The sequence below is a fragment of the Crinia signifera genome, chromosome 3 (assembly GCF_055691185.1).
Source record: "Crinia signifera chromosome 3, ASM5569118v1, whole genome shotgun sequence".
NCBI lineage: Eukaryota > Metazoa > Chordata > Amphibia > Anura > Myobatrachidae > Crinia > Crinia signifera.
In genome coordinates this window covers 336985214-337263425 of record NC_139219.1, presented here as the reverse complement: position 1 = coordinate 337263425, position 278212 = coordinate 336985214, and the positions used below count along the sequence as shown (strand labels likewise).

The 278212-nt window shown below is 37.5% G+C and overlaps 135 non-coding genes across 135 annotated transcripts; 133 read left to right on the top strand and 2 right to left on the bottom strand.

Annotated features, from left to right (window-relative positions):
• The first annotated feature begins 922 nt into the window (after window positions 1-922).
• TRNAN-GUU (transfer RNA asparagine (anticodon GUU)) lies at window positions 923-996 on the top strand. Its single transcript has one exon. It is a non-coding gene; the product is annotated as a tRNA-Asn (tRNA).
• Window positions 997-1432: 436 nt separating this feature from the next.
• Window positions 1433-1506, top strand: TRNAN-GUU (transfer RNA asparagine (anticodon GUU)). The gene has a single exon. It is a non-coding gene; the product is annotated as a tRNA-Asn (tRNA).
• Window positions 1507-1942: 436 nt separating this feature from the next.
• Window positions 1943-2016, top strand: TRNAN-GUU (transfer RNA asparagine (anticodon GUU)). The gene has a single exon. It is a non-coding gene; the product is annotated as a tRNA-Asn (tRNA).
• An 879-nt stretch (window positions 2017-2895) lies between these two features.
• On the top strand, window positions 2896-2969 carry TRNAN-GUU (transfer RNA asparagine (anticodon GUU)). Its single transcript has one exon. It is a non-coding gene; the product is annotated as a tRNA-Asn (tRNA).
• Window positions 2970-4812: 1843 nt separating this feature from the next.
• Window positions 4813-4886, top strand: TRNAN-GUU (transfer RNA asparagine (anticodon GUU)). Its single transcript has one exon. It is a non-coding gene; the product is annotated as a tRNA-Asn (tRNA).
• A 946-nt stretch (window positions 4887-5832) lies between these two features.
• On the top strand, window positions 5833-5906 carry TRNAN-GUU (transfer RNA asparagine (anticodon GUU)). The gene has a single exon. It is a non-coding gene; the product is annotated as a tRNA-Asn (tRNA).
• An 885-nt stretch (window positions 5907-6791) lies between these two features.
• On the top strand, window positions 6792-6865 carry TRNAN-GUU (transfer RNA asparagine (anticodon GUU)). Its single transcript has one exon. It is a non-coding gene; the product is annotated as a tRNA-Asn (tRNA).
• A 2952-nt stretch (window positions 6866-9817) lies between these two features.
• On the top strand, window positions 9818-9891 carry TRNAN-GUU (transfer RNA asparagine (anticodon GUU)). Its single transcript has one exon. It is a non-coding gene; the product is annotated as a tRNA-Asn (tRNA).
• Window positions 9892-10776: 885 nt separating this feature from the next.
• Window positions 10777-10850, top strand: TRNAN-GUU (transfer RNA asparagine (anticodon GUU)). Its single transcript has one exon. It is a non-coding gene; the product is annotated as a tRNA-Asn (tRNA).
• An 885-nt stretch (window positions 10851-11735) lies between these two features.
• Window positions 11736-11809, top strand: TRNAN-GUU (transfer RNA asparagine (anticodon GUU)). The gene has a single exon. It is a non-coding gene; the product is annotated as a tRNA-Asn (tRNA).
• A 530-nt stretch (window positions 11810-12339) lies between these two features.
• On the top strand, window positions 12340-12413 carry TRNAN-GUU (transfer RNA asparagine (anticodon GUU)). Its single transcript has one exon. It is a non-coding gene; the product is annotated as a tRNA-Asn (tRNA).
• Window positions 12414-12926: 513 nt separating this feature from the next.
• Window positions 12927-13000, top strand: TRNAN-GUU (transfer RNA asparagine (anticodon GUU)). The gene has a single exon. It is a non-coding gene; the product is annotated as a tRNA-Asn (tRNA).
• A 4146-nt stretch (window positions 13001-17146) lies between these two features.
• Window positions 17147-17220, top strand: TRNAN-GUU (transfer RNA asparagine (anticodon GUU)). The gene has a single exon. It is a non-coding gene; the product is annotated as a tRNA-Asn (tRNA).
• An 886-nt stretch (window positions 17221-18106) lies between these two features.
• TRNAN-GUU (transfer RNA asparagine (anticodon GUU)) lies at window positions 18107-18180 on the top strand. Its single transcript has one exon. It is a non-coding gene; the product is annotated as a tRNA-Asn (tRNA).
• Window positions 18181-19066: 886 nt separating this feature from the next.
• On the top strand, window positions 19067-19140 carry TRNAN-GUU (transfer RNA asparagine (anticodon GUU)). The gene has a single exon. It is a non-coding gene; the product is annotated as a tRNA-Asn (tRNA).
• Window positions 19141-20025: 885 nt separating this feature from the next.
• TRNAN-GUU (transfer RNA asparagine (anticodon GUU)) lies at window positions 20026-20099 on the top strand. Its single transcript has one exon. It is a non-coding gene; the product is annotated as a tRNA-Asn (tRNA).
• Window positions 20100-20986: 887 nt separating this feature from the next.
• On the top strand, window positions 20987-21060 carry TRNAN-GUU (transfer RNA asparagine (anticodon GUU)). Its single transcript has one exon. It is a non-coding gene; the product is annotated as a tRNA-Asn (tRNA).
• Window positions 21061-21945: 885 nt separating this feature from the next.
• TRNAN-GUU (transfer RNA asparagine (anticodon GUU)) lies at window positions 21946-22019 on the top strand. Its single transcript has one exon. It is a non-coding gene; the product is annotated as a tRNA-Asn (tRNA).
• A 1769-nt stretch (window positions 22020-23788) lies between these two features.
• TRNAN-GUU (transfer RNA asparagine (anticodon GUU)) lies at window positions 23789-23862 on the top strand. Its single transcript has one exon. It is a non-coding gene; the product is annotated as a tRNA-Asn (tRNA).
• Window positions 23863-24748: 886 nt separating this feature from the next.
• TRNAN-GUU (transfer RNA asparagine (anticodon GUU)) lies at window positions 24749-24822 on the top strand. The gene has a single exon. It is a non-coding gene; the product is annotated as a tRNA-Asn (tRNA).
• Window positions 24823-27103: 2281 nt separating this feature from the next.
• TRNAN-GUU (transfer RNA asparagine (anticodon GUU)) lies at window positions 27104-27177 on the top strand. Its single transcript has one exon. It is a non-coding gene; the product is annotated as a tRNA-Asn (tRNA).
• A 1768-nt stretch (window positions 27178-28945) lies between these two features.
• On the top strand, window positions 28946-29019 carry TRNAN-GUU (transfer RNA asparagine (anticodon GUU)). Its single transcript has one exon. It is a non-coding gene; the product is annotated as a tRNA-Asn (tRNA).
• A 936-nt stretch (window positions 29020-29955) lies between these two features.
• On the top strand, window positions 29956-30029 carry TRNAN-GUU (transfer RNA asparagine (anticodon GUU)). Its single transcript has one exon. It is a non-coding gene; the product is annotated as a tRNA-Asn (tRNA).
• An 888-nt stretch (window positions 30030-30917) lies between these two features.
• TRNAN-GUU (transfer RNA asparagine (anticodon GUU)) lies at window positions 30918-30991 on the top strand. Its single transcript has one exon. It is a non-coding gene; the product is annotated as a tRNA-Asn (tRNA).
• An 885-nt stretch (window positions 30992-31876) lies between these two features.
• On the top strand, window positions 31877-31950 carry TRNAN-GUU (transfer RNA asparagine (anticodon GUU)). Its single transcript has one exon. It is a non-coding gene; the product is annotated as a tRNA-Asn (tRNA).
• An 885-nt stretch (window positions 31951-32835) lies between these two features.
• Window positions 32836-32909, top strand: TRNAN-GUU (transfer RNA asparagine (anticodon GUU)). Its single transcript has one exon. It is a non-coding gene; the product is annotated as a tRNA-Asn (tRNA).
• Window positions 32910-33795: 886 nt separating this feature from the next.
• On the top strand, window positions 33796-33869 carry TRNAN-GUU (transfer RNA asparagine (anticodon GUU)). Its single transcript has one exon. It is a non-coding gene; the product is annotated as a tRNA-Asn (tRNA).
• Window positions 33870-34754: 885 nt separating this feature from the next.
• TRNAN-GUU (transfer RNA asparagine (anticodon GUU)) lies at window positions 34755-34828 on the top strand. The gene has a single exon. It is a non-coding gene; the product is annotated as a tRNA-Asn (tRNA).
• An 885-nt stretch (window positions 34829-35713) lies between these two features.
• On the top strand, window positions 35714-35787 carry TRNAN-GUU (transfer RNA asparagine (anticodon GUU)). The gene has a single exon. It is a non-coding gene; the product is annotated as a tRNA-Asn (tRNA).
• An 885-nt stretch (window positions 35788-36672) lies between these two features.
• On the top strand, window positions 36673-36746 carry TRNAN-GUU (transfer RNA asparagine (anticodon GUU)). Its single transcript has one exon. It is a non-coding gene; the product is annotated as a tRNA-Asn (tRNA).
• An 11092-nt stretch (window positions 36747-47838) lies between these two features.
• TRNAN-GUU (transfer RNA asparagine (anticodon GUU)) lies at window positions 47839-47912 on the top strand. The gene has a single exon. It is a non-coding gene; the product is annotated as a tRNA-Asn (tRNA).
• A 5683-nt stretch (window positions 47913-53595) lies between these two features.
• TRNAN-GUU (transfer RNA asparagine (anticodon GUU)) lies at window positions 53596-53669 on the top strand. Its single transcript has one exon. It is a non-coding gene; the product is annotated as a tRNA-Asn (tRNA).
• Window positions 53670-54990: 1321 nt separating this feature from the next.
• TRNAN-GUU (transfer RNA asparagine (anticodon GUU)) lies at window positions 54991-55064 on the top strand. Its single transcript has one exon. It is a non-coding gene; the product is annotated as a tRNA-Asn (tRNA).
• A 2281-nt stretch (window positions 55065-57345) lies between these two features.
• Window positions 57346-57419, top strand: TRNAN-GUU (transfer RNA asparagine (anticodon GUU)). The gene has a single exon. It is a non-coding gene; the product is annotated as a tRNA-Asn (tRNA).
• A 2996-nt stretch (window positions 57420-60415) lies between these two features.
• Window positions 60416-60487, bottom strand: TRNAM-CAU (transfer RNA methionine (anticodon CAU)). The gene has a single exon. It is a non-coding gene; the product is annotated as a tRNA-Met (tRNA).
• Window positions 60488-60661: 174 nt separating this feature from the next.
• Window positions 60662-60735, top strand: TRNAN-GUU (transfer RNA asparagine (anticodon GUU)). The gene has a single exon. It is a non-coding gene; the product is annotated as a tRNA-Asn (tRNA).
• A 1846-nt stretch (window positions 60736-62581) lies between these two features.
• TRNAN-GUU (transfer RNA asparagine (anticodon GUU)) lies at window positions 62582-62655 on the top strand. The gene has a single exon. It is a non-coding gene; the product is annotated as a tRNA-Asn (tRNA).
• Window positions 62656-63976: 1321 nt separating this feature from the next.
• TRNAN-GUU (transfer RNA asparagine (anticodon GUU)) lies at window positions 63977-64050 on the top strand. The gene has a single exon. It is a non-coding gene; the product is annotated as a tRNA-Asn (tRNA).
• Window positions 64051-64935: 885 nt separating this feature from the next.
• On the top strand, window positions 64936-65009 carry TRNAN-GUU (transfer RNA asparagine (anticodon GUU)). Its single transcript has one exon. It is a non-coding gene; the product is annotated as a tRNA-Asn (tRNA).
• An 821-nt stretch (window positions 65010-65830) lies between these two features.
• TRNAN-GUU (transfer RNA asparagine (anticodon GUU)) lies at window positions 65831-65904 on the top strand. Its single transcript has one exon. It is a non-coding gene; the product is annotated as a tRNA-Asn (tRNA).
• Window positions 65905-68114: 2210 nt separating this feature from the next.
• TRNAN-GUU (transfer RNA asparagine (anticodon GUU)) lies at window positions 68115-68188 on the top strand. The gene has a single exon. It is a non-coding gene; the product is annotated as a tRNA-Asn (tRNA).
• A 4784-nt stretch (window positions 68189-72972) lies between these two features.
• On the top strand, window positions 72973-73046 carry TRNAN-GUU (transfer RNA asparagine (anticodon GUU)). Its single transcript has one exon. It is a non-coding gene; the product is annotated as a tRNA-Asn (tRNA).
• An 886-nt stretch (window positions 73047-73932) lies between these two features.
• TRNAN-GUU (transfer RNA asparagine (anticodon GUU)) lies at window positions 73933-74006 on the top strand. The gene has a single exon. It is a non-coding gene; the product is annotated as a tRNA-Asn (tRNA).
• Window positions 74007-75768: 1762 nt separating this feature from the next.
• Window positions 75769-75842, top strand: TRNAN-GUU (transfer RNA asparagine (anticodon GUU)). Its single transcript has one exon. It is a non-coding gene; the product is annotated as a tRNA-Asn (tRNA).
• An 885-nt stretch (window positions 75843-76727) lies between these two features.
• On the top strand, window positions 76728-76801 carry TRNAN-GUU (transfer RNA asparagine (anticodon GUU)). The gene has a single exon. It is a non-coding gene; the product is annotated as a tRNA-Asn (tRNA).
• An 821-nt stretch (window positions 76802-77622) lies between these two features.
• On the top strand, window positions 77623-77696 carry TRNAN-GUU (transfer RNA asparagine (anticodon GUU)). Its single transcript has one exon. It is a non-coding gene; the product is annotated as a tRNA-Asn (tRNA).
• Window positions 77697-79906: 2210 nt separating this feature from the next.
• Window positions 79907-79980, top strand: TRNAN-GUU (transfer RNA asparagine (anticodon GUU)). The gene has a single exon. It is a non-coding gene; the product is annotated as a tRNA-Asn (tRNA).
• A 3383-nt stretch (window positions 79981-83363) lies between these two features.
• TRNAN-GUU (transfer RNA asparagine (anticodon GUU)) lies at window positions 83364-83437 on the top strand. Its single transcript has one exon. It is a non-coding gene; the product is annotated as a tRNA-Asn (tRNA).
• Window positions 83438-84323: 886 nt separating this feature from the next.
• Window positions 84324-84397, top strand: TRNAN-GUU (transfer RNA asparagine (anticodon GUU)). Its single transcript has one exon. It is a non-coding gene; the product is annotated as a tRNA-Asn (tRNA).
• Window positions 84398-86158: 1761 nt separating this feature from the next.
• Window positions 86159-86232, top strand: TRNAN-GUU (transfer RNA asparagine (anticodon GUU)). The gene has a single exon. It is a non-coding gene; the product is annotated as a tRNA-Asn (tRNA).
• Window positions 86233-87117: 885 nt separating this feature from the next.
• On the top strand, window positions 87118-87191 carry TRNAN-GUU (transfer RNA asparagine (anticodon GUU)). The gene has a single exon. It is a non-coding gene; the product is annotated as a tRNA-Asn (tRNA).
• A 2287-nt stretch (window positions 87192-89478) lies between these two features.
• On the top strand, window positions 89479-89552 carry TRNAN-GUU (transfer RNA asparagine (anticodon GUU)). Its single transcript has one exon. It is a non-coding gene; the product is annotated as a tRNA-Asn (tRNA).
• Window positions 89553-91748: 2196 nt separating this feature from the next.
• On the top strand, window positions 91749-91822 carry TRNAN-GUU (transfer RNA asparagine (anticodon GUU)). The gene has a single exon. It is a non-coding gene; the product is annotated as a tRNA-Asn (tRNA).
• A 1846-nt stretch (window positions 91823-93668) lies between these two features.
• Window positions 93669-93742, top strand: TRNAN-GUU (transfer RNA asparagine (anticodon GUU)). Its single transcript has one exon. It is a non-coding gene; the product is annotated as a tRNA-Asn (tRNA).
• An 887-nt stretch (window positions 93743-94629) lies between these two features.
• On the top strand, window positions 94630-94703 carry TRNAN-GUU (transfer RNA asparagine (anticodon GUU)). The gene has a single exon. It is a non-coding gene; the product is annotated as a tRNA-Asn (tRNA).
• Window positions 94704-95590: 887 nt separating this feature from the next.
• TRNAN-GUU (transfer RNA asparagine (anticodon GUU)) lies at window positions 95591-95664 on the top strand. Its single transcript has one exon. It is a non-coding gene; the product is annotated as a tRNA-Asn (tRNA).
• An 887-nt stretch (window positions 95665-96551) lies between these two features.
• TRNAN-GUU (transfer RNA asparagine (anticodon GUU)) lies at window positions 96552-96625 on the top strand. Its single transcript has one exon. It is a non-coding gene; the product is annotated as a tRNA-Asn (tRNA).
• An 887-nt stretch (window positions 96626-97512) lies between these two features.
• On the top strand, window positions 97513-97586 carry TRNAN-GUU (transfer RNA asparagine (anticodon GUU)). The gene has a single exon. It is a non-coding gene; the product is annotated as a tRNA-Asn (tRNA).
• Window positions 97587-99433: 1847 nt separating this feature from the next.
• TRNAN-GUU (transfer RNA asparagine (anticodon GUU)) lies at window positions 99434-99507 on the top strand. Its single transcript has one exon. It is a non-coding gene; the product is annotated as a tRNA-Asn (tRNA).
• An 877-nt stretch (window positions 99508-100384) lies between these two features.
• Window positions 100385-100458, top strand: TRNAN-GUU (transfer RNA asparagine (anticodon GUU)). The gene has a single exon. It is a non-coding gene; the product is annotated as a tRNA-Asn (tRNA).
• Window positions 100459-101345: 887 nt separating this feature from the next.
• Window positions 101346-101419, top strand: TRNAN-GUU (transfer RNA asparagine (anticodon GUU)). Its single transcript has one exon. It is a non-coding gene; the product is annotated as a tRNA-Asn (tRNA).
• An 888-nt stretch (window positions 101420-102307) lies between these two features.
• TRNAN-GUU (transfer RNA asparagine (anticodon GUU)) lies at window positions 102308-102381 on the top strand. The gene has a single exon. It is a non-coding gene; the product is annotated as a tRNA-Asn (tRNA).
• Window positions 102382-103268: 887 nt separating this feature from the next.
• On the top strand, window positions 103269-103342 carry TRNAN-GUU (transfer RNA asparagine (anticodon GUU)). Its single transcript has one exon. It is a non-coding gene; the product is annotated as a tRNA-Asn (tRNA).
• An 887-nt stretch (window positions 103343-104229) lies between these two features.
• Window positions 104230-104303, top strand: TRNAN-GUU (transfer RNA asparagine (anticodon GUU)). The gene has a single exon. It is a non-coding gene; the product is annotated as a tRNA-Asn (tRNA).
• Window positions 104304-106150: 1847 nt separating this feature from the next.
• On the top strand, window positions 106151-106224 carry TRNAN-GUU (transfer RNA asparagine (anticodon GUU)). The gene has a single exon. It is a non-coding gene; the product is annotated as a tRNA-Asn (tRNA).
• Window positions 106225-107101: 877 nt separating this feature from the next.
• Window positions 107102-107175, top strand: TRNAN-GUU (transfer RNA asparagine (anticodon GUU)). Its single transcript has one exon. It is a non-coding gene; the product is annotated as a tRNA-Asn (tRNA).
• An 887-nt stretch (window positions 107176-108062) lies between these two features.
• Window positions 108063-108136, top strand: TRNAN-GUU (transfer RNA asparagine (anticodon GUU)). Its single transcript has one exon. It is a non-coding gene; the product is annotated as a tRNA-Asn (tRNA).
• Window positions 108137-109024: 888 nt separating this feature from the next.
• On the top strand, window positions 109025-109098 carry TRNAN-GUU (transfer RNA asparagine (anticodon GUU)). The gene has a single exon. It is a non-coding gene; the product is annotated as a tRNA-Asn (tRNA).
• A 1845-nt stretch (window positions 109099-110943) lies between these two features.
• Window positions 110944-111017, top strand: TRNAN-GUU (transfer RNA asparagine (anticodon GUU)). Its single transcript has one exon. It is a non-coding gene; the product is annotated as a tRNA-Asn (tRNA).
• A 1845-nt stretch (window positions 111018-112862) lies between these two features.
• On the top strand, window positions 112863-112936 carry TRNAN-GUU (transfer RNA asparagine (anticodon GUU)). The gene has a single exon. It is a non-coding gene; the product is annotated as a tRNA-Asn (tRNA).
• Window positions 112937-114781: 1845 nt separating this feature from the next.
• TRNAN-GUU (transfer RNA asparagine (anticodon GUU)) lies at window positions 114782-114855 on the top strand. The gene has a single exon. It is a non-coding gene; the product is annotated as a tRNA-Asn (tRNA).
• Window positions 114856-115742: 887 nt separating this feature from the next.
• On the top strand, window positions 115743-115816 carry TRNAN-GUU (transfer RNA asparagine (anticodon GUU)). Its single transcript has one exon. It is a non-coding gene; the product is annotated as a tRNA-Asn (tRNA).
• Window positions 115817-116701: 885 nt separating this feature from the next.
• Window positions 116702-116775, top strand: TRNAN-GUU (transfer RNA asparagine (anticodon GUU)). Its single transcript has one exon. It is a non-coding gene; the product is annotated as a tRNA-Asn (tRNA).
• Window positions 116776-117661: 886 nt separating this feature from the next.
• On the top strand, window positions 117662-117735 carry TRNAN-GUU (transfer RNA asparagine (anticodon GUU)). The gene has a single exon. It is a non-coding gene; the product is annotated as a tRNA-Asn (tRNA).
• An 886-nt stretch (window positions 117736-118621) lies between these two features.
• Window positions 118622-118695, top strand: TRNAN-GUU (transfer RNA asparagine (anticodon GUU)). Its single transcript has one exon. It is a non-coding gene; the product is annotated as a tRNA-Asn (tRNA).
• Window positions 118696-119581: 886 nt separating this feature from the next.
• On the top strand, window positions 119582-119655 carry TRNAN-GUU (transfer RNA asparagine (anticodon GUU)). Its single transcript has one exon. It is a non-coding gene; the product is annotated as a tRNA-Asn (tRNA).
• An 886-nt stretch (window positions 119656-120541) lies between these two features.
• Window positions 120542-120615, top strand: TRNAN-GUU (transfer RNA asparagine (anticodon GUU)). The gene has a single exon. It is a non-coding gene; the product is annotated as a tRNA-Asn (tRNA).
• A 2804-nt stretch (window positions 120616-123419) lies between these two features.
• On the top strand, window positions 123420-123493 carry TRNAN-GUU (transfer RNA asparagine (anticodon GUU)). Its single transcript has one exon. It is a non-coding gene; the product is annotated as a tRNA-Asn (tRNA).
• Window positions 123494-124380: 887 nt separating this feature from the next.
• Window positions 124381-124454, top strand: TRNAN-GUU (transfer RNA asparagine (anticodon GUU)). Its single transcript has one exon. It is a non-coding gene; the product is annotated as a tRNA-Asn (tRNA).
• Window positions 124455-125339: 885 nt separating this feature from the next.
• Window positions 125340-125413, top strand: TRNAN-GUU (transfer RNA asparagine (anticodon GUU)). The gene has a single exon. It is a non-coding gene; the product is annotated as a tRNA-Asn (tRNA).
• Window positions 125414-126298: 885 nt separating this feature from the next.
• TRNAN-GUU (transfer RNA asparagine (anticodon GUU)) lies at window positions 126299-126372 on the top strand. Its single transcript has one exon. It is a non-coding gene; the product is annotated as a tRNA-Asn (tRNA).
• Window positions 126373-127258: 886 nt separating this feature from the next.
• TRNAN-GUU (transfer RNA asparagine (anticodon GUU)) lies at window positions 127259-127332 on the top strand. Its single transcript has one exon. It is a non-coding gene; the product is annotated as a tRNA-Asn (tRNA).
• Window positions 127333-129177: 1845 nt separating this feature from the next.
• TRNAN-GUU (transfer RNA asparagine (anticodon GUU)) lies at window positions 129178-129251 on the top strand. The gene has a single exon. It is a non-coding gene; the product is annotated as a tRNA-Asn (tRNA).
• A 1844-nt stretch (window positions 129252-131095) lies between these two features.
• TRNAN-GUU (transfer RNA asparagine (anticodon GUU)) lies at window positions 131096-131169 on the top strand. The gene has a single exon. It is a non-coding gene; the product is annotated as a tRNA-Asn (tRNA).
• An 886-nt stretch (window positions 131170-132055) lies between these two features.
• Window positions 132056-132129, top strand: TRNAN-GUU (transfer RNA asparagine (anticodon GUU)). The gene has a single exon. It is a non-coding gene; the product is annotated as a tRNA-Asn (tRNA).
• Window positions 132130-135688: 3559 nt separating this feature from the next.
• On the top strand, window positions 135689-135762 carry TRNAN-GUU (transfer RNA asparagine (anticodon GUU)). Its single transcript has one exon. It is a non-coding gene; the product is annotated as a tRNA-Asn (tRNA).
• Window positions 135763-136648: 886 nt separating this feature from the next.
• On the top strand, window positions 136649-136722 carry TRNAN-GUU (transfer RNA asparagine (anticodon GUU)). Its single transcript has one exon. It is a non-coding gene; the product is annotated as a tRNA-Asn (tRNA).
• Window positions 136723-138360: 1638 nt separating this feature from the next.
• TRNAN-GUU (transfer RNA asparagine (anticodon GUU)) lies at window positions 138361-138434 on the top strand. Its single transcript has one exon. It is a non-coding gene; the product is annotated as a tRNA-Asn (tRNA).
• Window positions 138435-139319: 885 nt separating this feature from the next.
• On the top strand, window positions 139320-139393 carry TRNAN-GUU (transfer RNA asparagine (anticodon GUU)). The gene has a single exon. It is a non-coding gene; the product is annotated as a tRNA-Asn (tRNA).
• Window positions 139394-141239: 1846 nt separating this feature from the next.
• TRNAN-GUU (transfer RNA asparagine (anticodon GUU)) lies at window positions 141240-141313 on the top strand. The gene has a single exon. It is a non-coding gene; the product is annotated as a tRNA-Asn (tRNA).
• An 886-nt stretch (window positions 141314-142199) lies between these two features.
• TRNAN-GUU (transfer RNA asparagine (anticodon GUU)) lies at window positions 142200-142273 on the top strand. Its single transcript has one exon. It is a non-coding gene; the product is annotated as a tRNA-Asn (tRNA).
• Window positions 142274-145832: 3559 nt separating this feature from the next.
• TRNAN-GUU (transfer RNA asparagine (anticodon GUU)) lies at window positions 145833-145906 on the top strand. The gene has a single exon. It is a non-coding gene; the product is annotated as a tRNA-Asn (tRNA).
• Window positions 145907-146792: 886 nt separating this feature from the next.
• TRNAN-GUU (transfer RNA asparagine (anticodon GUU)) lies at window positions 146793-146866 on the top strand. Its single transcript has one exon. It is a non-coding gene; the product is annotated as a tRNA-Asn (tRNA).
• Window positions 146867-148504: 1638 nt separating this feature from the next.
• Window positions 148505-148578, top strand: TRNAN-GUU (transfer RNA asparagine (anticodon GUU)). The gene has a single exon. It is a non-coding gene; the product is annotated as a tRNA-Asn (tRNA).
• A 1844-nt stretch (window positions 148579-150422) lies between these two features.
• On the top strand, window positions 150423-150496 carry TRNAN-GUU (transfer RNA asparagine (anticodon GUU)). Its single transcript has one exon. It is a non-coding gene; the product is annotated as a tRNA-Asn (tRNA).
• Window positions 150497-156119: 5623 nt separating this feature from the next.
• On the top strand, window positions 156120-156193 carry TRNAN-GUU (transfer RNA asparagine (anticodon GUU)). The gene has a single exon. It is a non-coding gene; the product is annotated as a tRNA-Asn (tRNA).
• Window positions 156194-166532: 10339 nt separating this feature from the next.
• TRNAN-GUU (transfer RNA asparagine (anticodon GUU)) lies at window positions 166533-166606 on the top strand. The gene has a single exon. It is a non-coding gene; the product is annotated as a tRNA-Asn (tRNA).
• Window positions 166607-172216: 5610 nt separating this feature from the next.
• Window positions 172217-172290, top strand: TRNAI-GAU (transfer RNA isoleucine (anticodon GAU)). The gene has a single exon. It is a non-coding gene; the product is annotated as a tRNA-Ile (tRNA).
• Window positions 172291-174833: 2543 nt separating this feature from the next.
• TRNAM-CAU (transfer RNA methionine (anticodon CAU)) lies at window positions 174834-174905 on the bottom strand. The gene has a single exon. It is a non-coding gene; the product is annotated as a tRNA-Met (tRNA).
• A 1133-nt stretch (window positions 174906-176038) lies between these two features.
• TRNAN-GUU (transfer RNA asparagine (anticodon GUU)) lies at window positions 176039-176112 on the top strand. The gene has a single exon. It is a non-coding gene; the product is annotated as a tRNA-Asn (tRNA).
• Window positions 176113-176997: 885 nt separating this feature from the next.
• On the top strand, window positions 176998-177071 carry TRNAN-GUU (transfer RNA asparagine (anticodon GUU)). The gene has a single exon. It is a non-coding gene; the product is annotated as a tRNA-Asn (tRNA).
• Window positions 177072-178902: 1831 nt separating this feature from the next.
• TRNAN-GUU (transfer RNA asparagine (anticodon GUU)) lies at window positions 178903-178976 on the top strand. Its single transcript has one exon. It is a non-coding gene; the product is annotated as a tRNA-Asn (tRNA).
• Window positions 178977-183672: 4696 nt separating this feature from the next.
• Window positions 183673-183746, top strand: TRNAN-GUU (transfer RNA asparagine (anticodon GUU)). Its single transcript has one exon. It is a non-coding gene; the product is annotated as a tRNA-Asn (tRNA).
• Window positions 183747-184631: 885 nt separating this feature from the next.
• Window positions 184632-184705, top strand: TRNAN-GUU (transfer RNA asparagine (anticodon GUU)). The gene has a single exon. It is a non-coding gene; the product is annotated as a tRNA-Asn (tRNA).
• Window positions 184706-185590: 885 nt separating this feature from the next.
• On the top strand, window positions 185591-185664 carry TRNAN-GUU (transfer RNA asparagine (anticodon GUU)). The gene has a single exon. It is a non-coding gene; the product is annotated as a tRNA-Asn (tRNA).
• A 45634-nt stretch (window positions 185665-231298) lies between these two features.
• Window positions 231299-231372, top strand: TRNAN-GUU (transfer RNA asparagine (anticodon GUU)). Its single transcript has one exon. It is a non-coding gene; the product is annotated as a tRNA-Asn (tRNA).
• A 3751-nt stretch (window positions 231373-235123) lies between these two features.
• TRNAN-GUU (transfer RNA asparagine (anticodon GUU)) lies at window positions 235124-235197 on the top strand. The gene has a single exon. It is a non-coding gene; the product is annotated as a tRNA-Asn (tRNA).
• Window positions 235198-238001: 2804 nt separating this feature from the next.
• On the top strand, window positions 238002-238075 carry TRNAN-GUU (transfer RNA asparagine (anticodon GUU)). The gene has a single exon. It is a non-coding gene; the product is annotated as a tRNA-Asn (tRNA).
• Window positions 238076-238961: 886 nt separating this feature from the next.
• TRNAN-GUU (transfer RNA asparagine (anticodon GUU)) lies at window positions 238962-239035 on the top strand. The gene has a single exon. It is a non-coding gene; the product is annotated as a tRNA-Asn (tRNA).
• An 887-nt stretch (window positions 239036-239922) lies between these two features.
• On the top strand, window positions 239923-239996 carry TRNAN-GUU (transfer RNA asparagine (anticodon GUU)). Its single transcript has one exon. It is a non-coding gene; the product is annotated as a tRNA-Asn (tRNA).
• Window positions 239997-240882: 886 nt separating this feature from the next.
• Window positions 240883-240956, top strand: TRNAN-GUU (transfer RNA asparagine (anticodon GUU)). Its single transcript has one exon. It is a non-coding gene; the product is annotated as a tRNA-Asn (tRNA).
• Window positions 240957-243751: 2795 nt separating this feature from the next.
• On the top strand, window positions 243752-243825 carry TRNAN-GUU (transfer RNA asparagine (anticodon GUU)). Its single transcript has one exon. It is a non-coding gene; the product is annotated as a tRNA-Asn (tRNA).
• A 2791-nt stretch (window positions 243826-246616) lies between these two features.
• TRNAN-GUU (transfer RNA asparagine (anticodon GUU)) lies at window positions 246617-246690 on the top strand. The gene has a single exon. It is a non-coding gene; the product is annotated as a tRNA-Asn (tRNA).
• A 1847-nt stretch (window positions 246691-248537) lies between these two features.
• On the top strand, window positions 248538-248611 carry TRNAN-GUU (transfer RNA asparagine (anticodon GUU)). Its single transcript has one exon. It is a non-coding gene; the product is annotated as a tRNA-Asn (tRNA).
• An 886-nt stretch (window positions 248612-249497) lies between these two features.
• Window positions 249498-249571, top strand: TRNAN-GUU (transfer RNA asparagine (anticodon GUU)). The gene has a single exon. It is a non-coding gene; the product is annotated as a tRNA-Asn (tRNA).
• An 887-nt stretch (window positions 249572-250458) lies between these two features.
• On the top strand, window positions 250459-250532 carry TRNAN-GUU (transfer RNA asparagine (anticodon GUU)). The gene has a single exon. It is a non-coding gene; the product is annotated as a tRNA-Asn (tRNA).
• Window positions 250533-251419: 887 nt separating this feature from the next.
• Window positions 251420-251493, top strand: TRNAN-GUU (transfer RNA asparagine (anticodon GUU)). The gene has a single exon. It is a non-coding gene; the product is annotated as a tRNA-Asn (tRNA).
• A 1266-nt stretch (window positions 251494-252759) lies between these two features.
• TRNAN-GUU (transfer RNA asparagine (anticodon GUU)) lies at window positions 252760-252833 on the top strand. The gene has a single exon. It is a non-coding gene; the product is annotated as a tRNA-Asn (tRNA).
• Window positions 252834-253719: 886 nt separating this feature from the next.
• Window positions 253720-253793, top strand: TRNAN-GUU (transfer RNA asparagine (anticodon GUU)). The gene has a single exon. It is a non-coding gene; the product is annotated as a tRNA-Asn (tRNA).
• An 887-nt stretch (window positions 253794-254680) lies between these two features.
• Window positions 254681-254754, top strand: TRNAN-GUU (transfer RNA asparagine (anticodon GUU)). Its single transcript has one exon. It is a non-coding gene; the product is annotated as a tRNA-Asn (tRNA).
• An 887-nt stretch (window positions 254755-255641) lies between these two features.
• On the top strand, window positions 255642-255715 carry TRNAN-GUU (transfer RNA asparagine (anticodon GUU)). Its single transcript has one exon. It is a non-coding gene; the product is annotated as a tRNA-Asn (tRNA).
• A 1846-nt stretch (window positions 255716-257561) lies between these two features.
• TRNAN-GUU (transfer RNA asparagine (anticodon GUU)) lies at window positions 257562-257635 on the top strand. Its single transcript has one exon. It is a non-coding gene; the product is annotated as a tRNA-Asn (tRNA).
• Window positions 257636-258521: 886 nt separating this feature from the next.
• TRNAN-GUU (transfer RNA asparagine (anticodon GUU)) lies at window positions 258522-258595 on the top strand. The gene has a single exon. It is a non-coding gene; the product is annotated as a tRNA-Asn (tRNA).
• Window positions 258596-259482: 887 nt separating this feature from the next.
• Window positions 259483-259556, top strand: TRNAN-GUU (transfer RNA asparagine (anticodon GUU)). The gene has a single exon. It is a non-coding gene; the product is annotated as a tRNA-Asn (tRNA).
• Window positions 259557-260443: 887 nt separating this feature from the next.
• TRNAN-GUU (transfer RNA asparagine (anticodon GUU)) lies at window positions 260444-260517 on the top strand. The gene has a single exon. It is a non-coding gene; the product is annotated as a tRNA-Asn (tRNA).
• Window positions 260518-261427: 910 nt separating this feature from the next.
• On the top strand, window positions 261428-261501 carry TRNAN-GUU (transfer RNA asparagine (anticodon GUU)). Its single transcript has one exon. It is a non-coding gene; the product is annotated as a tRNA-Asn (tRNA).
• Window positions 261502-262386: 885 nt separating this feature from the next.
• On the top strand, window positions 262387-262460 carry TRNAN-GUU (transfer RNA asparagine (anticodon GUU)). The gene has a single exon. It is a non-coding gene; the product is annotated as a tRNA-Asn (tRNA).
• An 887-nt stretch (window positions 262461-263347) lies between these two features.
• Window positions 263348-263421, top strand: TRNAN-GUU (transfer RNA asparagine (anticodon GUU)). The gene has a single exon. It is a non-coding gene; the product is annotated as a tRNA-Asn (tRNA).
• An 886-nt stretch (window positions 263422-264307) lies between these two features.
• Window positions 264308-264381, top strand: TRNAN-GUU (transfer RNA asparagine (anticodon GUU)). Its single transcript has one exon. It is a non-coding gene; the product is annotated as a tRNA-Asn (tRNA).
• Window positions 264382-265267: 886 nt separating this feature from the next.
• On the top strand, window positions 265268-265341 carry TRNAN-GUU (transfer RNA asparagine (anticodon GUU)). The gene has a single exon. It is a non-coding gene; the product is annotated as a tRNA-Asn (tRNA).
• Window positions 265342-266227: 886 nt separating this feature from the next.
• Window positions 266228-266301, top strand: TRNAN-GUU (transfer RNA asparagine (anticodon GUU)). Its single transcript has one exon. It is a non-coding gene; the product is annotated as a tRNA-Asn (tRNA).
• Window positions 266302-267188: 887 nt separating this feature from the next.
• TRNAN-GUU (transfer RNA asparagine (anticodon GUU)) lies at window positions 267189-267262 on the top strand. The gene has a single exon. It is a non-coding gene; the product is annotated as a tRNA-Asn (tRNA).
• An 887-nt stretch (window positions 267263-268149) lies between these two features.
• TRNAN-GUU (transfer RNA asparagine (anticodon GUU)) lies at window positions 268150-268223 on the top strand. Its single transcript has one exon. It is a non-coding gene; the product is annotated as a tRNA-Asn (tRNA).
• Window positions 268224-269133: 910 nt separating this feature from the next.
• On the top strand, window positions 269134-269207 carry TRNAN-GUU (transfer RNA asparagine (anticodon GUU)). The gene has a single exon. It is a non-coding gene; the product is annotated as a tRNA-Asn (tRNA).
• Window positions 269208-270092: 885 nt separating this feature from the next.
• TRNAN-GUU (transfer RNA asparagine (anticodon GUU)) lies at window positions 270093-270166 on the top strand. Its single transcript has one exon. It is a non-coding gene; the product is annotated as a tRNA-Asn (tRNA).
• Window positions 270167-278212: the final 8046 nt, after the last annotated feature.

Sequence of the window (278212 nt, the reverse complement as noted above, 5' to 3'; positions counted from 1 at the left end):
AACCGAAAGGTTGGTGGTTCAATCCCACCCAGGGACGTAATAAACTTTTTGGTCACATTTTGGAGAACTAGATGTTGACAAGTTAAAACATTAACTCACCTCTTGTGGTATAGTGTTCCTGATCTTAAGTCACAGAAGCTCCTGAAAGCTTCACTCTTCATCAGAAAGTACCAATGTTTCTCCTCTGTTCTTCAGTAGATAAAGAATCTTACAAAAGCTCTTTAAAATAATAACTATTAAATCTATGTCTAGGAATTTTTTTATGGTACTAACTTGAATCTAGTCTTATTTTGTTGACTTGGAACAAACAGTCAGCACATTTGGTTTCTATCTCAAAGGTTTGTGGTTTAATCCCACCCAGGGATATTTTTGACCGTGTGATCATATTTTGAAGAACCTTAGGTAGACAAGTTAAAACATAAAACCACCTCTTGTTATGCAGTATATCTGGACTTCTCTGATACAATTCCTCTTAAAAGTAGTTAATTAGGTAAGTTTTTAGGAAACCATTGAAGCACATTTTAGTGTTTGTACCAATGTGTTTCTTTGTTCTTTAATGGATGAACAGTTTTACTAAATCTCTTTTTTAACATAATAAAAAAGATAGAACTGAGCCAAAATATTAATCTCAGTTTTGTATTGGTTTAATCAACAAATAATTATAAAAAAACAAAGATAGCAGAGGATGGTTTCGATCCATCGACCTCTGGGTTATGGGCCCAGCACGCTTCCGCTGCACCACTCTGCTAATCATATAAACAGCTTCAGCTCCTGAAAGCTTACCTCTTGACAAGAAAGTACCAATTTGTTTTTTTGTTCTTCAATGGAGGAAGAGTTTTACAAAAGATCTCCAGATGTTGGCCTTTTACACATATTTCAATAAATCATTTTTAGATCACTAATTTGATACAACTTTAGAGGGGTCTCTGTGGCGCAATCGGTTAGCGCGTTCGGCTGTTAACCGAAAGGTTGGTGGTTCAATCCCACCCAGGGACGTAATCGACTTTTTGGTCACATTTTGGAGAACTAGATGTTGACAAGTTAAAACATTAAATCACCTCTTGTGGTATAGTGTTCCTGATCTTAAGTCACAGAAGCTCCTGAAAGCTTCACTCTTCATCAGAAAGTACCAATGTTTCTCCTCTGTTCTTCAGTAGATAAAGAATCTTACAAAAGCTCTTTAAAAAAGCAGAGGATGGTTTCGATCCATCGACCTCTGGGTTATGGGCCCAGCACGCTTCCGCTGCACCACTCTGCTAATCATATAAACAGCTTCAGCTCCTGAAAGCTTACCTCTTGACACGAAAGTACCAATTTGTTTTTTTGTTCTTCAATGGAGGAAGATTTTTACAAAAGATCTCCAGATGTTGGCCTTTTACACATATTTCATTAAATCATTTTTAGATCACTAATTTGATACAACTTTAGAGGGGTCTCTGTGGCGCAATCGGTTAGCGCGTTCGGCTGTTAATCGAAAGGTTGGTGGTTCAATCCCACCCAGGGACGTAATCGACTTTTTGGTCACATTTTGGAGAACTAGATGTTGACAAGTTAAAACATTAAATCACCTCTTGTGGTATAGTGTTCCTGATCTTAAGTCACAGAAGCTCCTGAAAGCTTCACTCTTCATCAGAAAGTACCAATGTTTCTCCTCTGTTCTTCAGTAGATAAAGAATCTTACAAAAGCTCTTTAAAAAAGCAGAGGATGGTTTCGATCCATCGACCTCTGGGTTATGGGCCCAGCACGCTTCCGCTGCACCACTCTGCTAATCATATAAACAGCTTCAGCTCCTGAAAGCTTACCTCTTGACACGAAAGTACCAATTTGTTTTTTTGTTCTTCAATGGAGGAAGATTTTTACAAAAGATCTCCAGATGTTGGCCTTTTACACATATTTCAATAAATCATTTTTAGATCACTAATTTGATACAACTTTAGAGGGGTCTCTGTGGCGCAATCGGTTAGCGCGTTCGGCTGTTAACCGAAAGGTTGGTGGTTCAATCCCACCCAGGGACGTAATCGACTTTTTGGTCACATTTTGGAGAACTAGATGTTGACAAGTTAAAACATTAAATCACCTCTTGTGGTATAGTGTTCCTGATCTTAAGTCACAGAAGCTCCTGAAAGCTTCAGTCTTCATCAGAAAGTACCAATGTTTCTCCTCTGTTCTTCAGTAGATAAAGAATCTTACAAAAGCTCTTTAAAATAATGACTATTAAATCTATGTCTAGGAATTTTTTTATGGTACTAACTTGAATCTAGTCTTATTTTGTTGACTTGGAACAATCAGTCAGCACATTTGGTTTCTATCTCAAAGGTTTGTGGTTTAATCCCACCCAGGGATATTTTTGACCTTGTGATCATATTTTGAAGAACCTTAGGTAGACAAGTTAAAACATAAAACCACCTCTTGTTATGCAGTATATCTAGACTTCTCTGATACAATTCCTCTTAGAAGTAGTTAATTAGGTAAGTTTTTAGGAAACCATTGAAGCACATTTTAGTGTTTGTACCAATGTGTTTCTTTGTTCTTTAATGGATGAACAGTTTTACTAAATCTCTTTTTTAACATAATAAAAAAGATAGAACTGAGCCAAAATATTAATCTCAGTTTTGTATTGGTTTAATCAACTAATAATTATAAAAAAACAAAGATAGCAGAGGATGGTTTCGATCCATCGACCTCTGGGTTATGGGCCCAGCACGCTTCCGCTGCGCCACTCTGCTAATCATATAAACAGCTCCTGAAAGCATACCTCTTGACAAGAAAGTACCAATTTGTTCTTTTGTTCTTCAATGGAGGAAGAGTTTTACAAAAGATCTCCAGATGTTGGCCTTTTACACATATTTCAATAAATCATTTTTAGATCACTAATTTGATACAACTTTAGAGGGGTCTCTGTGGCGCAATCGGTTAGCGCGTTTGGCTGTTAACCGAAAGGTTGGTGGTTCAATCCCACCCAGGGACGTAATTGACTTTTTGGTCACATTTTGGAGAACTAGATGTTGACAAGTTAAAACATTAAATCACCTCTTGTGGTATAGTGTTCCTGATCTTAAGTCACAGAAGCTCCTGAAAGCTTCACTCTTCATCAGAAAGTACCAATGTTTCTCCTCTGTTCTTCAGTAGATAAAGAATCTTACAAAAGCTCTTTAAAATAATGACTATTAAATCTATGTCTAGGAATTTTTTTATGGTACTAACTTGAATCTAGTCTTATTTTGTTGACTTGGAACAATCAGTCAGCACATTTGGTTTCTATCTCAAAGGTTTGTGGTTTAATCCCACCCAGGGATATTTTTGACCTTGTGATCATATTTTGAAGAACCTTAGGTAGACAAGTTAAAACATAAAACCACCTCTTGTTATGCAGTATATCTAGACTTCTCTGATACAATTCCTCTTAAAAGTAGTTAATTAGGTAAGTTTTTAGGAAACCATTGAAGCACATTTTAGTGTTTGTACCAATGTGTTTCTTTGTTCTTTAATGGATGAACAGTTTTACTAAATCTCTTTTTTAACATAATAAAAAAGATAGAACTGAGCCAAAATATTAATCTCAGTTTTGTATTGGTTTAATCAACTAATAATTATAAAAAAACAAAGATAGCAGAGGATGGTTTCGATCCATCGACCTCTGGGTTATGGGCCCAGCACGCTTCCGCTGCGCCACTCTGCTAATCATATAAACAGCTTCAGCTCCTGAAAGCATACCTCTTGACAAGAAAGTACCAATTTGTTTTTTTGTTCTTCAATGGAGGAAGAGTTTTACAAAAGATCTCCAGATGTTGGCCTTTTACACATATTTCAATAAATCATTTTTAGATCACTAATTTGATACAACTTTAGAGGGGTCTCTGTGGCACAATCGGTTAGCCCGTTCGGCTGTTAACCGAAAGGTTGGTGGTTCAATCCCACCCAGGGACGTAATAAACTTTTTGGTCACATTTTGGAGAACTAGATGTTGACAAGTTAAAACATTAAATCACCTCTTGTGGTATAGTGTTCCTTATCTTAAGTCACAGAAGCTCCTGAAAGCTTTAGTCTTCATCAGAAAGTACCAATGTTTCTCCTCTGTTCTTCAGTAGATAAAGAATCTTACAAAAGCTCTTTAAAATAATGACTATTAAATCTATGTCTAGGATTTTTTTATGGTACTAACTTAAATCTAGTCTTATTTTGTTGACTTGGAACAATCAGTCAGCACATTTGGTTTCTATCTCAAAGGTTTGTGGTTTAATCCCACCCAGGGATATTTTTGACCTTGTGATCATATTTTGAAGAACCTTAGGTAGACAAGTTAAAACATAAAACCACCTCTTGTTATGCAGTATATCTAGACTTCTCTGATACAATTCCTCTTAAAAGTAGTTAATTAGGTAAGTTTTTAGGAAACCATTGAAGCACATTTTAGTGTTTGTACCAATGTGTTTCTTTGTTCTTTAATGGATGAACAGTTTTACTAAATCTCTTTTTTAACATAATAAAAAAGATAGAACTGAGCCAAAATATTAATCTCAGTTTTGTATTGGTTTAATCAACAAATAATTATAAAAAAACAAAGATAGCAGAGGATAGTTTCGATCCATCGACCTCTGGGTTATGGGCCCAGCACGCTTCCGCTGCGCCACTCTGCAAATCATATAAACAGCTTCAGCTCCTGAAAGCTTACCTCTTGACAAGAAAGTACCAATTTGTTTTTTTGTTCTTCAATGGAGGAAGAGTTTTACAAAAGATCTCCAGATGTTGGCCTTTTACACATATTTCAATAAATCATTTTTAGATCACTAATTTGATACAACTTTAGAGGGGTCTCTGTGGCGCAATCGGTTAGCGCGTTCGGCTGTTAACCGAAAGGTTGGTGGTTCAATCCCACCCAGGGACGTAATCGACTTTTTGGTCACATTTTGGAGAACTAGATGTTGACAAGTTAAAACATTAAATCACCTCTTGTGGTATAGTGTTCCTGATCTTAAGTCACAGAAGCTCCTGAAAGCTTCACTCTTCATCAGAAAGTACCAATGTTTCTCCTCTGTTCTTCAGTAGATAAAGAATCTTACAAAAGCTCTTTAAAAAAGCAGAGGATGGTTTCGATCCATCGACCTCTGGGTTATGGGCCCAGCACGCTTCCGCTGCACCACTCTGCTAATCATATAAACAGCTTCAGCTCCTGAAAGCTTACCTCTTGACACGAAAGTACCAATTTTTTTTTTTGTTCTTCAATGGAGGAAGATTTTTACAAAAGATCTCCAGATGTTGGCCTTTTACACATATTTCATTAAATCATTTTTAGATCACTAATTTGATACAACTTTAGAGGGGTCTCTGTGGCGCAATCGGTTAGCGCGTTCGGCTGTTAACCAAAAGGTTGGTGGTTCAATCCCACCCAGGGACGTAATCGACTTTTTGGTCACATTTTGGAGAACTAGATGTTGACAAGTTAAAACATTAAATCACCTCTTGTGGTATAGTGTTCCTGATCTTAAGTCACAGAAGCTCCTGAAAGCTTCACTCTTCATCAGAAAGTACCAATGTTTCTCCTCTGTTCTTCAGTAGATAAAGAATCTTACAAAAGCTCTTTAAAAAAGCAGAGGATGGTTTCGATCCATCGACCTCTGGGTTATGGGCCCAGCACGCTTCCGCTGCACCACTCTGCTAATCATATAAACAGCTTCAGCTCCTGAAAGCTTACCTCTTGACACGAAAGTACCAATTTGTTTTTTTGTTCTTCAATGGAGGAAGATTTTTACAAAAGATCTCAAGATGTTGGCCTTTTACACATATTTCATTAAATCATTTTTAGATCACTAATTTGATACAACTTTAGAGGGGTCTCTGTGGCGCAATCGGTTAGCGCGTTCGGCTGTTAACCGAAAGGTTGGTGGTTCAATCCCACCCAGGGACGTAATCGACTTTTTGGTCACATTTTGGAGAACTAGATGTTGACAAGTTAAAACATTAAATCACCTCTTGTGGTATAGTGTTCCTGATCTTAAGTCACAGAAGCTCCTGAAAGCTTCAGTCTTCATCAGAAAGTACCAATGTTTCTCCTCTGTTCTTCAGTAGATAAAGAATCTTACAAAAGCTCTTTAAAATAATGACTATTAAATCTATGTCTAGGAATTTTTTTATGGTACTAACTTGAATCTAGTCTTATTTTGTTGACTTGGAACAATCAGTCAGCACATTTGGTTTCTATCTCAAAGGTTTGTGGTTTAATCCCACCCAGGGATATTTTTGACCTTGTGATCATATTTTGAAGAACCTTAGGTAGACAAGTTAAAACATAAAACCACCTCTTGTTATGCAGTATATCTAGACTTCTCTGATACAATTCCTCTTAAAAGTAGTTAATTAGGTAAGTTTTTAGGAAACCATTGAAGCACATTTTAGTGTTTGTACCAATGTGTTTCTTTGTTCTTTAATGGATGAACAGTTTTACTAAATCTCTTTTTTAACATAATAAAAAAGATAGAACTGAGCCAAAATATTAATCTCAGTTTTGTATTGGTTTAATCAACAAATAATTATAAAAAAACAAAGATAGCAGAGGATGGTTTCGATCCATCGACCTCTGGGTTAAGGGCCCAGCACGCTTCCGCTGCGCCACTCTGCTAATCATATAAACAGCTTCAGCTCCTGAAAGCTTACCTCTTGACAAGAAAGTACCAATTTGTTTTTTTGTTCTTCAATGGAGGAAGAGTTTTACAAAAGATCTCCAGATGTTGGCCTTTTACACATATTTCAATAAATCATTTTTAGATCACTAATTTGATACAACTTTAGAGGGGTCTCTGTGGCGCAATCGGTTAGCGCGTTCGGCTGTTAATCGAAAGGTTGGTGGTTCAATCCCACCCAGGGACGTAATCGACTTTTTGGTCACATTTTGGAGAACTAGATGTTGACAAGTTAAAACATTAAATCACCTCTTGTGGTATAGTGTTCCTGATCTTAAGTCACAGAAGCTCCTGAAAGCTTCACTCTTCATCAGAAAGTACCAATGTTTCTCCTCTGTTCTTCAGTAGATAAAGAATCTTACAAAAGCTCTTTAAAAAAGCAGAGGATGGTTTCGATCCATCGACCTCTGGGTTATGGGCCCAGCACGCTTCCGCTGCACCACTCTGCTAATCATATAAACAGCTTCAGCTCCTGAAAGCTTACCTCTTGACACGAAAGTACCAATTTGTTTTTTTGTTCTTCAATGGAGGAAGATTTTTACAAAAGATCTCCAGATGTTGGCCTTTTACACATATTTCAATAAATCATTTTTAGATCACTAATTTGATACAACTTTAGAGGGGTCTCTGTGGCGCAATCGGTTAGCGCGTTCGGCTGTTAACCGAAAGGTTGGTGGTTCAATCCTACCCAGGGACGTAATTGACTTTTTGGTCACATTTTGGAGAACTAGATGTTGACAAGTTAAAACATTAAATCACCTCTTGTGGTATAGTGTTCCTGATCTTAAGTCACAGAAGCTCCTGAAAGCTTCACTCTTCATCAGAAAGTACCAATGTTTCTCCTCTGTTCTTCAGTAGATAAAGAATCTTACAAAAGCTCTTTAAAATAATGACTATTAAATCTATGTCTAGGAATTTTTTTATGGTACTAACTTGAATCTAGTCTTATTTTGTTGACTTGGAACAATCAGTCAGCACATTTGGTTTCTATCTCAAAGGTTTGTGGTTTAATCCCACCCAGGGATATTTTTGACCTTGTGATCATATTTTGAAGAACCTTAGGTAGACAAGTTAAAACATAAAACCACCTCTTGTTATGCAGTATATCTAGACTTCTCTGATACAATTCCTCTTAGAAGTAGTTAATTAGGTAAGTTTTTAGGAAACCATTGAAGCACATTTTAGTGTTTGTACCAATGTGTTTCTTTGTTCTTTAATGGATGAACAGTTTTACTAAATCTCTTTTTTAACATAATAAAAAAGATAGAACTGAGCCAAAATATTAATCTCAGTTTTGTATTGGTTTAATCAACTAATAATTATAAAAAAACAAAGATAGCAGAGGATGGTTTCGATCCATCGACCTCTGGGTTATGGGCCCAGCACGCTTCCGCTGCGCCACTCTGCTAATCATATAAACAGCTCCTGAAAGCATACCTCTTGACAAGAAAGTACCAATTTGTTCTTTTGTTCTTCAATGGAGGAAGAGTTTTACAAAAGATCTCCAGATGTTGGCCTTTTACACATATTTCAATAAATCATTTTTAGATCACTAATTTGATACAACTTTAGAGGGGTCTCTGTGGCACAATCGGTTAGCCCGTTCGGCTGTTAACCGAAAGGTTGGTGGTTCAATCCCACCCAGGGACGTAATAAACTTTTTGGTCACATTTTGGAGAACTAGATGTTGACAAGTTAAAACATTAACTCACCTCTTGTGGTATAGTGTTCCTGATCTTAAGTCACAGAAGCTCCTGAAAGCTTCACTCTTCATCAGAAAGTACCAATGTTTCTCCTCTGTTCTTCAGTAGATAAAGAATCTTACAAAAGCTCTTTAAAATAATAACTATTAAATCTATGTCTAGGAATTTTTTTATGGTACTAACTTGAATCTAGTCTTATTTTGTTGACTTGGAACAAACAGTCAGCACATTTGGTTTCTATCTCAAAGGTTTGTGGTTTAATCCCACCCAGGGATATTTTTGACCGTGTGATCATATTTTGAAGAACCTTAGGTAGACAAGTTAAAACATAAAACCACCTCTTGTTATGCAGTATATCTGGACTTCTCTGATACAATTCCTCTTAAAAGTAGTTAATTAGGTAAGTTTTTAGGAAACCATTGAAGCACATTTTAGTGTTTGTACCAATGTGTTTCTTTGTTCTTTAATGGATGAACAGTTTTACTAAATCTCTTTTTTAACATAATAAAAAAGATAGAACTGAGCCAAAATATTAATCTCAGTTTTGTATTGGTTTAATCAACAAATAATTATAAAAAAACAAAGATAGCAGAGGATGGTTTCGATCCATCGACCTCTGGGTTATGGGCCCAGCACGCTTCCGCTGCGCCACTCTGCTAATCATATAAACAGCTTCAGCTCCTGAAAGCTTACCTCTTGACAAGAAAGTACCAATTTGTTTTTTTGTTCTTCAATGGAGGAAGAGTTTTACAAAAGATCTCCAGATGTTGGCCTTTTACACATATTTCAATAAATCATTTTTAGATCACTAATTTGATACAACTTTAGAGGGGTCTTTGTGGCGCAATCGGTTAGCGCGTTTGGCTGTTAACCGAAAGGTTGGTGGTTCAATCCCACCCAGGGACGTAATCGACTTTTTGGTCACATTTTGGAGAACTAGATGTTGACAAGTTAAAACATTAAATCACCTCTTGTGGTATAGTGTTCCTGATCTTAAGTCACAGAAGCTCCTGAAAGCTTCACTCTTCATCAGAAAGTACCAATGTTTCTCCTCTGTTCTTCAGTAGATAAAGAATCTTACAAAAGCTCTTTAAAATAATGACTATTAAATCTATGTCTAGGAATTTTTTTATGGTACTAACTTAAATCTAGTCTTATTTTGTTGACTTGTAATTATAAAAAAACAAAGATAGCAGAGGATGGTTTCGATCCATCGACCTCTGGGTTATGGGCCCAGCACGCTTCCGCTGCGCCACTCTGCTAATCATATAAACAGCTTCAGCTCCTGAAAGCTTACCTCTTGACAAGAAAGTACCAATTTGTTTTTTTGTTCTTCAATGGAGGAAGAGTTTTACAAAAGATCTCCAGATGTTGGCCTTTTACACATATTTCAATAAATCATTTTTAGATCACTAATTTGATACAAGTTTAGAGGGGTCTCTGTGGCGCAATCGGTTAGCGTGTTCGGCTGTTAACCGAAAGGTTGGTGGTTCAATCCCACCCAGGGACGTAATTGACTTTTTGGTCACATTTTGGAGAACTAGATGTTGACAAGTTAAAACATTAAATCACCTCTTGTGGTATAGTGTTCCTGATCTTAAGTCACAGAAGCTCCTGAAAGCTTCAGTCTTCATCAGAAAGTACCAATGTTTCTCCTCTGTTCTTCAGTAGATAAAGAATCTTACAAAAGCTCTTTAAAATAATGACTATTAAATCTATGTCTAGGAATTTTTTTATGGTACTAACTTGAATCTAGTCTTATTTTGTTGACTTGGAACAATCAGTCAGCACATTTGGTTTCTATCTCAAAGGTTTGTGGTTTAATCCCACCCAGGGATATTTTTGACCTTGTGATCATATTTTGAAGAACCTTAGGTAGACAAGTTAAAACATAAAACCACCTCTTGTTATGCAGTATATCTGGACTTCTCTGATACAATTCCTCTTAAAAGTAGTTAATTAGGTAAGTTTTTAGGAAACCATTGAAGCACATTTTAGTGTTTGTACCAATGTGTTTCTTTGTTCTTTAATGGATGAACAGTTTTACTAAATCTCTTTTTTAACATAATAAAAAAGATAGAACTGAGCCAAAATATTAATCTCAGTTTTGTATTGGTTTAATCAACAAATAATTATAAAAAAACAAAGATAGCAGAGGATGGTTTCGATCCATCGAACTCTGGGTTATGGGCCCAGCACGCTTCCGCTGCGCCACTCTGCTAATCATATAAACAGCTTCAGCTCCTGAAAGCTTACCTCTTGACAAGAAAGTACCAATTTGTTTTTTTGTTCTTCAATGGAGGAAGAGTTTTACAAAAGATCTCCAGATGTTGGCCTTTTACACATATTTCAATAAATCATTTTTAGATCACTAATTTGATACAACTTTAGAGGGGTCTCTGTGGCGCAATCGGTTAGCGCGTTCGGCTGTTAACCGAAAGGTTGGTGGTTCAATCCCACCCAGGGACGTAATCGACTTTTTGGTCACATTTTGGAGAACTAGATGTTGACAAGTTAAAACATTAAATCACCTCTTGTGGTATAGTGTTCCTGATCTTAAGTCACAGAAGCTCCTGAAAGCTTCACTCTTCATCAGAAAGTACCAATGTTTCTCCTCTGTTCTTCAGTAGATAAAGAATCTTACAAAAGCTCTTTAAAATAATGACTATTAAATCTATGTCTAGGAATTTTTTTATGGTACTAACTTGAATCTAGTCTTATTTTGTTGACTTGGAACAATCAGTCAGCACATTTGGTTTCTATCTCAAAGGTTTGTGGTTTAATCCCACCCAGGGATATTTTTGACCTTGTGATCATATTTTGAAGAACCTTAGGTAGACAAGTTAAAACATAAAACCACCTCTTGTTATGCAGTATATCTGGACTTCTCTGATACAATTCCTCTTAAAAGTAGTTAATTAGGTAAGTTTTTAGGAAACCATTGAAGCACATTTTAGTGTTTGTACCAATGTGTTTCTTTGTTCTTTAATGGATGAACAGTTTTACTAAATCTCTTTTTTAACATAATAAAAAAGATAGAACTGAGCCAAAATATTAATCTCAGTTTTGTATTGGTTTAATCAACAAATAATTATAAAAAAACAAAGATAGCAGAGGATGGTTTCGATCCATCGACCTCTGGGTTATGGGCCCAGCACGCTTCCGCTGCGCCACTCTGCTAACCATATAAACAGCTTCAGCTCCTGAAAGCTTACCTCTTGACAAGAAAGTACCAATTTGTTTTTTTGTTCTTCAATGGAGGAAGAGTTTTACAAAAGATCTCCAGATGTTGGCCTTTTACACATATTTCAATAAATCATTTTTAGATCACTAATTTGATACAACTTTAGAGGGGTCTCTGTGGCGCAATCGGTTAGCGCGTTCGGCTGTTAACCGAAAGGTTGGTGGTTCAATCCCACCCAGGGACGTAATCGACTTTTTGGTCACATTTTGGAGAACTAGATGTTGACAAGTTAAAACATTAAATCACCTCTTGTGGTATAGTGTTCCTGATCTTAAGTCACAGAAGCTCCTGAAAGCTTCACTCTTCATCAGAAAGTACCAATGTTTCTCCTCTGTTCTTCAGTAGATAAAGAATCTTACAAAAGCTCTTTAAAATAATGACTATTAAATCTATGTCTAGGAATTTTTTTATGGTACTAACTTGAATCTAGTCTTATTTTGTTGACTTGGAATTATAAAAAAACAAAGATAGCAGAGGATGGTTTCGATCCATCGACCTCTGGGTTATGGGCCCAGCACGCTTCCGCTGCGCCACTCTGCTAATCATATAAACAGCTTCAGCTCCTGAAAGCATACCTCTTGACAAGAAAGTACCAATTTGTTCTTTTGTTCTTCAATGGAGGAAGAGTTTTACAAAAGATCTCCAGATGTTGGCCTTTTACACATATTTCAATAAATCATTTTTAGATCACTAATTTGATACAACTTTAGAGGGGTCTCTGTGGCGCAATCGGTTAGCGCGTTCGGCTGTTAACCGAAAGGTTGGTGGTTCAATCCCACCCAGGGACGTAATCGACTTTTTGGTCACATTTTGGAGAACTAGATGTTGACAAGTTAAAACATTAAATCACCTCTTGTGGTATAGTGTTCCTGATCTTAAGTCACAGAAGCTCCTGAAAGCTTCACTCTTCATCAGAAAGTACCAATGTTTCTCCTCTGTTCTTCAGTAGATAAAGAATCTTACAAAAGCTCTTTAAAAAAGCAGAGGATGGTTTCGATCCATCGACCTCTGGGTTATGGGCCCAGCACGCTTCCGCTGCGCCACTCTGCTAACCATATAAACAGCTTCAGCTCCTGAAAGCTTACCTCTTGACAAGAAAGTACCAATTTGTTTTTTTGTTCTTCAATGGAGGAAGAGTTTTACAAAAGATCTCCAGATGTTGGCCTTTTACACATATTTCAATAAATCATTTTTAGCTCCTGAAAGCTTCACTCTTCATCAGAAAGTACCAATGTTTCTCCTCTGTTCTTCAGTAGATAAAGAATCTTTTTAGATCACTAATTTGATACAACTTTAGAGGGGTCTCTGTGGCGCAATCGGTTAGCGCGTTTGGCTGTTAACCGAAAGGTTGGTGGTTCAATCCCACCCAGGGACGTAATTGACTTTTTGGTCACATTTTGGAGAACTAGATGTTGACAAGTTAAAACATTAAATCACCTCTTGTGGTATAGTGTTCCTGATCTTAAGTCACAGAAGCTCCTGAAAGCTTCACTCTTCATCAGAAAGTACCAATGTTTCTCCTCTGTTCTTCAGTAGATAAAGAATCTTACAAAAGCTCTTTAAAATAATGACTATTAAATCTATGTCTAGGAATTTTTTTATGGTACTAACTTGAATCTAGTCTTATTTTGTTGACTTGGAACAATCAGTCAGCACATTTGGTTTCTATCTCAAAGGTTTGTGGTTTAATCCCACCCAGGGATATTTTTGACCTTGTGATCATATTTTGAAGAACCTTAGGTAGACAAGTTAAAACATAAAACCTCCTCTTGTTATGCAGTATATCTAGACTTCTCTGATACAATTCCTCTTAAAAGTAGTTAATTAGGTAAGTTTTTAGGAAACCATTGAAGCACATTTTAGTGTTTGTACCAATGTGTTTCTTTGTTCTTTAATGGATGAACAGTTTTACTAAATCTCTTTTTTAACATAATAAAAAAGATAGAACTGAGCCAAAATATTAATCTCAGTTTTGTATTGGTTTAATCAACTAATAATTATAAAAAAACAAAGATAGCAGAGGATGGTTTCGATCCATCGACCTCTGGGTTATGGGCCCAGCACGCTTCCGCTGCGCCACTCTGCTAATCATATAAACAGCTTCAGCTCCTGAAAGCATACCTCTTGACAAGAAAGTACCAATTTGTTTTTTTGTTCTTCAATGGAGGAAGAGTTTTACAAAAGATCTCCAGATGTTGGCCTTTTACACATATTTCAATAAATCATTTTTAGATCACTAATTTGATACAACTTTAGAGGGGTCTCTGTGGCACAATCGGTTAGCCCGTTCGGCTGTTAACCGAAAGGTTGGTGGTTCAATCCCACCCAGGGACGTAATAAACTTTTTGGTCACATTTTGGAGAACTAGATGTTGACAAGTTAAAACATTAACTCACCTCTTGTGGTATAGTGTTCCTGATCTTAAGTCACAGAAGCTCCTGAAAGCTTCACTCTTCATCAGAAAGTACCAATGTTTCTCCTCTGTTCTTCAGTAGATAAAGAATCTTACAAAAGCTCTTTAAAATAATAACTATTAAATCTATGTCTAGGAATTTTTTTATGGTACTAACTTGAATCTAGTCTTATTTTGTTGACTTGGAACAAACAGTCAGCACATTTGGTTTCTATCTCAAAGGTTTGTGGTTTAATCCCACCCAGGGATATTTTTGACCGTGTGATCATATTTTGAAGAACCTTAGGTAGACAAGTTAAAACATAAAACCACCTCTTGTTATGCAGTATATCTGGACTTCTCTGATACAATTCCTCTTAAAAGTAGTTAATTAGGTAAGTTTTTAGGAAACCATTGAAGCACATTTTAGTGTTTGTACCAATGTGTTTCTTTGTTCTTTAATGGATGAACAGTTTTACTAAATCTCTTTTTTAACATAATAAAAAAGATAGAACTGAGCCAAAATATTAATCTCAGTTTTGTATTGGTTTAATCAACAAATAATTATAAAAAAACAAAGATAGCAGAGGATGGTTTCGATCCATCGACCTCTGGGTTATGGGCCCAGCACGCTTCCGCTGCGCCACTCTGCTAATCATATAAACAGCTTCAGCTCCTGAAAGCTTACCTCTTGACAAGAAAGTACCAATTTGTTTTTTTGTTCTTCAATGGAGGAAGAGTTTTACAAAAGATCTCCAGATGTTGGCCTTTTACACATATTTCAATAAATCATTTTTAGATCACTAATTTGATACAACTTTAGAGGGGTCTTTGTGGCGCAATCGGTTAGCGCGTTTGGCTGTTAACCGAAAGGTTGGTGGTTCAATCCCACCCAGGGACGTAATCGACTTTTTGGTCACATTTTGGAGAACTAGATGTTGACAAGTTAAAACATTAAATCACCTCTTGTGGTATAGTGTTCCTGATCTTAAGTCACAGAAGCTCCTGAAAGCTTCACTCTTCATCAGAAAGTACCAATGTTTCTCCTCTGTTCTTCAGTAGATAAAGAATCTTACAAAAGCTCTTTAAAATAATGACTATTAAATCTACAGATGGAGCTGGCCTTATTATTGCTGGCGGAGCGCCAGGACCGTGTCCCTGGCGATCCGCCAGCAATCTGGCGCTCTGGCTGAATGAGACGCTCGTGCGTCTCCCACGCACGAGCGTCTCAATAGCCGGGCGGCGAGGCGGCGCGGCGGGTGCAGTCCTGCCCGTCTCCAGCTTCAGGGAGACGGGCAGGGCTGCGGGGGGCTGCGGGGGGGCGGTGTGGACCGGCGGGGACCCGGGGAAGCCGGCGGGGACCCGGGGAAAGGCACCGTCGGAACGGGACGCGCGTGCACCTCGTGCACGCGCGTCCCCTTCCGACATACAGATGGCGAGGGGCGGGGGATGGCGGGTGGCGAGTCCTCCGCCATCCCCAGCAACGACAAGCCCTGCGCTATCTGTATGTCTAGGAATTTTTTTATGGTACTAACTTGAATCTAGTCTTATTTTGTTGACTTGGAACAATCAGTCAGCACATTTGGTTTCTATCTCAAAGGTTTGTGGTTTAATCCCACCCAGGGATATTTTTGACCTTGTGATCATATTTTGAAGAACCTTAGGTAGACAAGTTAAAACATAAAACCACCTCTTGTTATGCAGTATATCTAGACTTCTCTGATACAATTCCTCCTAAAAGTAGTTAATTAGGTAAGTTTTTAGGAAACCATTGAAGCACATTTTAGTGTTTGTACCAATGTGTTTCTTTGTTCTTTAATGGATGAACAGTTTTACTAAATCTCTTTTTTAACATAATAAAAAAGATAGAACTGAGCCAAAATATTAATCTCAGTTTTGTATTGGTTTAATCAACTAATAATTATAAAAAAACAAAGATAGCAGAGGATGGTTTCGATCCATCGACCTCTGGGTTATGGGCCCAGCACGCTTCCGCTGCGCCACTCTGCTAATCATATAAACAGCTTCAGCTCCTGAAAGCTTACCTCTTGACAAGAAAGTACCAATTTGTTTTTTTGTTCTTCAATGGAGGAAGAGTTTTACAAAAGATCTCCAGATGTTGGCCTTTTACACATATTTCAATAAATCATTTTTAGATCACTAATTTGATACAACTTTAGAGGGGTCTCTGTGGCGCGTTCGGCTGTTAACCGAAAGGTTGGTGGTTCAATCCCACCCAGGGACGTAATCGATGTTTGGTCACATTTTGGAGAACTAGATGTTGACAAGTTAAAACATTAAATCACCTCTTGTGGTATAGTGTTCCTGATCTTAAGTCACAGAAGCTCCTGAAAGCTTCACTCTTCATCAGAAAGTACCAATGTTTCTCCTCTGTTCTTCAGTAGATAAAGAATCTTACAAAAGCTCTTTAAAATAATGACTATTAAATCTATGTCTAGGAATTTTTTTATGGTACTAACTTGAATCTAGTCTTATTTTGTTGACTTGGAACAATCAGTCAGCACATTTGGTTTCTATCTCAAAGGTTTGTGGTTTAATCCCACCCAGGGATATTTTTGACCGTGTGATCATATTTTGAAGAAAATTAGGTAGACGAGTTAAAACATAAAACCACCTCTTGTTATGCAGTATTCTAGACTTCACTGATACAATTCCTCTTAAAAGTAGTTAATTACGTAAGTTTTTAGGAAACCATTGAAGCACATTTTAGTGTTTGTACCAATGTGTTTCTTTGTTCTTTAATGGATGAACAGTTTTACTAAATCTCTTTTTTAACATAATAAAAAAGATAGAACTGAGCCAAAATATTAATCTCAGTTTTGTATTGGTTTAATCAACAAATAATTATAAAAAAAACAAAGATAGCAGAGGATGGTTTCGATCCATCGACCTCTGGGTTATGGGCCCAGCACGCTTCCGCTGCGCCACTCTGCTAATCATATAAACAGCTTCAGCTCCTGAAAGCTTACCTCTTGACAAGAAAGTACCAATTTGTTTTTTTGTTCTTCAATGGAGGAAGAGTTTTACAAAAGATCTCCAGATGTTGGCCTTTTACACATATTTCAATAAATCATTTTTAGATCACTAATTTAATACAACCGTAGAGGGGTCTCTGTGGCGCAATCGGTTAGCGCGTTCGGCTGTTAACCGAAAGGTTGGTGGTTCAATCCCACCCAGGGACGTAATCAACTTTTTGGTCACATTTTGGAGAACTAGATGTTGACAAGTTAAAACATTAAATCACCTCTTGTGGTATAGTGTTCCTGATCTTAAGTCACAGAAGCTCCTGAAAGCTTCACTCTTCATCAGAAAGTACCAATGTTTCTCCTCTGTTCTTCAGTAGATAAAGAATCTTACAAAAGCTCTTTAAAATAATGACTATTAAATCTATGTCTAGGAATTTTTTTATGGTACTAACTTGAATCTAGTCTTATTTTGTTGACTTGGAACAATCAGTCAGCACATTTGGTTTCTATCTCAAAGGTTTGTGGTTTAATCCCACCCAGGGATATTTTTGACCTTGTGATCATATTTTGAAGAACCTTAGGTAGACAAGTTAAAACATAAAACCACCTCTTGTTATGCAGTATATCTAGACTTCTCTGATACAATTCCTCTTAAAAGTAGTTAATTAGGTAAGTTTTTTAGGAAACCATTGAAGCACATTTTAGTGTTTGTACCAATGTGTTTCTATGTTCTTTAATGGATGAACAGTTTTACTAAATCTCTTTTTTAACATAATAAAAAAGATAGAACTGAGCCAAAATATTAATCTCAGTTTTGTATTGGTTTAATCAACAAATAATTATAAAAAAACAAAGATAGCAGAGGATGGTTTCGATCCATCGACCTCTGGGTTATGGGCCCAGCACGCTTCCGCTGCGCCACTCTGCTAATCATATAAACAGCTTCAGCTCCTGAAAGCTTACCTCTTGACAAGAAAGTACCAATTTGTTTTTTTGTTCTTCAATGGAGGAAGAGTTTTACAAAAGATCTCCAGATGTTGGCCTTTTACACATATTTCAATAAATCATTTTTAGATCACTAATTTGATACAACTTTAGAGGGGTCTCTGTGGCACAATCGGTTAGCGCGTTCGGCTGTTAACCGAAAGGTTGGTGGTTCAATCCCACCCAGGGACGTAATCGACTTTTTGGTCACATTTTGGAGAACTAGATGTTGACAAGTTAAAACATTAAATCACCTCTTGTGGTATAGTGTTCCTGATCTTAAGTCACAGAAGCTCCAGAAAGCTTCACTCTTCATCAGAAAGTACCAATGTTTCTCCTCTGTTCTTCAGTAGATAAAGAATCTTACAAAAGCTCTTTAAAATAATGACTATTAAATCTATGTCTAGGAATTTTTTTATGGTACTAACTTGAATCTAGTCTTATTTTGTTGACTTGGAACAATCAGTCAGCACATTTGGTTTCTATCTCAAAGGTTTGTGGTTTAATCCCACCCAGGGATATTTTTGACCTTGTGATCATATTTTGAAGAACCTTAGGTAGACAAGTTAAAACATAAAACCACCTCTTGTTATGCAGTATATCTAGACTTCTCTGATACAATTCCTCTTAAAAGTAGTTAATTAGGTAAGTTTTTTAGGAAACCATTGAAGCACATTTTAGTGTTTGTACCAATGTGTTTCTATGTTCTTTAATGGATGAACAGTTTTACTAAATCTCTTTTTTAACATAATAAAAAAGATAGAACTGAGCCAAAATATTAATCTCAGTTTTGTATTGGTTTAATCAACAAATAATTATAAAAAAACAAAGATAGCAGAGGATGGTTTCGATCCATCGACCTCTGGGTTATGGGCCCAGCACGCTTCCGCTGCGCCACTCTGCTAATCATATAAACAGCTTCAGCTCCTGAAAGCTTACCTCTTGACAAGAAAGTACCAATTTGTTTTTTTGTTCTTCAATGGAGGAAGAGTTTTACAAAAGATCTCCAGATGTTGGCCTTTTACACATATTTCAATAAATCATTTTTAGATCACTAATTTGATACAACTTTAGAGGGGTCTCTGTGGCGCAATCGGTTAGCGCGTTCGGCTGTTAACCGAAAGGTTGGTGGTTCAATCCCACCCAGGGACGTAGTCGACTTTTTGGTCACATTTTGGAGAACTAGATGTTGACAAGTTAAAACATTAAATCACCTCTTGTGGTATAGTGTTCCTGATCTTAAGTCACAGAAGCTCCTGAAAGCTTCACTCTTCATCAGAAAGTACCAATGTTTCTCCTCTGTTCTTCAGTAGATAAAGAATCTTACAAAAGCTCTTTAAAATAATGACTATTAAATCTATGTCTAGGAATTTTTTTATGGTACTAACTTGAATCTAGTCTTATTTTGTTGACTTGGAACAATCAGTCAGCACATTTGGTTTCTATCTCAAAGGTTTGTGGTTTAATCCCACCCAGGGATATTTTTGACCGTGTGATCATATTTTGAAAAACCTTAGGTAGACAAGTTAAAACATAAAACCACCTCTTGTTATGCAGTATATCTAGACTTCACTGATACAATTCCTCTTAAAAGTAGTTAATTACGTAAGTTTTTAGGAAACCATTGAAGCACATTTTAGTGTTTGTACCAATGTGTTTCTTTGTTCTTTAATGGATGAACAGTTTTACTAAATCTCTTTTTTAACATAATAAAAAAGATAGAACTGAGCCAAAATATTAATCTCAGTTTTGTATTGGTTTAATCAACAAATAATTATAAAAAAACAAAGATAGCAGAGGATGGTTTCGATCCATCGACCTCTGGGTTATGGGCCCAGCACGCTTCCGCTGCGCCACTCTGCTAATCATATAAACAGCTTCAGCTCCTGAAAGCTTACCTCTTGACAAGAAAGTACCAATTTGTTTTTTTGTTCTTCAATGGAGGAAGAGTTTTACAAAAGATCTCCAGATGTTGGCCTTTTACACATATTTCAATAAATCATTTTTAGATCACTAATTTGATACAACTTTAGAGGGGTCTCTGTGGCGCAATCGGTTAGCGCGTTCGGCTGTTAACCGAAAGGTTGGTGGTTCAATCCCACCCAGGGACGTAATCGACTTTTTGGTCACATTTTGGAGAACTAGATGTTGACAAGTTAAAACATGAAATCACCTCCTGTGGTATAGTGTTCCTGATCTTAAGTCACAGAAGCTCCTGAAAGCTTCACTCTTCATCAGAAAGTACCAATGTTTCTCCTCTGTTCTTCAGTAGATAAAGAATCTTACAAAAGCTCTTTAAAATAATGACTATTAAATCTATGTCTAGGAATTTTTTTATGGTACTAACTTGAATCTAGTCTTATTTTGTTGACTTGGAACAATCAGTCAGCACATTTGGTTTCTATCTCAAAGATTTGTGGTTTAATCCCACCCAGGGATATTTTTGACCGTGTGATCATATTTTGAAGAACCTTAGGTAGACAAGTTAAAACATAAAACCACCTCTTGTTATGCAGTATATCTAGACTTCTCTGATACAATTCCTCTTAAAAGTAGTTAATTAGGTAAGTTTTTTAGGAAACCATTGAAGCACATTTTAGTGTTTGTACCAATGTGTTTCTATGTTCTTTAATGGATGAACAGTTTTACTAAATCTCTTTTTTAACATAATAAAAAAGATAGAACTGAGCCAAAATATTAATCTCAGTTTTGTATTGGTTTAATCAACAAATAATTATAAAAAAAACAAAGATAGCAGAGGATGGTTTCGATCCATCAACCTCTGGGTTATGGGCCCAGCACGCTTCCGCTGCGCCACTCTGCTAATCATATAAACAGCTTCAGCTCCTGAAAGCTTACCTCTTGACAAGAAAGTACCAATTTGTTTTTTTGTTCTTCAATGGAGGAAGAGTTTTACAAAAGATCTCCAGATGTTGGCCTTTTACACATATTTCAATAAATCATTTTTAGATCACTAATTTGATACAACTTTAGAGGGGTCTCTGTGGCGCAATCGGTTAGCGCGTTCGGCTGTTAACCGAAAGGTTGGTGGTTCAATCCCACCCAGGGACGTAATAAACTTTTTGGTCACATTTTGGAGAACTAGATGTTGACAAGTTAAAACATTAACTCACCTCTTGTGGTATAGTGTTCCTGATCTTAAGTCACAGAAGCTCCTGAAAGCTTCACTCTTCATCAGAAAGTACCAATGTTTCTCCTCTGTTCTTCAGTAGATAAAGAATCTTACAAAAGCTCTTTAAAATAATGACTATTAAATCTATGTCTAGGAATTTTTTTATGGTACTAACTTGAATCTAGTCTTATTTTGTTGACTTGGAACAATCAGTCAGCACATTTGGTTTCTATCTCAAAGATTTGTGGTTTAATCCCACCCAGGGATATTTTTGACCGTGTGATCATATTTTGAAGAACCTTAGGTAGACAAGTTAAAACATAAAACCACCTCTTGTTATGCAGTATATCTGGACTTCTATGATACAATTCCTCTTAAAAGTAGTTAATTAGGTAAGTTTTTAGGAAACCATTGAAGCACATTTTAGTGTTTGTACCAATGTGTTTCTTTGTTCTTTAATGGATGAACAGTTTTACTAAATCTCTTTTTTAACATAATAAAAAAGATAGAACTGAGCCAAAATATTAATCTCAGTTTTGTATTGGTTTAATCAACAAATAATTATAAAAAAACAAAGATAGCAGAGGATGGTTTCGATCCATCGACCTCTGGGTTATGGGCCCAGCACGCTTCCGCTGCACCACTCTGCTAATCATATAAACAGCTTCAGCTCCTGAAAGCTTACCTCTTGACACGAAAGTACCAATTTGTTTTTTTGTTCTTCAATGGAGGAAGAGTTTTACAAAAGATCTCCAGATGTTGGCCTTTTACACATATTTCAATAAATCATTTTTAGATCACTAATTTGATACAACTTTAGAGGGGTCTCTGTGGCGCAATCGGTTAGCGCGTTCGGCTGTTAACCGAAGGGTTGGTGGTTCAATCCCATCCAGGGACGTAATCGACTTTTTGGTCACATTATGGAGAACTAGATGTTGACAAGTTAAAACATTAAATCACCTCTTGTGGTATAGTGTTCCTGATCTTAAGTCACAGAAGCTCCTGAAAGCTTCACTCTTCATCAGAAAGTACCAATGTTTCTCCTCTGTTCTTCAGTAGATAAAGAATCTTACAAAAGCTCTTTAAAATAATGACTATTAAATCTATGTCTAGGAATTTTTTTATGGTACTAACTTGAATCTTGTCTTATTTTGTTGACTTGGAACAATCAGTCAGCACATTTGGTTTCTATCTCAAAGGTTTGTGGTTTAATCCCACCCAGGGATATTTAAAGAATAAATCATTTTTAGATCACTAATTTGATACAACTTTAGAGGGGTCTCTGTGGCGCGTTCGGCTGTTAACCGAAAGGTTGGTGGTTCAATCCCACCCAGGGACGTAATCGACTTTTTGGTCACATTTTGGAGAACTAGATGTTGACAAGTTAAATTATTAAATCACCTCTTGTGGTATAGTGTTCCTGATCTTAAGTCACAGAAGCTCCTGAAAGCTTCACTCTTCATCAGAAAGTACCATTGTTTCTCCTCTGTTCTTCAGTAGATAAAGAATCTTACAAAAGCTCTTTAAAATAATGACTATTAAATCTATGTCTAGGAATTTTTTTATGGTACTAACTTGAATCTAGTCTTATTTTGTTGACTTGGAACAATCAGTCAGCACATTTGGTTTCTATCTCAAAGGTTTGTGGTTTAATCCCACCCAGGGATATTTAAAGAATAAATCATTTTTAGATCACTAATTTGATACAACTTTAGAGGGGTCTCTGTGGCGCGTTCGGCTGTTAACCGAAAGGTTGGTGGTTCAATCCCACCCAGGGACGTAATCGACTTTTTGGTCACATTTTGGAGAACTAGATGTTGACAAGTTAAAACATTAAATCACCTCTTGTGGTATAGTGTTCCTGATCTTAAGTCACAGAAGCTCCTGAAAGCTTCACTCTTCATCAGAAAGTACCAATGTTTCTCCTCTGTTCTTCAGTAGATAAAGAATCTTACAAAAGCTCTTTAAAATAATGACTATTAAATCTATGTCTAGGAATTTTTTTATGGTACTAACTTGAATCTAGTCTTGTTTTGTTGACTTGGAACAATCAGTCAGCACATTTGGTTTCTATCTCAAAGGTTTGTGGTTTAATCCCACCCTGGGATATTTTTGACCTTGTGATCATATTTTGAAGAACCTTAGGTAGACAAGTTAAAACATAAAACCACCTCTTGTTATGCAGTATATCTAGACTTCTCTGATACAATTCCTCTTAAAAGTAGTTAATTAGGTAGTGTTTTTAGGAAACCATTGAAGCACATTTAAGTGTTTGTACCAATGTGTTTCTTTGTTCTTTAATTGATGAACAGTTTTACTAAATCTCTTTTTTAACATAATAAAAAAGATAGAACTGAGCCAAAATATTAATCTCAGTTTTGTATTGGTTTAATCAACAAATAATTATAAAAAAAACAAAGATAGCAGAGGATGGTTTCGATCCATCGACCTCTGGGTTATGGGCCCAGCACGCTTCCGCTGCGCCACTCTGCTAATCATATAAACAGCTTCAGCTCCTGAAAGCTTACCTCTTGACAAGAAAGTACCAATTTGTTTTTTTGTTCTTCAATGGAGGAAGAGTTTTACAAAAGATCTCCAGATGTTGGCCTTTTACACATATTTCAATAAATCATTTTTAGATCACTAATTTGATACAACTTTCGAGGGGTCTCTGTGGCGCAATCGGTTAGCGCGTTCGGCTGTTAACCGAAAGGTTGGTGGTTCAATCCCACCCAGGGACGTAATCGACTTTTTGGTCACATTTTGGAGAACTAGATGTTGACAAGTTAAAACATTAAATCACCTCTTGTGGTATAGTGTTCCTGATCTTAAGTCACAGAAGCTCCTGAAAGCTTCACTCTTCATCAGAAAGTACCAATGTTTCTCCTCTGTTCTTCAGTAGATAAAGAATCTTACAAAAGCTCTTTAAAATAATGACTATTAAATCTATGTCTAGGAATTTTTTTATGGTACTAACTTGAATCTAGTCTTATTTTGTTGACTTGGAACAATCAGTCAGCACATTTGGTTTCTATCTCAAAGGTTTGTGGTTTAATCCCACCCAGGGATATTTTTGACCTTGTGATCATATTTTGAAGAACCTTAGGTAGACAAGTTAAAACATAAAACCACCTCTTGTTATGCAGTATATCTAGACTTCTCTGATACAATTCCTCTTAAAAGTAGTTAATTAGGTAAGTTTTTAGGAAACCATTGAAGCACATTTAAGTGTTTGTACCAATGTGTTTCTTTGTTCTTTAATGGATGAACAGTTTTACTAAATCTCTTTTTTAACATAATAAAAAAGATAGAACTGAGCCAAAATATTAATCTCAGTTTTGTATTGGTTTAATCAACAAATAATTATAAAAAAAACAAAGATAACAGAGGATGGTTTCGATCCATCGACCTCTGGGTTATGGGCCCAGCACGCTTCCGCTGCGCCACTCTGCTAATCATATAAACAGCTTCAGCTCCTGAAAGCTTACCTCTTGACAAGAAAGTACCAATTTGTTTTTTTGTTACTCAATGGAGGAAGAGTTTTACAAAAGATCTCCAGATGTTGGCCTTTTACACATATTTCAATAAATCATTTTTAGATCACTAATTTGATACAAGTTTAGAGGGGTCTCTGTGGCGCAATCGGTTAGCGTGTTCGGCTGTTAACCGAAAGGTTGGTGGTTCAATCCCACCCAGGGACGTAATCGACTTTTTGGTCACATTTTGGAGAACTAGATGTTGACAAGTTAAAACATTAAATCACCTCTTGTGGTACAGTGTTCCTGATCTTAAGTCACAGAAGCTCCTGAAAGCTTCACTCTTCATCAGAAAGTACCAATGTTTCTCCTCTGTTCTTCAGTAGATAAAGAATCTTACAAAAGCTCTTTAAAATAATGACTATTAAATCTATGTCTAGGAATTTTTTTATGGTACTAACTTGAATCTAGTCTTATTTTGTTGACTTGGAACAATCAGTCAGCACATTTGGTTTCTATCTCAAAGGTTTGTGGTTTAATCCCACCCAGGGATATTTAAAGAATAAATCATTTTTAGATCACTAATTTGATACAACTTTAGAGGGGTCTCTGTGGCGCGTTCGGCTGTTAACCGAAAGGTTGGTGGTTCAATCCCACCCAGGGACGTAATCGACTTTTTGGTCACATTTTGGAGAACTAGATGTTGACAAGTTAAAACATTAAATCACCTCTTGTGGTATAGTGTTCCTGATCTTAAGTCACAGAAGCTCCTGAAAGCTTCACTCTTCATCAGAAAGTACCAATGTTTCTCCTCTGTTCTTCAGTAGATAAAGAATCTTACAAAAGCTCTTTAAAATAATGACTATTAAATCTATGTCTAGGAATTTTTTTATGGTACTAATTCGAATCTAGTCTTATTTTGTTGACTTGGAACAAACAGTCAGCACATTTGGTTTCTATCTCAAAGGTTTGTGGTTTAATCCCACCCAGGGATATTTTTGACCTTGTGATCATATTTTGAAGAACCTTAGGTAGACAAGTTAAAACGTAAAACCACCTCTTGTTATGCAGTATATCTAGACTTCTCTGATACAATTCCTCTTAAAAGTAGTTAATTAGGTAAGTTTTTAGGAAACCATTGAAGCACATTTTTAGTGTTTGTACCAATGTGTTTCTTTGTTCTTTAATGGATGAACAGTTTTACTAAATCTCTTTTTTAACATAATAAAAAAGATAGAACTGAGCCAAAATATTAATCTCAGTTTTGTATTGGTTTAATCAACAAATAATTATAAAAAAACAAAGATGGCAGAGGATGGTTTCGATCCATCGACCTTTTGGGCCCAGCACGCCTTCGCTGCGCCACTTTGCTAATCATATAAACAGCTTCAGCTCCTGAAAGCTTACCCCTTGACAAGAAAGTACCAATTTGTTTTTTTGTTCTTCAATGGAGGAAGAGTTTTACAAAAGATCTCCAGATGTTGGCCTTTTACACATATTTCAATAAATCATTTTTAGATCACTAATTTGATACAACTTTAGAGGGGTCTCTGTGGCGCAATCGGTTAGTGCGTTCGGCTGTTAACCGAAAGGTTGGTGGTTCAATCCCACCCAGGGACGTAATCGACTTTTTGGTCACATTTTGGAGAACTAGATGTTGACAAGTTAAAACATTAAATCACCTCTTGTGGTATAGTGTTCCTGATCTTAAGTCACAGAAGCTCCTGAAAGCTTCACTCTTCATCAGAAAGTACCAATGTTTCTCCTCTGTTCTTCAGTAGATAAAGAATCTTACAAAAGCTCTTTAAAATAATGACTATTAAATCTATGTCTAGGAATTTTTTTATGGTACTAACTTGAATCTAGTCTTATTTTGTTGACTTGGAACAATCAGTCAGCACATTTGGTTTCTATCTCAAAGGTTTGTGGTTTAATCCCACCCTGGGATATTTTTGACCTTGTGATCATATTTTGAAGAACCTTAGGTAGACAAGTTAAAACATAAAACCACCTCTTGTTATGCAGTATATCTAGACTTCTCTGATACAATTCCTCTTAAAAGTAGTTAATTAGGTAAGTTTTTAGGAAACTATTGAAGCACATTTTAGTGTTTGTACCAATGTGTTTCTTTGTTCTTTAATGGATGAACAGTTTTACTAAATCTCTTTTTTAACATAATAAAAAAGATAGAACTGAGCCAAAATATTAATCTCAGTTTTGTATTGGTTTAATCAACAAATAATTATAAAAAAAACAAAGATAGCAGAGGATGGTTTCGATCCATCGACCTCTGGGTTATGGGCCCAGCACGCTTCCGCTGCGCCACTCTGCTAATCATATAAACAGCTTCAGCTCCTGAAAGCTTACCTCTTGACAAGAAAGTACCAATTTGTTTTTTTGTTACTCAATGGAGGAAGAGTTTTACAAAAGATCTCCAGATGTTGGCCTTTTACACATATTTCAATAAATCATTTTTAGATCACTAATTTGATACAAGTTTAGAGGGGTCTCTGTGGCGCAATCGGTTAGCGTGTTCGGCTGTTAACCGAAAGGTTGGTGGTTCAATCCCACCCAGGGACGTAATTGACTTTTTGGTCACATTTTGGAGAACTAGATGTTGACAAGTTAAAACATTAAATCACCTCTTGTGGTATAGTGTTCCTGATCTTAAGTCACAGAAGCTCCTGAAAGCTTCACTCTTCATCAGAAAGAACCATTGTTTCTCCTCTGTTCTTCAGTAGATAAAGAATCTTACAAAAGCTCTTTAAAATAATGACTATTAAATCTATGTCTAGGAATTTTTTTATGGTACTAACTTGAATCTTGTCTTATTTTGTTGACTTGGAACAATCAGTCAGCACATTTGGTTTCTATCTCAAAGGTTTGTGGTTTAATCCCACCCAGGGATATTTAAAGAATAAATCATTTTTAGATCACTAATTTGATACAACTTTAGAGGGGTCTCTGTGGCGCGTTCGGCTGTTAACCGAAAGGTTGGTGGTTCAATCCCACCCAGGGACGTAATCGACTTTTTGGTCACATTTTGGAGAACTAGATGTTGACAAGTTAAAACATTAAATCACCTCTTGTGGTATAGTGTTCCTGATCTTAAGTCACAGAAGCTCCTGAAAGCTTCACTCTTCATCAGAAAGTACCATTGTTTCTCCTCTGTTCTTCAGTAGATAAAGAATCTTACAAAAGCTCTTTAAAATAATGACTATTAAATCTAAGTCTAGGAATTTTTTTATGGTACTAACTTGAATCTAGTCTTATTTTGTTGACTTGGAACAATCAGTCAGCACATTTGGTTTCTATCTCAAAGGTTTGTGGTTTAATCCCACCCAGGGATATTTAAAGAATAAATCATTTTTAGATCACTAATTTGATACAACTTTAGAGGGGTCTCTGTGGCGCGTTCGGCTGTTAACCGAAAGGTTGGTGGTTCAATCCCACCCAGGGACGTAATCGACTTTTTGGTCACATTTTGGAGAACTAGATGTTGACAAGTTAAAACATTAAATCACCTCTTGTGGTATAGTGTTCCTGATCTTAAGTCACAGAAGCTCCTGAAAGCTTCACTCTTCATCAGAAAGTACCAATGTTTCTCCTCTGTTCTTCAGTAGATAAAGAATCTTACAAAAGCTCTTTAAAATAATGACTATTAAATCTATGTCTAGGAATTTTTTTATGGTACTAACTTGAATCTAGTCTTATTTTGTTGACTTGGAACAATCAGTCAGCACATTTGGTTTCTATCTCAAAGGTTTGTGGTTTAATCCCACCCTGGGATATTTTTGACCTTGTGATCATATTTTGAAGAACCTTAGGTAGACAAGTTAAAACATAAAACCACCTCTTGTTATGCAGTATATCTAGACTTCTCTGATACAATTCCTCTTAAAAGTAGTTAATTAGGTAAGTTTTTAGGAAACCATTGAAGCACATTTTAGTGTTTGTACCAATGTGTTTCTTTGTTCTTTAATGGATGAACAGTTTTACTAAATCTCTTTTTTAACATAATAAAAAAGATAGAACTGAGCCAAAATATTAATCTCAGTTTTGTATTGGTTTAATCAACAAATAATTATAAAAAAAACAAAGATAGCAGAGGATGGTTTCAATCCATCGACTTCTGGGTTATGGGCCCAGCACGCTTCCGCTGCGCCACTCTGCTAATCATATAAACAGCTTCAGCTCCTGAAAGCTTACCTCTTGACAAGAAAGTACCAATTTGTTTTTTTGTTCTTCAATGGAGGAAGAGTTTTACAAAAGATCTCCAGATGTTGGCCTTTGACACATATTTCAATAAATCATTTTTAGATCACTAATTTGATACAACTTTAGAGGGGTCTCTGTGGCGCAATCGGTTAGCGTGTTCGGCTGTTAACCGAAAGGTTGGTGGTTCAATCCCACCCAGGGACGTAATCGACTTTTTGGTCACATTTTGGAGAACTAGATGTTGACAAGTTAAAACATTAAATCACCTCTTGTGGTATAGTGTTCCTGATCTTAAGTCACAGAAGCTCCTGAAAGCTCCACTCTTCATCAGAAAGTACCAATGTTTCTCCTCTGTTCTTCAGTAGATAAAGAATCTTACAAAAGTTCTTTAAAATAATGACTATTAAATCTATGTCTAGGAATTTTTTTATGGTACTAACTTGAATCTAGTCTTATTTTGTTGACTTGGAACAATCAGTCAGCACATTTGGTTTCTATCTCAAAGGTTTGTGGTTTAATCCCACCCTGGGATATTTTTGACCTTGTGATCATATTTTGAAGAACCTTAGGTAGACAAGTTAAAACATAAAACCACCTCTTGTTATGCAGTATATCTAGACTTCTCTGATACAATTCCTCTTAAAAGTAGTTAATTAGGTAAGTTTTTAGGAAACCATTGAAGCACATTTAAGTGTTTGTACCAATGTGTTTCTTTGTTCTTTAATGGATGAACAGTTTTACTAAATCTCTTTTTTAACATAATAAAAAAGATAGAACTGAGCCAAAATATTAATCTCAGTTTTGTATTGGTTTAATCAACAAATAATTATAAAAAAACAAAGATAGCAGAGGATGGTTTCAATCCATCGACCTCTGGGTTATGGGCCCAGCACGCTTCCGCTGCGCCACTCTGCTAATCATATAAACAGCTTCAGCTCCTGAAAGCTTACCTCTTGACAAGAAAGTACCAATTTGTTTTTTTGTTCTTCAATGGAGGAAGAGTTTTACAAAAGATCTCCAGATGTTGGCCTTTTACACATATTTCAATAAATCATTTTTAGATCACTAATTTGATACAACTTTAGAGGGGTCTCTGTGGCGCAATCGGTTAGCGCGTTCGGCTGTTACAACTTTAGAGGGGTCTCTGTGGCGCAATCGGTTAGCGCGTTCGGCTGTTAACCGAAAGGTTGGTGGTTCAATCCCACCCAGGGACGTAATCGACTTTATGGTCACATTTTGGAGAACTAGATGTTGACAAGTTAAAACATTAAATCACCTCTTGTGGTATAGTGTTCCTGATCTTAAGTCACAGAAGCTCCTGAAAGCTTCACTCTTCATCAGAAAGTACCAATGTTTCTCCTCTGTTCTTCAGTAGATAAAGAATCTTACAAAAGCTCTTTAAAATAATGACTATTAAATCTATGTCTAGGAATTTTTTTATGGTACTAACTTGAATCTAGTCTTATTTTGTTGACTTGGAACAATCAGTCAGCACATTTGGTTTCTATCTCAAAGGTTTGTGGTTTAATCCCACCCTGGGATATTTTTGACCTTGTGATCATATTTTGAAGAACCTTAGGTAGACAAGTTAAAACATAAAACCACCTCTTGTTATGCAGTATATCTAGACTTCTCTGATACAATTCCTCTTAAAAGTAGTTAATTAGGTAAGTTTTTTAGGAAACCATTGAAGCACATTTTAGTGTTTGTACCAATGTGTTTCTTTGTTCTTTAATGGATGAACAGTTTTACTAAATCTCTTTTTTAACATAATAAAAAAGATAGAACTGAGCCAAAATATTAATCTCAGTTTTGTATTGGTTTAATCAACAAATAATTATAAAAAAAAACAAAGATAGCAGAGGATGGTTTCGATCCATCGACCTCTGGGTTATGGGCCCAGCACGCTTCCGCTGCGCCACTCTGCTAATCATATAAACAGCTTCAGCTCCTGAAAGCTTACCTCTTGACAAGAAAGTACCAATTTGTTTTTTTGTTCTTCAATGGAGGAAGAGTTTTACAAAAGATCTCCAGATGTTGGCCTTTTACACATATTTCAATAAATCATTTTTAGATCACTAATTTGATACAACTTTAGAGGGGTCTCTGTGGCACAATCGGTTAGCGCGTTCGGCTGTTAACCGAAAGGTTGGTGGTTCAATCCCACCCAGGGACGTAATCGACTTTTTGGTCACATTTTGGAGAACTAGATGTTGACAAGTTAAAACATTAAATCACCTCTTGTGGTATAGTGTTCCTGATCTTAAGTCACAGAAGCTCCAGAAAGCTTCACTCTTCATCAGAAAGTACCAATGTTTCTCCTCTGTTCTTCAGTAGATAAAGAATCTTACAAAAGCTCTTTAAAATAATGACTATTAAATCTATGTCTAGGAATTTTTTTATGGTACTAACTTGAATCTAGTCTTATTTTGTTGACTTGGAACAATCAGTCAGCACATTTGGTTTCTATCTCAAAGGTTTGTGGTTTAATCCCACCCAGGGATATTTTTGACCGTGTGATCATATTTTGAAGAACCTTAGGTAGACAAGTTAAAACATAAAACCACCCTTTGTTATGCAGTATATCTAGACTTCACTGATACAATTCCTCTTAAAAGTAGTTAATTACGTAAGTTTTTAGGAAACCATTGAAGCACATTTTAGTGTTTGTACCAATGTGTTTCTTTGTTCTTTAATGGATGAACAGTTTTACTAAATCTCTTTTTTAACATAATAAAAAAGATAGAACTGAGCCAAAATATTAATCTCAGTTTTGTATTGGTTTAATCAACAAATAATTATAAAAAAACAAAGATAGCAGAGGATGGTTTCGATCCATCGACCTCTGGGTTATGGGCCCAGCACGCTTCCGCTGCGCCACTCTGCTAATCATATAAACAGCTTCAGCTCCTGAAAGCTTACCTCTTGACAAGAAAGTACCAATTTGTTTTTTTGTTCTTCAATGGAGGAAGAGTTTTACAAAAGATCTCCAGATGTTGGCCTTTTACACATATTTCAATAAATCATTTTTAGATCACTAATTTGATACAACTTTAGAGGGGTCTCTGTGGCGCAATCGGTTAGCGCGTTCGGCTGTTAACCGAAGGGTTGGTGGTTCAATCCCACCCAGGGACGTAATCGACTTTTTGGTCACATTATGGAGAACTAGATGTTGACAAGTTAAAACATGAAATCACCTCTTGTGGTATAGTGTTCCTGATCTTAAGTCACAGAAGCTCCTGAAAGCTTCACTCTTCATCAGAAAGTACCAATGTTTCTCCTCTGTTCTTCAGTAGATAAAGAATCTTACAAAAGCTCTTTAAAATAATGACTATTAAATCTATGTCTAGGAATTTTTTTATGGTACTAACTTGAATCTAGTCTTATTTTGTTGACTTGGAACAATCAGTCAGCACATTTGGTTTCTATCTCAAAGGTTTGTGGTTTAATCCCACCCAGGGATATTTTTGACCGTGTGATCATATTTTGAAGAACCTTAGGTAGACAAGTTAAAACATAAAACCACCTCTTGTTATGCAGTATATCTAGACTTCACTGATACAATTCCTCTTAAAAGTAGTTAATTACGTAAGTTTTTAGGAAACCATTGAAGCACATTTTAGTGTTTGTACCAATGTGTTTCTTTGTTCTTTAATGGATGAACAGTTTTACTAAATCTCTTTTTTAACATAATAAAAAAGATAGAACTGAGCCAAAATATTAATCTCAGTTTTGTATTGGTTTAATCAACAAATAATTATAAAAAAACAAAGATAGCAGAGGATGGTTCCTATCCATCGACCTCTGGGTTATGGGCCCAGCACGCTTCCGCTGCGCCACTCTGCTAATCATATAAACAGCTTCAGCTCCTGAAAGCTTACCTCTTGACAAGAAAGTACCAATTTGTTTTTTTGTTCTTCAATGGAGGAAGAGTTTTACAAAAGATCTCCAGATGTTGGCCTTTTACACATATTTCAATAAATCATTTTTAGATCACTAATTTGATACAACTTTAGAGGGGTCTCTGTGGCGCAATCGGTTAGCGTGTTCGGCTGTTAACCGAAAGGTTGGTGGTTCAATCCCACCCAGGGACGTAATCGACTTTTTGGTCACATTTTGGAGAACTAGATGTTGACAAGTTAAAACATTAAATCACCTCTTGTGGTATAGTGTTCCTGATCTTAAGTCACAGAAGCTCCTGAAAGCTTCACTCTTCATCAGAAAGTACCAATGTTTCTCCTCTGTTCTTCAGTAGATAAAGAATCTTACAAAAGCTCTTTAAATTAATGACTATTAAATCTATGTCTAGGAATTTTTTTATGGTACTAACTTGAATCTAGTCTTATTTTGTTGACTTGGAACAATCAGTCAGCACATTTGGTTTCTATCTCAAAGGTTTGTGGTTTAATCCCACCCAGGGATATTTTTGACCGTGTGATCATATTTTGAAGAACCTTAGGTAGACAAGTTAAAACATAAAACCACCTCTTGTTATGCAGTATATCTAGACTTCACTGATACAATTCCTCTTAAAAGTAGTTAATTAGGTAATTTTTTCAGGAAACCATTGAAGCACATTTTAGTGTTTGTACCAATGTGTTTCTTTGTTCTTTAATGGATGAACAGTTTTACTAAATCTCTTTTTTAACATAATAAAAAAGATAGAACTGAGCCAAAATATTAATCTCAGTTTTGTATTGGTTTAATCAACAAATAATTATAAAAAAACAAAGATAGCAGAGGATGGTTTCGATCCATCGACCTCTGGGTTATGGGCCCAGCACGCTTCCGCTGCGCCACTCTGCTAATAATATAAACAGCTTCAGCTCCTGAAAGCTTACCTCTTGACAAGAAAGTACCAATTTGTTTTTTTGTTCTTCAATGGAGGAAGAGTTTTACAAAAGATCTCCAGATGTTGGCCTTTTACACATATTTCAATAAATCATTTTTAGATCACTAATTTGATACAACTTTAGAGGGGTCTCTGTGGCGCAATCGGTTAGCGCGTTCGGCTGTTAACCGAAAGGTTGGTGGTTCAATCCCACCCAGGGACGTAATCGACTTTTTGGTCACATTTTGGAGAACTAGATGTTGACAAGTTAAAACATTAAATCACCTCTTGTGGTATAGTGTTCCTGATCTTAAGTCACAGAAGCTCCTGAAAGCTTCACTCTTCATCAGAAAGTACCAATGTTTCTCCTCTGTTCTTCAGTAGATAAAGAATCTTACAAAAGCTCTTTAAAATAATGACTATTAAATCTATGTCTAGGAATTTTTTTATGGTACTAACTTGAATCTAGTCTTATTTTGTTGACTTGGAACAATCAGTCAGCACATTTGGTTTCTATCTCAAAGGTTTGTGGTTTAATCCCACCCAGGGATATTTTTGACCGTGTGATCATATTTTGAAGAACCTTAGGTAGACAAGTTAAAACATAAAACCACCTCTTGTTATGCAGTATATCTAGACTTCACTGATACAATTCCTCTTAAAAGTAGTTAATTACGTAAGTTTTTAGGAAACCATTGAAGCACATTTTAGTGTTTGTACCAATGTGTTTCTTTGTTCTTTAATGGATGAACAGTTTTACTAAATCTCTTTTTTAACATAATAAAAAAGATAGAACTGAGCCAAAATATTAATCTCAGTTTTGTATTGGTTTAATCAACAAATAATTATAAAAAAACAAAGATAGCAGAGGATGGTTTTGATCCATCGACCTCTGGGTTATGGGCCCAGCATGCTTCCGCTGCGCCACTCTGCTAATCATATAAACAGCTTCAGCTCCTGAAAGCTTACCTCTTGACAAGAAAGTACCAATTTGTTTTTTTGTTCTTCAATGGAGGAAGAGTTTTACAAAAGATCTCCAGATGTTGGCCTTTGACACATATTTCAATAAATCATTTTTAGATCACTAATTTAATACAACTTTAGAGGGGTCTCTGTGGCGCAATCGGTTAGCGCGTTCGGCTGTTAACCGAAAGGTTGGTGGTTCAATCCCACCCAGGGACGTAAGTGACTTTTTGGTCACATTTTGGAGAACTAGATGTTGACAAGTTAAAACATGAAATCACCTCTTGTGGTATAGTGTTCCTGATCTTAAGTCACAGAAGCTCCTGAAAGCTTCACTCTTCATCAGAAAGTACCAATGTTTCTCCTCTGTTCTTCAGTAGATAAAGAATCTTACAAAAGCTCTTTAAAATAATGACTATTAAATCTATGTCTAGGAATTTTTTTATGGTACTAACTTGAATCTAGTCTTATTTTGTTGACTTGGAACAATCAGTCAGCACATTTGGTTTCTATCTCAAAGGTTTGTGGTTTAATCCCACCCAGGGATATTTTTGACCGTGTGATCATATTTTGAAGAAAATTAGGTAGACGAGTTAAAACATAAAACCACCTCTTGTTATGCAGTATATCTAGACTTCACTGATACAATTCCTCTTAAAAGTAGTTAATTACGTAAGTTTTTAGGAAACCATTGAAGCACATTTAAGTGTTTGTACCAATGTGTTTCTTTGTTCTTTAATGGATGAACAGTTTTACTAAATCTCTTTTTTAACATAATAAAAAAGATAGAACTGAGCCAAAATATTAATCTCAGTTTTGTATTGGTTTAATCAACAAATAATTATAAAAAAACAAAGATAGCAGAGGATGGTTCCTATCCATCGACCTCTGGGTTATGGGCCCAGCACGCTTCCGCTGCGCCACTCTGCTAATCATATAAACAGCTTCAGCTCCTGAAAGCTTACCTCTTGACAAGAAAGTACCAATTTGTTTTTTTGTTCTTCAATGGAGGAAGAGTTTTACAAAAGATCTCCAGATGTTGGCCTTTTACACATATTTCAATAAATCATTTTTAGATCACTAATTTGATACAACTTTAGAGGGGTCTCTGTGGCGCAATCGGTTAGCGCGTTCGGCTGTTAACCGAAAGGTTGGTGGTTCAATCCCACCCAGGGACGTAATCGACTTTTTGGTCACATTTTGGAGAACTAGATGTTGACAAGTTAAAACATTAAATCACCTCTTGTGGTATAGTGTTCCTGATCTTAAGTCACAGAAGCTCCTGAAAGCTTCACTCTTCATCAGAAAGTACCAATGTTTCTCCTCTGTTCTTCAGTAGATAAAGAATCTTACAAAAGCTCTTTAAAATAATGACTATTAAATCTATGTCTAGGAATTTTTTTATGGTACTAACTTGAATCTAGTCTTATTTTGTTGACTTGGAACAATCAGTCAGCACATTTGGTTTCTATCTCAAAGGTTTGTGGTTTAATCCCACCCAGGGATATTTTTGACCGTGTGATCATATTTTGAAGAACCTTAGGTAGACAAGTTAAAACATAAAACCACCTCTTGTTATGCAGTATATCTAGACTTCACTGATACAATTCCTCTTAAAAGTAGTTAATTACGTAAGTTTTTAGGAAACCATTGAAGCACATTTTAGTGTTTGTACCAATGTGTTTCTTTGTTCTTTAATGGATGAACAGTTTTACTAAATCTCTTTTTTAACATAATAAAAAAGATAGAACTGAGCCAAAATATTAATCTCAGTTTTGTATTGGTTTAATCAACAAATAATTATAAAAAAACAAAGATAGCAGAGGATGGTTTCGATCCATCGACCTCTGGGTTATGGGCCCAGCACGCTTCCGCTGCGCCACTCTGCTAATCATATAAACAGCTTCAGCTCCTGAAAGCTTACCTCTTGACAAGAAAGTACCAATTTGTTTTTTTGTTCTTCAATGGAGGAAGAGTTTTACAAAAGATCTCCAGATGTTGGCCTTTGACACATATTTCAATAAATCATTTTTAGATCACTAATTTGATACAACTTTAGAGGGGTCTCTGTGGCGCAATCGGTTAGCGCGTTCGGCTGTTAACCGAAAGGTTGGTGGTTCAATCCCACCCAGGGACGTAAGTGACTTTTTGGTCACATTTTGGAGAACTAGATGTTGACAAGTTAAAACATGAAATCACCTCTTGTGGTATAGTGTTCCTGATCTTAAGTCACAGAAGCTCCTGAAAGCTTCACTCTTCATCAGAAAGTACCAATGTTTCTCCTCTGTTCTTCAGTAGATAAAGAATCTTACAAAAGCTCTTTAAAATAATGACTATTAAATCTATGTCTAGGAATTTTTTTATGGTACTAACTTGAATCTAGTCTTATTTTGTTGACTTGGAACAATCAGTCAGCACATTTGGTTTCTATCTCAAAGGTTTGTGGTTTAATCCCACCCAGGGATATTTTTGACCGTGTGATCATATTTTGAAGAAAATTAGGTAGACGAGTTAAAACATAAAACCACCTCTTGTTATGCAGTATATCTAGACTTCACTGATACAATTCCTCTTAAAAGTAGTTAATTACGTAAGTTTTTAGGAAACCATTGAAGCACATTTTAGTGTTTGTACCAATGTGTTTCTTTGTTCTTTAATGGATGAACAGTTTTACTAAATCTCTTTTTTAACATAATAAAAAAGATAGAACTGAGCCAAAATATTAATCTCAGTTTTGTATTGGTTTAATCAACAAATAATTATAAAAAAACAAAGATAGCAGAGGATGGTTCCTATCCATCGACCTCTGGGTTATGGGCCCAGCACGCTTCCGCTGCGCCACTCTGCTAATCATATAAACAGCTTCAGCTCCTGAAAGCTTACCTCTTGACAAGAAAGTACCAATTTGTTTTTTTGTTCTTCAATGGAGGAAGAGTTTTACAAAAGATCTCCAGATGTTGGCCTTTTACACATATTTCAATAAATCATTTTTAGATCACTAATTTGATACAACTTTAGAGGGGTCTCTGTGGCACAATCGGTTAGCGCGTTCGGCTGTTAACCGAAAGGTTGGTGGTTCAATCCAACCCAGGGACGTAATCGACTTTTTGGTCACATTTTGGAGAACTAGATGTTGACAAGTTAAAACATTAAATCACCTCTTGTGGTATAGTGTTCCTGATCTTAAGTCACAGAAGCTCCTGAAAGCTTCACTCTTCATCAGAAAGTACCAATGTTTCTCCTCTGTTCTTCAGTAGATAAAGAATCTTACAAAAGCTCTTTAACCCCTTCCCGACATTTGACGTACATTTACGTCATGGCCGGGAGGTACTTCCCGACACATGGCATAAATGTACGTCATGAGTTTAAACTGTCACTGCGTCTCGAGACGCAGTGACAGAGGGACGATGTCTGCTGTCCCTGACAGCAGACATGTCCCTGCATGCCCAGGGGGGGCTGCGATGTCGCCCCCCCGTCGGCGATCGCTGTGATTGGCTGTTCAGTGTGAACAGCCATTCACAGCGTTTTCCTGTGTTACCAGCGAATCGGACGCTCGGTAACACAGGTGTCAATCACCGCCGGGCGTCAGGGGGCATGAGGGGGTCATCGGTGACGATGACACCTCACCCCACCCTCACCCCACCTGCCCCCAAGGCTGTGATTGGTCCGTGGGACCCACGGACCAATCACAGCCAAGGCGCGACATTTAAACTGACGGTGACTGCGCTGCAGACGCCATTCCGGTCTGGAATAGCGTGCAGAACGGTCACCGTGCCTGCCTGCCGTGAATACCGACCTGATCCTTGCTAATACTTACCTGATCCTTGCAAATACCTTACCTGATCACCTTATCACTGCTTGTAGCGTGCTGGACGCTTCCTGGATCTGACTTCCTGAGACTTCCTGCTGCTGCTGCAGTGTGATAGAGAGATAGAGAGATAGAGAGAGAGATAGAGAGAGATAGAGAGAGATAGAGAGATAGTGACAGAGAGAGCTATATTTTGTGTCTGCTACCCCCCCTTTTTGGGGGTGCAGGGGTTTTCTATATATATATAACTGTCAGTGCTGCTGCTGCAGTGTCATACAGTGATAGATAGTGATAGATAGTGATAGATAGTGAGAGGTAGAGAGATAGAGAGATTTGTGTCTGCTACCCCCCCTTTTTGGGGGTGCAGGGGTTTTATTTTATATATATAACTGTCAGTGCTGCTGCTGCAGTGTCATAGAGTGATAGATAGTGATAGATAGTGAGAGATAGAGAGATAGAGAGAGATAGTGACAGAGAGTGATAGAGAGTGTATATTTTGTGTCTGCTACCCCCCCTTTTTGGGGGTGCAGTTTTTTTTTATACATATAACTGTCAGTGCTGCTGCTGCAGTGTCCTAGAGTGATAGATAGTGAGAGATAGTGAGAGATAGAGAGATAGAGAGAGATAGTGACAGAGAGTGATAGAGAGTGTATATTTTGTGTCTGCTACCCCCCCTTTTGTGCTGATCAGTATATCTGTGCTGATCAGCAACTTTTTGGGGGCGCAGAGGTTTTTTTTTTTATATATATACCTGTCAGTTGCTGCCAGTTGCACTGTCAGTTGCACCAAAGGTTGTGCACCTGCTGTCCCTCACTGGTAATCAGTGTCGCATCACTGATCACCTTTTTTTTTTTTTGTGAGTGCTGTGGGGTCTTTTTTTAATTTTTTTTTTACACACACTGATTTTGTGGGTGTCCTGTGGCCACTGTGCGCCGATCAGTGACGTACATCACTGATCAGCTTTTTCGGCACAGGGTTGATCAATTTTTTTTTTTTTTGATCAGATTCCTGTTGCCTTTGAGCGCTGTTCAGTGACAGACGTTACTGACCAACATCTGTGCTCAATTTTTGGCGCAGGACCTTTTTTTTTTTTTAACCCCTTCAATTTTTTATTTTTAACCCCTTCATTTTTTTTTTTTTTATTGGTATAAAGTTTTTTTTTTTTTCTGCACCACATACACACTACATACCCCCCGGATTGAAATAAAGTTTGTACCCCCCCCTACACTATACACGTGTTGAAACATTTCACTACCAGTAACACAAAAATAAAAATGGCATCCCAAATGTCCTCCCAAATGTCCTCCCAAATGTCCTCCCAGTCATCCAGGAGAATGTATTCAGTGGAGGAGGCATATGCCATGCTTGCCTCTGACTCTGACACAGGCAGTGATGCAAGCGGGGAATTTGAAGGATTCGTCTTAAGCTCCTCTTCCTCCTCTGGTGATGAGGGACCCCCTCAAAGACGCCCCCGTAGATCAGCTGAGATTCCCCCCCCAATAATTGATCTAGTATGGACCCCACCACCAGACAATTTTGAGCCCCAGGTTCCTGAGTTTTTGGCCATGCCAGGAATCCAATTTGATTCCACAGGTCTCAGAGAAATTGACTTTTTCAAATTATTTTTCTCTGATGATTTTATAAATTTAATGGTGGACCAAACTAATTTATATGCCCAGCAGTTTATTGCTCAAAACCCCACGTCATCATTTGCTAGGTGGACCCCTGTAGATGCAGTAGAGATGATGACGTTTTGGGGTCTGGTGTTTCATATGGGCATAGTAAAAAAGCCAGAAATTAGGCAATATTGGAGTACAGATGTTCTGTACAGTACTCCATTTTACCGTATGGCCATGCCCCGGACTCGATTTGAGACAATTCTTAAATTTATACATTACACCGATAATGCACAGTGCCCACCCAGAGATGATCCCACCTTTGACCGGCTATTCAAAGTCAGGCCGGTCATTGATCATTTCAGTGCCAAATTTGAAGAGGTGTACATCCCTGAAAAATTTATTTGTATCGACGAGTCCCTTATACATTTTAAAGGAAGGGTTAAATTCCGCCAGTACCTTCCCAGTAAGAGGGCAAGGTATGGCATAAAAATGTATAAACTGTGTGAAAGCACCTCAGGGTACACCCACAGGTTTAGGGTTTATGAAGGGAAGGATTCAAGAATTCAACCGCCAGAATGCCCCCCCTCCCTCGTAGGTGTTAGTGGGAAAATTGTCTGGGATTTAGTGCACCCCTTCCTGGATAAAGGTTATCACCTCTATGTGGATAACTTTTACACTAGCATCCCCCTGTTTAAGGCCCTTGGTTCAAGAGGTACAGCAGCTTGCGGTACTGTGCGCAAGAACCAAAGAGGCCTCCCAAAAACGCACATTGCCCAAGTAATGAGAAGGGGTGAAAGCAGGGGAATATGCAACGAAAATATGTTGTTGGTCAAATATAAGGACAAGAGGGATGTCCTTATACTGACAACAATTCACGGAGACAGTACCACCTCCGTCCCTGTACGAGGTACCAGTACCCACACCTCCAAACCTAATTGTATCCTGGATTACAATAGGTACATGGGCGGAGTGGATCTTTCAGATCAGGTACTGAAGCCGTACAGTGCCCTGCGGAAAACAAAAATCTGGTACAAGAAGGTGGCCGTGTATATCATCCAGATGGCACTGTATAACGCTTACGTGCTATTCCGTTCTACCGGCCAGAGGGGGACATTTATGCACTTTCAAGAGGAAGTCATAAAGGGCCTAATATTTGGGAACCAGCAGGCAGAGGGCCCCAGTACTTCTAGTACTGGCCCCCGTATTGTACCAGGGCAGCATTTTCCTGATGAAATCCCCTCCACTGGAAAAAAGGGCAGGACACAAAAAAGGTGCAAAGTTTGCTATAAAAAGGGAATAAGAAAGCAAACTATTTTCCAGTGTGACACTTGCCCCGACAAACCCGGCCTATGTATAAAGGAGTGTTTTAAAATATACCACACATCTAAGGAATATTAGGTTCATAATTTCACCGTGCTTCGGGGGTCTTGCTAATGCCACATAGCACCCACCATTCATTCCACCAGAATCTGAGCCGCAAAATCCAAAAATCACTCCTTCCCTTCTGAGTCCTGCCATGCACCCAACTGGTATTTTTTGGTCACATGTGAGGCATTGCCGTACTCGGGAGAAATTGGGGCACAGATTTTGGGGTGCTTTGTCTCCTTCATTCCTTGTGAAAATGAAAAATTTTGAGCCAGAACTGCATTTTTGTGTAAAAAAATGTAATTTTTCATGTTCACTGCCCAGTTTTATCAAAATTGGTGAAACCCCTGGGGGTTTGAAATGTACACTATACCCCTAGATGAATTCCCTGAGGGGTGTAGTTTGCAAAATGGGGTCACTTGTGGGGGGGTTCCACTGTATTGGTGCTTTGGGGGTCTTGCTAATGCGACATAGCACCCACCATCATTCCACCAGAATTTGTGCTGCAAAATCCAAATATCACTCCTTCCCTTCTGAGTCCTGCCACTTTTTGGTCACACATGAGGCATTGCCGTACTCGGGAGAAATTGGGGCACAGATTTTGGGGTGCTTTGTCTCCTTCATTCCTTCTGAAAATGAAAAATTTTGAGCCAGAACTGCATTTTTGTGTAAAAAAATGTAATTTTTCATTTTCACTGCCCACTTGTATCAAAATTGGTGAAACCCCTGGGGGTTTGAAATGTACACTATACCCCTAGATGAATTCCCTGAGGGGTGTAGTTTGCAAAATGGGGTGACTTGTGGGGGGGTTCCACTGTATTGGTGCAACATAGCACCCACCATTCATTCCACCAGAATCTGTGCTGCAAAATCCAAAAATCACTCCTTCCCTTCTGAGTCCTGCCATGCACCCAACTGGTATTTTTTGGTCACATGTGAGGCATTGCCGTACTCGGGAGAAATTGGGGCACAGATTTTGGGGTGCTTTTTCTCCTTCATACCTTCTGAAAATGAAAAATTTTGAGCCAGAACTGCATTTTTGTGTAAAAAATGTAATTTTTCATGTTCACTGCCCACTTGTATCAAAATTGGTGAAACCCCTGGGGGTTTGAAATGTACACTATACCCCTAGATGAATTCCCTGAGGGGTGTAGTTTGCAAAATGGGGTCACTTGTGGGGGGGTTCCACTGTATTGGTGCTTGGGGGGTCTTGCTAATGCGACATAGCACCCACCAAAATTCCACCAGAATCTGAGCTGCAAAATCCAAAAATCACTCCTTCCCTTTTGAGTCCTGCCATGCACCCAACTGGTATTTTTTGGTCACATGTGAGGCATTGCCGTACTCGGGAGAAATTGGGGCACAGATTTTGGGGTGCTTTTTCTCCTTCATACCTTCTGAAAATGAAAAATTTTGAGCCAGAACTGCATTTTTGTGTAAAAAATGTAATTTTTCATGTTCACTGCCCACTTGTATCAAAATTGGTGAAACCCCTGGGGGTTTGAAATGTACACTATACCCCTAGATGAATTCCCTGAGGGGTGTAGTTTGCAAAATGGGGTGACTTGTGGGGGGGTTCCACTGTATTGGTGCTTGGGGGGTCTTGCTAATGCGACATAGCACCCACCAAAATTCCACCAGAATCTGAGCTGCAAAATCCAAAAATCACTCCTTCCCTTCTGAGTCCTGCCATGCACCCAAATGGTATTTTTTGGTCACATGTGAGGCATTGCCGTACTCGGGAGAAATTGGGGCACAGATTTTGGGGTGCTTTGTCTCCTTCATACCTTCTGAAAATGAAAAATTTTGAGCCAGAACTGCATTTTTGTGTAAAAAAATGTAATTTTTCATTTTCACTGCCCACTTGTATCAAAATTGGTGAAACCCCTGGGGGTTTGAAATGTACACTATACCCCTAGATGAATTCCCTGAGGGGTGTACTTTGCAAAATGGGGTGACTTGTGGGGGGGTTCCACTGTATTGGTGCAACATAGCACCCACCATTCATTCCACCAAAATCTGTGCTGCAAAATCCAAAAATCACTCCTTCCGTTCTGAGTCCTGCCATGCACCCAACTGGTATTTTTTGGTCACATGTGAGGCATTTCCGTACTCGGGAGAAATTGGGGCACAGATTTTGGGGTGCTTTTTCTCCTTCATACCTTCTGAAAATGAAAAATTTTGAGCCAGAACTGCATTTTTGTGTAAAAAAATGTAATTTTTCATTTTCACTGCCCACTTGTATCAAAATTGGTGAAACCCCTGGGGGTTTGAAATGTACACTATACCCCTAGATGAATTCCCTGAGGGGTGTAGTTTTCAAAATGGGGTGACTTGTGGGGGGGTTCCACTGTATTGGTGCTTGGGGGGTCTTGCTAATGCGACATAGCACCCACCAAAATTCCACCAGAATCTGAGCTGCAAAATCCAAAAATCACTCCTTCCGTTCTGAGTCCTGCCATGCACCCAACTGGTATTTTTTGGTCACATGTGAGGCATTGCCGTACTCGGGAGAAATTGGGGCACAGATTTTGGGGTGCTTTTTCTCCTTCATACCTTCTGAAAATGAAAAATTTCGAGCCAGAACTGCATTTTTGTGTAAAAAATGTAATTTTTCATTTTCACTGCCCACTTGTATCAAAATTGGTGAAACCCCTGGGGGTTTGAAATGTACACTATACCCCTAGATGAATTCCCTGAGGGGTGTAGTTTTCAAAATGGGGTGACTTGTGGGGGGGTTCCACTGTATTGGTGCTTGGGGGGTCTTGCTAATGCGACATAGCACCCACCAAAATTCCACCAGAATCTGAGCCGCAAAATCCAAAAATCACTCCTTCCGTTCTGAGTCCTGCCATGCACCCAACTGGTATTTTTTGGTCACATGTGAGGCATTTCCGTACTCGGGAGAAATTGGGGCACATATTTTGGGGTGCTTTTTCTCCTTCATACCTTCTGAAAATGAAAAATTTTGAGCCAGAACTGCATTTTTGTGTAAAAAAATGTAATTTTTCATTTTCACTGCCCACTTGTATCAAAATTGGTGAAACCCCTGGGGGTTTGAAATGTACACTATACCCCTAGATGAATTCCCTGAGGGGTGTAGTTTGCAAAATGGGGTGACTTGTGGGGGGGTTCCACTGTATTGGTGCAACATAGCACCCACCATTCATTCCACCAGAATCTGTGCTGCAAAATCCAAAAATCACTCCTTCCCTTCTGAGTCCTGCCATGCACCCAACTGGTATTTTTTGGTCACATGTGAGGCATTGCCGTACTCGGGAGAAATTGGGGCACAGATTTTGGGGTGCTTTTTCTCCTTCATACCTTCTGAAAATGAAAAATTTTGAGCCAGAACTGCATTTTTGTGTAAAAAAATGTAATTTTTCATTTTCACTGCCCACTTGTATCAAAATTGGTGAAACCCCTGGGGGTTTGAAATGTACACTATACCCCTAGATGAATTCCCTGAGGGGTGTAGTTTTCAATATGGGGTGACTTGTGGGGGGGTTCCACTGTATTGGTGCTTTGGGGGTCTTGCTAATGCGACATAGCACCCACCAAAATTCCACCAGAATCTGAGCTGCAAAATCCAAAAATCACTCCTTCCCTTCTGAGTCCTGCCATGCACCCAACTGGTATTTTTTGGTCACATGTGAGGCATTGCCGTACTCGGGAGAAATTGGGGCACAGATTTTGGGGTGCTTTGTCTCCTTCATACCTTCTGAAAATGACAAATTTGGAGCCAGAACTGTATTTTTGTGTAAAAAAAATAATTTTTCATTTTCACTGCCCAGTTGTACCACAATTGGTGAAACCCCTGGGGGTTTGAAATGTACACTATACCCCTAGATGAATTCCCTGAGGGGTGTAGTTTGCAAAATGGGGTCACTTGTGGGGGGGTTCCTAACTTTTAGCATCTTATGGTGCCTAGAAACCTACATGGTGCCTAAAAAATAATCTCATAAAAAGGAGGCTCCAAAATCAAGTAGGTGCTCCTTCTATTATGAAGCCTGTGGTTTGGTCACCGTGCACACTAGGGCCACATATAGGATATTTATGAAAACAAAAGAATTGGGGGAATCAATTTTCAGTCACATTTCTCTAGTAAAATGTACTGTGTTCCTTAGAAAAATGTATTAAAATTGCAAATCTGCAAAAAAAAAGAAATTTTGAAATTTCACCTACACTTTGTTTTAATTCCTGTGAAACACCTAAAGGGTTAACAAACTTCCAAAATGCTGTTTTGAATACTGTGAGGGGTGCAGTTTTTGAAATGGCATCATTTATGGGGGTGTCTCACATAAAAGTCCCTCAAAGTCACATCAGAACTGAACTGGTCCCTAAAAAAATCAGTGTTTGAAATTTTCTTGAAAATTTGAGAATTTGCTATTCATATTGTAAGCCTCCTAGTGTCCCAAAAAATTAAAAGGAAGTTGAAATAATGATGTCAACATAAAGTAGACATATGGTCTATGTTAGTTATTCACTATTTTGAGTGGTAAGATTATTTGTCTCACAAGCAGAAAATTTAACATTTTGCAAATCGCTAAATTTTCCATTTTTTCACGATATTTTGGTATTTTTCACAAAAAAACACAGACTGTATCGACCCAAATTTACCACTAATTTGAAGTACAATGTGTCACGAAAAAACAATCTCAAAATCACTGGGATAAGTAAAAGCAAAAAAAAGTTATCCCCACTTAAGTGAGACATGTCAGATTTGAAAAAAAGGGCTCTGTCAGGAACGCAAAAACTGGCTCTGTCAGGAAGGGGTTAAAATAATGACTATTAAATCTATGTCTAGGAATTTTTTTATGGTACTAACTTGAATCTAGTCTTATTTTGTTGACTTGGAACAATCAGTCAGCACATTTGGTTTCTATCTCAAAGATTTGTGGTTTAATCCCACCCAGGGATATTTTTGACCGTGTGATCATATTTTGAAGAATCTTAGGTAGACAAGTTAAAACATAAAACCACCTCTTGTTATGCAGTATATCTAGACTTCTTTGATACAATTCCTCTTAAAAGTAGTTAATTAGGTAATTTTTTCAGGAAACCATTGAAGCACATTTTAGTGTTTGTACCAAAGTGTTTCTTTGTTCTTTAATGGATGAACAGTTTTACTAAATCTCTTTTTTAACATAATAAAAAAGATAGAACTGAGCCAAAATATTAATCTCAGTTTTGTATTGGTTTAATCAACAAATAATTATAAAAAAAAAAAGATAGCAGAGGATGGTTTCGATCCATCGACCTCTGGGTTATGGGCCCAGCACGCTTCCGCTGCGCCACTCTGCTAATCATATAAACAGCTTCAGCTCCTGAAAGCTTACCTCTTGACAAGAAAGTACCAATTTGTTTTTTTGTTCTTCAATGGAGGAAGAGTTTTACAAAAGATCTCCAGATGTTGGCCTTTTACACATATTTCAATAAATCATTTTTAGATCACTAATTTGATACAACTTTAGAGGGGTCTCTGTGGCGCAATCGGTTAGCGCGTTCGGCTGTTAACCGAAAGGTTGGTGGTTCAATCCAACCCAGGGACGTAATCAACTCTTTGGTCACATTTTGGAGAACTAGATGTTGACAAGTTAAAACATTAAATCACCTCTTGTGGTATAGTGTTCCTGATCTTAAGTCACAGAAGCTCCTGAAAGCTTCACTCTTCATCAGAAAGTACCAATGTTTCTCCTCTGTTCTTCAGTAGATAAAGAATCTTACAAAAGCTCTTTAAAATAATGACTATTAAATCTATGTCTAGGAATTTTTTTATGGTACTAACTTGAATCTAGTCTTATTTTGTTGACTTGGAACAATCAGTCAGCACATTTGGTTTCTATCTCAAAGGTTTGTGGTTTAATCCCACCCTGGGATATTTTTGACCGTGTGATCATATTTTGAAGAACCTTAGGTAGACAAGTTAAAACATAAAACCACCTCTTGTTATGCAGTATATCTAGACTTCACTGATACAATTCCTCTTAAAAGTAGTTAATTACGTAAGTTTTTAGGAAACCATTGAAGCACATTTTAGTGTTTGTACCAATGTGTTTCTTTGTTCTTTAATGGATGAACAGTTTTACTAAATCTCTTTTTTAACATAATAAAAAAGATAGAACTGAGCCAAAATATTAATCTCAGTTTTGTATTGGTTTAATCAACAAATAATTATAAAAAAACAAAGATAGCAGAGGATGGTTTCGATCCATCGACCTCTGGGTTATGGGCCCAGCACGCTTCCGCTGCGCCACTCTGCTAATCATATAAACAGCTTCAGCTCCTGAAAGCTTACCTCTTGACAAGAAAGTACCAATTTGTTTTTTTGTTCTTCAATGGAGGAAGAGTTTTACAAAAGATCTCCAGATGTTGGCCTTTGACACATATTTCAATAAATCATTTTTAGATCACTAATTTGATACAACTTTAGAGGGGTCTCTGTGGCGCAATCGGTTAGCGCGTTCGGCTGTTAACCGAAAGGTTGGTGGTTCAATCCCACCCAGGGACGTAAGTGACTTTTTGGTCACATTTTGGAGAACTAGATGTTGACAAGTTAAAACATGAAATCACCTCTTGTGGTATAGTGTTCCTGATCTTAAGTCACAGAAGCTCCTGAAAGCTTCACTCTTCATCAGAAAGTACCAATGTTTCTCCTCTGTTCTTCAGTAGATAAAGAATCTTACAAAAGCTCTTTAAAATAATGACTATTAAATCTATGTCTAGGAATTTTTTTATGGTACTAACTTGAATCTAGTCTTATTTTGTTGACTTGGAACAATCAGTCAGCACATTTGGTTTCTATCTCAAAGGTTTGTGGTTTAATCCCACCCAGGGATATTTTTGACCGTGTGATCATATTTTGAAGAAAATTAGGTAGACGAGTTAAAACATAAAACCACCTCTTGTTATGCAGTATATCTAGACTTCACTGATACAATTCCTCTTAAAAGTAGTTAATTACGTAAGTTTTTAGGAAACCATTGAAGCACATTTTAGTGTTTGTACCAATGTGTTTCTTTGTTCTTTAATGGATGAACAGTTTTACTAAATCTCTTTTTTAACATAATAAAAAAGATAGAACTGAGCCAAAATATTAATCTCAGTTTTGTATTGGATTAATCAACAAATAATTATAAAAAAAACAAAGATAGCAGAGGATGGTTTCGTTCCATCGACCTCTGGGTTATGGGCCCAGCACGCTTCCGCTGCGCCACTCTGCTAATCATATAAACAGCTTCAGCTCCTGAAAGCTTACCTCTTGACAAGAAAGTACCAATTTGTTTTTTTGTTCTTCAATGGAAGAAGAGTTTTACAAAAGATCTCCAGATGTTGGCCTTTTACACATATTTCAATAAATCATTTTTAGATCACTAATTTGATACAACTTTAGAGGGGTCTCTGTGGCGCAATCGGTTAGCGCGTTCGGCTGTTAACCGAAAGGTTGGTGGTTCAATCCCACCAAGGGACGTAATCAACTTTTTGGTCACATTTTGGAGAACTAGATGTTGACAAGTTAAAACATTAAATCACCTCTTGTGGTATAGTGTTCCTGATCTTAAGTCACAGAAGCTCCTGAAAGCTTCACTCTTCATCAGAAAGTACCAATGTTTCTCCTCTGTTCTTCAGTAGATAAAGAATCTTACAAAAGCTCTTTAAAATAATGACTATTAAATCTATGTCTAGGAATTTTTTTATGGTACTAACTTGAATCTAGTCTTATTTTGTTGACTTGGAACAATCAGTCAGCACATTTGGTTTCTATCTCAAAGGTTTGTGGTTTAATCCCACCCAGGGATATTTTTGACCTTGTGATCATATTTTGAAGAACCTTAGGTAGACAAGTTAAAACATAAAACCACCTCTTGTTATGCAGTATATCTAGACTTCTCTGATACAATTCCTCTTAAAAGTAGTTAATTAGGTAAGTTTTTAGGAAACCATTGAAGCACATTTTAGTGTTTGTACCAATGTGTTTCTTTGTTCTTTAATGGATGAACAGTTTTACTAAATCTCTTTTTTAACATAATAAAAAAGATAGAACTGAGCCAAAATATTAATCTCAGTTTTGTATTGGTTTAATCAACAAATAATTATAAAAAAAACAAAGATAGCAGAGGATGGTTTCGATCCATCGGCCTCTGGGTTATGGGCCCAGCACGCTTCCGCTGCGCCACTCTGCTAATCATATATACAGCTTCAGCTCCTGAAAGCTTACCTCTTGACAAGAAAGTACCAATTTGTTTTTTTGTTCTTCAATGGAGGAAGAGTTTTACAAAAGATCTCCAGATGTTGGCCTTTTACACATATTTCAATAAATCATTTTTAGATCACTAATTTGATACAACTTTAGAGGGGTCTCAGTGGCGCAATCAGTTAGCGCGTTCGGCTGTTAACCGAAAGGTTGGTGGTTCAATCGCACCCAGGGACGTAATTGACTTTTTGGTCACATTTTGGAGAACTAGATGTTGACAAGTTAAAACATGAAATCACCTCTTGTGGTATAGTGTTCCTGATCTTAAGTCACAGAAGCTCCTGAAAGCTTCACTCTTCATCAGAAAGTACCAATGTTTCTCCTCTGTTCTTCAGTAGATAAAGAATCTTACAAAAGCTCTTTAAAATAATGACTATTAAATCTATGTCTAGGAATTTTTTTATGGTACTAACTTGAATCTAGTCTTATTTTGTTGACTTGGAACAATCAGTCAGCACATTTGGTTTCTATCTCAAAGGTTTGTGGTTTAATCCCACCCAGGGATATTTTTGACCTTGTGATCATATTTTGAAGAACCTTAGGTAGACAAGTTAAAACATAAAACCACCTCTTGTTATGCAGTATATCTAGACTTCTCTGATACAATTCCTCTTAAAAGTAGTTAATTAGGTAAGTTTTTAGGAAACCATTGAAGCACATTTTAGTGTTTGTACCAATGTGTTTCTTTGTTCTTTAATGGATGAACAGTTTTACTAAATCTCTTTTTTAACATAATAAAAAAGATAGAACCGAGCCAAAATATTAATCTCAGTTTTGTATTGGTTTAATCAACTAATAATTATAAAAAAACAAAGATAGCAGAGGATGGTTTCGATCCATCGACCTCTGGGTTATGGGCCCAGCACGCTTCCGCTGCGCCACTCTGCTAATCATATAAACAGCTTTAGCTCCTGAAAGCTTACCTCTTGACAAGAAAGTACCAATTTGTTTTTTTGTTCTTCAATGGAGGAAGAGTTTTACAAAAGATCTCCAGATGTTGGCCTTTTACACATATTTCAATAAATCATTTTTAGATCACTAATTTGATACAACTTTAGAGGGGTCTCTGTGGCGCAATCGGTTAGCGCGTTCGGCTGTTAACCGAAAGGTTGGTGGTTCAATCGCACCCAGGGACGTAATCAACTTTTTGGTCACATTTTGGAGAACTAGATGTTGACAAGTTAAAACATTAAATCACCTCTTGTGGTATATTGTTCCTGATCTTAAGTCACAGAAGCTCCTGAAAGCTTCAGTCTTCATCAGAAAGTACCAATGTTTCTCCTCTGTTCTTCAGTAGATAAAGAATCTTACAAAAGCTCTTTAAAATAATGACTATTAAATCTATGTCTAGGATTTTTTTTATGGTACTAACTTGAATCTAGTCTTATTTTGTTGACTTGGAACAATCAGTCAGCACATTTGGTTTCTATCTCAAAGGTTTGTGGTTTAATCCCACCCAGGGATATTTTTGACCTTGTGATCATATTTTGAAGAACCTTAGGTAGACAAGTTAAAACATAAAACCACCTCTTGTTATGCAGTATATCTAGACTTCTCTGATACAATTCCTCTTAAAAGTAGTTAATTAGGTAAGTTTTTAGGAAACCATTGAAGCACATTTTAGTGTTTGTACCAATGTGTTTCTTTGTTCTTTAATGGATGAACAGTTTTACTAAATCTCTTTTTTAACATAATAAAAAAGATAGAACCGAGCCAAAATATTAATCTCAGTTTTGTATTGGTTTAATCAACTAATAATTATAAAAAAACAAAGATAGCAGAGGATGGTTTCGATCCATCGACCTCTGGGTTATGGGCCCAGCACGCTTCCGCTGCGCCACTCTGCTAATCATATAAACAGCTTTAGCTCCTGAAAGCTTACCTCTTGACAAGAAAGTACCAATTTGTTTTTTTGTTCTTCAATGGAGTAAGAGTTTTACAAAAGATCTCCAGATGTTGGCCTTTTACACATATTTCAATAAATCATTTTTAGATCACTAATTTGATACAACTTTAGAGGGGTCTCTGTGGCGCAATCGGTTAGCGCGTTCGGCTGTTAACCGAAAGGTTGGTGGTTCAATCGCACCCAGGGACGTAATCAACTTTTTGGTCACATTTTGGAGAACTAGATGTTGACAAGTTAAAACATTAAATCACCTCTTGTGGTATATTGTTCCTGATCTTAAGTCACAGAAGCTCCTGAAAGCTTCAGTCTTCATCAGAAAGTACCAATGTTTCTCCTCTGTTCTTCAGTAGATAAAGAATCTTACAAAAGCTCTTTAAAATAATGACTATTAAATCTATGTCTAGGATTTTTTTTATGGTACTAACTTGAATCTAGTCTTATTTTGTTGACTTGGAACAATCAGTCAGCACATTTGGTTTCTATCTCAAAGGTTTGTGGTTTAATCCCACCCAGGGATATTTTTGACCTTGTGATCATATTTTGAAGAACCTTAGGTAGACAAGTTAAAACATAAAACCACCTCTTGTTATGCAGTATATCTAGACTTCTCTGATACAATTCCTCTTAAAAGTAGTTAATTAGGTAAGTTTTTAGGAAACCATTGAAGCACATTTTAGTGTTTGTACCAATGTGTTTCTTTGTTCTTTAATGGATGAACAGTTTTACTAAATCTCTTTTTTAACATAATAAAAAAGATAGAACTGAGCCAAAATATTAATCTCAGTTTTGTATTGGTTTAATCAACAAATAATTATAAAAAAAACAAAGATAGCAGAGGATGGTTTCGATCCATCGACCTCTGGGTTATGGGCCCAGCACGCTTCCGCTGCGCCACTCTGCTAATCATATAAACAGCTTCAGCTCCTGAAAGCTTACCTCTTGACAAGAAAGTACCAATTTGTTTTTTTGTTCTTCAATGGACGAAGAGTTTTACAAAAGATCTCCAGATGTTGGCCTTTTACACATATTTCAATAAATCATTTTTAGATCACTAATTTGAAACAACTTTAGAGGGGTCTCTGTGGCGCAATCGGTTAGCGCGTTCAGCTGTTAACCGAAAGGTTGGTGGTTCAATCCCACCCAGGGACGTAATCAACTTTTTGGTCACATTTTGGAGAACTAGATGTTGACAAGTTAAAACATTAAATCACCTCTTGTGGTATAGTGTTCCTGATCTTAAGTCACAGAAGCTCCTGAAAGCTTCAGTCTTCATCAGAAAGTACCAATGTTTCTCCTCTGTTCTTCAGTAGATAAAGAATCTTACAAAAGCTCTTTAAAATAATGACTATTAAATCTATGTCTAGGAATTTTTTTATGGTACTAACTTGAATCTAGTCTTATTTTGTTGACTTGGAACAAACAGTCAGCACATTTGGTTTCTATCTCAAAGGTTTGTGGTTTAATCCCACCCAGGGATATTTTTGACCTTGTGATCATATTTTGAAGAACCTTAGGTAGACAAGTTAAAACATAAAACCACCTCTTGTTATGCAGTATATCTAGACTTCTCTGATACAATTCCTCTTAAAAGTAGTTAATTAGGTAAGTTTTTAGGAAACCATTGAAGCACATTTTAGTGTTTGTACCAATGTGTTTCTTTGTTCTTTAATGGATGAACAGTTTTACTAAATCTCTTTTTTAACATAATAAAAAAGATAGAACTGAGCCAAAATATTAATCTCAGTTTTGTATTGGTTTAATCAACAAATAATTATAAAAAATCAAAGATAGCAGAGGATGGTTTCGATCCATCGACCTCTGGGTTATGGGCCCAGCACGCTTCCGCTGCGCCACTCTGCTAATCATATAAACAGCTTCAGCTCCTGAAAGCTTACCTCTTGACAAGAAAGTACCAATTTGTTTTTTTGTTACTCAATGGAGGAAGAGTTTTACAAAAGATCTCCAGATGTTGGCCTTTTACACATATTTCAATAAATCATTTTTAGATCACTAATTTGATACAAGTTTAGAGGGGTCTCTGTGGCGCAATCGGTTAGCGTGTTCGGCTGTTAACCGAAAGGTTGGTGGTTCAATCCCACCCAGGGACGTAATCGACTTTTTGGTCACATTTTGGAGAACTAGATGTTGACAAGTTAAAACATTAAATCACCTCTTGTGGTATAGTGTTCCTGATCTTAAGTCACAGAAGCTCCTGAAAGCTTCACTCTTCATCAGAAAGTACCAATGTTTCTCCTCTGTTCTTCAGTAGATAAAGAATCTTACAAAAGCTCTTTAAAATAATGACTATTAAATCTATGTCTAGGAATTTTTTTATGGTACTAACTTGAATCTAGTCTTATTTTGTTGACTTGGAACAATCAGTCAGCACATTTGGTTTCTATCTCAAAGGTTTGTGGTTTAATCCCACCCAGGGATATTTAAAGAATAAATCATTTTTAGATCACTAATTTGATACAACTTTAGAGGGGTCTCTGTGGCGCGTTCGGCTGTTAACCGAAAGGTTGGTGGTTCAATCCCAACCAGGGACGTAATCGACTTTTTGGTCACATTTTGGAGAACTAGATGTTGACAAGTTAAAACATTAAATCACCTCTTGTGGTATAGTGTTCCTAATCTTAAGTCACAGAAGCTCCTGAAAGCTTCACTCTTCATCAGAAAGTACCAATGTTTCTCCTCTGTTCTTCAGTAGATAAAGAATCTTACAAAAGCTCTTTAAAATAATGACTATTAAATCTATGTCTAGGAATTTTTTTATGGTACTAATTCGAATCTAGTCTTATTTTGTTGACTTGGAACAAACAGTCAGCACATTTGGTTTCTATCTCAAAGGTTTGTGGTTTAATCCCACCCAGGGATATTTTTGACCTTGTGATCATATTTTGAAGAACCTTAGGTAGACAAGTTAAAACGTAAAACCACCTCTTGTTATGCAGTATATCTAGACTTCTCTGATACAATTCCTCTTAAAAGTAGTTAATTAGGTAAGTTTTTAGGAAACCATTGAAGCACATTTTTAGTGTTTGTACCAATGTGTTTCTTTGTTCTTTAATGGATGAACAGTTTTACTAAATCTCTTTTTTAACATAATAAAAAAGATAGAACTGAGCCAAAATATTAATCTCAGTTTTGTATTGGTTTAATCAACAAATAATTATAAAAAAACAAAGATGGCAGAGGATGGTTTCGATCCATCGACCTTTTGGGCCCAGCACGCCTTCGCTGCGCCACTTTGCTAATCATATAAAAAGCTTCAGCTCCTGAAAGCTTACCTCTTGACAAGAAAGTACCAATTTGTTTTTTTGTTCTTCAATGGAGGAAGAGTTTTACAAAAGATCTCCAGATGTTGGCCTTTTACACATATTTCAATAAATCATTTTTAGATCACTAATTTGATACAACTTTAGAGGGGTCTCTGTGGCGCAATCGGTTTGCGCGTTCGGCTGTTAACCGAAAGGTTGGTGGTTCAATCCCACCCAGGGACGTAATCGACTTTTTGGTCACATTTTGGAGAACTAGATGTTGACAAGTTAAAACATTAAATCACCTCTTGTGGTATAGTGTTCCTGATCTTAAGTCACAGAAGCTCCTGAAAGCTTCACTCTTCATCAGAAAGTACCAATGTTTCTCCTCTGTTCTTCAGTAGATAAAGAATCTTACAAAAGCTCTTTAAAATAATGACTATTAAATCTATGTCTAGGAATTTTTTTATGGTACTAACTTGAATCTAGTCTTATTTTGTTGACTTGGAACAATCAGTCAGCACATTTGGTTTCTATCTCAAAGGTTTGTGGTTTAATCCCACCCTGGGATATTTTTGAACTTGTGATCATATTTTGAAGAACCTTAGGTAGACAAGTTAAAACATAAAACCACCTCTTGTTATGCAGTATATCTAGACTTCTCTGATACAATTCCTCTTAAAAGTAGTTAATTAGGTAAATTTTTAGGAAACCATTGAAGCACATTTTAGTGTTTGTACCAATGTGTTTCTTTGTTCTTTAATGGATGAACAGTTTTACTAAATCTCTTTTTTAACATAATAAAAAAGATAGAACTGAGCCAAAATATTAATCTCAGTTTTGTATTGGTTTAATCAACAAATAATTATAAAAAAAACAAAGATAGCAGAGGATGGTTTCGATCCATCGACCTCTGGGTTATGGGCCCAGCACGCTTCCGCTGCGCCACTCTGCTAATCATATAAACAGCTTCAGCTCCTGAAAGCTTACCTCTTGACAAGAAAGTACCAATTTGTTTTTTTGTTACTCAATGGAGGAAGAGTTTTACAAAAGATCTCCAGATGTTGGCCTTTTACACATATTTCAATAAATCATTTTTAGATCACTAATTTGATACAAGTTTAAAGGGGTCTCTGTGGCGCAATCGGTTAGCGTGTTCGGCTGTTAACCGAAAGGTTGGTGATTCAATCCCACCCAGGGACGTAATTGACTTTTTGGTCACATTTTGGAGAACAAGATGTTGACAAGTTAAAACATTAAATCACCTCTTGTGGTATAGTGTTCCTGATCTTAAGTCACAGAATCTCCTGAAAGCTTCACTCTTCATCAGAAAGTACCAATGTTTCTCCTCTGTTCTTCAGTAGATAAAGAATCTTACAAAAGCTCTTTAAAATAATGACTATTAAATCTATGTCTAGGAATTTTTTTATGGTACTAACTTGAATCTTGTCTTATTTTGTTGACTTGGAACAATCAGTCAGCACATTTGGTTTCTATCTCAAAGGTTTGTGGTTTAATCCCACCCAGGGATATTTAAAAAATAAATTATTTTTAGATCACTAATTTGATACAACTTTAGAGGGGTCTCTGTGGCGCGTTCGGCTGTTAACCGAAAGGTTGGTGGTTCAATCCCACCCAGGGACGTAATCGACTTTTTGGTCACATTTTGGAGAACTAGATGTTGACAAGTTAAAACATTAAATCACCTCTTGTGGTATAGTGTTCCTGATCTTAAGTCACAGAAGCTCCTGAAAGCTTCACTCTTCATCAGAAAGTACCATTGTTTCTCCTCTGTTCTTCAGTAGATAAAGAATCTTACAAAAGCTCTTTAAAATAATGACTATTAAATCTATGTCTAGGAATTTTTTTATGGTACTAACTTGAATCTAGTCTTATTTTGTTGACTTGGAACAATCAGTCAGCACATTTGGTTTCTATCTCAAAGGTTTGTGGTTTAATCCCACCCAGGGATATTTTTGACCTTGTGATCATATTTTGAAGAACCTTAGGTAGACAAGTTAAAACGTAAAACCACCTCTTGTTATGCAGTATATCTAGACTTCTCTGATACAATTCCTCTTAAAAGTAGTTAATTAGGTAAGTTTTTAGGAAACCATTGAAGCACATTTTTAGTGTTTGTACCAATGTGTTTCTTTGTTCTTTAATGGATGAACAGTTTTACTAAATCTCTTTTTTAACATAATAAAAAAGATAGAACTGAGCCAAAATATTAATCTCAGTTTTGTATTGGTTTAATCAACAAATAATTATAAAAAAACAAAGATGGCAGAGGATGGTTTCGATCCATCGACCTTTTGGGCCCAGCACGCCTTCGCTGCGCCACTTTGCTAATCATATAAAAAGCTTCAGCTCCTGAAAGCTTACCTCTTGACAAGAAAGTACCAATTTGTTTTTTTGTTCTTCAATGGAGGAAGAGTTTTACAAAAGATCTCCAGATGTTGGCCTTTTACACATATTTCAATAAATCATTTTTAGATCACTAATTTGATACAACTTTAGAGGGGTCTCTGTGGCGCAATCGGTTAGCGCGTTCGGCTGTTAACCGAAAGGTTGGTGGTTCAATCCCACCCAGGGACGTAATCGACTTTTTGGTCACATTTTGGAGAACTAGATGTTGACAAGTTAAAACATTAAATCACCTCTTGTGGTATAGTGTTCCTGATCTTAAGTCACAGAAGCTCCTGAAAGCTTCACTCTTCATCAGAAAGTACCAATGTTTCTCCTCTGTTCTTCAGTAGATAAAGAATCTTACAAAAGCTCTTTAAAATAATGACTATTAAATCTATGTCTAGGAATTTTTTTATGGTACTAACTTGAATCTAGTCTTATTTTGTTGACTTGGAACAATCAGTCAGCACATTTGGTTTCTATCTCAAAGGTTTGTGGTTTAATCCCACCCTGGGATATTTTTGACCTTGTGATCATATTTTGAAGAACCTTAGGTAGACAAGTTAAAACATAAAACCACCTCTTGTTATGCAGTATATCTAGACTTCTCTGATACAATTCCTCTTAAAAGTAGTTAATTAGGTAAGTTTTTAGGAAACCATTGAAGCACATTTTAGTGTTTGTACCAATGTGTTTCTTTGTTCTTTAATGGATGAACAGTTTTACTAAATCTCTTTTTTAACATAATAAAAAAGATAGAACTGAGCCAAAATATTAATCTCAGTTTTGTATTGGTTTAATCAACAAATAATTATAAAAAAAAACAAAGATAGCAGAGGATGGTTTCGATCCATCGACCTCTGGGTTATGGGCCCAGCACGCTTCCGCTGCGCCACTCTGCTAATCATATAAACAGCTTCAGCTCCTGAAAGCTTACCTCTTGACAAGAAAGTACCAATTTGTTTTTTTGTTCTTCAATGGAGGAAGAGTTTTACAAAAGATCTCCAGATGTTGGCCTTTTACACATATTTCAATAAATCATTTTTAGATCACTAATTTGATACAAGTTTAGAGGGGTCTCTGTGGCGCAATCGGTTAGCGTGTTCGGCTGTTAACCGAAAGGTTGGTGATTCAATCCCACCCAGGGACGTAATTGACTTTTTGGTCACATTTTGGAGAACTAGATGTTGACAAGTTAAAACATTAAATCACCTCTTGTGGTATAGTGTTCCTGATCTTAGGTCACAGAAGCTCCTGAAAGCTTCACTCTTCATCAGAAAGTACCAATGTTTCTCCTCTGTTCTTCAGTAGATAAAGAATCTTACAAAAGCTCTTTAAAATAATGACTATTAAATCTATGTCTAGGAATTTTTTTATGGTACTAACTTGAATCTTGTCTTATTTTGTTGACTTGGAACAATCAGTCAGCACATTTGGCTTCTATCTCAAAGGTTTGTGGTTTAATCCCACCCAGTGATATTTTTGACCTTGTGATCATATTTTGAAGAACCTTAGGTAGACAAGTTAAAACGTAAAACCACCTCTTGTTATGCAGTATATCTAGACTTCTCTGATACAATTCCTCTTAAAAGTAGTTAATTAGGTAAGTTTTTAGGAAACCATTGAAGCACATTTTTAGTGTTTGTACCAATGTGTTTCTTTGTTCTTTAATGGATGAACAGTTTTACTAAATCTCTTTTTTAACATAATAAAAAAGATAGAACTGAGCCAAAATATTAATCTCAGTTTTGTATTGGTTTAATCAACAAATAATTATAAAAAAACAAAGATGGCAGAGGATGGTTTCGATCCATCGACCTTTTGGGCCCAGCACGCCTTCGCTGCGCCACTTTGCTAATCATATAAAAAGCTTCAGCTCCTGAAAGCTTACCTCTTGACAAGAAAGTACCAATTTGTTTTTTTGTTCTTCAATGGAGGAAGAGTTTTACAAAAGATCTCCAGATGTTGGCCTTTTACACATATTTCAATAAATCATTTTTAGATCACTAATTTGATACAACTTTAGAGGGGTCTCTGTGGCGCAATCGGTTAGCGCGTTCGGCTGTTTACCGAAAGGTTGGTGGTTCAATCCCACCCAGGGACGTAATCGACTTTTTGGTCACATTTTGGAGAACTAGATGTTGACAAGTTAAAACATTAAATCACCTCTTGTGGTATAGTGTTCCTGATCTTAAGTCACAGAAGCTCCTGAAAGCTTCACTCTTCATCAGAAAGTACCATTGTTTCTCCTCTGTTCTTCAGTAGATAAAGAATCTTACAAAAGCTCTTTAAAATAATGACTATTAAATCTATGTCTAGGAATTTTTTTATGGTACTAACTTGAATCTAGTCTTATTTTGTTGACTTGGAACAATCAGTCAGCACATTTGGTTTCTATCTCAAAGGTTTGTGGTTTAATCCCACCCAGGGATATTTAAAGAATAAATCATTTTTAGATCACTAATTTGATACAACTTTAGAGGGGTCTCTGTGGCGCGTTCGGCTGTTAACCGAAAGGTTGGTGGTTCAATCCCACCCAGGGACGTAATCGACTTTTTGGTCACATTTTGGAGAACTAGATGTTGACAAGTTAAAACATTAAATCACCTCTTGTGGTATAGTGTTCCTGATCTTAAGTCACAGAAGCTCCTGAAAGCTTCACTCTTCATCAGAAAGTACCAATGTTTCTCCTCTGTTCTTCAGTAGATAAAGAATCTTACAAAAGCTCTTTAAAATAATGACTATTAAATCTATGTCTAGGAATTTTTTTATGGTACTAACTTGAATCTAGTCTTATTTTGTTGACTTGGAACAATCAGTCAGCACATTTGGTTTCTATCTCAAAGGTTTGTGGTTTAATCCCACCCTGGGATATTTTTGACCTTGTGATCATATTTTGAAGAACCTTAGGTAGACAAGTTAAAACATAAAACCACCTCTTGTTATGCAGTATATCTAGACTTCTCTGATACAATTCCTCTTAAAAGTAGTTAATTAGGTAAGTTTTTAGGAAACCATTGAAGCACATTTAAGTGTTTGTACCAATGTGTTTCTTTGTTCTTTAATGGATGAACAGTTTTACTAAATCTCTTTTTTAACATAATAAAAAAGATAGAACTGAGCCAAAATATTCATCTCAGTTTTGTATTGGTTTAATCAACAAATAATTATAAAAAAAACAAAGATAGCAGAGGATGGTTTCGATCCATCGACCTCTGGGTTATGGGCCCAGCACGCTTCCACTGCGCCACTCTGCTAATCATATAAACAGCTTCAGCTCCTGAAAGCTTACCTCTTGACAAGAAAGTACCAATTTGTTTTTTTGTTCTTCAATGGAGGAAGAGTTTTACAAAAGATCTCCAGATGTTGGCCTTTTACACATATTTCAATAAATCATTTTTAGATCACTAATTTGATACAACTTTAGAGGGGTCTCTGTGGCGCAATCGGTTAGCGCGTTCGGCTGTTAACCGAAAGGTTGGTGGTTCAATCCCACCCAGGGACGTAATCGACTTTTTGGTCACATTTTGGAGAACTAGATGTTGACAAGTTAAAACATTAAATCACCTCTTGTGGTATAGTGTTCCTGATCTTAAGTCACAGAAGCTCCTGAAAGCTTCACTCTTCATCAGAAAGTACCAATGTTTCTCCTCTGTTCTTCAGTAGATAAAGAATCTTACAAAAGCTCTTTAAAATAATGACTATTAAATCTATGTCTAGGAATTTTTTTATGGTACTAACTTGAATCTAGTCTTATTTTGTTGACTTGGAACAATCAGTCAGCACATTTGGTTTCTATCTCAAAGGTTTGTGGTTTAATCCCACCCTGGGATATTTTTGACCTTGTGATCATATTTTGAAGAACCTTAGGTAGACAAGTTAAAACATAAAACCACCTCTTGTTATGCAGTATATCTAGACTTCTCTGATACAATTCCTCTTAAAAGTAGTTAATTAGGTAAGTTTTTAGGAAACCATTGAAGCACATTTAAGTGTTTGTACCAATGTGTTTCTTTGTTCTTTAATGGATGAACAGTTTTACTAAATCTCTTTTTTAACATAATAAAAAAGATAGAACTGAGCCAAAATATTAATCTCAGTTTTGTATTGGTTTAATCAACAAATAATTATAAAAAAAACAAAGATAGCAGAGGATGGTTTCGATCCATCGACCTCTGGGTTATGGGCCCAGCACGCTTCCGCTGCGCCACTCTGCTAATCATATAAACAGCTTCAGCTCCTGAAAGCTTACCTCTTGACAAGAAAGTACCAATTTGTTTTTTTGTTACTCAATGGAGGAAGAGTTTTACAAAAGATCTCCAGATGTTGGCCTTTTACACATATTTCAATAAATCATTTTTAGATCACTAATTTGATACAAGTTTTGAGGGGTCTCTGTGGCGCAATCGGTTAGCGTGTTCGGCTGTTAACCAAAAGGTTGGTGGTTCAATCCCACCCAGGGACGTAATCGACTTTTTGGTCACATTTTGGAGAACTAGATGTTGACAAGTTAAAACATTAAATCACCTCTTGTGGTATAGTGTTCCTGATCTTAAGTCACAGAAGCTCCTGAAAGCTCCACTCTTCATCAGAAAGTACCAATGTTTCTCCTCTGTTCTTCAGTAGATAAAGAATCTTACAAAAGCTCTTTAAAATAATGACTATTAAATCTATGTCTAGGAATTTTTTTATGGTACTAACTTGAATCTAGTCTTATTTTGTTGACTTGGAACAATCAGTCAGCACATTTGGTTTCTATCTCAAAGGTTTGTGGTTTAATCCCACCCTGGGATATTTTTGACCTTGTGATCATATTTTGAAGAACCTTAGGTAGACAAGTTAAAACATAAAACCACCTCTTGTTATGCAGTATATCTAGACTTCTCTGATACAATTCCTCTTAAAAGTAGTTAATTAGGTAAGTTTTTAGGAAACCATTGAAGCACATTTAAGTGTTTGTACCAATGTGTTTCTTTGTTCTTTAATGGATGAACAGTTTTACTAAATCTCTTTTTTAACATAATAAAAAAGATAGAACTGAGCCAAAATATTAATCTCAGTTTTGTATTGGTTTAATCAACAAATAATTATAAAAAAAACAAAGATAGCAGAGGATGGTTTCGATCCATCGACCTCTGGGTTATGGGCCCAGCACGCTTCCGCTGCGCCACTCTGCTAATCATATAAACAGCTTCAGCTCCTGAAAGCTTACCTCTTGACAAGAAAGTACCAATTTGTTTTTTTGTTACTCAATGGAGGAAGAGTTTTACAAAAGATCTCCAGATGTTGGCCTTTTACACATATTTCAATAAATCATTTTTAGATCACTAATTTGATACAAGTTTAGAGGGGTCTCTGTGGCGCAATCGGTTAGCGTGTTCGGCTGTTAACCGAAAGGTTGGTGGTTCAATCCCACCCAGGGACGTAATCGACTTTTTGGTCACATTTTGGAGAACTAGATGTTGACAAGTTAAAACATTAAATCACCTCTTGTGGTATAGTGTTCCTGATCTTAAGTCACAGAAGCTCCTGAAAGCTTCACTCTTCATCAGAAAGTACCAATGTTTCTCCTCTGTTCTTCAGTAGATAAAGAATCTTACAAAAGCTCTTTAAAATAATGACTATTAAATCTATGTCTAGGAATTTTTTTATGGTACTAACTTGAATCTAGTCTTATTTTGTTGACTTGGAACAATCAGTCAGCACATTTGGTTTCTATCTCAAAGGTTTGTGGTTTAATCCCACCCAGGGATATTTAAAGAATAAATCATTTTTAGATCACTAATTTGATACAACTTTAGAGGGGTCTCTGTGGCGCGTTCGGCTATTAACCGAAAGGTTGGTGGTTCAATCCCAACCAGGGACGTAATCGACTTTTTGGTCACATTTTGGAGAACTAGATGTTGACAAGTTAAAACATTAAATCACCTCTTGTGGTATAGTGTTCCTGATCTTAAGTCACAGAAGCTCCTGAAAGCTTCACTCTTCATCAGAAAGTACCAATGTTTCTCCTCTGTTCTTCAGTAGATAAAGAATCTTACAAAAGCTCTTTAAAATAATGACTATTAAATCTATGTCTAGGAATTTTTTTATGGTACTAATTCGAATCTAGTCTTATTTTGTTGACTTGGAACAAACAGTCAGCACATTTGGTTTCTATCTCAAAGGTTTGTGGTTTAATCCCACCCAGGGATATTTTTGACCTTGTGATCATATTTTGAAGAACCTTAGGTAGACAAGTTAAAACGTAAAACCACCTCTTGTTATGCAGTATATCTAGACTTCTCTGATACAATTCCTCTTAAAAGTAGTTAATTAGGTAAGTTTTTAGGAAACCATTGAAGCACATTTTTAGTGTTTGTACCAATGTGTTTCTTTGTTCTTTAATGGATGAACAGTTTTACTAAATCTCTTTTTTAACATAATAAAAAAGATAGAACTGAGCCAAAATATTAATCTCAGTTTTGTATTGGTTTAATCAACAAATAATTATAAAAAAACAAAGATGGCAGAGGATGGTTTCGATCCATCGACCTTTTGGGCCCAGCACGCCTTCGCTGCGCCACTTTGCTAATCATATAAACAGCTTCAGCTCCTGAAAGCTTACCTCTTGACAAGAAAGTACCAATTTGTTTTTTTGTTACTCAATGGAGGAAGAGTTTTACAAAAGATCTCCAGATGTTGGCCTTTTACACATATTTCTATAAATCATTTTTAGATCACTAATTTGATACAACTTTAGAGGGGTCTCTGTGGCGCAATCGGTTTGCGCGTTCGGCTGTTAACCGAAAGGTTGGTGGTTCAATCCCACCCAGGGACGTAATCGACTTTTTGGTCACATTTTGGAGAACTAGATGTTGACAAGTTAAAACATTAAATCACCTCTTGTGGTATAGTGTTCCTGATCTTAAGTCACAGAAGCTCCTGAAAGCTTCACTCTTCATCAGAAAGTACCAATGTTTCTCCTCTGTTCTTCAGTAGATAAAGAATCTTACAAAAGCTCTTTAAAATAATGACTATTAAATCTATGTCTAGGAATTTTTTTATGGTACTAACTTGAATCTAGTCTTATTTTGTTGACTTGGAACAATCAGTCAGCACATTTGGTTTCTATCTCAAAGGTTTGTGGTTTAATCCCACCCTGGGATATTTTTGACCTTGTGATCATATTTTGAAGAACCTTAGGTAGACAAGTTAAAACATAAAACCACCTCTTGTTATGCAGTATATCTAGACTTCTCTGATACAATTCCTCTTAAAAGTAGTTAATTAGGTAAGTTTTTAGGAAACCATTGAAGCACATTTTAGTGTTTGTACCAATGTGTTTCTTTGTTCTTTAATGGATGAACAGTTTTACTAAATCTCTTTTTTAACATAATAAAAAAGATAGAACTGAGCCAAAATATTAATCTCAGTTTTGTATTGGTTTAATCAACAAATAATTATAAAAAAACAAAGATAGCAGAGGATGGTTTCGATCCATCGACCTCTGGGTTATGGGCCCAGCACGCTTCCGCTGCGCCACTCTGCTAATCATATAAACAGCTTCAGCTCCTGAAAGCTTACCTCTTGACAAGAAAGTACCAATTTGTTTTTTTGTTACTCAATGGAGGAAGAGTTTTACAAACGATCTCCAGATGTTGGCCTTTTACACATATTTCAATAAATCATTTTTAGATCACTAATTTGATACAAGTTTAGAGGGGTCTCTGTGGCGCAATCGGTTAGCGTGTTCGGCTGTTAACCGAAAGGTTGGTGGTTCAATCCCACCCAGGGACGTAATTGACTTTTTGGTCACATTTTGGAGAACTAGATGTTGACAAGTTAAAACATTAAATCACCTCTTGTGGTATAGTGTTCCTGATCTTAAGTCACAGAAGCTCCTGAAAGCTTCACTCTTCATCAGAAAGTACCAATGTTTCTCCTCTGTTCTTCAGTAGATAAAGAATCTTACAAAAGCTCTTTAAAATAATGACTATTAAATCTATGTCTAGGAATTTTTTTATGGTACTAACTTGAATCTTGTCTTATTTTGTTGACTTGGAACAATCAGTCAGCACATTTGGTTTCTATCTCAAAGGTTTGTGGTTTAATCCCACCCAGGGATATTTAAAGAATAAATCATTTTTAGATCACTAATTTGATACAACTTTAGAGGGGTCTCTGTGGCGCGTTCGGCTGTTAACCGAAAGGTTGGTGGTTCAATCCCACCCAGGGACGTAATCGACTTTTTGGTCACATTTTGGAGAACTAGATGTTGACAAGTTAAAACATTAAATCACCTCTTGTGGTATAGTGTTCCTGATCTTAAGTCACAGAAGCTCCTGAAAGCTTCACTCTTCATCAGAAAGTACCATTGTTTCTCCTCTGTTCTTCAGTAGATAAAGAATCTTACAAAAGCTCTTTAAAATAATGACTATTAAATCTATGTCTAGGAATTTTTTTATGGTACTAACTTGAATCTAGTCTTATTTTGTTGACTTGGAACAATCAGTCAGCACATTTGGTTTCTATCTCAAAGGTTTGTGGTTTAATCCCACCCAGGGATATTTAAAGAATAAATCATTTTTAGATCACTAATTTGATACAACTTTAGAGGGGTCTCTGTGGCGCAATCGGTTAGCGTGTTCGGCTGTTAACCGAAAGGTTGGTGGTTCAATCCCACCCAGGGACGTAATTGACTTTTTGGTCACATTTTGGAGAACTAGATGTTGACAAGTTAAAACATTAAATCACCTCTTGTGGTATAGTGTTCCTGATCTTAAGTCACAGAAGCTCCTGAAAGCTTCACTCTTCATCAGAAAGTACCAATGTTTCTCCTCTGTTCTTCAGTAGATAAAGAATCTTACAAAAGCTCTTTAAAATAATGACTATTAAATCTATGTCTAGGAATTTTTTTATGGTACTAACTTGAATCTTGTCTTATTTTGTTGACTTGGAACAATCAGTCAGCACATTTGGTTTCTATCTCAAAGGTTTGTGGTTTAATCCCACCCAGGGATATTTAAAGAATAAATCATTTTTAGATCACTAATTTGATACAACTTTAGAGGGGTCTCTGTGGCGCGTTCGGCTGTTAACCAAAAGGTTGGTGGTTCAATCCCACCCAGGGACGTAATCGACTTTTTGGTCACATTTTGGAGAACTAGATGTTGACAAGTTAAAACATTAAATCACCTCTTGTGGTATAGTGTTCCTGATCTTAAGTCACAGAAGCTCCTGAAAGCTTCACTCTTCATCAGAAAGTACCATTGTTTCTCCTCTGTTCTTCAGTAGATAAAGAATCTTACAAAAGCTCTTTAAAATAATGACTATTAAATCTATGTCTAGGAATTTTTTTATGGTACTAACTTGAATCTAGTCTTATTTTGTTGACTTGGAACAATCAGTCAGCACATTTGGTTTCTATCTCAAAGGTTTGTGGTTTAATCCCACCCAGGGATATTTAAAGAATAAATCATTTTTAGATCACTAATTTGATACAACTTTAGTGGGGTCTCTGTGGCGCGTTCGGCTGTTAACCGAAAGGTTGGTGGTTCAATCCCACCCAGGGACGTAATCGACTTTTTGGTCACATTTTGGAGAACTAGATGTTGACAAGTTAAAACATTAAATCACCTCTTGTGGTATAGTGTTCCTGATCTTAAGTCACAGAAGCTCCTGAAAGCTTCACTCTTCATCAGAAAGTACCATTGTTTCTCCTCTGTTCTTCAGTAGATAAAGAATCTTACAAAAGCTCTTTAAAATAATGACTATTAAATCTATGTCTAGGAATTTTTTTATGGTACTAACTTGAATCTAGTCTTATTTTGTTGACTTGGAACAATCAGTCAGCACATTTGGTTTCTATCTCAAAGGTTTGTGGTTTAATCCCACCCAGGGATATTTAAAGAATAAATCATTTTTAGATCACTAATTTGATACAACTTTAGAGGGGTCTCTGTGGCGCGTTCGGCTGTTAACCGAAAGGTTGGTGGTTCAATCCCACCCAGGGACGTAATCGACTTTTTGGTCACATTTTGGAGAACTAGATGTTGACAAGTTAAAACATTAAATCACCTCTTGTGGTATAGTGTTCCTGATCTTAAGTCACAGAAGCTCCTGAAAGCTTCACTCTTCATCAGAAAGTACCAATGTTTCTCCTCTGTTCTTCAGTAGATAAAGAATCTTACAAAAGCTCTTTAAAATAATGACTATTAAATCTATGTCTAGGAATTTTTTTATGGTACTAACTTGAATCTAGTCTTATTTTGTTGACTTGGAACAATCAGTCAGCACATTTGGTTTCTATCTCAAAGGTTTGTGGTTTAATCCCACCCTGGGATATTTTTGACCTTGTGATCATATTTTGAAGAACCTTAGGTAGACAAGTTAAAACATAAAACCACCTCTTGTTATGCAGTATATCTAGACTTCTCTGATACAATTCCTCTTAAAAGTAGTTAATTAGGTAAGTTTTTAGGAAACCATTGAAGCACATTTAAGTGTTTGTACCAATGTGTTTCTTTGTTCTTTAATGGATGAACAGTTTTACTAAATCTCTTTTTTAACATAATAAAAAAGATAGAACTGAGCCAAAATATTAATCTCAGTTTTGTATTGGTTTAATCAACAAATAATTATAAAAAAAAACAAAGATAGCAGAGGATGGTTTCAATCCATCGACCTCTGGGTTATGGGCCCAGCACGCTTCCGCTGCGCCACTCTGCTAATCATATAAGCAGCTTCAGCTCCTGAAAGCTTACCTCTTGACAAGAAAGTACCAATTTGTTTTTTTGTTCTTCAATGGAGGAAGAGTTTTACAAAAGATCTCCAGATGTTGGCCTTTTACACATATTTCAATAAATCATTTTTAGATCACTAATTTGATACAACTTTAGAGGGGTCTCTGTGGCGCAATCGGTTAGCGCGTTCGGCTGTTAACCGAAAGGTTGGTGGTTCAATCCCACCCAGGGACGTAATCGACTTTTTGGTCACATTTTGGAGAACTAGTTAAAACATTAAATCACCTCTTGTGGTATAGTGTTCCTGATCTTAAGTCACAGAAGCTCCTGAAAGCTTCACTCTTCATCAGAAAGTACCAATGTTTCTCCTCTGTTCTTCAGTAGATAAAGAATCTTACAAAAGCTCTTTAACCCCTTCCCGACATTTGACGTACATGTACGTCATGGTCGGGAAGTACTTCCCGACATTTGACGTACATGTACGTCATGACTTCTAACTGTCACTGCGTCTAGAGACGCAGTGACAGTTAGGTGATGTCTGCTGTCCCTGACCGGTCGGCGATCGTGCCCCCCCCCGGTCGGCGATCGCTGTGATTGGCTGTTCAAATCTGAACAGCCATTCACAGCGTTTCCTGTGTTACCGGCGGCTAAGCCGCTCGGTAACACAGGGATCGGTGGTGATCGGTGCTGTCAGGTACAGCACCGATCACCACCGATGTGCAGCCCACCCCTCGCACCCGCCGGGCACTCACCCGGCAGCAGCAGCGGCTCCAACGGCTCCCCCGGAGCGTCTGGAGCGCACGCAGCGCTGCCCTCCTCCCCCCTCCCCCCCGCAGCAGCAGCAGCAGCATCAAGCTGCTGAAAAAGGTGTACAATAAAATATATGCACTGAAAATATATGTATATATATATATATATATATACTTGCTGCGAGCTGGCACTCCAGTGTAAAGCAGTCAGTAGCCCCGGTGCCTTTAGCCGATTGAATAAAACACAAATGGGTCCCAGAGGGTGATCCAAAGAAACGGCACTCGCAGGTCTTGATAATGCAGAATTTAATAAACAACGTTTCGGGGGTCCACAGCCCCCGTCGTCAGGTAACAGTACATATAATAAAACCAATCACCTCACCTTTTATCTAAGCGTGCAGCCAGTCAGCCGGGTCCACGGCGTCCTCACAGCTTCCGGGCGGAAGTTGTCATCCGACGCACTTCCGGTCCGGCGTCCCCGTTGCCGGGATACCGCAAGCCTGTGACGTGATACACGCTCTCATAGCATCACGTTACCAGGCAACAGGTTTCCTGGAGTCAGTGCCGGAGCCACGGCCTGACTTTGGCTGAAATAAAAACAAAAACAGAAAGCTGTTACTTGGCTGCGATGATGTAATGCAGCACTTAGAGACGTTTATAACATGCAAAATGGGCCTCAATAGAAAAATACAGCAATTACAGACAATAATGAAAGTCAAGCATTGGCAAATGCAATAAATAGCAATATAATGAAAGACATGTATGCATTCCGATGTTCAGGGCTATAAGTACTTAAATATTTTATAGTAGTGCATTCCATGTAATACGTTCATTTAGGCCATTAGGAGAAACAGTTCCTAAACGATAGATCCAGTTAGCCTCCAATTTGAGGAGGATCTTCTGTCGGTCTCCCCCTCTAGTGAGAGGGGGGACATGATCCACTATCATGTAGCGGAGGGATGATAAAGCATGGCCACATTGTTTGAAGTGGGATGCCACTGGTTGGTCGTTCGGCTTATCAGCTAGGGCCGCCTTTATTGCGGACCTGTGAAGTGCCGCCCTCTCCTTGAACTGTCTAGTCGACATGCCGACATAGTACAGTCCACAAGGACAAATAATGATGTAAATAATGTACTTAGTACTGCAGGTGAGTACATGTTTGATCTTATATTCCTTTTGCAGATGAGGATGTCTGAATGAGCAGCCGGTGATTAAGAATTGACAGGTGACACACTTTATACATTTGTAGCATCCTGGAGCTTTATACCTGATACTTGATTGTAGACTGGTGTCGAACCCTGTTATGTCGGAGTGGACCAATTTGTCCCGAAGGTTGCGTCCCCTGCGGTAACAGACCATTGATCTTGATGTAGAAAAGCATTTAAGCTCTTTGTCTGTGGCTATGATAGGCCATAATGCCCGATTGGCCACAGGGAGTACGGGGCTATTAGCATCGTACGTGGTGGTCCAAGGGAAGACATCCTTATGCTGTCGGACATTGGGTTTTAGAAGATTTTTTCTATCCAGTTTAAGGACTTTTTGTTTAGAAATGAGTAAGTCCTTTTTGAGGTATCCCCGATCTTGAAATTTAGAGACAATGATGTCTAGTTGTTATATATACATACACACACACATATATATATATATATATATATATATATGTGTGTGTGTATATATATGTATATATATAAATATATATATATATACATATATACACACATATATATATATATATATATATATATATATATATATGTGTGTATGTGTGTGTGTGTGTGTATATACCCCACCGATCGCCAGCCCCCCCCCCCCCCTCCCACCCGGCAGCCCCCCTCCCTCCCACCCACCCGGCTGCCGCAGCGCCAGCACCCCTCCCACCCCCCCGCCAGCCGCAGCGCCAGCCCCCCTCCCAAAGCTGGTGACTAAAATGGGGTCACTTGTGGGGGGGTTCCACTGTATTGGTGCTTCGGGGGTCTTGCTAATGCGACATAGCACCCACCATTCATTCCGCCACCAAAAATCACTCCTTCCCTTCTGAGTCCTGCCATGCACCCAACTGGTATTTTTTGGTCACACGTGAGGCATTGCCGTACTCGGGAGAAATTGGGGCACAGATTTTGGGGTGCTTTGTCTCCTTCATTCCTTGTGAAAATAAAAAATTTTGAGCCAGAACTGCATTTTTGTGTAAAAAATTACATTTTTTTACACAAAAATGCAGATCTGGCTCAAAATTTTTCATTTTCACAAGGAATGAAGGAGACAAAGCACCCCAAAATCTGTGCCCCAATTTCTCCCGAGTACGGCAATGCCTCATGTGTGACCAAAAAATACCAGTTGGGTGCATGGCAGGACTCAGAAGGGAAGGAGTGATTTTTGGATTTTGCAGCACAGATTCTGGTTGAATGACCCCCGAAACACCCATACAGTGGAACCCCCCCACAAGTGACCCCATTTTGCAAACTACACCCTTCAGGGAATTCATCAAGGGGTATAGTGTACATTTCAAACCCCCCGGGGTTTCACCAATTTTGATACAACTGAGCTGTGAAAATGAAAAATTAATTTTTTTTATTTTCACTGCCCAGTTGTACCACAATTGGTGAAACCCCTGGGGGTTTGAAATGTACACTATACCCCTAGATGAATTCCCTGAAGGGTGTAGTTTGCAAAATGGGGTCACTTGTGGGGGGGTTCCTAACTTTTAGCATCTTATGGTGCCTAGAAACCTACATGGTGCCTAAAAAATAATCTCATAAAAAGGAGGCTCCAAAATCAAGTAGGTGCTCCTTCTATTATGAAGCCTGTGGTTTGGTCACCGTGCACACTAGGGCCACATATAGGATATTTATGAAAACAAAAGAATTGGGGGAATCAATTTTTAGTCACATTTCTCTAGTAAAATCTACTGTATTCGTTAGAAAAATGTATTAAAATTGAAACTCTGCAAAAAAAATGAAATTTTGAAATTTCACCTACACTTTGTTTTAATTCCTGTGAAACACCTAAAGGGTTAACAAACTTCCAAAATGCTGTTTTGAATACTGTGAGGGGTGCAGTTTTTGAAATGGCATCATTTATGGGGGTGTCTCACATACAAGTCCCTCAAAGTCACATCAGAACTGAACTGGTCCCTAAAAAAATCAGTGTTTGAAATTTTCTTGAAAATTTGAGAATTTGCTATTCATATTTTACGCCTCCTAGTGTCCAAAAAAATGAAAAGGAAGTTGAAATAATGATGGCAACATAAAGTAGACATATGGTCTATGTTAGTTATTAACTATTTTGAGTGGTATGATTATTTGTCTCACAAGCAGAAAATTTAACATTTTGCAAATCGCTAAATTTTCCATTTTTTCACGACATTTTGGTATTTTTCACAAAAAAACACAGACTGTATCGACCCAAATTTACCACTAATTTGAAGTACAATGTGTCACGAAAAAACAATCTCAAAATCACTGGGATAAGTAAAAGCAAAAAAAAGTTATCCCCACTTAAGTGAGACATGTCAGATTTGAAAAAAATGGCTCTGTCAGGAACGCAAAAACTAGCTCTGTCAGGAAGGGGTTAAAATAATGACTATTAAATCTATGTCTAGGAATTTTTTTATGGTACTAACTTGAATCTAGTCTTATTTTGTTGACTTGGAACAATCAGTCAGCACATTTGGTTTCTATCTCAAAGGTTTGTGGTTTAATCCCACCCTGGGATATTTTTGACCTTGTGATCATATTTTGAAGAACCTTAGGTAGACAAGTTAAAACATAAAACCACCTCTTGTTATGCAGTATATCTAGACTTCTCTGATACAATTCCTCTTAAAAGTAGTTAATTAGGTAAGTTTTTAGGAAACCATTGAAGCACATTTAAGTGTTTGTACCAATGTGTTTCTTTGTTCTTTAATGGATGAACAGTTTTACTAAATCTCTTTTTTAACATAATAAAAAAGATAGAACTGAGCCAAAATATTAATCTCAGTTTTGTATTGGTTTAATCAACAAATAATTATAAAAAAAACAAAGATAGCAGAGGATGGTTTCGATCCATCGACCTCTGGGTTATGGGCCCAGCACGCTTCCGCTGCGCCACTCTGCTAATCATATAAACAGCTTCAGCTCCTGAAAGCTTACCTCTTGACAAGAAAGTACCAATTTGTTTTTTTGTTACTCAATGGAGGAAGAGTTTTACAAAAGATCTCCAGATGTTGGCCTTTTACACATATTTCAATAAATCATTTTTAGATCACTAATTTGATACAAGTTTAGAGGGGTCTCTGTGGCGCAATCGGTTAGCGTGTTCGGCTGTTAACCGAAAGGTTGGTGGTTCAATCCCACCCAGGGACGTAATCGACTTTTTGGTCACATTTTGGAGAACTAGATGTTGACAAGTTAAAACATTAAATCACCTCTTGTGGTATAGTGTTCCTGATCTTAAGTCACAGAAGCTCCTGAAAGCTCCACTCTTCATCAGAAAGTACCAATGTTTCTCCTCTGTTCTTCAGTAGATAAAGAATCTTACAAAAGCTCTTTAAAATAATGACTATTAAATCTATGTCTAGGAATTTTTTTATGGTACTAACTTGAATCTAGTCTTATTTTGTTGACTTAGAACAATCAGTCAGCACATTTGGTTTCTATCTCAAAGGTTTGTGGTTTAATCCCACCCTGGGATATTTTTGACCTTGTGATCATATTTTGAAGAACCTTAGGTAGACAAGTTAAAACATAAAACCACCTCTTGTTATGCAGTATATCTAGACTTCTCTGATACAATTCCTCTTAAAAGTAGTTAATTAGGTAAGTTTTTAGGAAACCATTGAAGCACATTTAAGTGTTTGTACCAATGTGTTTCTTTGTTCTTTAATGGATGAACAGTTTTACTAAATTTCTTTTTTAACATAATAAAAAAGATAGAACTGAGCCAAAATATTAATCTCAGTTTTGTATTGGTTTAATCAACAAATAATTATAAAAAAAACAAAGATAGCAGAGGATGGTTTCGATCCATCGACCTCTGGGTTATGGGCCCAGCACGCTTCCGCTGCGCCACTCTGCTAATCATATAAACAGCTTCAGCTCCTGAAAGCTTACCTCTTGACAAGAAAGTACCAATTTGTTTTTTTGTTACTCAATGGAGGAAGAGTTTTACAAAAGATCTCCAGATGTTGGCCTTTTACACATATTTCAATAAATCATTTTTAGATCACTAATTTGATACAAGTTTAGAGGGGTCTCTGTGGCGCAATCGGTTAGCGTGTTCGGCTGTTAACCGAAAGGTTGGTGGTTCAATCCCACCCAGGGACGTAATCAACTTTTTGGTCACATTTTGGAGAACTAGATGTTGACAAGTTAAAACATTAAATCACCTCTTGTGGTATAGTGTTCCTGAATTTAAGTCACAGAAGCTCCTGAAAGCTTCACTCTTCATCAGAAAGTACCAATGTTTCTCCTCTGTTCTTCAGTAGATAAAGAATCTTACAAAAGCTCTTTAAAATAATGACTATTAAATCTATGTCTAGGAATTTTTTTATGGTACTAACTTGAATCTTGTCTTATTTTGTTGACTTGGAACAATCAGTCAGCACATTTGGTTTCTATCTCAAAGGTTTGTGGTTTAATCCCACCCAGGGATATTTAAAGAATAAATCATTTTTAGATCACTAATTTGATACAACTTTAGAGGGGTCTCTGTGGCGCGTTCGGCTGTTAACCGAAAGGTTGGTGGTTCAATCCCACCCAGGGACGTAATCGACTTTTTGGTCACATTTTGGAGAACTAGATGTTGACAAGTTAAAACATTAAATCACCTCTTGTGGTATAGTGTTCCTGATCTTAAGTCACAGAAGCTCCTGAAAGCTTCACTCTTCATCAGAAAGTACCAATGTTTCTCCTCTGTTCTTCAGTAGATAAAGAATCTTACAAAAGCTCTTTAAAATAATGACTATTAAATCTATGTCTAGGAATTTTTTTATGGTACTAACTTGAATCTAGTCTTATTTTGTTGACTTGGAACAATCAGTCAGCACATTTGGTTTCTATCTCAAAGGTTTGTGGTTTAATCCCACCCAGGGATATTTAAAGAATAAATCATTTTTAGATCACTAATTTGATACAACTTTAGAGGGGTCTCTGTGGCGCGTTCGGCTGTTAACCGAAAGGTTGGTGGTTCAATCCCAACCAAGGACGTAATCGACTTTTTGGTCACATTTTGGAGAACTAGATGTTGACAAGTTAAAACATTAAATCACCTCTTGTGGTATAGTGTTCCTGATCTTAAGTCACAGAAGCTCCTGAAAGCTTCACTCTTCATCAGAAAGTACCAATGTTTCTCCTCTGTTCTTCAGTAGATAAAGAATCTTACAAAAGCTCTTTAAAATAATGACTATTAAATCTATGTCTAGGAATTTGTTTATGGTACTAATTCGAATCTAGTCTTATTTTGTTGACTTGGAACAAACAGTCAGCACATTTGGTTTCTATCTCAAAGGTTTGTGGTTTAATCCCACCCAGGGATATTTTTGACCTTGTGATCATATTTTGAAGAACCTTAGGTAGACAAGTTAAAACGTAAAACCACCTCTTGTTATGCAGTATATCTAGACTTCTCTGATACAATTCCTCTTAAAAGTAGTTAATTAGGTAAGTTTTTAGGAAACCATTGAAGCACATTTTTAGTGTTTGTACCAATGTGTTTCTTTGTTCTTTAATGGATGAACAGTTTTACTAAATCTCTTTTTTAACATAATAAAAAAGATAGAACTGAGCCAAAATATTAATCTCAGTTTTGTATTGGTTTAATCAACAAATAATTATAAAAAAACAAAGATGGCAGAGGATGGTTTCGATCCATCGACCTTTTGGGCCCAGCACGCCTTCGCTGCGCCACTTTGCTAATCATATAAACAGCTTCAGCTCCTGAAAGCTTACCTCTTGACAAGAAAGTACCAATTTGTTTTTTTGTTACTCAATGGAGGAAGAGTTTTACAAAAGATCTCCAGATGTTGGCCTTTTACACATATTTCTATAAATCATTTTTAGATCACTAATTTGATACAACTTTAGAGGGGTCTCTGTGGCGCAATCGGTTTGCGCGTTCGGCTGTTAACCGAAAGGTTGGTGGTTCAATCCCACCCAGGGACGTAATCGACTTTTTGGTCACATTTTGGAGAACTAGATGTTGACAAGTTAAAACATTAAATCACCTCTTGTGGTATAGTGTTCCTGATCTTAAGTCACAGAAGCTCCTGAAAGCTTCACTCTTCATCAGAAAGTACCAATGTTTCTCCTCTGTTCTTCAGTAGATAAAGAATCTTACAAAAGCTCTTTAAAATAATGACTATTAAATCTATGTCTAGGAATTTTTTTATGGTACTAACTTGAATCTAGTCTTATTTTGTTGACTTGGAACAATCAGTCAGCACATTTGGTTTCTATCTCAAAGGTTTGTGGTTTAATCCCACCCTGGGATATTTTTGACCTTGTGATCATATTTTGAAGAACCTTAGGTAGACAAGTTAAAACATAAAACCACCTCTTGTTATGCAGTATATCTAGACTTCTCTGATACAATTCCTCTTAAAAGTAGTTAATTAGGTAAGTTTTTAGGAAACCATTGAAGCACATTTTAGTGTTTGTACCAATGTGTTTCTTTGTTCTTTAATGGATGAACAGTTTTACTAAATCTCTTTTTTAACATAATAAAAAAGATAGAACTGAGCCAAAATATTAATCTCAGTTTTGTATTGGTTTAATCAACAAATAATTATAAAAAAACAAAGATAGCAGAGGATGGTTTCGATCCATCGACCTCTGGGTTATGGGCCCAGCACGCTTCCGCTGCGCCACTCTGCTAATCATATAAACAGCTTCAGCTCCTGAAAGCTTACCTCTTGACAAGAAAGTACCAATTTGTTTTTTTGTTACTCAATGGAGGAAGAGTTTTACAAAAGATCTCCAGATGTTGGCCTTTTACACATATTTCAATAAATCATTTTTAGATCACTAATTTGATACAAGTTTAGAGGGGTCTCTGTGGCGCAATCGGTTAGCGTGTTCGGCTGTTAACCGAAAGGTTGGTGGTTCAATCCCACCCAGGGACGTAATTGACTTTTTGGTCACATTTTGGAGAACTAGATGTTGACAAGTTAAAACATTAAATCACCTCTTGTGGTATAGTGTTCCTGATCTTAAGTCACAGAAGCTCCTGAAAGCTTCACTCTTCATCAGAAAGTACCAATGTTTCTCCTCTGTTCTTCAGTAGATAAAGAATCTTACAAAAGCTCTTTAAAATAATGACTATTAAATCTATGTCTAGGAATTTTTTTATGGTACTAACTTGAATCTTGTCTTATTTTGTTGACTTGGAACAATCAGTCAGCACATTTGGTTTCTATCTCAAAGGTTTGTGGTTTAATCCCACCCAGGGATATTTAAAGAATAAATCATTTTTAGATCACTAATTTGATACAACTTTAGAGGGGTCTCTGTGGCGCGTTCGGCTGTTAACCGAAAGGTTGGTGGTTCAATCCCACCCAGGGACGTAATCGACTTTTTGGTCACATTTTGGAGAACTAGATGTTGACAAGTTAAAACATTAAATCACCTCTTGTGGTATAGTGTTCCTGATCTTAAGTCACAGAAGCTCCTGAAAGCTTCACTCTTCATCAGAAAGTACCATTGTTTCTCCTCTGTTCTTCAGTAGATAAAGAATCTTACAAAAGCTCTTTAAAATAATGACTATTAAATCTATGTCTAGGAATTTTTTTATGGTACTAACTTGAATCTAGTCTTATTTTGTTGACTTGGAACAATCAGTCAGCACATTTGGTTTCTATCTCAAAGGTTTGTGGTTTAATCCCACCCAGGGATATTTAAAGAATAAATCATTTTTAGATCACTAATTTGATACAACTTTAGAGGGGTCTCTGTGGCGCAATCGGTTAGCGTGTTCGGCTGTTAACCGAAAGGTTGGTGGTTCAATCCCACCCAGGGACGTAATTGACTTTTTGGTCACATTTTGGAGAACTAGATGTTGACAAGTTAAAACATTAAATCACCTCTTGTGGTATAGTGTTCCTGATCTTAAGTCACAGAAGCTCCTGAAAGCTTCACTCTTCATCAGAAAGTACCAATGTTTCTCCTCTGTTCTTCAGTAGATAAAGAATCTTACAAAAGCTCTTTAAAATAATGACTATTAAATCTATGTCTAGGAATTTTTTTATGGTACTAACTTGAATCTTGTCTTATTTTGTTGACTTGGAACAATCAGTCAGCACATTTGGTTTCTATCTCAAAGGTTTGTGGTTTAATCCCACCCAGGGATATTTAAAGAATAAATCATTTTTAGATCACTAATTTGATACAACTTTAGAGGGGTCTCTGTGGCGCGTTCGGCTGTTAACCAAAAGGTTGGTGGTTCAATCCCACCCAGGGACGTAATCGACTTTTTGGTCACATTTTGGAGAACTAGATGTTGACAAGTTAAAACATTAAATCACCTCTTGTGGTATAGTGTTCCTGATCTTAAGTCACAGAAGCTCCTGAAAGCTTCACTCTTCATCAGAAAGTACCATTGTTTCTCCTCTGTTCTTCAGTAGACAAAGAATCTTACAAAAGCTCTTTAAAATAATGACTATTAAATCTATGTCTAGGAATTTTTTTATGGTACTAACTTGAATCTAGTCTTATTTTGTTGACTTGGAACAATCAGTCAGCACATTTGGTTTCTATCTCAAAGGTTTGTGGTTTAATCCCACCCAGGGATATTTAAAGAATAAATCATTTTTAGATCACTAATTTGATACAACTTTAGTGGGGTCTCTGTGGCGCGTTCGGCTGTTAACCGAAAGGTTGGTGGTTCAATCCCACCCAGGGACGTAATCGACTTTTTGGTCACATTTTGGAGAACTAGATGTTGACAAGTTAAAACATTAAATCACCTCTTGTGGTATAGTGTTCCTGATCTTAAGTCACAGAAGCTCCTGAAAGCTTCACTCTTCATCAGAAAGTACCATTGTTTCTCCTCTGTTCTTCAGTAGATAAAGAATCTTACAAAAGCTCTTTAAAATAATGACTATTAAATCTATGTCTAGGAATTTTTTTATGGTACTAACTTGAATCTAGTCTTATTTTGTTGACTTGGAACAATCAGTCAGCACATTTGGTTTCTATCTCAAAGGTTTGTGGTTTAATCCCACCCAGGGATATTTAAAGAATAAATCATTTTTAGATCACTAATTTGATACAACTTTAGAGGGGTCTCTGTGGCGCGTTCGGCTGTTAACCGAAAGGTTGGTGGTTCAATCCCACCCAGGGACGTAATCGACTTTTTGGTCACATTTTGGAGAACTAGATGTTGACAAGTTAAAACATTAAATCACCTCTTGTGGTATAGTGTTCCTGATCTTAAGTCACAGAAGCTCCTGAAAGCTTCACTCTTCATCAGAAAGTACCAATGTTTCTCCTCTGTTCTTCAGTAGATAAAGAATCTTACAAAAGCTCTTTAAAATAATGACTATTAAATCTATGTCTAGGAATTTTTTTATGGTACTAACTTGAATCTAGTCTTATTTTGTTGACTTGGAACAATCAGTCAGCACATTTGGTTTCTATCTCAAAGGTTTGTGGTTTAATCCCACCCTGGGATATTTTTGACCTTGTGATCATATTTTGAAGAACCTTAGGTAGACAAGTTAAAACATAAAACCACCTCTTGTTATGCAGTATATCTAGACTTCTCTGATACAATTCCTCTTAAAAGTAGTTAATTAGGTAAGTTTTTAGGAAACCATTGAAGCACATTTAAGTGTTTGTACCAATGTGTTTCTTTGTTCTTTAATGGATGAACAGTTTTACTAAATCTCTTTTTTAACATAATAAAAAAGATAGAACTGAGCCAAAATATTAATCTCAGCTTTGTATTGGTTTAATTAACAAATAATTATAAAAAAAAACAAAGATAGCAGAGGATGGTTTCAATCCATCGACCTCTGGGTTATGGGCCCAGCACGCTTCCGCTGCGCCACTCTGCTAATCATATAAACAGCTTCAGCTCCTGAAAGCTTACCTCTTGACAAGAAAGTACCAATTTGTTTTTTTGTTCTTCAATGGAGGAAGAGTTTTACAAAAGATCTCCAGATGTTGGCCTTTTACACATATTTCAATAAATCATTTTTAGATCACTAATTTGATACAACTTTAGAGGGGTCTCTGTGGCGCAATCGGTTAGCGCGTTCGGCTGTTAACCGAAAGGTTGGTGGTTCAATCCCACCCAGGGACGTAATCGACTTTTTGGTCACATTTTGGAGAACTAGTTAAAACATTAAATCACCTCTTGTGGTATAGTGTTCCTGATCTTAAGTCACAGAAGCTCCTGAAAGCTTCACTCTTCATCAGAAAGTACCAATGTTTCTCCTCTGTTCTTCAGTAGATAAAGAATCTTACAAAAGCTCTTTAACCCCTTCCCGACATTTGACGTACATGTACGTCATGGTCGGGAAGTACTTCCCGACATTTGACGTACATGTAAGTCATGACTTCTAACTGTCACTGCGTCTAGAGACGCAGTGACAGTTAGGTGATGTCTGCTGTCCCTGACAGCAGACATCCCCCCTCGCCGCCCAGGGGGGGCAGGGGTGCCCCCCCCGGTCGGCGATCGCTGTGATTGGCTGTTCAAATCTGAACAGCCATTCACAGCGTTTCCTGTGTTACCGGCGGCTAAGCCGCTCGGTAACACAGGGATCGGTGGTGATCGGTGCTGTCAGGTACAGCACCGATCACCACCGATGTGCAGCCCACCCCTCGCACCCGCCGGGCACTCACCCGGCAGCAGCAGCGGCTCCAACGGCTCCCCCGGAGCGTCTGGAGCGCACGCAGCGCTGCCCTCCTCCCCCCTCCCCCCCGCAGCAGCAGCAGCAGCATCAAGCTGCTGAAAAAGGTGTACAATAAAATATATGCACTGAAAATATATGTATATATATATATATATATATATATATATACATACACACACACATATATATATATATATATATATATATATATATGTGTGTGTGTATATATATGTATATATATAAATATATATATATATACATATATACACACATATATATATATATATATATATATATATATATATATATATATATGTGTGTGTGTGTGTGTGTGTGTGTGTATATACCCCACCGATCGCCAGCCCCCCCCCCCCCTCCCACCCGGCAGCCCCCCTCCCTCCCACCCACCCGGCTGCCGCAGCGCCAGCACCCCTCCCACCCCCCCGCCAGCCGCAGCGCCAGCCCCCCTCCCAAAGCTGGTGACTAAAATGGGGTCACTTGTGGGGGGGTTCCACTGTATTGGTGCTTCGGGGGTCTTGCTAATGCGACATAGCACCCACCATTCATTCCGCCACCAAAAATCACTCCTTCCCTTCTGAGTCCTGCCATGCACCCAACTGGTATTTTTTGGTCACACGTGAGGCATTGCCGTACTCGGGAGAAATTGGGGCACAGATTTTGGGGTGCTTTGTCTCCTTCATTCCTTGTGAAAATAAAAAATTTTGAGCCAGAACTGCATTTTTGTGTAAAAAATTACATTTTTTTACACAAAAATGCAGATCTGGCTCAAAATTTTTCATTTTCACAAGGAATGAAGGAGACAAAGCACCCCAAAATCTGTGCCCCAATTTCTCCCGAGTACGGCAATGCCTCATGTGTGACCAAAAAATACCAGTTGGGTGCATGGCAGGACTCAGAAGGGAAGGAGTGATTTTTGGATTTTGCAGCACAGATTCTGGTTGAATGACCCCCGAAACACCCATACAGTGGAACCCCCCCACAAGTGACCCCATTTTGCAAACTACACCCTTCAGGGAATTCATCAAGGGGTATAGTGTACATTTCAAACCCCCCGGGGTTTCACCAATTTTGATACAACTGAGCTGTGAAAATGAAAAATTAATTTTTTTTATTTTCACTGCCCAGTTGTACCACAATTGGTGAAACCCCTGGGGGTTTGAAATGTACACTATACCCCTAGATGAATTCCCTGAAGGGTGTAGTTTGCAAAATGGGGTCACTTGTGGGGGGGTTCCTAACTTTTAGCATCTTATGGTGCCTAGAAACCTACATGGTGCCTAAAAAATAATCTCATAAAAAGGAGGCTCCAAAATCAAGTAGGTGCTCCTTCTATTATGAAGCCTGTGGTTTGGTCACCGTGCACACTAGGGCCACATATAGGATATTTATGAAAACAAAAGAATTGGGGGAATCAATTTTTAGTCACATTTCTCTAGTAAAATCTACTGTATTCGTTAGAAAAATGTATTAAAATTGAAACTCTGCAAAAAAAATGAAATTTTGAAATTTCACCTACACTTTGTTTTAATTCCTGTGAAACACCTAAAGGGTTAACAAACTTCCAAAATGCTGTTTTGAATACTGTGAGGGGTGCAGTTTTTGAAATGGCATCATTTATGGGGGTGTCTCACATACAAGTCCCTCAAAGTCACATCAGAACTGAACTGGTCCCTAAAAAAATCAGTGTTTGAAATTTTCTTGAAAATTTGAGAATTTGCTATTCATATTTTACGCCTCCTAGTGTCCAAAAAAATGAAAAGGAAGTTGAAATAATGATGGCAACATAAAGTAGACATATGGTCTATGTTAGTTATTAACTATTTTGAGTGGTATGATTATTTGTCTCACAAGCAGAAAATTTAACATTTTGCAAATCGCTAAATTTTCCATTTTTTCACGACATTTTGGTATTTTTCACAAAAAAACACAGACTGTATCGACCCAAATTTACCACTAATTTGAAGTACAATGTGTCACGAAAAAACAATCTCAAAATCACTGGGATAAGTAAAAGCAAAAAAAAGTTATCCCCACTTAAGTGAGACATGTCAGATTTGAAAAAAATGGCTCTGTCAGGAACGCAAAAACTAGCTCTGTCAGGAAGGGGTTAAAATAATGACTATTAAATCTATGTCTAGGAATTTTTTTATGGTACTAACTTGAATCTAGTCTTATTTTGTTGACTTGGAACAATCAGTCAGCACATTTGGTTTCTATCTCAAAGGTTTGTGGTTTAATCCCACCCTGGGATATTTTTGACCTTGTGATCATATTTTGAAGAACCTTAGGTAGACAAGTTAAAACATAAAACCACCTCTTGTTATGCAGTATATCTAGACTTCTCTGATACAATTCCTCTTAAAAGTAGTTAATTAGGTAAGTTTTTAGGAAACCATTGAAGCACATTTAAGTGTTTGTACCAATGTGTTTCTTTGTTCTTTAATGGATGAACAGTTTTACTAAATCTCTTTTTTAACATAATAAAAAAGATAGAACTGAGCCAAAATATTAATCTCAGTTTTGTATTGGTTTAATCAACAAATAATTATAAAAAAAACAAAGATAGCAGAGGATGGTTTCGATCCATCGACCTCTGGGTTATGGGCCCAGCACGCTTCCGCTGCGCCACTCTGCTAATCATATAAACAGCTTCAGCTCCTGAAAGCTTACCTCTTGACAAGAAAGTACCAATTTGTTTTTTTGTTACTCAATGGAGGAAGAGTTTTACAAAAGATCTCCAGATGTTGGCCTTTTACACATATTTCAATAAATCATTTTTAGATCACTAATTTGATACAAGTTTAGAGGGGTCTCTGTGGCGCAATCGGTTAGCGTGTTCGGCTGTTAACCGAAAGGTTGGTGGTTCAATCCCACCCAGGGACGTAATCGACTTTTTGGTCACATTTTGGAGAACTAGATGTTGACAAGTTAAAACATTAAATCACCTCTTGTGGTATAGTGTTCCTGATCTTAAGTCACAGAAGCTCCTGAAAGCTCCACTCTTCATCAGAAAGTACCAATGTTTCTCCTCTGTTCTTCAGTAGATAAAGAATCTTACAAAAGCTCTTTAAAATAATGACTATTAAATCTATGTCTAGGAATTTTTTTATGGTACTAACTTGAATCTAGTCTTATTTTGTTGACTTAGAACAATCAGTCAGCACATTTGGTTTCTATCTCAAAGGTTTGTGGTTTAATCCCACCCTGGGATATTTTTGACCTTGTGATCATATTTTGAAGAACCTTAGGTAGACAAGTTAAAACATAAAACCACCTCTTGTTATGCAGTATATCTAGACTTCTCTGATACAATTCCTCTTAAAAGTAGTTAATTAGGTAAGTTTTTAGGAAACCATTGAAGCACATTTAAGTGTTTGTACCAATGTGTTTCTTTGTTCTTTAATGGATGAACAGTTTTACTAAATCTCTTTTTTAACATAATAAAAAAGATAGAACTGAGCCAAAATATTAATCTCAGTTTTGTATTGGTTTAATCAACAAATAATTATAAAAAAAACAAAGATAGCAGAGGATGGTTTCAATCCATCGACCTCTGGGTTATGGGCCCAGCACGCTTCCGCTGCGCCACTCTGCTAATCATATAAACAGCTTCAGCTCCTGAAAGGTTACCTCTTGACAAGAAAGTACCAATTTGTTTTTTTGTTACTCAATGGAGGAAGAGTTTTACAAAAGATCTCCAGATGTTGGCCTTTTACACATATTTCAATAAATCATTTTTAGATCACTAATTTGATACAAGTTTAGAGGGGTCTCTGTGGCGCAATCGGTTAGCGTGTTCGGCTGTTAACCGAAAGGTTGGTGGTTCAATCCCACCCAGGGACGTAATCGACTTTTTGGTCACATTTTGGAGAACTAGATGTTGACAAGTTAAAACATTAAATCACCTCTTGTGGTATAGTGTTCCTGATCTTAAGTCACAGAAGCTCCTGAAAGCTCCACTCTTCATCAGAAAGTACCAATGTTTCTCCTCTGTTCTTCAGTAGATAAAGAATCTTACAAAAGCTCTTTAAAATAATGACTATTAAATCTTGTCTAGGAATTTTTTTATGGTACTAACTTGAATCTTGTCTTATTTTGTTGACTTGGAACAATCAGTCAGCACATTTGGTTTCTATCTCAAAGGTTTGTGGTTTAATCCCACCCAGGGATATTTAAAGAATAAATCATTTTTAGATCACTAATTTGATACAACTTTAGAGGGGTCTCTGTGGCGCGTTCGGCTGTTAACCGAAAGGTTGGTGGTTCAATCCCACCCAGGGACGTAATCGACTTTTTGGTCACATTTTGGAGAACTAGATGTTGACAAGTTAAAACATTAAATCACCTCTTGTGGTATAGTGTTCCTGATCTTAAGTCACAGAAGCTCCTGAAAGCTTCACTCTTCATCAGAAAGTACCAATGTTTCTCCTCTGTTCTTCAGTAGATAAAGAATCTTACAAAAGCTCTTTAAAATAATGACTATTAAATCTATGTCTAGGAATTTTTTTATGGTACTAACTTGAATCTAGTCTTATTTTGTTGACTTGGAACAATCAGTCAGCACATTTGGTTTCTATCTCAAAGGTTTGTGGTTTAATCCCACCCAGGGATATTTAAAGAATAAATCATTTTTAGATCACTAATTTGATACAACTTTAGAGGGGTCTCTGTGGCGCGTTCGGCTGTTAACCGAAAGGTTGGTGGTTCAATCCCAACCAGGGACGTAATCGACTTTTTGGTCACATTTTGGAGAACTAGATGTTGACAAGTTAAAACATTAAATCACCTCTTGTGGTATAGTGTTCCTGATCTTAAGTCACAGAAGCTCCTGAAAGCTTCACTCTTCATCAGAAAGTACCAATGTTTCTCCTCTGTTCTTCAATAGATAAAGAATCTTACAAAAGCTCTTTAAAATAATGACTATTAAATCTATGTCTAGGAATTTTTTTATGGTACTAATTCGAATCTAGTCTTATTTTGTTGACTTGGAACAAACAGTCAGCACATTTGGTTTCTATCTCAAAGGTTTGTGGTTTAATCCCACCCAGGGATATTTTTGACCTTGTGATCATATTTTGAAGAACCTTAGGTAGACAAGTTAAAACGTAAAACCACCTCTTGTTATGCAGTATATCTAGACTTCTCTGATACAATTCCTCTTAAAAGTAGTTAATTAGGTAAGTTTTTAGGAAACCATTGAAGCACATTTTTAGTGTTTGTACCAATGTGTTTCTTTGTTCTTTAATGGATTAACAGTTTTACTAAATCTCTTTTTTAACATAATAAAAAAGATAGAACTGAGCCAAAATATTAATCTCAGTTTTGTATTGGTTTAATCAACAAATAATTATAAAAAAACAAAGATGGCAGAGGATGGTTTCGATCCATCGACCTTTTGGGCCCAGCACGCCTTCGCTGCGCCACTTTGCTAATCATATAAACAGCTTCAGCTCCTGAAAGCTTACCTCTTGACAAGAAAGTACCAATTTGTTTTTTTGTTCTTCAATGGAGGAAGAGTTTTACAAAAGATCTCCAGATGTTGGCCTTTTACACATATTTCAATAAATCATTTTTAGATCACTAATTTGATACAACTTTAGAGGGGTCTCTGTGGCGCAATCGGTTAGCGCGTTCGGCTGTTAACCGAAAGGTTGGTGGTTCAATCCCACCCAGGGACGTAATCGACTTTTTGGTCACATTTTGGAGAACTAGATGTTGACAAGTTAAAACATTAAATCACCTCTTGTGGTATAGTGTTCCTGATCTTAAGTCACAGAAGCTCCTGAAAGCTTCACTCTTCATCAGAAAGTACCAATGTTTCTCCTCTGTTCTTCAGTAGATAAAGAATCTTACAAAAGCTCTTTAAAATAATGACTATTAAATCTATGTCTAGGAATTTTTTTATGGTACTAACTTGAATCTAGTCTTATTTTGTTGACTTGGAACAATCAGTCAGCACATTTGGTTTCTATCTCAAAGGTTTGTGGTTTAATCCCACCCTGGGATATTTTTGACCTTGTGATCATATTTTGAAGAACCTTAGGTAGACAAGTTAAAACATAAAACCACCTCTTGTTATGCAGTATATCTAGACTTCTCTGATACAATTCCTCTTAAAAGTAGTTAATTAGGTAAGTTTTTAGGAAACCATTGAAGCACATTTTAGTGTTTGTACCAATGTGTTTCTTTGTTCTTTAATGGATGAACAGTTTTACTAAATCTCTTTTTTAACATAATAAAAAAGATAGAACTGAGCCAAAATATTAATCTCAGTTTTGTATTGGTTTAATCAACAAATAATTATAAAAAAACAAAGATAGCAGAGGATGGTTTCGATCCATCGACCTCTGGGTTATGGGCCCAGCACGCTTCCGCTGCGCCACTCTGGTAATCATATAAACAGCTTCAGCTCCTGAAAGCTTACCTCTTGACAAGAAAGTACCAATTTGTTTTTTTGTTACTCAATGGAGGAAGAGTTTTACAAAAGATCTCCAGATGTTGACCTTTTACACATATTTCAATAAATCATTTTTAGATCACTAATTTGATACAAGTTTAGAGGGGTCTCTGTGGCGCAATCGGTTAGCGTGTTCGGCTGTTAACCGAAAGGTTGGTGGTTCAATCCCACCCAGGGACGTAATCGACTTTTTGGTCACATTTTGGAGAACTAGATGTTGACAAGTTAAAACATTAAATCACCTCTTGTGGTATAGTGTTCCTGATCTTAAGTCACAGAAGCTCCTGAAAGCTTCACTCTTCATCAGAAAGTACCATTGTTTCTCCTCTGTTCTTCAGTAGATAAAGAATCTTACAAAAGCTCTTTAAAATAATGACTATTAAATCTATGTCTAGGAATTTTTTTATGGTACTAACTTGAATCTAGTCTTATTTTGTTGACTTGGAACAATCAGTCAGCACATTTGGTTTCTATCTCAAAGGTTTGTGGTTTAATCCCACCCAGGGATATTTAAAGAATAAATCATTTTTAGATCACTAATTTGATACAACTTTAGAGGGGTCTCTGTGGTGCGTTCGGCTGTTAACCGAAAGGTTGGTGGTTCAATCCCACCCAGGGACGTAATCGACTTTTTGGTCACATTTTGGAGAACTAGATGTTGACAAGTTAAAACATTAAATCACCTCTTGTGGTATAGTGTTCCTGATCTTAAGTCACAGAAGCTCCTGAAAGCTTCACTCTTCATCAGAAAGTACCAATGTTTCTCCTCTGTTCTTCAGTAGATAAAGAATCTTACAAAAGCTCTTTAAAATAATGACTATTAAATCTATGTCTAGGAATTTTTTTATGGTACTAACTTGAATCTAGTCTTATTTTGTTGACTTGGAACAATCAGTCAGCACATTTGGTTTCTATCTCAAAGGTTTGTGGTTTAATCCCACCCTGGGATATTTTTGACCTTGTGATCATATTTTGAAGAACCTTAGGTAGACAAGTTAAAACATAAAACCACCTCTTGTTATGCAGTATATCTAGACTTCTCTGATACAATTCCTCTTAAAAGTAGTTAATTAGGTAAGTTTTTAGGAAACCATTGAAGCACATTTAAGTGTTTGTACCAATGTGTTTCTTTGTTCTTTAATGGATGAACAGTTTTACTCAATCTCTTTTTTAACATAATAAAAAAGATAGAACTGAGCCAAAATATTAATCTCAGTTTTTTATTGGTTTAATCAACAAATAATTATAAAAAAAACAAAGATAGCAGAGGATGGTTTCGATCCATCGACCTCTGGGTTATGGGCCCAGCACGCTTCCGCTGCGCCACTCTGCTAATCATATAAACAGCTTCAGCTCCTGAAAGCTTACCTCTTGACAAGAAAGTACCAATTTGTTTTTTTGTTACTCAATGGAGGAAGAGTTTTACAAAAGATCTCCAGATGTTGGCCTTTTACACATATTTCAATAAATCATTTTTAGATCACTAATTTGATACAAGTTTAGAGGGGTCTCTGTGGCGCAATCGGTTAGCGTGTTTGGCTGTTAACCGAAAGGTTGGTGGTTCAATCCCACCCAGGGACGTAATCGACTTTTTGGTCACATTTTGGAGAACTAGATGTTGACAAGTTAAAACATTAAATCACCTCTTGTGGTATAGTGTTCCTGATCTTAAGTCACAGAAGCTCCTGAAAGCTTCACTCTTCATCAGAAAGTACCAATGTTTCTCCTCTGTTCTTCAGTAGATAAAGAATCTTACAAAAGCTCTTTAAAATAATGACTATTAAATCTATGTCTAGGAATTTTTTTATGGTACTAACTTGAATCTAGTCTTATTTTGTTGACTTGGAACAATCAGTCAGCACATTTGGTTTCTATCTCAAAGGTTTGTGGTTTAATCCCACCCTGGGATATTTTTGACCTTGTGATCATATTTTGAAGAACCTTAGGTAGACAAGTTAAAACATAAAACCACCTCTTGTTATGCAGTATATCTAGACTTCTCTGATACAATTCCTCTTAAAAGTAGTTAATTAGGTAAGTTTTTAGGAAACCATTGAAGCACATTTAAGTGTTTGTACCAATGTGTTTCTTTGTTCTTTAATGGATGAACAGTTTTACTAAATCTCTTTTTTAACATAATAAAAAAGATAGAACTGAGCCAAAATATTAATTTCAGTTTTGTATTGGTTTAATCAACAAATAATTATAAAAAAAACAAAGATAGCAGAGGATGGTTTCGATCCATCGACCTCTGGGTTATGGGCCCAGCACGCTTCCGCTGCGCCACTCTGCTAATCATATAAACAGCTTCAGCTCCTGAAAGCTTACCTCTTGACAAGAAAGTACCAATTTGTTTTTTTGTTCTTCAATGGAGGAAGAGTTTTACAAAAGATCTCCAGATGTTGGCCTTTTACACATATTTCAATAAATCATTTTTAGATCACTAATTTGATACAAGTTTAGAGGGGTCTCTGTGGCGCAATCGGTTAGCGTGTTCGGCTGTTAACCGAAAGGTTGGTGGTTCAATCCCACCCAGGGACGTAATCGACTTTTTGGTCACATTTTGGAGAACTAGATGTTGACAAGTTAAAACATTAAATCACCTCTTGTGGTATAGTGTTCCTGATCTTAAGTCACAGAAGCTCCTGAAAGCTCCACTCTTCATCAGAAAGTACCAATGTTTCTCCTCTGTTCTTCAGTAGATAAAGAATCTTACAAAAGCTCTTTAAAATAATGACTATTAAATCTATGTCTAGGAATTTTTTTATGGTACTAACTTGAATCTAGTCTTATTTTGTTGACTTGGAACAATCAGTCAGCACATTTGGTTTCTATCTCAAAGGTTTGTGGTTTAATCCCACCCAGGGATATTTAAAGAATAAATCATTTTTAGATCACTAATTTGATACAACTTTAGAGGGGTCTCTGTGGCGCGTTCGGCTGTTAACCGAAAGGTTGGTGGTTCAATCCCACCCAGGGACGTAATCGACTTTTTGGTCACATTTTGGAGAACTAGATGTTGACAAGTTAAAACATTAAATCACCTCTTGTGGTATAGTGTTCCTGATCTTAAGTCACAGAAGCTCCTGAAAGCTTCACTCTTCATCAGAAAGTACCAATGTTTCTCCTCTGTTCTTCAGTAGATAAAGAATCTTACAAAAGCTCTTTAAAATAATGACTATTAAATCTATGTCTAGGAATTTTTTTATGGTACTAACTTGAATCTAGTCTTATTTTGTTGCCTTGTGATCATATTTTGAAGAACCTTAGGTAGACAAGTTAAAACATAAAACCACCTCTTGTTATGCAGTATATCTAGACTTCTCTGAACAATTCCTCTTAAAAGTAGTTAATTAGGTAAGTTTTTAGGAAACCATTGAAGCACATTTAAGTGTTTGTACCAATGTGTTTCTTTGTTCTTTAATGGATGAACAGTTTTACTAAATCTCTTTTTTAACATAATAAAAAAGATAGAACTGAGCCAAAATATTAATCTCAGTTTTGTATTGGTTTAATCAACAAATAATTATAAAAAAAACAAAGATAGCAGAGGATGGTTTCGATCCATCGACCTCTGGGTTATGGGCCCAGCACGCTTCCGCTGCGCCACTCTGCTAATCATATAAACAGCTTCAGCTCCTGAAAGCTTACCTCTTGACAAGAAAGTACCAATTTGTTTTTTTGTTCTTCAATGGAGGAAGAGTTTTACAAAAGATCTCCAGATGTTGGCCTTTTACACATATTTCAATAAATCATTTTTAGATCACTAATTTGATACAACTTTAGAGGGGTCTCTGTGGCGCGTTCGGCTGTTAACCGAAAGGTTGGTGGTTCAATCCCACCCAGGGACGTAATCGACTTTTTGGTCACATTTTGGAGAACTAGATGTTGACAAGTTAAAACATGAAATCACCTCTTGTGGTATAGTGTTCCTGATCTTAAGTCACAGAAGCTCCTGAAAGCTTCACTCTTCATCAGAAAGTACCAATGTTTCTCCTCTGTTCTTCAGTAGATAAAGAATCTTACAAAAGCTCTTTAAAATAATGACTATTAAATCTATGTCTAGGAATTTTTTTATGGTACTAACTTGAATCTAGTCTTATTTTGTTGACTTGGAACAATCAGTCAGCACATTTGGTTTCTATCTCAAAGGTTTGTGGTTTAATCCCACCCTGGGATATTTTTGACCTTGTGATCATATTTTGAAGAACCTTAGGTAGACAAGTTAAAACATAAAACCACCTCTTGTTATGCAGTATATCTAGACTTCTCTGATACAATTCCTCTTAAAAGTAGTTAATTAGGTAAGTTTTTAGGAAACCATTGAAGCACATTTAAGTGTTTGTACCAATGTGTTTCTTTGTTCTTTAATGGATGAACAGTTTTACTAAATCTCTTTTTTAACATAATAAAAAAGATAGAACTGAGCCAAAATATTAATCTCATTTTTGTATTGGTTTAATCAACAAATAATTATAAAAAAAACAAAGATAGCAGAGGATGGTTTCGATCCATCGACCTCTGGGTTATGGGCCCAGCACGCTTCCGCTGCGCCACTCTGCTAATCATGTAAACAGCTTCAGCTCCTGAAAGCTTACCTCTTGACAAGAAAGTACCAATTTGTTTTTTTGTTCTTCAATGGAGGAAGAGTTTTACAAAAGATCTCCAGATGTTGGCCTTTTACACATATTTCAATAAATCATTTTTAGATCACTAATTTGATACAACTTTAGAGGGGTCTCTGTGGCACAATCGGTTAGCGCGTTCGGCTGTTAACCGAAAGGTTGGTGGTTCAATCCCACCCAGGGACGTAATCGACTTTTTGGTCACATTTTGGAGAACTAGATGTTGACAAGTTAAAACATTAAATCACCTCTTGTGGTATAGTGTTCCTGATCTTAAGTCACAGAAGCTCCAGAAAGCTTCACTCTTCATCAGAAAGTACCAATGTTTCTCCTCTGTTCTTCAGTAGATAAAGAATCTTACAAAAGCTCTTTAAAATAATGACTATTAAATCTATGTCTAGGAATTTTTTTATGGTACTAACTTGAATCTAGTCTTATTTTGTTGACTTGGAACAATCAGTCAGCACATTTGGTTTCTATCTCAAAGGTTTGTGGTTTAATCCCACCCAGGGATATTTTTGACCGTGTGATCATATTTTGAAGAACCTTAGGTAGACAAGTTAAAACATAAAACCACCCTTTGTTATGCAGTATATCTAGACTTCACTGATACAATTCCTCTTAAAAGTAGTTAATTACGTAAGTTTTTAGGAAACCATTGAAGCACATTTTAGTGTTTGTACCAATGTGTTTCTTTGTTCTTTAATGGATGAACAGTTTTAATAAATCTCTTTTTTAACATAATAAAAAAGATAGAACTGAGCCAAAATATTAATCTCAGTTTTGTATTGGTTTAATCAACAAATAATTATAAAAAAACAAAGATAGCAGAGGATGGTTTCGATCCATCGACCTCTGGGTTATGGGCCCAGCACGCTTCCGCTGCGCCACTCTGCTAATCATATAAACAGCTTCAGCTCCTGAAAGCTTACCTCTTGACAAGAAAGTACCAATTTGTTTTTTTGTTCTTCAATGGAGGAAGAGTTTTACAAAAGATCTCCAGATGTTGGCCTTTTACACATATTTCAATAAATCATTTTTAGATCACTAATTTGATACAACTTTAGAGGGGTCTCTGTGGCGCAATCGGTTAGCGCGTTCAGCTGTTAACCGAAGGGTTGGTGGTTCAATCCCACCCAGGGACGTAATCGACTTTTTGGTCACATTATGGAGAACTAGATGTTGACAAGTTAAAACATTAAATCACCTCTTGTGGTATAGTGTTCCTGATCTTAAGTCACAGAAGCTCCTGAAAGCTTCACTCTTCATCAGAAAGTACCAATGTTTCTCCTCTGTTCTTCAGTAGATAAAGAATCTTACAAAAGCTCTTTAAAATAATGACTATTAAATCTATGTCTAGGAATTTTTTTATGGTACTAACTTGAATCTAGTCTTATTTTGTTGACTTGGAACAATCAGTCAGCACATTTGGTTTCTATCTCAAAGGTTTGTGGTTTAATCCCACCCAGGGATATTTTTGACCGTGTGATCATATTTTGAAAAACCTTAGGTAGACAAGTTAAAACATAAAACCACCTCTTGTTATGCAGTATATCTAGACTTCACTGATACAATTCCTCTTAAAAGTAGTTAATTACGTAAGTTTTTAGGAAACCATTGAAGCACATTTTAGTGTTTGTACCAATGTGTTTCTTTGTTCTTTAATGGATGAAAAGTTTTACTAAATCTCTTTTTTAACATAATAAAAAAGATAGAACTGAGCCAAAATATTAATCTCAGTTTTGTATTGGTTTAATCAACAAATAATTATAAAAAAAAACAAAGATAGCAGAGGATGGTTTCGATCCATCGACCTCTGGGTTATGGGCCCAGCACGCTTCCGCTGCGCCACTCTGCTAATCATATAAACAGCTTCAGCTCCTGAAAGCTTACCTCTTGACAAGAAAGTACCAATTTGTTTTTTTGTTCTTCAATGGAGGAAGAGTTTTACAAAAGATCTCCAGATGTTGGCCTTTTACACATATTTCAATAAATCATTTTTAGATCACTAATTTGATACAACTTTAGAGGGGTCTCTGTGGCGCAATCGGTTAGCGCGTTCGGCTGTTAACCGAAAGGTTGGTGGTTCAATCCCACCCAGGGACGTAATCAACTTTTTGGTCACATTTTGGAGAACTAGATGTTGACAAGTTAAAACATTAAATCATCTCTTGTGGTATAGTGTTCCTGATCTTAAGTCACAGAAGCTCCTGAAAGCTTCACTCTTCATCAGAAAGTACCAATGTTTCTCCTCTGTTCTTCAGTAGATAAAGAATCTTACAAAAGCTCTTTAAAATAATGACTATTAAATCTATGTCTAGGAATTTTTTTATGGTACTAACTTGAATCTAGTCTTATTTTGTTGACTTGGAACAATCAGTCAGCACATTTGGTTTCTATCTCAAAGGTTTGTGGTTTAATCCCACCCAGGGATATTTTTGACCTTGTGATCATATTTTGAAGAACCTTAGGTAGACAAGTTAAAACATAAAACCACCTCTTGTTATGCAGTATATCTAGACTTCTCTGATACAATTCCTCTTAAAAGTAGTTAATTACGTAAGTTTTTAGGAAACCATTGAAGCACATTTTAGTGTTTGTACCAATGTGTTTCTTTGTTCTTTAATGGATGAACAGTTTTACTAAATCTCTTTTTTAACATAATAAAAAAGATAGAACTGAGCCAAAATATTAATCTCAGTTTTGTATTGGTTTAATCAACAAATAATTATAAAAAAAAACAAAGATAGCAGAGGATGGTTTCGATCCATCGACCTCTGGGTTATGGGCCCAGCACGCTTACGCTGCGCCACTCTGCTAATCATATAAACAGCTTCAGCTCCTGAAAGCTTACCTCTTGACAAGAAAGTACCAATTTGTTTTTTTGTTCTTCAATGGAGGAAGAGTTTTACAAAAGATCTCCAGATGTTGGCCTTTTACACATATTTCAATAAATCATTTTTAGATCACTAATTTGATACAACTTTAGAGGGGTCTCTGTGGCGCAATCGGTTAGCGCGTTCGGCTGTTAACCGAAAGGTTGGTGGTTCAATCCCACCCAGGGACGTAATCAACTTTTTGGTCACATTTTGGAGAACTAGATGTTGACAAGTTAAAACATTAAATCACCTCTTGTGGTATAGTGTTCCTGATCTTAAGTCACAGAAGCTCCTGAAAGCTTCACTCTTCATCAGAAAGTACCAATGTTTCTCCTCTGTTCTTCAGTAGATAAAGAATCTTACAAAAGCTCTTTAAAATAATGACTATTAAATCTATGTCTAGGAATTTTTTTATGGTACTAACTTGAATCTAGTCTTATTTTGTTGACTTGGAACAATCAGTCAGCACATTTGGTTTCTATCTCAAAGGTTTGTGGTTTAATCCCACCCTGGGATATTTTTGACCTTGTGATCATATTTTGAAGAACCTTAGGTAGACAAGTTAAAACATAAAACCACCTCTTGTTATGCAGTATATCTAGACTTCTCTGATACAATTCCTCTTAAAAGTAGTTAATTAGGTAAGTTTTTAGGAAACCATTGAAGCACATTTTAGTGTTTGTACCAATGTGTTTCTTTGTTCTTTAATGGATGAACAGTTTTACTAAATCTCTTTTTTAACATAATAAAAAAGATAGAACTGAGCCAAAATATTAATCTCAGTTTTGTATTGGTTTAATCAACAAATAATTATAAAAAAAAACAAAGATAGCAGAGGATGGTTCCGATCCATCGACCTCTGGGTTATGGGCCCAGCACGCTTCCGCTGCGCCACTCTGCTAATCATATAAACAGCTTCAGCTCCTGAAAGCTTACCTCTTGACAAGAAAGTACCAATTTGTTTTTTTGTTCTTCAATGGAGGAAGAGTTTTACAAAAGATCTCCAGATGTTGGCCTTTTACACATATTTCAATAAATCATTTTTAGATCACTAATTTGATACAACTTTAGAGGGGTCTCTGTGGCGCAATCGGTTAGCGCGTTCGGCTGTTAACCGAAAGGTTGGTGGTTCAATCCCACCCAGGGACGTAATCAACTTTTTGGTCACATTTTGGAGAACTAGATGTTGACAAGTTAAAACATTAAATCACCTCTTGTGGTATAGTGTTCCTGATCTTAAGTCACAGAAGCTCCTGAAAGCTTCACTCTTCATCAGAAAGTACCAATGTTTCTCCTCTGTTCTTCAGTAGATAAAGAATCTTACAAAAGCTCTTTAAAATAATGACTATTAAATCTATGTCTAGGAATTTTTTTATGGTACTAACTTGAATCTAGTCTTATTTTGTTGACTTGGAACAATCAGTCAGCACATTTGGTTTCTATCTCAAAGGTTTGTGGTTTAATCCCACCCTGGGATATTTTTGACCTTGTGATCATATTTTGAAGAACCTTAGGTAGACAAGTTAAAACATAAAACCACCTCTTGTTATGCAGTATATCTAGACTTCTCTGATACAATTCCTCTTAAAAGTAGTTAATTAGGTAAGTTTTTAGGAAACCATTGAAGCACATTTTAGTGTTTGTACCAATGTGTTTCTTTGTTCTTTAATGGATGAACAGTTTTACTAAATCTCTTTTTTAACATAATAAAAAAGATAGAACTGAGCCAAAATATTAATCTCAGTTTTGTATTGGTTTAATCAACAAATAATTATAAAAAAAAACAAAGATAGCAGAGGATGGTTTCGATCCATCGACCTCTGGGTTATGGGCCCAGCACGCTTCCGCTGCGCCACTCTGCTAATCATATAAACAGCTTCAGCTCCTGAAAGCTTACCTCTTGACAAGAAAGTACCAATTTGTTTTTTTGTTCTTCAATGGAGGAAGAGTTTTACAAAAGATCTCCAGATGTTGGCCTTTTACACATATTTCAATAAATCATTTTTAGATCACTAATTTGATACAACTTTAGAGGGGTCTCTGTGGCGCAATCGGTTAGCGCGTTCGGCTGTTAACCGAAAGGTTGGTGGTTCAATCCCACCCAGGGACGTAATCAACTTTTTGGTCACATTTTGGAGAACTAGATGTTGACAAGTTAAAACATTAAATCACCTCTTGTGGTATAGTGTTCCTGATCTTAAGTCACAGAAGCTCCTGAAAGCTTCACTCTTCATCAGAAAGTACCAATGTTTCTCCTCTGTTCTTCAGTAGATAAAGAATCTTACAAAAGCTCTTTAAAATAATGACTATTAAATCTATGTCTAGGAATTTTTTTATGGTACTAACTTGAATCTAGTCTTATTTTGTTGACTTGGAACAATCAGTCAGCACATTTGGTTTCTATCTCAAAGGTTTGTGGTTTAATCCCACCCTGGGATATTTTTGACCTTGTGATCATATTTTGAAGAACCTTAGGTAGACAAGTTAAAACATAAAACCACCTCTTGTTATGCAGTATATCTAGACTTCTCTGATACAATTCCTCTTAAAAGTAGTTAATTAGGTAAGTTTTTAGGAAACCATTGAAGCACATTTTAGTGTTTGTACCAATGTGTTTCTTTGTTCTTTAATGGATGAACAGTTTTACTAAATCTCTTTTTTAACATAATAAAAAAGATAGAACTGAGCCAAAATATTAATCTCAGTTTTGTATTGGTTTAATCAACAAATAATTATAAAAAAAAACAAAGATAGCAGAGGATGGTTTCGATCCATCGACCTCTGGGTTATGGGCCCAGCACGCTTCCGCTGCGCCACTCTGCTAATCATATAAACAGCTTCAGCTCCTGAAAGCTTACCTCTTGACAAGAAAGTACCAATTTGTTTTTTTGTTCTTCAATGGAGGAAGAGTTTTACAAAAGATCTCCAGATGTTGGCCTTTTACACATATTTCAATAAATCATTTTTAGATCACTAATTTGATACAACTTTAGAGGGGTCTCTGTGGCGCAATCGGTTAGCGCGTTCGGCTGTTAACCGAAAGGTTGGTGGTTCAATCCCACCCAGGGACGTAATCAACTTTTTGGTCACATTTTGGAGAACTAGATGTTGACAAGTTAAAACATTAAATCACCTCTTGTGGTATAGTGTTCCTGATCTTAAGTCACAGAAGCTCCTGAAAGCTTCACTCTTCATCAGAAAGTACCAATGTTTCTCCTCTGTTCTTCAGTAGATAAAGAATCTTACAAAAGCTCTTTAAAATAATGACTATTAAATCTATGTCTAGGAATTTTTTTATGGTACTAACTTGAATCTAGTCTTATTTTGTTGACTTGGAACAATCAGTCAGCACATTTGGTTTCTATCTCAAAGGTTTGTGGTTTAATCCCACCCAGGGATATTTTTGACCTTGTGATCATATTTTGAAGAACCTTAGGTAGACAAGTTAAAACATAAAACCACCTCTTGTTATGCAGTATATCTAGACTTCTCTGATACAATTCCTCTTAAAAGTAGTTAATTACGTAAGTTTTTAGGAAACCATTGAAGCACATTTTAGTGTTTGTACCAATGTGTTTCTTTGTTCTTTAATGGATGAACAGTTTTACTAAATCTCTTTTTTAACATAATAAAAAAGATAGAACTGAGCCAAAATATTAATCTCAGTTTTGTATTGGTTTAATCAACAAATAATTATAAAAAAACAAAGATAGCAGAGGATGGTTCCGATCCATCGACCTCTGGGTTATGGGCCCAGCACGCTTCCGCTGCGCCACTCTGCTAATCATATAAACAGCTTCAGCTCCTGAAAGCTTACCTCTTGACAAGAAAGTACCAATTTGTTTTTTTGTTCTTCAATGGAGGAAGAGTTTTACAAAAGATCTCCAGATGTTGGCCTTTTACACATATTTCAATAAATCATTTTTAGATCACTAATTTGATACAACTTTAGAGGGGTCTCTGTGGCGCAATCGGTTAGCGCGTTCGGCTGTTAACCGAAAGGTTGGTGGTTCAATCCAACCCAGGGACGTAATCGACTTTTTGGTCACATTTTGGAGAACTAGATGTTGACAAGTTAAAACATTAAATCACCTCTTGTGGTATAGTGTTCCTGATCTTAAGTCACAGAAGCTCCTGAAAGCTTCACTCTTCATCAGAAAGTACCAATGTTTCTCCTCTGTTCTTCAGTAGATAAAGAATCTTACAAAAGCTCTTTAAAATAATGACTATTAAATCTATGTCTAGGAATTTTTTTATGGTACTAACTTGAATCTAGTCTTATTTTGTTGACTTGGAACAATCAGTCAGCACATTTGGTTTCTATCTCAAAGATTTGTGGTTTAATCCCACCCAGGGATATTTTTGACCGTGTGATCATATTTTGAAGAACCTTAGGTAGACAAGTTAAAACATAAAACCACCTCTTGTTATGCAGTATATCTAGACTTCTCTGATACAATTCCTCTTAAAAGTAGTTAATTAGGTAATTTTTTCAGGAAACCATTGAAGCACATTTTAGTGTTTGTACCAATGTGTTTCTTTGTTCTTTAATGGATGAACAGTTTTACTAAATCTCTTTTTTAACATAATAAAAAAGATAGAACTGAGCCAAAATATTAATCTCAGTTTTGTATTGGTTTAATCAACAAATAATTATAAAAAAAAACAAAGATAGCAGAGGATGGTTTCGATCCATCGACCTCTGGGTTATGGGCCCAGCACGCTTCCGCTGCGCCACTCTGCTAATCATATAAACAGCTTCAGCTCCTGAAAGCTTACCTCTTGACAAGAAAGTACCAATTTGTTTATTTGTTCTTCAATGGAGGAAGAGTTTTACAAAAGATCTCCAGATGTTGGCCTTTTACACATATTTCAATAAATCATTTTTAGATCACTAATTTGATACAACTTTAGAGGGGTCTCTGTGGCGCAATCGGTTAGCGCGTTCGGCTGTTAACCGAAAGGTTGGTGGTTCAATCCCACCCAGGGACGTAATCAACTTTTTGGTCACATTTTGGAGAACTAGATGTTGACAAGTTAAAACATTAAATCACCTCTTGTTCCTGATCTTAAGTCACAGAAGCTCCTGAAAGCTTCACTCTTCATCAGAAAGTACCAATGTTTCTCCTCTGTTCTTCAGTAGATAAAGAATCTTACAAAAGCTCTTTAAAATAATGACTATTAAATCTATGTCTAGGATTTTTTTTATGGTACTAACTTGAATCTAGTCTTATTTTGTTGACTTGGAACAATCAGTCAGCACATTTGGTTTCTATCTCAAAGGTTTGTGGTTTAATCCCACCCTGGGATATTTTTGACCTTGTGATCATATTTTGAAGAACCTTAGGTAGACAAGTTAAAACATAAAACCACCTCTTGTTATGCAGTATATCTAGACTTCTCTGATACAATTCCTCTTAAAAGTAGTTAATTAGGTAAGTTTTTAGGAAACCATTGAAGCACATTTTAGTGTTTGTACCAATGTGTTTCTTTGTTCTTTAATGGATGAACAGTTTTACTAAATCTCTTTTTTAACATAATAAAAAAGATAGAACTGAGCCAAAATATTAATCTCAGTTTTGTATTGGTTTAATCAACAAATAATTATAAAAAAAAACAAAGATAGCAGAGGATGGTTTCGATCCATCGACCTCTGGGTTATGGGCCCAGCACGCTTCCGCTGCGCCACTCTGCTAATCATATAAACAGCTTCAGCTCCTGAAAGCTTACCTCTTGACAAGAAAGTACCAATTTGTTTTTTTGTTCTTCAATGGAGGAAGAGTTTTACAAAAGATCTCCAGATGTTGGCCTTTTACACATATTTCAATAAATCATTTTTAGATCACTAATTTGATACAACTTTAGAGGGGTCTCTGTGGCGCAATCGGTTAGCGCGTTCGGCTGTTAACCGAAAGGTTGGTGGTTCAATCCCACCCAGGGACGTAATCAACTTTTTGGTCACATTTTGGAGAACTAGATGTTGACAAGTTAAAACATTAAATCACCTCTTGTGGTATAGTGTTCCTGATCTTAAGTCACAGAAGCTCCTGAAAGCTTCACTCTTCATCAGAAAGTACCAATGTTTCTCCTCTGTTCTTCAGTAGATAAAGAATCTTACAAAAGCTCTTTAAAATAATGACTATTAAATCTATGTCTAGGAATTTTTTTATGGTACTAACTTGAATCTAGTCTTATTTTGTTGACTTGGAACAATCAGTCAGCACATTTGGTTTCTATCTCAAAGGTTTGTGGTTTAATCCCACCCTGGGATATTTTTGACCTTGTGATCATATTTTGAAGAACCTTAGGTAGACAAGTTAAAACATAAAACCACCTCTTGTTATGCAGTATATCTAGACTTCTCTGATACAATTCCTCTTAAAAGTAGTTAATTAGGTAAGTTTTTAGGAAACCATTGAAGCACATTTTAGTGTTTGTACCAATGTGTTTCTTTGTTCTTTAATGGATGAACAGTTTTACTAAATCTCTTTTTTAACATAATAAAAAAGATAGAACTGAGCCAAAATATTAATCTCAGTTTTGTATTGGTTTAATCAACAAATAATTATAAAAAAAAACAAAGATAGCAGAGGATGGTTTCGATCCATCGACCTCTGGGTTATGGGCCCAGCACGCTTCCGCTGCGCCACTCTGCTAATCATATAAACAGCTTCAGCTCCTGAAAGCTTACCTCTTGACAAGAAAGTACCAATTTGTTTTTTTGTTCTTCAATGGAGGAAGAGTTTTACAAAAGATCTCCAGATGTTGGCCTTTTACACATATTTCAATAAATCATTTTTAGATCACTAATTTGATACAACTTTAGAGGGGTCTCTGTGGCGCAATCGGTTAGCGCGTTCGGCTGTTAACCGAAAGGTTGGTGGTTCAATCCCACCCAGGGACGTAAACAACTTTTTGGTCACATTTTGGAGAACTAGATGTTGACAAGTTAAAACATTAAATCACCTCTTGTGGTATAGTGTTCCTGATCTTAAGTCACAGAAGCTCCTGAAAGCTTCACTCTTCATCAGAAAGTACCAATGTTTCTCCTCTGTTCTTCAGTAGATAAAGAATCTTACAAAAGCTCTTTAAAATAATGACTATTAAATCTATGTCTAGGAATTTTTTTATGGTACTAACTTGAATCTAGTCTTATTTTGTTGACTTGGAACAATCAGTCAGCACATTTGGTTTCTATCTCAAAGGTTTGTGGTTTAATCCCACCCAGGGATATTTTTGACCTTGTGATCATATTTTGAAGAACCTTAGGTAGACAAGTTAAAACATAAAACCACCTCTTGTTATGCAGTATATCTAGACTTCTCTGATACAATTCCTCTTAAAAGTAGTTAATTAGGTAAGTTTTTAGGAAACCATTGAAGCACATTTTAGTGTTTGTACCAATGTGTTTCTTTGTTCTTTAATGGATGAACAGTTTTACTAAATCTCTTTTTTAACATAATAAAAAAGATAGAAGTGAGCCAAAATATTAATCTCAGTTTTGTATTGGTTTAATCAACAAATAATTATAAAAAAAAAACAAAGATAGCAGAGGATGGTTTCGATCCATCGACCTCTGGGTTATGGGCCCAGCACGCTTCCGCTGCGCCACTCTGCTAATCATATAAACAGCTTCAGCTCCTGAAAGCTTACCTCTTGACAAGAAAGTACCAATTTGTTTTTTTGTTCTTCAATGGAGGAAGAGTTTTACAAAAGATCTCCAGATGTTGGCCTTTTACACATATTTCAATAAATCATTTTTAGATCACTAATTTGATACAACTTTAGAGGGGTCTCTGTGGCGCAATCGGTTAGCGCGTTCGGCTGTTAACCGAAAGGTTGGTGGTTCAATCCCACCCAGGGACGTAATCAACTTTTTGGTCACATTTTGGAGAACTAGATGTTGACAAGTTAAAACATTAAATCACCTCTTGTGGTATAGTGTTCCTGATCTTAAGTCACAGAAGCTCCTGAAAGCTTCACTCTTCATCAGAAAGTACCAATGTTTCTCCTCTGTTCTTCAGTAGATAAAGAATCTTACAAAAGCTCTTTAAAATAATGACTATTAAATCTATGTCTAGGAATTTTTTTATGGTACTAACTTGAATCTAGTCTTATTTTGTTGACTTGGAACAATCAGTCAGCACATTTGGTTTCTATCTCAAAGGTTTGTGGTTTAATCCCACCCTGGGATATTTTTGACCTTGTGATCATATTTTGAAGAACCTTAGGTAGACAAGTTAAAACATAAAACCACCTCTTGTTATGCAGTATATCTAGACTTCTCTGATACAATTCCTCTTAAAAGTAGTTAATTAGGTAAGTTTTTAGGAAACCATTGAAGCACATTTTAGTGTTTGTACCAATGTGTTTCTTTGTTCTTTAATGGATGAACAGTTTTACTAAATCTCTTTTTTAACATAATAAAAAAGATAGAACTGAGCCAAAATATTAATCTCAGTTTTGTATTGGTTTAATCAACAAATAATTATAAAAAAAAACAAAGATAGCAGAGGATGGTTTCGATCCATCGACCTCTGGGTTATGGGCCCAGCACGCTTCCGCTGCGCCACTCTGCTAATCATATAAACAGCTTCAGCTCCTGAAAGCTTACCTCTTGACAAGAAAGTACCAATTTGTTTTTTTGTTCTTCAATGGAGGAAGAGTTTTACAAAAGATCTCCAGATGTTGGCCTTTTACACATATTTCAATAAATCATTTTTAGATCACTAATTTGATACAACTTTAGAGGGGTCTCTGTGGCGCAATCGGTTAGCGCGTTCGGCTGTTAACCGAAAGGTTGGTGGTTCAATCCCACCCAGGGACGTAATCAACTTTTTGGTCACATTTTGGAGAACTAGATGTTGACAAGTTAAAACATTAAATCACCTCTTGTGGTATAGTGTTCCTGATCTTAAGTCACAGAAGCTCCTGAAAGCTTCACTCTTCATCAGAAAGTACCAATGTTTCTCCTCTGTTCTTCAGTAGATAAAGAATCTTACAAAAGCTCTTTAAAATAATGACTATTAAATCTATGTCTAGGAATTTTTTTATGGTACTAACTTGAATCTAGTCTTATTTTGTTGACTTGGAACAATCAGTCAGCACATTTGGTTTCTATCTCAAAGGTTTGTGGTTTAATCCCACCCTGGGATATTTTTGACCTTGTGATCATATTTTGAAGAACCTTAGGTAGACAAGTTAAAACATAAAACCACCTCTTGTTATGCAGTATATCTAGACTTCTCTGATACAATTCCTCTTAAAAGTAGTTAATTAGGTAAGTTTTTAGGAAACCATTGAAGCACATTTTAGTGTTTGTACCAATGTGTTTCTTTGTTCTTTAATGGATGAACAGTTTTACTAAATCTCTTTTTTAACATAATAAAAAAGATAGAACTGAGCCAAAATATTAATCTCAGTTTTGTATTGGTTTAATCAACAAATAATTATAAAAAAAAACAAAGATAGCAGAGGATGGTTTCGATCCATCGACCTCTGGGTTATGGGCCCAGCACGCTTCCGCTGCGCCACTCTGCTAATCATATAAACAGCTTCAGCTCCTGAAAGCTTACCTCTTGACAAGAAAGTACCAATTTGTTTTTTTGTTCTTCAATGGAGGAAGAGTTTTACAAAAGATCTCCAGATGTTGGCCTTTTACACATATTTCAATAAATCATTTTTAGATCACTAATTTGATACAACTTTAGAGGGGTCTCTGTGGCGCAATCGGTTAGCGCGTTCGGCTGTTAACCGAAAGGTTGGTGGTTCAATCCCACCCAGGGACGTAATCAACTTTTTGGTCACATTTTGGAGAACTAGATGTTGACAAGTTAAAACATTAAATCACCTCTTGTGGTATAGTGTTCCTGATCTTAAGTCACAGAAGCTCCTGAAAGCTTCACTCTTCATCAGAAAGTACCAATGTTTCTCCTCTGTTCTTCAGTAGATAAAGAATCTTACAAAAGCTCTTTAAAATAATGACTATTAAATCTATGTCTAGGAATTTTTTTATGGTACTAACTTGAATCTAGTCTTATTTTGTTGACTTGGAACAATCAGTCAGCACATTTGGTTTCTATCTCAAAGGTTTGTGGTTTAATCCCACCCAGGGATATTTTTGACCTTGTGATCATATTTTGAAGAACCTTAGGTAGACAAGTTAAAACATAAAACCACCTCTTGTTATGCAGTATATCTAGACTTCTCTGATACAATTCCTCTTAAAAGTAGTTAATTACGTAAGTTTTTAGGAAACCATTGAAGCACATTTTAGTGTTTGTACCAATGTGTTTCTTTGTTCTTTAATGGATGAACAGTTTTACTAAATCTCTTTTTTAACATAATAAAAAAGATAGAACTGAGCCAAAATATTAATCTCAGTTTTGTATTGGTTTAATCAACAAATAATTATAAAAAAACAAAGATAGCAGAGGATGGTTCCGATCCATCGACCTCTGGGTTATGGGCCCAGCACGCTTCCGCTGCGCCACTCTGCTAATCATATAAACAGCTTCAGCTCCTGAAAGCTTACCTCTTGACAAGAAAGTACCAATTTGTTTTTTTGTTCTTCAATGGAGGAAGAGTTTTACAAAAGATCTCCAGATGTTGGCCTTTTACACATATTTCAATAAATCATTTTTAGATCACTAATTTGATACAACTTTAGAGGGGTCTCTGTGGCGCAATCGGTTAGCGCGTTCGGCTGTTAACCGAAAGGTTGGTGGTTCAATCCAACCCAGGGACGTAATCGACTTTTTGGTCACATTTTGGAGAACTAGATGTTGACAAGTTAAAACATTAAATCACCTCTTGTGGTATAGTGTTCCTGATCTTAAGTCACAGAAGCTCCTGAAAGCTTCACTCTTCATCAGAAAGTACCAATGTTTCTCCTCTGTTCTTCAGTAGATAAAGAATCTTACAAAAGCTCTTTAAAATAATGACTATTAAATCTATGTCTAGGAATTTTTTTATGGTACTAACTTGAATCTAGTCTTATTTTGTTGACTTGGAACAATCAGTCAGCACATTTGGTTTCTATCTCAAAGATTTGTGGTTTAATCCCACCCAGGGATATTTTTGACCGTGTGATCATATTTTGAAGAACCTTAGGTAGACAAGTTAAAACATAAAACCACCTCTTGTTATGCAGTATATCTAGACTTCTCTGATACAATTCCTCTTAAAAGTAGTTAATTAGGTAATTTTTTCAGGAAACCATTGAAGCACATTTTAGTGTTTGTACCAATGTGTTTCTTTGTTCTTTAATGGATGAACAGTTTTACTAAATCTCTTTTTTAACATAATAAAAAAGATAGAACTGAGCCAAAATATTAATCTCAGTTTTGTATTGGTTTAATCAACAAATAATTATAAAAAAAAACAAAGATAGCAGAGGATGGTTTCGATCCATCGACCTCTGGGTTATGGGCCCAGCACGCTTCCGCTGCGCCACTCTGCTAATCATATAAACAGCTTCAGCTCCTGAAAGCTTACCTCTTGACAAGAAAGTACCAATTTGTTTTTTTGTTCTTCAATGGAGGAAGAGTTTTACAAAAGATCTCCAGATGTTGGCCTTTTACACATATTTCAATAAATCATTTTTAGATCACTAATTTGATACAACTTTAGAGGGGTCTCTGTGGCGCAATCGGTTAGCGCGTTCGGCTGTTAACCGAAAGGTTGGTGGTTCAATCCCACCCAGGGACGTAATCAACTTTTTGGTCACATTTTGGAGAACTAGATGTTGACAAGTTAAAACATTAAATCACCTCTTGTTCCTGATCTTAAGTCACAGAAGCTCCTGAAAGCTTCACTCTTCATCAGAAAGTACCAATGTTTCTCCTCTGTTCTTCAGTAGATAAAGAATCTTACAAAAGCTCTTTAAAATAATGACTATTAAATCTATGTCTAGGATTTTTTTTATGGTACTAACTTGAATCTAGTCTTATTTTGTTGACTTGGAACAATCAGTCAGCACATTTGGTTTCTATCTCAAAGGTTTGTGGTTTAATCCCACCCTGGGATATTTTTGACCTTGTGATCATATTTTGAAGAACCTTAGGTAGACAAGTTAAAACATAAAACCACCTCTTGTTATGCAGTATATCTAGACTTCTCTGATACAATTCCTCTTAAAAGTAGTTAATTAGGTAAGTTTTTAGGAAACCATTGAAGCACATTTTAGTGTTTGTACCAATGTGTTTCTTTGTTCTTTAATGGATGAACAGTTTTACTAAATCTCTTTTTTAACATAATAAAAAAGATAGAACTGAGCCAAAATATTAATCTCAGTTTTGTATTGGTTTAATCAACAAATAATTATAAAAAAAAACAAAGATAGCAGAGGATGGTTTCGATCCATCGACCTCTGGGTTATGGGCCCAGCACGCTTCCGCTGCGCCACTCTGCTAATCATATAAACAGCTTCAGCTCCTGAAAGCTTACCTCTTGACAAGAAAGTACCAATTTGTTTTTTTGTTCTTCAATGGAGGAAGAGTTTTACAAAAGATCTCCAGATGTTGGCCTTTTACACATATTTCAATAAATCATTTTTAGATCACTAATTTGATACAACTTTAGAGGGGTCTCTGTGGCGCAATCGGTTAGCGCGTTCGGCTGTTAACCGAAAGGTTGGTGGTTCAATCCCACCCAGGGACGTAATCAACTTTTTGGTCACATTTTGGAGAACTAGATGTTGACAAGTTAAAACATTAAATCACCTCTTGTGGTATAGTGTTCCTGATCTTAAGTCACAGAAGCTCCTGAAAGCTTCACTCTTCATCAGAAAGTACCAATGTTTCTCCTCTGTTCTTCAGTAGATAAAGAATCTTACAAAAGCTCTTTAAAATAATGACTATTAAATCTATGTCTAGGAATTTTTTTATGGTACTAACTTGAATCTAGTCTTATTTTGTTGACTTGGAACAATCAGTCAGCACATTTGGTTTCTATCTCAAAGGTTTGTGGTTTAATCCCACCCTGGGATATTTTTGACCTTGTGATCATATTTTGAAGAACCTTAGGTAGACAAGTTAAAACATAAAACCACCTCTTGTTATGCAGTATATCTAGACTTCTCTGATACAATTCCTCTTAAAAGTAGTTAATTAGGTAAGTTTTTAGGAAACCATTGAAGCACATTTTAGTGTTTGTACCAATGTGTTTCTTTGTTCTTTAATGGATGAACAGTTTTACTAAATCTCTTTTTTAACATAATAAAAAAGATAGAACTGAGCCAAAATATTAATCTCAGTTTTGTATTGGTTTAATCAACAAATAATTATAAAAAAAAACAAAGATAGCAGAGGATGGTTTCGATCCATCGACCTCTGGGTTATGGGCCCAGCACGCTTCCGCTGCGCCACTCTGCTAATCATATAAACAGCTTCAGCTCCTGAAAGCTTACCTCTTGACAAGAAAGTACCAATTTGTTTTTTTGTTCTTCAATGGAGGAAGAGTTTTACAAAAGATCTCCAGATGTTGGCCTTTTACACATATTTCAATAAATCATTTTTAGATCACTAATTTGATACAACTTTAGAGGGGTCTCTGTGGCGCAATCGGTTAGCGCGTTCGGCTGTTAACCGAAAGGTTGGTGGTTCAATCCCACCCAGGGACGTAAACAACTTTTTGGTCACATTTTGGAGAACTAGATGTTGACAAGTTAAAACATTAAATCACCTCTTGTGGTATAGTGTTCCTGATCTTAAGTCACAGAAGCTCCTGAAAGCTTCACTCTTCATCAGAAAGTACCAATGTTTCTCCTCTGTTCTTCAGTAGATAAAGAATCTTACAAAAGCTCTTTAAAATAATGACTATTAAATCTATGTCTAGGAATTTTTTTATGGTACTAACTTGAATCTAGTCTTATTTTGTTGACTTGGAACAATCAGTCAGCACATTTGGTTTCTATCTCAAAGGTTTGTGGTTTAATCCCACCCAGGGATATTTTTGACCTTGTGATCATATTTTGAAGAACCTTAGGTAGACAAGTTAAAACATAAAACCACCTCTTGTTATGCAGTATATCTAGACTTCTCTGATACAATTCCTCTTAAAAGTAGTTAATTAGGTAAGTTTTTAGGAAACCATTGAAGCACATTTTAGTGTTTGTACCAATGTGTTTCTTTGTTCTTTAATGGATGAACAGTTTTACTAAATCTCTTTTTTAACATAATAAAAAAGATAGAAGTGAGCCAAAATATTAATCTCAGTTTTGTATTGGTTTAATCAACAAATAATTATAAAAAAAAAACAAAGATAGCAGAGGATGGTTTCGATCCATCGACCTCTGGGTTATGGGCCCAGCACGCTTCCGCTGCGCCACTCTGCTAATCATATAAACAGCTTCAGCTCCTGAAAGCTTACCTCTTGACAAGAAAGTACCAATTTGTTTTTTTGTTCTTCAATGGAGGAAGAGTTTTACAAAAGATCTCCAGATGTTGGCCTTTTACACATATTTCAATAAATCATTTTTAGATCACTAATTTGATACAACTTTAGAGGGGTCTCTGTGGCGCAATCGGTTAGCGCGTTCGGCTGTTAACCGAAAGGTTGGTGGTTCAATCCCACCCAGGGACGTAATCAACTTTTTGGTCACATTTTGGAGAACTAGATGTTGACAAGTTAAAACATTAAATCACCTCTTGTGGTATAGTGTTCCTGATCTTAAGTCACAGAAGCTCCTGAAAGCTTCACTCTTCATCAGAAAGTACCAATGTTTCTCCTCTGTTCTTCAGTAGATAAAGAATCTTACAAAAGCTCTTTAAAATAATGACTATTAAATCTATGTCTAGGAATTTTTTTATGGTACTAACTTGAATCTAGTCTTATTTTGTTGACTTGGAACAATCAGTCAGCACATTTGGTTTCTATCTCAAAGGTTTGTGGTTTAATCCCACCCAGGGATATTTTTGACCTTGTGATCATATTTTGAAGAACCTTAGGTAGACAAGTTAAAACATAAAACCACCTCTTGTTATGCAGTATATCTAGACTTCTCTGATACAATTCCTCTTAAAAGTAGTTAATTACGTAAGTTTTTAGGAAACCATTGAAGCACATTTTAGTGTTTGTACCAATGTGTTTCTTTGTTCTTTAATGGATGAACAGTTTTACTAAATCTCTTTTTTAACATAATAAAAAAGATAGAACTGAGCCAAAATATTAATCTCAGTTTTGTATTGGTTTAATCAACAAATAATTATAAAAAAACAAAGATAGCAGAGGATGGTTCCGATCCATCGACCTCTGGGTTATGGGCCCAGCACGCTTCCGCTGCGCCACTCTGCTAATCATATAAACAGCTTCAGCTCCTGAAAGCTTACCTCTTGACAAGAAAGTACCAATTTGTTTTTTTGTTCTTCAATGGAGGAAGAGTTTTACAAAAGATCTCCAGATGTTGGCCTTTTACACATATTTCAATAAATCATTTTTAGATCACTAATTTGATACAACTTTAGAGGGGTCTCTGTGGCGCAATCGGTTAGCGCGTTCGGCTGTTAACCAAAAGGTTGGTGGTTCAATCCAACCCAGGGACGTAATCGACTTTTTGGTCACATTTTGGAGAACTAGATGTTGACAAGTTAAAACATTAAATCACCTCTTGGGGTATAGTGTTCCTGATCTTAAGTCACAGAAGCTCCTGAAAGCTTCACTCTTCATCAGAAAGTACCAATGTTTCTCCTCTGTTCTTCAGTAGATAAAGAATCTTACAAAAGCTCTTTAAAATAATGACTATTAAATCTATGTCTAGGAATTTTTTTATGGTACTAACTTGAATCTAGTCTTATTTTGTTGACTTGGAACAATCAGTCAGCACATTTGGTTTCTATCTCAAAGATTTGTGGTTTAATCCCACCCAGGGATATTTTTGACCGTGTGATCATATTTTGAAGAACCTTAGGTAGACAAGTTAAAACATAAAACCACCTCTTGTTATGCAGTATATCTAGACTTCTCTGATACAATTTCTCTTAAAAGTAGTTAATTAGGTAATTTTTTCAGGAAACCATTGAAGCACATTTTAGTGTTTGTACCAATGTGTTTCTTTGTTCTTTAATGGATGAACAGTTTTACTAAATCTCTTTTTTAACATAATAAAAAAGATAGAACTGAGCCAAAATATTAATCTCAGTTTTGTATTGGTTTAATCAACAAATAATTATAAAAAAACAAAGACAGCAGAGGATGGTTTCGATCCATCGACCTCTGGGTTATGGGCCCAGCACGCTTCCGCTGCGCCACTCTGCTAATCATATAAACAGCTTCAGCTCCTGAAAGCTTACCTCTTGACAAGAAAGTACCAATTTGTTTTTTTGTTCTTCAATGGAGGAAGAGTTTTACAAAAGATCTCCAGATGTTGGCCTTTTACACATATTTCAATAAATCATTTTTAGATCACTAATTTGATACAACTTTAGAGGGGTCTCTGTGGCGCAATCGGTTAGCGCGTTCGGCTGTTAACCGAAAGGTTGGTGGTTCAATCCCACCCAGGGACGTAATCAACTTTTTGGTCACATTTTGGAGAACTAGATGTTGACAAGTTAAAACATTAAATCACCTCTTGTGGTATAGTGTTCCTGATCTTAAGTCACAGAAGCTCCTGAAAGCTTCACTCTTCATCAGAAAGTACCAAGGTTTCTCCTCTGTTCTTCAGTAGATAAAGAATCTTACAAAAGCTCTTTAAAATAATGACTATTAAATCTATGTCTAGGAATTTTTTTATGGTACTAACTTGAATCTAGTCTTATTTTGTTGACTTGGAACAATCAGTCAGCACATTTGGTTTCTATCTCAAAGGTTTGTGGTTTAATCCCACCCAGGGATATTTTTGACCTTGTGATCATATTTTGAAGAACCTTAGGTAGACAAGTTAAAACATAAAACCACCTCTTGTTATGCAGTATATCTAGACTTCTCTGATACAATTCCTCTTAAAAGTAGTTAATTACGTAAGTTTTTAGGAAACCATTGAAGCACATTTTAGTGTTTGTACCAATGTGTTTCTTTGTTCTTTAATGGATGAACAGTTTTACTAAATCTCTTTTTTAACATAATAAAAAAGATAGAACTGAGCCAAAATATTAATCTCAGTTTTGTATTGGTTTAATCAACAAATAATTATAAAAAAACAAAGATAGCAGAGGATGGTTCCGATCCATCGACCTCTGGGTTATGGGCCCAGCACGCTTCCGCTGCGCCACTCTGCTAATCATATAAACAGCTTCAGCTCCTGAAAGCTTACCTCTTGACAAGAAAGTACCAATTTGTTTTTTTGTTCTTCAATGGAGGAAGAGTTTTACAAAAGATCTCCAGATGTTGGCCTTTTACACATATTTCAATAAATCATTTTTAGATCACTAATTTGATACAACTTTAGAGGGGTCTCTGTGGCGCAATCGGTTAGCGCGTTCGGCTGTTAACCAAAAGGTTGGTGGTTCAATCCAACCCAGGGACGTAATCGACTTTTTGGTCACATTTTGGAGAACTAGATGTTGACAAGTTAAAACATTAAATCACCTCTTGGGGTATAGTGTTCCTGATCTTAAGTCACAGAAGCTCCTGAAAGCTTCACTCTTCATCAGAAAGTACCAATGTTTCTCCTCTGTTCTTCAGTAGATAAAGAATCTTACAAAAGCTCTTTAAAATAATGACTATTAAATCTATGTCTAGGAATTTTTTTATGGTACTAACTTGAATCTAGTCTTATTTTGTTGACTTGGAACAATCAGTCAGCACATTTGGTTTCTATCTCAAAGATTTGTGGTTTAATCCCACCCAGGGATATTTTTGACCGTGTGATCATATTTTGAAGAACCTTAGGTAGACAAGTTAAAACATAAAACCACCTCTTGTTATGCAGTATATCTAGACTTCTCTGATACAATTCCTCTTAAAAGTAGTTAATTAGGTAATTTTTTCAGGAAACCATTGAAGCACATTTTAGTGTTTGTACCAATGTGTTTCTTTGTTCTTTAATGGATGAACAGTTTTACTAAATCTCTTTTTTAACATAATAAAAAAGATAGAACTGAGCCAAAATATTAATCTCAGTTTTGTATTGGTTTAATCAACAAATAATTATAAAAAAACAAAGACAGCAGAGGATGGTTTCGATCCATCGACCTCTGGGTTATGGGCCCAGCACGCTTCCGCTGCGCCACTCTGCTAATCATATAAACAGCTTCAGCTCCTGAAAGCTTACCTCTTGACAAGAAAGTACCAATTTGTTTTTTTGTTCTTCAATGGAGGAAGAGTTTTACAAAAGATCTCCAGATGTTGGCCTTTTACACATATTTCAATAAATCATTTTTAGATCACTAATTTGATACAACTTTAGAGGGGTCTCTGTGGCGCAATCGGTTAGCGCGTTCGGCTGTTAACCGAAAGGTTGGTGGTTCAATCCCACCCAGGGACGTAATCAACTTTTTGGTCACATTTTGGAGAACTAGATGTTGACAAGTTAAAACATTAAATCACCTCTTGTGGTATAGTGTTCCTGATCTTAAGTCACAGAAGCTCCTGAAAGCTTCACTCTTCATCAGAAAGTACCAATGTTTCTCCTCTGTTCTTCAGTAGATAAAGAATCTTCCAAAAGCTCTTTAAAATAATGACTATTAAATCTATGTCTAGGAATTTTTTTATGGTACTAACTTGAATCTAGTCTTATTTTGTTGACTTGGAACAATCAGTCAGCACATTTGGTTTCTATCTCAAAGGTTTGTGGTTTAATCCCACCCTGGGATATTTTTGACCGTGTGATCATATTTTGAAGAACCTTAGGTAGACAAGTTAAAACATAAAACCACCTCTTGTTATGCAGTATATCTAGACTTCACTGATACAATTCCTCTTAAAAGTAGTTAATTAGGTAAGTTTTTAGGAAACCATTGAAGCACATTTTAGTGTTTGTACCAATGTGTTTCTTTGTTCTTTAATGGATGAACAGTTTTACTAAATCTCTTTTTTAACATAATAAAAAAGATAGAACTGAGCCAAAATATTAATCTCAGTTTTGTATTGGTTTAATCAACAAATAATTATAAAAAAAACAAAGATAGCAGAGGATGGTTTCGATCCATCGACCTCTGGGTTATGGGCCCAGCACGCTTCCGCTGCGCCACTCTGCTAATCATATAAACAGCTTCAGCTCCTGAAAGCTTACCTCTTGACAAGAAAGTACCAATTTGTTTTTTTGTTCTTCAATGGAGGAAGAGTTTTACAAAAGATCTCCAGATGTTGGCCTTTTACACATATTTCAATAAATCATTTTTAGATCACTAATTTGATACAACTTTAGAGGGGTCTCTGTGGCGCAATCGGTTAGCGCGTTCGGCTGTTAACCGAAAGGTTGGTGGTTCAATCCAACCCAGGGACGTAATCAACTTTTTGGTCACATTTTGGAGAACTAGATGTTGACAAGTTAAAACATTAAATCACCTCTTGTGGTATAGTGTTCCTGATCTTAAGTCACAGAAGCTCCTGAAAGCTTCACTCTTCATCAGAAAGTACCAATGTTTCTCCTCTGTTCTTCAGTAGATAAAGAATCTTACAAAAGCTCTTTAAAATAATGACTATTAAATCTATGTCTAGGAATTTTTTTATGGTACTAACTTGAATCTAGTCTTATTTTGTTGACTTGGAACAATCAGTCAGCACATTTGGTTTCTATCTCAAAGGTTTGTGGTTTAATCCCACCCAGGGATATTTTTGACCGTGTGATCATATTTTGAAGAACCTTAGGTAGACAAGTTAAAACATAAAACCACCTCTTGTTATGCAGTATATCTAGACTTCACTGATACAATTCCTCTTAAAAGTAGTTAATTAGGTAAGTTTTTAGGAAACCATTGAAGCACATTTTAGTGTTTGTACCAATGTGTTTCTTTGTTCTTTAATGGATGAACAGTTTTACTAAATCTCTTTTTTAACATAATAAAAAAGATAGAACTGAGCCAAAATATTAATATCAGTTTTGTATTGGTTTAATCAACAAATAATTATAAAAAAACAAAGATAGCAGAGGATGGTTTCGATCCATCGACCTCTGGGTTATGGGCCCAGCACTCTTCCGCTGCGCCACTCTGCTAATCATATAAACAGCTTCAGCTCCTGAAAGCTTACCTCTTGACAAGAAAGTACCAATTTGTTTTTTTGTTCTTCAATGGAGGAAGAGTTTTACAAAAGATCTCCAGATGTTGGCCTTTTACACATATTTCAATAAATCATTTTTAGATCACTAATTTGATACAACTTTAGAGGGGTCTCTGTGGCGCAATCGGTTAGCGCGTTCGGCTGTTAACCGAAAGGTTGGTGGTTCAATCCCACCCAGGGACGTAATCAACTTTTTGGTCACATTTTGGAGAACTAGATGTTGACAAGTTAAAACATTAAATCACCTCTTGTGGTATAGTGTTCCTGATCTTAAGTCACAGAAGCTCCTGAAAGCTTCACTCTTCATCAGAAAGTACCAATGTTTCTCCTCTGTTCTTCAGTAGATAAAGAATCTTACAAAAGCTCTTTAAAATAATGACTATTAAATCTATGTCTAGGAATTTTTTTATGGTACTAACTTGAATCTAGTCTTATTTTGTTGACTTGGAACAATCAGTCAGCACATTTGGTTTCTATCTCAAAGGTTTGTGGTTTAATCCCACCATGGGATATTTTTGACCTTGTGATCATATTTTGAAGAACCTTAGGTAGACAAGTTAAAACATAAAACCACCTCTTGTTATGCAGTATATCTAGACTTCTCTGATACAATTCCTCTTAAAAGTAGTTAATTAGGTAAGTTTTTAGGAAACCATTGAAGCACATTTTAGTGTTTGTACCAATGTGTTTCTTTGTTCTTTAATGGATGAACAGTTTTACTAAATCTCTTTTTTAACATAATAAAAAAGATAGAACTGAGCCAAAATATTAATCTCAGTTTTGTATTGGTTTAATCAACAAATAATTATAAAAAAAAACAAAGATAGCAGAGGATGGTTTCGATCCATCGACCTCTGGGTTATGGGCCCAGCACGCTTCCGCTGCGCCACTCTGCTAATCATATAAACAGCTTCAGCTCCTGAAAGCTTACCTCTTGACAAGAAAGTACCAATTTGTTTTTTTGTTCTTCAATGGAGGAAGAGTTTTACAAAAGATCTCCAGATGTTGGCCTTTTACACATATTTCAATAAATCATTTTTAGATCACTAATTTGATACAACTTTAGAGGGGTCTCTGTGGCGCAATCGGTTAGCGCGTTCGGCTGTTAACCGAAAGGTTGGTGGTTCAATCCCACCCAGGGACGTAATCAACTTTTTGGTCACATTTTGGAGAACTAGATGTTGACAAGTTAAAACATTAAATCACCTCTTGTGGTATAGTGTTCCTGATCTTAAGTCACAGAAGCTCCTGAAAGCTTCACTCTTCATCAGAAAGTACCAATGTTTCTCCTCTGTTCTTCAGTAGATAAAGAATCTTACAAAAGCTCTTTAAAATAATGACTATTAAATCTATGTCTAGGAATTTTTTTATGGTACTAACTTGAATCTAGTCTTATTTTGTTGACTTGGAACAATCAGTCAGTACATTTGGTTTCTATCTCAAAGGTTTGTGGTTTAATCCCACCCAGGGATATTTTTGACCGTGTGATCATATTTTGAAGAACCTTAGGTAGACAAGTTAAAACATAAAACCACCTCTTGTTATGCAGTATATCTAGACTTCACTGATACAATTCCTCTTAAAAGTAGTTAATTAGGTAAGTTTTTAGGAAACCATTGAAGCACATTTTAGTGTTTGTACCAATGTGTTTCTTTGTTCTTTAATGGATGAACAGTTTTACTAAATCTCTTTTTTAACATAATAAAAAAGATAGAACTGAGCCAAAATATTAATCTCAGTTTTGTATTGGTTTAATCAACAAATAATTATAAAAAAACAAAGATAGCAGAGGATGGTTTCGATCCATCGACCTCTGGGTTATGGGCCCAGCACGCTTCCGCTGCGCCACTCTGCTAATCATATAAACAGCTTCAGCTCCTGAAAGCTTACCTCTTGACAAGAAAGTACCAATTTGTTTTTTTGTTCTTCAATGGAGGAAGAGTTTTACAAAAGATCTCCAGATGTTGGCCTTTTACACATATTTCAATAAATCATTTTTAGATCACTAATTTGATACAACTTTAGAGGGGTCTCTGTGGCGCAATCGGTTAGCGCGTTCGGCTGTTAACCGAAAGGTTGGTGGTTCAATCCCACCCAGGGACGTAATCAACTTTTTGGTCACATTTTGGAGAACTAGATGTTGACAAGTTAAAACATTAAATCACCTCTTGTGGTATAGTGTTCCTGATCTTAAGTCACAGAAGCTCCTGAAAGCTTCACTCTTCATCAGAAAGTACCAATGTTTCTCCTCTGTTCTTCAGTAGATAAAGAATCTTACAAAAGCTCTTTAAAATAATGACTATTAAATCTATGTCTAGGAATTTTTTTATGGTACTAACTTGAATCTAGTCTTATTTTGTTGACTTGGAACAATCAGTCAGCACATTTGGTTTCTATCTCAAAGGTTTGTGGTTTAATCCCACCCTGGGATATTTTTGACCTTGTGATCATATTTTGAAGAACCTTAGGTAGACAAGTTAAAACATAAAACCACCTCTTGTTATGCAGTATATCTAGACTTCTCTGATACAATTCCTCTTAAAAGTAGTTAATTAGGTAAGTTTTTAGGAAACCATTGAAGCACATTTTAGTGTTTGTACCAATGTGTTTCTTTGTTCTTTAATGGATGAACAGTTTTACTAAATCTCTTTTTTAACATAATAAAAAAGATAGAACTGAGCCAAAATATTAATCTCAGTTTTGTATTGGTTTAATCAACAAATAATTATAAAAAAAACAAAGATAGCAGAGGATGGTTTCGATCCATCGACCTCTGGGTTATGGGCCCAGCACGCTTCCGCTGCGCCACTCTGCTAATCATATAAACAGCTTCAGCTCCTGAAAGCTTACCTCTTGACAAGAAAGTACCAATTTGTTTTTTTGTTCTTCAATGGAGGAAGAGTTTTACAAAAGATCTCCAGATGTTGGCCTTTTACACATATTTCAATAAATCATTTTTAGATCACTAATTTGATACAACTTTAGAGGGGTCTCTGTGGCGCAATCGGTTAGCGCGTTCGGCTGTTAACCGAAAGGTTGGTGGTTCAATCCCACCCAGGGACGTAATCAACTTTTTGGTCACATTTTGGAGAACTAGATGTTGACAAGTTAAAACATTAAATCACCTCTTGTGGTATAGTGTTCCTGATCTTAAGTCACAGAAGCTCCTGAAAGCTTCACTCTTCATCAGAAAGTACCAATGTTTCTCCTCTGTTCTTCAGTAGATAAAGAATCTTACAAAAGCTCTTTAAAATAATGACTATTAAATCTATGTCTAGGAATTTTTTTATGGTACTAACTTGAATCTAGTCTTATTTTGTTGACTTGGAACAATCAGTCAGCACATTTGGTTTCTATCTCAAAGGTTTGTGGTTTAATCCCACCCAGGGATATTTTTGACCTTGTGATCATATTTTGAAGAACCTTAGGTAGACAAGTTAAAACATAAAACCACCTCTTGTTATGCAGTATATCTAGACTTCTCTGATACAATTCCTCTTAAAAGTAGTTAATTAGGTAAGTTTTTAGGAAACCATTGAAGCACATTTTAGTGTTTGTACCAATGTGTTTCTTTGTTCTTTAATGGATGAACAGTTTTACTAAATCTCTTTTTTAACATAATAAAAAAGATAGAACTGAGCCAAAATATTAATCTCAGTTTTGTATTGGTTTAATCAACAAATAATTATAAAAAAAACAAAGATAGCAGAGGATGGTTTCGATCCATCGACCTCTGGGTTATGGGCCCAGCACGCTTCCGCTGCGCCACTCTGCTAATCATATAAACAGCTTCAGCTCCTGAAAGCTTACCTCTTGACAAGAAAGTACCAATTTGTTTTTTTGTTCTTCAATGGAGGAAGAGTTTTACAAAAGATCTCCAGATGTTGGCCTTTTACACATATTTCAATAAATCATTTTTAGATCACTAATTTGATACAACTTTAGAGGGGTCTCTGTGGCGCAATCGGTTAGCGCGTTCGGCTGTTAACCGAAAGGTTGGTGGTTCAATCCCACCCAGGGACGTAATCAACTTTTTGGTCACATTTTGGAGAACTAGATGTTGACAAGTTAAAACATTAAATCACCTCTTGTGGTATAGTGTTCCTGATCTTAAGTCACAGAAGCTCCTGAAAGCTTCACTCTTCATCAGAAAGTACCAATGTTTCTCCTCTGTTCTTCAGTAGATAAAGAATCTTACAAAAGCTCTTTAAAATAATGACTATTAAATCTATGTCTAGGAATTTTTTTATGGTACTAACTTGAATCTAGTCTTATTTTGTTGACTTGGAACAATCAGTCAGCACATTTGGTTTCTATCTCAAAGGTTTGTGGTTTAATCCCACCCTGGGATATTTTTGACCTTGTGATCATATTTTGAAGAACCTTAGGTAGACAAGTTAAAACATAAAACCACCTCTTGTTATGCAGTATATCTAGACTTCTCTGATACAATTCCTCTTAAAAGTAGTTAATTAGGTAAGTTTTTAGGAAACCATTGAAGCACATTTTAGTGTTTGTACCAATGTGTTTCTTTGTTCTTTAATGGATGAACAGTTTTACTAAATCTCTTTTTTAACATAATAAAAAAGATAGAACTGAGCCAAAATATTAATCTCAGTTTTGTATTGGTTTAATCAACAAATAATTATAAAAAAAACAAAGATAGCAGAGGATGGTTTCGATCCATCGACCTCTGGGTTATGGGCCCAGCACGCTTCCGCTGCGCCACTCTGCTAATCATATAAACAGCTTCAGCTCCTGAAAGCTTACCTCTTGACAAGAAAGTACCAATTTGTTTTTTTGTTCTTCAATGGAGGAAGAGTTTTACAAAAGATCTCCAGATGTTGGCCTTTTACACATATTTCAATAAATCATTTTTAGATCACTAATTTGATACAACTTTAGAGGGGTCTCTGTGGCGCAATCGGTTAGCGCGTTCGGCTGTTAACCGAAAGGTTGGTGGTTCAATCCCACCCAGGGACGTAATCAACTTTTTGGTCACATTTTGGAGAACTAGATGTTGACAAGTTAAAACATTAAATCACCTCTTGTGGTATAGTGTTCCTGATCTTAAGTCACAGAAGCTCCTGAAAGCTTCACTCTTCATCAGAAAGTACCAATGTTTCTCCTCTGTTCTTCAGTAGATAAAGAATCTTACAAAAGCTCTTTAAAATAATGACTATTAAATCTATGTCTAGGAATTTTTTTATGGTACTAACTTGAATCTAGTCTTATTTTGTTGACTTGGAACAATCAGTCAGCACATTTGGTTTCTATCTCAAAGGTTTGTGGTTTAATCCCACCCAGGGATATTTTTGACCTTGTGATCATATTTTGAAGAACCTTAGGTAGACAAGTTAAAACATAAAACCACCTCTTGTTATGCAGTATATCTAGACTTCTCTGATACAATTCCTCTTAAAAGTAGTTAATTAGGTAAGTTTTTAGGAAACCATTGAAGCACATTTTAGTGTTTGTACCAATGTGTTTCTTTGTTCTTTAATGGATGAACAGTTTTACTAAATCTCTTTTTTAACATAATAAAAAAGATAGAACTGAGCCAAAATATTAATCTCAGTTTTGTATTGGTTTAATCAACAAATAATTATAAAAAAAACAAAGATAGCAGAGGATGGTTTCGATCCATCGACCTCTGGGTTATGGGCCCAGCACGCTTCCGCTGCGCCACTCTGCTAATCATATAAACAGCTTCAGCTCCTGAAAGCTTACCTCTTGACAAGAAAGTACCAATTTGTTTTTTTGTTCTTCAATGGAGGAAGAGTTTTACAAAAGATCTCCAGATGTTGGCCTTTTACACATATTTCAATAAATCATTTTTAGATCACTAATTTGATACAACTTTAGAGGGGTCTCTGTGGCGCAATCGGTTAGCGCGTTCGGCTGTTAACCGAAAGGTTGGTGGTTCAATCCCACCCAGGGACGTAATCAACTTTTTGGTCACATTTTGGAGAACTAGATGTTGACAAGTTAAAACATTAAATCACCTCTTGTGGTATAGTGTTCCTGATCTTAAGTCACAGAAGCTCCTGAAAGCTTCACTCTTCATCAGAAAGTACCAATGTTTCTCCTCTGTTCTTCAGTAGATAAAGAATCTTACAAAAGCTCTTTAAAATAATGACTATTAAATCTATGTCTAGGAATTTTTTTATGGTACTAACTTGAATCTAGTCTTATTTTGTTGACTTGGAACAATCAGTCAGCACATTTGGTTTCTATCTCAAAGGTTTGTGGTTTAATCCCACCCAGGGATATTTTTGACCTTGTGATCATATTTTGAAGAACCTTAGGTAGACAAGTTAAAACATAAAACCACCTCTTGTTATGCAGTATATCTAGACTTCTCTGATACAATTCCTCTTAAAAGTAGTTAATTACGTAAGTTTTTAGGAAACCATTGAAGCACATTTTAGTGTTTGTACCAATGTGTTTCTTTGTTCTTTAATGGATGAACAGTTTTACTAAATCTCTTTTTTAACATAATAAAAAAGATAGAACTGAGCCAAAATATTAATCTCAGTTTTGTATTGGTTTAATCAACAAATAATTATAAAAAAACAAAGACAGCAGAGGATGGTTTCGATCCATCGACCTCTGGGTTATGGGCCCAGCACGCTTCCGCTGCGCCACTCTGCTAATCATATAAACAGCTTCAGCTCCTGAAAGCTTACCTCTTGACAAGAAAGTACCAATTTGTTTTTTTGTTCTTCAATGGAGGAAGAGTTTTACAAAAGATCTCCAGATGTTGGCCTTTTACACATATTTCAATAAATCATTTTTAGATCACTAATTTGATACAACTTTAGAGGGGTCTCTGTGGCGCAATCGGTTAGCGCGTTCGGCTGTTAACCAAAAGGTTGGTGGTTCAATCCCACCCAGGGACGTAATCAACTTTTGGTCACATTTTGGAGAACTAGATGTTGACAAGTTAAAACATTAAATCACCTCTTGGGGTATAGTGTTCCTGATCTTAAGTCACAGAAGCTCCTGAAAGCTTCACTCTTCATCAGAAAGTACCAATGTTTCTCCTCTGTTCTTCAGTAGATAAAGAATCTTCCAAAAGCTCTTTAAAATAATGACTATTAAATCTATGTCTAGGAATTTTTTTATGGTACTAACTTGAATCTAGTCTTATTTTGTTGACTTGGAACAATCAGTCAGCACATTTGGTTTCTATCTCAAAGGTTTGTGGTTTAATCCCACCCTGGGATATTTTTGACCGTGTGATCATATTTTGAAGAACCTTAGGTAGACAAGTTAAAACATAAAACCACCTCTTGTTATGCAGTATATCTAGACTTCACTGATACAATTCCTCTTAAAAGTAGTTAATTAGGTAATTTTTTCAGGAAACCATTGAAGCACATTTTAGTGTTTGTACCAATGTGTTTCTTTGTTCTTTAATGGATGAACAGTTTTACTAAATCTCTTTTTTAACATAATAAAAAAGATAGAACTGAGCCAAAATATTAATCTCAGTTTTGTATTGGTTTAATCAACAAATAATTATAAAAAAAACAAAGATAGCAGAGGATGGTTTCGATCCATCGACCTCTGGGTTATGGGCCCAGCACGCTTCCGCTGCGCCACTCTGCTAATCATATAAACAGCTTCAGCTCCTGAAAGCTTACCTCTTGACAAGAAAGTACCAATTTGTTTTTTTGTTCTTCAATGGAGGAAGAGTTTTACAAAAGATCTCCAGATGTTGGCCTTTTACACATATTTCAATAAATCATTTTTAGATCACTAATTTGATACAACTTTAGAGGGGTCTCTGTGGCGCAATCGGTTAGCGCGTTCGGCTGTTAACCGAAAGGTTGGTGGTTCAATCCAACCCAGGGACGTAATCAACTTTTTGGTCACATTTTGGAGAACTAGATGTTGACAAGTTAAAACATTAAATCACCTCTTGTGGTATAGTGTTCCTGATCTTAAGTCACAGAAGCTCCTGAAAGCTTCACTCTTCATCAGAAAGTACCAATGTTTCTCCTCTGTTCTTCAGTAGATAAAGAATCTTACAAAAGCTCTTTAAAATAATGACTATTAAATCTATGTCTAGGAATTTTTTTATGGTACTAACTTGAATCTAGTCTTATTTTGTTGACTTGGAACAATCAGTCAGCACATTTGGTTTCTATCTCAAAGGTTTGTGGTTTAATCCCACCCAGGGATATTTTTGACCGTGTGATCATATTTTGAAGAACCTTAGGTAGACAAGTTAAAACATAAAACCACCTCTTGTTATGCAGTATATCTAGACTTCACTGATACAATTCCTCTTAAAAGTAGTTAATTAGGTAAGTTTTTAGGAAACCATTGAAGCACATTTTAGTGTTTGTACCAATGTGTTTCTTTGTTCTTTAATGGATGAACAGTTTTACTAAATCTCTTTTTTAACATAATAAAAAAGATAGAACTGAGCCAAAATATTAATATCAGTTTTGTATTGGTTTAATCAACAAATAATTATAAAAAAACAAAGATAGCAGAGGATGGTTTCGATCCATCGACCTCTGGGTTATGGGCCCAGCACTCTTCCGCTGCGCCACTCTGCTAATCATATAAACAGCTTCAGCTCCTGAAAGCTTACCTCTTGACAAGAAAGTACCAATTTGTTTTTTTGTTCTTCAATGGAGGAAGAGTTTTACAAAAGATCTCCAGATGTTGGCCTTTTACACATATTTCAATAAATCATTTTTAGATCACTAATTTGATACAACTTTAGAGGGGTCTCTGTGGCGCAATCGGTTAGCGCGTTCGGCTGTTAACCGAAAGGTTGGTGGTTCAATCCCACCCAGGGACGTAATCAACTTTTTGGTCACATTTTGGAGAACTAGATGTTGACAAGTTAAAACATTAAATCACCTCTTGTGGTATAGTGTTCCTGATCTTAAGTCACAGAAGCTCCTGAAAGCTTCACTCTTCATCAGAAAGTACCAATGTTTCTCCTCTGTTCTTCAGTAGATAAAGAATCTTACAAAAGCTCTTTAAAATAATGACTATTAAATCTATGTCTAGGAATTTTTTTATGGTACTAACTTGAATCTAGTCTTATTTTGTTGACTTGGAACAATCAGTCAGCACATTTGGTTTCTATCTCAAAGGTTTGTGGTTTAATCCCACCCTGGGATATTTTTGACCTTGTGATCATATTTTGAAGAACCTTAGGTAGACAAGTTAAAACATAAAACCACCTCTTGTTATGCAGTATATCTAGACTTCTCTGATACAATTCCTCTTAAAAGTAGTTAATTAGGTAAGTTTTTAGGAAACCATTGAAGCACATTTTAGTGTTTGTACCAATGTGTTTCTTTGTTCTTTAATGGATGAACAGTTTTACTAAATCTCTTTTTTAACATAATAAAAAAGATAGAACTCAGCCAAAATATTAATCTCAGTTTTGTATTGGTTTAATCAACAAATAATTATAAAAAAAAACAAAGATAGCAGAGGATGGTTTCGATCCATCGACCTCTGGGTTATGGGCCCAGCACGCTTCCGCTGCGCCACTCTGCTAATCATATAAACAGCTTCAGCTCCTGAAAGCTTACCTCTTGACAAGAAAGTACCAATTTGTTTTTTTGTTCTTCAATGGAGGAAGAGTTTTACAAAAGATCTCCAGATGTTGGCCTTTTACACATATTTCAATAAATCATTTTTAGATCACTAATTTGATACAACTTTAGAGGGGTCTCTGTGGCGCAATCGGTTAGCGCGTTCGGCTGTTAACCGAAAGGTTGGTGGTTCAATCCCACCCAGGGACGTAATCAACTTTTTGGTCACATTTTGGAGAACTAGATGTTGACAAGTTAAAACATTAAATCACCTCTTGTGGTATAGTGTTCCTGATCTTAAGTCACAGAAGCTCCTGAAAGCTTCACTCTTCATCAGAAAGTACCAATGTTTCTCCTCTGTTCTTCAGTAGATAAAGAATCTTACAAAAGCTCTTTAAAATAATGACTATTAAATCTATGTCTAGGAATTTTTTTATGGTACTAACTTGAATCTAGTCTTATTTTGTTGACTTGGAACAATCAGTCAGTACATTTGGTTTCTATCTCAAAGGTTTGTGGTTTAATCCCACCCAGGGATATTTTTGACCGTGTGATCATATTTTGAAGAACCTTAGGTAGACAAGTTAAAACATAAAACCACCTCTTGTTATGCAGTATATCTAGACTTCACTGATACAATTCCTCTTAAAAGTAGTTAATTAGGTAAGTTTTTAGGAAACCATTGAAGCACATTTTAGTGTTTGTACCAATGTGTTTCTTTGTTCTTTAATGGATGAACAGTTTTACTAAATCTCTTTTTTAACATAATAAAAAAGATAGAACTGAGCCAAAATATTAATCTCAGTTTTGTATTGGTTTAATCAACAAATAATTATAAAAAAACAAAGATAGCAGAGGATGGTTTCGATCCATCGACCTCTGGGTTATGGGCCCAGCACGCTTCCGCTGCGCCACTCTGCTAATCATATAAACAGCTTCAGCTCCTGAAAGCTTACCTCTTGACAAGAAAGTACCAATTTGTTTTTTTGTTCTTCAATGGAGGAAGAGTTTTACAAAAGATCTCCAGATGTTGGCCTTTTACACATATTTCAATAAATCATTTTTAGATCACTAATTTGATACAACTTTAGAGGGGTCTCTGTGGCGCAATCGGTTAGCGCGTTCGGCTGTTAACCGAAAGGTTGGTGGTTCAATCCCACCCAGGGACGTAATCAACTTTTTGGTCACATTTTGGAGAACTAGATGTTGACAAGTTAAAACATTAAATCACCTCTTGTGGTATAGTGTTCCTGATCTTAAGTCACAGAAGCTCCTGAAAGCTTCACTCTTCATCAGAAAGTACCAATGTTTCTCCTCTGTTCTTCAGTAGATAAAGAATCTTACAAAAGCTCTTTAAAATAATGACTATTAAATCTATGTCTAGGAATTTTTTTATGGTACTAACTTGAATCTAGTCTTATTTTGTTGACTTGGAACAATCAGTCAGCACATTTGGTTTCTATCTCAAAGGTTTGTGGTTTAATCCCACCCAGGGATATTTTTGACCGTGTGATCATATTTTGAAGAACCTTAGGTAGACAAGTTAAAACATAAAACCACCTCTTGTTATGCAGTATATCTAGACTTCACTGATACAATTCCTCTTAAAAGTAGTTAATTAGGTAAGTTTTTAGGAAACCATTGAAGCACATTTTAGTGTTTGTACCAATGTGTTTCTTTGTTCTTTAATGGATGAACAGTTTTACTAAATCTCTTTTTTAACATAATAAAAAAGATAGAACTGAGCCAAAATATTAATCTCAGTTTTGTATTGGTTTAATCAACAAATAATTATAAAAAAACAAAGATAGCAGAGGATGGTTTCGATCCATCGACCTCTGGGTTATGGGCCCAGCACGCTTCCGCTGCGCCACTCTGCTAATCATATAAACAGCTTCAGCTCCTGAAAGCTTACCTCTTGACAAGAAAGTACCAATTTGTTTTTTTGTTCTTCAATGGAGGAAGAGTTTTACAAAAGATCTCCAGATGTTGGCCTTTTACACATATTTCAATAAATCATTTTTAGATCACTAATTTGATACAACTTTAGAGGGGTCTCTGTGGCGCAATCGGTTAGCGCGTTCGGCTGTTAACCGAAAGGTTGGTGGTTCAATCCCACCCAGGGACGTAATCAACTTTTTGGTCACATTTTGGAGAACTAGATGTTGACAAGTTAAAACATTAAATCACCTCTTGTGGTATAGTGTTCCTGATCTTAAGTCACAGAAGCTCCTGAAAGCTTCACTCTTCATCAGAAAGTACCAATGTTTCTCCTCTGTTCTTCAGTAGATAAAGAATCTTACAAAAGCTCTTTAAAATAATGACTATTAAATCTATGTCTAGGAATTTTTTTATGGTACTAACTTAAATCTAGTCTTATTTTGTTGACTTGGAACAATCAGTCAGCACATTTGGTTTCTATCTCAAAGGTTTGTGGTTTAATCCCACCCAGGGATATTTTTGACCTTGTGATCATATTTTGAAGAACCTTAGGTAGACAAGTTAAAACATAAAACCACCTCTTGTTATGCAGTATATCTAGACTTCTCTGATACAATTCCTCTTAAAAGTAGTTAATTAGGTAAGTTTTTAGGAAACCATTGAAGCACATTTTAGTGTTTGTACCAATGTGTTTCTTTGTTCTTTAATGGATGAACAGTTTTACTAAATCTCTTTTTTAACATAATAAAAAAGATAGAACTGAGCCAAAATATTAATCTCAGTTTTGTATTGGTTTAATCAACAAATAATTATAAAAAAAACAAAGATAGCAGAGGATGGTTTCGATCCATCGACCTCTGGGTTATGGGCCCAGCACGCTTCCGCTGCGCCACTCTGCTAATCATATAAACAGCTTCAGCTCCTGAAAGCTTACCTCTTGACAAGAAAGTACCAATTTGTTTTTTTGTTCTTCAATGGAGGAAGAGTTTTACAAAAGATCTCCAGATGTTGGCCTTTTACACATATTTCAATAAATCATTTTTAGATCACTAATTTGATACAACTTTAGAGGGGTCTCTGTGGCGCAATCGGTTAGCGCGTTCGGCTGTTAACCGAAAGGTTGGTGGTTCAATCCCACCCAGGGACGTAATCAACTTTTTGGTCACATTTTGGAGAACTAGATGTTGACAAGTTAAAACATTAAATCACCTCTTGTGGTATAGTGTTCCTGATCTTAAGTCACAGAAGCTCCTGAAAGCTTCACTCTTCATCAGAAAGTACCAATGTTTCTCCTCTGTTCTTCAGTAGATAAAGAATCTTACAAAAGCTCTTTAAAATAATGACTATTAAATCTATGTCTAGGAATTTTTTTATGGTACTAACTTGAATCTAGTCTTATTTTGTTGACTTGGAACAATCAGTCAGCACATTTGGTTTCTATCTCAAAGGTTTGTGGTTTAATCCCACCCAGGGATATTTTTGACCTTGTGATCATATTTTGAAGAACCTTAGGTAGACAAGTTAAAACATAAAACCACCTCTTGTTATGCAGTATATCTAGACTTCTCTGATACAATTCCTCTTAAAAGTAGTTAATTAGGTAAGTTTTTAGGAAACCATTGAAGCACATTTTAGTGTTTGTACCAATGTGTTTCTTTGTTCTTTAATGGATGAACAGTTTTACTAAATCTCTTTTTTAACATAATAAAAAAGATAGAACTGAGCCAAAATATTAATCTCAGTTTTGTATTGGTTTAATCAACAAATAATTATAAAAAAAAACAAAGATAGCAGAGGATGGTTTCGATCCATCGGCCTCTGGGTTATGGGCCCAGCACGCTTCCGCTGCGCCACTCTGCTAATCATATATACAGCTTCAGCTCCTGAAAGCTTACCTCTTGACAAGAAAGTACCAATTTGTTTTTTTGTTCTTCAATGGAGGAAGAGTTTTACAAAAGATCTCCAGATGTTGGCCTTTTACACATATTTCAATAAATCATTTTTAGATCACTAATTTGATACAACTTTAGAGGGGTCTCTGTGGCGCAATCGGTTAGCGACTTCGTCTGTTAACCGAAAGGTTGGTGGTTCAATCCCACCCAGGGACGTAATCGACGTTTGGTCACATTTTGGAGAACTAGATGTTGACAAGTTAAAACATTAAATCACCTCTTGTGGTATAGTGTTCCTGATCTTAAGTCACAGAAGCTCCTGAAAGCTTCACTCTTCATCAGAAAGTACCAATGTTTCTCCTCTGTTCTTCAGTAGATAAAGAATCTTACAAAAGCTCTTTAAAATAATGACTATTAAATCTATGTCTAGGAATTTTTTTATGGTACTAACTTGAATCTAGTCTTATTTTGTTGACTTGGAACAATCAGTCAGCACATTTGGTTTCTATCTCAAAGGTTTGTGGTTTAATCCCACCCAGGGATATTTTTGACCTTGTGATCATATTTTGAAGAACCTTAGGTAGACAAGTTAAAACATAAAACCACCTCGTTATGCAGTATATCTAGACTTCTCTGATACAATTCCTCTTAAAAGTAGTTAATTAGGTAAGTTTTTAGGAAACCATTGAAGCACATTTTAGTGTTTGTACCAATGTGTTTCTTTGTTCTTTAATGGATGAACAGTTTTACTAAATCTCTTTTTTAACATAATAAAAAAGATAGAACTGAGCCAAAATATTAATCTCAGTTTTGTATTGGTTTAATCAACAAATAATTATAAAAAAAAACAAAGATAGCAGAGGATGGTTTCGATCCATCGGCCTCTGGGTTATGGGCCCAGCACGCTTCCGCTGCGCCACTCTGCTAATCATATATACAGCTTCAGCTCCTGAAAGCTTACCTCTTGACAAGAAAGTACCAATTTGTTTTTTTGTTCTTCAATGGAGGAAGAGTTTTACAAAAGATCTCCAGATGTTGGCCTTTTACACATATTTCAATAAATCATTTTTAGATCACTAATTTGATACAACTTTAGAGGGGTCTCTGTGGCGCAATCGGTTAGCGCGTTCGGCTGTTAACCGAAAGGTTGGTGGTTCAATCCCACCCAGGGACGTAATCGACGTTTGGTCACATTTTGGAGAACTAGATGTTGACAAGTTAAAACATTAAATCACCTCTTGTGGTATAGTGTTCCTGATCTTAAGTCACAGAAGCTCCTGAAAGCTTCACTCTTCATCAGAAAGTACCAATGTTTCTCCTCTGTTCTTCAGTAGATAAAGAATCTTACAAAAGCTCTTTAAAATAATGACTATTAAATCTATGTCTAGGAATTTTTTTATGGTACTAACTTGAATCTAGTCTTATTTTGTTGACTTGGAACAATCAGTCAGCACATTTGGTTTCTATCTCAAAGGTTTGTGGTTTAATCCCACCCAGGGATATTTTTGACCTTGTGATCATATTTTGAAGAACCTTAGGTAGACAAGTTAACATAAAACCACCTCTTGTTATGCAGTATATCTAGACTTCTCTGATACAATTCCTCTTAAAAGTAGTTAATTAGGTAAGTTTTTAGGAAACCATTGAAGCACATTTTAGTGTTTGTACCAATGTGTTTCTTTGTTCTTTAATGGATGAACAGTTTTACTAAATCTCTTTTTTAACATAATAAAAAAGATAGAACTGAGCCAAAATATTAATCTCAGTTTTGTATTGGTTTAATCAACAAATAATTATAAAAAAAAACAAAGATAGCAGAGGATGGTTTCGATCCATCGGCCTCTGGGTTATGGGCCCAGCACGCTTCCGCTGCGCCACTCTGCTAATCATATATACAGCTTCAGCTCTTTAAAGCTTACCTCTTGACAAGAAAGTACCAATTTGTTTTTTTGTTCTTCAATGGAGGAAGAGTTTTACAAAAGATCTCCAGATGTTGGCCTTTTACACATATTTCAATAAATCATTTTTAGATCACTAATTTGATACAACTTTAGAGGGGTCTCTGTGGCGCAATCGGTTAGCGAGTTCGTCTGTTAACCGAAAGGTTGGTGGTTCAATCCCACCCAGGGACGTAATCGACGTTTGGTCACATTTTGGAGAACTAGATGTTGACAAGTTAAAACATTAAATCACCTCTTGTGGTATAGTGTTCCTGATCTTAAGTCACAGAAGCTCCTGAAAGCTTCACTCTTCATCAGAAAGTACCAATGTTTCTCCTCTGTTCTTCAGTAGATAAAGAATCTTACAAAAGCTCTTTAAAATAATGACTATTAAATCTATGTCTAGGAATTTTTTTATGGTACTAACTTGAATCTAGTCTTATTTTGTTGACTTGGAACAATCAGTCAGCACATTTGGTTTCTATCTCAAAGGTTTGTGGTTTAATCCCACCCAGGGATATTTTTGACCTTGTGATCATATTTTGAAGAACCTTAGGTAGACAAGTTAAAACATAAAACCACCTCTTGTTATGCAGTATATCTAGACTTCTCTGATACAATTCCTCTTAAAAGTAGTTAATTAGGTAAGTTTTTAGGAAACCATTGAAGCACATTTTAGTGTTTGTACCAATGTGTTTCTTTGTTCTTTAATGGATGAACAGTTTTACTAAATCTCTTTTTTAACATAATAAAAAAGATAGAACTGAGCCAAAATATTAATCTCAGTTTTGTATTGGTTTAATCAACAAATAATTATAAAAAAAAACAAAGATAGCAGAGGATGGTTTCGATCCATCGGCCTCTGGGTTATGGGCCCAGCACGCTTCCGCTGCGCCACTCTGCTAATCATATATACAGCTTCAGCTCCTGAAAGCTTACCTCTTGACAAGAAAGTACCAATTTGTTTTTTTGTTCTTCAATGGAGGAAGAGTTTTACAAAAGATCTCCAGATGTTGGCCTTTTACACATATTTCAATAAATCATTTTTAGATCACTAATTTGATACAACTTTAGAGGGGTCTCTGTGGCGCAATCGGTTAGCGCGTTCGGCTGTTAACCGAAAGGTTGGTGGTTCAATCCCACCCAGGGACGTAATCGACGTTTGGTCACATTTTGGAGAACTAGATGTTGACAAGTTAAAACATTAAATCACCTCTTGTGGTATAGTGTTCCTGATCTTAAGTCACAGAAGCTCCTGAAAGCTTCACTCTTCATCAGAAAGTACCAATGTTTCTCCTCTGTTCTTCAGTAGATAAAGAATCTTACAAAAGCTCTTTAAAATAATGACTATTAAATCTATGTCTAGGAATTTTTTTATGGTACTAACATGAATCTAGTCTTATTTTGTTGACTTGGAACAATCAGTCAGCACATTTGGTTTCTATCTCAAAGGTTTGTGGTTTAATCCCACCCAGGGATATTTTTGACCTTGTGATCATATTTTGAATAACCTTAGGTAGACAAGTTAAAACATAAAACCACCTCTTGTTATGCAGTATATCTAGACTTCTCTGATACAATTCCTCTTAAAAGTAGTTAATTAGGTAAGTTTTTAGGAAACCATTGAAGCACATTTTAGTGTTTGTACCAATGTGTTTCTTTGTTCTTTAATGGATGAACAGTTTTACTAAATCTCTTTTTTAACATAATAAAAAAGATAGAACTGAGCCAAAATATTAATCTCAGTTTTGTATTGGTTTAATCAACAAATAATTATAAAAAAAAACAAAGATAGCAGAGGATGGTTTCGATCCATCGGCCTCTGGGTTATGGGCCCAGCACGCTACCGCTGTGCCACTCTGCTAATCATATATACAGCTTCAGCTCCTGAAAGCTTACCTCTTGACAAGAAAGTACCAATTTGTTTTTTTGTTCTTCAATGGACGAAGAGTTTTACAAAAGATCTCCAGATGTTGGCCTTTTACACATATTTCAATAAATCATTTTTAGATCACTAATTTGAAACAACTTTAGAGGGGTCTCTGTGGCGCAATCGGTTAGCGCGTTCGGCTGTTAACCGAAAGGTTGGTGGTTCAATCCCACCCAGGGACGTAATTGACTTTTTGGTCACATTTTGGAGAACTAGATGTTGACAAGTTAAAACATTAAATCACCTCTTGTGGTATAGTGTTCCTGATCTTAAGTCACAGAAGCTCCTGAAAGCTTCAGTCTTCATCAGAAAGTACCAATGTTTCTCCTCTGTTCTTCAGTAGATAAAGAATCTTACAAAAGCTCTTTAAAATAATGACTATTAAATCTATGTCTAGGAATTTTTTTATGGTACTAACTTGAATCTAGTCTTATTTTGTTGACTTGGAACAAACAGTCAGCACATTTGGTTTCTATCTCAAAGGTTTGTGGTTTAATCCCACCCAGGGATATTTTTGACCTTGTGATCATATTTTGAAGAACCTTAGGTAGACAAGTTAAAACATAAAACCACCTCTTGTTATGCAGTATATCTAGACTTCTCTGATACAATTCCTCTTAAAAGTAGTTAATTAGGTAAGTTTTTAGGAAACCATTGAAGCACATTTTAGTGTTTGTACCAATGTGTTTCTTTGTTCTTTAATGGATGAACAGTTTTACTAAATCTCTTTTTTAACATAATAAAAAAGATAGAACTGAGCCAAAATATTAATCTCAGTTTTGTATTGGTTTAATCAACAAATAATTATAAAAAAACAAAGATAGCAGAGGATGGTTTCGATCCATCGACCTCTGGGTTATGGGCCCAGCACGCTTCCGCTGCGCCACTCTGCTAATCATATAAACAGCTTCAGCTCCTTCAATCCACCCAGGGAGGTAATCAACTTTTTGGTCACATTTTGGAGAACTAGATGTTGACAAGTTAAAACATTAAATCACCTCTTGTGGTATAGTGTTCCTGATCTTAAGTCACAGAAGCTCCTGAAAGCTTCACTCTTCATCAGAAAGTACCAATGTTTCTCCTCTGTTCTTCAGTAAATAAAGAATCTTACAAAAGCTCTTTAAAATAATGACTATTAAATCTATGTCTAGGAATTTTTTTATGGTACTAACTTGAATCTAGTCTTATTTTGTTGACTTGGAACAAACAGTCAGCACATTTGGTTTCTATCTCAAAGGTTTGTGGTTTAATCCCACCCAGGGATATTTTTGACCGTGTGATCATATTTTGAAGAACCTTAGGTAGACAAGTTAAAACATAAAACCACCTCTTGTTATGCAGTATATCTGGACTTCTCTGATACAATTCCTCTTAAAAGTAGTTAATTAGGTAAGTTTTTAGGAAACCATTGAAGCACATTTTAGTGTTTGTACCAATGTGTTTCTTTGTTCTTTAATGGATGAACAGTTTTACTAAATCTCTTTTTTAACATAATAAAAAAGATAGAACTGAGCCAAAATATTAATCTCAGTTTTGTATTGGTTTAATCAACAAATAATTATAAAAAAACAAAGATAGCAGAAGATGGTTTCGATCCATCGACCTCTGGGTTATGGGCCCAGCACGCTTCCGCTGCGCCACTCTGCTAATCATATAAACAGCTTCAGCTCCTGAAAGCTTACCTCTTGACAAGAAAGTACTATTTGTTTTTTTGTTCTTCAATGGAGGAAGAGTTTTACAAAAGATCTCCAGATGTTGGCCTTTTACACATATTTCAATAAATCATTTTTAGATCACTAATTTGATACAACTTTAGAGGGGTCTCTGTGGCGCAATCGGTTAGCGCGTTCGGCTGTTAACCGAAAGGTTGGTGGTTCAATCCCACCCAGCGACGTAATCAACTTTTTGGTCACATTTTGGAGAACTAGATGTTGACAAGTTAAAACATTAAATCACCTCTTGTGGTATAGTGTTCCTGATCTTAAGTCACAGAAGCTCCTGAAAGCTTCACTCTTCATCAGAAAGTACCAATGTTTCTCCTCTGTTCTTCAGTAGATAAAGAATCTTACAAAAGCTCTTTAAAATAATGACTATTAAATCTATGTCTAGGAATTTTTTTATGGTACTAACTTGAATCTAGTCTTATTTTGTTGACTTGGAACAATCAGTCAGCACATTTGGTTTCTATCTCAAAGGTTTGTGGTTTAATCCCACCCAGGGATATTTTTGACCTTGTGATCATATTTTGAAGAACCTTAGGTAGACAAGTTAAAACATAAAACCACCTCTTGTTATGCAGTATATCTAGACTTCTCTGATACAATTCCTCTTAAAAGTAGTTAATTAGGTAAGTTTTTAGGAAACCATTGAAGCACATTTTAGTGTTTTTACCAATGTGTTTCTTTGTTCTTTAATGGATGAACAGTTTTACTAAATCTCTTTTTTAACATAATAAAAAAGATAGAACTGAGCCAAAATATTAATCTCAGTTTTGTATTGGTTTAATCAACAAATAATTATAAAAAAAAACAAAGATAGCAGAGGATGGTTTCGATCCATCGGCCTCTGGGTTATGGGCCCAGCACGCTTCCGCTGCGCCACTCTGCTAATCATCTATACAGCTTCAGCTCCTGAAAGCTTACCTCTTGACAAGAAAGTACCAATTTGTTTTTTTGTTCTTCAATGGAGGAAGAGTTTTACAAAAGATCTCCAGATGTTGGCCTTTTACACATATTTCAATAAATCATTTTTAGATCACTAATTTGATACAACTTTAGAGGGGTCTCTGTGGCGCAATCGGTTAGCGAGTTCGTCTGTTAACCGAAAGGTTGGTGGTTCAATCCCACCCAGGGACGTAATCGACGTTTGGTCACATTTTGGAGAACTAGATGTTGACAAGTTAAAACATTAAATCACCTCTTGTGGTATAGTGTTCCTGATCTTAAGTCACAGAAGCTCCTGAAAGCTTCACTCTTCATCAGAAAGTACCAATGTTTCTCCTCTGTTCTTCAGTAGATAAAGAATCTTACAAAAGCTCTTTAAAATAATGACTATTAAATCTATGTCTAGGAATTTTTTTATGGTACTAACTTGAATCTAGTCTTATTTTGTTGACTTGGAACAATCAGTCAGCACATTTGGTTTCTATCTCAAAGGTTTGTGGTTTAATCCCACCCAGGGATATTTTTGACCTTGTGATCATATTTTGAAGAACCTTAGGTAGACAAGTTAAAACATAAAACCACCTCTTGTTATGCAGTATATCTAGACTTCTCTGATACAATTCCTCTTAAAAGTAGTTAATTAGGTAAGTTTTTAGGAAACCATTGAAGCACATTTTAGTGTTTGTACCAATGTGTTTCTTTGTTCTTTAATGGATGAACAGTTTTACTAAATCTCTTTTTTAACATAATAAAAAAGATAGAACTGAGCCAAAATATTAATCTCAGTTTTGTATTGGTTTAATCAACAAATAATTATAAAAAAAAACAAAGATAGCAGAGGATGGTTTCGATCCATCGGCCTCTGGGTTATGGGCCCAGCACGCTTCCGCTGCGCCACTCTGCTAATCATATATACAGCTTCAGCTCCTGAAAGCTTACCTCTTGACAAGAAAGTACCAATTTGTTTTTTTGTTCTTCAATGGAGGAAGAGTTTTACAAAAGATCTCCAGATGTTGGCCTTTTACACATATTTCAATAAATCATTTTTAGATCACTAATTTGATACAACTTTAGAGGGGTCTCTGTGGCGCAATCGGTTAGCGCGTTCGGCTGTTAACCGAAAGGTTGGTGGTTCAATCCCACCCAGGGACGTAATCGACGTTTGGTCACATTTTGAAGAACTAGATGTTGACAAGTTAAAACATTAAATCACCTCTTGTGGTATAGTGTTCCTGATCTTAAGTCACAGAAGCTCCTGAAAGCTTCACTCTTCATCAGAAAGTACCAATGTTTCTCCTCTGTTCTTCAGTAGATAAAGAATCTTACAAAAGCTCTTTAAAATAATGACTATTAAATCTATGTCTAGGAATTTTTTTATGGTACTAACTTGAATCTAGTCTTATTTTGTTGACTTGGAACAATCAGTCAGCACATTTGGTTTCTATCTCAAAGGTTTGTGGTTTAATCCCACCCAGGGATATTTTTGACCTTGTGATCATATTTTGAATAACCTTAGGTAGACAAGTTAAAACATAAAACCACCTCTTGTTATGCAGTATATCTAGACTTCTCTGATACAATTCCTCTTAAAAGTAGTTAATTAGGTAAGTTTTTAGGAAACCATTGAAGCACATTTTAGTGTTTGTACCAATGTGTTTCTTTGTTCTTTAATGGATGAACAGTTTTACTAAATCTCTTTTTTAACATAATAAAAAAGATAGAACTGAGCCAAAATATTAATCTCAGTTTTGTATTGGTTTAATCAACAAATAATTATAAAAAAAAACAAAGATAGCAGAGGATGGTTTCGATCCATCGGCCTCTGGGTTATGGGCCCAGCACGCTACCGCTGTGCCACTCTGCTAATCATATATACAGCTTCAGCTCCTGAAAGCTTACCTCTTGACAAGAAAGTACCAATTTGTTTTTTTGTTCTTCAATGGACGAAGAGTTTTACAAAAGATCTCCAGATGTTGGCCTTTTACACATATTTCAATAAATCATTTTTAGATCACTAATTTGAAACAACTTTAGAGGGGTCTCTGTGGCGCAATCGGTTAGCGCGTTCGGCTGTTAACCGAAAGGTTGGTGGTTCAATCCCACCCAGGGACGTAATTGACTTTTTGGTCACATTTTGGAGAACTAGATGTTGACAAGTTAAAACATTAAATCACCTCTTGTGGTATAGTGTTCCTGATCTTAAGTCACAGAAGCTCCTGAAAGCTTCAGTCTTCATCAGAAAGTACCAATGTTTCTCCTCTGTTCTTCAGTAGATAAAGAATCTTACAAAAGCTCTTTAAAATAATGACTATTAAATCTATGTCTAGGAATTTTTTTATGGTACTAACTTGAATCTAGTCTTATTTTGTTGACTTGGAACAAACAGTCAGCACATTTGGTTTCTATCTCAAAGGTTTGTGGTTTAATCCCACCCAGGGATATTTTTGACCTTGTGATCATATTTTGAAGAACCTTAGGTAGACAAGTTAAAACATAAAACCACCTCTTGTTATGCAGTATATCTAGACTTCTCTGATACAATTCCTCTTAAAAGTAGTTAATTAGGTAAGTTTTTAGGAAACCATTGAAGCACATTTTAGTGTTTGTACCAATGTGTTTCTTTGTTCTTTAATGGATGAACAGTTTTACTAAATCTCTTTTTTAACATAATAAAAAAGATAGAACTGAGCCAAAATATTAATCTCAGTTTTGTATTGGTTTAATCAACAAATAATTATAAAAAAACAAAGATAGCAGAGGATGGTTTCGATCCATCGACCTCTGGGTTATGGGCCCAGCACGCTTCCGCTGCGCCACTCTGCTAATCATATAAACAGCTTCAGCTCCTTCAATCCACCCAGGGAGGTAATCAACTTTTTGGTCACATTTTGGAGAACTAGATGTTGACAAGTTAAAACATTAAATCACCTCTTGTGGTATAGTGTTCCTGATCTTAAGTCACAGAAGCTCCTGAAAGCTTCACTCTTCATCAGAAAGTACCAATGTTTCTCCTCTGTTCTTCAGTAAATAAAGAATCTTACAAAAGCTCTTTAAAATAATGACTATTAAATCTATGTCTAGGAATTTTTTTATGGTACTAACTTGAATCTAGTCTTATTTTGTTGACTTGGAACAAACAGTCAGCACATTTGGTTTCTATCTCAAAGGTTTGTGGTTTAATCCCACCCAGGGATATTTTTGACCGTGTGATCATATTTTGAAGAACCTTAGGTAGACAAGTTAAAACATAAAACCACCTCTTGTTATGCAGTATATCTGGACTTCTCTGATACAATTCCTCTTAAAAGTAGTTAATTAGGTAAGTTTTTAGGAAACCATTGAAGCACATTTTAGTGTTTGTACCAATGTGTTTCTTTGTTCTTTAATGGATGAACAGTTTTACTAAATCTCTTTTTTAACATAATAAAAAAGATAGAACTGAGCCAAAATATTAATCTCAGTTTTGTATTGGTTTAATCAACAAATAATTATAAAAAAACAAAGATAGCAGAGGATGGTTTCGATCCATCGACCTCTGGGTTATGGGCCCAGCACGCTTCCGCTGCGCCACTCTGCTAATCATATAAACAGCTTCAGCTCCTGAAAGCTTACCTCTTGACAAGAAAGTACTATTTGTTTTTTTGTTCTTCAATGGAGGAAGAGTTTTACAAAAGATCTCCAGATGTTGGCCTTTTACACATATTTCAATAAATCATTTTTAGATCACTAATTTGATACAACTTTAGAGGGGTCTCTGTGGCGCAATCGGTTAGCGTGTTCGGCTGTTAACCGAAAGGTTGGTGGTTCAATCCCACCCAGGGACGTAATCAACTTTTTGGTCACATTTTGGAAAACTAGATGTTGACAAGTTAAAACATTAAATCACCTCTTGTGGTATAGTGTTCCTGATCTTAAGTCACAGAAGTTCCTGAAAGCTTCACTCTTCATCAGAAAGTACCAATGTTTCTCCTCTGTTCTTCAGTAGATAAAGAATCTTACAAAAGCTCTTTAAAATAATGACTATTAAATCTATGTCTAGGAATTTTTTTATGGTACTAACTTGAATCTAGTCTTATTTTGTTGACTTGGAACAATCAGTCAGCACATTTGGTTTCTATCTCAAAGGTTTGTGGTTTAATCCCACCCAGGGATATTTTTGACCTTGTGATCATATTTTGAAGAACCTTAGGTAGACAAGTTAAAACATAAAACCACCTCTTGTTATGCAGTATATCTAGACTTCTCTGATACAATTCCTCTTAAAAGTAGTTAATTAGGTAAGTTTTTAGGAAACCATTGAAGCACATTTTAGTGTTTGTACCAATGTGTTTCTTTGTTCTTTAATGGATGAACAGTTTTACTAAATCTCTTTTTTAACATAATAAAAAAGATAGAACTGAGCCAAAATATTAATCTCAGTTTTGTATTGGTTTAATCAACTAATAATTATAAAAAAACAAAGATAGCAGAGGATGGTTTCGATCCATCGACCTCTGGGTTATGGGCCCAGCACGCTTCCGCTGCGCCACTCTGCTAATCATATAAACAGCTTCAGCTCCTGAAAGCTTACCTCTTGACAAGAAAGTACCAATTTGTTTTTTTGTTCTTCAATGGAGGAAGAGTTTTACAAAAGATCTCCAGATGTTGGCCTTTTACACATATTTCAATAAATCATTTTTAGATCACTAATTTGATACAACTTTAGAGGGGTCTCTGTGGCGCAATCGGTTAGCGCGTTCGGCTGTTAACCGAAAGGTTGGTGGTTCAATCCCACCCAGGGACGTAATCGACGTTTGGTCACATTTTGGAGAACTAGATGTTGACAAGTTAAAACATTAAATCACCTCTTGTGGTATAGTGTTCCTGATCTTAAGTCACAGAAGCTCCTGAAAGCTTCACTCTTCATCAGAAAGTACCAATGTTTCTCCTCTGTTCTTCAGTAGATAAAGAATCTTACAAAAGCTCTTTAAAATAATGACTATTAAATCTATGTCTAGGAATTTTTTTATGGTACTAACTTGAATCTAGTCTTATTTTGTTGACTTGGAACAATCAGTCAGCACATTTGGTTTCTATCTCAAAGGTTTGTGGTTTAATCCCACCCAGGGATATTTTTGACCTTGTGATCATATTTTGAAGAACCTTAGGTAGACAAGTTAAAACATAAAACCACCTCTTGTTATGCAGTATATCTAGACTTCTCTGATACAATTCCTCTTAAAAGTAGTTAATTAGGTAAGTTTTTAGGAAACCATTGAAGCACATTTTAGTGTTTGTACCAATGTGTTTCTTTGTTCTTTAATGGATGAACAGTTTTACTAAATCTCTTTTTTAACATAATAAAAAAGATAGAACTGAGCCAAAATATTAATCTCAGTTTTGTATTGGTTTAATCAACAAATAATTATAAAAAAAAACAAAGATAGCAGAGGATGGTTTCGATCCATCGGCCTCTGGGTTATGGGCCCAGCACGCTTCCGCTGCGCCACTCTGCTAATCATATATACAGCTTCAGCTCTTTAAAGCTTACCTCTTGACAAGAAAGTACCAATTTGTTTTTTTGTTCTTCAATGGAGGAAGAGTTTTACAAAAGATCTCCAGATGTTGGCCTTTTACACATATTTCAATAAATCATTTTTAGATCACTAATTTGATACAACTTTAGAGGGGTCTCTGTGGCGCAATCGGTTAGCGAGTTCGTCTGTTAACCGAAAGGTTGGTGGTTCAATCCCACCCAGGGACGTAATCGACGTTTGGTCACATTTTGGAGAACTAGATGTTGACAAGTTAAAACATTAAATCACCTCTTGTGGTATAGTGTTCCTGATCTTAAGTCACAGAAGCTCCTGAAAGCTTCACTCTTCATCAGAAAGTACCAATGTTTCTCCTCTGTTCTTCAGTAGATAAAGAATCTTACAAAAGCTCTTTAAAATAATGACTATTAAATCTATGTCTAGGAATTTTTTTATGGTACTAACTTGAATCTAGTCTTATTTTGTTGACTTGGAACAATCAGTCAGCACATTTGGTTTCTATCTCAAAGGTTTGTGGTTTAATCCCACCCAGGGATATTTTTGACCTTGTGATCATATTTTGAAGAACCTTAGGTAGACAAGTTAAAACATAAAACCACCTCTTGTTATGCAGTATATCTAGACTTCTCTGATACAATTCCTCTTAAAAGTAGTTAATTAGGTAAGTTTTTAGGAAACCATTGAAGCACATTTTAGTGTTTGTACCAATGTGTTTCTTTGTTCTTTAATGGATGAACAGTTTTACTAAATCTCTTTTTTAACATAATAAAAAAGATAGAACTGAGCCAAAATATTAATCTCAGTTTTGTATTGGTTTAATCAACAAATAATTATAAAAAAAAACAAAGATAGCAGAGGATGGTTTCGATCCATCGGCCTCTGGGTTATGGGCCCAGCACGCTTCCGCTGCGCCACTCTGCTAATCATATATACAGCTTCAGCTCCTGAAAGCTTACCTCTTGACAAGAAAGTACCAATTTGTTTTTTTGTTCTTCAATGGAGGAAGAGTTTTACAAAAGATCTCCAGATGTTGGCCTTTTACACATATTTCAATAAATCATTTTTAGATCACTAATTTGATACAACTTTAGAGGGGTCTCTGTGGCGCAATCGGTTAGCGCGTTCGGCTGTTAACCGAAAGGTTGGTGGTTCAATCCCACCCAGGGACGTAATCGACGTTTGGTCACATTTTGGAGAACTAGATGTTGACAAGTTAAAACATTAAATCACCTCTTGTGGTATAGTGTTCCTGATCTTAAGTCACAGAAGCTCCTGAAAGCTTCACTCTTCATCAGAAAGTACCAATGTTTCTCCTCTGTTCTTCAGTAGATAAAGAATCTTACAAAAGCTCTTTAAAATAATGACTATTAAATCTATGTCTAGGAATTTTTTTATGGTACTAACATGAATCTAGTCTTATTTTGTTGACTTGGAACAATCAGTCAGCACATTTGGTTTCTATCTCAAAGGTTTGTGGTTTAATCCCACCCAGGGATATTTTTGACCTTGTGATCATATTTTGAATAACCTTAGGTAGACAAGTTAAAACATAAAACCACCTCTTGTTATGCAGTATATCTAGACTTCTCTGATACAATTCCTCTTAAAAGTAGTTAATTAGGTAAGTTTTTAGGAAACCATTGAAGCACATTTTAGTGTTTGTACCAATGTGTTTCTTTGTTCTTTAATGGATGAACAGTTTTACTAAATCTCTTTTTTAACATAATAAAAAAGATAGAACTGAGCCAAAATATTAATCTCAGTTTTGTATTGGTTTAATCAACAAATAATTATAAAAAAAAACAAAGATAGCAGAGGATGGTTTCGATCCATCGGCCTCTGGGTTATGGGCCCAGCACGCTACCGCTGTGCCACTCTGCTAATCATATATACAGCTTCAGCTCCTGAAAGCTTACCTCTTGACAAGAAAGTACCAATTTGTTTTTTTGTTCTTCAATGGACGAAGAGTTTTACAAAAGATCTCCAGATGTTGGCCTTTTACACATATTTCAATAAATCATTTTTAGATCACTAATTTGAAACAACTTTAGAGGGGTCTCTGTGGCGCAATCGGTTAGCGCGTTCGGCTGTTAACCGAAAGGTTGGTGGTTCAATCCCACCCAGGGACGTAATTGACTTTTTGGTCACATTTTGGAGAACTAGATGTTGACAAGTTAAAACATTAAATCACCTCTTGTGGTATAGTGTTCCTGATCTTAAGTCACAGAAGCTCCTGAAAGCTTCAGTCTTCATCAGAAAGTACCAATGTTTCTCCTCTGTTCTTCAGTAGATAAAGAATCTTACAAAAGCTCTTTAAAATAATGACTATTAAATCTATGTCTAGGAATTTTTTTATGGTACTAACTTGAATCTAGTCTTATTTTGTTGACTTGGAACAAACAGTCAGCACATTTGGTTTCTATCTCAAAGGTTTGTGGTTTAATCCCACCCAGGGATATTTTTGACCTTGTGATCATATTTTGAAGAACCTTAGGTAGACAAGTTAAAACATAAAACCACCTCTTGTTATGCAGTATATCTAGACTTCTCTGATACAATTCCTCTTAAAAGTAGTTAATTAGGTAAGTTTTTAGGAAACCATTGAAGCACATTTTAGTGTTTGTACCAATGTGTTTCTTTGTTCTTTAATGGATGAACAGTTTTACTAAATCTCTTTTTTAACATAATAAAAAAGATAGAACTGAGCCAAAATATTAATCTCAGTTTTGTATTGGTTTAATCAACAAATAATTATAAAAAAACAAAGATAGCAGAGGATGGTTTCGATCCATCGACCTCTGGGTTATGGGCCCAGCACGCTTCCGCTGCGCCACTCTGCTAATCATATAAACAGCTTCAGCTCCTTCAATCCACCCAGGGAGGTAATCAACTTTTTGGTCACATTTTGGAGAACTAGATGTTGACAAGTTAAAACATTAAATCACCTCTTGTGGTATAGTGTTCCTGATCTTAAGTCACAGAAGCTCCTGAAAGCTTCACTCTTCATCAGAAAGTACCAATGTTTCTCCTCTGTTCTTCAGTAAATAAAGAATCTTACAAAAGCTCTTTAAAATAATGACTATTAAATCTATGTCTAGGAATTTTTTTATGGTACTAACTTGAATCTAGTCTTATTTTGTTGACTTGGAACAAACAGTCAGCACATTTGGTTTCTATCTCAAAGGTTTGTGGTTTAATCCCACCCAGGGATATTTTTGACCGTGTGATCATATTTTGAAGAACCTTAGGTAGACAAGTTAAAACATAAAACCACCTCTTGTTATGCAGTATATCTGGACTTCTCTGATACAATTCCTCTTAAAAGTAGTTAATTAGGTAAGTTTTTAGGAAACCATTGAAGCACATTTTAGTGTTTGTACCAATGTGTTTCTTTGTTCTTTAATGGATGAACAGTTTTACTAAATCTCTTTTTTAACATAATAAAAAAGATAGAACTGAGCCAAAATATTAATCTCAGTTTTGTATTGGTTTAATCAACAAATAATTATAAAAAAACAAAGATAGCAGAAGATGGTTTCGATCCATCGACCTCTGGGTTATGGGCCCAGCACGCTTCCGCTGCGCCACTCTGCTAATCATATAAACAGCTTCAGCTCCTGAAAGCTTACCTCTTGACAAGAAAGTACTATTTGTTTTTTTGTTCTTCAATGGAGGAAGAGTTTTACAAAAGATCTCCAGATGTTGGCCTTTTACACATATTTCAATAAATCATTTTTAGATCACTAATTTGATACAACTTTAGAGGGGTCTCTGTGGCGCAATCGGTTAGCGCGTTCGGCTGTTAACCGAAAGGTTGGTGGTTCAATCCCACCCAGCGACGTAATCAACTTTTTGGTCACATTTTGGAGAACTAGATGTTGACAAGTTAAAACATTAAATCACCTCTTGTGGTATAGTGTTCCTGATCTTAAGTCACAGAAGCTCCTGAAAGCTTCACTCTTCATCAGAAAGTACCAATGTTTCTCCTCTGTTCTTCAGTAGATAAAGAATCTTACAAAAGCTCTTTAAAATAATGACTATTAAATCTATGTCTAGGAATTTTTTTATGGTACTAACTTGAATCTAGTCTTATTTTGTTGACTTGGAACAATCAGTCAGCACATTTGGTTTCTATCTCAAAGGTTTGTGGTTTAATCCCACCCAGGGATATTTTTGACCTTGTGATCATATTTTGAAGAACCTTAGGTAGACAAGTTAAAACATAAAACCACCTCTTGTTATGCAGTATATCTAGACTTCTCTGATACAATTCCTCTTAAAAGTAGTTAATTAGGTAAGTTTTTAGGAAACCATTGAAGCACATTTTAGTGTTTGTACCAATGTGTTTCTTTGTTCTTTAATGGATGAACAGTTTTACTAAATCTCTTTTTTAACATAATAAAAAAGATAGAACTGAGCCAAAATATTAATCTCAGTTTTGTATTGGTTTAATCAACAAATAATTATAAAAAAAAACAAAGATAGCAGAGGATGGTTTCGATCCATCGGCCTCTGGGTTATGGGCCCAGCACGCTTCCGCTGCGCCACTCTGCTAATCATCTATACAGCTTCAGCTCCTGAAAGCTTACCTCTTGACAAGAAAGTACCAATTTGTTTTTTTGTTCTTCAATGGAGGAAGAGTTTTACAAAAGATCTCCAGATGTTGGCCTTTTACACATATTTCAATAAATCATTTTTAGATCACTAATTTGATACAACTTTAGAGGGGTCTCTGTGGCGCAATCGGTTAGCGAGTTCGTCTGTTAACCGAAAGGTTGGTGGTTCAATCCCACCCAGGGACGTAATCGACGTTTGGTCACATTTTGGAGAACTAGATGTTGACAAGTTAAAACATTAAATCACCTCTTGTGGTATAGTGTTCCTGATCTTAAGTCACAGAAGCTCCTGAAAGCTTCACTCTTCATCAGAAAGTACCAATGTTTCTCCTCTGTTCTTCAGTAGATAAAGAATCTTACAAAAGCTCTTTAAAATAATGACTATTAAATCTATGTCTAGGAATTTTTTTATGGTACTAACTTGAATCTAGTCTTATTTTGTTGACTTGGAACAATCAGTCAGCACATTTGGTTTCTATCTCAAAGGTTTGTGGTTTAATCCCACCCAGGGATATTTTTGACCTTGTGATCATATTTTGAAGAACCTTAGGTAGACAAGTTAAAACATAAAACCACCTCTTGTTATGCAGTATATCTAGACTTCTCTGATACAATTCCTCTTAAAAGTAGTTAATTAGGTAAGTTTTTAGGAAACCATTGAAGCACATTTTAGTGTTTGTACCAATGTGTTTCTTTGTTCTTTAATGGATGAACAGTTTTACTAAATCTCTTTTTTAACATAATAAAAAAGATAGAACTGAGCCAAAATATTAATCTCAGTTTTGTATTGGTTTAATCAACAAATAATTATAAAAAAAAACAAAGATAGCAGAGGATGGTTTCGATCCATCGGCCTCTGGGTTATGGGCCCAGCACGCTTCCGCTGCGCCACTCTGCTAATCATATATACAGCTTCAGCTCCTGAAAGCTTACCTCTTGACAAGAAAGTACCAATTTGTTTTTTTGTTCTTCAATGGAGGAAGAGTTTTACAAAAGATCTCCAGATGTTGGCCTTTTACACATATTTCAATAAATCATTTTTAGATCACTAATTTGATACAACTTTAGAGGGGTCTCTGTGGCGCAATCGGTTAGCGCGTTCGGCTGTTAACCGAAAGGTTGGTGGTTCAATCCCACCCAGGGACGTAATCGACGTTTGGTCACATTTTGGAGAACTAGATGTTGACAAGTTAAAACATTAAATCACCTCTTGTGGTATAGTGTTCCTGATCTTAAGTCACAGAAGCTCCTGAAAGCTTCACTCTTCATCAGAAAGTACCAATGTTTCTCCTCTGTTCTTCAGTAGATAAAGAATCTTACAAAAGCTCTTTAAAATAATGACTATTAAATCTATGTCTAGGAATTTTTTTATGGTACTAACTTGAATCTAGTCTTATTTTGTTGACTTGGAACAATCAGTCAGCACATTTGGTTTCTATCTCAAAGGTTTGTGGTTTAATCCCACCCAGGGATATTTTTGACCTTGTGATCATATTTTGAATAACCTTAGGTAGACAAGTTAAAACATAAAACCACCTCTTGTTATGCAGTATATCTAGACTTCTCTGATACAATTCCTCTTAAAAGTAGTTAATTAGGTAAGTTTTTAGGAAACCATTGAAGCACATTTTAGTGTTTGTACCAATGTGTTTCTTTGTTCTTTAATGGATGAACAGTTTTACTAAATCTCTTTTTTAACATAATAAAAAAGATAGAACTGAGCCAAAATATTAATCTCAGTTTTGTATTGGTTTAATCAACAAATAATTATAAAAAAAAACAAAGATAGCAGAGGATGGTTTCGATCCATCGGCCTCTGGGTTATGGGCCCAGCACGCTACCGCTGTGCCACTCTGCTAATCATATATACAGCTTCAGCTCCTGAAAGCTTACCTCTTGACAAGAAAGTACCAATTTGTTTTTTTGTTCTTCAATGGACGAAGAGTTTTACAAAAGATCTCCAGATGTTGGCCTTTTACACATATTTCAATAAATCATTTTTAGATCACTAATTTGAAACAACTTTAGAGGGGTCTCTGTGGCGCAATCGGTTAGCGCGTTCGGCTGTTAACCGAAAGGTTGGTGGTTCAATCCCACCCAGGGACGTAATTGACTTTTTGGTCACATTTTGGAGAACTAGATGTTGACAAGTTAAAACATTAAATCACCTCTTGTGGTATAGTGTTCCTGATCTTAAGTCACAGAAGCTCCTGAAAGCTTCAGTCTTCATCAGAAAGTACCAATGTTTCTCCTCTGTTCTTCAGTAGATAAAGAATCTTACAAAAGCTCTTTAAAATAATGACTATTAAATCTATGTCTAGGAATTTTTTTATGGTACTAACTTGAATCTAGTCTTATTTTGTTGACTTGGAACAAACAGTCAGCACATTTGGTTTCTATCTCAAAGGTTTGTGGTTTAATCCCACCCAGGGATATTTTTGACCTTGTGATCATATTTTGAAGAACCTTAGGTAGACAAGTTAAAACATAAAACCACCTCTTGTTATGCAGTATATCTAGACTTCTCTGATACAATTCCTCTTAAAAGTAGTTAATTAGGTAAGTTTTTAGGAAACCATTGAAGCACATTTTAGTGTTTGTACCAATGTGTTTCTTTGTTCTTTAATGGATGAACAGTTTTACTAAATCTCTTTTTTAACATAATAAAAAAGATAGAACTGAGCCAAAATATTAATCTCAGTTTTGTATTGGTTTAATCAACAAATAATTATAAAAAAACAAAGATAGCAGAGGATGGTTTCGATCCATCGACCTCTGGGTTATGGGCCCAGCACGCTTCCGCTGCGCCACTCTGCTAATCATATAAACAGCTTCAGCTCCTTCAATCCACCCAGGGAGGTAATCAACTTTTTGGTCACATTTTGGAGAACTAGATGTTGACAAGTTAAAACATTAAATCACCTCTTGTGGTATAGTGTTCCTGATCTTAAGTCACAGAAGCTCCTGAAAGCTTCACTCTTCATCAGAAAGTACCAATGTTTCTCCTCTGTTCTTCAGTAAATAAAGAATCTTACAAAAGCTCTTTAAAATAATGACTATTAAATCTATGTCTAGGAATTTTTTTATGGTACTAACTTGAATCTAGTCTTATTTTGTTGACTTGGAACAAACAGTCAGCACATTTGGTTTCTATCTCAAAGGTTTGTGGTTTAATCCCACCCAGGGATATTTTTGACCGTGTGATCATATTTTGAAGAACCTTAGGTAGACAAGTTAAAACATAAAACCACCTCTTGTTATGCAGTATATCTGGACTTCTCTGATACAATTCCTCTTAAAAGTAGTTAATTAGGTAAGTTTTTAGGAAACCATTGAAGCACATTTTAGTGTTTGTACCAATGTGTTTCTTTGTTCTTTAATGGATGAACAGTTTTACTAAATCTCTTTTTTAACATAATAAAAAAGATAGAACTGAGCCAAAATATTAATCTCAGTTTTGTATTGGTTTAATCAACAAATAATTATAAAAAAACAAAGATAGCAGAGGATGGTTTCGATCCATCGACCTCTGGGTTATGGGCCCAGCACGCTTCCGCTGCGCCACTCTGCTAATCATATAAACAGCTTCAGCTCCTGAAAGCTTACCTCTTGACAAGAAAGTACTATTTGTTTTTTTGTTCTTCAATGGAGGAAGAGTTTTACAAAAGATCTCCAGATGTTGGCCTTTTACACATATTTCAATAAATCATTTTTAGATCACTAATTTGATACAACTTTAGAGGGGTCTCTGTGGCGCAATCGGTTAGCGTGTTCGGCTGTTAACCGAAAGGTTGGTGGTTCAATCCCACCCAGGGACGTAATCAACTTTTTGGTCACATTTTGGAAAACTAGATGTTGACAAGTTAAAACATTAAATCACCTCTTGTGGTATAGTGTTCCTGATCTTAAGTCACAGAAGTTCCTGAAAGCTTCACTCTTCATCAGAAAGTACCAATGTTTCTCCTCTGTTCTTCAGTAGATAAAGAATCTTACAAAAGCTCTTTAAAATAATGACTATTAAATCTATGTCTAGGAATTTTTTTATGGTACTAACTTGAATCTAGTCTTATTTTGTTGACTTGGAACAATCAGTCAGCACATTTGGTTTCTATCTCAAAGGTTTGTGGTTTAATCCCACCCAGGGATATTTTTGACCTTGTGATCATATTTTGAAGAACCTTAGGTAGACAAGTTAAAACATAAAACCACCTCTTGTTATGCAGTATATCTAGACTTCTCTGATACAATTCCTCTTAAAAGTAGTTAATTAGGTAAGTTTTTAGGAAACCATTGAAGCACATTTTAGTGTTTGTACCAATGTGTTTCTTTGTTCTTTAATGGATGAACAGTTTTACTAAATCTCTTTTTTAACATAATAAAAAAGATAGAACTGAGCCAAAATATTAATCTCAGTTTTGTATTGGTTTAATCAACTAATAATTATAAAAAAACAAAGATAGCAGAGGATGGTTTCGATCCATCGACCTCTGGGTTATGGGCCCAGCACGCTTCCGCTGCGCCACTCTGCTAATCATATAAACAGCTTCAGCTCCTGAAAGCTTACCTCTTGACAAGAAAGTACCAATTTGTTTTTTTGTTCTTCAATGGAGGAAGAGTTTTACAAAAGATCTCCAGATGTTGGCCTTTTACACATATTTCAATAAATCATTTTTAGATCACTAATTTGATACAACTTTAGAGGGGTCTCTGTGGCGCAATCAGTTAGCGCGTTCGGCTGTTAACCGAAAGGTTGGTGGTTCAATCGCACCCAGGGACGTAATCAACTTTTTGGTCACATTTTGGAGAACTAGATGTTGACAAGTTAAAACATTAAATCACCTCTTGTGGTATAGTGTTCCTGATCTTAAGTCACAGAAGCTCCTGAAAGCTTCACTCTTCATCAGAAAGTACCAATGTTTCTCCTCTGTTCTTCAGTAGATAAAGAATCTTACAAAAGCTCTTTAAAATAATGACTATTAAATCTATGTCTAGGAATTTTTTTATGGTACTAACTTGAATCTAGTCTTATTTTGTTGACTTGGAACAATCAGTCAGCACATTTGGTTTCTATCTCAAAGGTTTGTGGTTTAATCCCACCCAGGGATATTTTTGACCTTGTGATCATATTTTGAAGAACCTTAGGTAGACAAGTTAAAACATAAAACCACCTCTTGTTATGCAGTATATCTAGACTTCTCTGATACAATTCCTCTTAAAAGTAGTTAATTAGGTAAGTTTTTAGGAAACCATTGAAGCACATTTTAGTGTTTGTACCAATGTGTTTCTTTGTTCTTTAATGGATGAACAGTTTTACTAAATCTCTTTTTTAACATAATAAAAAAGATAGAACTGAGCCAAAATATTAATCTCAGTTTTGTATTGGTTTAATCAACAAATAATTATAAAAAAACAAAGATAGCAGAGGATGGTTTCGATCCATCGACCTCTGGGTTATGGGCCCAGCACGCTTCCGCTGCGCCACTCTGCTAAACATATAAACAGCTTCAGCTCCTGAAAGCTTACCTCTTGACAAGAAAGTACCAATTTGTTTTTTTGTTCTTCAATGGACGAAGACTTTTACAAAAGATCTCCAGATGTTGGCCTTTTACACATATTTCAATAAATCATTTTTAGATCACTAATTTGAAACAACTTTAGAGGGGTCTCTGTGGCGCATTCGGTTAGCGCGTTCGGCTGTTAACCGAAAGGTTGGTGGTTCAATCCCACCCAGGGACGTAATCAACTTTTTGGTCACATTTTGGAGAACTAGATGTTGACAAGTTAAAACATTAAATCACCTCTTGTGGTATAGTGTTCCTGATCTTAAGTCACAGAAGCTCCTGAAAGCTTCACTCTTCATCAGAAAGTACCAATGTTTCTCCTCTGTTCTTCAGTAGATAAAAAATCTTACAAAAGCTCTTTAAAATAATGACTATTAAATCTATGTCTAGGAATTTTTTTATGGTACTAACTTGAATCTAGTCTTATTTTGTTGACTTGGAACAATCAGTCAGCACATTTGGTTTCTATCTCAAAGGTTTGTGGTTTAATCCCACCCAGGGATATTTTTGACCTTGTGATCATATTTTGAAGAACCTTAGGTAGACAAGTTAAAACATAAAACCACCTCTTGTTATGCAGTATATCTAGACTTCTCTGATACAATTCCTCTTAAAAGTAGTTAATTAGGTAAGTTTTTAGGAAACCATTGAAGCACATTTTAGTGTTTGTACCAATGTGTTTCTTTGTTCTTTAATGGATGAACAGTTTTACTAAATCTCTTTTTTAACATAATAAAAAAGATAGAACTGAGCCAAAATATTAATCTCAGTTTTGTATTGGTTTAATCAACAAATAATTATAAAAAAACAAAGATAGCAGAGGATGGTTTCGATCCATAGACCGCTGGGTTATGGGCCCAGCACGCTTCCGCTGCACCACTCTGCTAATCATATAAACAGCTTCAACTCCTGAAAGCTTACCTCTTGACAAGAAAGTACCAATTTGTTTTTTTGTTCTTCAACGGAGGAAGAGTTTTACAAAAGATCTCCAGATGTTGGCATTTTACACATATTTCAGTAAATCATTTTTAGATCACTAATTTGATACAACTTTAGAGGGGTCTCTGTGGCGCAATCGGTTAGCGCGTTCGGCTGTTAACCGAAAGGTTGGTGGTTCAATCCCACCCCGGGACGTAATCGACTTTTTGGTCACATTTTGGAGAACTAGATGTTGACAAGTTAAAACATTAAATCACCTCTTGTGGTATAGTGTTCCTGATCTTAAGTCACAGAAGCTCCTGAAAGCTGCACTCTTCATCAGAAAGTACCAATGTTTCTCCTCTGTTCTTCAGTAGATAAAGAATCTTACAAAAGCTCTTTAAAATAATGACTATTAAATCTATGTCTAGGAATTTTTTTATGGTACTTGTGAGGTTAGCAAACTGACCGTAAGTCTGTAATTATGATATTTTATTAGGTGTAGTAATTAATGTACTATTTTAGTCCGTCTGTACCCTCTTATTCTCCATAGATGTTTCTATCCCCCAAATCTGTGTGTATTTCCAGATCATATAGTATTAGGCTGTAGAACTCCACAGTAATTAATGTACATTTTAGGTCTCTTGTTCACTGCAGATGTTTCTATCCCCCATATCTGTGTGTACCATAGTATTAGATGCTGTTAAGCAAATATGGTCGGACAGGAAATACCCAGGAAAGAATTCACCAAAAGGTTATGTCCAATTACCATACTTTTGTTCCTGCTATCACAGGAGGGTGGTAGCTGAGGGACAATCTTCACAGGGGGTGATCCAATTCCCCTGCTATCAACAGGAAATGTTCACAGGGGGTAATCAGGACATAATGTAATCAGACTGTGTTTTGTATCTTGTGTTGACACTGCTCTGCATATCTCTGGCCCCTTCCAGACTTTCTGGGGCCTGACCCAGCAGGGGGGGGGGGCAGCAGAAGTACCGGGGAGGGGGGATAAACCTGACTTGAATCCACCAATAGAGATTGAGTGCAAGCCCACTGATGGTATGGAGACGCGTGGGAATTTAGAAGTTTTTAAAATGACTGGCACACAAGCCAGAGAGAGAATTTGATGGACTGTCCTGGACTAAGAGGTTATGCTCTGTCTAGGTATCGTGTGGACTTATCTGCTATCACTGCTGTGTGGAATAAGTGATAGTTTCATTATTTGGACTGTGATGCTACAAGGACTTTGCTACCCGGATGTTTTTATGCTACCATTTGAATCTTTTTCCTGTCTTCATCTACATGTGTGTGCTGTGATAAAAATAAACCATATTTTGGTTTCATCTGCTCGGTGTCTGAGTGATTGAAGAACCCCGTATCTTCACATTTGGCGGCAGCGACAGTGGGATCATTCAGACACCAACCATCGAGCACAGAAAGCACAGAGAACAGAGGATCAGACCGTATGTAAGGAAACGGAAAATGCAATAAGGTGATGTTCAGCAAGTGAGCAGGTGTCATTCCTGTGGAAAGGGAAAATGTTTCCAAGGAAAGAAAATCCATGCCTCAAGACCCCTGAAGCAGAGGAGCTCAGGGATGGAGGTTCTTCAGTGTATCGGCAGGCTGGGAAGCCGGATCTGTTATTTATTGTCAGAAAAATGCAGTATATCTGGGAGTACTGGGAAGAAGCTCAGCAGATGATCAGCGGGTGGAGAGTATCCAGCATACAGGACAAGTTGTGTTACCTGGGGGATGCATTCCTGCACTGTAAAGGTGAGGCCACCTCGTGGAATCTGCTGGGGGAGCCAGAGTTTGTAGAATTTACCGATTAAGTGATTGCTACAGTTACCCAGATGCTACAAAGAGGACAATATTCTGAGGCTGAAGGACAAGTCCAGAATAAATTGATGCCCCAGATAGAACCAGAGGAAAGGTCTAGAAGGGGGCTACTGCAATCTGGGCAGACAACCGAGGGGTCTGCCACGGAATTAATTGTTACCGCAAGAGAAGGGTCGTTGTCAGGGGGGCCCCTAACTGCCCTTGAAGAAATGAGTATGGAGGAGCTGATAGCAGAATGTCAGCTGCGAGGTATACCCATCCAATCCTGCACTCGCGGGGAAATCCTTCAGCAGATCCTTCACGATCAGGGAGATCCTACAAATGCATTTGCTGATTATCGGGCATGGATCCTCCATTTCGGTGCACAGTTGAGTGTGTGGGAACAATTGCAGTGTCTGGAGGAGTGCTTCGTGGTGGCAGAGGAAGAGGCGATTGATCGCGGGCTCCTGGATACCCCAGCATGGCAAGATCAGTGTCGCAGGGGGCGTGATGAAAGGCACCGTTTGCAACTGCTTCTCCCCCATCCTAGGGAGGAAGCTGCTCAGTGTTCTCTGCAGGGGGAGGTTATCCCCAACGTGAAGGAAGTGAGGCCTCTGAGCCAGGCACCCCGGGAGGAGCTGCACTACAGCTTCCCTTTTTCTGAGGTGGGAGATGCAGAATTATTAACCTGCTGCCAGGGGATCTATGAGGACTGCGTCCAGGAGGAGATCACCGTGGTTAGAGGAGTATATGACAACATCCAGGCCACAAGCATACCAGTCGCAGATGATGTCGTGCTTCAGGCTGCCCAGCATATTCAGCTGGGGAACGTGGTTATCCTGGAGACTGAGGACTGCGCAGAGGAAGCGGCAGGTGAGACCCAGGCTTTTGAGGGGGTAGGACTGGCCGTGGACCAGCTTGCCCTGCAGCCACCAGCGGAATTGTTCCTGATGGAGGGTCCCTTCTCAGCCCTGGGCATTGAGACCAAATGCTATAGTGAAAATTGCCATGCCCCTAGTTTGGGTTTGAGGGAGGAAGGATGTGACAGAGTGGCGGAAGTGCCAGGGCCAGAGCTCCGATATTGGGCTGCCGTTTGGCAGATGTTCCTTGGGCAAGAGGGGGAGGTGGAAACTGCTCCCTGCCCAATTGTGCCAGAGGCAAAAATATTAGCACACCCTATAGGTGTGCCCGGTGTGAAAGTTTACGATGTTGCAGAGGGGGGGTACCCCACATTTGAGGACGGGGGATTGCTAACTCACTTGTTAGTTAACATGCATAACTTATATTGTGATATTGCCCTTGCTGCTTCTGCAAACCAGCCGCCTTTTACAAGATGGGTTTGGTATGATGTCACTCTGTGGGACTCAGGTGGTAGATCCAAACCTCAGATTCTCTGCATCCCACTACAGGTTGTTATTGGTTCCAGAACAACTTGGTACAGGAACTAAAATAGTAGGGGAAGGAATGTGAGGTTAGCAAACTGACCGTAAGACTGTAATTATGATATTTTATTAGGTGTAGTAATTAATGTACTATTTTAGTCCGTCTGTACCCTCTTATTCTCCATAGATGTTTCTATCCCCCAAGTCTGTGTGTATTTCCAGATCATATAGTATTAGGCTGTAGAACTCCACAGTAATTAATGTACATTTTAGGTCTCTTGTTCACTGCAGATGTTTCTATCCCCCATATCTGTGTGTACCATAGTATTAGATGCTGTTAAGCAAATATGGTCGGACAGGAAATACCCAGGAAAGAATTCACCAAAAGGTTATGTCCAATTACCATACTTTTGTTCCTGCTATCACAGGAGGGTGGTAGCTGAGGGACAATCTTCACAGGGGGTGATCCAATTCCCCTGCTATCAACAGGAAATGTTCACAGGGGGTAATCAGGACATAATGTAATCAGACTGTGTTTTGTATCTTGTGTTGACACTGCTCTGCATATCTCTGGCCCCTTCCAGACTTTCTGGGGCCTGACCCAGCAGGGGGGGGGGGGGGCAGCAGCAGTACCTGGGAGGGGGGATAAACCTGACTTGAATCCACCAATAGAGATTGAGTGCAAGCCCACTGATGGTATGGAGACGCGTGGGAATTTAGAAGTTTTTAAAATGACTGGCACACAAGCCAGAGAGAGAATTTGATGGACTGTCCTGGACTAAGAGGTTATGCTCTGTCTAGGTATCGTGTGGACTTATCTGCTATCACTGCTGTGTGGAATAAGTGATAGTTTCGTTATTTGGACTGTGATGCTACAAGGACTTTGCTACCCGGATGTTTTTATGCTACCATTTGAATCTTTTTCCTGTCTTCATCTACATGTGTGTGCTGTGATAAAAATAAACCATATTTTGGTTTCATCTGCTCGGTGTCTGAGTGATTGAAGAACCCCGTATCTTCACAGTACTAACTTGAATCTAGTCTTATTTTGTTGACTTGGAACAATCAGTCAGCACATTTGTTTTCTATCTCAAAGGTTTGTGGTTTAATCCCACCCATGGATATTTTTGACCGTGTGATCATATTTTGAAGAACCTTAGGTAGACAAGTTAAAACATAAAACCACCTCTTGTTATGCAGTATATCTAGACTTCTCTGATACAATTCCTCTTAAAAGTAGTTAATTACGTAAGTTTTTAGGAAACCATTGAAGCACATTTTAGTGTTTGTACCAATGTGTTTCTTTGTTCTTTAATGGATGAACAGTTTTACTAAATCTCTTTTTTAACATAATAAAAAAGATAGAACTGAGCCAAAATATTAATCTCAGTTTTGTATTGGTTTAATCAACAAATAATTTTAAAAAAACAAAGATAGCAGAGGATGGTTTCGATCTATCGACCTCTGGGTTATGGGCCCAGCACGCTTCCACTGCGCCACTCTGCTAATCGTATAAATAGCTTCAGCTCCTGAAAGCTTACCTCTTGACAAGAAAGTACCAATTTGTTTTTTTGTTCTTCAATGGAGGAAGAGTTTTACAAAAGATCTCCAGATGTTGGCCTTTTACACATATTTCAATAAATCATTTTTAGATCACTAATTTGATACAACTTTAGAGGGGTCTCTGTGGCGCAATCGGTTAGCGCATTCGGCTGTTAACCGAGAGGGTGGTGGTTCAATCCCACCCAGGGACGTAATCGACTTTTTGGTCACATTTTGGAGAACTAGATGTTGACAAGTTAAAACATTAAATCACCTCTTGTGGTATAGTGTTCCTGATCTTAAGTCATAGAAGCTCCTGAAAGCTGCACTCTTCATCAGAAAGTACCAATGTTTCGCCTCTGTTCTTCAGTAGATAAAGAATCTTACAAAAGCTCTTTAAAATAATGACTATTAAATCTATGTCTAGGAATTTTTTTATGGTACTTGTGAGGTTAGCAAACTGACCGTAAGACTGTAATTATGATATTTTATTAGGTGTAGTAATTAATGTACTATTTTAGTCCGTCTGTACCCTCTTATTCTCCATAGATGTTTCTATCCCCCAAATCTGTGTGTATTTCCAGATCATATAGTATTAGGCTGTAGAACTCCACAGTAATTAATGTACATTTTAGGTCTCTTGTTCACTGCAGATGTTTCTATCCCCCATATCTGTGTGTACCATAGTATTAGATGCTGTTAAGCAAATATGGTCGGACAGGAAATACCGAGGAAAGAATTCACCAAAAGGTTATGTCCAATTACCATACTTTTGTTCCTGCTATCACAGGAGGGTGGTAGCTGAGGGACAATCTTCACAGGGGGTGATCCAATTCCCCTGCTATCAACAGGAAATGTTCACAGGGGGTAATCAGGACATAATGTAATCAGACTGTGTTTTGTATCTTGTGTTGACACTGCTCTGCATATCTCTGGCCCCTTCCAGACTTTCTGGGGCCTGACCCAGCAGGGGGGGGGCAGCAGCAGTACCTGGGAGGGGGGATAAACCTGACTTGAATCCACCAATAGAGATTGAGTGCAAGCCCACTGATGGTATGGAGACGCGTGGGAATTTAGAAGTTTTTAAAATGACTGGCACACAAGCCAGAGAGAGAATTTGATGGACTGTCCTGGACTAAGAGGTTATGCTCTGTCTAGGTATCGTGTGGACTTATCTGCTATCACTGCTGTGTGGAATAAGTGATAGTTTCGTTATTTGGACTGTGATGCTACAAGGACTTTGCTACCCGGATGTTTTTATGCTACCATTTGAATCTTTTTCCTGTCTTCATCTACATGTGTGTGCTGTGATAAAAATAAACCATATTTTGGTTTCATCTGCTCGGTGTCTGAGTGATTGAAGAACCCCGTATCTTCACATTTGGCGGCAGCGACAGTGGGATCATTCAGACACCAACCATCGAGCACAGAAAGCACAGAGAACAGAGGATCAGACCGTATGTAAGGAAACGGAAAATGCAATAAGGTGATGTTCAGCAAGTGAGCAGGTGTCATTCCTGTGGAAAGGGAAAATGTTTCCAAGGAAAGAAAATCCATGCCTCAAGACCCCTGAAGCAGAGGAGCTCAGGGATGGAGGTTCTTCAGTGTATCGGCAGGCTGGGAAGCCGGATCTGTTATTTATTGTCAGAAAAATGCAGTATATCTGGGAGTACTGGGAAGAAGCTCAGCAGATGATCAGCGGGTGGAGAGTATCCAGCATACAGGACAAGTTGTGTTACCTGGGGGATGCATTCCTGCACTGTAAAGGTGAGGCCACCTCGTGGAATCTGCTGGGGGAGCCAGAGTTTGTAGAATTTACAGAGGAAGTGATTGCTACAGTTACCCAGATGCTACAAAGAGGACAATATTCTGAGGCTGAAGGACAAGTCCAGAATAAATTGATGCCCCAGATAGAACCAGAGGAAAGGTCTAGAAGGGGGCTACTGCAATCTGGGCAGACAACCGAGGGGTCTGCCACGGAATTAATTGTTACCGCAAGAGAAGGGTCGTTGTCAGGGGGGCCCCTAACTGCCCTTGAAGAAATGAGTATGGAGGAGCTGATAGCAGAATGTCAGCTGCGAGGTATACCCATCCAATCCTGCACTCGCGGGGTAATCCTTCAGCAGATCCTTCACGATCAGGGAGATCCTACAAATGCATTTGCTGATTATCGGGCATGGATCCTCCATTTCGGTGCACAGTTGAGTGTGTGGGAACATTTGCAGTGTCTGGAGGAGTGCTTCGTGGTGGCAGAGGAAGAGGCGATTGATCGCGGGCTCCTGGATACCCCAGCATGGCAAGATCAGTGTCGCAGGGGGCGTGATGAAAGGCACCGTTTGCAACTGCTTCTCCCCCATCCTAGGGAGGAAGCTGCTCAGTGTTCTCTGCAGGGGGAGGTTATCCCCAACGTGAAGGAAGTGAGGCCTCTGAGCCAGGCACCCCGGGAGGAGCTGCACTACAGCTTCCCTTTTGCTGAGGTGGGAGATGCATAATTATTAACCTGCTGCCAGGGGATCTATGAGGACTGCGTCCAGGAGGAGATCACCGTGGTTAGAGGAGTATATGACAACATCCAGGCCACAAGCATACCAGTCGCAGATGATGTCGTGCTTCAGGCTGCCCAGCATATTCAGCTGGGGAACGTGGTTATCCTGGAGACTGAGGACTGCGCAGAGGAAGCGGCAGGTGAGACCCAGGCTTTTGAGGGGGTAGGACTGGCCGTGGACCAGCTTGCCCTGCAGCCACCAGCGGAATTGTTCCTGATGGAGGGTCCCTTCTCAGCCCTGGGCATTGAGACCAAATGCTATAGTGAAAATTGCCATGCCCCTAGTTTGGGTTTGAGGGAGGAAGGATGTGACAGAGTGGCGGAAGTGCCAGGGCCAGAGCTCCGATATTGGGCTGCCGTTTGGCAGATGTTCCTTGGGCAAGAGGGGGAGGTGGAAACTGCTCCCTGCCCCATTGTGCCAGAGGCAAAAATATTAGCACACCCTATAGGTGTGCCCGGTGTGAAAGTTTGCGATGTTGCAGAGGGGGGGTACCCAACATTTGAGGATGGGGGATTGCTAACTCACTTGTTAGTTAACATGCATAACTTATATTGTGATATTGCCCTTGCTGCTTCTGCAAACCAGCCGCCTTTTACAAGATGGGTTTGGTATGATGTCACTCTGTGGGACTCAGGTGGTAGATCCAAACCTCAGATTCTCTGCTCTGCATCCCACTACAGGTTGTTATTGGTTCCAGAACAACTTGGTACAGGAACTAAAATAGTAGGGGAAGGAATGTGAGGTTAGCAAACTGACCGTAAGACTGTAATTATGATATTTTATTAGGTGTAGTAATTAATGTACTATTTTAGTCCGTCTGTACCCTCTTATTCTCCATAGATGTTTCTATCCCCCAAGTCTGTGTGTATTTCCAGATCATATAGTATTAGGCTATAGAACTCCACAGTAATTAATGTACATTTTAGGTCTCTTGTTCACTGCAGATGTTTCTATCCCCCATATCTGTGTGTACCATAGTATTAGATGCTGTTAAGCAAATATGGTCGGACAGGAAATACCCAGGAAAGAATTCACCAAAAGGTTATGTCCAATTACCATATTTTTGTTCCTGCTATCACAGGAGGGTGGTAGCTGAGGGACAATCTTCACAGGGGGTGATCCAATTCCCCTGCTATCAACAGGAAATGTTCACAGGGGGTAATCAGGACATAATGTAATCAGACTGTGTTTTGTATCTTGTGTTGACACTGCTCTGCATATCTCTGGCCCCTTCCAGACTTTCTGTGGCCTGACCCAGCAGGGGGGGGGGCAGCAGCAGTACCTGGGAGGGGGGATAAACCTGACTTGAATATACCAATAGAGATTGAGTGCAAGCCCACTGATGGTATGGAGACGCGTGGGAATTTAGAAGTTTTTAAAATGACTGGCACACAAGCCAGAGAGAGAATTTGATGGACTGTCCTGGACTAAGAGGTTATGCTCTGTCTAGGTATCGTGTGGACTTATCTGCTATCACTGATGTGTGGAATAAGTGATAGTTTCGTTATTTGGACTGTGATGCTACAAGGACTTTGCTACCCGGATGTTTTTATGCTACCATTTGAATCTTTTTCCTGTCTTCATCTACATGTGTGTGCTGTGATAAAAATAAACCATATTTTGGTTTCATCTGCTCGGTGTCTGAGTGATTGAAGAACCCTGTATCTTCACATTTGGCGGCAGCGACAGTGGGATCATTCAGACACCAACCATCAAGCACAGAAAGCACAGAGAACAGAGGATCAGACCGTATGTAAGGAAACGGAAAATGCAATAAGGTGATGTTCAGCAAGTGAGCAGGTGTCATTCCTGTGGAAAGGGAAAATGTTTCCAAGGAAAGAAAATCCATGCCTCAAGACCCCTGAAGCAGAGGAGCTCAGGGATGGAGGTTCTTCAGTGTATCGGCAGGCTGGGAAGCCGGATCTGTTATTTATTGTCAGAAAAATGCAGTATATCTGGGAGTACTGGGAAGAAGCTCAGCAGATGATCAGCGGGTGGAGAGTATCCAGCATACAGGACAAGTTGTGTTACCTGGGGGATGCATTCCTGCACTGTAAAGGTGAGGCCACCTCGTGGAATCTGCTGGGGGAGCCAGAGTTTGTAGAATTTACAGAGGAAGTGATTGCTACAGTTACCCAGATGCTACAAAGAGGACAATATTCTGAGGCTGAAGGACAAGTCCAGAATAAATTGATGCCCCAGATAGAACCAGAGGAAAGGTCTAGAAGGGGGCTACTGCAATCTGGGCAGACAACCGAGGGGTCTGCCACGGAATTAATTGTTACCGCAAGAGAAGGGTCGTTGTCAGGGGGGCCCCTAACTGCCCTTGAAGAAATGAGTATGGAGGAGCTGATAGCAGAATGTCAGCTGCGAGGTATACCCATCCAATCCTGCACTCGCGGGGTAATCCTTCAGCAGATCCTTCACGATCAGGGAGATCCTACAAATGCATTTGCTGATTATCGGGCATGGATCCTCCATTTCGGTGCACAGTTGAGTGTGTGGGAACATTTGCAGTGTCTGGAGGAGTGCTTCGTGGTGGCAGAGGAAGAGGCGATTGATCGCGGGCTCCTGGATACCCCAGCATGGCAAGATCAGTGTCGCAGGGGGCGTGATGAAAGGCACCGTTTGCAACTGCTTCTCCCCCATCCTAGGGAGGAAGCTGCTCAGTGTTCTCTGCAGGGGGAGGTTATCCCCAACGTGAAGGAAGTGAGGCCTCTGAGCCAGGCACCCCGGGAGGAGCTGCACTACAGCTTCCCTTTTGCTGAGGTGGGAGATGCATAATTATTAACCTGCTGCCAGGGGATCTATGAGGACTGCGTCCAGGAGGAGATCACCGTGGTTAGAGGAGTATATGACAACATCCAGGCCACAAGCATACCAGTCGCAGATGATGTCGTGCTTCAGGCTGCCCAGCATATTCAGCTGGGGAACGTGGTTATCCTGGAGACTGAGGACTGCGCAGAGGAAGCGGCAGGTGAGACCCAGGCTTTTGAGGGGGTAGGACTGGCCGTGGACCAGCTTGCCCTGCAGCCACCAGCGGAATTGTTCCTGATGGAGGGTCCCTTCTCAGCCCTGGGCATTGAGACCAAATGCTATAGTGAAAATTGCCATGCCCCTAGTTTGGGTTTGAGGGAGGAAGGATGTGACAGAGTGGCGGAAGTGCCAGGGCCAGAGCTCCGATATTGGGCTGCCGTTTGGCAGATGTTCCTTGGGCAAGAGGGGGAGGTGGAAACTGCTCCCTGCCCCATTGTGCCAGAGGCAAAAATATTAGCACACCCTATAGGTGTGCCCGGTGTGAAAGTTTGCGATGTTGCAGAGGGGGGGTACCCAACATTTGAGGATGGGGGATTGCTAACTCACTTGTTAGTTAACATGCATAACTTATATTGTGATATTGCCCTTGCTGCTTCTGCAAACCAGCCGCCTTTTACAAGATGGGTTTGGTATGATGTCACTCTGTGGGACTCAGGTGGTAGATCCAAACCTCAGATTCTCTGCTCTGCATCCCACTACAGGTTGTTATTGGTTCCAGAACAACTTGGTACAGGAACTAAAATAGTAGGGGAAGGAATGTGAGGTTAGCAAACTGACCGTAAGACTGTAATTATGATATTTTATTAGGTGTAGTAATTAATGTACTATTTTAGTCCGTCTGTACCCTCTTATTCTCCATAGATGTTTCTATCCCCCAAGTCTGTGTGTATTTCCAGATCATATAGTATTAGGCTATAGAACTCCACAGTAATTAATGTACATTTTAGGTCTCTTGTTCACTGCAGATGTTTCTATCCCCCATATCTGTGTGTACCATAGTATTAGATGCTGTTAAGCAAATATGGTCGGACAGGAAATACCCAGGAAAGAATTCACCAAAAGGTTATGTCCAATTACCATACTTTTGTTCCTGCTATCACAGGAGGGTGGTAGCTGAGGGACAATCTTCACAGGGGGTGATCCAATTCCCCTGCTATCAACAGGAAATGTTCACAGGGGGTAATCAGGACATAATGTAATCAGACTGTGTTTTGTATCTTGTGTTGACACTGCTCTGCATATCTCTGGCCCCTTCCAGACTTTCTGGGGCCTGACCCAGCAGGGGGGGGGGGGGCAGCAGAAGTACCTGGGAGGGGGGATAAACCTGACTTGAATCCACCAATAGAGATTGAATGCAAGCCCACTGATGGTATGGAGACGCGTGGGAATTTAGAAGTTTTTAAAATGACTGGCACACAAGCCAGAGAGAGAATTTGATGGACTGTCCTGGACTAAGAGGTTATGCTCTGTCTAGGTATCGTGTGGACTAATCTGCTATCACTGCTGTGTGGAATAAGTGATAGTTTCGTTATTTGGACTGTGATGCTACAAGGACTTTGCTACCCGGATGTTTTTATGCTACCATTTGAATCTTTTTCCTGTCTTCATCTACATGTGTGTGCTGTGATAAAAATAAACCATATTTTGGTTTCATCTGCTCGGTGTCTGAGTGATTGAAGAACCCTGTATCTTCACATTTGGCGGCAGCGACAGTGGGATCATTCAGACACCAACCATCGAGCACAGAAAGCACAGAGAACAGAGGATCAGACCGTATGTAAGGAAACGGAAAATGCAATAAGGTGATGTTCAGCAAGTGAGCAGGTGTCATTCCTGTGGAAAGGGAAAATGTTTCCAAGGAAAGAAAATCCATGCCTCAAGACCCCTGAAGCAGAGGAGCTCAGGGATGGAGGTTCTTCAGTGTATCGGCAGGCTGGGAAGCCGGATCTGTTATTTATTGTCAGAAAAATGCAGTATATCTGGGAGTACTGGGAAGAAGCTCAGCAGATGATCAGCGGGTGGAGAGTATCCAGCATACAGGACAAGTTGTGTTACCTGGGGGATGCATTCCTGCACTGTAAAGGTGAGGCCACCTCGTGGAATCTGCTGGGGGAGCCAGAGTTTGTAGAATTTACAGAGGAAGTGATTGCTACAGTTACCCAGATGCTACAAAGAGGACAATATTCTGAGGCTGAAGGACAAGTCCAGAATAAATTGATGCCCCAGATAGAACCAGAGGAAAGGTCTAGAAGGGGGCTACTGCAATCTGGGCAGACAACCGAGGGGTCTGCCACGGAATTAATTGTTACCGCAAGAGAAGGGTCGTTGTCAGGGGGGCCCCTAACTGCCCTTGAAGAAATGAGTATGGAGGAGCTGATAGCAGAATGTCAGCTGCAAGGTATACCCATCCAATCCTGCACTCGCGGGGTAATCCTTCAGCAGATCCTTCACGATCAGGGAGATCCTACAAATGCATTTGCTGATTATCGGGCATGGATCCTCCATTTCGGTGCACAGTTGAGTGTGTGGGAACAATTGCAGTGTCTGGAGGAGTGCTTCGTGGTGGCAGAGGAAGAGGCGATTGATCGCGGGCTCCTGGATACCCCAGCATGGCAAGATCAGTGTCGCAGGGGGCGTGATGAAAGGCACCGTTTGCAACTGCTTCTCCCCCATCCTAGGGAGGAAGCTGCTCAGTGTTCTCTGCAGGGGGAGGTTATCCCCAACGTGAAGGAAGTGAGGCCTCTGAGCCAGGCACCCCGGGAGGAGCTGCACTACAGCTTCCCTTTTGCTGAGGTGGGAGATGCAGAATTATTAACCTGCTGCCAGGGGATCTATGAGGACTGCGTCCAGGAGGAGATCACCGTGGTTAGAGGAGTATATGACAACATCCAGGCCACAAGCATACCAGTCGCAGATGATGTCGTGCTTCAGGCTGCCCAGCATATTCAGCTGGGGAACGTGGTTATCCTGGAGACTGAGGACTGCGCAGAGGAAGCGGCAGGTGAGACCCAGGCTTTTGAGGGGGTAGGACTGGCCGTGGACCAGCTTGCCCTGCAGCCACCAGCGGAATTGTTCCTGATGGAGGGTCCCTTCTCAGCCCTGGGCATTGAGACCAAATGCTATAGTGAAAATTGCCATGCCCCTAGTTTGGGTTTGAGGGAGGAAGGATGTGACAGAGTGGCGGAAGTGCCAGGGCCAGAGCTCCGATATTGGGCTGCCGTTTGGCAGATGTTCCTTGGGCAAGAGGGGGAGGTGGAAACTGCTCCCTGCCCCATTGTGCCAGAGGCAAAAATATTAGCACACCCTATAGGTGTGCCCGGTGTGAAAGTTTACGATGTTGCAGAGGGGGGGTACCCAACATTTGAGGATGGGGGATTGCTAACTCACTTGTTAGTTAACATGCATAACTTATATTGTGATATTGCCCTTGCTGCTTCTGCAAACCAGCCGCCTTTTACAAGATGGGTTTGGTATGATGTCACTCTGTGGGACTCAGGTGGTAGATCCAAACCTCAGATTCTCTGCATCCCACTACAGGTTGTTATTGGTTCCAGAACAACTTGGTACAGGAACTAAAATAGTAGGGGAAGGAATGTGAGGTTAGCAAACTGACCGTAAGACTGTAATTATGATATTTTATTAGGTGTAGTAATTAATGTACTATTTTAGTCCGTCTGTACCCTCTTATTCTCCATAGATGTTTCTATCCCCCAAGTCTGTGTGTATTTCCAGATCATATAGTATTAGGCTGTAGAACTCCACAGTAATTAATGTACATTTTAAGTCTCTTGTTCACTGCAGATGTTTCTATCCCCCATATCTGTGTGTACCATAGTATTAGATGCTGTTAAGCAAATATGGTCGGACAGGAAATACCCAGGAAAGAATTCACCAAAAGGTTATGTCCAATTACCATACTTTTGTTCCTGCTATCACAGGAGGGTGGTAGCTGAGGGACAATCTTCACAGGGGGTGATCCAATTCCCCTGCTATCAACAGGAAATGTTCACAGGGGGTAATCAGGACATAATGTAATCAGACTGTGTTTTGTATCTTGTGTTGACACTACTCTGCATATCTCTGGCCCCTTCCAGACTTTCTGGGGCCTGACCCAGCAGGGGGGGGGGGCAGCAGAAGTACCTGGGAGGGGGGATAAACCTGACTTGAATCCACCAATAGAGATTGAGTGCAAGCCCACTGATGGTATGGAGACGCGTGGGAATTTAGAAGTTTTTAAAATGACTGGCACACAAGCCAGAGAGAGAATTTGATGGACTGTCCTGGACTAAGAGGTTATGCTCTGTCTAGGTATCGTGTGGACTTATCTGCTATCACTGCTGTGTGGAATAAGTGATAGTTTCGTTATTTGGACTGTGATGCTACAAGGACTTTGCTACCCGGATGTTTTTATGCTACCATTTGAATCTTTTTCCTGTCTTCATCTACATGTGTGTGCTGTGATAAAAATAAACCATATTTTGGTTTCATCTGCTCGGTGTCTGAGTGATTGAAGAACCCCGTATCTTCACAGTACTAACTTGAATCTAGTCTTATTTTGTTGACTTGGAACAATCAGTCAGCACATTTGGTTTCTATCTCAAAGGTTTGTGGTTTAATCCCACCCATGGATATTTTTGACCGTGTGATCATATTTTGAAGAACCTTAGGTAGACAAGTTAAAACATAAAACCACCTCTTGTTATGCAGTATATCTAGACTTCTCTGATACAATTCCTCTTAAAAGTAGTTAATTACGTAAGTTTTTAGGAAACCATTGAAGCACATTTTAGTGTTTGTACCAATGTGTTTCTTTGTTCTTTAATGGATGAACAGTTTTACTAAATCTCTTTTTTAACATAATAAAAAAGATAGAACTGAGCCAAAATATTAATCTCAGTTTTGTATTGGTTTAATCAACAAATAATTAAAAAAAAAACAAAGATAGCAGAGGATGGTTTCGATCCATCGACCTCTGGGTTATGGGCCCAGCACGCTTCCGCTGCGCCACTCTGCTAATCGTATAAACAGCTTCAGCTCCTGAAAGCTTACCTCTTGACAAGAAAGTACCAATTTGTTTTTTTGTTCTTCAATGGAGGAAGAGTTTTACAAAAGATCTCCAGATGTTGGCCTTTTACACATATTTCAATAAATCATTTTTAGATCACTAATTTGATACAACTTTAGAGGGGTCTCTGTGGCGCAATCGGTTAGCGCATTCGGCTGTTAACCGAGAGGTTGGTGGTTCAATCCCACCCAGGGACGTAATCGACTTTTTGGTCACATTTTGGAGAACTAGATGTTGACAAGTTAAAACATTAAATCACCTCTTGTGGTATAGTGTTCCTGATCTTAAGTCATAGAAGCTCCTGAAAGCTGCACTCTTCATCAGAAAGTACCAATGTTTCTCCTCTGTTCTTCAGTAGATAAAGAATCTTACAAAAGCTCTTTAAAATAATGACTATTAAATCTATGTCTAGGAATTTTTTTATGGTACTTGTGAGGTTAGCAAACTGACCGTAAGACTGTAATTATGATATTTTATTAGGTGTAGTAATTAATGTACTATTTTAGTCCGTCTGTACCCTCTTATTCTCCATAGATGTTTCTATCCCCCAAATCTGTGTGTATTTCCAGATCATATAGTATTAGGCTGTAGAACTCCACAGTAATTAATGTACATTTTAGGTCTCTTGTTCACTGCAGATGTTTCTATCCCCCATATCTGTGTGTACCATAGTATTAGATGCTGTTAAGCAAATATGGTCGGACAGGAAATACCCAGGAAAGAATTCACCAAAAGGTTATGTCCAATTACCATACTTTTGTTCCTGCTATCACAGGAGGGTGGTAGCTGAGGGACAATCTTCACAGGGGGTGATCCAATTCCCCTGCTATCAACAGGAAATGTTCACAGGGGGTAATCAGGACATAATGTAATCAGACTGTGTTTTGTATCTTGTGTTGACACTGCTCTGCATATCTCTGGCCCCTTCCAGACTTTCTGGGGCCTGACCCAGCAGGGGGGGGGGCAGCAGCAGTACCTGGGAGGGGGGATAAACCTGACTTGAATCCACCAATAGAGATTGAGTGCAAGCCCACTGATGGTATGGAGACGCGTGGGAATTTAGAAGTTTTTAAAATGACTGGCACACAAGCCAGAGAGAGAATTTGATGGACTGTCCTGGACTAAGAGGTTATGCTCTGTCTAGGTATCGTGTGGACTTATCTGCTATCACTGCTGTGTGGAATAAGTGATAGTTTCGTTATTTGGACTGTGATGCTACAAGGACTTTGCTACCCGGATGTTTTTATGCTACCATTTGAATCTTTTTCCTGTCTTCATCTACATGTGTGTGCTGTGATAAAAATAAACCATATTTTGGTTTCATCTGCTCGGTGTCTGAGTGATTGAAGAACCCCGTATCTTCACATTTGGCGGCAGCGACAGTGGGATCATTCAGACACCAACCATCGAGCACAGAAAGCACAGAGAACAGAGGATCAGACCGTATGTAAGGAAACGGAAAATGCAATAAGGTGATGTTCAGCAAGTGAGCAGGTGTCATTCCTGTGGAAAGGGAAAATGTTTCCAAGGAAAGAAAATCCATGCCTCAAGACCCCTGAAGCAGAGGAGCTCAGGGATGGAGGTTCTTCAGTGTATCGGCAGGCTGGGAAGCCGGATCTGTTATTTATTGTCAGAAAAATGCAGTATATCTGGGAGTACTGGGAAGAAGCTCAGCAGATGATCAGCGGGTGGAGAGTATCCAGCATACAGGACAAGTTGTGTTACCTGGGGGATGCATTCCTGCACTGTAAAGGTGAGGCCACCTCGTGGAATCTGCTGGGGGAGCCAGAGTTTGTAGAATTTACAGAGGAAGTGATTGCTACAGTTACCCAGATGCTACAAAGAGGACAATATTCTGAGGCTGAAGGACAAGTCCAGAATAAATTGATGCCCCAGATAGAACCAGAGGAAAGGTCTAGAAGGGGGCTACTGCAATCTGGGCAGACAACCGAGGGGTCTGCCACGGAATTAATTGTTACCGCAAGAGAAGGGTCGTTGTCAGGGGGGCCCCTAACTGCCCTTGAAGAAATGAGTATGGAGGAGCTGATAGCAGAATGTCAGCTGCGAGGTATACCCATCCAATCCTGCACTTGCGGGGAAATCCTTCAGCAGATCCTTCACGATCAGGGAGATCCTACAAATGCATTTGCTGATTATCGGGCATGGATCCTCCATTTCGGTGCACAGTTGAGTGTGTGGGAACAATTGCAGTGTCTGGAGGAGTGCTTCGTGGTGGCAGAGGAAGAGGCGATTGATCGCGGGCTCCTGGATACCCCAGCATGGCAAGATCAGTGTCGCAGGGGGCGTGATGAAAGGCACCGTTTGCAACTGCTTCTCCCCCATCCTAGGGAGGAAGCTGCTCAGTGTTCTCTGCAGGGGGAGGTTATCCCCAACGTGAAGGAAGTGAGGCCTCTGAGCCAGGCACCCCGGGAGGAGCTGCACTACAGCTTCCCTTTTTCTGAGGTGGGAGATGCAGAATTATTAACCTGCTGCCAGGGGATCTATGAGGACTGCGTCCAGGAGGAGATCACCGTGGTTAGAGGAGTATATGACAACATCCAGGCCACAAGCATACCAGTCGCAGATGATGTCGTGCTTCAGGCTGCCCAGCATATTCAGCTGGGGAACGTGGTTATCCTGGAGACTGAGGACTGCGCAGAGGAAGCGGCAGGTGAGACCCAGGCTTTTGAGGGGGTAGGACTGGCCGTGGACCAGCTTGCCCTGCAGCCACCAGCGGAATTGTTCCTGATGGAGGGTCCCTTCTCAGCCCTGGGCATTGAGACCAAATGCTATAGTGAAAATTGCCATGCCCCTAGTTTGGGTTTGAGGGAGGAAGGATGTGACAGAGTGGCGGAAGTGCCAGGGCCAGAGCTCCGATATTGGGCTGCCGTTTGGCAGATGTTCCTTGGGCAAGAGGGTGAGGTGGAAACTGCTCCCTGCCCCATTGTGCCAGAGGCAAAAATATTAGCACACCCTATAGGTGTGCCCGGTGTGAAAGTTTACGATGTTGCAGAGGGGGGGTACCCAACATTTGAGGATGGGGGATTGCTAACTCACTTGTTAGTTAACATGCATAACTTATATTGTGATATTGCCCTTGCTGCTTCTGCAAACCAGCCGCCTTTTACAAGATGGGTTTGGTATGATGTCACTCTGTGGGACTCAGGTGGTAGATCCAAACCTCAGATTCTCTGCATCCCACTACAGGTTGTTATTGGTTCCAGAACAACTTGGTACAGGAACTAAAATAGTAGGGGAAGGAATGTGAGGTTAGCAAACTGACCGTAAGACTGTAATTATGATATTTTATTAGGTGTAGTAATTAATGTACTATTTTAGTCCGTCTGTACCCTCTTATTCTCCATAGATGTTTCTATCCCCCAAGTCTGTGTGTATTTCCAGATCATATAGTATTAGGCTGTAGAACTCCACAGTAATTAATGTACATTTTAGGTCTCTTGTTCACTGCAGATGTTTCTATCCCCCATATCTGTGTGTACCATAGTATTAGATGCTGTTAAGCAAATATGGTCGGACAGGAAATACCCAGGAAAGAATTCACCAAAAGGTTATGTCCAATTACCATACTTTTGTTCCTGCTATCAGAGGAGGGTGGTAGCTGAGGGACAATCTTCACAGGGGGTGATCCAATTCCCCTGCTATCAACAGGAAATGTTCACAGGGGGTAATCAGGACATAATGTAATCAGACTGTGTTTTGTATCTTGTGTTGACACTACTCTGCATATCTCTGGCCCCTTCCAGACTTTCTGGGGCCTGACCCAGCAGGGGGGGGGGGCAGCAGAAGTACCTGGGAGGGGGGATAAACCTGACTTGAATCCACCAATAGAGATTGAGTGCAAGCCCACTGATGGTATGGAGACGCGTGGGAATTTAGAAGTTTTTAAAATGACTGGCACACAAGCCAGAGAGAGAATTTGATGGACTGTCCTGGACTAAGAGGTTATGCTCTGTCTAGGTATCGTGTGGACTTATCTGCTATCACTGCTGTGTGGAATAAGTGATAGTTTCGTTATTTGGACTGTGATGCTACAAGGACTTTGCTACCCGGATGTTTTTATGCTACCATTTGAATCTTTTTCCTGTCTTCATCTACATGTGTGTGCTGTGATAAAAATAAACCATATTTTGGTTTCATCTGCTCGGTGTCTGAGTGATTGAAGAACCCCGTATCTTCACAGTACTAACTTGAATCTAGTCTTATTTTGTTGACTTGGAACAATCAGTCAGCACATTTGGTTTCTATCTCAAAGGTTTGTGGTTTAATCCCACCCATGGATATTTTTGACCGTGTGATCATATTTTGAAGAACCTTAGGTAGACAAGTTAAAACATAAAACCACCTCTTGTTATGCAGTATATCTAGACTTCTCTGATACAATTCCTCTTAAAAGTAGTTAATTACGTAAGTTTTTAGGAAACCATTGAAGCACATTTTAGTGTTTGTACCAATGTGTTTCTTTGTTCTTTAATGGATGAACAGTTTTACTAAATCTCTTTTTTAACATAATAAAAAAGATAGAACTGAGCCAAAATATTAATCTCAGTTTTGTATTGGTTTAATCAACAAATAATTATAAAAAAACAAAGATAGCAGAGGATGGTTTCGATCCATCGACCTCTGGGTTATGGGCCCAGCACGCTTCCGCTGCGCCACTCTGCTAATCATATAAACAGCTTCAGCTCCTGAAAGCTTACCTCTTGACAAGAAAGTACCAATTTGTTTTTTTGTTCTTCAATGGAGGAAGAGTTTTACAAAAGATCTCCATATGTTGGCCTTTTACACATATTTCAATAAATCATTTTTAGATCACTAATTTGATACAACTTTAGAGGGGTCTCTGTGGCGCGTTCGGCTGTTAACCGAAAGGTTGGTGGTTCAATACCACCCAGGGACGTAATCGACTTTTTGATCACATTTTGGAGAACTAGATGTTGACAAGTTAAAACATTAAATCACCTCTTGTGGTATAGTGTTCCTGATCTTAAGTCACAGAAGCTCCTGAAAGCTTCACTCTTCATCAGAAAGTACCAATGTTTCTCCTCTGTTCTTCAGTAGATAAAGAATCTTACAAAAGCTCTTTAAAATAATGACTATTAAATCTATGTCTAGGAATTTTTTTATGGTACTAACTTGAATCTAGTCTTATTTTGTTGACTTGGAACAATCAGTCAGCACATTTGGTTTCTATCTCAAAGGTTTGTGGTTTAATTCCACCCGGGGATATTTTTGACCTTGTGATCATATTTTGAAGAACCTTAGGTAGACAAGTTAAAACATAAAACCACCTCTTGTTATGCAGTATATCTAGACTTCTCTGATACAATTCCTCTTAAAAGTAGTTAATTAGGTACGTTTTTTAGGAAACCATTGAAGCACATTTTAGTGTTTGTACCAATGTGTTTCTTTGTTCTTTAATGGATGAACAGTTTTACTAAATCTATTTTTTAACATAATAAAAAAAGATAGAACTGAGCCAAAATATTAATCTCAGTTTTGTATTGGTTTAATCAACAAATAATTATAAAAAAACAAAGATAGCAGAGGATGGTTTCGATCCATCGACCTCTGGGTTATGGGCCCAGCACGCTTCCGCTGCGCCACTCTGCTAATCATATACTCAGCTTCAGCTCCTGAAAGCTTACCTCTTGACAAGAAAGTACCAATTTGTTTTTTTTTGTTCTTCAACTGAGGAAGAGTTTTACAAAAGATCTCCAGATGTTGGCATTTTACACATATTTCAATAAATCATTTTTAGATCACTAATTTGATACTACTTTCGAGTGGTCTCTGTGGTGCAATCGGTTAGCGCGTTCAGCTGATAACCGAAAGGTTGGTGGTTCAATCCCACCCAGGAACGTAATCGACTTTTTGGTCACATTTTGGAGAACTAGATGTTGACAAGTTAAAACATTAAATCACCTCTTGTGGTATAGTGTTCCTGATCTTAAGTCACAGAAGCTCCTGAAAGCTTCACTCTTCATCAGAAAGTACCAATGTTTCTCCTCTGTTCTTCAGTAGATAAAGAATCTTACAAAAGCTCTTTAAAATAATGACTATTAAATCTATGTCTAGGAATTTTTTTATGGTACTAACTTGAATCTAGTCTTATTTTGTTGACTTGGAACAATCAGTCAGCACATTTGGTTTCTATCTCAAAGGTTTGTGGTTTAATCCCACCCAGGGATATTTTTGACCTTGTGATCATATTTTGAAGAACCTTAGGTAGACAAGTTAAAACATAAAACCACCTCTTGTTATGCAGTATATCTAGACTTCTCTGATACAATTCCTCTTAAAAGTAGTTAATTACGTAAGTTTTTAGGAAACCATTGAAGCACATTTTAGTGTTTGTACCAATGTGTTTCTTTGTTCTTTAATGGATGAACAGTTTTACTAAATCTCTTTTTTAACATAATAAAAAAGATAGAACTGAGCCAAAATATTAATCTCAGTTTTGTATTGGTTTAATCAACAAATAATTATAAAAAAACAAAGATAGCAGAGGATGGTTTCGATCCATCGACCACTGGGTTAAGGGGCCAGCACGCTTCCGCTGCGCCACTCTGCTAATCATATAAACAGCTTCAGCTCCTGAAAGCTTACCTCTTGACAAGAAAGTACCAATTTGTTTTTTTGTTCTTCAACGGAGGAAGAGTTTTACAAAAGATCTCCAGATGTTGGCATTTTACACATATTTCAATAAATCATTTTTAGATCACTAATTTGATACAACTTTAGAGGGGTCTCTGTGGCGCAATCAGTTAGCGCGTTCGGCTGTTAACCGAAAGGTTGGTGGTTCAATCCCACCCAGGGACGTAATCGACTTTTTGGTCACATTTTGGAGAACTAGATGTTGACAAGTTAAAACATTAAATCACCTCTTGTGGTATAGTGTTCCTGATCTTAAGTCACAGAAGCTCCTGAAAGCTTCAGTCTTCATCAGAAAGTACCAATGTTTCTCCTCTGTTCTTCAGTAGATAAAGAATCTTACAAAAGCTCTTTAAAATAATGACTATTAAATCTATGTCTAGGAATTTTTTTATGGTACTAACTTGAATCTAGTCTTATTTTGTTGACTTGGAACAATCAGTCAGCACATTTGGTTTCTATCTCAAAGGTTTGTGGTTTAATCCCGCCCAGGGATATTTTTGACCGTGTGATCATATTTTGAAGAACCTTAGGTAGACAAGTTAAAACATAAAACCACCTCTTGTTATGCAGTATATCTAGACTTCTCTGATACAATTCCTCTTAAAAGTAGTTAATTACGTAAGTTTTTAGGAAACCATTGAAGCACATTTTAGTGTTTGTACCAATGTGTTTCTTTGTTCTTTAATGGATGAACAGTTTTACTAAATCTCTTTTTTAACATAATAAAAAAGATAGAACTGAGCCAAAATATTAATCTCAGTTTTGTATTGGTTTAATCAACAAATAATTATAAAAAAACAAAGATAGCAGAGGATGGTTTCGATCTATCGACCTCTGGGTTATGGGCCCAGCATGCTTCCGCTGCGCCACTCTGCTAATCATATAAACAGCATCAGCTCCTGAAAGCTTACCTCTTGACAAGAAAGTACCAATTTGTTTTTTTGTTCTTCAATGGAGGAAGAATTTTACAAAAGATCTCCAGATGTTGGCCATTTACACATATTTCAATAAATCATTTTTAGATCACTAATTTGATACAACTTTAGAGGGGTCTCTGGCGCGTTCGGCTGTTAACCAAAAGGTTGGTGGTTCAATCTCACCCAGGAACGTAATCGACTTTTTGGTCACATTTTGGAGAACTAGATGTTGACAAGTTAAAACATTAAATCACCTCTTGTGGTATAGTGTTCCTGATCTTAAGTCACAGAAGCTCCTGAAAGCTTCACTCTTCATCAGAAAGTACCAATGTTTCTCCTCTGTTCTTCAGTAGATAAAGAATCTTACAAAAGCTCTTTAAAATAATGACAATTAAATCTATGTCTATGAATTTTTTTATGGTACTAACTTGAATCTAGTCTTATTTTGTTGACTTGGAACAATCAGTCAGCACATTTGGTTTCTATCTCAAAGATTTGTGGCTTAATCCCACCCAGGGATATTTTTGACCGTGTGATCATATTTTGAAGAACCTTAGGTAGACAAGTTAAAACATAAAACCACCTCTTGTTATGCAGTATATCTAGACTTCTCTGATACAATTCCTCTTAAAAGTAGTTAATTACGTAAGTTTTTAGGAAACCATTGAAGCACATTTTAGTGTTTGTACCAATGTGTTTCTTTGTTCTTTAATGGATGAACAGTTTTACTAAATCTCTTTTTTAACATAATAAAAAAAGATAGAACTGAGCCAAAATATTAATCTCAGGTTTGTATTGGTTTAATCAACAAATAATTATAAAAAAACAAAGATAGCAGAGGATGGTTTCGAACCATCGACCTCTGGGTTATGGGCCCAGCACGCTTCCGCTGCGCCACTCTGCTAATCATACAAACAGCTTCAGCTCCTGAAAGCTTACCTCTTGACAAGAAAGTACCAATTTGTTTTTTTGTTCTTCAACGGAGGAAGAGTTTTACAAAAGATCTCCAGATGTTGGCATTTTACACATATTTCAATAAATCATTTTTAGATCACTAATTTGATACAACTTTAGAGGGGTCTCTATGGCGCAATCGGTTAGCGCGTTCGGCTGTTAACCGAAAGGTTGGTGGTTCAATCCCACCCAGGGACGTAATCGACTTTTTGGTCACATTTTGGAGAACTAGATGTTGACAAGTTAAAACATTAAATCACCTCTTGTGGTATAGTGTTCCTGATCTTAAGTCACAGAAGCTCCTGAAAGCTTAACTCTTCATCAGAAAGTACCAATGTTTCTCCTCTGTTCTTCAGTAGATAAAGAATCTTACAAAAGCTCTTTAAAATAATGACTATTAAATCTATGTCTAGGAATTTTTTTATGGTACTAACTTGAATCTAGTCTTATTTTGTTGACTTGGAACAATCAGTCAGCACATTTGGTTTCTATCTCAAAGGTTTGTGGTTTAATCCCACCCAGGGATATTTTTGACCGTGTGATCATATTTTGAAGAACCTTAGGTAGACAAGTTAAAACATAAAACCACCTCTTGTTATGCAGTATATCTAGACTTCTCTGATACAATTGCTCTTAAAAGTAGTTAATTACGTAAGTTTTTAGGAAACCATTGAAGCACATTTTAGTGTTTGTACCAATGTGTTTCTTTGTTCTTTAATGGATGAACAGTTTTACTAAATCTCTTTTTTAACATAATAAAAAAGATAGAACTGAGCCAAAATATTAATCTCAGTTTTGTATTGGTTTAATCAACAAATAATTATAAAAAAACAAATATAGCAGAGGATGGTTTCAATCCATCGACCTCTGGGTTATGGGCCCAGCACGCTTCCGCTGCGCCACTCTGCTAATCATATAAACAGCTTCAGCTCCTGAAAGCTTACCTCTTGACAAGAAAGTACCAATTTGATTTTTTGTTCTTCAATGGAGGAAGAGTTTTACAAAAGATCTCCAGATGTTGGCCTTTTACACATATTTCAATAAATCATTTTTAGATCACTAATTTGATACAACTTTAGAGGGGTCTCTGTGGCGCAATCGGTTAGCGCGTTCGGCTGTTAACCGAAAGGTTGGTGGTTCAATCCCACCCAGGGACGTAATCGACTTTTTGGTCACATTTTGGAGAACTAGATGTTGACAAGTTAAAACATTAAATCACCTCTTGTGGTATAGTGTTCCTGATCTTAAGTCACAGAAGCTCCTGAAAGCTTCACTCTTCATCAGAAAGTACCAATGTTTCTCCTCTGTTCTTCAGTAGATAAAGAATCTTACAAAAGCTCTTTAAAATAATGACTATTAAATCTATGTCTAGGAATTTTTTTATGGTACTAACTTGAATCTAGTCTTATTTTGTTGACTTGGAACAATCAGTCAGCACATTTGGTTTCTATCTCAAAGGTTTGTGGTTTAATCCCACCCAGGGATATTTTTGACCTTGTGATCATATTTTGAAGAACCTTAGGTAGACAAGTTAAAACATAAAACCACCTCTTGTTATGCAGTATATCTAGACTTCTCTGATACAATTCCTCTTAAAAGTAGTTAATTACGTAAGTTTTTAGGAAACCATTGAAGCACATTTTAGTGTTTGTACCAATGTGTTTCTTTGTTCTTTAATGGATGAACAGTTTTACTAAATCTCTTTTTTAACATAATAAAAAAGATAGAACTGAGCCAAAATATTAATCTCAGTTTTGTATTGGTTTAATCAACAAATAATTATAAAAAAACAAAGATAGCAGAGGATGGTTTCGATCCATCGACCACTGGGTTAAGGGGCCAGCACGCTTCCGCTGCGCCACTCTGCTAATCATATAAACAGCTTCAGCTCCTGAAAGCTTACCTCTTGACAAGAAAGTACCAATTTGATTTTTTGTTCTTCAATGGAGGAAGAGTTTTACAAAAGATCTCCAGATGTTGGCCTTTTACACATATTTCAATAAATCATTTTTAGATCACTAATTTGATACAACTTTAGAGGGGTCTCTGTGGCGCAATCGGTTAGCGCGTTCGGCTGTTAACCGAAAGGTTGGTGGTTCAATCCCACCCAGGGACGTAATCGACTTATTGGTCACATTTTGGAGAACTAGATGTTGACAAGTTAAAAAATTAAATCACCTCTTGTGGTATAGTGTTCCTGATCTTAAGTCACAGAAGCTCCTGAAAGCTTCACTCTTCATCAGAAAGTATCAATGTTTCTCCTCTGTTCTTCAGTAGATAAAGAATCTTACAAAAGCTCTTTAAAATAATGACTATTAAATCTATGTCTAGGAATTTTTTTATGGTACTAACTTGAATCTAGTCTTATTTTGTTGACTTGGAACAATCAGTCAGCACATTTGGTTTCTATCTCAAAGGTTTGTGGTTTAATCCCACCCAGGGATATTTTTGACCTTGTGATCATATTTTGAAGAACCTTAGGTAGACAAGTTAAAACATAAAACCACCTCTTGTTATGCAGTATATCTAGACTTCTCTGATACAATTCCTCATAAAAGTAGTTAATTAGGTAAGTTTTTAGGAAACCATTGAAGCACATTTTAGTGTTTGTACCAATGTGTTTCTTTGTTCTTTAATGGATGAACAGTTTTACTAAATCTCTTTTTTAACATAATAAAAAAGATAGAACTGAGCCAAAATATTAATCTCAGTTTTGTATTGGTTTAATCAACAAATAATTATAAAAAAACAAAGATAGCAGAGGATGGTTTCGATCCATCGACCTTTGGGTTATGGGCCCAGCACGCTTCCGCTGCGCCACTCTGCTAATCATATAAACAGCTTCAGCTCCTGAAAGCTTACCTCTTGACAAGAAAGTACCGATTTGTTTTTTTGTTCTTCAATGGAGGAAGAGTTTTACAAAAGATCTCCAGATGTTGGCCTTTTACACATATTTCAATAAATCATTTTTAGATCACTAATTTGATACAACTTTAGAGGGGTCTCTGTGGCGCGTTCGGCTGTTAACCAAAAGGTTGGTGGTTCAATCCCACCCAGGGACGTAATCGACTTTTTGGTCACATTTTGGAGAACTAGATGTTGACAAGTTAAAACATTAAATCACCTCTTATGGTATAGTGTTCCTGATCTTAAGTCACAGAAGCTCCTGAAAGCTTCATTTTTCATCAGAAAGTACCAATGTTTCTCCTCTATTCTTCAGTAGATAAAGAATCGTACAAAAGCTCTTTAAAATAATGACTATTAAATCTATGTCTAGGAATTTTTTTATGGTACTAACTTGAATCTAGTCTTATTTTGTTGACTTGGAACAATCAGTCAGCACATTTGGTTTCTATCTCAAAGGTTTGTGGTTTAATCCCACCCAGGGATATTTTTGACCTTGTGATCATATTTTGAAGAACCTTAGGTAGACAAGTTAAAACATAAAACCACCTCTTGTTATGCAGTATATCTAGACTTCTCTGATACAATTCCTCTTAAAAGTAGTTAATTAGGTAAGTTTTTAGGAAACCATTGAAGCACATTTTAGTGTTTGTACCAATGTGTTTCTTTGTTCTTTAATGGATGAACAGTTTTACTAAACCTCTTTTTTAACATAATAAAAAAGATAGAACTGAGCCAAAATATTAATCTCAGTTTTGTATTGGTTTAATCAACAAATAATTATAAAAAAACAAAGATAGCAGAGGATGGTTTCGATCCATCGACCTCTGGGTTATGGGCCCAGCACGTTTCCGCTGCGCCACTCTGCTAATCATATAAACAGCTTCAGCTCCTGAAAGCTTACCTCTTGACAAGAAAGTACCAATTTGTTTTTTTGTTCTTCAACGGAGGAAGAGTTTTACAAAAGATCTCCAGATGTTGGCCTTTTACACATATTTCAATAAATCATTTTTAGATCACTAATTTGATACAACTTTAGAGGGGTCTCTGTGGCGCAATCGGTTAGCGCGTTTGGCTGTTAACCGAAAGGTTGGTGGTTCAATCCCACCCAGGGACGTAACCGACTTTTTGGTCACATTTTGGAGAACTAGATGTTGACAAGTTAAAACATTAAATCACCTCTTGTGGTATAGTGTTCCTAATCTTAAGTCACAGAAGCTCCTGAAAGCTTCACTCTTCATCAGAAAGTACCAATGTTTCTCCTCTATTCTTCAGTAGATAAAGAATCGTACAAAAGCTCTTTAAAATAATGACTATTAAATCTATGTCTAGGAATTTTTTTATGGTACTAACTTGAATCTAGTCTTATTTTGTTGACTTGGAACAATCAGTCAGCACATTTGGTTTCTATCTCAAAGGTTTGTGGTTTAATCCCACCCAGGGATATTTTTGACCTTGTGATCATATTTTGAAGAACCTTAGGTAGACAAGTTAAAACATAAAACCACCTCTTGTTATGCAGTATATCTAGACTTCTCTGATACAATTCCTCTTAAAAGTAGTTAATTAGGTAAGTTTTTAGGAAACCATTGAAGCACATTTTAGTGTTTGTACCAATGTGTTTTTTTGTTCTTTAATGGATGAACAGTTTTACTAAATCTCTTTTTTAACATAATAAAAAAAGATAGAACTGAGCCAAAATATTAATCTCAGTTTTGTATTGGTTTAATCAACAAATAATTATAAAAAAACAAAGATAGCAGAGGATGGTTTCGATCCATCGACCTCTGGGTTATGGGCCCAGCACGCTTTCGCTGCGCCACTCTGCTAATCATATAAACAGCTTCAGCTCCTGAAAGCTTACCTCTTGACAAGAAAGTACCAATTTGTTTTTTTGTTCTTCAACGGAGGAAGAGTTTTACAAAAGATCTCCAGATGTTGGCATTTTACACATATTTCAATAAATCATTTTTAGATCACTAATTTGATACAACTTTAGAGGGGTCTCTGTGGCGCAATCGGTTAGCGCGTTCGGCTGTTAACCGAAAGGTTGGTGGTTCAATCCCACACAGGGACGTAATCGACTTTTTGGTCACATTTTGGAGAACTAGATGTTGACAAGTTAAAACATTAAATCAACTCTTGTGGTATAGTGTTCCTGATCTTAAGTCACAGAAGCTCCTGAAAGCTTCACTCTTCATCAGAAAGTACCAATGTTTCTCCTCTATTCTTCAGTACATAAAGAATCGTACAAAAGCTCTTTAAAATAATGACTATTAAATCTATGTCTAGGAATTTTTTTATGGTACTAACTTGAATCTAGTCTTATTTTGTTGACTTGGAACAATCAGTCAGCACATTTGGTTTCTATCTCAAAGGTTTGTGGTTTAATCCCACCCAGGGATATTTTTGACCTTGTGATCATATTTTGAAGAACCTTAGGTAGACAAGTTAAAACATAAAACCACCTCTTGTTATGCAGTATATCTAGACTTCTCTGATACAATTCCTCTTAAAAGTAGTTAATTAGGTAAGTTTTTAGGAAACCATTGAAGCACATTTTAGTGTTTGTACCAATGTGTTTCTTTGTTCTTTAATGGATGAACAGTTTTACTAAATCTCTTTTTTAACATAATAAAAAAGATAGAACTGAGCCAAAATATTAATCTCAGTTTTGTATTGGTTTAATCAACAAATAATTATAAAAAAACAAAGATAGCAGAGGATGGTTTCAATCCATCGACCTCTGGGTTATGGGCCCAGCACGTTTCCGCTGCGCCACTCTGCTAATCATATAAACAGCTTCAGCTCCTGAAAGCTTACCTCTTGACAAGAAAGTACCAATTTGTTTTTTTGTTCTTCAACGGAGGAAGAGTTTTACAAAAGATCTCCAGATGTTGGCATTTTACACATATTTCAATAAATCATTTTTAGATCACTAATTTTATACAACTTTAGAGGGGTCTCTGTGGCGCGTTCGGCTGTTAACCGAAAGGTTGGTGGTTCAATCCCACCCAGGGACGTAATCGACTTTTTGGTCACATTTTGGAGAACTAGATGTTGACAAGTTAAAACATTAAATCACCTCTTGTGGTATAGTGTTCCTGATCTTAAGTCACAGAAGCTCCTGAAAGCTTCACTCTTCATCAGAAACTACCAATGTTTCTCCTCTGTTCTTCAGTAGATAAAGAATCTTACAAAAGCTCTTTAAAATAATGACTATTAAATCTATGTCTAGGATTTTTTTTATGGTACTAACTTGAATCTAGTCTTATTTTGTTGACTTGGAACAATCAGTCAGCACATTTGGTTTCTATCTCAAAGGTTTGTGGTTTAATCCCACCAAGGGATATTTTTGACCTTGTGATCATATTTTGAAGAACCTTAGGTAGACAAGTTAAAACATAAAACCACCTCTTGTTATGCAGTATATCTAGACTTCTCTGATACAATTCCTCTTAAAAGTAGTTAATTAGGTAAGTTTTTAGGAAACCATTGAAGCACATTTTACTGTTTGTAACAATGTGTTTCTTTGTTCTTTAATGGATGAACAGTTTTACTAAATCTCTTTATTAACATAATAAAAAAAGATAGAACTGAGCCAAAATATTAATCTCAGTTTTGTATTGGTTTAATCAACAAATATTTATAAAAAAACAAAGATAGCAGAGGATGGTTTCGATCCATCGACCTCTGGGTTATGGGCCCAGCACGCTTCCGCTGCGCCACTCTGATAATCATATAAACAGCTTCAGCTCCTTAAAGCTTACCTCTTGACAAGAAAGTACCAATTTGTTTTTTTGTTCTTCAACGGAGGAAGAGTTTTACAAAAGATCTCCAGATGTTGGCATTTTACACATATTTCAATAAATCATTTTTAGATCACTAATTTGATACAACTTTAGAGGGGTCTCTGTGGCGCAATCGGTTAGCGCGTTCGGCTGTTAACCGAAAGGTTGGTGGTTCAATCCCACACAGGGACGTAATCGACTTTTTGGTCACATTTTGGAGAACTAGATGTTGACAAGTTAAAACATTAAATCAACTCTTGTGGTATAGTGTTCCTGATCTTAAGTCACAGAAGCTCCTGAAAGCTTCACTCTTCATCAGAAAGTACCAATGTTTCTCCTCTATTCTTCAGTAGATAAAGAATCGTACAAAAGCTCTTTAAAATAATGACTATTAAATCTATGTCTAGGAATTTTTTTATGGTACTAACTTGAATCTAGTCTTATTTTGTTGACTTGGAACAATCAGTCAGCACATTTGGTTTCTATCTCAAAGGTTTGTGGTTTAATCCCACCCAGGGATATTTTTGACCTTGTGATCATATTTTGAAGAACCTTAGGTAGACAAGTTAAAACATAAAACCACCTCTTGTTATGCAGTATATCTAGACTTCTCTGATACAATTCCTCTTAAAAGTAGTTAATTAGGTAAGTTTTTAGGAAACCATTGAAGCACATTTTAGTGTTTGTACCAATGTGTTTCTTTGTTCTTTAATGGATGAACAGTTTTACTAAATCTCTTTTTTAACATAATAAAAAAGATAGAACTGAGCCAAAATATTAATCTCAGTTTTGTATTGGTTTAATCAACAAATAATTATAAAAAAACAAAGATAGCAGAGGATGGTTTCGATCCATCGACCTCTGGGTTATGGGCCCAGCACGTTTCCGCTGCGCCACTCTGCTAATCATATAAACAGCTTCAGCTCCTGAAAGCTTACCTCTTGACAAGAAAGTACCAATTTGTTTTTTTGTTCTTCAACGGAGGAAGAGTTTTACAAAAGATCTCCAGATGTTGGCATTTTACACATATTTCAATAAATCATTTTTAGATCACTAATTTTATACAACTTTAGAGGGGTCTCTGGCGCGTTCGGCTGTTAACCGAAAGGTTGGTGGTTCAATCCCACCCAGGGACGTAATCGACTTTTTGGTCACATTTTGGAGAACTAGATGTTGACAAGTTAAAACATTAAATCACCTCTTGTGGTATAGTGTTCCTGATCTTAAGTCACAGAAGCTCCTGAAAGCTTCACTCTTCATCAGAAACTACCAATGTTTCTCCTCTGTTCTTCAGTAGATAAAGAATCTTACAAAAGCTCTTTAAAATAATGACTATTAAATCTATGTCTAGGATTTTTTTTATGGTACTAACTTGAATCTAGTCTTATTTTGTTGACTTGGAACAATCAGTCAGCACATTTGGTTTCTATCTCAAAGGTTTGTGGTTTAATCCCACCAAGGGATATTTTTGACCTTGTGATCATATTTTGAAGAACCTTAGGTAGACAAGTTAAAACATAAAACCACCTCTTGTTATGCAGTATATCTAGACTTCTCTGATACAATTCCTCTTAAAAGTAGTTAATTAGGTAAGTTTTTAGGAAACCATTGAAGCACATTTTACTGTTTGTAACAATGTGTTTCTTTGTTCTTTAATGGATGAACAGTTTTACTAAATCTCTTTATTAACATAATAAAAAAAGATAGAACTGAGCCAAAATATTAATCTCAGTTTTGTATTGGTTTAATCAACAAATATTTATAAAAAAACAAAGATAGCAGAGGATGGTTTCGATCCATCGACCTCTGGGTTATGGGCCCAGCACGCTTCCGCTGCGCCACTCTGCTAATCATATAAACAGCTTCAGCTCCTTAAAGCTTACCTCTTGACAAGAAAGTACCAATTTGTTTTTTTGTTCTTCAATGGAGGAAGAGTTTTACAAAAGATCTCCAGATGTTGGCCTTTTACACATATTTCAATAAATCATTTTTAGATCACTAATTTAATACAACTTTAGAGGGGTCTCTGTGGCGCAATCGGTTAGCGCGTTCGGCTGTTAACCGAAAGGTTGGTGGTTCAATCCCACCCAGGGACGTAACCGACTTTTTGGTCACATTTTGGAGAACTAGATGTTGACAAGTTAAAACATTAAATCACCTCTTGTGGTATAGTGTTCCTGATCTTAAGTCACAGAAGCTCCTGAAAGCTTCACTCTTCATCAGAAAGTACCAATGTTTCTCCTCTGTTCTTCAGTAGATAAAGAATCTTACAAAAGCTCTTTAAAATAATGACTATTAAATCTATGTCTAGGAATTTTTTTATGGTACTAACTTGAATCTAGTCTTATTTTGTTGACTTGGAACAATCAGTCAGCACATTTGGTTTCTATCTCAAAGGTTTGTGGTTTAATCCCACCCAGGGATATTTTTGACCGTGTGATCATATTTTGAAGAACCTTAGGTAGACAAGTTAAAACATAAAACCACCTCTTGTTATCCAGTATATCTAGACTTCTCTGATACAATTCCTCTTAAAAGTAGTTAATTACGTAAGTTTTTAGGAAACCATTGAAGCACATTTTAGTGTTTGTACCAATGTGTTTCTTTGTTCTTTAATGGATGAACAGTTTTACTAAATCTCTTTTTTAACATAATAAAAAAGATAGAACTGAGCCAAAATATTAATCTCAGTTTTGTATTGGTTTAATCAACAAATAATTATAAAAAAACAAAGATAGCAGAGGATGGTTTCGATCCATCGACCTCTGGGTTATGGGCCCAGCACGCTTCCGCTGCGCCACTCTGCTAATCATATAAACAGCTTCAGCTCCTGAAAGCTTACCTCTTGACAAGAAAGTACCAATTTGTTTTTTTGTTCTTCAATGGAGGAAGAGTTTTACAAAAGATCTCCAGATGTTGGCCTTTTACACATATTTCAATAAATCATTTTTAGATCACTAATTTGATACAACTTTAGAGGGGTCTCTGTGGCGCAATCGGTTAGCGCGTTCGGCTGTTAACCGAAAGGTTGGTGGTTCAATCCCACCCAGGGACGTAATCAACTTTTTGGTCACATTTTGGAGAACTAGATGTTGACAAGTTAAAACATTAAATCACCTCTTGTGGTATAGTGTTCCTGATCTTAAGTCACAGAAGCTCCTGAAAGCTTCACTCTTCATCAGAAAGTATAAATGTTTCTCCTCTGTTCTTCAGTAGATAAAGAATCTTACAAAAGCTCTTTAAAATAATGACTATTAAATCTATGTCTAGGAATTTTTTTATGGTACTAACTTGAATCTAGTCTTATTTTGTTGACTTGAAACAAACAGTCAGCACATTTGGTTTCTATCTCAAAGGTTTGTGGTTTAATCCCACCCAGGGATATTTTTGACCTTGTGATCATATTTTGAAGAACCTTAGGTAGACAAGTTAAAAAATAAAACCACCTCTTGTTATGCAGTATATCTAGACTTCTCTGATATAATTCCTCTTAAAAGTAGTTAATTAGGTAAGTTTTTAGGAAACTATTGAAGCACATTTTAGTGTTTGTACCAATGTGTTTCTTTGTTCTTTAATGGATGAACAGTTTTACTAAATCTCTTTTTTAACATAATAAAAAAGATAGAACTGAGCCAAAATATTAATCTCAGTTTTGTATTGGTTTAATCAACAAATAATTATAAAAAAACAAAGATAGCAGAGGATGGTTTCGATCCATCGACCTCTGGGTTATGGGCCCAGCACGCTTCTGCTGCGCCACTCTGCTAATCATATAAACAGCTTCAGCTCCTGAAAGCTTACCTCTTGACAAGAAAGTACCAATTTGTTTTTTTGTTCTTCAATGGAGGAAGAGTTTTACAAAAGATCTCCAGATGTTGGCCTTTTACACATATTTCAATAAATCATTTTTAGATCACTAATTTGATACAACTTTAGAGGGGTCTCTGTGGCGCAATCGGTTAGCGCGTTCGGCTGTTAACCGAAAGGTTGGTGGTTCAATCCCACCCAGGGACGTAATCAACTTTTTGGTCACATTTTGGAGAACTAGATGTTGACAAGTTAAAACATTAAATCACCTCTTGTGGTATAGTGTTCCTGATCTTAAGTCACAGAAGCTCCTGAAAGCTTCACTCTTCATCAGAAAGTACCAATGTTTATCCTCTGTTCTTCAGTAGATAAAGAATCTTACAAAAGCTCTTTAAAATAATGACTATTAAATCTATGTCTAGGAATTTTTTTATGGTACTAACTTGAATCTAGTCTTATTTTGTTGACTTGAAACAAACAGTCAGCACATTTGGTTTCTATCTCAAAGGTTTGTGGTTTAATCCCACCCAGGGATATTTTTGACCTTGTGATCATATTTTGAAGAACCTTAGGTAGACAAGTTAAAAAATAAAACCACCTCTTGTTATGCAGTATATCTAGACTTCTCTGATATAATTCCTCTTAAAAGTAGTTAATTAGGTAAGTTTTTAGGAAACTATTGAAGCACATTTTAGTGTTTGTACCAATGTGTTTCTTTGTTCTTTAATGGATGAACAGTTTTACTAAATCTCTTTTTTAACATAATAAAAAAGATAGAACTGAGCCAAAATATTAATCTCAGTTTTGTATTGGTTTAATCAACAAATAATTATAAAAAAACAAAGATAGCAGAGGATGGTTTCGATCCATCGACCTCTGGGTTATGGGCCCAGCACGCTTCCGCTGCGCCACTCTGCTAATCATATAAACAGCTTCAGCTCCTGAAAGCTTACCTCTTGACAAGAAAGTACCAATTTGTTTTTTTGTTCTTCAATGGAGGAAGAGTTTTACAAAAGATCTCCAGATGTTGGCCTTTTACACATATTTCAATAAATCATTTTTAGATCACTAATTTGATACAACTTTAGAGGGGTCTCTGTGGCGCAATCGGTTAGCGCGTTTGGCTGTTAACTGAAAGGTTGGTGGTTCAATCCCACCCAGGGACGTAATTGACTTTTTGGTCACATTTTGGAGAACTAGATGTTGACAAGTTAAAAAATTAAATCACCTCTTGTGGTATAGTGTTCCTGATCTTAAGTCACAGAAGCTCCTGAAAGCTTCACTCTTCATCAGAAAGTACCAATGTTTCTCCTTTGTTCTTCAGTAGATAAAGAATCTTACAAAAGCTCTTTAAAATAATGACTATTAAATCTATATCAAACAGAAAGATTAAAAACAACCGGCGCTTTACCTCAAAGCAGCTGCACGAATCTCTAATTTTAGCAACTACAAACTGCTAAAACAAACAAGTACATATAACAAAAGGTGGTTTAGAGATCTCTGCGCTGCTTATCCTCTCAAAAAATTGATGGTCAGAACCGTTGCCTCAAGCAAAGATTTTCTCTGTGTTCACCAAAGATGTTATTTCTTCAGTATAAGCCGAATCTCCACATATAGGACAGGAAAGAGAAACAGCAAGAAACAGACCGTCAGGTAACTTTCTTTACGTATATATAATGGAATATAATCCAAAGGAAGGGGGATTCCCAAAATCCCAATGTGGATGGCTTACACGTGCTTACAGGGATAACGTGTGTAGTATTCCTATCTGGGTATCTTTTTATGGGACCACCAATATGTGCTCAAACGATGTTAGCTTACATGTGCAAGTCGCCTGGGGTACATATATAATGGTATCTTTACAGACTTCTATAGGACCACCACTTAAGTGCTGAAAACGATGTTATCTTACATGTGCTTACATGCAAGATGCTTAAGGTACACACAGAAAGGTATCTTTTTGCTTGACTTTGAAACAACAATGCTCACACTGTCTTACGTGATTGAAAAGCAGCGTCAATCATACAAATGTATCTTTCTCTTTGTTCAGGACAGATGTATTTTCATATGCAATAAAGAAAACATCTCCTCATGGTGCAGATATGATAAAGACACAAGACTTTATTTACAAAATATAATAAAATGGCAGGCCAAGCCTCGTACCGTAGGTCAGGGATACAACAGCAGGGAAATGAATGGAAACCCGGGTAACTCCTGCTGCAATCTCAACCTGGTCCTCTGTAGCGTGGATGGCCTCCTAAAAACACTCCTCCAACATGTTTCGACGCTCCAGGCGTCTTTTTCAAGGTGGAGTGTATGTGTGTGCACCCAGGGTATTTATCCCCCTCCTACCGGAAATAGTCATAACCCGGAAGTTGGTGTAAAAACAATGAAAAGCCTGGAAATCATAAATAAATGAAAATACCAGCATAGCGTTATATAGGTAAACGTCCCACCGTGTGTATTATCTATAATGCGTGTCCCGTGGAACCAGGATCACGCTGCTATTACAACTAGCGGTGCTTCGTTTCCGCGATCACGTGATCTGGGCTAAAAGACAGTATCCGGTCTGACGTTGCCAGCGTCAGATGCATCGGCGTCCAGGAGATGAAGAAAACCATGTGATGTAAACAAACATCACATGGTCTAGTAGCGTCCAGACCCCGTGATCAGCTCTCACTGACAGTGTCTGATCTGACGTTGCCAGCGTCAGAATATGTCAGCGTCTAGGAGATGAAAAGCCATGTGATGTAAACAAACATCACATGGTCTAGTCACGTCACCGCTGGAACTTGGCAACGTCTCCCAGGCATATTATGCATATCAGAACTGAATATGTACTGTATAGCTATGCAAACGCTTCTTTAAAACAAAAGGAATTCCTACTGGTTCTGCATACCCAGGTTTCCATTCTTAACAGAAATACATGTATATACAATAGTACAATATTTCTCAGGTGGGTGTACAAATATATAAAGATACAAAATTTCATAAAATCTATATGTATAAAAAAGTACAAAAAATTTATAAAAATACACATATATAAAAAAATCAAAATGAGTCATAATTCACTATATCAACAGATCTTAAACAACTGGACAAAAATGGAGAAATATAGGGATATAAAGATTATTGTATTGCACGAGGTACATTTATTCTTACTTCTACAGAAACCACTTTACCTCAAATTCTGCATTAAGCCCATGTGGTTTCAGTGAATTTAAATCATATATGCATCGCATCTCCTTGCGTGCTAACCTCGCGTCTCTATTATTATTTCTCCAGTCTTCTTTAACCAAAGATATCCCACAAAAATTCTTAATCCCTTTAGTGGACTGTGCATGCTTTTCTTTAAAATGAGCTGAGAAAGGATGTGTCATCACTCCATTCGTGATGTTTCTCACATGCTCAGCCCATCTTATTTTTAACTGCCTTTTCGTTTTCCCCACATATAGGAGATTGCAGGTACATTGTATCGCATAGATAGCATAGCGAGTATTGCATGTGAGGAAATCTTTGATTTTGAAAACCCCATTTCTATGTTCTAATTCTACCTGTTTAGATTTTGGACTGGGGCAGGCTTTACAGATTTTACAGTCGCCACAGCGATAAAAACCTTTGTTCCTAGGGAGGAAACGGTTTCCATCCATAGGTAAAGCGCTAGTGACTAATTTGTCCTTTATAGTGTTAGCTCGCCTATATATAAACTTAGGTTTACTTGGTAGAACTTTTTTAAGGGCTTCATCCCTGAGCAAGATATTCCAATTTTTATGAAAAATGGATTCTATCTTCTTATGTTGTCTATTGTATTGGGTACAGAAGGCCATAGTGAAATTAGTCTCATTTGAATGAATGGTTTCCACTTTCTTTGTGTCCAAAAGGCTGCTCCTATCTAGAAGACTCACCTCTGTCGCCGTTTTTTCTAGTGTATGTCTATTATAGCCTTTACTGACGAATTTCTTTACCATATTATTGGCCTGGATCTTATAAGTCTCGGTTTGGGTGCAATTCCTTCTTAAGCGTAATAGTTGTCCTTTGGGGACATTGTCCAACCATTTGTTAAGGTGATTGCTTTCCCTCTCGATATAGGTATTCGAATCGGTAGGTTTATTATAATTGCACGTGATGAGTTTGTTATTCTCTATCATTATTGTTAAATCCAAAAAATTCACACACTCTGTACTTATATTAAACGTGAATTTAATATTTAATGCATTATCATTGAGGTGTTGGCAAAAAGCATCTAGAGACGTCCTGTCGCCTCTCCAGACGAACAGGACGTCATCTATATAACGCCACCATTGCACCAGATTCGCGCTCCAGGCATGCTCACTGAAAACCTGCGACTCCTCCCATCTCGCCATGAACAGGTTTGCATACCCGGGCGCGAATCTGGTGCCCATGGCTGTTCCCACGCGTTGGATATAGAATTGACCATCAAAATTAAAATAATTATTATTTAGGGTGAATTCTATCCCTTCTATAAGGAAAGAGCATAGTTTATCATCTAAATCTGTTCTTCTGAGGGTCTCGCTAATTGCGGCTATTCCATCTTTATGTGAAATAATGGTGTACAGTGATGTAACATCACCTGTCACCAAAAACATCCCCTCTTCCCATATTATGGGGTCAATCTTGACCAGAACATCTCTAGTATCTTTCAAATACGCTTTCTCATTGCAAACCATAGGTTGCAAGTGGTGGTCGATGTATGCTGACATGTTAGCTGTAATAGCATTTGTGCCGGCCACTATCGGACGTCCAGGGGGGTTGGAACTGTCCTTGTGGACCTTCGGCAAAAGATATAAAACCGGGACGGTATATTCATTATTAATAAGAAATTCTGCAGTCTCCTTAGTAAGGGTGCCGCAATCCACATATTTTTGTATAAGGGTCTTTAAAGATGTTAAAATTTTATTAGATGGATCACCACGGAGTTTATCATATGTGGTGCCATCATTCAATTGCCTAAGGCCTTCCTTGATATAATTAACTTTATCCATTAGGACAATCGGCCTGTTTTATAATAAGGTCTTTATTGGCATGTAAGTCTTTAAGGGCCTGATTTTCTGCCATAGACATATTGTTTTTATATTTATTTTCTTTATTTTTCATCTCCTCTATATCTTGTAGTACACTTTTATAAAACGTGTCAACAAAACATCCCCTTGCAAAAGTGGGATTGAATTTGGATTTCTGTTTAAATTTATTGATATATTTGTACACCCACCTGAGAAATATTGTACTATTGTATATACATGTATTTCTGTTAAGAATGGAAACCTGGGTATGCAGAACCAGTAAGAATTCCTTTTGTTTTAAAGAAGCGTTTGCATAGCTATACAGTACATATTCAGTTCTGATATGCATAATATGCCTGGGAGACGTTGCCAAGTTCCAGCGGTGACGTGACTAGACCATGTGATGTTTGTTTACATCACATGGCTTTTCATCTCCTAGACGCTGACATATTCTGACGCTGGCAACGTCAGATCAGACACTGTCAGTGAGAGCTGATCACGGGGTCTGGACGCTACTAGACCATGTGATGTTTGTTTACATCACATGGTTTTCTTCATCTCCTGGACGCCGATGCATCTGACGCTGGCAACGTCAGACCGGATACTGTCTTTTAGCCCAGATCACGTGATCGCGGAAACGAAGCACCGCTAGTTGTAATAGCAGCGTGATCCTGGTTCCACGGGACACGCATTATAGATAATACACACGGTGGGACGTTTACCTATATAACGCTATGCTGGTATTTTCATTTATTTATGATTTCCAGGCTTTTCATTGTTTTGACACCAACTTCCGGGTTATGACTATTTCCGGTAGGAGGGGGATAAATACCCTGGGTGCACACACATACACTCCACCTTGAAAAAGACGCCTGGAGCGTCGAAACATGTTGGAGGAGTGTTTTTAGGAGGCCATCCACGCTACAGAGGACCAGGTTGAGATTGCAGCAGGAGTTACCCGGGTTTCCATTCATTTCCCTGCTGTTGTATCCCTGACCTACGGTACGAGGCTTGGCCTGCCATTTTATTATATTTTGTAAATAAAGTCTTGTGTCTTTATCATATCTGCACCATGAGGAGATGTTTTCTTTATTGCATATGAAAATACATCTGTCCTGAACAAAGAGAAAGATACCTTTGTATGATTGACGCTGCTTTTCAATCACGTAAGACAGTGTGAGCATTGTTGTTTCAAAGTCAAGCAAAAAGATACCTTTCTGTGTGTACCTTAAGCATCTTGCATGTAAGCACATGTAAGATAACATCGTTTTCAGCACTTAAGTGGTGGTCCTATAGAAGTCTGTAAAGATACCATTATATATGTACCCCAGGCGACTTGCATGTAAGCACATGTAAGCTAACATCGTTTGAGCACATATTGGTGGTCCCATAAAAAGATACCCAGATAGGAATACTACACACGTTATCCCTGTAAGCACGTGTAAGCCATCCACATTGGGATTTTGGGAATCCCCCTTCCTTTGGATTATATTCCATTATATATACGTAAAGAAAGTTACCTGACGGTCTGTTTCTTGCTGTTTCTCTTTCCTGTCCTATATGTGGAGATTCGGCTTATACTGAAGAAATAACATCTTTGGTGAACACAGAGAAAATCTTTGCTTGAGGCAACGGTTCTGACCATCAATTTTTTGAGAGGATAAGCAGCGCAGAGATCTCTAAACCACTATTAAATCTATGTCTAGGAATTTTTTTTATGGTACTAACTTGAATCTAGTCTTATTTTGTTGACTTGGAACAATCAGTCAGCACATTTGGTTTCTATCTCAAAGGTTTGTGGTTTAATCCCACCCAGGGATATTTTTGACCTTGTGATCATATTTTGAAGAACCTTAGGTAGACAAGTTAAAACATAAAACCACCTCTTGTTATGCAGTATATCTAGAATTCTCTGATACAATTCCTCTTAAAAGTAGTTAATTAGGTAAGTTTTTAGGAAACCATTGAAGCACATTTTAGTGTTTGTACCAATGTGTTTCTTTGTTCTTTAATGGATGAACAGTTTTACTAAATCTCTTTTTTAACATAATAAAAAAGATAGAACTGAGCCAAAATATTAATCTCAGTTTTTTATTGGTTTAATCAACAAATAATTATAAAAAAACAAAGATAGCAGAGGATGGTTTCGATCCATCGACCTCTGGGTTATGGGCCCAGCACGCTTCCGCTGCGCCACTCTGCTAATCATATAAACAGCTTCAGCTCCCGAAAGCTTACCTCTTGACAAGAAAGTACCAATTTGTTTTTTGGTTCTTCAACGGAGGAAGAGTTTTACAAAAGATCTCCAGATGTTGGCATTTTACACATATTTCAATAAATCATTTTTAGATCACTAATTTGATACAACTTTAGAGGGGTCTCTGTGGCGCAATCGGTTAGTGCGTTCGGCTGTTAACCGAAAGGTTGGTGGTTCAATCCCACCCAGGGACGTAATCGACTTTTTGGTCACATTTTGGAGAACTAGATGTTGACAAGTTAAAACATTAAATCACCTCTTGTGGTATAGTGTTCCTGATCTTAAGTCACAGAAGCTCCTGAAAGCTGCACTCTTCATCAGAAAGTACCAATGTTTCTCCTCTGTTCTTCAGTAGATAAAGAATCTTACAAAAGCTCTTCAAAATAATGACTATTAAATCTATGTCTAGGAATTTTTTTATGGTACTTGTGAGGTTAGCAAACTGACCGTAAGACTGTAATTATGATATTTTATTAGGTGTAGTAATTAATGTACTATTTTAGTCCATCTGTACCCTCTTATTCTCCATAGATGTTTCTATCCCCCAAATCTGTGTGTATTTCCAGATCATATAGTATTAGGCTGTAGAACTCCACAGTAATTAATGTACATTTTAGGTCTCTTGTTCACTGCAGATGTTTCTATCCCCCATATCTGTGTGTACCATAGTATTAGATGCTGTTAAGCAAATATGGTCGGACAGGAAATACCCAGGAAAGAATTCACCAAAAGGTTATGTCCAATTACCATACTTTTGTTCCTGCTATCACAGGAGGGTGGTAGCTGAGGGACAATCTTCACAGGGGGTGATCCAATTCCCCTGCTATCAACAGGAAATGTTCACAGGGGGTAATCAGGACATAATGTAATCAGACTGTGTTTTGTATCTTGTGTTGACTCTGCTCTGCATATCTCTGGCCCCTTCCAGACTTTCTGGGGCCTGACCCAGCAGGGGGGGGGGGCAGCAGCAGTACCTGGGAGGGGGGATAAACCTGACTTGAATCCACCAATAGAGATTGAGTGCAAGCCCACTGGTGGTATGGAGACGCGTGGGAATTTAGAAGTTTTTAAAATGACTGGCACACAAGCCAGAGAGAGAATTTGATGGATTGTCCTGGACTAAGAGGTTATGCTCTGTCTAGGTATCGTGTGGACTTATCTGCTATCACTGCTGTGTGGAATAAGTGATAGTTTCGTTATTTGGACTGTGATGCTACAAGGACTTTGCTACCCGGATGTTTTTATGCTACCATTTGAATCTTTTTCCTGTCTTCATCTACATGTGTGTGCTGTGATAAAAATAAACCATATTTTGGTTTCATCTGCTCGGTGTCTGAGTGATTGAAGAACCCCGTATCTTCACATTTGGCGGCAGCGACAGTGGGATCATTCAGACACCAACCATCGAGCACAGAAAGCACAGAGAACAGAGGATCAGACCGTATGTAAGGAAACGGAAAATGCAATAAGGTGATGTTCAGCAAGTGAGCAGGTGTCATTCCTGTGGAAAGGGAAAATGTTTCCAAGGAAAGAAAATCCATGCCTCAAGACCCCTGAAGCAGAGGAGCTCAGGGATGGAGGTTCTTCAGTGTATCGGCAGGCTGGGAAGCCGGATCTGTTATTTATTGTCAGAAAAATGCAGTATATCTGGGAGTACTGGGAAGAAGCTCAGCAGATGATCAGCGGGTGGAGAGTATCCAGCATACAGGACAAGTTGTGTTACCTGGGGGATGCATTCCTGCACTGTAAAGGTGAGGCCACCTCGTGGAATCTGCTGGGGAAGACAGAGTTTGTAGAATTTACAGAGGAAGTGATTGCTACAGTTACCCAGATGCTACAAAGAGGACAATATTCTGAGGCTGAAGGACAAGTCCAGAATAAATTGATGCCCCAGATAGAACCAGAGGAAAGGTCTAGAAGGGGGCTACTGCAATCTGGGCAGACAAACGAGGGGTCTGCCACGGAATTAATTGTTACCGCAAGAGAAGGGTCGTTGTCAGGGGGGCCCCTAACTGCCCTTGAAGAAATGAGTATGGAGGAGCTGATAGCAGAATGTCAGCTGCGAGGTATACCCATCCAATCCTGCACTCGCGGGGAAATCCTTCAGCAGATCCTTCATGATCAGGGAGATCCTACAAATGCATTTGCTGATTATCGGGCATGGATCCTCTATTTCGGTGCACAGTTGAGTGTGTGGGAACAATTGCAGTGTCTGGAGGAGTGCTTCGTGGTGGCAGAGGAAGAGGCGATTGATCGCGGGCTCCTGGATACCCCAGCATGGCAAGATCAGTGTCGCAGGGGGCGTGATGAAAGGCACCGTTTGCAACTGCTTCTCCCCCATCCTAGGGAGGAAGCTGCTCAGTGTTCTCTGCAGGGGGAGGTTATCACCAACGTGAAGGAAGTGAGGCCTCTGAGCCAGGCACCCTGGGGGGAGCTGCACTACAGCTTCTCTTTTACTGAGGTGGGAGATGCAGAATTATTAACCTGCTGCCAGGGGATCTATGAGGACTGCGTCCAGGAGGAGATCACCGTGGTTAGAGGAGTATATGACAACATCCAGGCCACAAGCATACCAGTCGCAGATGATGTCGTGCTTCAGGCTGCCCAGCATATTCAGCTGGGGAACGTGGTTATCCTGGAGACTGAGGACTGCGCAGAGGAAGCGGCAGGTGAGACCCAGGCTTTTGAGGGGGTAGGACTGGCCGTGGACCAGCTTGCCCTGCAGCCACCAGCGGCATTGTTCCTGATGGAGGGTCCCTTCTCAGCCCTGGGCATTGAGACCAAATGCTATAGTGAAAATTGCCATGCCCCTAGTTTGGGTTTGAGGGAGGAAGGATGTGACAGAGTGGCGGAAGTGCCAGGGCCAGAGCTCCGATATTGGGCTGCCGTTTGGCAGATGTTCCTTGGGCAAGAGGGGGAGGTGGAAACTGCTCCCTGCCCCATTGTGCCAGAGGCAAAAATATTAGCACACCCTATAGGTGTGCCCGGTGTGAAAGTTTACGATGTTGCAGAGGGGGGGTACCCAACATTTGAGGATGGGGGATTGCTAACTCACTTGTTAGTTAACATGCATAACTTATATTGTGATATTGCCCTTGCTGCTTCTGCAAACCAGCCACCTTTTACAAGATGGGTTTGGTATGATGTCACTCTGTGGGACTCAGGTGGTAGATCCAAACCTCAGATTCTCTGCTCTGCATCCCACAACAGGTTGTTATTGGTTCCAGAACAACTTGGTACAGGAACTAAAATAGTAGGGGAAGGAATGTGAGGTTAGCAAACTGACCGTAAGATTGTAATTATGATATTTTATTAGGTGTAGTAATTAATGTACTATTTTAGTCCGTCTGTACCCTCTTATTCTCCATAGATGTTTCTATCCCCCAAGTCTGTGTGTATTTCCAGATCATATAGTATTAGGCTGTAGAACTCCACAGTAATTAATGTACATTTTAGGTCTCTTGTTCACTGCAGATGTTTCTATCCCCCATATCTGTGTGTACCATAGTATTAGATGCTGTTAAGCAAATATGGTCGGACAGGAAATACCCAGGAAAGAATTCACCAAAAGGTTATGTCCAATTACCATACTTTTGTTCCTGCTATCACAGGAGGGTGGTAGCTGAGGGACAATCTTCACAGGGGGTGATCCAATTCCCCTGCTATCAACAGGAAATGTTCACAGGGGGTAATCAGGACATAATGTAATCAGACTGTGTTTTGTATCTTGTGTTGACACTGCTCTGCATATCTCTGGCCCCTTCCAGACTTTCTGGGGCCTGACCCAGCAGGGTGGGGGCAGCAGCAGTACCTGGGAGGGGGGATAAACCTGACTTGAATCCACCAATAGAGATTGAGTGCAAGCCCACTGATGGTATGGAGACGCGTGGGAATTTAGAAGTTTTTAAAATGACTGGCACACAAGCCAGAGAGAGAATTTGATGGACTGTCCTGGACTACGAGGTTATGCTCTGTCTAGGTATCGTGTGGACTTATCTGCTATCACTGCTGTGTGGAATAAGTGATAGTTTCGTTATTTGGACTGTGATGCTACAAGGACTTTGCTACCCGGATGTTTTTATGCTACCATTTGAATCTTTTTCCTGTCTTCATCTACATGTGTGTGCTGTGATAAAAATAAACCATATTTTGGTTTCATCTGCTCGGTGTCTGAGTGATTGAAGAACCCCGTATCTTCACAGTACTAACTTGAATCTAGTCTTATTTTGTTGACTTGGAACAATCAGTCAGCACATTTGGTTTCTATCTCAAAGGTTTGTGGTTTAATCCCACCCAGGGATATTTTTGACCGTGTGATCATATTTTGAAGAACCTTAGGTAGACAAGTTAAAACATAAAACCACCTCTTGTTATGCAGTATATCTAGACTTCTCTGATACAATTCCTCTTAAAAGTAGTTAATTACGTACGTTTTTAGGAAACCATTGAAGCACATTTTAGTGTTTGTACCAATGTGTTTCTTTGTTCTTTAATGGATGAACAGTTTTACTAAAACTCTTTTTTAACATAATAAAAAAGATAGAACTGAGCCAAAATATTAATCTCAGTTTTGTATTGGTTTAATCAACAAATAATTATAAAAAAAACAAAGATAGCAGAGGATGGTTTCGATCCATCGACCTCTGGGTTATGGGCCCAGCACGCTTCCGCTGCGCCACTCTGCTAATCATATAAACAGCTTCAGCTCCTGAAAGCTTACCTCTTGACAAGAAAGTACCAATTTGTTTTTTTGTTCTTCAATGGAGGAAGAGTTTTACAAAAGATCTCCAGATGTTGGCCTTTTACACATATTTCAATAAATCATTTTTAGATCACTAATTTGATACAACTTTAGAGGGGTCTCTGTGGCGCGTTCGGCTGTTAACCGAAAGGTTGGTGGTTCAATACCACCCAGGGACGTAATCGACTTTTTGGTCACATTTTGGAGAACTAGATGTTGACAAGTTAAAACATTAAATCACCTCTTGTGGTATAGTGTTCCTGATCTTAAGTCACAGAAGCTCCTGAAAGCTTCACTCTTCATCAGAAAGTACCAATGTTTCTCCTCTGTTCTTCAGTAGATAAAGAATCTTACAAAAGCTCTTTAAAATAATGACTATTAAATCTATGTCTAGGAATTTTTTTATGGTACTAACTTGAATCTAGTCTTATTTTGTTGACTTGGAACAATCAGTCAGCACATTTGGTTTCTATCTCAAAGGTTTGTGGTTTAATCCCACCCAGGGATATTTTTGACCTTGTGATCATATTTTGAAGAACCTTAGGTAGACAAGTTAAAACATAAAACCACCTCTTGTTATGCAGTATATCTAGACTTCTCTGATACAATTCCTCTTAAAAGTAGTTAATTAGGTAAGTTTTTAGGAAACCATTGAAGCACATTTTAGTGTTTGTACCAATGTGTTTCTTTGTTCTTTAATGGATGAACAGTTTTACTAAATCTCTTTTTTAACATAATAAAAAAGATAGAACTGAGCCAAAATATTAATCTCAGTTTTGTATTGGTTTAATCAACAAATAATTATAAAAAAACAAAGATAGCAGAGGATGGTTTCGATCCATCGACCTCTGGGTTATGGGCCCAGCACGCTTCCGCTGCGCCACTCTGCTAATCATATAAACAGCTTCAGCTCCCGAAAGCTTACCTCTTGACAAGAAAGTACCAATTTGTTTTTTGGTTCTTCAACGGAGGAAGAGTTTTACAAAAGATCTCCAGATGTTGGCATTTTACACATATTTCAATAAATCATTTTTAGATCACTAATTTGATACAACTTTAGAGGGGTCTCTGTGGTGCAATCGGTTAGTGCGTTCGGCTGTTAACCGAAAGGTTGGTGGTTCAATCCCACCCAGGGACGTAATCGACTTTTTGGTCACATTTTGGAGAACTAGATGTTGACAAGTTAAAACATTAAATCACCTCTTGTGGTATAGTGTTCCTGATCTTAAGTCACAGAAGCTCCTGAAAGCTGCACTCTTCATCAGAAAGTACCAATGTTTCTCCTCTGTTCTTCAGTAGATAAAGAATCTTACAAAAGCTCTTCAAAATAATGACTATTAAATCTATGTCTAGGAATTTTTTTATGGTACTTGTGAGGTTAGCAAACTGACCGTAAGACTGTAATTATGATATTTTATTAGGTGTAGTAATTAATGTACTATTTTAGTCCATCTGTACCCTCTTATTCTCCATAGATGTTTCTATCCCCCAAATCTGTGTGTATTTCCAGATCATATAGTATTAGGCTGTAGAACTCCACAGTAATTAATGTACATTTTAGGTCTCTTGTTCACTGCAGATGTTTCTATCCCCCATATCTGTGTGTACCATAGTATTAGATGCTGTTAAGCAAATATGGTCGGACAGGAAATACCCAGGAAAGAATTCACCAAAAGGTTATGTCCAATTACCATACTTTTGTTCCTGCTATCACAGGAGGGTGGTAGCTGAGGGACAATCTTCACAGGGGGTGATCCAATTCCCCTGCTATCAACAGGAAATGTTCACAGGGGGTAATCAGGACATAATGTAATCAGACTGTGTTTTGTATCTTGTGTTGACACTGCTCTGCATATCTCTGGCCCCTTCCAGACTTTCTGGGGCCTGACCCAGCAGGGGGGGGGGGGGCAGCAGCAGTACCTGGGAGGGGGGATAAACCTGACTTGAATCCACCAATAGAGATTGAGTGCAAGCCCACTGGTGGTATGGAGACGCGTGGGAATTTAGAAGTTTTTAAAATGACTGGCACACAAGCCAGAGAGAGAATTTGATGGATTGTCCTGGACTAAGAGGTTATGCTCTGTCTAGGTATCGTGTGGACTTATCTGCTATCACTGCTGTGTGGAATAAGTGATAGTTTCGTTATTTGGACTGTGATGCTACAAGGACTTTGCTACCCGGATGTTTTTATGCTACCATTTGAATCTTTTTCCTGTCTTCATCTACATGTGTGTGCTGTGATAAAAATAAACCATATTTTGGTTTCATCTGCTCGGTGTCTGAGTGATTGAAGAACCCCGTATCTTCACATTTGGCGGCAGCGACAGTGGGATCATTCAGACACCAACCATCGAGCACAGAAAGCACAGAGAACAGAGGATCAGACCGTATGTAAGGAAACGGAAAATGCAATAAGGTGATGTTCAGCAAGTGAGCAGGTGTCATTCCTGTGGAAAGGGAAAATGTTTCCAAGGAAAGAAAATCCATGCCTCAAGACCCCTGAAGCAGAGGAGCTCAGGGATGGAGGTTCTTCAGTGTATCGGCAGGCTGGGAAGCCGGATCTGTTATTTATTGTCAGAAAAATGCAGTATATCTGGGAGTACTGGGAAGAAGCTCAGCAGATGATCAGCGGGTGGAGAGTATCCAGCATACAGGACAAGTTGTGTTACCTGGGGGATGCATTCCTGCACTGTAAAGGTGAGGCCACCTCGTGGAATCTGCTGGGGGAGCCAGAGTTTGTAGAATTTACAGAGGAAGTGATTGCTACAGTTACCCAGATGCTACAAAGAGGACAATATTCTGAGGCTGAAGGACAAGTCCAGAATAAATTGATGCCCCAGATAGAACCAGAGGAAAGGTCTAGAAGGGGGCTACTGCAATCTGGGCAGACAAACGAGGGGTCTGCCACGGAATTAATTGTTACCGCAAGAGAAGGGTCGTTGTCAGGGGGGCCCCTAACTGCCCTTGAAGAAATAAGTATGGAGGAGCTGATAGCAGAATGTCAGCTGCGAGGTATACCCATCCAATCCTGCACTCGCGGGGAAATCCTTCAGCAGATCCTTCATGATCAGGGAGATCCTACAAATGCATTTGCTGATTATCGGGCATGGATCCTCCATTTCGGTGCACAGTTGAGTGTGTGGGAACAATTGCAGTGTCTGGAGGAGTGCTTCGTGGTGGCAGAGGAAGAGGCGATTGATCGCGGGCTCCTGGATACCCCAGCATGGCAAGATCAGTGTCGCAGGGGGCGTGATGAAAGGCACCGTTTGCAACTGCTTCTCCCCCATCCTAGGGAGGAAGCTGCTCAGTGTTCTCTGCAGGGGGAGGTTATCACCAACGTGAAGGAAGTGAGGCCTCTGAGCCAGGCACCCTGGGAGGAGCTGCACTACAGCTTCTCTTTTACTGAGGTGGGAGATGCAGAATTATTAACCTGCTGCCAGGGGATCTATGAGGACTGCGTCCAGGAGGAGATCACCGTGGTTAGAGGAGTATATGACAACATCCAGGCCACAAGCATACCAGTCGCAGATGATGTCGTGCTTCAGGCTGCCCAGCATATTCAGCTGGGGAACGTGGTTATCCTGGAGACTGAGGACTGCGCAGAGGAAGCGGCAGGTGAGACCCAGGCTTTTGAGGGGGTAGGACTGGCCGTGGACCAGCTTGCCCTGCAGCCACCAGCGGCATTGTTCCTGATGGAGGGTCCCTTCTCAGCCCTGGGCATTGAGACCAAATGCTATAGTGAAAATTGCCATGCCCCTAGTTTGGGTTTGAGGGAGGAAGGATGTGACAGAGTGGCGGAAGTGCCAGGGCCAGAGCTCCGATATTGGGCTGCCGTTTGGCAGATGTTCCTTGGGCAAGAGGGGGAGGTGGAAACTGCTCCCTGCCCCATTGTGCCAGAGGCAAAAATATTAGCACACCCTATAGGTGTGCCCGGTGTGAAAGTTTACGATGTTGCAGAGGGGGGTACCCAACATTTGAGGATGGGGGATTGCTAACTCACTTGTTAGTTAACATGCATAACTTATATTGTGATATTGCCCTTGCTGCTTCTGCAAACCAGCCACCTTTTACAAGATGGGTTTGGTATGATGTCACTCTGTGGGACTCAGGTGGTAGATCCAAACCTCAGATTCTCTGCTCTGCATCCCACAACAGGTTGTTATTGGTTCCAGAACAACTTGGTACAGGAACTAAAATAGTAGGGGAAGGAATGTGAGGTTAGCAAACTGACCGTAAGATTGTAATTATGATATTTTATTAGGTGTAGTAATTAATGTACTATTTTAGTCCGTCTGTACCCTCTTATTCTCCATAGATGTTTCTATCCCCCAAGTCTGTGTGTATTTCCAGATCATATAGTATTAGGCTGTAGAACTCCACAGTAATTAATGTACATTTTAGGTCTCTTGTTCACTGCAGATGTTTCTATCCCCCATATCTGTGTGTACCATAGTATTAGATGCTGTTAAGCAAATATGGTCGGACAGGAAATACCCAGGAAAGAATTCACCAAAAGGTTATGTCCAATTACCATACTTTTGTTCCTGCTATCACAGGAGGGTGGTAGCTGAGGGACAATCTTCACAGGGGGTGATCCAATTCCCCTGCTATCAACAGGAAATGTTCACAGGGGGTAATCAGGACATAATGTAATCAGACTGTGTTTTGTATCTTGTGTTGACACTGCTCTGCATATCTCTGGCCCCTTCCAGACTTTCTGGGGCCTGACCCAGCAGGGTGGGGGCAGCAGCAGTACCTGGGAGGGGGGATAAACCTGACTTGAATCCACCAATAGAGATTGAGTGCAAGCCCACTGATGGTATGGAGACGCGTGGGAATTTAGAAGTTTTTAAAATGACTGGCACACAAGCCAGAGAGAGAATTTGATGGACTGTCCTGGACTACGAGGTTATGCTCTGTCTAGGTATCGTGTGGACTTATCTGCTATCACTGCTGTGTGGAATAAGTGATAGTTTTGTTATTTGGACTGTGATGCTACAAGGACTTTGCTACCCGGATGTTTTTATGCTACCATTTGAATCTTTTTCCTGTCTTCATCTACATGTGTGTGCTGTGATAAAAATAAACCATATTTTGGTTTCATCTGCTCGGTGTCTGAGTGATTGAAGAACCCCGTATCTTCACAGTACTAACTTGAATCTAGTCTTATTTTGTTGACTTGGAACAATCAGTCAGCACATTTGGTTTCTATCTCAAAGGTTTGTGGTTTAATCCCACCCAGGGATATTTTTGACCGTGTGATCATATTTTGAAGAACCTTAGGTAGACAAGTTAAAACATAAAACCACCTCTTGTTATGCAGTATATCTAGACTTCTCTGATACAATTCCTCTTAAAAGTAGTTAATTACGTAAGTTTTTAGGAAACCATTGAAGCACATTTTAGTGTTTGTACCAATGTGTTTCTTTGTTCTTTAATGGATGAACAGTTTTACTAAAACTCTTTTTTAACATAATAAAAAAGATAGAACTGAGCCAAAATATTAATCTCAGTTTTGTATTGGTTTAATCAACAAATAATTATAAAAAAAACAAAGATAGCAGAGGATGGTTTCGATCCATCGACCTCTGGGTTATGGGCCCAGCACGCTTCCGCTGCGCCACTCTGCTAATCATATAAACAGCTTCAGCTCCTGAAAGCTTACCTCTTGACAAGAAAGTACCAATTTGTTTTTTTGCTCTTCAATGGAGGAAGAGTTTTACAAAAGATCTCCAGATGTTGGCCTTTTACACATATTTCAATAAATCATTTTTAGATCACTAATTTGATACAACTTTAGAGGGGTCTCTGTGGCGCGTTCGGCTGTTAACCGAAAGGTTGGTGGTTCAATACCACCCAGGGACGTAATCGACTTTTTGGTCACATTTTGGAGAACTAGATGTTGACAAGTTAAAACATTAAATCACCTCTTGTGGTATAGTTTTCCTGATCTTAAGTCACAGAAGCTCCTGAAAGCTTCACTCTTCATCAGAAAGTACCAATGTTTCTCCTCTGTTCTTCAGTAGATAAAGAATCTTACAAAAGCTCTTAAAATAATGACTATTAAATCTATGTCTAGGAATTTTTTTATGGTACTAACTTGAATCTAGTCTTATTTTGTTGACTTGGAACAATCAGTCAGCACATTTGGTTTCTATCTCAAAGGTTTGTGGTTTAATCCCACCCAGGGATATTTTTGACCTTTTGATCATATTTTGAAGAACCTTAGGTAGACAAGTTAAAACATAAAACCACCTCTTGTTATGCAGTATATCTAGACTTCTCTGATACAATTCCTCTTAAAAGTAGTTAATTAGGTAAGTTTTTTAGGAAACCATTGAAGCACATTTTAGTGTTTGTACCAATGTGTTTCTTTGTTCTTTAATGGATGAACAGTTTTACTAAATCTCTTTTTTAACATAATAAAAAAGATAGAACTGAGCCAAAATATTAATCTCAATTTTGTATTGGTTTAATCAACAAATAATTATAAAAAAACAAAGATAGCAGAGGATGGTTTCGATCCATCGACCTCTGGGTTATGGGCCCAGCACGCTTCCGCTGCGCCACTCTGCTAATCATATACACAGCTTCAGCTCCTGAAAGCTTACCTCTTGACAAGAAAGTACCAATTTGTTTTTTTTTGTTCTTCAACGGAGGAAGAGTTTTACAAAAGATCTCCAGATGTTGGCATTTTACACATATTTCAATAAATCATTTTTAGATCACTAATTTGATACTACTTTAGAGGGGTCTCTGTGGTGCAATCGGTTAGCGCGTTCGGCTGTTAACCGAAAGGTTGGTGGTTCGATCCCACCCAGTGGACGTAATCGACTTTTTGGTCACATTTTGGAGAACTAGATGTTGACAAGTTAAAACATTAAATCACCTCTTGTGGTATAGTGTTCCTGATCTTAAGTCATAGAAGCTCCTGAAAGCTTCACTCTTCATCAGAAACTACCAATGTTTCTCCTCTGTTCTTCAGTAGATAAAGAATCTTACAAAAGCTCTTTAAAATAATGACTATTAAATCTATGTCTAGGAATTTTTTTATGGTACTAACTTGAATCTAGTCTTATTTTGTTGACTTGGAACAATCAGTCAGCACATTTGGTTTCTATCTCAAAGGTTTGTGGTTTAATCCCACCAAGGGATATTTTTGACCTTGTGATCATATTTTGAAGAACCTTAGGTAGACAAGTTAAAACCACCTCTTGTTATGCAGTATAACACATAAAACCACCTCTTGTTATGCAGTATATCTAGACTTCTCTGATACAATTCCTCTTAAAAGTAGTTAATTACGTAAGTTTTTAGGAAACCATTGAAGCACATTTTAGTGTTTGTACCAATGTGTTTCTTTGTTCTTTAATGGATGAACAGTTTTACTAAAACTCTTTTTTAACATAATAAAAAAGATAGAACTGAGCCAAAATATTAATCTCAGTTTTGTATTGGTTTAATCAACAAATAATTATAAAAAAAAACAAAGATAGCAGAGGATGGTTTCGATCCATCGACCTCTGGGTTATGGGCCCAGCACGCTTCCGCTGCGCCACTCTGCTAATCATATAAACAGCTTCAGCTCCTGAAAGCTTACCTCTTGACAAGAAAGTACCAATTTGTTTTTTTGTTCTTCAATGGAGGAAGAGTTTTACAAAAGATCTCCAGATGTTGGCCTTTTACACATATTTCAATAAATCATTTTTAGATCACTAATTTGATACTACTTTAGAGGGGTCTCTGTGGCGCGTTCGGCTGTTAACCGAAAGATGGGTGGTTCAATACCACCCAGGGACGTAATCGACTTTTTGGTCACATTTTGGAGAACTAGATGTTGACAAGTTAAAACATTAAATCACCTCTTGTGGTATAGTGTTCCTGATCTTAAGTCACAGAAGCTCCTGAAAGCTTCACTCTTCATCAGAAAGTACCCATGTTTCTCCTCTGTTCTTCAGTAGATAAAGAATTTTACAAAAGCTCTTTAAAATAATGACTATTAAATCTATGTCTAGGAATTTTTTTATGGTACTAACTTGAATCTAGTCTTATTTTGTTGACTTGGAACAATCAGTCAGCACATTTGGTTTCTATCTCAAAGGTTTGTGGTTTAATCCCACCCAGGGATATTTTTGACCTTTTGATCATATTTTGAAGAACCTTAGGTAGACAAGTTAAAACATAAAACCACCTCTTGTTATGCAGTATATCTAGACTTCTCTGATACAATTCCTCTTAAAAGTAGTTAATTAGGTAAGTTTTTTAGGAAACCATTGAAGCACATTTTAGTGTTTGTACCAATGTGTTTCTTTGTTCTTTAATGGATGAACAGTTTTACTAAATCTCTTTTTTAACATAATAAAAAAGATAGAACTGAGCCAAAATATTAATCTCAATTTTGTATTGGTTTAATCAACAAATAATTATAAAAAAACAAAGATAGCAGAGGATGGTTTCGATCCATCGACCTCTGGGTTATGGGCCCAGCACGCTTCCGCTGCGCCACTCTGCTAATCATATACACAGCTTCAGCTCCTGAAAGCTTACCTCTTGACAAGAAAGTACCAATTTGTTTTTTTTTGTTCTTCAACGGAGGAAGAGTTTTACAAAAGATCTCCAGATGTTGGCATTTTACACATATTTCAATAAATCATTTTTAGATCACTAATTTGATACTACTTTAGAGGGGTCTCTGTGGTGCAATCGGTTAGCGCGTTCGGCTGTTAACCGAAAGGTTGGTGGTTCAATCCCACCCAGTGGACGTAATCGACTTTTTGGTCACATTTTGGAGAACTAGATGTTGACAAGTTAAAACATTAAATCACCTCTTGTGGTATAGTGTTCCTGATCTTAAGTCACAGAAGCTCCTGAAAGCTTCACTCTTCATCAGAAACTACCAATGTTTCTCCTCTGTTCTTCAGTAGATAAAGAATCTTACAAAAGCTCTTTAAAATAATGACTATTAAATCTATGTCTAGGAATTTTTTTATGGTACTTGTGAGGTTAGCAAACTGACCGTAAGACTGTAATTATGATATTTTATTAGGTGTAGTAATTAATGTACTATTTTAGTCCATCTGTACCCTCTTATTCTCCATAGATGTTTCTATCCCCCAAATCTGTGTGTATTTCCAGATCATATAGTATTAGGCTGTAGAACTCCACAGTAATTAATGTACATTTTAGGTCTCTTGTTCATTGCAGATGTTTCTATCCCCCATATCTGTGTGTACCATAGTATTAGATGCTGTTAAGCAAATATGGTCGGACAGGAAATACCCAGGAAAGAATTCACCAAAAGGTTATGTCCAATTACCATACTTTTGTTCCTGCTATCACAGGAGGGTGGTAGCTGAGGGACAATCTTCACAGGGGGTGATCCAATTCCCCTGCTATCAACAGGAAATGTTCACAGGGGGTAATCAGGACATAATGTAATCAGACTGTGTTTTGTATCTTGTGTTGACACTGCTCTGCATATCTCTGGCCCCTTCCAGACTTTCTGGGGCCTGACCCAGCAGGGGGGGGGGGGGGCAGCAGCAGTACCTGGGAGGGGGGATAAACCTGACTTGAATCCACCAATAGAGATTGAGTGCAAGCCCACTGGTGGTATGGAGACGCGTGGGAATTTAGAAGTTTTTAAAATGACTGGCACACAAGCCAGAGAGAGAATTTGATGGATTGTCCTGGACTAAGAGGTTATGCTCTGTCTAGGTATCGTGTGGACTTATCTGCTATCACTGCTGTGTGGAATAAGTGATAGTTTCGTTATTTGGACTGTGATGCTACAAGGACTTTGCTACCCGGATGTTTTTATGCTACCATTTGAATCTTTTTCCTGTCTTCATCTACATGTGTGTGCTGTGATAAAAATAAACCATATTTTGGTTTCATCTGCTCGGTGTCTGAGTGATTGAAGAACCCCGTATCTTCACATTTGGCGGCAGCGACAGTGGGATCATTCAGAAACCAACCATCGAGCACAGAAAGCACAGAGAACAGAGGATCAGACCGTATGTAAGGAAACGGAAAATGCAATAAGGTGATGTTCAGCAAGTGAGCAGGTGTCATTCCTGTGGAAAGGGAAAATGTTTCCAAGGAAAGAAAATCCATGCCTCAAGACCCCTGAAGCAGAGGAGCTCAGGGATGGAGGTTCTTCAGTGTATCGCCAGGCTGGAAAGCCGGATCTGTTATTTATTGTCAGAAAAATGCAGTATATCTGGGAGTACTGGGAAGAAGCTCAGCAGATGATCAGCGGGTGGAGTGTATCCAGCATACAGGACAAGTTGTGTTACCTGGGGGATGCATTCCTGCACTGTAAAGGTGAGGCCACCTCGTGGAATCTGCTGGGGGAGCCAGAGTTTGTAGAATTTACAGAGGAAGTGATTGCTACAGTTACCCAGATGCTACAAAGAGGACAATATTCTGAGGCTGAAGGACAAGTCCAGAATAAATTGATGCCCCAGATAGAACCAGAGGAAAGGTCTAGAAGGGGGCTACTGCAATCTGGGCAGACAACCGAGGGGTCTGCCACGGAATTAATTGTTACCGCAAGAGAAGGGTCGTTGTCAGGGGGGCCCCTAACTGCCCTTGAAGAAATGAGTATGGAGGAGCTGATAGCAGAATGTCAGCTGCGAGGTATACCCATCCAATCCTGCACTCGCGGGGAAATCCTTCAGCAGATCCTTCATGATCAGGGAGATCCTACAAATGCATTTGCTGATTATCGGGCATGGATCCTCCATTTCGGTGCACAGTTGAGTGTGTGGGAACAATTGCAGTGTCTGGAGGAGTGCTTCGTGGTGGCAGAGGAAGAGGCGATTGATCGCGGGCTCCTGGATACCCCAGCATGGCAAGATCAGTGTCGCAGGGGGCGTGATGAAAGGCACCGTTTGCAACTGCTTCTCCCCCATCCTAGGGAGGAAGCTGCTCAGTGTTCTCTGCAGGGGGAGGTTATCCCCAACGTGAAGGAAGTGAGGCCTCTGAGCCAGGCACCCTGGGAGGAGCTGCACTACAGCTTCTCTTTTACTGAGGTGGGAGATGCAGAATTATTAACCTGCTGCCAGGGGATCTATGAGGACTGCGTCCAGGAGGAGATCACCGTGGTTAGAGGAGTATATGACAACATCCAGGCCACAAGCATACCAGTCGCAGATGATGTCGTGCTTCAGGCTGCCCAGCATATTCAGCTGGGAAACGTGGTTATCCTGGAGACTGAGGACTGCGCAGAGGAAGCGGCAGGTGAGACCCAGGCTTTTGAGGGGGTAGGACTGGCCGTGGACCAGCTTGCCCTGCAGCCACCAGCGGCATTGTTCCTGATGGAGGGTCCCTTCTCAGCCCTGGGCATTGAGACCAAATGCTATAGTGAAAATTGCCATGCCCCTAGTTTGGGTTTGAGGGAGGAAGGATGTGACAGAGTGGCGGAAGTGCCAGGGCCAGAGCTCCGATATTGGGCTGCCGTTTGGCAGATGTTCCTTGGGCAAGAGGGGGAGGTGGAAACTGCTCCCTGCCCCATTGTGCCAGAGGCAAAAATATTAGCACACCCTATAGGTGTGCCCGGTGTGAAAGTTTACGATGTTGCAGAGGGGGGGTACCCAACATTTGAGGATGGGGGATTGCTAACTCACTTGTTAGTTAACATGCATAACTTATATAGTGATATTGCCCTTGCTGCTTCTGCAACCAGCCACCTTTTACAAGATGGGTTTGGTATGATGTCACTCTGTGGGACTCAGGTGGTAGATCCAAACCTCAGATTCTCTGCTCTGCATCCCACAACAGGTTGTTATTGGTTCCAGAACAACTTGGTACAGGAACTAAAATAGTAGGGGAAGGAATGTGAGGTTAGCAAACTGACCGTAAGATTGTAATTATGATATTTTATTAGGTGTAGTAATTAATGTACTATTTTAGTCCGTCTGTACCCTTTTATTCTCCATAGATGTTTCTATCCCCCAAGTCTGTGTGTATTTCCAGATCATATAGTATTAGGCTGTAGAACTCCACAGTAATTAATGTACATTTTAGGTCTCTTGTTCACTGCAGATGTTTCTATCCCCCATATCTGTGTGTACCATAGTATTAGATGCTGTTAAGCAAATATGGTCGGACAGGAAATACCCAGGAAAGAATTCACCAAAAGGTTATGTCCAATTACCATACTTTTGTTCCTGCTATCACAGGAGGGTGGTAGCTGAGGGACAATCTTCACAGGGGGTGATCCAATTCCCCTGCTATCAACAGGAAATGTTCACAGGGGGTAATCAGGACATAATGTAATCAGACTGTGTTTTGTATCTTGTGTTGACACTGCTCTGCATATCTCTGGCCCCTTCCAGACTTTCTGGGGCCTGACCCAGCAGGGTGGGGGCAGCAGCAGTACCTGGGAGGGGGGATAAACCTGACTTGAATCCACCAATAGAGATTGAGTGCAAGCCCACTGATGGTATGGAGACGCGTGGGAATTTAGAAGTTTTTAAAATGACTGGCACACAAGCCAGAGAGAGAATTTGATGGACTGTCCTGGACTACGAGGTTATGCTCTGTCTAGGTATCGTGTGGACTTATCTGCTATCACTGCTGTGTGGAATAAGTGATAGTTTCGTTATTTGGACTGTGATGCTACAAGGACTTTGCTACCCGGATGTTTTTATGCTACCATTTGAATCTTTTTCCTGTCTTCATCTACATGTGTGTGCTGTGATAAAAATAAACCATATTTTGGTTTCATCTGCTCGGTGTCTGAGTGATTGAAGAACCCCGTATCTTCACAGTACTAACTTGAATCTAGTCTTATTTTGTTGACTTGGAACAATCAGTCAGCACATTTGGTTTCTATCTCAAAGGTTTGTGGTTTAATCCCACCCAGGGATATTTTTGACCGTGTGATCATATTTTGAAGAACCTTAGGTAGACAAGTTAAAACATAAAACCACCTCTTGTTATGCAGTATATCTAGACTTCTCTGATACAATTCCTCTTAAAAGTAGTTAATTACGTAAGTTTTTAGGAAACCATTGAAGCACATTTTAGTGTTTGTACCAATGTGTTTCTTTGTTCTTTAATGGATGAACAGTTTTACTAAAACTCTTTTTTAACATAATAAAAAAGATAGAACTGAGCCAAAATATTAATCTCAGTTTTGTATTGGTTTAATCAACAAATAATTATAAAAAAAACAAAGATAGCAGAGGATGGTTTCGATCCATCGACCTCTGGGTTATGGGCCCAGCACGCTTCCGCTGCGCCACTCTGCTAATCATATAAACAGCTTCAGCTCCTGAAAGCTTACCTCTTGACAAGAAAGTACCAATTTGTTTTTTTGTTCTTCAATGGAGGAAGAGTTTTACAAAAGATCTCCAGATGTTGGCCTTTAACACATATTTCAATAAATCATTTTTAGATCACTAATTTGATACAACTTTATAGGGGTCTCTGTGGCGCGTTCGGCTGTTAACCGAAAGGTTGGTGGTTCAATACCACCCAGGGACGTAATCGACTTTTTGGTCACATTTTGGAGAACTAGATGTTGACAAGTTAAAACATTAAATCACCTCTTGTGGTATAGTGTTCCTGATCTTAAGTCACAGAAGCTCCTGAAAGCTTCACTCTTCATCAGAAAGTACCAATGTTTCTCCTCTGTTCTTCAGTAGATAAAGAATCTTACAAAAGCTCTTTAAAATAATGACTATTAAATCTATGTCTAGGAATTTTTTTATGGTACTAACTTGAATCTAGTCTTATTTTGTTGACTTGGAACAATCAGTCAGCACATTTGGTTTCTATCTCAAAGGTTTGTGGTTTAATCCCACCCAGGGATATTTTTGACCTTTTGATCATATTTTGAAGAACCTTAGGTAGACAAGTTAAAACATAAAACCACCTCTTGTTATGCAGTATATCTAGACTTCTCTGATACAATTCCTCTTAAAAGTAGTTAATTAGGTAAGTTTTTTTAGGAAACCATTGAAGCACATTTTAGTGTTTGTACCAATGTGTTTCTTTGTTCTTTAATGGATGAACAGTTTTACTAAATCTCTTTTTTAACATAATAAAAAAGATAGAACTGAGCCAAAATATTAATCTCAGTTTTGTATTGGTTTAATCAACAAATAATTATAAAAAAAACAAAGATAGCAGAGGATGGTTTCGATCCATCGACCTCTGGGTTATGGGCCCAGCACGCTTCCGCTGCGCCACTCTGCTAATCATATACACAGCTTCAGCTCCTGAAAGCTTACCTCTTGACAAGAAAGTACCAATTTGTTTTTTTTTGTTCTTCAACGGAGGAAGAGTTTTACAAAAGATCTCCAGATGTTGGCATTTTACACATATTTCAATAAATCATTTTTAGATCACTAATTTGATACTACTTTAGAGGGGTCTCTGTGGTGCAATCGGTTAGCGCGTTCAGCTGTTAACCGAAAGGTTGGTGGTTCAATCCCACCCAGTGGACGTAATCGACTTTTTGGTCACATTTTGGAGATCTAGATGTTGACAAGTTAAAACATTAAATCACCTCTTGTGGTATAGTGTTCCTGATCTTAAGTCACAGAAGCTCCTGAAAGCTTCACTCTTCATCAGAAACTACCAATGTTTCTCCTCTGTTCTTCAGTAGATAAAGAATCTTACAAAAGCTCTTTAAAATAATGACTATTAAATCTATGTCTAGGAATTTTTTTATGGTACTAACTTAAATCTAGTCTTATTTTGTTGACTTGGAACAATCAGTCAGCACATTTGGTTTCTATCTCAAAGGTTTGTGGTTTAATCCCACCAAGTGATATTTTTGACCTTGTGATCATATTTTGAAGAACCTTAGGTAGACAAGTTAAAACCACCTCTTGTTATGCAGTATAACACATAAAACCACCTCTTGTTATGCAGTATATCTAGACTTCTCTGATACAATTCCTCTTAAAAGTAGTTAATTAGGTAAGTTTTTAGGAAACCATTGAAGCACCTTTTAGTGTTTGTACCAATGTGTTTCTTTGTTCTTTAATGGATGAACAGTTTTACTAAATCTCTTTTTTAACATAATTAAAAAGAGAGAACTGAGCCAAAATATTAATCTCAGTTTTGTATTGGTTTAATCAACAAATAATTATAAAAAAACAAAGATAGCAGAGGATGGTTTCGATCCATCGACCTCTGGGTTATGGGCCCAGCACGCTTCCGCTGCGCCACTCTGCTAATCATATAAACAGCTTCAGCTCCTGAAAGCTTACCTCTTGACAGAAAGTACCAATTTGTTTTTTTGTTCTTCAATCGAGGAAGAGTTTTACAAAAGATCTCCAGATGTTGGCCTTTTACACATATTTCAATAAATCATTTTTAGATCACTAATTTGATACAACTTTAGAGGGGTCTCTGTGGCGCGTTCGGCTGTTAACCGAAAGGTTGGTGGTTCAATACCACCCAGGGACGTAATCGACTTTTTGGTCACATTTTGGAGAACTAGATGTTGACAAGTTAAAACATTAAATCACCTCTTGTGGTATAGTGTTCCTGATCTTAAGTCACAGAAGCTCCTGAAAGCTTCACTCTTCATCAGAAAGTACCAATGTTTCTCCTCTGTTCTTCAGTAGATAAAGAATCTTACAAAAGCTCTTTAAAATAATGACTATTAAATCTATGTCTAGGAATTTTTTTATGGTACTAACTTGAATCTAGTCTTATTTTGTTGACTTGGAAAAATCAGTCAGCACATTTGGTTTCTATCTCAAAGGTTTGTGGTTTAATCCCACCCAGGGATATTTTTGACCTTGTGATCATATTTTGAAGAACCTTAGGTAGACAAGTTAAAACATAAAACCACCTCTTGTTATGCAGTATATCTAGACTTCTCTGATACAATTCCTCTTAAAAGTAGTTAATTAGGTAAGTTTTTTAGGAAACCATTGAAGCACATTTTAGTGTTTGTACCAATGTGTTTCTTTGTTCTTTAATGGATGAACAGTTTTACTAAATCTCTTTTTTAACATAATAAAAAAGATAGAACTGAGCCAAAATATTAATCTCAGTTTTGTATTGGTTTAATCAACAAATAATTATAAAAAAACAAAGATAGCAGAGGATGGTTTCGATCCATCTACCTCTGGGTTATGGGCCCAGCACGCTTCCGCTGCGCCACTCTGCTAATCATATACACAGCTTCAGCTCCTGAAAGCTTACCTCTTGACAAGAAAGTACCAATTTGGTTTTTTTTGTTCTTCAACGGAGGAAGAGTTTTACAAAAGATCTCCAGATGTTGGCATTTTACACATATTTCAATAAATCATTTTTAGATCACTAATTTGATACTACTTTAGAGGGGTCTCTGTGGTGCAATCGGTTAGCGCGTTCGGCTGTTAACCGAAAGGTTGGTGGTCCAATCCCACCCAGTGGACGTAATCGACTTTTTGGTCACATTTTGGAGAACTAGATGTTGACAAGTTAAAACATTAAATCACCTCTTGTGGTATAGTGTTCCTGATCTTAAGTCACAGAAGCTCCTGAAAGCTTCACTCTTCATCAGAAACTACCAATGTTTCTCCTCTGTTCTTCAGTAGATAAAGAATCTTACAAAAGCTCTTTAAAATAATGACTATTAAATCTATGTCTAGGAATTTTTTTATGGTACTAACTTGAATCTAGTCTTATTTTGTTGACTTGGAACAATCAGTCAGCACATTTGGTTTCTATCTCAAAGGTTTGTGGTTTAATCCCACCAAGGGATATTTTTGACCTTGTGATCATATTTTGAAGAACCTTAGGTAGACAAGTTAAAACCACCTCTTGTTATGCAGTATAACACATAAAACCACCTCTTGTTATGCAGTATAACTAGACTTCTCTGATACAATTCCTCTTAAAAGTAGTTAATTAGGTAAGTTTTTAGGAAACCATTGAAGCACCTTTTAGTGTTTGTACCAATGTGTTTCTTTGTTCTTTAATGGATGAACAGTTTTACTAAATCTCTTTATTAACATAATAAAAAAGAGAGAACTGAGCCAAAATATTAATCTCAGTTTTGTATTGGTTTAATCAACAAATAATTATAAAAAAACAAAGATAGCAGAGGATGGTTTCGATCCATCGACCTCTGGGTTATGGGCCCAGCACACTTCCGCTGCGCCACTCTGCTAATCATATAAACAGCTTCAGCTCCTGAAAGCTTACCTCTTGACAGAAAGTACCAATTTGTTTTTTTGTTCTTCAATGGAGGAAGAGTTTTACAAAAGATCTCCAGATGTTGGCCTTTTACACATATTTCAATAAATCATTTTTAGATCACTAATTTGATACAACTTTAGAGGGGTCTCTGTGGCGCGTTCGGCTGTTAACCGAAAGGTTGGTGGTTCAATACCACCCAGGGACGTAATCGACTTTTTGGTCACATTTTGGAGAACTAGATGTTGACAAGTTAAAACATTAAATCACCTCTTGTGGTATAGTGTTCCTGATCTTAAGTCACAGAAGCTCCTGAAAGCTTCACTCTTCATCAGAAAGTACCAATGTTTCTCCTCTGTTCTTCAGTAGATAAAGAATCTTACAAAAGCTCTTTAAAATAATGACTATTAAATCTATGTCTAGGAATTTTTTTATGGTACTAACTTGAATCTAGTCTTATTTTGTTGACTTGGAACAATCAGTCAGCACATTTGGTTTCTATCTCAAAGGTTTGTGGTTTAATCCCACCCAGGGATATTTTTGACCTTTTGATCATATTTTGAAGAACCTTAGGTAGACAAGTTAAAACATAAAACCACCTCTTGTTATGCAGTATATCTAGACTTCTCTGATACAATTCCTCTTAAAAGTAGTTAATTAGGTAAGTTTTTTTAGGAAACCATTGAAGCACATTTTAGTGTTTGTACCAATGTGTTTCTTTGTTCTTTAATGGATGAACAGTTTTACTAAATCTCTTTTTTAACATAATAAAAAAGATAGAACTGAGCCAAAATATTAATCTCAGTTTTGTATTGGTTTAATCAACAAATAATTATAAAAAAAACAAAGATAGCAGAGGATGGTTTCGATCCATCGACCTCTGGGTTATGGGCCCAGCACGCTTCCGCTGCGCCACTCTGCTAATCATATACACAGCTTCAGCTCCTGAAAGCTTACCTCTTGACAAGAAAGTACCAATTTGTTTTTTTTTGTTCTTCAACGGAGGAAGAGTTTTACAAAAGATCTCCAGATGTTGGCATTTTACACATATTTCAATAAATCATTTTTAGATCACTAATTTGATACTACTTTAGAGGGGTCTCTGTGGTGCAATCGGTTAGCGCGTTCAGCTGTTAACCGAAAGGTTGGTGGTTCAATCCCACCCAGTGGACGTAATCGACTTTTTGGTCACATTTTGGAGATCTAGATGTTGACAAGTTAAAACATTAAATCACCTCTTGTGGTATAGTGTTCCTGATCTTAAGTCACAGAAGCTCCTGAAAGCTTCACTCTTCATCAGAAACTACCAATGTTTCTCCTCTGTTCTTCAGTAGATAAAGAATCTTACAAAAGCTCTTTAAAATAATGACTATTAAATCTATGTCTAGGAATTTTTTTATGGTACTAACTTAAATCTAGTCTTATTTTGTTGACTTGGAACAATCAGTCAGCACATTTGGTTTCTATCTCAAAGGTTTGTGGTTTAATCCCACCAAGTGATATTTTTGACCTTGTGATCATATTTTGAAGAACCTTAGGTAGACAAGTTAAAACCACCTCTTGTTATGCAGTATAACACATAAAACCACCTCTTGTTATGCAGTATATCTAGACTTCTCTGATACAATTCCTCTTAAAAGTAGTTAATTAGGTAAGTTTTTAGGAAACCATTGAAGCACCTTTTAGTGTTTGTACCAATGTGTTTCTTTGTTCTTTAATGGATGAACAGTTTTACTAAATCTCTTTTTTAACATAATTAAAAAGAGAGAACTGAGCCAAAATATTAATCTCAGTTTTGTATTGGTTTAATCAACAAATAATTATAAAAAAACAAAGATAGCAGAGGATGGTTTCGATCCATCGACCTCTGGGTTATGGGCCCAGCACGCTTCCGCTGCGCCACTCTGCTAATCATATAAACAGCTTCAGCTCCTGAAAGCTTACCTCTTGACAGAAAGTACCAATTTGTTTTTTTGTTCTTCAATCGAGGAAGAGTTTTACAAAAGATCTCCAGATGTTGGCCTTTTACACATATTTCAATAAATCATTTTTAGATCACTAATTTGATACAACTTTAGAGGGGTCTCTGTGGCGCGTTCGGCTGTTAACCGAAAGGTTGGTGGTTCAATACCACCCAGGGACGTAATCGACTTTTTGGTCACATTTTGGAGAACTAGATGTTGACAAGTTAAAACATTAAATCACCTCTTGTGGTATAGTGTTCCTGATCTTAAGTCACAGAAGCTCCTGAAAGCTTCACTCTTCATCAGAAAGTACCAATGTTTCTCCTCTGTTCTTCAGTAGATAAAGAATCTTACAAAAGCTCTTTAAAATAATGACTATTAAATCTATGTCTAGGAATTTTTTTATGGTACTAACTTGAATCTAGTCTTATTTTGTTGACTTGGAAAAATCAGTCAGCACATTTGGTTTCTATCTCAAAGGTTTGTGGTTTAATCCCACCCAGGGATATTTTTGACCTTGTGATCATATTTTGAAGAACCTTAGGTAGACAAGTTAAAACATAAAACCACCTCTTGTTATGCAGTATATCTAGACTTCTCTGATACAATTCCTCTTAAAAGTAGTTAATTAGGTAAGTTTTTTAGGAAACCATTGAAGCACATTTTAGTGTTTGTACCAATGTGTTTCTTTGTTCTTTAATGGATGAACAGTTTTACTAAATCTCTTTTTTAACATAATAAAAAAGATAGAACTGAGCCAAAATATTAATCTCAGTTTTGTATTGGTTTAATCAACAAATAATTATAAAAAAACAAAGATAGCAGAGGATGGTTTCGATCCATCTACCTCTGGGTTATGGGCCCAGCACGCTTCCGCTGCGCCACTCTGCTAATCATATACACAGCTTCAGCTCCTGAAAGCTTACCTCTTGACAAGAAAGTACCAATTTGGTTTTTTTTGTTCTTCAACGGAGGAAGAGTTTTACAAAAGATCTCCAGATGTTGGCATTTTACACATATTTCAATAAATCATTTTTAGATCACTAATTTGATACTACTTTAGAGGGGTCTCTGTGGTGCAATCGGTTAGCGCGTTCGGCTGTTAACCGAAAGGTTGGTGGTCCAATCCCACCCAGTGGACGTAATCGACTTTTTGGTCACATTTTGGAGAACTAGATGTTGACAAGTTAAAACATTAAATCACCTCTTGTGGTATAGTGTTCCTGATCTTAAGTCACAGAAGCTCCTGAAAGCTTCACTCTTCATCAGAAACTACCAATGTTTCTCCTCTGTTCTTCAGTAGATAAAGAATCTTACAAAAGCTCTTTAAAATAATGACTATTAAATCTATGTCTAGGAATTTTTTTATGGTACTAACTTGAATCTAGTCTTATTTTGTTGACTTGGAACAATCAGTCAGCACATTTGGTTTCTATCTCAAAGGTTTGTGGTTTAATCCCACCAAGGGATATTTTTGACCTTGTGATCATATTTTGAAGAACCTTAGGTAGACAAGTTAAAACCACCTCTTGTTATGCAGTATAACACATAAAACCACCTCTTGTTATGCAGTATAACTAGACTTCTCTGATACAATTCCTCTTAAAAGTAGTTAATTAGGTAAGTTTTTAGGAAACCATTGAAGCACCTTTTAGTGTTTGTACCAATGTGTTTCTTTGTTCTTTAATGGATGAACAGTTTTACTAAATCTCTTTATTAACATAATAAAAAAGAGAGAACTGAGCCAAAATATTAATCTCAGTTTTGTATTGGTTTAATCAACAAATAATTATAAAAAAACAAAGATAGCAGAGGATGGTTTCGATCCATCGACCTCTGGGTTATGGGCCCAGCACACTTCCGCTGCGCCACTCTGCTAATCATATAAACAGCTTCAGCTCCTGAAAGCTTACCTCTTGACAGAAAGTACCAATTTGTTTTTTTGTTCTTCAATGGAGGAAGAGTTTTACAAAAGATCTCCAGATGTTGGCCTTTTACACATATTTCAATAAATCATTTTTAGATCACTAATTTGATACAACTTTAGAGGGGTCTCTGTGGCGCGTTCGGCTGTTAACCGAAAGGTTGGTGGTTCAATACCACCCAGGGACGTAATCGACTTTTTGGTCACATTTTGGAGAACTAGATGTTGACAAGTTAAAACATTAAATCACCTCTTGTGGTATAGTGTTCCTGATCTTAAGTCACAGAAGCTCCTGAAAGCTTCACTCTTCATCAGAAAGTACCAATGTTTCTCCTCTGTTCTTCAGTAGATAAAGAATCTTACAAAAGCTCTTTAAAATAATGACTATTAAATCTATGTCTAGGAATTTTTTTATGGTACTAACTTGAATCTAGTCTTATTTTGTTGACTTGGAACAATCAGTCAGCACATTTGGTTTCTATCTCAAAGGTTTGTGGTTTAATCCCACCCAGGGATATTTTTGACCTTGTGATCATATTTTGAAGAACCTTAGGTAGACAAGTTAAAACATAAAACCACCTCTTGTTATGCAGTATATCTAGACTTCTCTGATACAATTCCTCTTAAAAGTAGTTAATTAGGTAAGTTTTTTAGGAAAACATTGAAGCGCATTTTAGTGTTTGTACCAATGTGTTTCTTTGTTCTTTAATGGATGAACAGTTTTACTAAATCTCTTTTTTAACATAATAAAAAAGATAGAACTGAGCCAAAATATTAATCTCAGTTTTGTATTGGTTTAATCAACAAATAATTATAAAAAAAACAAAGATAGCAGAGGATGGTTTCGATCCATAGACCTCTGGGTTATGGGCCCAGCACGCTTCCGCTGCGCCACTCTGCTAATCATATAAACCGCTTCAGCTCCTGAAAGCTTACCTCTTGACAAGAAAGTACCAATTTGTTTTTTTGTTCTTCAATGGAGGAAGAGTTTTACAAAAGATCTCCAGATGTTGGCCTTTTACACATATTTCAATAAATCATTTTTAGATCACTAATTTGATACAACTTTAGAGGGGTCTCTGTGGCGCGTTCGGCTGTTAACCGAAAGGTTGGTGGTTCAATACCACCCAGGGACGTAATCGACTTTTTGGTCACATTTTGGAGAACTAGATGTTGACAAGTTAAAACATTAAATCACCTCTTGTGGTATAGTGTTCCTGATCTTAAGTCACAGAAGCTCCTGAAAGCTTCACTCTTCATCAGAAAGTACCAATGTTTCTCCTCTGTTCTTCAGTAGATAAAGAATCTTACAAAAGCTCTTTAAAATAATGACTATTAAATCTATGTCTAGGAATTTTTTTATGGTACTAACTTGAATCTAGTCTTATTTTGTTGACTTGGAACAATCAGTCAGCACATTTGGTTTCTATCTCAAAGGTTTGTGGTTTAATCCCACCCAGGGATATTTTTGACCTTTTGATCATATTTTGAAGAACCTTAGGTAGACAAGTTAAAACATAAAACCACCTCTTGTTATGCAGTATATCTAGACTTCTCTGATACAATTCCTCTTAAAAGTAGTTAATTAGGTAAGTTTTTTAGGAAACCATTGAAGCACATTTTAGTGTTTGTACCAATGTGTTTCTTTGTTCTTTAATGGATGAACAGTTTTACTAAATTATTTTTTAACATAATAAAAAAGATAGAACTGAGCCAAAATATTAATCTCAGTTTTGTATTGGTTTAATCAACAAATAATTATAAAAAAACAAAGATAGCAGAGGATGGTTTCGATCCATCGACCTCTGGGTTATGGGCCCAGCACGCTTCCGCTGCGCCACTCTGCTAATCATATACACAGCTTCAGCTCCTGAAAGCTTACCTCTTGACAAGAAAGTACCAATTTGTTTTTTTTTGTTCTTCAACGGAGGAAGAGTTTTACAAAAGATCTCCAGATGTTGGCATTTTACACATATTTCAATAAATCATTTTTAGATCACTAATTTGATACTACTTTAGAGGGGTCTCTGTGGTGCAATCGGTTAGCGCGTTCGGCTGTTAACCGAAAGGTTGGTGGTTCAATCCCACCCAGTGGACGTAATCAACTTTTTGGTCACATTTTGGAGATCTAGATGTTGACAAGTTAAAACATTAAATCACCTCTTGTGGTATAGTGTTCCTGATCTTAAGTTACAGAAGCTCCTGAAAGCTTCACTCTTCATCAGAAACTACCAATGTTTCTCCTCTGTTCTTCAGTAGATAAAGAATCTTACAAAAGCTCTTTAAAATAATGACTATTAAATCTATGTCTAGGAATTTTTTTTATGGTACTAACTTGAATCTAGTCTTATTTTGTTGACTTGGAACAATCAGTCAGCACATTTGGTTTCTATCTCAAAGGTTTGTGGTTTAATCCCACCAAGGGATATTTTTGACCTTGTGATCATATTTTGAAGAACCTTAGGTAGACAAGTTAAAACCACCTCTTGTTATGCAGTATAACACATAAAACCACCTCTTGTTATGCAGTATATCTAGACTTCTCTGATACAATTCCTCTTAAAAGTAGTTAATTAGGTAAGTTTTTAGGAAACCATTGAAGCACCTTTTAGTGTTTGTACCAATGTGTTTCTTTGTTCTTTAATGGATGAACAGTTTTACTAAATCTCTTTTTTAACATAATAAAAAAGAGAGAACTGAGCCAAAATATTAATCTCAGTTTTGTATTGGTTTAATCAACAAATAATTATAAAAAAACAAAGATAGCAGAGGATGGTTTCGATCCATCGACCTCTGGGTTATGGGCCCAGCACGCTTCCGCTGCGCCACTCTGCTAATCATATAAAAAGCTTCAGCTCCTGAAAGCTTACCTCTTGACAGAAAGTACCAATTTGTTTTTTTGTTCTTCAATGGAGGAAGAGTTTTACAAAAGATCTCCAGATGTTGGCCTTTTACACATATTTCAATAAATCATTTTTAGATCACTAATTTGATACAACTTTAGAGGGGTCTCTGTGGCGCGTTCGGCTGTTAACCGAAAGGTTGGTGGTTCAATACCACCCAGGGACGTAATCGACTTTTTGGTCACATTTTGGAGAACTAGATGTTGACAAGTTAAAACATTAAATCACCTCTTGTGGTATAGTGTTCCTGATCTTAAGTCACAGAAGCTCCTGAAAGCTTCACTCTTCATCAGAAAGTACCAATGTTTCTCCTCTGTTCTTCAGTAGATAAAGAATCTTACAAAAGCTCTTTAAAATAATGACTATTAAATCTATGTCTAGGAATTTTTTTATGGTACTAACTTGAATCTAGTCTTATTTTGTTGACTTGGAACAATCAGTCAGCACATTTGGTTTCTATCTCAAAGGTTTGTGGTTTAATCCCACCCAGGGATATTTTTGACCTTGTGATCATATTTTGAAGAACCTTAGGTAGACAAGTTAAAACATAAAACCACCTCTTGTTATGCAGTATATCTAGACTTCTCTGATACAATTCCTCTTAAAAGTAGTTAATTAGGTAAGTTTTTTAGGAAACCATTGAAGCACATTTTAGTGTTTGTACCAATGTGTTTCTTTGTTCTTTAATGGATGAACAGTTTTACTAAATCTCTTTTTTAACATAATAAAAAAGATAGAACTGAGCCAAAATATTAATCTCAGTTTTGTATTGGTTTAATCAACAAATAATTATAAAAAAACAAAGATAGCAGAGGATGGTTTCGATCCATCGACCTCTGGGTTATGGGCCCAGCACGCTTCCGCTGCGCCACTCTGCTAATCATATACACAGCTTAAGCTCCTGAAAGCTTACCTCTTGACAAGAAAGTACCAATTTGTTTTTTTTTGTTCTTCAACGGAGGAAGAGTTTTACAAAAGATCTCCAGATGTTGGCATTTTACACATATTTCAATAAATCATTTTTAGATCACTAATTTGATACTACTTTAGAGGGGTCTCTGTGGTGCAATCGGTTAGCGCGTTCGGCTGTTAACCGAAAGGTTGGTGGTCCAATCCCACCCAGTGGACGTAATCGACTTTTTGGTCACATTTTGGAGAACTAGATGTTGACAAGTTAAAACATTAAATCACCTCTTGTGGTATAGTGTTCCTGATCTTAAGTCACAGAAGCTCCTGAAAGCTTCACTCTTAATCAGAAACTACCAATGTTTCTCCTCTGTTCTTCAGTAGATAAAGAATCTTACAAAAGCTCTTTAAAATAATGACTATTAAATCTATGTCTAGGAATTTTTTTATGGTACTAACTTGAATCTAGTCTTATTTTGTTGACTTGGAACAATCAGTCAGCACATTTGGTTTCTATCTCAAAGGTTTGTGGTTTAATCCCACCCAGGGATATTTTTGACCTTGTGATCATATTTTGAAGAACCTTAGGTAGACAAGTTAAAACATAAAACCACCTCTTGTTATGCAGTATATCTAGACTTCTCTGATACAATTCCTCTTAAAAGTAGTTAATTAGGTAAGTTTTTTAGGAAAACATTGAAGCACATTTTAGTGTTTGTACCAATGTGTTTCTTTGTTCTTTAATGGATGAACAGTTTTACTAAATCTCTTTTTTTAACATAATAAAAAAGATAGAACTGAGCCAAAATATTAATCTCAGTTTTGTATTGGTTTAATCAACAAATAATTATAAAAAAAAACAAAGATAGCAGAGGATGGTTTCGATCCATAGACCTCTGGGTTATGGGCCCAGCACGCTTCCGCTGCGCCACTCTGCTAATCATATAAACCGCTTCAGCTCCTGAAAGCTTACCTCTTGACAAGAAAGTACCAATTTGTTTTTTTGTTCTTCAATGGAGGAAGAGTTTTACAAAAGATCTCCAGATGTTGGCCTTTTACACATATTTCAATAAATCATTTTTAGATCACTAATTTGATACAACTTTAGAGGGGTCTCTGTGGCGCGTTCGGCTGTTAACCGAAAGGTTGGTGGTTCAATACCACCCAGGGACGTAATCGACTTTTTGGTCACATTTTGGAGAACTAGATGTTGACAAGTTAAAACATTAAATCACCTCTTGTGGTATAGTGTTCCTGATCTTAAGTCACAGAAGCTCCTGAAAGCTTCACTCTTCATCAGAAAGTACCAATGTTTCTCCTCTGTTCTTCAGTAGATAAAGAATCTTACAAAAGCTCTTTAAAATAATGACTATTAAATCTATGTCTAGGAATTTTTTTATGGTACTAACTTGAATCTAGTCTTATTTTGTTGACTTGGAACAATCAGTCAGCACATTTGGTTTCTATCTCAAAGGTTTGTGGTTTAATCCCACCAAGGGATATTTTTGACCTTGTGATCATATTTTGAAGAACCTTAGGTAGACAAGTTAAAACCACCTCTTGTTATGCAGTATAACACATAAAACCACCTCTTGTTATGCAGTATATCTAGACTTCTCTGATAAAATTCCTCTTAAAAGTAGTTAATTAGGTAAGTTTTTAGGAAACCATTGAAGCACATTTTAGTGTTTGTACCAATGTGTTTCTTTGTTCTTTAATGGATGAACAGTTTTACTAAATCTCTTTTTTAACATAATAAAAAAGATAGAACTGAGCCAAAATATTAATCTCAGTTTTGTATTGGTTTAATCAACAAATAATTATAAAAAAACAATGATAGCAGAGGATGGTTTCGATCCATCGACCTCTGGGTTATGGGCCCAGCACGCTTCCGCTGCGCCACTCTGCTAATCATATAAACAGCTTCAGCTCCTGAAAGCTTACCTCTTGACAAGAAAGTACCAATTTGTTTTTTTGTTCTTCAATGGAGGAAGAGTTTTACAAAAGATCTCCAGATGTTGGCCTTTTACACATATTTCAATAAATCATTTTTAGATCACTAATTTGATACAACTTTAGAGGGGTCTCTGTGGCGCGTTCGGCTGTTAACCGAAAGGTTGGTGGTTCAATACCACCCAGGGACGTAATCGACTTTTTGGTCACATTTTGGAGAACTAGATGTTGACAAGTTAAAACATTAAATCACCTCTTGTGGTATAGTGTTCCTGATCTTAAGTCACAGAAGCTCCTGAAAGCTTCACTCTTCATCAGAAAGTACCAATGTTTCTCCTCTGTTCTTCAGTAGATAAAGAATCGGTACTCTTTACCTAGATGGGCTCCCGCGATTTCAATCGCGGGCGTCGGGGGTAAAAATCGCGGTCATCGCGGGCATCGCGGGCATCGCGGGTAAATCGCGGTTACATAAAAATCTGCTACCCGCGATGACCGCGATTTTCCCATAGGGAACAATGTTAAAAAGGCTGATTGAGCGCGATTTTAATGTAAAATGCCTCAATGCCCGCGATTTGGCCATAGGAATCAATGTTAAATGGGCTACAGAGCCCAAATAGGCACAATTAACCCTGAAATGTCCCCCCAAATTTTTAACGCCACCCCACGATCCACGCGAACCCGAAGCGTGGCGAGCGCAGCGAGCCCGCGAGGGGCGGCGGTACGCGTCCTCCGACCTTTTCATGCCCTACTATCCACTAGGGCGTGGAGTGAGAATAGAATAGTGTGGCGAGCGCAGCGAGCCACCGAGCCCGAAGCGTGGCGAGCGCAGCGAGCCCCGCGAGGGGACGCGGATACCTTCACAGGTAGACGCGTCCCCTCGCGGGCTTCACAGGTGTCCGCGTCACCACGGACACCTGTGAAGCCCGCGAGGGGACGCGTATAACTGTGAAGGTATCCGCGTCCCCTCGCGGGGCTCGCTGCGCTCGCAACGCTTCGGGCTCGGTGGCTCGCTGCGCTCGCCACACTATTCTATTCTCACTCCACGCCCTAGTGTATAGTAGGGCATGAAAAGGTCGGAGGACGCGTACCGCCGCCCCTCGCGGGCTCGCTGCGCTCGCCACGCTTCGGGGTTGGCGTGGATCGTGGGGTGGCGTTAAAAATTTGGGGGGACATTTAAGGGTTAATTGTGCTTATTTGGGCTCTGTGGCCCATTTAACATTGATTCCTATGGCCAAATCGGGTCCATTGAGGCATTTAACAGTAAAATCGTGTCCATCGGGCCTTTTAACATTGATTCCTATGGCAAATCGGGAGCATCGCGTCGCGGGCATCGCGGGTACATTTATGGCCGGGCGCGACGCGACCGACAAGATTTCCATGTTTAACATGGGTTTCAATGGGAAATCGCGGGCATCGCGTCGGTCGCGTCGCGGCCACACATAAATGTACCCGCGATCACCACGACGGGCGCCCATCTAAGTAAAGAGTACCAAAGAATCTTACAAAAGCTCTTTAAAATAATGACTATTAAATCTATGTCTAGGAATTTTTTTATGGTACTAACTTGAATCTAGTCTTATTTTGTTGACTTGGAACAATCAGTCAGCACATTTGGTTTCTATCTCAAAGGTTTGTGGTTTAATCCCACCCAGGGATATTTTTGACCTTGTGATCATATTTTGAAGAACCTTAGGTAGACAAGTTAAAACATAAAACCACCTCTTGTTATGCAGTATATCTAGACTTCTCTGATACAATTCCTCTTAAAAGTAGTTAATTAGGTAAGTTTTTTAGGAAAACATTGAAGCGCATTTTAGTGTTTGTACCAATGTGTTTCTTTGTTCTTTAATGGATGAACAGTTTTACTAAATCTCTTTTTTAACATAATAAAAAAGATAGAACTGAGCCAAAATATTAATCTCAGTTTTGTATTGGTTTAATCAACAAATAATTATAAAAAAAACAAAGATAGCAGAGGATGGTTTCGATCCATAGACCTCTGGGTTATGGGCCCAGCACGCTTCCGCTGCGCCACTCTGCTAATCATATAAACCACTTCAGCTCCTGAAAGCTTACCTCTTGACAAGAAAGTACCAATTTGTTTTTTTGTTCTTCAATGGAGGAAGAGTTTTACAAAAGATCTCCAGATGTTGGCCTTTTACACATATTTCAATAAATCATTTTTAGATCACTAATTTGATACAACTTTAGAGGGGTCTCTGTGGCGCGTTCGGCTGTTAACCGAAAGGTTGGTGGTTCAATACCACCCAGGGACGTAATCGACTTTTTGGTCACATTTTGGAGAACTAGATGTTGACAAGTTAAAACATTAAATCACCTCTTGTGGTATAGTGTTCCTGATCTTAAGTCACAGAAGCTCCTGAAAGCTTCACTCTTCATCAGAAAGTACCAATGTTTCTCCTCTGTTCTTCAGTAGATAAAGAATCTTACAAAAGCTCTTTAAAATAATGACTATTAAATCTATGTCTAGGAATTTTTTTATGGTACTAACTTGAATCTAGTCTTATTTTGTTGACTTGGAACAATCAGTCAGCACATTTGGTTTCTATCTCAAAGATTTGTGGTTTAATCCCACCCAGGGATATTTTTGACCTTTTGATCATATTTTGAAGAACCTTAGGTAGACAAGTTAAAACATAAAACCACCTCTTGTTATGCAGTATATCTAGACTTCTCTGATACAATTCCTCTTAAAAGTAGTTAATTAGGTAAGTTTTTTAGGAAACCATTGAAGCACATTTTAGTGTTTGTACCAATGTGTTTCTTTGTTCTTTAATGGATGAACAGTTTTACTAAATCTCTTTTTTAACATAATAAAAAAGATAGAACTGAGCCAAAATATTAATCTCAGTTTTGTATTGGTTTAATCAACAAATAATTATAAAAAAACAAAGATAGCAGAGGATGGTTTCGATCCATCGACCTCTGGGTTATGGGCCCAGCACGCTTCCGCTGCGCCACTCTGCTAATCATATACACAGCTTCAGCTCCTGAAAGCTTACCTCTTGACAAGAAAGTACCAATTTGTTTTTTTTGTTCTTCAACGGAGGAAGAGTTTTACAAAAGATCTCCAGATGTTGGCATTTTACACATATTTCAATAAATCATTTTTAGATCACTAATTTGATACTACTTTAGAGGGGTCTCTGTGGTGCAATCGGTTAGCGCGTTCGGCTGTTAACCGAAAGGTTGGTGGTTCAATCCCACCCAGTGGACGTAATCGACTTTTTGGTCACATTTTGGAGATCTAGATGTTGAAAAGTTAAAACATTAAATCACCTCTTGTGGTATAGTGTTCCTGATCTTAAGTTACAGAAGCTCCTGAAAGCTTCACTCTTCATCAGAAACTACCAATGTTTCTCCTCTGCTCTTTAGTAGATAAAGAATCTTACAAAAGCTCATTAAAATAATGACTATTAAATCTATGTCTAGGAATTTTTTTTATGGTACTAACTTGAATCTAGTCTTATTTTGTTGACTTGGAACAATCAGTCAGCATATTTGGTTTCTATCTCAAAGGTTTGTGGTTTAATCCCACCAAGGGATATTTTTGACCTTGTGATCATATTTTGAAGAACCTTAGGTAGACAAGTTAAAACCACCTCTTGTTATGCAGTATAACACATAAAACCACCTCTTGTTATGCAGTATATCTAGACTTCTCTGATACAATTCCTCTTAAAAGTAGTTAATTAGGTAAGTTTTTAGGAAACCATTGAAGCACCTTTTAGTGTTTGTACCAATGTGTTTCTTTGTTCTTTAATGGATGAACAGTTTTACTAAATCTCTTTTTTAACATAATAAAAAAGAGAGAACTGAGCCAAAATATTAATCTCAGTTTTGTATTGGTTTAATCAACAAATAATTATAAAAAAACAAAGATAGCAGAGGATGGTTTCGATCCATCGACCTCTGGGGTATGGGCCCAGCACGCTTCCGCTGCGCCACTCTGCTAATCATATAAAAAGCTTCAGCTCCTGAAAGCTTACCTCTTGACAGAAAGTACCAATTTGTTTTTTTGTTCTTCAATGGAGGAAGAGTTTTACAAAAGATCTCCAGATGTTGGCCTTTTACACATATGTCAATAAATCATTTTTAGATCACTAATTTGATACAACTTTAGAGGGGTCTCTGTGGCGCGTTCGGCTGTTAACCGAAAGGTTGGTGGTTCAATACCACCCAGGGACGTAATCGACTTTTTGGTCACATTTTGGAGAACTAGATGTTGACAAGTTAAAACATTAAATCACCTCTTGTGGTATAGTGTTCCTGATCTTAAATCACAGAAGCTCCTGAAAGCTTCACTCTTCATCAGAAAGTACCAATGTTTCTCCTCTGTTCTTCAGTAGATAAAGAATCTTACAAAAGCTCTTTAAAATAATGACTATTAAATCTATGTCTAGGATTTTTTTTATGGTACTAACTTGAATCTAGTCTTATTTTGTTGACTTGGAACAATCAGTCAGCACATTTGGTTTCTATCTCAAAGGTTTGTGGTTTAATCCCACCCAGGGATATTTTTGACCTTGTGATCATATTTTGAAGAACCTTAGGTAGACAAGTTAAAACATAAAACCACCTCTTGTTATGCAGTATATCTAGACTTCTCTGATACAATTCCTCTTAAAAGTAGTTAATTAGGTAAGTTTTTTAGGAAACCATTGAAGCACATTTTAGTGTTTGTACCAATGTGTTTCTTTGTTCTTTAATGGATGAACAGTTTTACTAAATCTCTTTTTTAACATAATAAAAAAGATAGAACTGAGCCAAAATATTAATCTCAGTTTTGTATTGGTTTAATCAACAAATAATTATAAAAAAACAAAGATAGCAGAGGATGGTTTCGATCCATCGACCTCTGGGTTATGGGCCCAGCACGCTTCCGCTGCGCCACTCTGCTAATTATATACACAGCTTCAGCTCCTGAAAGCTTACCTCTTGACAAGAAAGTACCAATTTGTTTTTTTTTGTTCTTCAACGGAGGAAGAGTTTTACAAAAGATCTCCAGATGTTGGCATTTTACACATATTTCAATAAATCATTTTTAGATCACTAATTTGATACTACTTTAGAGGGGTCTCTGTGGTGCAATCGGTTAGCGCGTTCGGCTGTTAACCGAAAGGTTGGTGGTCCAATCCCACCCAGTGGACGTAATCGACTTTTTGGTCACATTTTGGAGAACTAGATGTTGACAAGTTAAAACATTAAATCACCTCTTGTGGTATAGTGTTCCTGATCTTAAGTCACAGAAGCTCCTGAAAGCTTCACTCTTCATCAGAAACTACCAATGTTTCTCCTCTGTTCTTCAGTAGATAAAGAATCTTACAAAAGCTCTTTAAAATAATGACTATTAAATCTATGTCTAGGAATTTTTTTATGGTACTAACTTGAATCTAGTCTTATTTTGTTGACTTGGAACAATCAGTCAGCACATTTGGTTTCTATCTCAAAGGTTTGTGGTTTAATCCCACCCAGGGATATTTTTGACCTTGTGATCATATTTTGAAGAACCTTAGGTAGACAAGTTAAAACATAAAACCACCTCTTGTTATGCAGTATATCTAGACTTCTCTGATACAATTCCTCTTAAAAGTAGTTAATTAGGTAAGTTTTTTAGGAAAACATTGAAGCACATTTTAGTGTTTGTACCAATGTGTTTCTTTGTTCTTTAATGGATGAACAGTTTTACTAAATCTCTTTTTTTAACATAATAAAAAAGATAGAACTGAGCCAAAATATTAATCTCAGTTTTGTATTGGTTTAATCAACAAATAATTATAAAAAAAAAAAAGATAGCAGAGGATGGTTTCGATCCATAGACCTCTGGGTTATGGGCCCAGCACGCTTCCGCTGCGCCACTCTGCTAATCATATAAACCGCTTCAGCTCCTGAAAGCTTACCTCTTGACAAGAAAGTACCAATTTGTTTTTTTGTTCTTCAATGGAGGAAGAGTTTTACAAAAGATCTCCAGATGTTGGCCTTTTACACATATTTCAATAAATCATTTTTAGATCACTAATTTGATACAACTTTAGAGGGGTCTCTGTGGCGCAATCGGTTAGCGCGTTCGGCTGTTAACCGAAAGGTTGGTGGTTCAATCTCACCCAGGGACGTAATCGACTTTTTGGTCACATTTTGGAGAACTAGATGTTGACAAGTTAAAACATTAAATCACCTCTTGTGGTATAGTGTTCCTGATCTTAAGTCACAGAAGCTCCTGAAAGCTTCACTCTTCATCAGAAAGTACCAATGTTTCTCCTCTGTTCTTCAGTAGATAAAGAATCTTACAAAAGCTCTTTAAAATAATGACTATTAAATCTATGTCTAGGAATTTTTTTATGGTACTAACTTGAATCTAGTCTTATTTTGTTGACTTGGAACAAACAGTCAGCACATTTGGTTTCTATCTCAAAGGTTTGTGGTTTAATCCCACCCAGGGATATTTTTGACCTTGTGATCATATTTTGAAGAACCTTAGGTACACAAGTTAAAACATAAAACCACCTCTTGTTATGCAGTATATCTAGACTTCTCTGATACAATTCCTCTTAAAAGTAGTTAATTAGGTAAGTTTTTTAGGAAACCATTGAAGCACATTTTAGTGTTTGTACCAATGTGTTTCTTTGTTCTTTAATGGATGAACAGTTTTACTAAATCTCTTTTTTAACATAATAAAAAAGATAGAACTGAGCCAAAATATTAATCTCAGTTTTGTATTGGTTTAATCAACAAATAATTATAAAAAAAACAAAGATAGCAGAGGATGGTTTCGATCCATCGACCTCTGGGTTATGGGCCCAGCACGCTTCCGCTGCGCCACTCTGCTAATCATATAAACAGCTTCAGCTCCTGAAAGCTTACCTCTTGACAAGAAAGTACCAATTTGTTTTTTTGTTCTTCAATGGAGGAAGAGTTTTACAAAAGATCTCCAGATGTTGGCCTTTTACACATATTTCAATAAATCATTTTTAGATCACTAATTTGATACAACTTTAGAGGCGTCTCTGTGGCGCAATCGGTTAGCGCGTTCGGCTGTTAACCGAAAGGTTGGTGGTTCAATCCCACCCAGGGACGTAATCGACTTTTTGGTCACATTTTGGAGAACTAGATGTTGACAAGTTAAAAAATTAAATCACCTCTTGTGGTATAGTGTTCCTGATCTTAAGTCACAGAAGCTCCTGAATGCTTCACTCTTCATCAGAAAGTACCAATGTTTCTCCTCTGTTCTTCAGTAGATAAAGAATCTTACAAAAGCTCTTTAAAATAATGACTATTAAATCTATGTCTAGGAATTTTTTATGGTACTAACTTGAATCTAGTCTTATTTTGTTGACTTGGAACAAACAGTCAGCACATTTGGTTTCTATCTCAAAGGTTTGTGGTTTAATCCCACCCAGGGATATTTTTGACCTTGTGATCATATTTTGAAGAACCTTAGGTAGACAAGTTAAAACATAAAACCACCTCTTGTTATGCAGTATATCTAGACTTCTCTGATACAATTCCTCTTAAAAGTAGTTAATTAGGTAAGTTTTTTAGGAAACCATTGAAGCACATTTTAGTGTTTGTACCAATGTGTTTCTTTGTTCTTTAATGGATGAACAGTTTTACTAAATCTCTTTTTTAACATAATAAAAAAGATAGAACTGAGCCAAAATATTAATCTCAGTTTTGTATTGGTTTAATCAACAAATAATTATAAAAAAAAACAAAGATAGCAGAGGATGGTTTCGATCCATCGACCTCTGGGTTATGGGCCCAGCACGCTTCCGCTGCGCCACTCTGCTAATCATATAAACAGCTTCAGCTCCTGAAAGCTTACCTCTTGACAAGAAAGTACCAATTTGTTTTTTTGTTCTTCAATGAAGGAAGAGTTTTACAAAAGATCTCCAGATGTTGGCCTTTTACACATATTTCAATAAATCATTTTTAGATCACTAATTTGATACAACTTTAGAGGGGTCTCTGTGGCGCAATCGGTTAGCGCGTTCGGCTGTTAACCGAAAAGTTGGTTGTTCAATCCCACCCAGGGACGTAATCGACTTTTTGGTCACATTTTTGAGAACTAGATGTTGACAAGTTAAAACATTAAATCACCTCTTGTGGTATAGTGTTCCTGATCTTAAGTCACAGAAGCTCCTTAAAGCTACACTCTTCATCAGAAAGTACCAATGTTTCTCCTCTGTTCTTCAGTAAATAAAGAATCTTACAAAAGCTCTTTAAAATAATGACTATTAAATCTATGTCTAGGAATTTTTTTATGGTACTAACTTGAATCGAGTCTTATTTTGTTGACTTGGAACAATCAGTCAGCACATTTGGTTTCTATCTCAAAGGTTTGTGGTTTAATCCCACCCAGGGATATTTTTGACCTTGTGATCATATTTTGAAGAACCTTAGGTAGACAAGTTAAAACATAAAACCACCTCTTGTTATGCAGTATATCTAGACTTCTCTTATACAATTCCTCTTAAAAGTAGTTAATTAGGTAAGTTTTTAGGAAACCATTGAAGCACATTTTAGTGTTTGTACCAATGTGTTTCTTTGTTCTTTAATGGATGAACAGTTTTACTAAATCTCTTTTTTAACATAATAAAAAAGATAGAACTGAGCCAAAATATTAATCTCAGTTTTGTATTGGTTTAATCAACAAATAATTATAAAAAAACAAAGATAGCAGAGGATGGTTTCGATCCATCGACCTCTGGGTTATGGGCCCAGCACGCTTCTACTGCGCCACTCTGCTAATCATATAAAAAGCTTCAGCTCCTGAAAGCTTACCTCTTGACAAGAAAGTACCAATTTGTTTTTTTTGTTCTTCAATGGAGGAAGAGTTTTACAAAAGATCTCCAGATGTTGGCATTTTACACATATTTCAATAAATCATTTTTAGATCACTAATTTGATACAACTTTAGAGGGGTCTCTGTGGTGCAATCGGTTAGCGCGTTCGGCTGTTAACCGAAAGGTTAGTGGTTCAATCCCACCCAGGGACGTAATCGACTTTTTGGTCACATTTTTGAGAACTAGATGTTGACAAGTTAAAACATTAAATCACCTCTTGTGGTATAGTGTTCCTGATCTTAAGTCACAGAAGCTCCTGAAAGCTTCACTCTTCATCAGAAAGTATAAATGTTTCTCCTCTGTTCTTCAGTAGATAAAGAATCTTACAAAAGCTCTTTAAAATAATGACTATTAAATCTATGTCTAGGAATTTTTTATGGTACTAACTTGAATCTAGTCTTATTTTGTTGACTTGGAACAATCAGTCAGCACATTTGGTTTCTATCTCAAAGGTTTGTGGTTTAATCCCACCATGGGATATTTTTGACCGTGTGATCATATTTTGAAGAACCTTAGGTAGACAAGTTAAAACATAAAACCACCTCTTGTTATGCAGTATATCTAGACTTCTCTGATACAATTCCTCTTAAAAGTAGTTAATTACGTAAGTTTTTAGGAAACCATTGAAGCACATTTTAGTGTTTGTACCAATGTGTTTCTTTGTTCTTTAATGGATGAACAGTTTTACTAAATCTCTTTTTTAACATAATAAAAAAGATAGAACTGAGCCAAAATATTAATCTCAGTTTTGTATTGGTTTAATCAACAAATAATTATAAAAAAACAAAGATAGCAGAGGATGGTTTCGATCCATCGACTTCTGGGTTATGGGCCCAGCACGCTTCCGCTGCGCCACTCTGCTAATCATATAACCAGCTTCAGCTCCTGAAAGCTTACCTCTTGACAAGAAAGTACCAATTTGTTTTTTTGTTCTTCAATGGAGGAAGATTTTTACAAAAGATCTCCAGATGTTGGCCTTTTACACATATTTCAATAAATCATTTTTAGATCACTAATTTGATACAACTTTAGAGGGGTCTCTGTGGCGCGTTCGGCTGTTAACCGAAAGGTTGGTGGTTCAATCCAACCCAGGGACGTAATCGACTTTTTGGTCACATTTTGGAGAACTAGATGTTGACAAGTTAAAACATTAAATCACCTCTTGTGGTATAGTGTTCCTGATCTTAAGTCACAGAAGCTCCTGAAAGCTTCACTCTTCATCAGAAAGTACCAATGTTTCTCCTCTGTTCTTCAGTAGATAAAGAATCTTACAAAAGCTCTTTAAAATAATGACTATTAAATCTATGTCTAGGAATTTTTTTATGGTACTAACTTGAATCTAGTCTTATTTTGTTGACTTGGAACAATCAGTCAGCACATTTGGTTTCTATCTCAAAGGTTTGTGGTTTAATCCCACCCAGGGATATTTTTGACCTTGTGATCATATTTTGAAGAACCTTAGGTAGACAAGTTAAAACATAAAACCACCTCTTGTTATGCAGTATATCTAGACTTCTCTGATACAATTCCTCTTAAAAGTAGTTAATTAGGTAAGTTTTTAGGAAACCATTGAAGCACATTTTAGTGTTTGTACCAATGTGTTTCTTTGTTCTTTAATGGATGAACAGTTTTACTAAATCTCTTTTATAACATAATAAAAAGATAGAACTGAGCCAAAATATTAATCTCAGTTTTGTATTGGTTTAATCAACAAAAAATTATAAAAAAAACAAAGATAGCAGAGGATGGTTTCGATCCATCGACCTCTGGGTTATGGGCCCAGCACGCTTCCGCTGCGCCACTCTGCTAATCATATAAACAGCTTCAGCTCCTGAAAGCTTACCTCTTGACAAGAAAGTACCAATTTGATTTTTTGTTCTTCAATGGAGGAAGAGTTTTACAAAAGATCTCCAGATGTTGGCCTTTTACACATATTTCAATAAATCATTTTTAGATCACTAATTTGATACAACTTTAGAGAGGTCTCTGTGGCGCAATCGGTTAGCGCGTTCGGCTGTTAACCGAAAGGTTGGTGGTTCAATCCCACCCAGGGACGTAATCGACTTTTTGGTCACATTTTGGAGAACTAGATGTTGACAAGTTAAAAAATTAAATCACCTCTTGTGGTATAGTGTTCCTGATCTTAAGTCACAGAAGCTCCTGAAAGCTTCACTCTTCATCAGAAAGTACCAATGTTTCTCCTCTGTTCTTCAGTAGATAAAGAATCTTACAAAAGCTCTTAAAATAATGACTATTAAATCTATGTCTAGGAATTTTTTTATGGTACTAACTTGAATCTAGTCTTATTTTGTTGACTTGGAACAAACAGTCAGCACATTTGGTTTCTATCTCAAAGGTTTGTGGTTTAATCCCACCCAGGGATATTTTTGACCTGTGATCATATTTTGAAGAACCTTAGGTAGACAAGTTAAAACATAAAACCACCTCTTGTTATGCAGTATATCTAGACTTCTCTTATACAATTCCTCTTAAAAGTAGTTAATTAGGTAAGTTTTTAGGAAACCATTGAAGCACATTTTAGTGTTTGTACCAATGTGTTTCTTTGTTCTTTAATGGATGAACAGTTTTACTAAATCTGTTTTTTAACATAATAAAAAAGATAGAACTGAGCCAAAATATTAATCTCAGTTTTGTATTGGTTTAATCAACAAATAATTATAAAAAAACAAAGATAGCAGAGGATGGTTTCAATCCATCGACCTCTGGGTTATGGGCCCAGCACGCTTCCGCTGCGCCACTCTGCTAATCATATAAAAAGCTTCAGCTCCTGAAAGCTTACCTCTTGACAAGAAAGTACCAATTTTTTTTTTTTGTTCTTCAATGGAGGAAGAGTTTTACAAAAGATCTCCAAATGTTGGCATTTTACACATATTTCAATAAATCATTTTTAGATCACTAATTTGATACAACTTTAGAGGGGTCTCTGTGGCGCAATCGGTTAGCGCGTACGGCTGTTAACCGAAAGGTTAGTGGTTCAATCCCACCCAGGGACGTAATCGACTTTTTGGTCACATTTTTGAGAACTAGATGTTGACAAGTTAAAACATTAAATCACCTCTTGTGGTATAGTGTTCCTGATCTTAAGTCACAGAAGCTCCTGAAAGCTTCACTCTTCATCAGAAAGTATAAATGTTTCTCCTCTGTTCTTCAGTAGATAAAGAATCTTACAAAAGCTCTTTAAAATAATGACTATTAAATCTATGTCTAGGAATTTTTTTATGGTACTAACTTGAATCTAGTCTTATTTTGTTGACTTGGAACAATCAGTCAGCACATTTGGTTTCTATCTCAAAGGTTTGTGGTTTAATCCCACCATGGGATATTTTTGACCGTGTGATCATATTTTGAAGAACCTTAGGTAGACAAGTTAAAACATAAAACCACCTCTTGTTATGCAGTATATCTAGACTTCTCTGATACAATTCCTCTTAAAAGTAGTTAATCACGTAAGTTTTTAGGAAACCATTAAAGCACATTTTAGTGTATGTACCAATGTGTTTCTTTGTTCTTTAATGGATGAACAGTTTTACTAAATCTGTTTTTTAACATAATAAAAAAGATAGAACTGAGCCAAAATATTAATCTCAGTTTTGTATTGGTTTAATCAACAAATAATTATAAAAAAACAAAGATAGCAGAGGATGGTTTCAATCCATCGACCTCTGGGTTATGGGCCCAGCACGCTTCCGCTGCGCCACTCTGCTAATCATATAAAAAGCTTCAGCTCCTGAAAGCTTAACTCTTGACAAGAAAGTACCAATTTTTTTTTTTTGTTCTTCAATGGAGGAAGAGTTTTACAAAAGATCTCCAGATGTTGGCATTTTACACATATTTCAATAAATCATTTTTAGATCACTAATCTGATACAACTTTAGAGGGGTCTCTGTGGCGCAATCGGTTAGCGCGTACGGCTGTTAACCGAAAGGTTAGTGGTTCAATCCCACCCAGGGACGTAATCGACTTTTTGGTCACATTTTTGAGAACTAGATGTTGACAAGTTAAAACATTAAATCACCTCTTGTGGTATAGTGTTCCTGATCTTAAGTCACAGAAGCTCCTGAAAGCTTCACTCTTCATCAGAAAGTATAAATGTTTCTCCTCTGTTCTTCAGTAGATAAAGAATCTTACAAAAGCTCTTTAAAATAATGACTATTAAATCTATGTCTAGGAATTTTTTTATGGTACTAACTTGAATCTAGTCTTATTTTGTTGACTTGGAACAATCAGTCAGCACATTTGGTTTCTATCTCAAAGGTTTGTGGTTTAATCCCACCATGGGATATTTTTGACCGTGTGATCATATTTTGAAGAACCTTAGGTAGACAAGTTAAAACATAAAACCACCTCTTGTTATGCAGTATATCTAGACTTCTCTGATACAATTCCTCTTAAAAGTAGTTAATCACGTAAGTTTTTAGGAAACCATTAAAGCACATTTTAGTGTATGTACCAATGTGTTTCTTTGTTCTTTAATGGATGAACAGTTTTACTAAATCTGTTTTTTAACATAATAAAAAAGATAGAACTGAGCCAAAATATTAATCTCAGTTTTGTATTGGTTTAATCAACAAATAATTATAAAAAAACAAAGATAGCAGAGGATGGTTTCAATCCATCGACCTCTGGGTTATGGGCCCAGCACGCTTCCGCTGCGCCACTCTGCTAATCATATAAAAAGCTTCAGCTCCTGAAAGCTTAACTCTTGACAAGAAAGTACCAATTTTTTTTTTTTGTTCTTCAATGGAGGAAGAGTTTTACAAAAGATCTCCAGATGTTGGCATTTTACACATATTTCAATAAATCATTTTTAGATCACTAATCTGATACAACTTTAGAGGGGTCTCTGTGGCGCAATCGGTTAGCGCGTTCGGCTGTTAACCGAAAGGTTAGTGGTTCAATCCCACCCAGGGACGTAATCGACTTTTTGGTCACATTTTTGAGAACTAGATGTTGACAAGTTAAAACATTAAATCACCTCTTGTGGTATAGTGTTCCTGATCTTAAGTCACAGAAGCTCCTGAAAGCTTCACTCTTCATCAGAAAGTATAAATGTTTCTCCTCTGTTCTTCAGTAGATAAAGAATCTTACAAAAGCTCTTTAAAATAATGACTATTAAATCTATGTCTAGGAATTTTTTTATGGTACTAACTTGAATCTAGTCTTATTTTGTTGACTTGGAACAATCAGTCAGCACATTTGGTTTCTATCTCAAAGGTTTGTGGTTTAATCCCACCATGGGATATTTTTGACCGTGTGATCATATTTTGAAGAACCTTAGGTAGACAAGTTAAAACATAAAACCACCTCTTGTTATGCAGTATATCTAGACTTCTCTGATACAATTCCTCTTAAAAGTAGTTAATTACGTAAGTTTTTAGGAAACCATTGAAGCACATTTTAGTGTTTGTACCAATGTGTTTCTTTGTTCTTTAATGGATGAACAGTTTTACTAAATCTGTTTTTTAACATAATAAAAAAGATAGAACTGAGCCAAAATATTAATCTCAGTTTTGTATTGGTTTAATCAACAAATAATTATAAAAAAACAAAGATAGCAGAGGATGGTTTCAATCCATCGACCTCTGGGTTATGGGCCCAGCACGCTTCCGCTGCGCCACTCTGCTAATCATATAAAAAGCTTCAGCTCCTGAAAGCTTACCTCTTGACAAGAAAGTACCAATTTTTTTTTTTTGTTCTTCAATGGAGGAAGAGTTTTACAAAAGATCTCCAGATGTTGGCATTTTACACATATTTCAATAAATCATTTTTAGATCACTAATTTGATACAACTTTAGAGGGGTCTCTGTGGCGCAATCGGTTAGCGCGTTCGGCTGTTAACCGAAAGGTTAGTGGTTCAATCCCACCCAGGGACGTAATCGACTTTTTGGTCACATTTTTGAGAACTAGATGTTGACAAGTTAAAACATTAAATCACCTCTTGTGGTATAGTGTTCCTGATCTTAAGTCACAGAAGCTCCTGAAAGCTTCACTCTTCATCAGAAAGTATAAATGTTTCTCCTCTGTTCTTCAGTAGATAAAGAATCTTACAAAAGCTCTTTAAAATAATGACTATTAAATCTATGTCTAGGAATTTTTTTATGGTACTAACTTGAATCTAGTCTTATTTTGTTGACTTGGAACAATCAGTCAGCACATTTGGTTTCTATCTCAAAGGTTTGTGGTTTAATCCCACCATGGGATATTTTTGACCGTGTGATCATATTTTGAAGAACCTTAGGTAGACAAGTTAAAACATAAAACCACCTCTTGTTATGCAGTATATCTAGACTTCTCTGATACAATTCCTCTTAAAAGTAGTTAATCACGTAAGTTTTTAGGAAACCATTAAAGCACATTTTAGTGTATGTACCAATGTGTTTCTTTGTTCTTTAATGGATGAACAGTTTTACTAAATCTGTTTTTTAACATAATAAAAAAGATAGAACTGAGCCAAAATATTAATCTCAGTTTTGTATTGGTTTAATCAACAAATAATTATAAAAAAACAAAGATAGCAGAGGATGGTTTCAATCCATCGACCTCTGGGTTATGGGCCCAGCACGCTTCCGCTGCGCCACTCTGCTAATCATATAAAAAGCTTCAGCTCCTGAAAGCTTAACTCTTGACAAGAAAGTACCAATTTTTTTTTTTTTGTTCTTCAATGGAGGAAGAGTTTTACAAAAGATCTCCAGATGTTGGCATTTTACACATATTTCAATAAATCATTTTTAGATCACTAATCTGATACAACTTTAGAGGGGTCTCTGTGGCGCAATCGGTTAGCGCGTTCGGCTGTTAACCGAAAGGTTAGTGGTTCAATCCCACCCAGGGACGTAATCGACTTTTTGGTCACATTTTTGAGAACTAGATGTTGACAAGTTAAAACATTAAATCACCTCTTGTGGTATAGTGTTCCTGATCTTAAGTCACAGAAGCTCCTGAAAGCTTCACTCTTCATCAGAAAGTATAAATGTTTCTCCTCTGTTCTTCAGTAGATAAAGAATCTTACAAAAGCTCTTTAAAATAATGACTATTAAATCTATGTCTAGGAATTTTTTTATGGTACTAACTTGAATCTAGTCTTATTTTGTTGACTTGGAACAATCAGTCAGCACATTTGGTTTCTATCTCAAAGGTTTGTGGTTTAATCCCACCATGGGATATTTTTGACCGTGTGATCATATTTTGAAGAACCTTAGGTAGACAAGTTAAAACATAAAACCACCTCTTGTTATGCAGTATATCTAGACTTCTCTGATACAATTCCTCTTAAAAGTAGTTAATTACGTAAGTTTTTAGGAAACCATTAAAGCACATTTTAGTGTATGTACCAATGTGTTTCTTTGTTCTTTAATGGATGAACAGTTTTACTAAATCTGTTTTTTAACATAATAAAAAAGATAGAACTGAGCCAAAATATTAATCTCAGTTTTGTATTGGTTTAATCAACAAATAATTATAAAAAAACAAAGATAGCAGAGGATGGTTTCAATCCATCGACCTCTGGGTTATGGGCCCAGCACGCTTCCGCTGCGCCACTCTGCTAATCATATAAAAAGCTTCAGCTCCTGAAAGCTTACCTCTTGACAAGAAAGTACCAATTTTTTTTTTTTGTTCTTCAATGGAGGAAGAGTTTTACAAAAGATCTCCAGATGTTGGCATTTTACACATATTTCAATAAATCATTTTTAGATCACTAATTTGATACAACTTTAGAGGGGTCTCTGTGGCGCAATCGGTTAGCGCGTTCGGCTGTTAACCGAAAGGTTAGTGGTTCAATCCCACCCAGGGACGTAATCGACTTTTTGGTCACATTTTTGAGAACTAGATGTTGACAAGTTAAAACATTAAATCACCTCTTGTGGTATAGTGTTCCTGATCTTAAGTCACAGAAGCTCCTGAAAGCTTCACTCTTCATCAGAAAGTATAAATGTTTCTCCTCTGTTCTTCAGTAGATAAAGAATCTTACAAAAGCTCTTTAAAATAATGACTATTAAATCTATGTCTAGGAATTTTTTTATGGTACTAACTTGAATCTAGTCTTATTTTGTTGACTTGGAACAATCAGTCAGCACATTTGGTTTCTATCTCAAAGGTTTGCGGTTTAATCCCACCATGGGATATTTTTGACCGTGTGATCATATTTTGAAGAACCTTAGGTAGACAAGTTAAAACATAAAACCACCTCTTGTTATGCAGTATATCTAGACTTCTCTGATACAATTCCTCTTAAAAGTAGTTAATTACGTAAGTTTTTAGGAAACCATTAAAGCACATTTTAGTGTATGTACCAATGTGTTTCTTTGTTCTTTAATGGATGAACAGTTTTACTAAATCTCTTTTTTAACATAATAAAAAAGATAGAACTGAGCCAAAATATTAATCTCAGTTTTTTATTGGTTTAATCAACAAATAATTATAAAAAAACAAAGATAGCAGAGGATGGTTTCGATCCATCGACTTCTGGGTTATGGGCCCAGCACGCTTCCGCTGCGCCACTCTGCTAATCATATAAACAGCTTCAGCTCCTGAAAGCTTACCTCTTGACAAGAAAGTACCAATTTGTTTTTTTGTTCTTCAATGGAGGAAGATTTTTACAAAAGATCTCCAGATGTTGGCCTTTTACACATATTTCAATAAATCATTTTTAGATCACTAATTTGATACAACTTTAGAGGGGTCTCTGTGGTGCGTTCGGCTGTTAACCGAAAGGTTGGTGGTTCAATACCACCCAGGGACATAATCGACTTTTTGGTCACATTTTGGAGAACTAGATGTTGACAAGTTAAAACATTAAATCACCTCTTGTGGTATAGTGTTCCTGATCTTAAGTCACAGAAGCTCCTGAAAGCTTCACTCTTCATCAGAAAGTACCAATGTTTCTCCTCTGTTCTTCAGTAGATAAAGAATCTTACAAAAGCTCTTTAAAATAATGACTATTAAATCTATGTCTAGGAATTTTTTTATGGTACTAACTTGAATCTAGTCTTATTTTGTTGACTTGGAACAATCAGTCAGCACATTTGGTTTCTATCTCAAAGGTTTGTGGTTTAATCCCACCCAGGGATATTTTTGACCTTGTGATCATATTTTGAAGAACCTTAGGTAGACAAGTTAAAACATAAAACCACCTCTTGTTATGCAGTATATCTAGACTTCTCTGATACAATTCCTCTTAAAAGTAGTTAATTAGGTAAGTTTTTTAGGAAACCATTGAAGCACATTTTAGTGTTTGTACCAATGTGTTTCTTTGTTCTTTAATGGATGAACAGTTTTACTAAATCTCTTTTTTAACATAATAAAAAAGATAGAACTGAGCCAAAATATTAATCTCAGTTTTGTATTGGTTTAATCAACAAATAATTATAAAAAAACAAAGATAGCAGAGGATGGTTTCGATCCATCGACCTCTGGGTTATGGGCCCAGCACGCTTCCGATGCGCCACTCTGCTAATCATATACACAGCTTCAGCTCCTGAAAGCTTATCTCTTGATAAGAAAGTACCAATTTGTTTTTTTTTGTTCTTCAACGGAGGAAGAGTTTTACAAAAGATCTCCAGATGTTGGCATTTTACACATATTTCAATAAATCATTTTTAGATCACTAATTTGATATAACTTTAGAGGGGTCTCTGTGGCGAAATCGGTTAGCGCGTTCGGCTGTTAACCGAAAGGTTTGTGGTTCAATCCCACCCAGGGACGTAATCGACTTTTTGGTCACATTTTGGAGAACTAGATGTTGACAAGTTAAAACATTAAATCACCTCTTGTGGTATAGTGTTCCTGATCTTAAGTCACAGAAGCTCCTGAAAGCTTCACTCTTCATCAGAAAGTACCAATGTTTCTCCTCTGTTCTTCAGTAGATAAAGAATCTTACAAAAGCTCTTAAAATAATGACTATTAAATCTATGTCTAGGAATTTTTTTTATGGTACTAACTTGAATCTAGTCTTATTTTGTTGACTTGGAACAAACAGTCAGCACATTTGGTTTCTATCTCAAAGGTTTGTGGTTTAATCCCACCCAGGGATATTTTTGACCTTGTGATCATATTTTGAAGAACCTTAGGTAGACAAGTTAAAACATAAAACCACCTCTTGTTATGCAGTATATCTAGACTTCTCTGATACAATTCCTCTTAAAAGTAGTTAATTAGGTAAGTTTTTAGGAAACCATTGAAGCATATTTTAGTGTTTGTACCAATGTGTTTCTTTGTTCTTTAATGGATGAACAGTTTTACTAAATCTCTTTTTTAACATAATAAAAAAGATAGAACTGAGCCAAAATATTAATCTCAGTTTTGTATTGGTTTAATCAACAAATAATTATAAAAAAAAACAAAGATAGCAGAGGATGGTTTCGATCCATCGACCTCTGGGTTATGGGCCCAGCACGCTTCTACTGCGCCACTCTGCTAATCATATAAAAAGCTTCAGCTCCTGAAAGCTTACCTCTTGACAAGAAAGTACCAATTTGATTTTTTGTTCTTCAATGGAGGAAGAGTTTTACAAAAGATCTCCAGATGTTGGCCTTTTACACATATTTCAATAAATCATTTTTAGATCACTAATTTGATACAACTTTAGAGGGGTCTCTGTGGCGCAATCGGTTAGCGCGTTCGGCTGTTAACCGAAAGGTTGGTGGTTCAATCCCACCCAGGGACGTAATCGACTTTTTGGTCACATTTTGGAGAACTAGATGTTGACAAGTTAAAAAATTAAATCACCTCTTGTGGTATAGTGTTCCTGATCTTAAGTCACAGAAGCTCCTGAAAGCTTCACTCTTCATCAGAAAGTACCAATGTTTCTCCTCTGTTCTTCAGTAGATAAAGAATCTTACAAAAGCTCTTAAAATAATGACTATTAAATCTATGTCTAGGAATTTTTTTTATGGTACTAACTTGAATCTAGTCTTATTTTGTTGACTTGGAACAAACAGTCAGCACATTTGGTTTCTATCTCAAAGGTTTGTGGTTTAATCCCACCCAGGGATATTTTTGACCTTGTGATCATATTTTGAAGAACCTTAGGTAGACAAGTTAAAACATAAAACCACCTCTTGTTATGCAGTATATCTAGACTTCTCTGATACAATTCCTCTTAAAAGTAGTTAATTAGGTAAGTTTTTAGGAAACCATTGAAGCATATTTTAGTGTTTGTACCAATGTGTTTCTTTGTTCTTTAATGGATGAACAGTTTTACTAAATCTCTTTTTTAACATAATAAAAAAGATAGAACTGAGCCAAAATATTAATCTCAGTTTTGTATTGGTTTAATCAACAAATAATTATAAAAAAAAACAAAGATAGCAGAGGATGGTTTCGATCCATCGACCTCTGGGTTATGGGCCCAACACGCTTCCGCTGCGCCACTCTGCTAATCATATAAACAGCTTCAGCTCCTGAAAGTTTACCTCTTGACAAGAAAGTACCAATTTGTTTTTTTGTTCTTCAATGGAGGAAGAGTTTTACAAAAGATCTCCAGATGTTGGCCTTTTACACATATTTCAATAAATAATTTTTAGATCACTAATTTGATACAACTTTAGAGGGGTCTCTGTGGCGCGTTCGGCTGTTAACCGAAAGGTTAGTGGTTCAATACCACCCAGGGACGTAATCGACTTTTTGGTCACATTTTGGAGAACTAGATGTTGACAAGTTAAAACATTAAATCACCTCTTGTGGTATAGTGTTCCTGATCTTAAGTCACAGAAGCTCCTGAAAGCTTCACTCTTCATCAGAAAGTACCAATGTTTCTCCTCTGTTCTTCAGTAGATAAAGAATCTTACAAAAGCTCTTTAAAATAATGACTATTAAATCTATGTCTAGGAATTTTTTTATGGTACTAACTTGAATCTAGTCTTATTTTGTTGACTTGGAACAATCAGTCAGCACATTTGGTTTCTATCTCAAAGGTTTGTGGTTTAATCCCACCCAGGGATATTTTTGACCTTGTGATCATATTTTGAAGAACCTTAGGTAGACAAGTTAAAACATAAAACCACCTCTTGTTATGCAGTATATCTAGACTTCTCTGATACAATTCCTCTTAAAAGTAGTTAATTAGGTAAGTTTTTAGGAAACCATTGAAGCACATTTTAGTGTTTGTACCAATGTGTTTCTTTGTTCTTTAATGGATGAACAGTTTTACTAAATCTCTTTTTTAACATAATAAAAAGATAGAACTGAGTCAAAATATTAATCTCAGTTTTGTATTGGTTTAATCAACAAATAATTATAAAAAAAACAAAGATAGCAGAGGATGGTTTCGATCCATCGACCTCTGGGTTATGGGCCCAGCACGCTTCCGCTGCGCCACTCTGCTAATCATATAAACAGCTTCAGCTCCTGAAAGCTTACCTCTTGACAAGAAAGTACCAATTTGATTTTTTGTTCTTCAATGGAGGAAGAGTTTTACAAAAGATCTCCAGATGTTGGCCTTTTACACATATTTCAATAAATCATTTTTAGATCACTAATTTGACACAACTTTAGAGAGGTCTCTGTGGCGCAATCGGTTAGCACGTTCGGCTGTTAACCGAAAGGTTGGTGGTTCAATCCCACCCAGGGACGTAATCGACTTTTTGGTCACATTTTGGAGAACTAGATGTTGACAAGTTAAAAAATTAAATCACCTCTTGTTTTATAGTGTTCCTGATCTTAAGTCACAGAAGCTCCTGAAAGCTTCACTCTTCATCAGAAAGTACCAATGTTTCTCCTCTGTTCTTCAGTAGATAAAGAATCTTACAAAAGCTCTTAAAATAATGACTATTAAATCTATGTCTAGGAATTTTTTTATGGTACTAACTTGAATCTAGTCTTATTTTGTTGACTTGGAACAATCAGTCAGCACATTTGGTTTCTATCTCAAAGGTTTGTGGTTTAATCCCACCCAGGGATATTTTTGACCGTGTGATCATATTTTGAAGAACCTTAGGTAGACAAGTTAAAACATAAAACCACCTCTTGTTATGCAGTATATCTAGACTTCACTGATACAATTCCTCTTAAAAGTAGTTAATTACGTAAGTTTTTAGGAAACCATTGAAGCACATTTTAGTGTTTGTACCAATGTGTTTCTTTGTTCTTTAATGGATGAACAGTTTTACTAAATCTCTTTTTTAACATAATAAAAAAGATAGAACTGAGCCAAAATATTAATCTCAGTTTTGTATTGGTTTAATCAACAAATAATTATAAAAAAACAAAGATAGCAGAGGATGGTTTCGATCCATCGACCTCTGGGTTATGGGCCCAGCACGCTTCCGCTGCGCCACTCTGCTAATCATATAAACAGCTTCAGCTCCTGAAAGCTTATCTCTTGACAAGAAAGTACCAATTTGTTTTTTTGTTCTTCAATGGAGGAAGAGTTTTACAAAAGATCTCCAGATGTTGGCCTTTGACACATATTTCAATAAATCATTTTTAGATCACTAATTTGATACAACTTTAGAGGGGTCTCTGTGGCGCAATCGGTTAGCGCGTTCGGCTGTTAACCGAAAGGTTGGTGGTTCAATCCCACCCAGGGACGTAAGTGACTTTTTGGTCACATTTTGGAGAACTAGATGTTGACAAGTTAAAACATGAAATCACCTCTTGTGGTATAGTGTTCCTGATCTTAAGTCACAGAAGCTCCTGAAAGCTTCACTCTTCATCAGAAAGTACCAATGTTTCGCCTCTGTTCTTCAGTAGATAAAGAATCTTACAAAAGCTATTTAAAATAATGACTTTTAAATCTATGTCTAGGAATTTTTTTATGGTACTAACTTGAATCTAGTCTTATTTTGTTGACTTGGAACAATCAGTCAGCACATTTGGTTTCTATCTCAAAGGTTTGTGGTTTAATCCCACCCAGGGATATTTTTGACCTTGTGATCATATTTTGAAGAACCTTAGGTAGACAAGTTAAAACATAAAACCACCTCTTGTTATGCAGTATATCTAGACTTCTCTGATACAATTCCTCTTAAAAGTAGTTAATTAGGTAAGTTTTTAAGGAAACCATTGAAGCACATTTTAGTGTTTGTACCAATGTGTTTCTTTGTTCTTTAATGGATGAACAGTTTTACTAAATCTCTTTTTTAACATAATAAAAAAGATAGAACTGAGCCAAAATATTAATCTCAGTTTTGTATTGGTTTAATCAACAAATAATTATAAAAAAAACAAAGATAGCAGAGGATGGTTTCGATCCATCGACCTCTGGGTTATGGGCCCAGCACGCTTCCGCTGCGCCACTCTGCTAATCATATAAACAGCTTCATCTCCTGAAAGCTTACCTCTTGACAAGAAAGTACCAATTTGTTTTTTTGTTCTTCAATGGAGGAAGAGTTTTACAAAAGATCTCCAGATGTTGGCCTTTTACACATATTTCAATAAATCATTTTTAGATCACTATGTTTATACGACTTTAGAGGGGTCTCTGTGGCGCAATCGGTTAGCGCGTATGGCTGTTAACCGAAAGGTTGGTGGTTCAATCCCACCCAGAGACGTAATCGACTTTTTGGTCACATTTTGGAGAACTAGATGTTGACAAGTTAAAACATTAAATCACCTCTTGTGGTATAGTGTTCCTGATCTTAAGTCACAGAAGCTCCTGAAAGCTTCACTCTTCATCAGAAAGTACCAATGTTTCTCCTCTGTTCTTCAGTAGATAAAGAATCTTACAAAAGCTCTTTAAAATAATGACTATTAAATCTATGTCTAGGAATTTTTTTATGGTACTAACTTGAATCTAGTCTTATTTTGTTGACTTGGAACAATCAGTCAGCACATTTGGTTTCTATCTCAAAGGTTTGTGGTTTAATCCCACCCAGGGATATTTTTGACCTTGTGATCATATTTTGAAGAACCTTAGGTAGACAAGTTAAAACATAAAACCACCTCTTGTTATGCAGTATATCTAGACTTCTCTGATACAATTCTTCTTAAAAGTAGTTAATTAGGTAAGTTTTTTAGGAAACCATTGAAGCACATTTTAGTGTTTGTACCAATGTGTTTCTTTGTTCTTTAATGGATGAACAGTTTTACTAAATCTCTTTTCTAACATAATAAAAAAGATAGAACTGAGCCAAAATATCAATCTCAGTTTTGTATTGGTTTAATCAACAAATAATTATAAAAAAACAAAGATAGCAGAGGATGGTTTCGATCCATCGACCTCTGGGTTATGGGCCCAGCACGCTTCCGCTGCGCCACTCTGCTAATCATATAAACAGCTTCAGCTCCTGAAAGCTTACCTCTTGACAAGAAAGTACCAATTTGTTTTTTTGTTCTTCAATGGAGGAAGAGTTTTACAAAAGATCTCCAGTTGTTGGCCTTTTACACATATTTCAATAAATCATTTTTAGATCACTAATTTGATACAACTTTAGAGGGGTCTCTGTGGCGCAATCGGTTAGCGCGTTCGGCTGTTAACCGAAAGGTTGGTGGTTCAATCCCACCCAGGGACGTAATTGACTTTTTGGTCACATTTTGGAGAACTAGATGTTGACAAGTTAAAACATTAAATCACCTCTTGTGGTATAGTGTTCCTGATCTTAAGTCACAGAAGCTCCTGAAAGCTTAACTCTTCATCAGAAAGTACCAATGTTTCTCCTCTGTTCTTCAGTAGATAAAGAATCTTACAAAAGCTCTTTAAAATAATGACTATTAAATCTATGTCTAGGAATTTTTTTATGGTACTAACTTGAATCTAGTCTTATTTTGTTGACTTGGAACAATCAGTCAGCACATTTGGTTTCTATCTCAAAGGTTTGTGGTTTAATCCCACCCAGGGATATTTTTGACCTTGTGATCATATTTTGAAGAACCTTAGGTAGACAAGTTAAAACATAAAACCACCTCTTGTTATGCAGTATATCTAGACTTCTCTGATACAATTCTTCTTAAAAGTAGTTAATTAGGTAAGTTTTTTAGGAAACCATTGAAGCACATTTTAGTGTTTGTACCAATGTGTTTCTTTGTTCTTTAATGGATGAACAGTTTTACTAAATCTCTTTTCTAACATAATAAAAAAGATAGAACTGAGCCAAAATATCAATCTCAGTTTTGTATTGGTTTAATCAACAAATAATTATAAAAAAACAAAGATAGCAGAGGATGGTTTCGATCCATCGACCTCTGGGTTATGGGCCCAGCACGCTTCCGCTGCGCCACTCTGCTAATCATATAAACAGCTTCAGCTCCTGAAAGCTTACCTCTTGACAAGAAAGTACCAATTTGTTTTTTTGTTCTTCAATGGAGGAAGAGTTTTACAAAAGATCTCCAGTTGTTGGCCTTTTACACATATTTCAATAAATCATTTTTAGATCACTAATTTGACACAACTTTAGAGGGGTCTCTGTGGCGCAATCGGTTAGCGCGTTCGGCTGTTAACCGAAAGGATGGTGGTTAAATCCCACCCAGGGACGTAATTGACTTTTTGGTCACATTTTGGAGAACTAGATGTTGACAAGTTTAAACATTAAATCACCTCTTGTGGTATAGTGTTCCTGATCTTAGGTCACAGAAGCTCTTGAAAGCTTAACTCTTCATCAGAAAGTACCAATGTTTCTCCTCTGTTCTTCAGTAGATAAAGAATCTTACAAAAGCTCTTTAAAATAATGACTATTAAATCTATGTCTAGGAATTTTTTTATGGTACTAACTTGAATCTAGTCTTATTTTGTTGACTTGGAACAATCAGTCAGCACATTTGGTTTCTATCTCAAAGGTTTGTGGTTTAATCCCACCCAGGGATATTTTTGACCTTGTGATCATATTTTGAAGAACCTTAGGTAGACAAGTTAAAACATAAAACCACCTCTTGTTATGCAGTATATCTAGACTTCTCTGATACAATTCCTCTTAAAAGTAGTTAATTAGGTAAGTTTTTAGGAAACCATTGAAGCATATTTTAGTGTTTGTACCAATGTGTTTCTTTGTTCTTTAATGGATGAACAGTTTTACTAAATCTCTTTTTTAACATAATAAAAAAGATAGAACTGAGCCAAAATATTAATCTCAGTTTTGTATTGGTTTAATCAACAAATAATTATAAAAAAAAACAAAGATAGCAGAGGATGGTTTCGATCCATCGACCTCTGGGTTATGGGCCCAGCACGCTTCCGCTGCGCCACTCTGCTAATCATATAAACAGCTTCAGCTCCTGAAAGCTTACCTCTTGACAAGAAAGTACCAATTTGATTTTTTGTTCTTCAATGGAGGAAGAGTTTTACAAAAGATCTCCAGATGTTGGCCTTTTACACATATTTCAATAAATCATTTTTAGATCACTAATTTGATACAACTTTAGAGGGGTCTCTGTGGCGCAATCGGTTAGCGCGTTCGGCTGTTAACCGAAAGGTTGGTGGTTCAATCCCACCCAGGGACGTAATCAACTTTTTGGTCACATTTTGGAGAACTAGATGTTGACAAGTTAAAACATTAAATCACCTCTTGTGGTATAGTGTTCCTGATCTTAAGTCACAGAAGCTCCTGAAAGCTTCACTCTTCATCAGAAAGTACCAATGTTTCTCCTCTGTTCTTCAGTAGATAAAGAATCTTACAAAAGCTCTTTAAAATAATGACTATTAAATCTATGTCTAGGAATTTTTTTATGGTACTAACTTGAATCTAGTCTTATTTTGTTGACTTGGAACAATCAGTCAGCACATTTGGTTTCTATCTCAAAGGTTTGTGGTTTAATCCCACCCTGGGATATTTTTGACCTTGTGATCATATTTTGAAGAACCTTAGGTAGACAAGTTAAAACATAAAACCACCTCTTGTTATGCAGTATATCTAGACTTCTCTGATACAATTCCTCTTAAAAGTAGTTAATTAGGTAAGTTTTTAGGAAACCATTGAAGCACATTTTAGTGTTTGTACCAATGTGTTTCTTTGTTCTTTAATGGATGAACAGTTTTACTAAATCTCTTTTTTAACATAATAAAAAAGATAGAACTGAGCCAAAATATTAATCTCAGTTTTGTATTGGTTTAATCAACAAATAATTATAAAAAAAAACAAAGATAGCAGAGGATGGTTCCGATCTATCGACCTCTGGGTTATGGGCCCAGCACGCTTCCGCTGCGCCACTCTGCTAATCATATAAACAGCTTCAGCTCCTGAAAGCTTACCTCTTGACAAGAAAGTACCAATTTGTTTTTTTGTTCTTCAATGGAGGAAGAGTTTTACAAAAGATCTCCAGATGTTGGCCTTTTACACATATTTCAATAAATCATTTTTAGATCACTAATTTGATACAACTTTAGAGGGGTCTCTGTGGCGCAATCGGTTAGCGCGTTCGGCTGTTAACCGAAAGGTTGGTGGTTCAATCCCACCCAGGGACGTAATCAACTTTTTGGTCACATTTTGGAGAACTAGATGTTGACAAGTTAAAACATTAAATCATCTCTTGTGGTATAGTGTTCCTGATCTTAAGTCACAGAAGCTCCTGAAAGCTTCCGCTGCGCCACTCTGCTAATCATATAAACAGCTTCAGCTCCTGAAAGCTTACCTCTTGACAAGAAAGTACCAATTTGTTTTTTTGTTCTTCAATGGAGGAAGAGTTTTACAAAAGATCTCCAGATGTTGGCCTTTTACACATATTTCAATAAATCATTTTTAGATCACTATGTTTATACGACTTTAGAGGGGTCTCTGTGGCGCAATCGGTTAGCGCGTATGGCTGTTAACCGAAAGGTTGGTGGTTCAATCCCACCCAGAGACGTAATCGACTTTTTGGTCACATTTTGGAGAACTAGATGTTGACAAGTTAAAACATTAAATCACCTCTTGTGGTATAGTGTTCCTGATCTTAAGTCACAGAAGCTCCTGAAAGCTTCACTCTTCATCAGAAAGTACCAATGTTTCTCCTCTGTTCTTCAGTAGATAAAGATCCTTACAAAAGCTCTTTAAAATAATGACTATTAAATCTATGTCTAGGAATTTTTTTATGGTACTAACTTGAATCTAGTCTTATTTTGTTGACTTGGAACAATCAGTCAGCACATTTGGTTTCTATCTCAAAGGTTTGTGGTTTAATCCCACCCAGGGATATTTTTGACCTTGTGATCATATTTTGAAGAACCTTAGGTAGACAAGTTAAAACATAAAACCACCTCTTGTTATGCAGTATATCTAGACTTCTCTGATACAATTCTTCTTAAAAGTAGTTAATTAGGTAAGTTTTTTAGGAAACCATTGAAGCACATTTTAGTGTTTGTACCAATGTGTTTCTTTGTTCTTTAATGGATGAACAGTTTTACTAAATCTCTTTTCTAACATAATAAAAAAGATAGAACTGAGCCAAAATATCAATCTCAGTTTTGTATTGGTTTAATCAACAAATAATTATAAAAAAACAAAGATAGCAGAGGATGGTTTCGATCCATCGACCTCTGGGTTATGGGCCCAGCACGCTTCCGCTGCGCCACTCTGCTAATCATATAAACAGCTTCAGCTCCTGAAAGCTTACCTCTTGACAAGAAAGTACCAATTTGTTTTTTTGTTCTTCAATGGAGGAAGAGTTTTACAAAAGATCTCCAGTTGTTGGCCTTTTACACATATTTCAATAAATCATTTTTAGATCACTAATTTGATACAACTTTAGAGGGGTCTCTGTGGCGCAATCGGTTAGCGCGTTCGGCTGTTAACCGAAAGGTTGGTGGTTCAATCCCACCCAGGGACGTAATTGACTTTTTGGTCACATTTTGGAGAACTAGATGTTGACAAGTTAAAACATTAAATCACCTCTTGTGGTATAGTGTTCCTGATCTTAAGTCACAGAAGCTCCTGAAAGCTTAACTCTTCATCAGAAAGTACCAATGTTTCTCCTCTGTTCTTCAGTAGATAAAGAATCTTACAAAAGCTCTTTAAAATAATGACTATTAAATCTATGTCTAGGAATTTTTTTATGGTACTAACTTGAATCTAGTCTTATTTTGTTGACTTGGAACAATCAGTCAGCACATTTGGTTTCTATCTCAAAGGTTTGTGGTTTAATCCCACCCAGGGATATTTTTGACCTTGTGATCATATTTTGAAGAACCTTAGGTAGACAAGTTAAAACATAAAACCACCTCTTGTTATGCAGTATATCTAGACTTCTCTGATACAATTCTTCTTAAAAGTAGTTAATTAGGTAAGTTTTTTAGGAAACCATTGAAGCACATTTTAGTGTTTGTACCAATGTGTTTCTTTGTTCTTTAATGGATGAACAGTTTTACTAAATCTCTTTTCTAACATAATAAAAAAGATAGAACTGAGCCAAAATATCAATCTCAGTTTTGTATTGGTTTAATCAACAAATAATTATAAAAAAACAAAGATAGCAGAGGATGGTTTCGATCCATCGACCTCTGGGTTATGGGCCCAGCACGCTTCCGCTGCGCCACTCTGCTAATCATATAAACAGCTTCAGCTCCTGAAAGCTTACCTCTTGACAAGAAAGTACCAATTTGTTTTTTTGTTCTTCAATGGAGGAAGAGTTTTACAAAAGATCTCCAGTTGTTGGCCTTTTACACATATTTCAATAAATCATTTTTAGATCACTAATTTGACACAACTTTAGAGGGGTCTCTGTGGCGCAATCGGTTAGCGCGTTCGGCTGTTAACCGAAAGGATGGTGGTTAAATCCCACCCAGGGACGTAATTGACTTTTTGGTCACATTTTGGAGAACTAGATGTTGACAAGTTTAAACATTAAATCACCTCTTGTGGTATAGTGTTCCTGATCTTAGGTCACAGAAGCTCTTGAAAGCTTAACTCTTCATCAGAAAGTACCAATGTTTCTCCTCTGTTCTTCAGTAGATAAAGAATCTTACAAAAGCTCTTTAAAATAATGACTATTAAATCTATGTCTAGGAATTTTTTTATGGTACTAACTTGAATCTAGTCTTATTTTGTTGACTTGGAACAATCAGTCAGCACATTTGGTTTCTATCTCAAAGGTTTGTGGTTTAATCCCACCCAGGGATATTTTTGACCTTGTGATCATATTTTGAAGAACCTTAGGTAGACAAGTTAAAACATAAAACCACCTCTTGTTATGCAGTATATCTAGACTTCTCTGATACAATTCCTCTTAAAAGTAGTTAATTAGGTAAGTTTTTAGGAAACCATTGAAGCATATTTTAGTGTTTGTACCAATGTGTTTCTTTGTTCTTTAATGGATGAACAGTTTTACTAAATCTCTTTTTTAACATAATAAAAAAGATAGAACTGAGCCAAAATATTAATCTCAGTTTTGTATTGGTTTAATCAACAAATAATTATAAAAAAAAACAAAGATAGCAGAGGATGGTTTCGATCCATCGACCTCTGGGTTATGGGCCCAGCACGCTTCCGCTGCGCCACTCTGCTAATCATATAAACAGCTTCAGCTCCTGAAAGCTTACCTCTTGACAAGAAAGTACCAATTTGATTTTTTGTTCTTCAATGGAGGAAGAGTTTTACAAAAGATCTCCAGATGTTGGCCTTGTACACATATTTCAATAAATCATTTTTAGATCACTAATTTGATACAACTTTAGAGGGGTCTCTGTGGCGCAATCGGTTAGCGCGTTCGGCTGTTAACCGAAAGGTTGGTGGTTCAATCCCACCCAGGGACGTAATCAACTTTTTGGTCACATTTTGGAGAACTAGATGTTGACAAGTTAAAACATTAAATCACCTGTTGTGGTATAGTGTTCCTGATCTTAAGTCACAGAAGCTCCTGAAAGCTTCACTCTTCATCAGAAAGTACCAATGTTTCTCCTCTGTTCTTCAGTAGATAAAGAATCTTACAAAAGCTCTTTAAAATAATGACTATTAAATCTATGTCTAGGAATTTTTTTATGGTACTAACTTGAATCTAGTCTTATTTTGTTGACTTGGAACAATCAGTCAGCACATTTGGTTTCTATCTCAAAGGTTTGTGGTTTAATCCCACCCTGGGATATTTTTGACCTTGTGATCATATTTTGAAGAACCTTAGGTAGACAAGTTAAAACATAAAACCACCTCTTGTTATGCAGTATATCTAGACTTCTCTGATACAATTCCTCTTAAAAGTAGTTAATTAGGTAAGTTTTTAGGAAACCATTGAAGCACATTTTAGTGTTTGTACCAATGTGTTTCTTTGTTCTTTAATGGATGAACAGTTTTACTAAATCTCTTTTTTAACATAATAAAAAAGATAGAACTGAGCCAAAATATTAATCTCAGTTTTGTATTGGTTTAATCAACAAATAATTATAAAAAAAAACAAAGATAGCAGAGGATGGTTCCGATCCATCGACCTCTGGGTTATGGGCCCAGCACGCTTCCGCTGCGCCACTCTGCTAATCATATAAACAGCTTCAGCTCCTGAAAGCTTACCTCTTGACAAGAAAGTACCAATTTGTTTTTTTGTTCTTCAATGGAGGAAGAGTTTTACAAAAGATCTCCAGATGTTGGCCTTTTACACATATTTCAATAAATCATTTTTAGATCACTAATTTGATACAACTTTAGAGGGGTCTCTGTGGCGCAATCGGTTAGCGCGTTCGGCTGTTAACCGAAAGGTTGGTGGTTCAATCCCACCCAGGGACGTAATCAACTTTTTGGTCACATTTTGGAGAACTAGATGTTGACAAGTTAAAACATTAAATCATCTCTTGTGGTATAGTGTTCCTGATCTTAAGTCACAGAAGCTCCTGAAAGCTTCACTCTTCATCAGAAAGTACCAATGTTTCTCCTCTGTTCTTCAGTAGATAAAGAATCTTACAAAAGCTCTTTAAAATAATGACTATTAAATCTATGTCTAGGAATTTTTTTATGGTACTAACTTGAATCTAGTCTTATTTTGTTGACTTGGAACAATCAGTCAGCACATTTGGTTTCTATCTCAAAGGTTTGTGGTTTAATCCCACCCAGGGATATTTTTGACCTTGTGATCATATTTTGAAGAACCTTAGGTAGACAAGTTAAAACATAAAACCACCTCTTGTTATGCAGTATATCTAGACTTCTCTGATACAATTCCTCTTAAAAGTAGTTAATTACGTAAGTTTTTAGGAAACCATTGAAGCACATTTTAGTGTTTGTACCAATGTGTTTCTTTGTTCTTTAATGGATGAACAGTTTTACTAAATCTCTTTTTTAACATAATAAAAAAGATAGAACTGAGCCAAAATATTAATCTCAGTTTTGTATTGGTTTAATCAACAAATAATTATAAAAAAAACAAAGATAGCAGAGGATGGTTTCGATCCATCGACCTCTGGGTTATGGGCCCAGCACGCTTCCGCTGCGCCACTCTGCTAATCATATAAACAGCTTCATCTCCTGAAAGCTTACCTCTTGACAAGAAAGTACCAATTTGTTTTTTTGTTCTTCAATGGAGGAAGAGTTTTACAAAAGATCTCCAGATGTTGGCCTTTTACACATATTTCAATAAATCATTTTTAGATCACTATGTTTATACGACTTTAGAGGGGTCTCTGTGGCGCAATCGGTTAGCGCGTATGGCTGTTAACCGAAAGGTTGGTGGTTCAATCCCACCCAGAGACGTAATCGACTTTTTGGTCACATTTTGGAGAACTAGATGTTGACAAGTTAAAACATTAAATCACCTCTTGTGGTATAGTGTTCCTGATCTTAAGTCACAGAAGCTCCTGAAAGCTTCACTCTTCATCAGAAAGTACCAATGTTTCTCCTCTGTTCTTCAGTAGATAAAGAATCTTACAAAAGCTCTTTAAAATAATGACTATTAAATCTATGTCTAGGAATTTTTTTATGGTACTAACTTGAATCTAGTCTTATTTTGTTGACTTGGAACAATCAGTCAGCACATTTGGTTTCTATCTCAAAGGTTTGTGGTTTAATCCCACCCAGGGATATTTTTGACCTTGTGATCATATTTTGAAGAACCTTAGGTAGACAAGTTAAAACATAAAACCACCTCTTGTTATGCAGTATATCTAGACTTCTCTGATACAATTCTTCTTAAAAGTAGTTAATTAGGTAAGTTTTTTAGGAAACCATTGAAGCACATTTTAGTGTTTGTACCAATGTGTTTCTTTGTTCTTTAATGGATGAACAGTTTTACTAAATCTCTTTTCTAACATAATAAAAAAGATAGAACTGAGCCAAAATATCAATCTCAGTTTTGTATTGGTTTAATCAACAAATAATTATAAAAAAACAAAGATAGCAGAGGATGGTTTCGATCCATCGACCTCTGGGTTATGGGCCCAGCACGCTTCCGCTGCGCCACTCTGCTAATCATATAAACAGCTTCAGCTCCTGAAAGCTTACCTCTTGACAAGAAAGTACCAATTTGTTTTTTTGTTCTTCAATGGAGGAAGAGTTTTACAAAAGATCTCCAGTTGTTGGCCTTTTACACATATTTCAATAAATCATTTTTAGATCACTAATTTGATACAACTTTAGAGGGGTCTCTGTGGCGCAATCGGTTAGCGCGTTCGGCTGTTAACCGAAAGGTTGGTGGTTCAATCCCACCCAGGGACGTAATTGACTTTTTGGTCACATTTTGGAGAACTAGATGTTGACAAGTTAAAACATTAAATCACCTCTTGTGGTATAGTGTTCCTGATCTTAAGTCACAGAAGCTCCTGAAAGCTTAACTCTTCATCAGAAAGTACCAATGTTTCTCCTCTGTTCTTCAGTAGATAAAGAATCTTACAAAAGCTCTTTAAAATAATGACTATTAAATCTATGTCTAGGAATTTTTTTATGGTACTAACTTGAATCTAGTCTTATTTTGTTGACTTGGAACAATCAGTCAGCACATTTGGTTTCTATCTCAAAGGTTTGTGGTTTAATCCCACCCAGGGATATTTTTGACCTTGTGATCATATTTTGAAGAACCTTAGGTAGACAAGTTAAAACATAAAACCACCTCTTGTTATGCAGTATATCTAGACTTCTCTGATACAATTCTTCTTAAAAGTAGTTAATTAGGTAAGTTTTTTAGGAAACCATTGAAGCACATTTTAGTGTTTGTACCAATGTGTTTCTTTGTTCTTTAATGGATGAACAGTTTTACTAAATCTCTTTTTTAACATAATAAAAAAGATAGAACTGAGCCAAAATATTAATCTCAGTTTTGTATTGGTTTAATCAACAAATAATTATAAAAAAACAAAGATAGCAGAGGATGGTTTCGATCCATCGACCTCTGGGTTATGGGCCCAGCACGCTTCCGCTGCGCCACTCTGCTAATCATATAAACAGCTTCAGCTCCTGAAAGCTTACCTCTTGACAAGAAAGTACCAATTTGTTTTTTTGTTCTTCAATGGAGGAAGAGTTTTACAAAAGATCTCCAGTTGTTGGCCTTTTACACATATTTCAATAAATCATTTTTAGATCACTAATTTGACACAACTTTAGAGGGGTCTCTGTGGCGCAATCGGTTAGCGCGTTCGGCTGTTAACCGAAAGGATGGTGGTTAAATCCCACCCAGGGACGTAATTGACTTTTTGGTCACATTTTGGAGAACTAGATGTTGACAAGTTTAAACATTAAATCACCTCTTGTGGTATAGTGTTCCTGATCTTAGGTCACAGAAGCTCTTGAAAGCTTAACTCTTCATCAGAAAGTACCAATGTTTCTCCTCTGTTCTTCAGTAGATAAAGAATCTTACAAAAGCTCTTTAAAATAATGACTATTAAATCTATGTCTAGGAATTTTTTTATGGTACTAACTTGAATCTAGTCTTATTTTGTTGACTTGGAACAATCAGTCAGCACATTTGGTTTCTATCTCAAAGGTTTGTGGTTTAATCCCACCCAGGGATATTTTTGACCTTGTGATCATATTTTGAAGAACCTTAGGTAGACAAGTTAAAACATAAAACCACCTCTTGTTATGCAGTATATCTAGACTTCTCTGATACAATTCCTCTTAAAAGTAGTTAATTAGGTAAGTTTTTAGGAAACCATTGAAGCATATTTTAGTGTTTGTACCAATGTGTTTCTTTGTTCTTTAATGGATGAACAGTTTTACTAAATCTCTTTTTTAACATAATAAAAAAGATAGAACTGAGCCAAAATATTAATCTCAGTTTTGTATTGGTTTAATCAACAAATAATTATAAAAAAAAACAAAGATAGCAGAGGATGGTTTCGATCCATCGACCTCTGGGTTATGGGCCCAGCACGCTTCCGCTGCGCCACTCTGCTAATCATATAAACAGCTTCAGCTCCTGAAAGCTTACCTCTTGACAAGAAAGTACCAATTTGATTTTTTGTTCTTCAATGGAGGAAGAGTTTTACAAAAGATCTCCAGATGTTGGCCTTTTACACATATTTCAATAAATCATTTTTAGATCACTAATTTGATACAACTTTAGGGGGGTCTCTGTGGCGCAATCGGTTAGCGCGTTCGGCTGTTAACCGAAAGGTTGGTGGTTCAATCCCACCCAGGGACGTAATCGACTTTTTGGTCACATTTTGGAGAACTAAATGTTGACAAGTTAAAAAATTAAATCACCTCTTGTGGTATAGTGTTCCTGATCTTAAGTCACAGAAGCTCCTGAAAGCTTCACTCTTCATCAGAAAGTACCAATGTTTCTCCTCTGTTCTTCAGTAGATAAAGAATCTTACAAAAGCTCTTTAAAATAATGACTATTAAATCTATGTCTAGGAATTTTTTTATGGTACTAACTTGAATCTAGTCTTATTTTGTTGACTTGGAACAATCAGTCAGCACATTTGGTTTCTATCTCAAAGGTTTGTGGTTTAATCCCACCCAGGGATATTTTTGACCTTGTGATCATATTTTGAAGAACCTTAGGTAGACAAGTTAAAACATAAAACCACCTCTTGTTATGCAGTATATCTAGACTTCTCTTATACAATTCCTCTTAAAAGTAGTTAATTAGGTAAATTTTTAGGAAACCATTGAAGCACATTTTAGTGTTTGTACCAATGTGTTTCTTTGTTATTTAATGGATGAACAGTTCTACTAAATCTGTTTTTTAACATAATAAAAAAGATAGAACTGAGCCAAAATATTAATCTCAGTTTTGTATTGGTTTAATCAACAAATAATTATAAAAAAACAAAGATAGCAGAGGATGGTTTCGATCCATCGACCTCTGGGTTATGGGCCCAGCACGCTTCCGCTGCGCCACTCTGCTAATCATATAAAAAGCTTCAGCTCCTGAAAGCTTACCTCTTGACAAGAAAGTACCAATTTGTTTTTTTTTGTTCTTCAACGGAGGAAGAGTTTTACAAAGGATCTCCAGATGTTGGCATTTTACACATATTTCAATAAATCATTCTTAGATCACTAATTTGATACTACTTTAGAGGGGTCTCTGTGGTGCAATCGGTTAGCGCGTTCGGCTGTTAACCGAAAGGTTGGTGGTTCAATCCCACCCAGGGACGTAATCGACTTTTTGGTCACATTTTGGAGAACTAGATGTTGACAAGTTAAAACATTAAATCACCTCTTGTGGTATAGTGTTCCTGATCTTAAGTCACAGAAGCTCCTGAAAGCTTCACTCTTCATCAGAAAGTACCAATGTTTCTCCTATGTTCTTCAGTAGATAAAGAATCTTACAAAAGCTCTTTAAAATAATGACTATTAAATCTATGTCTAGGAATTTTTTTATGGTACTAACTTGAATCTAGTCTTATTTTGTTGACTTGGAACAATCAGTCAGCACATTTGGTTTCTATCTCAAAGATTTGTGGTTTAATCCCACCAAGGGATATTTTTGACCTTGTGATCATATTTTGAAGAACCTTAGGTAGACAAGTTAAAACCACCTCTTGTTATGCAGTATAACACATAAAACCACCTCTTGTTATGCAGTATATCTAGACTTCTCTGATACAATTCCTCTTAAAAGTAGTTAATTAGGTAAGTTTTTAGGAAACCATTGAAGCACATTTTAGTGTTTGTACCAATGTGTTTCTTTGTTCTTTAATGGATGAACAGTTTTACTAAAACTCTTTTTTAACATAATAAAAAAGATAGAACTGAGCCAAAATATTAATCTCAGTTTTGTATTGGTTTAATCAACAAATAATTATAAAAAAACAAAGATAGCAGAGGATGGTTTCGATCCATCGACCTCTGGGTTATGGGCCCAGCACGCTTCCGCTGCGCCACTCTGCTAATCATATAAACAGCTTCAGCTCCTGAAAGCTTACCTCTTGACAAGAAAGTACCAATTTGTTTTTTTGTTCTTCAACGGAGGAAGAGTTTTACAAAAGATCTCCAGATGTTGGCATTTTACACATATTTCAATAAATCAGTTTTAGATCACTAATTTGATACAACTTTAGAGGGGTCTCTGTGGCGCAATCGGTTAGCGCGTTCGGCTGTTAACCGAAAGGTTGGTGGTTCAATACCACCCAGGGACGTAATCGACTTTTTGGTCACATTTTGGAGAACTAGATGTTGACAAGTTAAAACATTAAATCACCTCTTGTGGTATAGTGTTCCTGATCTTAAGTCACAGAAGCTCCTGAAAGCTGCACTCTTCATCAGAAAGTACCAATGTTTCTCCTATGTTCTTCAGTAGATAAAGAATCTTACAAAAGCTCTTTAAAATAATGACTATTAAATCTATGTCTAGGAATTTTTTTATGGTACTAACTTGAATCTAGTCTTATTTTGTTGACTTGGAACAATCAGTCAGCACATTTGGTTTCTATCTCAAAGGTTTGTGGTTTAATCCCACCCAGGGATATTTTTGACCTTGTGATCATATTTTGAAGAACCTTAGGTAGACAAGTTAAAACATAAAACCACCTCTTGTTATGCAGTATATCTAGACTTCTCTGATACAATTCCTCTTAAAAGTAGTTAATTAGGTAAGTTTTTAGGAAACCATTGAAGCACATTTTAGTGTTTGTACCAATGTGTTTCTTTGTTCTTTAATGGATGAACAGTTTTACTAAATCTCTTTTCTAACATAATAAAAAAGATAGAACTGAGCCAAAATATCAATCTCAGTTTTGTATTGGTTTAATCAACAAATAATTATAAAAAAACAAAGATAGCAGAGGATGGTTTCGATCCATCGACCTCTGGGTTATGGGCCCAGCACGCTTCCGCTGCGCCACTCTGCTAATCATATAAACAGCTTCAGCTCCTGAAAGCTTACCTCTTGACAAGAAAGTACCAATTTGTTTTTTTGTTCTTCAATGGAGGAAGAGTTTTACAAAAGATCTCCAGTTGTTGGCCTTTTACACATATTTCAATAAATCATTTTTAGATCACTAATTTGACACAACTTTAGAGGGGTCTCTGTGGCGCAATCGGTTAGCGCGTTCGGCTGTTAACCGAAAGGATGGTGGTTAAATCCCACCCAGGGACGTAATTTACTTTTTGGTCACATTTTGGAGAACTAGATGTTGACAAGTTTAAACATTAAATCACCTCTTGTGGTATAGTGTTCCTGATCTTAGGTCACAGAAGCTCTTGAAAGCTTAACTCTTCATCAGAAAGTACCAATGTTTCTCCTCTGTTCTTCAGTAGATAAAGAATCTTACAAAAGCTCTTTAAAATAATGACTATTAAATCTATGTCTAGGAATTTTTTTATGGTACTAACTTGAATCTAGTCTTATTTTGTTGACTTGGAACAATCAGTCAGCACATTTGGTTTCTATCTCAAAGGTTTGTGGTTTAATCCCACCCAGGGATATTTTTGACCTTGTGATCATATTTTGAAGAACCTTAGGTAGACAAGTTAAAACATAAAACCACCTCTTGTTATGCAGTATATCTAGACTTCTCTGATACAATTCCTCTTAAAAGTAGTTAATTAGGTAAGTTTTTAGGAAACCATTGAAGCATATTTTAGTGTTTGTACCAATGTGTTTCTTTGTTCTTTAATGGATGAACAGTTTTACTAAATCTCTTTTTTAACATAATAAAAAAGATAGAACTGAGCCAAAATATTAATCTCAGTTTTGTATTGGTTTAATCAACAAATAATTATAAAAAAAAACAAAGATAGCAGAGGATGGTTTCGATCCATCGACCTCTGGGTTATGGGCCCAGCACGCTTCCGCTGCGCCACTCTGCTAATCATATAAACAGCTTCAGCTCCTGAAAGCTTACCTCTTGACAAGAAAGTACCAATTTGATTTTTTGTTCTTCAATGGAGGAAGAGTTTTACAAAAGATCTCCAGATGTTGGCCTTTTACACATATTTCAATAAATCATTTTTAGATCACTAATTTGATACAACTTTAGAGGGGTCTCTGTGGCGCAATCGGTTAGCGCGTTCGGCTGTTAACCGAAAGGTTGGTGGTTCAATCCCACCCAGGGACGTAATTGACTTTTTGGTCACATTTTGGAGAACTAGATGTTGACAAGTTAAAACATTAAATCACCTCTTGTGGTATAGTGTTCCTGATCTTAAGTCACAGAAGCTCCTGAAAGCTTAACTCTTCATCAGAAAGTACCAATGTTTCTCCTCTGTTCTTCAGTAGATAAAGAATCTTACAAAAGCTCTTTAAAATAATGACTATTAAATCTATGTCTAGGAATTTTTTTATGGTACTAACTTGAATATAGTCTTATTTTGTTGACTTGGAACAATCAGTCAGCACATTTGGTTTCTATCTCAAAGGTTTGTGGTTTAATCCCACCCAGGGATATTTTTGACCTTGTGATCATATTTTGAAGAACCTTAGGTAGACAAGTTAAAACATAAAACCACCTCTTGTTATGCAGTATATCTAGACTTCTCTGATACAATTCTTCTTAAAAGTAGTTAATTAGGTAAGTTTTTTAGGAAACCATTGAAGCACATTTTAGTGTTTGTACCAATGTGTTTCTTTGTTCTTTAATGGATGAACAGTTTTACTAAATCTCTTTTCTAACATAATAAAAAAGATAGAACTGAGCCAAAATATCAATCTCAGTTTTGTATTGGTTTAATCAACAAATAATTATAAAAAAACAAAGATAGCAGAGGATGGTTTCGATCCATCGACCTCTGGGTTATGGGCCCAGCACGCTTCCGCTGCGCCACTCTGCTAATCATATAAACAGCTTCAGCTCCTGAAAGCTTACCTCTTGACAAGAAAGTACCAATTTGTTTTTTTGTTCTTCAATGGAGGAAGAGTTTTACAAAAGATCTCCAGTTGTTGGCCTTTTACACATATTTCAATAAATCATTTTTAGATCACTAATTTGATACAACTTTAGAGGGGTCTCTGTGGCGCAATCGGTTAGCGCGTTCGGCTGTTAACCGAAAGGTTGGTGGTTCAATCCCACCCAGGGACGTAATTGACTTTTTGGTCACATTTTGGAGAACTAGATGTTGACAAGTTAAAACATTAAATCACCTCTTGTGGTATAGTGTTCCTGATCTTAAGTCACAGAAGCTCCTGAAAGCTTAACTCTTCATCAGAAAGTACCAATGTTTCTCCTCTGTTCTTCAGTAGATAAAGAATCTTACAAAAGCTCTTTAAAATAATGACTATTAAATCTATGTCTAGGAATTTTTTTATGGTACTAACTTGAATCTAGTCTTATTTTGTTGACTTGGAACAATCAGTCAGCACATTTGGTTTCTATCTCAAAGGTTTGTGGTTTAATCCCACCCAGGGATATTTTTGACCTTGTGATCATATTTTGAAGAACCTTAGGTAGACAAGTTAAAACATAAAACCACCTCTTGTTATGCAGTATATCTAGACTTCTCTGATACAATTCTTCTTAAAAGTAGTTAATTAGGTAAGTTTTTTAGGAAACCATTGAAGCACATTTTAGTGTTTGTACCAATGTGTTTCTTTGTTCTTTAATGGATGAACAGTTTTACTAAATCTCTTTTCTAACATAATAAAAAAGATAGAACTGAGCCAAAATATCAATCTCAGTTTTGTATTGGTTTAATCAACAAATAATTATAAAAAAACAAAGATAGCAGAGGATGGTTTCGATCCATCGACCTCTGGGTTATGGGCCCAGCACGCTTCCGCTGCGCCACTCTGCTAATCATATAAACAGCTTCAGCTCCTGAAAGCTTACCTCTTGACAAGAAAGTACCAATTTGTTTTTTTGTTCTTCAATGGAGGAAGAGTTTTACAAAAGATCTCCAGTTGTTGGCCTTTTACACATATTTCAATAAATCATTTTTAGATCACTAATTTGACACAACTTTAGAGGGGTCTCTGTGGCGCAATCGGTTAGCGCGTTCGGCTGTTAACCGAAAGGATGGTGGTTAAATCCCACCCAGGGACGTAATTGACTTTTTGGTCACATTTTGGAGAACTAGATGTTGACAAGTTTAAACATTAAATCACCTCTTGTGGTATAGTGTTCCTGATCTTAAGTCACAGAAGCTCCTGAAAGCTTAACTCTTCATCAGAAAGTACCAATGTTTCTCCTCTGTTCTTCAGTAGATAAAGAATCTTACAAAAGCTCTTTAAAATAATGACTATTAAATCTATGTCTAGGAATTTTTTTATGGTACTAACTTGAATCTAGTCTTATTTTGTTGACTTGGAACAATCAGTCAGCACATTTGGTTTCTATCTCAAAGGTTTGTGGTTTAATCCCACCCAGGGATATTTTTGACCTTGTGATCATATTTTGAAGAACCTTAGGTAGACAAGTTAAAACATAAAACCACCTCTTGTTATGCAGTATATCTAGACTTCTCTGATACAATTCTTCTTAAAAGTAGTTAATTAGGTAAGTTTTTTAGGAAACCATTGAAGCACATTTTAGTGTTTGTACCAATGTGTTTCTTTGTTCTTTAATGGATGAACAGTTTTACTAAATCTCTTTTCTAACATAATAAAAAAGATAGAACTGAGCCAAAATATCAATCTCAGTTTTGTATTGGTTTAATCAACAAATAATTATAAAAAAACAAAGATAGCAGAGGATGGTTTCGATCCATCGACCTCTGGGTTATGGGCCCAGCACGCTTCCGCTGCGCCACTCTGCTAATCATATAAACAGCTTCAGCTCCTGAAAGCTTACCTCTTGACAAGAAAGTACCAATTTGTTTTTTTGTTCTTCAATGGAGGAAGAGTTTTACAAAAGATCTCCAGTTGTTGGCCTTTTACACATATTTCAATAAATCATTTTTAGATCACTAATTTGACACAACTTTAGAGGGGTCTCTGTGGCGCAATCGGTTAGCGCGTTCGGCTGTTAACCGAAAGGATGGTGGTTAAATCCCACCCAGGGACGTAATTGACTTTTTGGTCACATTTTGGAGAACTAGATGTTGACAAGTTTAAACATTAAATCACCTCTTGTGGTATAGTGTTCCTGATCTTAGGTCACAGAAGCTCTTGAAAGCTTAACTCTTCATCAGAAAGTACCAATGTTTCTCCTCTGTTCTTCAGTAGATAAAGAATCTTACAAAAGCTCTTTAAAATAATGACTATTAAATCTATGTCTAGGAATTTTTTTATGGTACTAACTTGAATCTAGTCTTATTTTGTTGACTTGGAACAATCAGTCAGCACATTTGGTTTCTATCTCAAAGGTTTGTGGTTTAATCCCACCCAGGGATATTTTTGACCTTGTGATCATATTTTGAAGAACCTTAGGTAGACAAGTTAAAACATAAAACCACCTCTTGTTATGCAGTATATCTAGACTTCTCTGATACAATTCCTCTTAAAAGTAGTTAATTAGGTAAGTTTTTAGGAAACCATTGAAGCATATTTTAGTGTTTGTACCAATGTGTTTCTTTGTTCTTTAATGGATGAACAGTTTTACTAAATCTCTTTTTTAACATAATAAAAAAGATAGAACTGAGCCAAAATATTAATCTCAGTTTTGTATTGGTTTAATCAACAAATAATTATAAAAAAAAACAAAGATAGCAGAGGATGGTTTCGATCCATCGACCTCTGGGTTATGGGCCCAGCACGCTTCCGCTGCGCCACTCTGCTAATCATATAAACAGCTTCAGCTCCTGAAAGCTTACCTCTTGACAAGAAAGTACCAATTTGATTTTTTGTTCTTCAATGGAGGAAGAGTTTTACAAAAGATCTCCAGATGTTGGCCTTTTACACATATTTCAATAAATCATTTTTAGATCACTAATTTGATACAACTTTAGGGGGGTCTCTGTGGCGCAATCGGTTAGCGCGTTCGGCTGTTAACCGAAAGGTTGGTGGTTCAATCCCACCCAGGGACGTAATCGACTTTTTGGTCACATTTTGGAGAACTAAATGTTGACAAGTTAAAAAATTAAATCACCTCTTGTGGTATAGTGTTCCTGATCTTAAGTCACAGAAGCTCCTGAAAGCTTCACTCTTCATCAGAAAGTACCAATGTTTCTCCTCTGTTCTTCAGTAGATAAAGAATCTTACAAAAGCTCTTTAAAATAATGACTATTAAATCTATGTCTAGGAATTTTTTTATGGTACTAACTTGAATCTAGTCTTATTTTGTTGACTTGGAACAATCAGTCAGCACATTTGGTTTCTATCTCAAAGGTTTGTGGTTTAATCCCACCCAGGGATATTTTTGACCTTGTGATCATATTTTGAAGAACCTTAGGTAGACAAGTTAAAACATAAAACCACCTCTTGTTATGCAGTATATCTAGACTTCTCTTATACAATTCCTCTTAAAAGTAGTTAATTAGGTAAATTTTTAGGAAACCATTGAAGCACATTTTAGTGTTTGTACCAATGTGTTTCTTTGTTATTTAATGGATGAACAGTTCTACTAAATCTGTTTTTTAACATAATAAAAAAGATAGAACTGAGCCAAAATATTAATCTCAGTTTTGTATTGGTTTAATCAACAAATAATTATAAAAAAACAAAGATAGCAGAGGATGGTTTCGATCCATCGACCTCTGGGTTATGGGCCCAGCACGCTTCCGCTGCGCCACTCTGCTAATCATATAAAAAGCTTCAGCTCCTGAAAGCTTACCTCTTGACAAGAAAGTACCAATTTGTTTTTTTTTGTTCTTCAACGGAGGAAGAGTTTTACAAAGGATCTCCAGATGTTGGCATTTTACACATATTTCAATAAATCATTCTTAGATCACTAATTTGATACTACTTTAGAGGGGTCTCTGTGGTGCAATCGGTTAGCGCGTTCGGCTGTTAACCGAAAGGTTGGTGGTTCAATCCCACCCAGGGACGTAATCGACTTTTTGGTCACATTTTGGAGAACTAGATGTTGACAAGTTAAAACATTAAATCACCTCTTGTGGTATAGTGTTCCTGATCTTAAGTCACAGAAGCTCCTGAAAGCTTCACTCTTCATCAGAAAGTACCAATGTTTCTCCTATGTTCTTCAGTAGATAAAGAATCTTACAAAAGCTCTTTAAAATAATGACTATTAAATCTATGTCTAGGAATTTTTTTATGGTACTAACTTGAATCTAGTCTTATTTTGTTGACTTGGAACAATCAGTCAGCACATTTGGTTTCTATCTCAAAGATTTGTGGTTTAATCCCACCAAGGGATATTTTTGACCTTGTGATCATATTTTGAAGAACCTTAGGTAGACAAGTTAAAACCACCTCTTGTTATGCAGTATAACACATAAAACCACCTCTTGTTATGCAGTATATCTAGACTTCTCTGATACAATTCCTCTTAAAAGTAGTTAATTAGGTAAGTTTTTAGGAAACCATTGAAGCACATTTTAGTGTTTGTACCAATGTGTTTCTTTGTTCTTTAATGGATGAACAGTTTTACTAAAACTCTTTTTTAACATAATAAAAAAGATAGAACTGAGCCAAAATATTAATCTCAGTTTTGTATTGGTTTAATCAACAAATAATTATAAAAAAACAAAGATAGCAGAGGATGGTTTCGATCCATCGACCTCTGGGTTATGGGCCCAGCACGCTTCCGCTGCGCCACTCTGCTAATCATATAAACAGCTTCAGCTCCTGAAAGCTTACCTCTTGACAAGAAAGTACCAATTTGTTTTTTTGTTCTTCAACGGAGGAAGAGTTTTACAAAAGATCTCCAGATGTTGGCATTTTACACATATTTCAATAAATCAGTTTTAGATCACTAATTTGATACAACTTTAGAGGGGTCTCTGTGGCGCAATCGGTTAGCGCGTTCGGCTGTTAACCGAAAGGTTGGTGGTTCAATACCACCCAGGGACGTAATCGACTTTTTGGTCACATTTTGGAGAACTAGATGTTGACAAGTTAAAACATTAAATCACCTCTTGTGGTATAGTGTTCCTGATCTTAAGTCACAGAAGCTCCTGAAAGCTGCACTCTTCATCAGAAAGTACCAATGTTTCTCCTATGTTCTTCAGTAGATAAAGAATCTTACAAAAGCTCTTTAAAATAATGACTATTAAATCTATGTCTAGGAATTTTTTTATGGTACTAACTTGAATCTAGTCTTATTTTGTTGACTTGGAACAATCAGTCAGCACATTTGGTTTCTATCTCAAAGGTTTGTGGTTTAATCCCACCCAGGGATATTTTTGACCTTGTGATCATATTTTGAAGAACCTTAGGTAGACAAGTTAAAACATAAAACCACCTCTTGTTATGCAGTATATCTAGACTTCTCTGATACAATTCCTCTTAAAAGTAGTTAATTAGGTAAGTTTTTAGGAAACCATTGAAGCACATTTTAGTGTTTGTACCAATGTGTTTCTTTGTTCTTTAATGGATGAACAGTTTTACTAAATCTCTTTTTTAACATAATAAAAAAGATAGAACTGAGACAAAATATTAATCTCAGTTTTGTATTGGTTTAATCAACAAATAATTATAAAAAAACAAAGATAGCAGAGGATGGTTTCGATCCATCGACCTCTGGGTTATGGGCCCAGCACGCTTCCGCTGCGCCACTCTGCTAATCATATAAACAGCTTCAGCTCCTGAAAGCTTACCTCTTGACAAGAAAGTACCAATTTGTTTTTTTGTTCTTCAACGGAGGAAGAGTTTTACAAAAGATCTCCAGATGTTGGCATTTTACACATATTTCAATAAATCATTTTTAGATCACTAATTTGATACAACTTTAGAGGGGTCTCTGTGGCGCAATCGGTTAGCGCGTTCGGCTGTTAACCGAAAGGTTGGTGGTTCAATCCCACCCAGGGACGTAATCGACTTTTTGGTCACATTTTGGAGAACTAGATGTTGACAAGTTAAAACATTAAATCACCTCTTGTGGTATAGTGTTCCTGATCTTAAGTCACAGAAGCTCCTGAAAGCTGCACTCTTCATCAGAAAGTACCAATGTTTCTCCTCTGTTCTTCAGTAGATAAAGAATCTTACAAAAGCTCTTTAAAATAATGACTATTAAATCTATGTCTAGGAATTTTTTTATGGTACTTGTGAGGTTAGCAAACTGACCGTAAGACTGTAATTATGATATTTTATTAGGTGTAGTAATTAATGTACTATTTTAGTCCGTCTGTACCCTCTTATTCTCCATAGATGTTTCTATCCCCCAAATCTGTGTGTATTTCCAGATCATATAGTATTAGGCTGTAGAACTCCACAGTAATTAATGTACATTTTAGGTCTCTTGTTCACTGCAGATGTTTCTATCCCCCATATCTGTGTGTACCATAGTATTAGATGCTGTTAAGCAAATATGGTCGGACAGGAAATACCCAGGAAAGAATTCACCAAAAGGTTATGTCCAATTACCATACTTTTGTTCCTGCTATCACAGGAGGGTGGTAGCTGAGGGACAATCTTCACAGGGGGTGATCCAATTCCCCTGCTATCAACAGGAAATGTTCACAGGGGGTAATCAGGACATAATGTAATCAGACTGTGTTTTGTATCTTGTGTTGACACTGCTCTGCATATCTCTGGCCCCTTCCAGACTTTCTGTGGCCTGACCCAGCAGGGGGGGGGGCAGCAGCAGTACCTGGGAGGGGGGATAAACCTGACTTGAATATACCAATAGAGATTGAGTGCAAGCCCACTGATGGTATGGAGACGCGTGGGAATTTAGAAGTTTTTAAAATGACTGGCACACAAGCCAGAGAGAGAATTTGATGGACTGTCCTGGACTAAGAGGTTATGCTCTGTCTAGGTATCGTGTGGACTTATCTGCTATCACTGATGTGTGGAATAAGTGATAGTTTCGTTATTTGGACTGTGATGCTACAAGGACTTTGCTACCCGGATGTTTTTATGCTACCATTTGAATCTTTTTCCTGTCTTCATCTACATGTGTGTGCTGTGATAAAAATAAACCATATTTTGGTTTCATCTGCTCGGTGTCTGAGTGATTGAAGAACCCTGTATCTTCACATTTGGCGGCAGCGACAGTGGGATCATTCAGACACCAACCATCAAGCACAGAAAGCACAGAGAACAGAGGATCAGACCGTATGTAAGGAAACGGAAAATGCAATAAGGTGATGTTCAGCAAGTGAGCAGGTGTCATTCCTGTGGAAAGGGAAAATGTTTCCAAGGAAAGAAAATCCATGCCTCAAGACCCCTGAAGCAGAGGAGCTCAGGGATGGAGGTTCTTCAGTGTATCGGCAGGCTGGGAAGCCGGATCTGTTATTTATTGTCAGAAAAATGCAGTATATCTGGGAGTACTGGGAAGAAGCTCAGCAGATGATCAGCGGGTGGAGAGTATCCAGCATACAGGACAAGTTGTGTTACCTGGGGGATGCATTCCTGCACTGTAAAGGTGAGGCCACCTCGTGGAATCTGCTGGGGGAGCCAGAGTTTGTAGAATTTACAGAGGAAGTGATTGCTACAGTTACCCAGATGCTACAAAGAGGACAATATTCTGAGGCTGAAGGACAAGTCCAGAATAAATTGATGCCCCAGATAGAACCAGAGGAAAGGTCTAGAAGGGGGCTACTGCAATCTGGGCAGACAACCGAGGGGTCTGCCACGGAATTAATTGTTACCGCAAGAGAAGGGTCGTTGTCAGGGGGGCCCCTAACTGCCCTTGAAGAAATGAGTATGGAGGAGCTGATAGCAGAATGTCAGCTGCGAGGTATACCCATCCAATCCTGCACTCGCGGGGTAATCCTTCAGCAGATCCTTCACGATCAGGGAGATCCTACAAATGCATTTGCTGATTATCGGGCATGGATCCTCCATTTCGGTGCACAGTTGAGTGTGTGGGAACATTTGCAGTGTCTGGAGGAGTGCTTCGTGGTGGCAGAGGAAGAGGCGATTGATCGCGGGCTCCTGGATACCCCAGCATGGCAAGATCAGTGTCGCAGGGGGCGTGATGAAAGGCACCGTTTGCAACTGCTTCTCCCCCATCCTAGGGAGGAAGCTGCTCAGTGTTCTCTGCAGGGGGAGGTTATCCCCAACGTGAAGGAAGTGAGGCCTCTGAGCCAGGCACCCCGGGAGGAGCTGCACTACAGCTTCCCTTTTGCTGAGGTGGGAGATGCATAATTATTAACCTGCTGCCAGGGGATCTATGAGGACTGCGTCCAGGAGGAGATCACCGTGGTTAGAGGAGTATATGACAACATCCAGGCCACAAGCATACCAGTCGCAGATGATGTCGTGCTTCAGGCTGCCCAGCATATTCAGCTGGGGAACGTGGTTATCCTGGAGACTGAGGACTGCGCAGAGGAAGCGGCAGGTGAGACCCAGGCTTTTGAGGGGGTAGGACTGGCCGTGGACCAGCTTGCCCTGCAGCCACCAGCGGAATTGTTCCTGATGGAGGGTCCCTTCTCAGCCCTGGGCATTGAGACCAAATGCTATAGTGAAAATTGCCATGCCCCTAGTTTGGGTTTGAGGGAGGAAGGATGTGACAGAGTGGCGGAAGTGCCAGGGCCAGAGCTCCGATATTGGGCTGCCGTTTGGCAGATGTTCCTTGGGCAAGAGGGGGAGGTGGAAACTGCTCCCTGCCCCATTGTGCCAGAGGCAAAAATATTAGCACACCCTATAGGTGTGCCCGGTGTGAAAGTTTGCGATGTTGCAGAGGGGGGGTACCCAACATTTGAGGATGGGGGATTGCTAACTCACTTGTTAGTTAACATGCATAACTTATATTGTGATATTGCCCTTGCTGCTTCTGCAAACCAGCCGCCTTTTACAAGATGGGTTTGGTATGATGTCACTCTGTGGGACTCAGGTGGTAGATCCAAACCTCAGATTCTCTGCTCTGCATCCCACTACAGGTTGTTATTGGTTCCAGAACAACTTGGTACAGGAACTAAAATAGTAGGGGAAGGAATGTGAGGTTAGCAAACTGACCGTAAGACTGTAATTATGATATTTTATTAGGTGTAGTAATTAATGTACTATTTTAGTCCGTCTGTACCCTCTTATTCTCCATAGATGTTTCTATCCCCCAAGTCTGTGTGTATTTCCAGATCATATAGTATTAGGCTATAGAACTCCACAGTAATTAATGTACATTTTAGGTCTCTTGTTCACTGCAGATGTTTCTATCCCCCATATCTGTGTGTACCATAGTATTAGATGCTGTTAAGCAAATATGGTCGGACAGGAAATACCCAGGAAAGAATTCACCAAAAGGTTATGTCCAATTACCATACTTTTGTTCCTGCTATCACAGGAGGGTGGTAGCTGAGGGACAATCTTCACAGGGGGTGATCCAATTCCCCTGCTATCAACAGGAAATGTTCACAGGGGGTAATCAGGACATAATGTAATCAGACTGTGTTTTGTATCTTGTGTTGACACTGCTCTGCATATCTCTGGCCCCTTCCAGACTTTCTGTGGCCTGACCCAGCAGGGGGGGGGGCAGCAGCAGTACCTGGGAGGGGGGATAAACCTGACTTGAATATACCAATAGAGATTGAGTGCAAGCCCACTGATGGTATGGAGACGCGTGGGAATTTAGAAGTTTTTAAAATGACTGGCACACAAGCCAGAGAGAGAATTTGATGGACTGTCCTGGACTAAGAGGTTATGCTCTGTCTAGGTATCGTGTGGACTTATCTGCTATCACTGATGTGTGGAATAAGTGATAGTTTCGTTATTTGGACTGTGATGCTACAAGGACTTTGCTACCCGGATGTTTTTATGCTACCATTTGAATCTTTTTCCTGTCTTCATCTACATGTGTGTGCTGTGATAAAAATAAACCATATTTTGGTTTCATCTGCTCGGTGTCTGAGTGATTGAAGAACCCTGTATCTTCACATTTGGCGGCAGCGACAGTGGGATCATTCAGACACCAACCATCAAGCACAGAAAGCACAGAGAACAGAGGATCAGACCGTATGTAAGGAAACGGAAAATGCAATAAGGTGATGTTCAGCAAGTGAGCAGGTGTCATTCCTGTGGAAAGGGAAAATGTTTCCAAGGAAAGAAAATCCATGCCTCAAGACCCCTGAAGCAGAGGAGCTCAGGGATGGAGGTTCTTCAGTGTATCGGCAGGCTGGGAAGCCGGATCTGTTATTTATTGTCAGAAAAATGCAGTATATCTGGGAGTACTGGGAAGAAGCTCAGCAGATGATCAGCGGGTGGAGAGTATCCAGCATACAGGACAAGTTGTGTTACCTGGGGGATGCATTCCTGCACTGTAAAGGTGAGGCCACCTCGTGGAATCTGCTGGGGGAGCCAGAGTTTGTAGAATTTACAGAGGAAGTGATTGCTACAGTTACCCAGATGCTACAAAGAGGACAATATTCTGAGGCTGAAGGACAAGTCCAGAATAAATTGATGCCCCAGATAGAACCAGAGGAAAGGTCTAGAAGGGGGCTACTGCAATCTGGGCAGACAACCGAGGGGTCTGCCACGGAATTAATTGTTACCGCAAGAGAAGGGTCGTTGTCAGGGGGGCCCCTAACTGCCCTTGAAGAAATGAGTATGGAGGAGCTGATAGCAGAATGTCAGCTGCGAGGTATACCCATCCAATCCTGCACTCGCGGGGTAATCCTTCAGCAGATCCTTCACGATCAGGGAGATCCTACAAATGCATTTGCTGATTATCGGGCATGGATCCTCCATTTCGGTGCACAGTTGAGTGTGTGGGAACATTTGCAGTGTCTGGAGGAGTGCTTCGTGGTGGCAGAGGAAGAGGCGATTGATCGCGGGCTCCTGGATACCCCAGCATGGCAAGATCAGTGTCGCAGGGGGCGTGATGAAAGGCACCGTTTGCAACTGCTTCTCCCCCATCCTAGGGAGGAAGCTGCTCAGTGTTCTCTGCAGGGGGAGGTTATCCCCAACGTGAAGGAAGTGAGGCCTCTGAGCCAGGCACCCCGGGAGGAGCTGCACTACAGCTTCCCTTTTGCTGAGGTGGGAGATGCATAATTATTAACCTGCTGCCAGGGGATCTATGAGGACTGCGTCCAGGAGGAGATCACCGTGGTTAGAGGAGTATATGACAACATCCAGGCCACAAGCATACCAGTCGCAGATGATGTTGTGCTTCAGGCTGCCCAGCATATTCAGCTGGGGAACGTGGTTATCCTGGAGACTGAGGACTGCGCAGAGGAAGCGGCAGGTGAGACCCAGGCTTTTGAGGGGGTAGGACTGGCCGTGGACCAGCTTGCCCTGCAGCCACCAGCGGAATTGTTCCTGATGGAGGGTCCCTTCTCAGCCCTGGGCATTGAGACCAAATGCTATAGTGAAAATTGCCATGCCCCTAGTTTGGGTTTGAGGGAGGAAGGATGTGACAGAGTGGCGGAAGTGCCAGGGCCAGAGCTCCGATATTGGGCTGCCGTTTGGCAGATGTTCCTTGGGCAAGAGGGGGAGGTGGAAACTGCTCCCTGCCCCATTGTGCCAGAGGCAAAAATATTAGCACACCCTATAGGTGTGCCCGGTGTGAAAGTTTGCGATGTTGCAGAGGGGGGGTACCCAACATTTGAGGATGGGGGATTGCTAACTCACTTGTTAGTTAACATGCATAACTTATATTGTGATATTGCCCTTGCTGCTTCTGCAAACCAGCCGCCTTTTACAAGATGGGTTTGGTATGATGTCACTCTGTGGGACTCAGGTGGTAGATCCAAACCTCAGATTCTCTGCTCTGCATCCCACTACAGGTTGTTATTGGTTCCAGAACAACTTGGTACAGGAACTAAAATAGTAGGGGAAGGAATGTGAGGTTAGCAAACTGACCGTAAGACTGTAATTATGATATTTTATTAGGTGTAGTAATTAATGTACTATTTTAGTCCGTCTGTACCCTCTTATTCTCCATAGATGTTTCTATCCCCCAAGTCTGTGTGTATTTCCAGATCATATAGTATTAGGCTATAGAACTCCACAGTAATTAATGTACATTTTAGGTCTCTTGTTCACTGCAGATGTTTCTATCCCCCATATCTGTGTGTACCATAGTATTAGATGCTGTTAAGCAAATATGGTCGGACAGGAAATACCCAGGAAAGAATTCACCAAAAGGTTATGTCCAATTACCATACTTTTGTTCCTGCTATCACAGGAGGGTGGTAGCTGAGGGACAATCTTCACAGGGGGTGATCCAATTCCCCTGCTATCAACAGGAAATGTTCACAGGGGGTAATCAGGACATAATGTAATCAGACTGTGTTTTGTATCTTGTGTTGACACTGCTCTGCATATCTCTGGCCCCTTCTAGACTTTCTGGGGCCTGACCCAGCAGGGGGGGGGGGGCAGCAGAAGTACCTGGGAGGGGGGATAAACCTGACTTGAATCCACCAATAGAGATTGAATGCAAGCCCACTGATGGTATGGAGATGCGTGGGAATTTAGAAGTTTTTAAAATGACTGGCACACAAGCCAGAGAGAGAATTTGATGGACTGTCCTGGACTAAGAGGTTATGCTCTGTCTAGGTATCGTGTGGACTAATCTGCTATCACTGCTGTGTGGAATAAGTGATAGTTTCGTTATTTGGACTGTGATGCTACAAGGACTTTGCTACCCGGATGTTTTTATGCTACCATTTGAATCTTTTTCCTGTCTTCATCTACATGTGTGTGCTGTGATAAAAATAAACCATATTTTGGTTTCATCTGCTCGGTGTCTGAGTGATTGAAGAACCCTGTATCTTCACATTTGGCGGCAGCGACAGTGGGATCATTCAGACACCAACCATCGAGCACAGAAAGCACAGAGAACAGAGGATCAGACCGTATGTAAGGAAACGGAAAATGCAATAAGGTGATGTTCAGCAAGTGAGCAGGTGTCATTCCTGTGGAAAGGGAAAATGTTTCCAAGGAAAGAAAATCCATGCCTCAAGACCCCTGAAGCAGAGGAGCTCAGGGATGGAGGTTCTTCAGTGTATCGGCAGGCTGGGAAGCCGGATCTGTTATTTATTGTCAGAAAAATGCAGTATATCTGGGAGTACTGGGAAGAAGCTCAGCAGATGATCAGCGGGTGGAGAGTATCCAGCATACAGGACAAGTTGTGTTACCTGGGGGATGCATTCCTGCACTGTAAAGGTGAGGCCACCTCGTGGAATCTGCTGGGGGAGCCAGAGTTTGTAGAATTTACAGAGGAAGTGATTGCTACAGTTACCCAGATGCTACAAAGAGGACAATATTCTGAGGCTGAAGGACAAGTCCAGAATAAATTGATGCCCCAGATAGAACCAGAGGAAAGGTTTAGAAGGGGGCTACTGCAATCTGGGCAGACAACCGAGGGGTCTGCCACGGAATTAATTGTTACCGCAAGAGAAGGGTCGTTGTCAGGGGGGCCCCTAACTGCCCTTGAAGAAATGAGTATGGAGGAGCTGATAGCAGAATGTCAGCTGCAAGGTATACCCATCCAATCCTGCACTCGCGGGGTAATCCTTCAGCAGATCCTTCACGATCAGGGAGATCCTACAAATGCATTTGCTGATTATCGGGCATGGATCCTCCATTTCGGTGCACAGTTGAGTGTGTGGGAACAATTGCAGTGTCTGGAGGAGTGCTTCGTGGTGGCAGAGGAAGAGGCGATTGATCGCGGGCTCCTGGATACCCCAGCATGGCAAGATCAGTGTCGCAGGGGGCGTGATGAAAGGCACCGTTTGCAACTGCTTCTCCCCCATCCTAGGGAGGAAGCTGCTCAGTGTTCTCTGCAGGGGGAGGTTATCCCCAACGTGAAGGAAGTGAGGCCTCTGAGCCAGGCACCCCGGGAGGAGCTGCACTACAGCTTCCCTTTTGCTGAGGTGGGAGATGCAGAATTATTAACCTGCTGCCAGGGGATCTATGAGGACTGCGTCCAGGAGGAGATCACCGTGGTTAGAGGAGTATATGACAACATCCAGGCC